This window comes from Lithobates pipiens, unplaced genomic scaffold (genome assembly GCF_037356315.1).
Source record: "Lithobates pipiens isolate NorthernLeopardFrog02 unplaced genomic scaffold, aLitPip1_a1.2 Scaffold_13, whole genome shotgun sequence".
NCBI classification, from domain to species: Eukaryota; Metazoa; Chordata; class Amphibia; order Anura; family Ranidae; genus Lithobates; species Lithobates pipiens.
The window spans coordinates 125,998,605-126,250,271 of NW_027507718.1; the positions used below are offsets into that span (position 1 = coordinate 125,998,605).

At 42.9% G+C, this 251,667-nt stretch overlaps 1 protein-coding gene across 1 annotated transcript; it reads left to right on the forward strand.

The window, feature by feature from the left end:
• Window positions 1–2,681: 2,681 nt before the first annotated feature.
• INSR (insulin receptor) lies at window positions 2,682–217,847 on the forward strand. Its single transcript, XM_077475532.1, has 21 exons — window positions 2,682–3,621; window positions 87,647–88,198; window positions 141,232–141,553; window positions 144,018–144,166; window positions 145,691–145,835; window positions 148,066–148,280; window positions 150,460–150,586; window positions 153,214–153,467; window positions 153,576–153,743; window positions 163,058–163,259; window positions 163,509–163,783; window positions 166,634–166,773; window positions 166,863–167,022; window positions 169,013–169,112; window positions 172,788–172,855; window positions 180,555–180,784; window positions 182,752–182,862; window positions 197,412–197,571; window positions 198,343–198,472; window positions 204,763–204,897; window positions 205,159–217,847. Exons 1-21 carry the CDS (start codon window positions 3,489–3,491, stop codon window positions 205,484–205,486), a joined length of 4,104 nt encoding a protein of 1,367 aa, XP_077331658.1. The 5' UTR covers window positions 2,682–3,488; the 3' UTR covers window positions 205,487–217,847.
• Window positions 217,848–251,667: the final 33,820 nt, after the last annotated feature.

Below are 251,667 nucleotides of genomic sequence, written 5' to 3' on the forward strand. Positions count from 1 at the left end.
TCAGAATCACCTCATGGGTTATTTACTTTACAAACAAAAAACATGGAGGTAAATAACTCCTAAAACAGCGTTAAAATCAATTTACCAAGGATATAAATAAACGTATGAGTTAAATAAGTAGTTGTCTAGGCATGCGGTATTGAAGGAATGTAAGGATATAATAGCCAATTTTGTATAGTATCTGTTTTTTTGAATCCGTTTTTCAACAGTAATGCATAGAAACTATAAATATGGAAAAACACAGAATCATCTGGCTGATTTTTTTTAAGTATAACTAAAGGCAAACCTTATTTTTTTGTTTATTTTGGATAACATGGAGATGGATTAGCACCCTCGTCAGGTTTTTATTGCTGTCTGTGCCCGTTTGGGAGATTCATCCTCTCTATTTGTCCCGTTTATCGTTATCACTAAATGTAAAAGAAAAGTCCAAATTTTGGTTTGTCCCCATAAAAGTAATAGAGGGGAAATCTTCCAATGGGGACACTGGTTGTGGTGACCTGGGGGGCCCCCAAGGGATTCTTTTAAATTGTAGGGATTAACTTCTTATTTTGGCTATGAGACAGGAAGTGAAGGGAAATCTCCCCAATGGCAGTGCATTCTTTTTTGTTGATAGAAGAGTTTTTTTTTATATATGTGTGCGATTTTGAAAACAATTTTTATTCAATATTTGACATTTATAAAGATGTTTTGTATTTACTTTAACTTGGTTGTTTTTGATCCACCACGCATTTCCTGTGAAAGCAGCTTCCCTTATACTATTACTACTATGTTACCTCTTTATTAGTACTAAAAACTGATAGTGGTTCTAATTCTTCTCCATTGTATCCATTCCACTGAATATCATGTCATGAGATAAAATACAGCATGGTTTCATGAGTAAAATAACTCACATTTGGATGAAATAACTCATGCTTTATTTTACTAGCGTTATTTTTGTGAATTGCAAAAAAAATCCAAAAATAAATAAAAATCTATGAGTTACGTTATATCAGATTTTTAGCGTAAAACAACTATTTGTGAATTGAGCCCCATGGGATCAATTCACTAAGAGATAAATACTGCATGCATTTTTCAGTTAAAATAAATCATGCAGTATTTATCTGAAAACTAGTCAATTCTCAAAATTTAAATTACGCTAAATATGTAAGTTGTGCGCTATTTAGCACTATAAAATGGTGGTATTTTTGGTAGGCTATAACACCAGAAGGCACACAGCAATATTGTGAAACTATCAAAACATTCTTGTGTGCTTTTAATCACAAAACGGTCTCCCTCTGATGAAATGTTACAAATTATTTTAATTCCTGAGCTCAGAGGAGAATATTTTCACACTGATACATTATTGTATACTTTTCACTTTCTGGCCAGTGCAAAGTCCCTACACATGATCCGAAAATCAGATGGTCCATTTTTTATTTTTTTTGCATGCTAGTCGCATATCGAAAATGGAGAGATTACTAAAGTTGCGAAAATTCTCGTACGACAAAACGAAAAAAATAATCGGACGTCACGTCATTTGTTGTAGTGTATTTCTATTGTATTTTCGGACAACTGTACTAATTAAACGAAGATCGTATGATCTGGTATCCTACAAGTAAAAATGTTCATGTTTGTCCAACCGGATAATATCGGATGAACTGTCGTGATCAGTTCTCGAAAGCTCTGTACTAGCGATCCGATAGCAGTATTTTTTCACCCGAATTTCGGATGGCGTGTACGGGCCATAAAAGGCTGGGTTCGCACTGTGTGTGGAGCGGCTCACAGCAGGGGGTTCGTGCATCCCTGTTCTCCGTTTCAAATCCAAATTTTTGACTGAATTCGGACCTGAAACTGAGCCCAAAACACACAGGATACCTCTGCTGAGTGCTCCGTGTCCAACCCGGAGAGGTGTGAACCAGAGACGGTCATAGTTTCCTGTCATGTAAATTGGATGCGGAGAAACTTAAATCCAATTCGCATAAGCGTGAACCCAAGCTAATTTTTATTTTGTACTTTTATAAAATACTGCCAGCTAACACCAAGTGATAAATAACTGTGTCTTTTTTTTTTTGTGAATTGACTTTAATGATTTAACTCACTATTTTAACAAATGTTACCTCACATTCGATATTTTACTTTGATGAATTGACTCTAATTATCTCAGGCGATATTTCCCCAAAAAATTAGTCAGATAACCTTCATATCACATGCGGTAACTTTTAGGCTGGGTTCACACCATCGCCGCATGCCGCTTACAGTAGGGGTCCGGTGTGCCCCGTTCACGGTCCAAATTTTTGCCAGAATTCGGACCTGAAATGGACCAAAAGACACACAGGACTCCTGTGCAAATTCCATAGAGAGCTGTTCACAATCTCCTGCTATTCAAATTGGATGTGGGGAAACCGCATTCAATTCACATAGGCGTGAACCCAGCCTTAGTGAATTGTGTATTATTATGTTTTGCTGCTTTTTGCAATTGTGAAATGGTACTATAAATAAAAAATGCATAAAAAAAGTATGTTAATTTTTTTCATTATTTTGTTATTATTCGTATTTATTTACGCAAGGAGTATTTTTATTTCTATTGTTTGCGCTCACGATCTGCCTTTCTGACTGAGCTGTTGTAGAACAAAGCTGCCCTCCTGTCACTCCATTCCAGCGTGCAGCTACTCCACCCCATATGTTTCTGAGAGCCTCTCCTCCTCTCCCAGCTGACTAACAGCTCTTGTTTACTGGTTGGATATTGGTTGGAAAAGGGGGGGGCGAGAGACTTTGCAAGAACTAGTAACCTACATGTCTATATTTTTCTACAGATTTCTTCGCTTCCAGCACCTTTTCTTACGTTTTTTGGGTTTGTTTTTTTTACGCACGCTCCTTCGGAAAGGCGAACCCGGGCAGGAAGGCGATCCGTGCGATTCCAAAGCCAGCGATCCATTTGCCCCCCTCCCTTCTGTGCGTTCTCAGGCCCAAGACGTTTTTTTTTGCGAGCTGGTCGAGTCTTTTTCAGGATCATGCGCTGGTGGGCCCCATTGAAGAATTCACACAGGGAATTTTGCAGCCACTGACGCTTCATCAGGCCGACCTTTAGGAAATTGCCCTTTTTTTTTTTTTTTTCTCGTACACACGGCTAATTTTAGGCTGCAAAAGAAACAAGGAGGAAAAAAATAAAGCTGCTTTTATTTCCTGTCCAAGTTTCAGGAAGCTTTTTGATTTTTAATATTTTTCCCGGAAAAGGAAATTTGCTGGGCTGTATATAATAAAGCAGCCTTTGCTGAAGGAGAAGGGGGGTTTGGAGATTCCTAAAGAAGAAGCTGTAAAGTGTGTGAGGAATTTGGCTTTGCTTTTCTCAGCCCACCCCTTCCTCGAATGAAAGCTGCTCATTTTCTCCATCATGCTGCCACAGGACCTGAGCTGTAAGAGTCACATAAAATAGGAGCTCCTCCACCTCTGGACTAGGAAAGGAGAAGCGCTCTGAGGGGAGAAAAGCTCGAAGCACAAAGCTCGGGGCAATGGGACTGGCTGAAATGGTGGGTGTGGGACACCCCAATAATAACAACCACCACCCCTCTCCCAGATCCGGCTGGACCGTGCTGCTGGCTCTCCTCACCATCGTCCTCCTGTGCGGACACAACCATGGCAAAAGTAAGTGCGCCGCTCAGGTACTGACGTGTTTTGCATTGAAACCTACCAGTGCGGGCTGTTTATTTTGCCTGCGTGTGCACGTGCGCGGCGAGCCCGCGGTTTTTATTTCTTTTTCTTTAACGGCGAGATTGGGGCCTAGCGCTGACAGATAAAAAACGGGGCGGCGGGCTCGCCTGAGCGGGCGCGTACCGGGGGAGGTGTCGTGGCTCGTACTCGAGGCTGCGTGCTGCGCCCCGCGTACTAGGCCTCGCAGCTGGTTTCGGTCGAAATGGTAAACAGTGCGGTGGGGGGAGGGGTCGGTGTGCTTGCTGGGGACGCCGCCTCCTTCTAGGCTACGTTACCATTTTCACATAGACACATGGCTGTGTACATGCTGGAGGTGAAGGGCAACGTGTATGGAGAGAGAGAGCTTGCTTTAGCTTTAATTCTGGCTAGTGTGGAGTTATAATGTAAAGCAGTGGTCATAAACCCTGTCCTCAGGGCCCACTAACAGGCCAAGTTTTCTGTATTACCTTGGGGAGATGCAGACTAGAATACTGCAATCACTGAGCAGCAAATCGTATCACCTGTGATGTATTTCACTTATCTTACAAACCTGGCCTGTTAGTGGGCCCTGAGGACAGGGTTGATGACCACTAATATAAAAGGAAGGCCCTTTCACCCAAATATGTTTTACCTTGCAAGAAAAACGTTTTTTCTGGATGCCGGTGTTCTGGCATAGAGTGTCCGTCCATCGGATAGTGTCCGTCCCGTACTGTGCAGGCGCATCATTTTTCGCAGTACGGAGCAGGAGGAGATTTGGAAAATTTCCAAAGATGAACAGCGCCTGTGATGTGAGTGGAGGTGCTGGCCTCGCTGCGCTTGGCTCTTTTTATTCCAACTTTATGTCCACCTGGATGGTGGGGCTAGAACCTGGACTCGCGGCGCAGGCGCCGTTCATCTTTGCCATCTGTGTGTACGGTGCATGTGGTGGACACTATCTGATGGGGGGACACAATGTGATAGGACACCGGATTGCTGGCAGAAAAGGCTGGTTGAAAAACACGCTCTTAACAGCGTTTTGTACTAGCGTTTATGCATGTTAGCATTTTTAATAAAAAATACACAGAGGACTCTCCAAAAATCCCACAGTGCATTCCCAAACTCCCACAATGCATTGAAAAAATAGAACGCCAAACTCTAATGCATGTTTATCTTTTTTTGTGGTCAGAAAAACGGTACTTTGAACACGATTTTTATGGCGTTCAGAGAGCAGCCCATAAAATCCATTGCTGATAAAAGCTGAAAAACATCCATGTGTGCATGGACACATAGGACAACATAGAGTGGAGTTTATGGGCTATTAAAAAAACAAAAAAAACACCCAAACTCCAAAAAACAGCTGTTTGTGAGCTCCAGTGTGCATGGAGCCTTGAGCCTAGGTTCACGTTGATGTGATTTGACATGTCAAATTGCAATCAGCAGCTGTTGGCGGCAATGTCCGAATCGGTGCATTGATTCCCAAAAGAAGTTTCTGTACTACTTTTGACGACTTCGGGGTGTGATTTGAATAGACATTTGTGCAGGAACCTACAAAGATGTCTCTGAAATCGTCCCCGAAGTCGGGCCTGACATTGCGTGAGTTCAGCTGAATACGCACGATTTGAATCCCGCTTACGGTTGCCACCTCATCCCTTTAAATCCTTAGTAAACTGCTGAAGGAAAAAAACATGCAAGACAATAGCACGTTATGAAATACTTCCCTTAGAACAAAGCTCCAGCAGACCGACCCAGTCAGCGCTGAGGGGGCTGACAAGTTGCCTCGAAGGTTTCTTCTGGGGTCGCTGGCTCCGGCGCTGTGAGTGGTTGAAGCCGCGATGACTTCACGCGCAGGAGTACTCTACAATTCGCTGGACCTTCACTGATGTCAGCGGCTGCATGCAGGGTGAATATCTCCTAAACCGTGTAGGTTTAGGAGATATCTGTTTTACATACAGGTAAGCCTTATTATAGGCTTACCTGTAGGTGAAAATGTCCAAGCGGAGTAAACGACTGCTTTAAACCCGAACACATATGAATTACACAGGTTCTGAGGCTAATTTAATGCACATAAGGCACCAAGTGAGTTCAATTACCATCTTAATCAGCCACAGAACCTGTGTAATTCATATGTGTTCGGTTTTCAGAGGATGAGGTGGCAACCCTAAGGCTCCATGCACACTGAAGCTGATAAACTGCAGTTTATTGGAGTTTGGGCGTTTTTTTGTAAAAGCCCATAAACTCCACTCTATGTTAGCCTATGTGTCCATGCACACATGGACGTTTTTCAGCTTTAATGAGCAGTGGAGTTTATGGGCTTTTTTTCTGAACGCCAGAAATTCGCGTTCAAAGTGCCGTTTTTCAGCGGCAAAAAACGACAAACGCTCATTAACGCTCATTAACGCTCGTTCATTAGTGTTCGGCATTCTATTTTTCAATGCATTGTGGGATTTTTGGAGTGTCCTCTGTGTATTTTTATAAAAAACGCCCATTAACGCTAACGCTGTAAAACGCTCATTAACGCTAGTATAAAACGCTGTTAAAAGCAGGTTTTTCAACCAGCGTTTTCTGCCAGCAATCTGGCGTCCAGAAATAGCTTTTTTGAGCTTCAGTGTGCATGGAGCCTTATCCTGCTGTTGGCGTAAACCTGGACACAATCCAGGGGATTCTTTGCACCACGGCTTTTACGGTGCTTTTTAAAATGTAAGCGCACCAAAAAAATGCAGCTCCCCACAAAGTCATCAAAAGTAGTGCAGGGACTATGTTTGTAAATCGGTGCGGCACTGCAAAGTCGGCGTCACACCGATTGGAGTGCTCCTATTGTCAGCAATAGGCTCCGAATTGACATGCCATTTGACCTGCCAAATCGTGCCGACGTGAATGGGGGTTTAGGCATGTGGTTGTAGGGTAGTAAAAATGAGGGGTGAAGCCACGTTTTTTACTACTCCATTCCCCTGTTATGGTGTTTACATGCTGCAGTTGAGATGCTTTCCTGTCTGCAGCAAAATTGACCTGCAGTTGGTGGGCTTGCGACACATTCAGGTGAAACAGGAAACACCACACCACAGTTTGTTAGCAAAAATTGGGTTAAAACAGCTGGGCATTGCTTCTCTTAGCTGGCTCCAGCGCTGAGAGTGGCTAAAGCCACGATGACAGCCGGGCCTTGCTTCACCTCCTTACCCCCCCCCCCCCTCCAATCAATCACCTCTAAAGTCCGATCTGAACGCAGACCGAGCTTCAGAGGAGAGGCTGATTTAGATGCGCGTCTAAATCTACCCTAAGGCCTCATTCACATAGTTGCTTTGGCCAATGCAGTGCAAAAGAACGCTTTGTGCGGCCAAAGCCACATTCAGGCAGCCTATGTTTGTCTATGGGTGCTCAACCTGCGGGCTTCCAGCTGTTGTGGAACTACAAGTCCCATCGTGTCAGTCTTTCGGAGTCACAATGGTAATTGTCAACCTTGCATTGCCTCATGGAACTTGTGGTTCTGCAGCAGCTGGAGGGCCATAAGTTTAGCACCCATGCTCGTTTACACTTGCGTTTGGGGTGTGGGGGTAAAACACAGAGGTTCAGCAGTGCTTTTACCACCCCTTGACCACTGCCCTGTTACTGGAGAAGGTAGTGACCAAGGGTGTATGAACATGCCATGGCCATAATTATTTGCTTCATGGCAGCAGCAGTAATCATCCCCCAATGCTGAAGGTGACCCATTCAAGTGAATAGGGCCACGCTGTAACTGTAACAACGCATGCGGTTGTGGCGCATACTCCAGAATTTAGAGATTAAAATAGGCGATGAGGAGGTGATTTTAATGCCTCCTCACTGCTTGTCAACTACTTTCTAAAGGAGGATCTGAATGTTAAATCGCTCTTCAGAAAGCAAAGCAAGTATAAAAGTCCTATGGTGACCCAAAGGCTGCATTGACACACCCAATTTGACAGGCGTGCCCAAACAGACCATGTGCAGGGCCGCCCACTTGCTGCCACATGCATGTCACATTAGAATGTACTACTGTGGCCATACAGCCGCAGCATCCCCATGGAGAAACATAGGCTGCTTAAACAAAACGCTCATTTGCACTGTACAGGCCACAGCAGACGTGTGCGTGAGGCTCAGCTGTACTTTCTGCGTTACAATAATAAATCGCTTGTTTATTCTGTATGCGTCACAGGGCTTATATGAATGAAGCCGAAAGCTGGCCATACACTCCTCAATCTTGATCAGTACATGGCCATCCCTGCACAACAGAATATGTATTATTGTTAGATCTTTGACTTCTGTTGAAGGGATGTGCTGGAATTGTTGCCTCAATCAGTGGCTGTGGTCAATGGACTGCAGCTGCTAAGTGTATTCTGACAGCAGCAGATGCCACTTTCAGAATACAGGGGTTGATTTACAAAAACTGTAGAGTGCAAAATTTGGTTATTCAATTAAGCATGAAGCTGTTCAGATATCTTCCAAGTCGCACTGATGCAGTTTTAAAATTCTGTGATTTTAGTTGAAGTCGCACGATTTCAAAGCCAAAATCAGTGTGAACTAGGGGTTCAATCTGGTTTCTGTGCACAGCTGCACCAGATTTTGCACTCTCTGGTTCCAGTGTCCTGGTGGAGGGGGGGATCCTTCCATCCATCTCCCTTGTGTGGATGGAGGAATCAGCGGGCTGAACAAAAAAAAAAAACTAACAATGTATAGCCAGCTTTATAATACATTACAAAACCAAAGGTTTAGGAGAGCTACTCATGAAAGCTTAGAGTTTAAAAAGGGAGAGCAAATGATACCAAAGATATTTAAGTGGTTGTACAGTTTTTTTTTTTTTTTTCAATTAAAAAACCAAACCAGTTTTTACTTACTTGCTCTGTGCAATGGTTTTGTGCAGAGGAACCCTGAACCTCCTCTTCTGGGGTCCCCTACTAACGCCCCAGAAAAAGCAGGCTTTTTTTTTTTATACCTTAATGCATTAAAGTGGAACTTCACTCTCCCAATCAACGTGAACTATTTTTAATGCTAGCATTAGTAAAACGATTAGAAGGTATTTTATATTTACTTGCTTTAAACTTTTATTTTTTCACATTTCTTTAGTTACTTCCTGGTTTCCATGCCTAGGCAAATTGTCATACATCCCAGGAGTCTTCAGGAGAGGAGGAAGAGGGGCTTTCTCAGCTAAGCCCACCCTCCTGCCTGCATGCCTGAGCTAAGGGTAGATGCATTCCAGGAAGTAAATGCTACATGAATCATCTGTCCTTACTTAAGATGGCTAAAACAGCTAGGAGTGTTTTTCAAAGTGATTTCCTAGTAAAATACAGTATAGAGACATGGATGGAGGAGTTTGCTCCCATTTAAGGTTAAAAACACCCAGGTTTTAAAGCCACAACTCTAGGGAGATGAGGTGATAGGGTAAAAGTTCAAGTGGTTCTAAAGCCTAAATATTTTTTACCTTTCACTAATGAGACAAGATTCACTGCATTTTTCCCTGCATCTCACTGCATAGCAATTGCAATCTGCTGCGGGTGTCAATTTTAAATGAATGACGCCCCAAAACGGTTTGCAAAACATGGCTAGATTGCCAAAATCACATCACATGGGTGTGAACACTGATGTGATTCAGGTGCGAGGGGGAAAAAAAATGTCCCACACCATTTGCACAGGAATGCAATGTGATTCCTGTGCGAATCACATGCGGTAGACCCAGGCTGATCAGAATTCCCCCCTCCCCTTTTTACGTATCTGAGCTCTCATTTGATCTAGAGCTGTGGCTGTCTACAACCCCTCCCCCCTCTCCTCCTCCCCTCATTTCCTGGTCTCTTGGGCTTTGCTAAGGCAGTGGGAGCCATTGGCTTCCACTGCTGTCAAACAAAGGCATTGACAGGGCAACGGGTGAGGGGGCAAGGCCTGCACATAGGTGCCCCCCATAACAAGTGTCTTTCTATGGGGCCATTCGCTGGAAGGAAGAAGCCAAGAGTGCTGGTGGGAGACCCGAGAGTAGGTGGTTTAGAGCCGCTTTATGCAATGGAATATAAACCTCTTTGTTTTAAAAATAAAAGGTGGTTTTACAACCACTTTCAGTTTTTAAGTGGCGGTGGCATAGGCTTCCCTGAAGCGATTAGTTTTCAAAAGATAGATTCACTGTCAGGTTTGTATGGCCTCTTTCTCCTCACTCCCTGTCTGTTAGAACAGGAAGTGGTGGGCAATGCTTGTCGCCTTCTTTGTTTTGGTGACCATTTTTGATGGGATACAAAGTGATAGGAAATCCAAAATGTTGGAGTTGTTACCAAAAGAAGAGGTAAGGAGAAACCCAACACCTTTTAGGGTGACAACAGGCTTGTAGAGGAATTCCTCTGTTTTGGAGAGATTTTCTCTTATTTTCCGTTGTGTCTCTAGGAAAGGAAATTAAGTAAATTCTCCTCAACAGGGCAGAGGAGTCTAACACTGAAAAGAAAAGCTTTTGCTATACATACTGAGAAATTGTTGAGAGATCAAAGTGCAGTTACAAAACAGTGCAGTGTTGACTATACAGGAGTATTATTTCAGTGAAAAGGGGATTGTGTGTGTGCACAAGCTACATGTAGGTCAGTGTTTGGAGTGATGCAATGAAGAACAAATTACAGAAAACTGTTTTGGTGCCACGATAATGTACTGTGTTGTTTACAAAAAGCTTTTAGTTAACTGAAAGATTTTGCTTAAAGGTAAAAGCGTTCAGGAAGTTAGTCGTCCACATTCAGTAAACAGATCATAAACTGTGTAGGCATTCCGTGAAAAAAAAAAAAAAAGAAACCTGGAAGACAAATTGTTGACAAAACTGTGGAGTCAAAGAAATGGTTGTTGCTGCTTATGCTCAGCAATAGTTTGGAAAAGGGCCAGGTATCTGATCTTTATGCATATTGCATGATCTACTTGTGTGTAACTACTGGGATGATGCAAATGAGTTCCAATACAAAGACCTTGTAGTATACAAACGGGTTTTTAGCTTGTTGTGTATCCAAAGCAAGAGTTGAAGTCTTTTTTTTTTTTGTTTGTGTCTGAGTCCCTGCTGGGGAGATTTACCCTATCTTTGTCCTGGTGACCACCGTCAGGAAGACGATAATCAAACATGTTAAAGGGTCACTGGAACCCAGATTAGAGGTGCAGTCTTTCAGTGGGGACACTTGTTCCAGGGACAACTAAGGCCTAGTTTACACCTATGCAGGTTGGTGTTGATCCATATTCCAGGTGCATTTTGCATTTTTCAATACACCTTTCTGATCCATTGAAGTCTATGGAACAATAGACAGAACCTGCAGGATTTTTGAAAAAGTAGTTGCATCTTTTGCACAAGTGAATACTGTACATGTGCGCTAGGGTGGAATTGACAGTAACTGGTAACTCACCGTAACGCAACACCTAAAGTTCTTTGGCATGTGTTACCGAAACACTTTTTTTGTCTTGCATGCTGGTAACAAGTCCTAAATCATTTCATATACAAGATTGTGCAGCTTTGAGCTGAAAGGACAAAAGCATCAGTCTATGTTGATGTGGCAATCCTTCAGGCCTATTTGACATGGGCAGCTGTAGGGCAGTAAATATAGGCAGCTGAACCATGGTTTTATTTCCCCTGGCCGCCTGCTTAAAGGCTAAACTGCCATAGGAGGCTGTTCCACATGCCGTGGCAAATTACATGCAATATGCCAAGTTGACAGGTGACACTGTTTATCAAACTCTGCTATTAAAGTCAATGGGAGTGTGCCAAAACCGCAAACAAGCCAAATGTGGCGGCTTAGCCCCATTATAAACTGCCATCTGGCCAAGGAAAAGAAAATGGCATTCAGGAAGTAGCAGGATTGCTTCCTGAACACCTGACAGTGGCTGCTTAGCACTAAGCGATCCACTGCTGATTTTTGCTTTTTGGAGCTTTGGCTAGTGTGGCCCTAGCCTCAGTCTTTCAAGTGAGGGCACCTCATGCTGTTGGTGGAACTGATATACACTTTTCAAACACAATCATTTTGGTGCTGTGGCACACAATTCTGGAGCATGTTTAGGCCAATGCTAGCTATACACTGTACAAATTTCAAATTGTGAATAGCTCTGTTGTCACCCTCCCTCCACCCCTCCAGTATTCTTCAATTGAAAAATCAAAGGAGTGGAGCAGAAAATTGGCAGCCAAAAAACAGTTGCATCCAATTACATGCAGCTACTGTTTAGTTGTTCTGACAGTCGCCAGCCACAAATGTCAGCTTACAATAGCCAGCACTGCAGATTCATTCACCTGTGCTGTGTAGTGTGCATGGGAGAATCTGTCATACAAATGTATCTGTGTATGGCCAGCCTAGGTATATCCACAGATACAGTTTGCCCGTTTTTTTATTTTTTTTTTATTTTTTTTTATGTAATGGTCTCATGACTCATGCACTGCCTTAAGAGTCCATGGGGTTTATTTACTAAAGGCAAATCCTCTTTGCACTACACTTGGAAGTGCAGTCACTGTAGATCTGAGGTGGAAAATTAAAAACAGCATTTTTGCTTGCACGTGATTGGATGATAAAATCAACACACACTTGTAGTGCAATGTGGATTTGCCTTTAGTAAATCAACCCCTTCAGTCAATTTTTAAAGAGATACTAAATCTTCCATTTTTTTATTTTTTTTTTATTTTTTTAGAGGAAGTAAACCATGATGAGGTTACTTCCTCTTTGATTCCCTGCAAAGGTAAACCATAATAGACTACTATACATCTCATAGTAGTCCATTATGTGTCACTTACCTGACACAGGAGCCAGCGATGTCACCGCTGTCCCCTATAGTCCGGAGCATCCATCTTCTCGGTGGGTCTCACTGCTCCGCTGCTGTCATTCGGCGAAGCCGTGATGATGTCACTCCCGCGCATGTGCACGGGAGCCGCCACTCGCGGCATATCGCCGTTGACAGCGGCACGTTCAGTGCGCCTGCGCACTGCTGTCTATGGCGCATGTACCGTAGACAAATATCTCCATGTAGGTTTAGGAGATATTTCTTGGACCTACAGGTAAGCCTTAATCTAGGCTTACCTGTAGGTCAAAGTTGGTTGTAAGGGTTTACAACCACTTTAACCCTGATGCTAATGAAGAGACTTTCCTTGTTATACCTCTTGATGTGGACATTCTGTTTTTATCCAAGTCATGTCATTCCCTTTCGACTGCGCAATTGTCATTCAAAGTGTGAGAGCACTGAAAGCTGAAAATTGGCTTGGGCAGGAAGGGGGTATAAGTGCCCAGTAAAAACACTTGCACTTTGTTACAGACTAATTTATGCACAATTATTATATATTTTTTGGATTACTTCATTTTCTGATTTGTTTTTTTTATATGTTTTTCATCTAAACCATTAATAACTGTTTTTGATTCACACCATTCCTTTTTGGGTAAGCGTGGCTTTAATTAACCTTTTCTTTGGTATGGTAATGTTGGCACATTATTAACAGCTGAAGCTACCTGCAGTTGCACTAACACTATTAGAATTTGTGCACGTTTTGTACCATATAATAGAGTAATACGTCGCAAGAAAGTTGCACTGGAAATTGCACGACTTTGCAGTCGCACTAGTGAGAACAGAGCCTTAAAGAAGTTTCAGAAATCTGTCTCATTCTTTCTCTGATAAGTTGGCACCATCTCATGTGCCACACTGTGCACCCATCCCATCCTATAGAAACTACTAAGAGCAAAATGTGAGACCACACATTGGTCATTGACAGATGTTGACAACTTTTCAGTGCATTAACAATTTAGCATATATATATATTTTTTTCTGTATTTATATATTGCCAATGTATTAGCTGAGCTGTTTCAGAGATGAGCCATTTTCATCAGTCTGTGTATAGTTATAAATTGAGGACCCCATGCTGTGTATCCTCTTGCGATTTTTTTTTTTAAAAAATGATTGAAAATGCTGAAATTGGTTGCATTGCTTCATATTCTTGATTTGTAGGTACTTACAATTTATGAAGGGAATTTTGCATGCTTTAGTAAAGATTGGTTTATTAGCTTGCTTTATATGAAATAAATAATCCACCTAAAACTTATTTCTGTTTTCAGTACTGCCACCTTTTTTGCAATGAAGTTTCATACAAGCAGAAGTTTTAAACCATTATTCCACAATCATTATAGCAAACAGTGATTACACCTCTTCATATGTAAATAAAATCACATTTATTAATTACTTGCTCCCCTCAGGCCATTTTAAGATGTCCTGGACTTTTAAGTGGTTAAGGCAAGCTCATGGCCAACCTGGTAAAAGTGACCCCGATGGCTCTATAACATCCTGATCACCTTTATGCCTTTCAGGCGTAGAGATTATTGTTTTTTTTCCCCTTAGCCTGTAAAAAAACATGTCTGTGTCCATGCATAATGTCCTAACGTTTGAGCATAAATGCATTCCAATGTCCAATAGAATGCATTAATGGTCAAATGCTAGATTCCATTAAATGTACGTGCAATATGCAGGGTTTTTCTTTTCTGACAGGAGTTCTGGCATTCAGAGGGGCTTAAACGGATGCCCTGTGTTCATGAGGCCAAAGCACAGTGGGATGGTCTGAAATCCTGCACTCCTACTGTTGCTGGAGAAGCAGCTAATCAAGCACAATCTATACTTTATTAGCTGCAAGGGAAACATTGGGGGTTTAATAGTGATTCCATAAAGAGAACCAGTTAGCTGCCCATGCTATTACATAGGGGTCTTGTTGGCCCCCTATAAGTGTCGCTGCAAACGTTGGATTGAGAACACAAATAATAATAATTATTATTATTATTATTTTTGTTGAAAGGTGTTTATTTTAGTTTTCACAACAAAAGGTACATGGAAAAGAAAATTCACATTTACAGGCACTTAAGATACTTATGGGCATACCAAGTCAGGTATCCCCGGATGGTGAACAAACAGTCTAAAAACCCCAACCAACATTCACGCATACCCATTCATACCAGCATGAAGTGAAAACACAAATTCTAGGGCCATAATCTATGGTTAACTTTAAACTGACAATCCGTAAGGGCATCACCTATGAAAAATTTTAAGTACCGCAGTTTTTCGCATATAATGGGTGTGCGCAAGTTTGAGTCTTGACATGCTTGGTATCTATGTACTGGTTGCAGCTCCATATTATTTTTTAAGTGAAATTATCTATTATATTTTTATCCTAAAAATATGCATTTGATAAAGAACTGCGCAAATATCATACAACATAAAAAATGTCACTATTTTATTTTCCAAGGCCTCTGTTTTCAGAAATGATATAATTATTTGGGAATTTTTTAGCTAAAAATGCTGATTTTAAAGTATGTGTAACATTTACCCCAGATGTACCTGAGCTGCATGACTTTCCAGAGATCTGTTTGGAAATTTTCAAGCCGAACAGAATCTGTAATTTGCTAAAATTTTTATTCTCATGCAGATCTTTCAAAACTACAGAGAGTGAAGTAGTTTCGGTATCCAGCCAGTCAGTAGTAATGTATTGTATGATTCTTTATAGATTGGAAAAGTTTGCAAAGAAAGTAAGGTACATTGGGAAAAAACAAAAACAAACTTGATTTTGCTAACTGGCTTACTAATTGGTCCCTACTCTCCCTACTCTCCCTGTTGGATTAAATTTTTTTGTTTTGAAGGGCCAGGAGCTTGGAATTACTGTAGGTAGAGTCCCCAACAAAATGCCAAAAGCTAACAGATACAACCCATAAGTGAATTATCACTTTTTACATGAATGAACCTTTAAAGGTTGACAGACCTTAATATTTTGTAGTTCACCAATGATGTGCCTCTGGAAGTTTTTACCATTTTTTGTTGTGGTTTACATTTTTTGATGTTTTACATTTTCTAAATTGCAGCTTGTTAAATATTTTTTTTTATATATCACAGTACATTAGACTTTGTGACCTGAATTGCAGCAAACGATCTCCTATTATAGGCATATGTGAAATTGGCAGCCTGACTAATTGGACTTTATCTGATGTCAATATTGTATTTTCCAGCGCGGATTCTCACAAAGTAAGGTACAAAGCTGTTTGTAGTGTGAGAAAAATCCTGTGGATTTTAACTTCATGTGTAAACCAGCTGATTAGTGTGCCACATGAAGATGGGAAGAATTGTTTCTCTCTTTTGGGAATCTGTATTTTATCTTTTGAAATTAAACTGTTACTAAAGATTTATTATAATCTATAATTTTTCTGTGCACTTTATTTTTTTTTTTTTTTTTTATTGTGAGTTTTTTTTGGGTTGGGTTTAAGACCCCTTTCACACTGAGGGTAGTTTGCAGGCTTTCACACGGGAGCGGTGCTCTGTCAGGGCGTCAGAAAAAGTCCTGCCAGCAGCTTCTTTGGGGCAGTGAAGGAGCGGTGAACTCACTGCTCCTCCACCACTGCTCCCCATTTAAATCAATGGGGCAGCGCTGCGATACCGCCAGCAAAACACTGCTCTGGTTAAAACCTCCCCTCTAGCAGCCAAATAGCGCCGCTAAAGATAGTGCCGCTTTACCGCAGACGCCCTAGGCGGCACGGTGTGAAAGGGCTCTAAATCAAACTATTCAGGTTACAGAAAAATCCAGCTAAAATTCTCTACAAGGAAGAGCAATTTCAGCAATGCACTCTCCCTAAACCCTAGCACACACTAATAGTTTTTTTTTTTTCGTTCAACCTAATGGGACAAAAAAAAAAAATTCAAGAGCTCAACACACTGGTCAGTGCTCTCTGTCATTGTCTGGGAGCGTTGATTGGATGCCAATCGGCAAACCTTTTTTGGTCATACTCCTTTGACAGAAGCCAGACCGGCTGCCATATATAGGGGCCGAATGTCAGCTGGTTTCTATTGAACTGACTGCCCAGTATTTGGCCTATGATACTAAAGTCTAATTTGTTTTTAAAGAAAAAAAAACAAAAAACTTTATACTTGCCTCCTGTTGCAGTGGTTTTGCACAGAGCAGTCTGCATCCTCCTCTTCTCTGGCCCCTCTTCGGTACTCCTGGCCCCTCCCTCCTGTTGAATGCCACCTACAGCAAGCAGCATACTATGGGGCCACCTTGGCCGAACTGCAGCTTCGTGTGTCCATTCAGACACGGGGCAACGGTTTGGCCCCTCCCTCTGGCTATCTGACTTTGTTTGACAGCAGCAGGAGCCAATGGCACAGCCAATCAAGGCGAAGGCATTAGTGCACATCGCTGGATAGATATGGGGGTTCAGGTAAGTATGAGGATGTGCTTCACTCAGGTTTTTTATCTTGATGCATTATGATAAAAAACCTTCCGCCTTTACAACCACTTTTAGACTCTTTTCACGCTTCAGGCATTTTAGCGCTAAAAATATTGCCTCAAAATCATCTCTCAAAGAACCCCAGTGTGAAAGCCTGGGGTGCTGCGCTGGCAGGACGTTAAAGAAAAGTCCTGCAAGCAGTATCTTTGGAGTCATTGATTTCGAATAAGCAGTGCTCCTCCATCTCCCCTGCCCATTGAAATAAATGGGCACAGCCAATGAAACGCCTGCAAAGCCCTTTGGCAGCGGTGCTACACAGGCGCTATTAACCTTTTCTTCAGCTGCTAGTGGGGGTTAAAAGCACCCCGCTAGTGGCCGAAAAGCGCCGCTAAAACGACGGTAACGCGGCAGGTGGCTCAGTGTGAAAGGGCTCTAAGAGTCTTTGGGACTCAATACACTTGACAGTGTCCGGTGCATGTGTCCTCTACTGTGTCCTTTGATTCCCTCACCAGTGACATGGGGGGGGGGTCAGGGGATGGAACCCTAACACAAGTATCCAACATTCTCAGAAGTGTCTGATGCCATAGGGTCCTTAAAGAAGCTTGAGCTGGAACTGAGATAAGGAAAGAGACGTGGAACCCCAGAGAGGTGAGTATAAGCTCTTCTTTTCTAGAGAAATTTCTGCAGGATATTTTTGCAATTTGAAATGTTAAAGTGACCTTGTCAAACAGGAATGTTGTGGCAGATTTGATGTTTTTAGGATGTAATCCTTTTTGAGTGGTGTAGAAATAACCAATAGCAAGGTTACCAGGCAATCAGAAAATGGAGACCGGAGATTTCAACAAGAGTAGCCCAATGCATAAAGACAGATTAATGCAATTGAGAGTACAAGCAGAAATCAAAGCTTAATAGCTTTTCTGTTGCATGGCAAAATAGGATATGGAGCTGTAAAATATAGATGGGGCAGGCTGTGAATTTTGGGCAAATATTTTATAGTCTCTTGTTGCAGTTCATTGCACAAATAAGTTGGTCTCAGGGTTCATAAACTAAGAGGAGTTTGCCCAACATGCAGATAACGGTGTTGAGAAAGTTTGTGTTTTTTTATTTATTACTGAACCTACAAGGAAATATATTATTGACAACTTGCCATTTCTGCAAGAATCATTGTCTTTTTGTATTACAAACGTTTTAGGAGGGGAGAACATTGCCCAAAAAAACAACTAAAGTTCAACACACAGTTTGCGGTCCAAAGGTTCCTCTGTTCCCTGCTGTCAACAAACACTAAGAAAACGAACATTTGCTGTACTCTTGGGAGGGAGTGAAAAAACTTGGTAAAATATTAAAAAAAAAAAAAAAAAAAAAAGATTAGCTTGCAGTCTGGTGTTTGGGGTCACATTGTTTTAGCATTAATGGATTTAAGGGCAAGTATCAATTATCACCTTTTTGATATATGACCTCCTGGCATTTTTTTTTTTTTATGTTGGTTGGGGAGTAGTTAGAAAATTGGACTTGTAGAAAGGTCGACCGCTTTGCATGCTTTGCTTTTTTTCTATTAACTCCCCAGAATAAAACTGCAGGAAGTAAAAGTAAGGTACAGAAAAGTCTTAAGAAGTGATCAGATATCTGAGCTGTGACTGATTTGTCACTGTTGGTAATGTTCTTTGGTCCCCAGACAGAATGACCTATGTCACTGTAGTAAGTACATAATAATCCCATAATAAATTGAACCTGCAGATTGTGTGGTGTTTTTTTTTTTCCTGTTCTGAAATAACATCCGGAAAATGTACCAGTTTGTCTTATGCCCAAGATGCAGGAATTTACTATCTGAAAGCAGAGGGCTCTAAACATGTATATCGATCGTAAGGGCATACAGTTGCCGCATATTTCAGCCTGTCGTTGAATTTGACTGTCATTGAGTGGTACACTGCAGTTGTGCCTATTGGGTGCCCGCCAGCACTTGGTTTTTACACTGTACAAAGCAAACTGGGGCATGAGCCATAAAAGTTCTTCAACGAATTCACTGATGCCTATGTTAGACTGATAAATGTAGCAAATTTTGTATGATGAGAGAAGCAATCACGTTTCTTTGTTCTTAAAGGGCACGTTCATGTTATTCATTCAGCATATAAATTAGCAATCATGCTTATGAAATCCCCACTGACTGCAACATGAACTTGGCCTGGTGATGACCACATGATTATAAATTGATGTCAGCTTTGTCATACCACTTGTGTCTCATGCTTTTCTACTATATTGCGTTTGTGTACTATGTAAGCTGGTTAAACAGTGACTTGCCTATGCATTTCAGGCTGCTACATGATGTCAGCTACTTGCTACAGAAGCCTGGGAAGCATAGAGACAGCAGCTTGCTCTTACTAAGAGAACTTGCACTGCACAGAATCTCATATAGCTTTTATGTTTAAAATCTGAAGGGGGGAAAACACTGATTTAGGTGTTTTTGCTCTGGACAGACATATTCCAATGAATATCTTTCCGGTACACATTCTACCCAAAATCTAATATTTAATTTTGGGTTGACTTTGGGTTGTTGTCTTTATACAACCTCAATTAAAAAAAAAAAAAGTTACTTGTCAGTACAAATACAGAGGGTGATGCTCTCAAACTGAGATTGACACCAATACCAAAGTGACAGAGGTGCTAACCCTTCTGCATTTTATCCCACAGTTAAAATGTTATTAGATGCTCATTAATGGAAAAGCCAACAGGGAAAGCTTTACCCCACCATATCAAAGGTCAAGGTTGTTGGGCCAGGTTGGGAACTCGGGTAAAGCAGTCTCTCCTCCAGAGTTTCTGAACAATACTTACAACCCCAATAAAAAACAAAAACAAAGTTAAGACGCTGTGTAAAATCTACATAAAAACAGAATACAGTGATATGCAAATCTCATAAACCCATATTTCACAAAGCCATATTCCACCAGTGTATCCACCTGCTCAGCAGGGAATCTATCTGCTGACCCCCTGCTGAGCAGGTGTATCTAATTTATGTATCTAAAGTGTATCTATTAATCTGTGGAAGGGTTAGAACCTCTGTCACGTTGGTATTGTTGCCCGAATCTCTGTTTAGGAGCATCACCCTCTGTAATTATAATGATGAATATTGTCACCCGGATACAAATTGATGGAAGATCCAAGACACCTGTTCAGCGACAGTTTTAGGGAATTTTCCATTATTTTGAAAAACTTACTCCAGATTTCCTGTTGTGCTTCCAAAACCAAAAATAAGGAGAAACTTTCTCAATATGATTCAGGAAGGATAAAAAGGTTACAGCGGGTATTTCCCTACTCTAGGCAAAGCAAAAAAGATATATATATATATATATATATATATATATATATATGTGTGTGTGTGTAGGCTAGAGAAGTCCTTAGATTGCAACAGAATGGTTCCATGATTGAGGGTAAAGAACCCTTATGCCAAAGAGATATTTAAAATCGGTGGTTGCTTTGACCATATATTATTATCCAACATACATTTAGTAATAGGTGGAGTGACCTTTTAACTCTTTTTCACTATTGCTACTTTCATCAGAACCACAGATATTAGAGCCTTCAAGCAACCAAATTGTTCCTTTTAACATACAAACTGCCCTGGTTCCTCCGATGAGGCATTGAATTTAGTTATTCATATGGTGACTTGACTGTCAAGAATTCTGTTTGAATACTGATCATCTAAAAACATTGTGTGCTGTATCTCCTGTTGCCCTAAGGTGTTTATTTGGTCCCATTTTATAAAAGAAAGAATTGCAACATGTAGCCCAATTATCACATCTTACTGCCAAAATAGTGTCATTCTATTTACAATCAACTCCCTTTCTTTTGACATACAATGTTCACTTCCTTCTTTGCTAGGTTATCTTCCCATTCTGTCCTTCAGCTTCTACATCTGGGTGTCAAGCACGGCCACTTTTGCTTGTTGCTTGTTTTTATCAAATTTTGTACCAGATTTGGTTCTGCGTCAACTTGTATGGTGTTGACTGACTCAGTGTTTACATCTTTTAGTGCAGTAGTCGCCAACTTTCCAGACCTCATGGACCACTAAACTCACAATTTTGAATCCCGTGGACCACTAACCTGAATGTTGCGTAACTTACACACAATGCTATTGCTCTCTGCATCACACTGCTGCCTTACACAGACTCATCATTGGATCTCACCCCCTTTATCCAGCCATCTGCTCAAGCTCTGTGCTCCTTCCCACAAGTCTGATCAGCTCTGCCATTGGAAGCTTGCTCCTTCACCTCCTGCTTTCTGCACTGATCCCGGTGCCTCCCTCTGAGTTCACCGGACCCGAAACTACAGAAAAGGCATTGGGTACCAATGACAGTATTGACTGTCCAAGTGCATATTGAGAACACTGGAAACAACATTGGGCGGACCGCCAAACTTTTCTCATGGAACATCAGTGGTCCACGAACCGCTGTTCTGGTGTTTTTGTGTGCTGTCAATAGTGTCTGCACTAAAATTTTATTGAACATATACTTTTAAACATTGTTTATAATCCTGTTGATGCTATATAAATATTGCAAATACACAGTGCAGTACAACTGCAGTGACAACTTGCTCACACAGTTACAACAATATTTATTTGGCATTACCAGAAATAACCGTAAAAAATAGATTTTTTTTTATGTTTTTTTTTTTTTTTTGGTCTTCTGTTCATAATATATTGTGGCCACTTTGATCCAAGTAGCTTGTTTTAGTGTATCCTTATGTTTTAAATATGTGATTATCCAACTGCCATTTAAAGTGGACCTTTCTATGGCAAAAAAGACAGCCTTTTTGATAGCCCCTGGCCTACCAACACAAATGGCTTTAAATAACCATTTGTAAAAAAACAAAAAAACTGTTTTGCCTACTCCAGCCCATTGCAAGGGGGCATTCTTACAGGTTTTAAAACATCGATGTCATCTGTGTACTCCAAAATGGGTGAGGCTAGGCCCAAGGGTTGTTGGGTTGTGTGTTTTTTTTTTTTTTTTTTTTTTTTTAATATACACCAAAACATCACATCACATCAATATTTGGTGTGTACACCTTTTACCTTTAAAACATTGTCAGTTCTAGATAAACATGCAAACCATTTTTTAAGGAACTCCTACAGGTAGGTTGTTACAAACCTCTGGGAAAACTAACCACAGTTTTGTTTTTTGTGGCTTTTGGCCTGTTTTGGTTGCTTCCCTCCTGGGACAACTAACTACTGTTCATATCAGGGCTTTGTGTGGGCCATACCATCTTTTCCAGGAATCCTTGTTCTGCTTTTCTCTAAGTCTGGGTTTACACCTATGCAAATTGGATGTGGATTTCTCAACATCCAATTCGCATAGCAAGAGAATGTGACCGGCTCTCTATGGAGCCGGTTCACATGTATCCGGGGTGGCTGCGAAGTGCACTGCACAGAAATGCTGTGCATCTGCCTCCGTTGCAGAGCCGAATTCAGGCAAAGATTGTGCCCTGATTCATCCCTGAAAAGGAGAACAAGGACGGACATCGTTGCTGTGCCATCAATGGCGGTTTAGGTGTGAACCCAGCCTAAAAATAGATTTTTTTAAAAACATTTTATTACCTTGGCTTGTATGTTTGAGGTCATTAATCCTGCAGCAGAATAAATTAGGGACTGATCAGACCCCTCCCTGGTGCCATTCAGAACAGGCATCGCCATGGTCAACCGAAGAAGTTGAGTGCACGTGCTCAGCATCATATCCAGAGGTTGTCTTTGGGAAATAGACATATGGGCGCTGCCAGCATTGCTGTAAAGGTTGAAGCGGTGGGGGCGGGGTCAGCCTGTCATTGCTCACACCATATGCTTCACGCTGCATCAAATTGGTCTGTATGGCTGTCGTCCCAGAAGCAAGCCTCTTCTAAAGATCATGCATAAGAAAGCCCGCAAACAGTTTGCTAAAGACATGGATTACTGGAACAGTGTCCTGTGGTCTGATGAGACCAAGATAAACTTATTTGGTTCAGATGGTGTCAAGCATGTGTGGCGGCAACCAGGGGAGGAGTACAAAGACAAGTCTTGCCTATAGTCAAGCATGGTGGCAGTGCCAAGGTCTGTGGCTACATGAGTGCTGCCGGCACTGGGGAGGAACCATGGAGCCAACATGTGATATATCGAAGCAGAGCATGATCGACTCCCTTTTGGAGACTGGGCTGCAGGGCAGTTTCCAATATAACGAACCCAAACACACCTCCATGAGGAACCACTGCCTTCCTAAAGAAGCTGAGGGTAAAGGTGATGGACTGGCCAAGCATGTCTCCAGACCTAAGCCCTATTGAAAATCTGTGGGCCATCTTCAAATGGAAGGTGGAGGAGCGCAAGGTCTCTAACATCCACCAGCTCCTTGATGTCATGGAGGAGTGGAAGAGGACTCCAGTGGCAACCTGTGAAGCTCTGGTGAACTCCATGCTCAAGAGGGTTAAGGCAGTGCTGGAAAATGATGGTCACACAAAATATTGACACTTTGGGCCCAATTTGGACATTTTCGCTTAGGAGATATAAATATATCTTTATATCCGCCCTCAAAATTTCCACCACCTGGTCTCATTTGGCGAGTGGAAATTAGTGGAGCAGGGGCGGACTGGGCTGATAGTTTCCTGGGGGGGGGGGGGGGGGTGCAGGCCACGCCGATGTCCTATAAAAAATATGTAGAAGAATACATATCGGCCTAAACTGATGATGAAGAAATTTTTTATTTTTTAACCACTTCACCCGGAAGGATTTACCCCTTCCTGACCAAGCCCCTTTTTTCAATACAGCACTGCGTTGCTTTAACTGACAATTGTGCGGTTGTGCGATGTCCTACACAAACAAAATTGATGTCCTTTTTTTCCCTACAAATAGAGCTTTCTTTTGGTGGTATTTGATCACCTCTGTGGTCTTTATTTTTTGCGCTATAAACAAAGGCGACAATTTTGGAAAAAAAGCAATATTTGTTTTTTTTTTACTTTTTTAAGTTAAAAAAAAAAAGTAAAACCGAAAATTTTGTTTGTGTACAACATCGCATGACCACGTAATTGTCAGTTAAAGTGAAGCAGTGCCGTATGGCAAAAAGATGGCCTGGTCATTAAGGGGGTAAATCCTTACTGGGGCTAAAGTGGTTAAAGGTGCCTTCTCAAAGTGCTTTGCAAGGATGACACAAGAAATACACAGGATAACATAACCTAAGGGAAAAACTGAGTCTAAAGATGATGACTCTCTGACGTACATAGGAGGTGAATTCCAGAGTTTTGGAGCATAGCCTGAGAAGGTTCTGCCTCCCATTGAGTGTAGGTGAGTGGGGGGGGGGACACACAATAAACCAGAATTTGATGAGCGGAGGTTTCGAGAGGGGGGAGTAAGTTGAAAAAAGAGAGACAATGGGGTGCCAAGCCATTAAGAGCATTGTAGGTGAGCAAGAGGATCTTAAAGTCTATGCGAAACCTGATGGGTGGGGTAATATAATCACTTGGCTAGAACTCTGGCTATTTACAGGGGATTTAGGTACACCAGTAAGTAGAGAATCTCTCAGTAGTCAAGTCATGGGAACACAAATGTATAGATCAGTTTTTCAGCTACAGTGTATGATAGCAAAGGACGCAGCCGAGGAATGTTTCTCAAGTGGAAAAAAGAGGTTCTGACAACATTTTGTACATGTGGCTCAAAAGGTTAAATTGGCATTAAATATCACCCCTAGATTTTTCAGTTTAGACTGAAGCTCAAGTACGGTGCCATCTATAGATTAGCTACTAGGACTAGCCTTACGTAATTGATGGGGGGGGGGGGGTACCAATAAGCATGACTTCAGTCTTGTTGCAATTTAATTGATGAAAATTGTGGGCCATCCAAGTTTTATATCACAAATACAGTTCAATAGGAGAGAAGCAGCCAAAGTATAATCTGATTTAGAGTGGATGTATATCTGAGTGTCATTAACATAGAAGTGATAATTGAGCCCACGTGATCTAAGCAGTTGGCCAAGTGGAAACATGTAAATGCTAAAAAGTAAGGGATCCAAGACTGACCCATGAGGAACACCATACATGACTGGACCAACTTCAGATTGAAATCCACCAAGAGAAACAAAGTGATAGAGATCAGTGCGCTTTGACTGAAACCATTTCAGAGCCAATTCTGAGACTCCAAATATGGTTTTGAGGCAAGAGAGTAATAGAATGTGATCTGTAGTATCAAAGGCAGAACTAAGATCCTGTAGAATAAGAATAGTTGGTGATCCGGAATCAGAAGCTAGCGGAAGGTCATTAGTGACTTTAACCACCTCAATACAGTGCAGTTACACCCCCTTCCTGACCAGACCAATTTTCAGCTTTCAGCGCTCTCACAGTTTGAATGACAATTACTTGCTTGCATTACAAGTCATGCAACACTGTACCCATATGAAACTTGCGTCCTTTTTTCCACACAAATAGAGCTTTCTTTTAGTGGTATTTAATCACTAGTGAGTTTTTTACTTTTTGTGCTATAAATAAAATAAAACGTAAATTTTGTGAAAAAAAAAATGCCCTTTTCTTTGTTTTTGTCATACATTTTTGCTAATTAGTGATTTTTCTTTATACATTTTGGCCAAAATTTATACTGCTACATATCTTTGGTAAAAATAACCCACATTAGTGTAAATAATTTGGTTTTTGTGAAAGTTATAGAGTCTACAAACTATGGTGCCAATCGCTGAAAATTGATCACATCTGATCAGGCCTTCAGTACATCAGGTGAGTCTCATTTCTTGAGACACTAACAAGTCAGGAAAGTACAAATACCCCCCAAGTGACCCCTTTTTACAAAGTAGACATCCCAAGGTATTAAGTAAGTAGCATGATGAGTTTTTTTAAGTTGTCATTTTTTCCCACAATTCTTTGAAAAATGAAGATTTTTTTTATTATTATTTTTTTTTTTTACAAAATTGTCATATTATCAGGTTATTTCTCACACACAACATATGCATACAACAAATTACACCCCAAAATACATTCTGCTACTCTTCCCGAGTACGGCAATACCACATGTGTGAGACTTTTACACAGCCTGGCCACATACAGAGCACCAACATTGATGTAGTACCTTCATACGTTCTACGAGCAAAAATGACGCATCTCATTTCTCAACCACCTATTACACTTTTGAAGGCCCTGGAGTACCAGGACAATGGAATTGCCCATAAAATTACCCCATTTTGGAAAGCAAACACCCCAACGTATAATCTATGAGGCATAATGAGTCTTTTGAATGGTTAATTTTTTTCCAGAAGTTTTTGGAATATGTGGAAAAAAATTAAAACTCATTTTTTTTTACACAAAATTGTCAATTTATGAGAGATTTCTAACACATAGCATGTATATAGCAAAAATTACACCCCAAAACACATTCTGCTACTCCTCCCGAGTATGGTGATACCACATGTGTAGGACTTTTACACAGCCTGGCCACATAGAGAGGCCGAACATTGAAGTAGTACGTTCAGGCGTTCTAGGAGCATAAATGACACATCTCATTTCATTCCTACCTATCACACTTTTGAATTACCCACAAAATGACCCCATTTTGGAAAGCAAACATCCCAACGTATATTCTATGAGACATGGGCTGCAAATAGGTACTGGGGTACTCTGATGGGCTGGAGGTAGGTACTCTGGTACTCTGATGGCCTGGTGACAGGTACTCGGGTACTCTGATGGCCTGGTGACAGGTACTCTGATGGCTTGGTGACTGGTATTTGGGTACTCTGAAGGGCAGTGACAGGTACTCATATGGACTGTGACAGGTACTCATATGGACTGTGACAGGTACTTGGGTACTCAGATGAACTGTGACAGGTACTCGGGTACTCAGATGAACTGTGACAGGTACTCGGGTACTCAGATGAACTGTGACAGGTACTCGGGTACTCAGATGAACTGTGACAGGTACTCTGGTACTCAGATGGACTGTGACAGGTACTCGGGTACTCATATGGACTGTGACAGGTACTCGGGTACTCAGATGAACTGTGACAGGTACTCGGGTATTTAGATGAACTGTGAAAGATACTCAGATGAACTGTGACAGGTACTCGGGTACTCAGATGAACTGTGAAAGATACTCAGATGAACTGTGACAGGTACTCGGGTACTCAGATGAACTGTGACAGGTACTCGGGTACTCAGATGAACTGTGACAGGTACTCGGGTACTCAGATGGACTGTGACAGGTACTCGGGTACTCAGATGGACTGTGACAGGTACTCGGGTACTCAGATGGACTGTGACAGATACTCGGGTACTCTAATGGGCTGTGACAGGTACTCAGGTACTCTGATGGGCTGTGACAGGTACTCGGGTACTTTGATGGGCTGTGACAGGTACTCGGGTACTTTGATGGGCTGTGAGAGGTACTCTGGTACTTTGATGGGCTGTGACAGGTACTCTGGTACTTTGATGGGTTGTGACAGGTACTCGGGTACACTGTTAAACCGTGACAGGTACTCGGGTACCCTGATGGACTGTGACAGGTACTCGGGTACCCTGATGGACTGTGACAGGTACTCGGGTACCCTGATCGACTGTGACAGGTACTCGGGTACCCTGATGGACTGTGACAGGTACTCGGGTACCCTGATGGTCCGTGACAGGTACTCGGGTACTCTGATGGTCCGTGACAGGTACTCGGGTACTCTGATGGTCCGTGACAGGTACTCGGGTACTCTGATGTGCTGGGACAGGTACTCGGGTACTCTGATGGACTGGGACAGGTACTCGGGTACTCTGGCTGTGACAGGTACTCAAATACTCTGATGGACTGTGACAGGTACTCAAATAATCTGATGGACTGTGACAGGTACTCAAATAATCTGATGGACTGTGACAGGTACTCTGATGGACTGTGATTGACAGGTACTATGAGGGGTGGTGACAGGTCCTCTTTATTGGGGGGGGGCGCAATCAGTGTGATTGGTGTACACTAGGCGGTAACGAGATGTTACCGCAATCTCCTCCTCACACACGATCGGTGTGTGAGGAGGAGAACAACCCGGTAACATCTCGTTACCGCGGTTTGTTTACATTTTAGTGATCGGCTGTGATCCTTTCACAGCCGATCACGTGGGTAAACAGCCGGCCAATGGCTGTTTGCCAGCGTCGGTGACGAGCAGTGTTCCCGCAGCGAGCTCGCGATCGCACGCATGCGCCGTGCACAGCCGGGGTGTGACCATCTGTGACTTCATCACGGCCGATCACGTGGTAAACAGCCATAACCAATGGCTGTTCACCCCCTTCGGTGGCGAGCGGTGTCTCCGTGACACGCCGCCACCGAAGAAACAGGGATGCGCGCGCCCGATCGCGCGCATTCCCTGTTTAAACGGGAGGCCGTCATATGACGGCCTCCCGCCACAATAGGTGCGCCGCCTGGCCGTCATTTGACGGCCGGCGGTCAGCATCTAGTTAACCAAGGCGGTTTCTGTGCTGTGCAGTTGATGAAAAGCAGTTTGGAAGGTTTCAAATAGATTATTTAAAGTCAGGTGATTATATAGCTGAGATATCACAGCCCGCTCAAGGATCCTGGCAAGGAAGGGTAAGTTAGATATTGGGCGAAAATTGTTTAAATTGTCCAGAGCCATGTTGGGTTTTTTATTATGGTACCAGGGTGATGTTGGATTGTTGGTACAAAACTGGTGCTAAGGGAGTCATTTATGATATTGAGAATAATGGGTCACAGAGAACCAAAACAGGATTTAAATAAATGGGTAGGAAAAGGGTCAAGTATGCAGGTGATTTCATATTAGAGACTAATTTAGTTAGAGATGCAGGGTCAAGTAGAGAGAAGTGGGAGAGAGAAGAGCCAGTAAAACTAGGTGGGCCAGGAAGTGATGTGGATAAAACATGGTGTGGTAAGAAAAAAAATCTAAGAATGTGTTACAGAGCCGAGTTGAAGCAGGTAGTGTGAAGGGACTGTAATTTTTTAATAATCTGTCAGTGGTGCAGAAGAGTTGTCTAGGGTTGCTAAGATTTTTTTTCTTTTTTTTTTTGTAGTAGTATGGGAGCTATATCTCTATTAAAGTGGTTGTAAACCCTAGGACAAAAAAAAAAACTGCAAGTCAAAGGCATAATGAGCTAGTATGCATAGCATAGTAGCTCATTATGAATTACTTACCTGGGATCGAAGCCGCTGCAGCCATCCTCGCACACCGCTCAGGCCGCAGACATTGCCCCCGGAGTTACTTCCGGGTATCGTGGGCCCCGGCGCTGTGATTGGCTGGAGCCGTAATTACGCAGCTGGTAACGGCACACTCACTAAAGCAACGACATGCACGGGCCACCGCTTCAGTGTGCATGTGCCGTGACGTCGGCACATGCAAATACAGGGTAGCTACAAGTAAGCCTTATTATAGGCTTATCTGTAGCAAAAAGTGTGTTGTAAGGGTTTACAACCACTTTAATAATAAAACAAATTACACAACTGTGAGCTGGTTGACTCTAAAAAAAAATCTCACAATGTAAGTAAAGGTCAGGAAGCAAGGCCAAAATTGGCACGGCAGGCTGTGCATTATCATTACAGCCCAGTCTTTAAGTGGAGCTGTTAAACTTTTGAGGTACCTCCCCATGCCAACAGTTTATCAAGTTAATTCTGACCAGATCACCAACTCCTTGTGCAGGAATGAAGCTCCAAACCTCCACCATGCTTGCTGGTGGACTGCAGACGCATACTTCTATTAGGCCTCATGCACACGAGACGCAGTTAAACGCGCGTTCAGATGCAGTTGGACAGTTTTTTCAACTGCATCTGAACTCATTCAATGTTATCCTATGTGTCCATGCACACAGTCTCGCTTTTTTCCGTTTATATGCAGTTGCGTTTAATCTCGTTTTTCCAGAAGCAAAAAAATGCGTTCAGAAACAAAAATTTCTGCGTTTCAGACGCAAAACGCGGCTAAACGCGGCACCCGCGTTTAGCCGCGTTTGCGTTTATATGCGTTTTTAAAGGTGACCTTTTTTTTTACATTAAAAATCTCAAAAATGATTGCAAATGATGAAAAACCATTAGAAAAATATTTTAAACAATTGCAATTGCAAGTGGACAATCCACAACTTGTGGCAAGTGACGTGGCAAGTGGACAATCCACAACTTGTGGCAAGTGACATGGCAGGTGGCAAGTGATGTGGCAAGTGGACAATCCACAACTTGTGGCAAGTGACATGGCAGGTGAAGTGGCAAGTGACGTGGAAAGTGGACAACCCACAACTTGTGGCAGTTGACGTGGCAAGTGACCTGGCAGGTGACGCGGCAAGTGACTTGGCAGGTGACGTGGCAAGTGGAAAATCAACAACTTGTGGCAGGTGACTGGCATGTGACGTGGCAAGTGGACAATCCATAACCTGTGGCAGGTGACGTGGCAAGTGACGTGGCAAGTGGACAATCCACTTGTGGCAGGGGACGTGGCAAGTGACGTGGCAAGTGGACAATCCACTTGTGGCAGGTGATGTGGCAAGTGACGTGGCGAGTGGACAATCCACAACTTGTGTCAGGTGACGTGGCAAGTGGACAATCCACAACTTGTGGCAGGTGATGGGGCAAGTGATGTGTCAAGTGGACAATCCACTTGTGGCAGGGGATGTGGCAAGTGACGTGGCGAGTGGACAATCCACAACTTGTGTCAGGTGACGTGGCAAGTGGACAATCCACAACTTGTGGCAGGTGATGTGGCAAGTGATGTGGCAAGTGGAGAATCCACTTGTGGCAGGTGACGTGGCAGGGGACGTGGCAAGGGACGTGGCAAGTGGACAATCCACAACTTGTGGCAGGTGATGTGGCTGGTGACGTGGCAAGTGGACAATCCACATCTTGTGGCAGGTGACGTGGCAGGTGACGTGGAAAGTGGTGTGGCAAGTGGACAATCCACAACTTGTGGCAGGTGATGTTGCTGGTGACGTGGTAAGTGGACAATCCACAACTTGTGGCAGATGGCATGGCAGGTGACGTGGAAAGTGGACAATCCACATCTTGTGGCAAGTGACGTGGCAGGTGATGTGGCAAGTGACGTGGCAAGTGGACAATCCACAACTTGTGGCAGGTGACGTGGCAGGTGATGTGGCAAGTGACGTGGCAGGTGACGTGGAAAGTGGTGTGGCAAGTGGACAATCCACAACTTGTGGCAGGTGATGTGGCAAGTGACGTGGCAGGTGATGTGGCAAGTCACGTGGCAAGTGGACAATCCACAACTTGTGGCAGGTGATGTGGCTGGTGACGTGGCAAGTGGACAATCCACAGCTTGTGGCAGGTGGCATGGCAGATGACGTGGAAAGTGGACAATCCACATCTCGTGGCAAGTGACGTGGCAGCTGACGTGGCAAGTGGACAATCCAAAACTTGTGGCAGGTGACGTGGCAAGTGACGTGGCAGGTGACGTGGCAAGTGATGTGGCAAGTGGACAATCCACAGCTTGTGGCAAGTGACGTGGCAAGTGGACAATCCACAACTTGTGGCAGGTGACGTGGCAAGTGAACAATCCACAACTTGTGGCAGGTGATGTGGCAAGTGACGCGGCAAGTAGACAATCCACAACTTGTGGCAGGTGATGTGGCAAGTGACATGGCAGGTGATGTGGCAAGTCACGTGGCAAGTGGACAATCCACAACTTGTGGCAGGTGATGTGGCTGGTGACGTGGCAAGTGGACAATCCACAGCTTGTGGCAGGTGGCATGGCAGATGACGTGGAAAGTGGACAATCCACATCTCGTGGCAAGTGACGTGGCAGGTGATGTGGCAAGTGACGTGGCAAGTGGACAATCCACAATTTGTGGCAGGTGACGTGGCAGGTGATGTGGCAAGTGGACAATCCCCAACTTGTGGCAAGTGACGTGGCAAGTGGACAATCCACAACTTGTGGCAGGTGCCGTGGCAAGTGACACGGCAAATGCAAGTGTACAACTGCTCTCTATGCTGCTGCTGCTCACTCTGATCAAAATAGCAGAAATAGTTAAAAAAAATGCTTTGAGAGCTTGGGGAGGGTCTACATGATGTTATCTTTATAAACGCGTTTAAACGCAAACGCGTCTAAACGCGGCATGCAAACGCGGCAAAACGCGCGTTTCTAAACGCGCGTTTCAGCTTTTTTTAACAGAGGTTTCATCTGCGTCTCGTGTGCATGAGGCCTAAATCTCTCCTGGCCTTTGGCAAACAAATTGCTTTCTGCTACATCCAAATATTCCACATTTGGACTTATCAGTTCAAAAAAATGTAGCCATTATTCTCCACATCAGCTCTTGTATTTTAGTACCTGGACGGGTAGCTTGGTTTTGTTTCCGTGTTGGAGGTATGACTTTTTAGCCACATGTTTTTCCACTTTTTACCAGAGAGACCTTGTTGATGCTGTTAGACCACAGGCATCTGTGAATGGTGAGACTACAAGGGCCATCTGCACAGATAGGACTTGTAGATGTCGCTAGAGTACAGGTGTGGTCACATCACCCTAAATTTACACTCTCTGGTACTCAATTCACAAGAAAGTCGCATCAAAGTAGTGCAGGAACTCAAAGTGGCTGTAAGTTGCATAGGTTGGAACAGGTGCTATTGAAATTAATGGGCTTCAACTTGTAATGCGACATTGTGTCCAAAGTCACACTAGTGGGAACAGAGCCTTAATCATACACTGGACCGTATGTCTTCAAAATCCAAAACTATTTACAAGCGTACCTCCTGAGACTGAAGACTAACTGCACTAGGAACTGCATGTGAATCGAACAGGAGCGTGCTGCGTATTCCTCTGCAAGATACCTACAGTTCTGTGTGTGCAATTTTTAGCCGATTCAAAGTTGCGCTACACTGCACTAAAAGTAGTGCATGCACTACTTTTGGATACACACTGACACCGGATCACCGGATGACATGCTACTTTTGTACCATGTGATTTGGTACAGGCAAACACACTGACTTTGCACTGACACCCTTAACAAGGGCAGTGCGATTGGAATGCTGTGCGGGAAACTGGCACAGAACATATATGGGTATATGAGTATATTATATATTATAGTTTTTTTTCTTTTTTTTTTTTACAAGCAAGGATTTCTACACTGAAAGACATGTACATGTTACAATTAGGATCTGTATTGTGTGTGTGTGTGTGTGTGTGTGTGTGTGTGTGTATCTCATGGTAAACAAAATGAAACACTGCTACTGAAAAAAGTACTTTGGCTTTGCAAACTACACACTACCTAAACAACTTCTTCCAACAAGTGATTCTATAGGAATCCTAGACTTGTTTTTCCCACAGACTGTCTCTTTGGCAAACTGGAATTGGAGAGCTGAACTTCCCCATGATCCTCCCCCACTCAAGCTAAGGGGGTTAGTAAGGAGATCCAAGTGAGGTTACGTGTACATGGATCTCGTGTTTGATGCATGTGTGACTTTGTGCGATGAGGTCATGACTCATTGCAACTTGGAACTTGATATTCAAGGGAGAGATTAATATGATGCCCATTCCTCAGAGCCTTTTTAGGTCACTGTGTGTATATGTAAAGGGACAGAAATTGCTATGCGTCGACTATAATTCTTCTATACATACGTGTTGCTTTGCAAATTCATGTTGGGAAGTTGGATGCTAATCCTAATATACAAATACGTTAATTGGCTATAAATCGGCAGGCGGTAATATATTAGTGTTTATAGACACTGCCCTATTCAAAATGTTTACTAGTACTACAGGTGTATATAGATTAATCAATTTTGACTTCATTGTTATGTCTAGAAAAGTTAATAGTATTCTGATTTTCTTAACCAGACAGCTAGCACCCTTTAAAATCATTGACTGTCGGCAGGAAGCAAATTGTGTATGTGCCGTGAGGCCCAGAAATGGGATGGTGCTTTTTTATTTTTATTTTTTTCTCTTTTCTTTTTATATTGCTTCCTCCTTCACATTTTGGCTGAGCCATTGAAGACTGCATAAACATTAAAGCGGGGTTCCACCCTAAAGTGGAACTTCCGCTGATCGGAACCCTCCCCCCCTCCGGTGTCACAATTGGCACCTTTCAAGGGGGAGGGGGGTGGAGATACCTGTCGAAGACAGGTATTTACACCCACTTCCGGGCATAGACTCCCGTGGGAGTCTATGCCTGTTCCTGTCCTGCCGCGCTGCCTGCTGGGACACACACGGGTCCCAGAGGCAATGCGGACAATTCCTATTGCGCTGCGCGACTCGCGCAAGCGCAGTAGGGAACCGGGAAGTGAAGCTGATTCGCTTCACTTCCTGATTCCCTCACCTAGAATGGTGGCGGCAGCAGCCGAGAGCTGAGCGATCGATCGGCCTCGGCTGCTGGCATCACTGGACCCCGGGACAGGTGAGTGTCCATTTATTAAAAGTCAGCAGCTGTAGTATTTATAGCTGCTGGCTTTTAATATTTTTTTTGTAGGTGGAATCCCTCTTTAAGGGCTCTTTGTGTGTGTGTGTGTGTGTGTGTGTGTGTGTGTGTGTGTACATATATGTATGTGTGTGTGTGTGTGTGTGTGTGTGTATATATATATATATATATATATATATATATATATATATATATATATATATATATATATATATATATATATATATATATATATATATATATATATATATATTTATAAAAAATTGCATAGTTCTTTGACAAATTGCATGTTTATTCATTCTATGTGAATTAACCAGGATTTGTGCATTTGTTTTAGGGTTTATTTTGTTTGGCCTAGCTGTTGCGCCAATGGGGCAAAGTCAAATGTTCTTAAAGTGGAATTTTATTTACTTTTTGGATACAGCACCAAACGCATTCGTTATTTGTAATAGTGTGTACCCTATTGCCTGCAGATGCCTGCTTCTGGTAAAAAATAAAAAAGTAGCTGCTATTGATAAAGTTGTGCTGCTCCCCTGCCCCCTGTGCCATTTTTATAATGCTCTATTACTCCTCTCCCACAATGCATTGCATTCTGTGAATGGAGTAGCAGTAAAATGACAGGCTCTCCGCTGCTTATTTACTGAATCCAATACATTTTGGGAGAGTTGTAACACAAGCAGTCTGTAGCAAGTGTCAAAATTAATTTCCCAGTAGCATCAGCTGCTGTTAACTCTCACAATGCCAAAAGACAGACTACCAAGGAAGTATTTGGCAGCTGTGATGGAGGTATAGCTTTTGCATCCCAAAAAACTTAAATTTAAAAAAAAAAGCGTTTTTGTACAGGAGTTTAGGAGCGCTTAGGAACTTTTAGTAAAGTTTAGGAGCATTCAGCGTTTTTGTTTTCTCCCAGAAAACTGCTCTCAAAAACGCAAAGCAGAAGGGGTTTCCTTCTGGATCTAAAGCCAGCCATAGATGGAACGATTTTTCTATCCTGCAAACCCATGAGCGATCCCTGTTGGGAGGATTACTGATTACTGCTAGCGGCTATAATAGCCACTGGCAACAATTGCCTGTAAAATCCGACAGGCTGGATGAACCTAAGTTGATCGATCAACTTGGGTATATTCAGCCTACCCATAAATGCTTTGAATCTTGGCTAGTCTATGGCTGGCTTTAATGCTGAAGTTAAAATATGACTAAATGTCCTAATGTGCGTGGACATATAGGATGACATTGAGCTGCTTCTACAGGTAAAACTCCTATAGAAACAGTGTTTTTTGAGCCAGTGTGCATGGACCCTTAAGGTATCTTCACTTAGGATCAAATGTTCATAGGATATTTTCTCTTCTGATTGAATGCTTCTAGGTAGAACGGCAGGATTGACAAAAAAATTGCGATCTTGATTCACCCGCCCCCCCCCCCCCCACGATCTTTATCCAGCCTTTCCATGATTCATGTAACAAGTGCAGAGCAGCTCTCTGTTCACAGCTGTCAAAAAACAAACAAAACAACTGGCAGTGTTTATCAACAACATGCGCTGAAAGAGATAAAAAGAAGCATTGTGTGTGTGTGTGTGTTTTTTCTTCTTTTTAGCGCTCAAACAGATGAACTTCGGGTCTGCAAATGAGGTCAGTTTAACCACTTCAGCCCTGGAAGGTTTTACCCCCTTCCCGACCAGAGCACTTTTTACAATTTGGCACTGCGTCACTTTAACTGGTAATTGCGTGGTCATGCAATGTTGTACCCTAACGAAATTTACATCCTTTTTTTCCCACAAAGCGATTTCTTTTGGTGCTATTTGATCAGCTCCGTGATTTTTAGTTTTTGCGCTATACACAAAAAGAGCGACAATTTTGAAAAAAACATTTTTTTTTTACTTTTTGCTATAAATATCCCCAAAAAATGTTTTTAAAAATCAACATTTTTCATCATTTTAGGCCAGTGTATATTCATCTACATATTTTTGGTAAAAAAACGATTTTTTTTTTTTTTTTGGTTTTTCTTTTTTACTAGTAATGCGATTTTTAGCGGTATTGCGGCAGATAGATCGGACACTATTGACACACTTTTTTGGGGACCAGTGACATTTTATACAGTGATCAGTGCCCTAAAAATTCACTGATTACTGTGTAAATGACACTGGTAGGGAAGGGGTCAACGCTAGGACTATCAAGGGGTTAAATGTGTTCCCGTGTGAGTGTTTTTTACTGTATGGGGATAGGACTCAGTAGGAGAGGAGACGTTTTGATGTTCCTACATAGTAGGAACAAATGGTATCTCTGTGTTTTTTACACACACAAATCCCCATGCTGGTGCTCGTGGTCGCAATCGCTGCATTTTTGATGCAGTTTTTGAGTCGCATGTCCTTCTGTCACAGGTGCAAAGCGCACCAGAAACGCAGCAAAAATGTATAGACATTGTGAAATTATCCTTGGGCCCCTTTTACACAGGCGCCTCTGGAACGGATTCTGCTTACTCCGCTGATCCCTGCTGAGACAGGGCATAAGACAGGTCTGTGTCCAATCCACTTTGCAGAATGGACACGGACCTAGTCCTGCTCACCTCTATGGGGAACTGCCTGTCCGTTTCCATCCGATCTGCCACACTGATGGAAAATGGGAACACCATCTGTCTGGTTTTTGCAGACAGGATCCGATTGGATAACTGAGGATGTCAGCGGACATGTCACCACTGACATCTGCCACTTCATAGAGGAGACTACAAGGTCCGATCGGGTCTGTCTGAAAAACTGACAGGCAGACCTGATCAGACAGCCCGTGTGAGAAGGCCCTAAGGCCGGGTTCACACTATACTACACGACAGTAGTACGATTTTCATCCTACTTTGCTCTGTGACATCAGTCCTACAATCATCAGACTTTCATGAACAGGATACTACTTTGATCCAACTTTTCAGATAGTACGACTTGTCCTTTGACCAATCAAAACTAACACACAATGGGAGGGGCTACAGCCAGGGGCAGGAAATAACACAAGGATCTGACTTTGATCCTACTTCAGTGATAGTCAGTGGGCTGAAGTAGGCTCAAAGTCGGACCAAAGTAGTGCAGGGAGCATTTACAAAGTCGGACCGACTTGTGTCAGACCAGTTAAGACGGCTTCCATGTCGGAGCGTTTGTCATACCAGTGTGAACCTGGCCTCAGTTTCTTTAATTTATCTAGTGGGATGATTGGAAAATAATGAAGATTCCTCCATCCACACAAATTAGGTGATCGACTGCAGCTGCTGATCGCTAAGAATTTGTTAGCATGACCCTTTAACAGAAATTCATTCAGAAATTGACTTTTGTTTAGCCAGGATTTATTTTATTTTTTGATAAAAATTCGATCAATGTATAACATTATTTGAAATGAGGATGAGGAGTTCTGATTTTACTGGTTGCATGCTTGCTCTTGGCTGGTGACTCAGAGCAACAGTTGGACACACCTAGCATTTCTTTTTAAAGGAAGTAAGCATTGGCAGTCCATGCATTTTGCTCATGACAAGGATCATTTATGTTCAAGTTGTCAATGATCAGCCATGGAGAATAGAAACATTATAGAATGATTACTGTTGAATGGAAGCTGAAATTAATGGAGCTGAAAAAATTTAATTGCAGTGGCTCATACCTAAATTTGTTGTTCAGTGTTTCAGTAGTACAGACATTAGACTTTAGATATCCTTTTTTTAATTTTGCAGAATGAGTTATATCTATACAAATAAATGTAATAAAAATATTGGGGCGAATGGAAAAACAGTACTTTTCAGATGAACACTTTGAATGAGGGCCTAAGAAATAAAATTTATGCCAAAACTCTAATAATATATGATTAAAATGCTGTGCAGAAATATAAACTCCAACCTTGCTATACATATTATGCAGTTGGAACAGAATTTATAGCAAAATATTAAAAAGCGCTCAGTGTCAGAATTCCTCTCTTGTAGCAAAGTTTGTGCTCATCCCTGTCTAGTGGAAAGTTCCACACACTGCATATAATCAATGTTACGCAGGTTGTATTTGGAGTTACAGTGCTGCTCTGTATTCGGAATGTATGGCTTTTGCAGGACTTGTATTTTTGGAATACCCTCTCCATTTATTTCATACTGCTAACCCTGTTGGCTGACAGAATGTCCTGAGCTCACATCTCGGCTCTTTTTCTGATGTTCGTTTTTAGTAATCATAAGTCATACTTGGGTGGCACATAACTTATTAAAGTAGATCTCTAGAGTTCTAGTCCAAATCAGTCTTGGTAGAAGATGCTATTTAGCATATATGGGAATATATGGCTTAAATGTAAAAATATCTAAATCTTTTTTTTTGTAATTTGCAATGGCACTGTCATAATCAGTGCGCTGCTGCATTTGCAGTGCTGCACCGATTTAAAAAAAATAGCTTTTGTACTACTTTTTGTGATTTTTGGGGTGTGATTTCCATTGACATCTGTGCAGAAATCCACCTGTGAAATTCACCACTGAAATCGGGACTGACATGCAGGTATGAAATTGTGCGAGTTCAGCTGAACTCTCGCGCCTTTATTCCCGCAGTTCAATGTGAACCTGGGCTAATTAATTTTTTTACACAATGTTAAGTTGTAATGTAGCACACTAGCTTTATATGGCAACCTGACAGCTTTTGTGGACAGTTGTTCATATTTTGCACTGTCTTTTACTTGAGTTCTTCCTATCCACCCATACTAAAAAAAAAAAAAAAATTATATATATATTTTTTTTTTAATTGCAAGCTGCCTTTGCCTGCATCTAGTGAAGTTGTGAAAAAACACCATCTTGCCACAAGCAAAACATTTATTTTTATTGATGGGCAATGGCTAAGCTGGCTCAAACTATTTCCATTACATAACTGACTGCTGAGTGTACTGTAATACACTGTACTAGCATATATGCATACATACAGTGCGTATTGTGTGTAAGCAGCACTGTGTACCAGCAGCAGTATGGTTGACTTCCTGTCTGCTGCAGGAATTAAGAGAGTCAAGCAAAGTGCTTCTCCACCATTCAGGAGAAGCCTTGTATTATTATCAGTGAATACAAGACTTCTGATTGGCTGGGGTGGAAATCGTGATGTCATCTGCCTGCCTTTCCACCTCGACCAATCTATAGTTTGAAATAGTATCATCATTCTCTGTTTTCCCTGATGGGAGATTTCTATCACTTCAGGTCTTGGAGATGTTAAATAAAGCTGTAAAAACTCCCCATAAAAAGCATAATTCCACCTCCTAGATGTCCTCTACTCTTTTTTTTGATGGTGATGACACAGACAGCAGTTCTGCTAACACCATTGATGAGTACCCTGGCTTTTTGAGTTCCTCATCTGTGTTCCCTTTTCATGAGCAAGTTTCAGAGCAGGAGACACCTTATTACTTTAAAGAGTTCTTTTCAATAACAGTGTATACTTTTTACAAAGAATTTGGGGAAGAAATTAAGTGCATGCATTCCACTAATGGACAGCCTGCAAACACTGAGTGTATGTGAAGTGAAAGATTATTTGTGGAGAACAAAGTTTATAATAATAATAATTAAAATAGTCCTCTCACCTGTACCCCCTTTTGGGCTGTCCTGGTCAACACTGCAACAGGTTAGTTTATGTATTAATGGCAGGGGAATTTTGAAAGGAAACCTGTACTGAGAAAAATACAAAGGCTGCCAATACTGACCGTATTTTGAATATGTTTCTTATCTGACTGTCTGCGACTTCAATATTCAAGGGCGCTGACCTGAAACAAGTAAGCAGATTTGGAAAGCCAGAGTAAACCCACAACAGTAAAATCAGTCTGTATATGCAGTAAAGCATGCTGGTTATACTCACTGAGGAACCCAAGGGGTTAATCCTGCGCACTGTGTAAAAAGACTGTTTGATCCTGTCTTCTTTGATCCTCCTTTTTACTGTCCCCAATCCATTTGCTGATAGAACAGAGCCTTGGAGGCACTCTGCACACGCTCAGATTGGTGTGTATTGCTAGAGACTTTTTATTTTTTTAAAGGGAGGGTGCATGTGATCGGCACAGGGCCAATCATCACTGTCCAGACAGAGGGTCAGGAGTCATGCAGCCAATTAGGACAGTCAGAGGAGAATGAAAACTCCTCCTACAAACTTTAATACTGCTGATGAGAAAAGGTAGCAGGTTAGCAGTTTACATGTACTAAAATAATTTCATTTCTGTGTACCGTGGGAGAACAGATATAGTGAATGCAGGGTCCTGGGTTTAGTAACACTTTACTTGCACCGGAAGATTTGGCTGCTGAATGACCGGGCCATTTTTTGTGATTCGGCACTGCGTGGATTTAACTGACAATTGCGTGGTCATGCGACACTGTACCCAAACAAAATTTGTTTCCCAGAAATAGAGCTTTCATTTGGTGGTATTTGATTGCCTCACACCCTTAAACTAATACTTTGTTGAAGCACCTTTTGATTTTATTTCATCACTCAGTCTTTTTGGGTATGAGTCTATCAGCATTAGCGCATCTTTGCCCACTCTTCTTTGCAAAAACACTACAAATCTGTTAGATTGTGAGGACATCTCTTGTGCACAGCCCTCTTCAGATCACCCCACAGATTTTCAATTGGATTCAGGTCTGGGCTCTGGCTGGGCCATTCGAAAACTTAAATCCTTTTCTGGTGCTCATGCTGAAAGATGAAGTTACTCTTCATGTTCAGCTTTCTAGCAGGAGCATGAAGGTTTTGTGCCAATATTGACTGGTATTTGGAACTGTTCAATTCCCTCTACCTTGACTAAGGCCCCTGTTCCAGCTGAAGAAAAACAGCCCCAAAGCATGATTCTGACACCACCATGCTTTACTGTGATGTGCAGTGTTTTTTGCACCAAACCTATCTTTTGGCATTATGGCCAAAAAGTTCAGCCTTTGTTTCATCAGACCATAACACATTTTCCCACATGCTTTTGGGAGACTTCAGATGTGTGTTTGCAAAATTTAGCCGGGCTTGGATGTTTTTCTTCGCCCAGACAGATGAAGATTACGGGAGATTGTTGTCACATGTACCACATAGCCAGTACTTGCCAGATATTCCTGCAGCTCCTTTAAATGTTCCTGTAGGCCTCTGGGCAGCCTTCCTGACCAGTTTTCTTCTCGTGTTTTCATAAATTTTAGAGGGACTTCCAGTGATCTTGGTAATGTCACTGTTGTGCTATATTTTCTGAACTTGATGACTGTCTTCACTGTGTTCCGTGTTTTATCTAATGCCTTGGAAATTCTTTTGTACCCTTCTCCTGACTGATACCTTTTTTTTTAACATTGAGATCCCTCAATGCTGATGCTTTGGAAGCTCTCTGCAGACCATGGATTTTGCTGTAGGCTGTGACTAAGAAAATATCAGGAAAGACCTACTAGAACAGCTGAACTTTATTTGGGGTTAATCAGAGGCACTTTAAATGATGACAGGTGTGTACTGGCTCCTTTTTAAATTTTTGAATGTGATTGCCTAATTCTGAACACAGCCACATCCCCAGTTATAAGGGGGTGTGCACGCTTTTGCAACCACATTATTTTAGTGTTTATTATTTTTACTCTCTCCCCCTTTGGTTTTTGAGTTGTACAGTTTATAGGTTACATTAACCACTTTCAGACCGGACCATTTTGCTGGTAAATGACCAGAGGTCTTTTTACAATTTGGCACTGCGCTGCTTTAACTGGTAATTGCGCGGTCATGCAATGTTGTACCCAAACAAAATTTGCGTCCTTTTCTTCCCACAAATAGAGCTTTCTTTTGATGGTATTTGATTGCCTCTGCGATTTTTATTTTTTGCGATATAAACGTAAAAAGACCGCAAATTTTGAAAAAAAATGATATTTTCTACTTTTTGTTATTAGAAAAATCCAATAAACTCAATTTTAGTCATAGATTTAGGCCAAAATGTATTCAGCCACATGTCTTTGGTAAAAAAAAAAAAAGTCAATAATTGTATATTTATTGGTTTGCGCAAAAGTTGTCACATCTACAAACTAAGGTAAGTTTTCTGGAATTTACGCAGCTTTTAGTTTACGACTGCCTATCTCATTTCTTGAGGTGCTAAAATGGCAGGGCAGTACAAAACCCCCCCCAAATGACCCCATTTTGGAAAGTAGACCCCCTAAGGAAATTGATAAGTGGCATGTTGAGCCCATTGAATATTTTATTTTTTTGCCTCAAGCGATTGAATAATGACAAAAAATTTTTTTTTATTTTTTTTTACACAAAGTTGTCACTAAATCATATATTGCTCACACATGCTATGGGCATATGTGAAATGACACCCCAAAATAAATTCTGCTGCTTCTCCTGAGTACGGGGATACCACATATGTGGGACTTTTTGGGAGCCTAGCCGCGTACGAGGCCCCGAAAACCAAGCACCGCCTTCAGGCTTTCTAAGGGCGTTACAGTTTTGAAGGCCATAAAATGCCAAGATGGCACAAACCCCCCCCCAAATGACCCCATTTTGGAAAGTAGACACCCCTAAATTTAGGGGTACACTAGTGAGACTAGGTAATAAATGGCGGGTGCCCTGAAACTATAAAAAAATAACTAACCAACCAGCGTCACCTGTAACAGTTATATGGTGATCACTGGTGAAAAGGTTAACTAGGGGGCAATCAGGGGGCTTTATGCGGTAGTATATGGGGGTCCCTGGCGCTATAAAAAGCTGCGGCGAACCTAAATGCCTACCTGCCTAACTAGCGTCACCTGTGACACTAATACAGCGATCAGAAAAACGATCGCTTATTAGGCTGGGTTCACACTGGAGCGATGCGGGAACGCCACGAATCCGCGGCGGGTTCCCGCATCACATGCCTCCCGGCGGCAGTTCACACTGCCCTATGCGAACTGCTGGGAGTGTCAGTGAAATGTTAATGACACCCCCAGATCAGTTTGCATATCGCAGTGCGATCTGCAAACTCGGATCGCATGGTGTGAACACCCATGCGATCCGATTCTGCTGCGGACCAAAAAAAGGGTCCTGTGCGAGTTTGCGGCGGGTGCAACACGAATTCAGCCATACTATCTGTATGGCTGAACTCGAATCGCACAGAGATCGGATGTGATTTGCACTGCAGTGCGGTGCGAATCACATCCGTTCTCATAAACCGCTGCAATGTGAACCCAGCCTTAGTGACACTGGCGACGGGGGGTGATCACGGGGTTAAACCTTTATTGGGGGGGTTAGGGGGGTACCTTAGAACTAAAGGGGGCTAACCCTAACTGCCCTAACAGTTATTACAGTCACAAATGACACCCGCCGGGTGATCAGGGGGTTAAACCTTTATTAGGTAATAAATGGCGGGTGCCCTGAAACTATAAAAAAATAACTAACCAACCAGCGTCACCTGTAACAGTTATATGGTGATCACTGGGGAAAGGGTTAACTAGGGGGCAATCGGGGGGCTTTATGCGGTAGTATATGGGGGTCCCTGGCGCTATAAAAAGCTGCGGCGAACCTAAATACCTACCTGCCTAACTAGCGTCACCTGTGACACTAATACAGCGATCAGAAAAATGATCGCTTATTAGGCTGGGTTCACACTGGAGCGATGCGGGAACGCCACGAATCCGCGGCGGGTTCCCGCATCGCATGCCTCCCGGCGGCAGTTCACACTGCCCTATGCGAACTGCTGGGAGTGTCAGTGAAATGTTAATGACACCCCCAGATCAGTTCGCATATCGCAGTGCGATCTGCAAACTCGGATCGCATGGTGTGAACACCCATGCGATCCGATTCTGCTGCGGGCCAAAAAAAGGGTCCCGTGCGAATTTGCGGCGGGTGCGATGCGAATTCAGCCATACTATCTGTATGGCTGAACTCGAATCGCACAGAGATCGGATGTGATTTGCACTGCAGTGCGGTGCGAATCACATTCGTTCTCATAAACCGCTGCAATGTGAACCCAGCCTTAGTGACACTGGCGACGGGGGGTGATCACGGGGTTAAACCTTTATTGGGGGGGTTAGGGGGGTACATTAGAACTAAAGGGGGCTAACCCTAACTGCCCTAACAGTTATTACAGTCACAAATGACACCAATGCAAAAAAAAATAAAAAATGATATTGGTGTCACTGTGACTGGGGGGCAGGGGTAATTGGGGGGGTGATCGGGGGGGTGTGAGTGTGCCTGGCATGTTCTACTGTGAAGTGTCGTGTTGGTGCAACTCACCGATCCTCTCTCCTCGGTGTCGGAACGAAAAATACCGACACGGAGGAGAGATTACATCACTTCCTCTCCTGTGTTTACATTACAGGAGAGGAAGTGATGTCACGAAGGATTTCTATTCGTCGGGAGCGATCGCGAGGGGGTGGCCATGAGTGAATGGCCTCCCCCTCATCCCGGATCGCTCGCGAACGAATACCGACCGCCGCAGGCACCGGGTGGGGGCCCGATCGGGCCCCCGACCCGCGGGAAGGCAGGGACGTACAGGTACGCCCATATGCCTGCCCCGTGCCATTCTGTCGACGTACATCGTCGTGCGGCGGTCGGGAAGTGGTTAAAGATGGAAAATTCTGAAATGATTTATCTTTGTCTCATTTATTTTTATTTTTTATTTTTTTTTACATCACAGAAACCTGACCTTTTAACAGGGGTGTGTAAACAAAACAAAAACATGTTTATACTTACCGCCTCTGTGGTGGCCCGATACTCTTCTAGGGTCCCTCAGCAACGCTCCTGGCTCCTCCTCTTCTCGATTGCTCCATTGGAGAGCTACTCTCCCGCAGGGCACTCATGCGTGCATGCTCCCATGTCCTGCTGCTGCGTCTATTGACACAGACAGCAGGGCCCTGCCCCTGGCTCCCGGGTCATTGGATTTGATTGACAGCAGTGGGAACCAATGGCTGTGCTGCTATCAATCTATTCAATCAGGACCCAAGACACCGGCTGGAGCTTGTGTGCTTGTCCCCGTCCCTGGAAAGACCGGGTTCAGGTAAGTAAAAGGGGGGGTTTGTAGAATTTGTAGAGGCCGATTTGCTGACAGACGAAAGATTTACTGCTGTTTGGGGGCTCTGTGTTTCAGCAAAATGGCAGCATCCTTCAAGAAGAAACAGGAACAATACTGGAGGCAATTTACAGCACAAAATAATTTTGGTAGCATAATTCCTAATGTAGAAGGTATGTTTCTTTGAGTAAAGTCCCACTTTAAGCTGATAACACACACAAACAATTCTAATTTCTCATGTCTTTGCTGAAGACACCCATTAAACATTTACAGTCACTGGGAAAAAGTAAGTGAACCATTGGATTTAATAGTTGGCTGAATTTCCTTTTGGCAGTAATGACTTCAAGCAAACACTGTTGGTTGCTCTGGATCTGACCTGCACAACTTTAAGAAGGAATGTTTGACCATTTCTCTTAAAACTGCTTTAGCTCAGACACATTTGTAAGATGTCTGGTGTGATCGGCTCCCTTGAGGTAATTCTACAGCATCTCTATAGGTTTAAGGTTGGGGTCACAGCATTCTTTTTGGTAACCATGGGCGTTGCATCCTCCAGACTTAAGAGACTTGTGGCTTGTTATCAGCACACAGGTCAAAAGCCAGCATCTCTGTTGGTATAGGGGTGCATTAGTGCATATGAAATGGGCAGCTTGCACACTCGCAAAGGCACCATGTATGCTGCCTTCAGGGAAGGCCTTGCATATTTCAACAGGACAATGTGTCATAGTGGGAAGAGTTTGGGTGCTTAACTGGCCTGCCTGCAGTCAAGACCTTTTACTATCAGAAAATATTTGTTGCATCCTTAAGCAAAGAATACAACAAAGAAGACCCAAGACTGTTGAGCAGTTAGAATCCTATATTGGACAAGAATGGGACGTTTCATCTTCCAAAACTCCTCTATCCCCTCCTCAGTTCTCAGATGTTTTGCAGAGTTTTGTTAAGAGGGGATACTGCACTGTGGTAAATATAACCCTGTGCCAACTTTTTTGAGACCTGTTGCTCTCACCAATTTCAAAATTACCTTTATTTTTTTCTCAAAATGTTACATTTTCTCTGTTTTGAAAGTGATTGTAAAGTCTTGGTTTTTTTCCAATAAAAATAATAAACATGTTATACTTACCTGCTCTGTTGCAGTGGATTTGCACAGAGCAGCCCAGATCCTCTTCTTCTCGGGTCCCTCTTTTGGGGTCCCTCTTTTGTGCTCCTGGCCCCTCCCTCCTGTCGAGTGCCCCCCCCCCCACAGCAAGCAGCTTGCTATGGGGGCACCCGAGCCGAGTGACAGCTCTGTGTATCCATTCAGACATAAAGCTGTGGCCCGACCTCTCTCTCCTGATTGGCTGACTGACTTTGAAAGCAGCGGGAGATAACGGTGCCACTGCTGTGTCTCAGCCAATCAGGAGGGAGAGTCTCGGACAGCCAAGAAATTTGTGGACATTGCTGGACAAAGAAGGGGCTCAGGCAAGTGTTAGGGCTGCTGCTGCACATAGAAGGCTTTTGATCTTAATGCATAGAATGCATTAAGACCCCTTTCACACCACACCGTCCTTTGCGTCTGCGGTAAAACGCCACTATTTTTAGCGGCGTTTTACCGCCGGATTTGCGGCGGATTTGCCTCTGGGCTTTCACACTACATACAATGGTACAGCTTCTTTAGGGCGGATTGCAGGCGCTATTTCTAACGCTATAGCGCCTGCAAAATGCCCTGGTGTGAAAGGGGTGCAAGATAAAAAAAAAAAAAACCTTCTGCCTCTACAACTCTTTTTATGTTTTCTATTTTATGTTTTATATTGTGCATAAAATAGTGATTTATGAGATTTGCAAATCATTGTATTCTGTTATGTAGATTTTACACCACGTCCCAAGTTTTTGAGGATTGGGGTTGTACCCTATAATTGCTACTTCACAGGTTATACTTTCACATCTGCAATCAGCTCTGTGTTGTTTGTATTAGAGATGTACTGAAATTTCGGCCGCTGAAACATATTGGCCGGAAATGTTGTTATTGCCATTTTGTCAGTAAGAGAAAAAGGTGCAGATGAATGGCTCAGAAAATGCACCTGATTTAGCCTTGATTTTTCCACCATTTTACTGTGCTTATGGTGTGTTTTTAATAGGTCATATGACTCAAAAACGCAACAAGCAGGATTTTTAACACCGCAACGAAGCCCAAAAGACCATTCTGAACACATATATAGAATTTAAAGGGATGCAGTTTTCTTGAGATTTTCTCAAAGGTGGCAATAATGGCTGACAAAAAATTCATATTAATTTAAATTCACGATATTAATTTAGAAAGTTGAATATAATACAATTCTATATAAAAACATACATCTCTTTTTTTAAGCGGCCATTTTCAGTCAAGTGCATCCTGCATTTTTAGTTTCTGCACCAAAATTTCCATTCAGTGCACCTCTAGTTTTTATATAGTAGGTCAAGCATATGAAATTGTCTTGCCAAACATTCAAGAAATCACAGGCCTCAGATGCAGTTCTGTCTGCCAAGTCAATATCTGGATAATTGAAATCCCCTATGATAAATACCTCTTTCTGCCTTGCTGCCATTTCTTACTGTGAGAGGAGATCAGGGGGCCCGTAGCATACACCCACATTTTGTTCCTCCTCCCTTGTCATCAGTTGTGTTCACAAGCAAATCACTCCTGAGATACATGTTATAGTTCTTCCATTGTATTTACCAAACTTTTGTGAACCTGCCTTTTAGTTCTGTATAGGAACATACTCTTTTCTCCTTGTGTGTACTTGGTTGCACTAGGATTCTTCCAGCCTACACATTGATATTAGGTACTTTAGTTATCCTACCAACACTGACCACAGTGGTATCCCCTGACCCTTGCTCACTGCCTGGGATGGCTTCCTCTGTTCACTCCCCCAACCACCTAGCTTAAAAGTTCCTCTAACTTTTTAGCCATCTTCTCCCTCAACAGAGTTGCACTCTACCTATTTAGCTGCAGTCCGTCCTGCTTTAGTGGCAATAACCAACCGAAAAGTCAGCCCAGTTCTCCAGGAACTAAAAAATCCTTCTTCGTACACCAGTTCCTCAGCCACTTATTCTTAATTTACCCAAGCTCCTGCTGCCTCTCTAGTGTTGCCCAAAGTGCAGGCCTTGAATACAGCCTTGGCGGTTTATTTTTATTTTTTTAAATATAGCCAGTAAGTCCCTGAAATCATTTTTAGGATGCTCCATCTTCCTCCAACTCTGTCATTGGTACCAATATGCACAATGAAAGCTTGGTCCTCCCCAGCCCAACGCAACAATTTAGCCAATTGTTACAATTTACACCGATCACTCTGCCCTCAGCGTCATCTCTTTCTGATTTTGTTCACTGATTGCACAGCCCTTAGTGTCCTCAGTACTCACATGGTCCCAGTCACAATACCTCAGTACTCACAGCACCCCATTGACTCGCAATACACAAGCAACTCAGTGTCTCAGTAGCACTGTTTCCAAACACCTCACCATTGGGGTCCTACACCACTGTCACACAGCTCCTCATGGTCCTACACTGCTGTTCACCCTACAGTTCAGCACAGCGTGTCTGGCATCTCCAGATCTGCAGAGCTCGGCACAGCATATCTGGCATTGCCGACTCTCCTGCACAGCAGAGCTCAGCACAATTTGTTCAGCACCTTCCGCTATCATTTTAATATTCTTCCCACACAATTCAACTTTTGTGTCCTCGCCCCACAAAACATTTTCCCAGTAGTGTTGCCGTTTGCCAAGGTACTCCTTGGCACACTTCAGGTGAACAGCAATGTGTGTTTTCTACTGTGGTGTTCTGCTATGGACACCCCCTGCCTGTTCAAAGACTTGTGTATAGTAGACCCATGTATAGTTATGTTTGCCAGTTCCAGTGAAGTCTTCTAGGCTGGGCGCCCACTTCTAGGAAGAGTAGTCACAGTACTAAACTGTCTCCATTTATGGACAATTTGTCTAAATGTTACTGAAAGATTACTTTGTATCCATTTTCAGCCTTATGCATATCAGCTACTCTTGATTGTATGTCTTCAGAGAGCTCCTTTTTTGTGAGGCATGGCCCCCATCAGCTGATGCTTCTTATGAACAGCAATCTTAAAATGTTTGCGTAACTTTTAACAATCAAATTAGCTCCAAACCTCCCCACCAATAACTGGACACCAGGTGTGCAAACTACTGACTGCCTTTTGTTGAAGTAATTAGTCCGTGGGTTCACTTATTTTTTTCCTTCAGCACTGTGAATGTTTAATGGGTGTGTTAAATACATGAGAACTTTGAATTACCGTATTTGTGTGTTATCGACTTAAGACACATTGGGGGTTATTTATGAAAGGCAAATCCACTTTGCACTGAAAGTGCACTTGGAAGTGCAGTCGCTCAAAATCTAAGGGGTAGAACTGAAATGAGGGGAAGCTCTGCTTATTTTATCATCCAATCATATACAAGCTAAAATGCTGTTTTTTATTTTCCTTGGATGTCCCCCTCAGATTTACAGTGAATTTACTTCCAAGTGCACTTTCAGTGCAAAGTGGATTTTACTTTAGTAAATAACCCCCATTGTGTTTAGTCTATTGTGGGATCAGATCACATTTTATGGCAAATTACTGCAGAAAACCAGTTTATTGAGTGCTATATATGGTACAGAAAGGGTACAGCTTACCAACAGTAAAGCACGGTGGAGGGAACATCATGATTTGGGCTTTCTTTGCTGCCTCAGGGCCTGGACCACTTGCCATCATCGAAGGGGAAAAGCAGACCAGCCATTTGCATGAGTGCTTTGCTTTAAAATGGCAAAATATCTTTAGAAGAGTGAAAAGCTTTTTCATTTAAATCCCTGCCAGGTTTATGTATTTTTCACATGCATGAGTTTATTTGAGCGTTTCCTAAAACAATCCAGAAATCATGCTGGTAGACTAACTGGCTTTTACCTAATAGTTCTGTGTAAGGGACACTTTTAACAGCGTCTAGTAGGTGAGAAGGGACTTTTAGAGCCGGTTCACACAGGGGCAACTTGTCAGGTGACTTAGCCACCTGACAAGTCGCGTTCCATTTGGTACTATGGAACCGTTCTAATGGGAGCGACTCAAGTTGCTCCGACTTAGAAAAAGGTTCCTGTATTACTTTTGTGGCGACTTGCATTGACTTCTATACAGAAGTCATTTTGCAAGCCGCCACTGAAGTCGTGTGCAGGTCACCTCTGTGAGTCGTGCTGTCCCTGTGGGAACTGGCTCTTATAGTTTGATGTTTAATAGAATAAAAAAATGTTTTGATTTTGGCTAATGAAAACAACTTTAGTTCCTGAACAAGAGAAATGTTACTCCAAGGCCCCATTCGTAACTGAGCTTGAACCTTGAAGCTCTAAAATGCTGAACAAGGCAAACCCCATCCATTTCAATTACCCCTGTTCACATCTGAGAGTTCTTTCGCCTGTAGCAAAACACCGGTCACCTAAAAAAGGTTAGAGTTCAATGGGAACACCTGAAAATATGGGACATGAGCGGTTTAAGTGTTTTGTTGCTTGTTTTCTGCTCGAACAGCAGCTCTCCACCCCCTAATCTCCTCCAACCCCCTCACCTCCAGTTCTTTCTTTTTTGCTAAACAAAAGCACTTGAAGCTATAAAATACTTGTAATACACTTCTAAAAACACTCAAAAACCCTCAATTTAAAAAGCATAAAAGCCTAAAAATTGCTCTGCACAGGCGTGAATGCAGTCTTAATTTCTTAATTTTGACATCGTATTCCATATTTTCATTTATCCATATCCCATGGACTTGAGATAAACCGAAGGTAGATTAAGATCTTTTATAATCCCATGTATGGCCAGCAGTGCTGCACCCATAGTAGGTTTCCTGGCTGCACTATTAATGCTGATCTCTATTTTAAGACATGGCAGTTATTTTTCAGAAGACATATATGACAAAACTGAGGCTCTATTTAGCAATGTCAAAGGTTAACCTTACAGGAAAGAACTTCACCCCCCTCCTCCAGGAGGAAATGGGGTTAAATTTGCTTTATCATTTCTGTGTGGCAAACATGTTGTTCTTGGAGTATTCCCTTCCCCCACCAAATACTCCTGCCTTCCGCCCACACATTCACTCGCTCCCTACTTCTGCCTAGTCAATTCACTCTCCCTTTTATCTAGTACACGTCTCTCTCTGTCTCTCTCTCTCTCTGTCTCTCTCTCTCTCTCTGTGTCTCTCTCTGTCTCTCTCTCTCTCTCTGTGTCTCTCTCTGTCTCTCTCTCTCTGTCTCTCTCCCTCTCTCTCTCTCTCTCGTCCTTATGTATTCCTAGTGACATCACCGTGTCATGTTTCCTGTTGCTTGTTTCTGTGAGGAATATGAAATGACCTGCAGAAAACTATTTACAACTCACCTCCTTCTTTTAAAGGTACTTTATATCCTGTTGCCAGAATGGGGTAAAAGATGAAAGACCAGCTTTACACACCCATAGGGATTGTTTTGTTTGAGTAAAAGTCCTAAAACTGTTCGTAGATACTAGTTTTCTTCCAGTTGTTCATATTTTTTTTTTTTTTTTTTTACAATGTTGCTGGATGACCATTCTTCATGATCAGTCATACAGCTTTGAAAACCTTGCCACCTTGGATATATTTTGGTGGCAGTGATGGTGGCATTTCTTCGCTTTATCATAGCTCAGCTTACGGTCACATCACCTTGAATGTCCCGATCTTGGAGGCTAAGCAGGGACCACCTGAGAAAACCAGGTGCTGTAGGCTTAGCCAATGGCCACGTTTACCTGAATGCGCCCAATCTCAGGAGCTAAGCAGGGTCAGGCCTGGTTAGTACTTTGATGGGAGACCACCTGGGAATACCAGGTGCTGTAGGCTTAGCCTGCGACCACATCACAGGATTTGGCGTCATTCAGCAGGTGATGCACAATCGATTTATTTTTTTTGGTAATGTTTTGCAGAAAAGGTAGACGCATGAAGAAAGAAGGCTAGATCGTCAGGTATCTCATGCGCTGTGATTTTTTTTTTATTTTTTTTTCCCGGATCACTGTCCAGAAATGTTTCAGTTTGGGACAGGACCAGAAGATATGTAGGAGTGTTCCTCTGTCCGCTTGGCATCTCCAGCAGCGATCTGAGGTGTTTCGGTAGAACTTATTCAAAAGATGCCATGTATGACCTCACCTTCTAAGTATTTTAGAATTGGTTTCCTCTAATTTTGTACAGATCGATGACTTCAATGAGAATCTAAAAATAAGTTGTTTTTGGGTGTCAAGAGAACAAACGGTGTAGGTCTGTCTCCCATTTTTTGGAAGAACAGAAGATTCAGTTGTTGCGGAGGGGTCACTAATAAAGAGTAGTTCTATTCATCGAAACAGTAATCCTCAAAGGTTATTAAACTGCGGTTAAATCTTTGAGGGTTCTGAAGAGAGTGCATAAAGTGTAACGCCTTCCAGAAAGGAAGTTTGAACTGTCCCGATAGACTTGTTAGTGATGTCCTAGAGCCAGCTGTCTGTGGTCAGAAAATGCAAAGTTTGACTAAGTCCAATTTGAGGAGGGTTGGAAAGTCACGCATTCCCTGTCCAGGCGCGAACGCCAGGTTACCAAGGATTGTATGTAAATGGTGGGGAATTTCGAGTCGAGAGGGGTGTGGCGTGTTGCCGATTTAAAGGATAGGATTCGAGAGTCGGAGGTAGTCAATCCAAGCCACCACAGAGCACCTTTCAGAGGGATGTCTGTTTGCAGCTGTTCCAATTGCACTCAAAGTTTTACTTTTTATAATGTCGTCGCCAGTCTATGTACCTGCCGAGGTGTGCTGCTTAAAAGTACTTCCGAACATTTAGGAGAGCAAGGCCCCCCCAAATGCTTGGAAAGTGAAGGATAGCATCTAGGAAGTCTGGGTTTTTTATGTGCCCATACAAATTTAGTAAAGAGCAAGTGTACTTGTTTGAAATAAAGCACAAGAATCTGTAGCAGTAGGGCTTTTAGGGAGGATACGCATTTTTAGCAGGTTGCACCTACCAAAGCATGAGTGATTTCCTTTGTGCCACAGTTGGAGCTATCTGGACTTCCATAGCTGCTGATTTATCAAAAATTATTTTCAGATTGGAGAGTGCGCCATATTCCTCAAACTCATTCATAAGATTGGGAAGGGAAATCAGCGGGTTGGTTAGAGAATAAGAGGTCGCCTGCGCACGCGGATAATTTTTATTGTGTGCTACCAGCGGTTAGTCCCGTGATATCTGGATTCAAGCAAATTTTACAAAGGAATGGTTCCAGGGATAAGGCGAAGAGAAGGGGAGAGAGTGGGCACCCCTGTCTTGTTCCTTTTTTTTTTTTTTATAGGGGAAAGGGTCTGGCAGTATTCCATTGACCTTGACTTGGGCCGTTGACATTGAATAAAGTTTGGTAATCCAATGTATCATATGATGTCTAAGGTCTGAGATCATAAAAGTCTAGTCAACAACGTGATCAAATGCCTTCTCAGCGTCTGTGCTGAGGAAAATACGGAGAGTATGAGTTTTGGAGGCTATATGGACTAAATTAAGTGCTTTGGTGGTATTATCCCTAGCTTCTCTTGTGGGAATAAATCCCACCTGGTCTAAATGTACTATGTCTTGTAAAGTCGCCAAAATCTTTGTGAAAAGCTTTAGATCTATGTTCAACAGGGAGATAGGTCTGTGCTACAGGAGGCCTTCTTTCGGTATGACTGAGATGTGAGCTTTAAGAGTATCCCTCAGGACTTGTGTGTCTAAGCTAAGCGCGTTAAACAGTTTGGCCATATAGGGGCCTAATATCGGGAGTAGCGTTTGGTAGTATTGGAGAGTAAAGCCGTCTGGACCAGGGGCCTTTCCTGGCTCATGCCGCCAACTGCCTTTTGTATTTCCGCTAAGGTGATGGGGGTCTCTAATTCTTCCCTAACCTTCGCAGGGAGCTGGGGGATCTGGGAAGAGCTGATGTAGTCCTCAATCGATGTCCATGTAGGTCTTTCAGGTGCTAGATTGTTTAAAGAGAAGTAAAAGTCTCTGAATTCCTGTACTATCTGTCTAGGTAGTGCCACTTTACGGCCGTTGGGGGAGATTACATGAGGGATGTGGTCTCTAATTGATCTAGCCAATGTCTTCCCGCATTTATCACCTAACTCATAACCTATTTTGCGACAGAATTGTAGTGCAGCTTTGGTTTTATAGTGTAACAGGTCTACGGCTTGTTTGCGAAGGTGTCTGCTTTTGCCAAGATTCCGCTACTTTACTTTTTGCAAGGAGTAGTTCCAACTGTTGCTCGCATTCTTTTTTTCATTCGTGAACCATGCTTGATGATACACCTCTGATTGTTGCTTTGTGGGCCTCCCACAGAACCTGCAAAAATCGCTGTCTGGGTGATCGTTCGTGTAGAAGTAGAAACTCGGCTCCATGGTTAGGTCCTTCAACAACTAGGGGTGCACCGATCCGTGACCCGAATGGGTCACCCCGCTCGGATCGGCACACGCTGTGCTCCGCTCGTCACAGCCTTGGGAAAGGCCGCGGCTTCGGCCTAGCTCCAAAGCGACGGCCATCTTTCTACACCCAGGCCATTTACAACGTGATCGCTCCGTCAAATGACGGAGGGATCACTTGTAAACAAACCGGCGCCATGTCATGACGCCGGTTCCTCTCTCCCCTCTCTGTACTGATCTGTACAGTGGAGGGGGAGAGATCGGATGGATGCAGCGCTGTGGGCTGCATCTGTAGTGCCCACAGCGCTGCTCTTTGACAGCCTACTCTGCAATACCCTGCCAATACTCTACAATACACTGCCATTACTCTGCCATATTCTGCTATTACTCTGCCATGCCCAGCCACGCTCTTCCATGCCCAGCCACGCTCTTCCATGCCCAGCCACGCTCTTCCATGCCCAGCCACGCTCTGCCATGCCCAGCCATGCTCAGCCAATATTAAAGTTGGGGAGATTGTGGATATTACAGTGGGGACTATATGGCAGTGGAATTTTCACAGGTTTTTGCAAATTCAATTATTATTTAATGATCCAATCCATTACTCTGATCTAAGGAACTTTAGAAGACATTCATTAAGCTTCTACAACCATATTCTGCGGGGTGGCACCGCCGAGAGAGTACTGTAGAGTAAGGGGCACATGATCCATGTGATATTGCCAATGGAGGAATCGGCTACCGCTAGAATTTGGCTATGTGGGAATAAAAAAAAATGAAAAAAAATATATTCTCGTAAAGACCTTGTGTGGGGAGGAGTAGAATGTGTAGTCCCTCTCTCCCGAATGTTGTAGCCTCCACATACCCACCAATTGGGCTCTATGTATGTGCTATGATAGCTGCCAGACCATGCCAGAGGGAACAGACAATAGGCCTGTGGAGGTGTCCACTGAGGAGTTCAGCAGGATATTGAGATCTCCATGACAAGTAGAGGCGCAAAAGATCAGAAAATAATATACTCCAGAGGGCTGTCTGTATAAAGTTATATTGGACGATAATATGAATGAGAACTTTTAGTTCTCAAGTCCCGTGAAAGTGTCTTTCGTTCTTTGAGTGGGACTTTGGAATGCAGGGCTGCCACCACAGGGAGCTGAAACCAGGCTCCTAGACTGTTGCAGGAAAAGAGAAGAAGAAGGGGGCGCCTCTGGGTGTAGATTTTTAAAAGGCAATTTATTCACAGGTAAAACAAACAGATGATGCACTCACATTTTCCAAGGCATAAAAAGGCATGTAGAATACAAGGGGGGCGGTTTTTTCATCTGATTCGTCCGTCACATAGGATCCGGTCCGCGGGTGTCATGTTGTCCTCTCCTGGCGTTACCACGAGTTTGTTGTTAAAAAATGCCGGCTTGGTGGACGCGGAGGATGTGTTTCCAAAGCAAGGCTTGGTTAGCGGTGTCACGCATACAGATGGAGAGAGACTAAGTGGAGAGGGGCGTGAATCAGGAAGATAGGGGAGGAGACAACGGGGAGAGGGTGTAATGAATACAGATGAAACGAGCAGACAAGCAGGGACAAAAGGACAGAAGAGAGGGAACTATTATTATATACTATCCCTGCTCTCCACTTAGTCTCTCTCCATCTGTATGCTTACCCCGAAGCCACGCCCCACTCTCCGCCCAACCACGCCTCCTGTTTCAATCTCTCTTCCTCTATTTAAACCCCTGTTTTCCCCTTCTCATCTGATTGGCCTGATGAAAGAGCGCGGTCGTCTCTCCACCTCGACCCGAACGCTCAGGAAACGCGTCGCCCGCCGTGACGTCACAACCCCGCGACCCGCGTGTCACCGCTAACCAAGCCTCACTTTGGAAACACATCCTCTGCGTCCACCAAGCCGGCATTTTTTAACAACAAACTCGTGGTAACGCCAGGAGAGGACAACATGACACCCGCAGACCGGATCCTATGTGACGGACGAATCAGATGAAAAAACCGCCCCCCTTGTATTCTACATGCCTTTTTATGCCTTGGAAAATGTGAGTGCATCATCTGTTTGTTTTACCTGTGAATAAATTGCCTTTTAAAAATCTACACCCAGAGGCGCCCCCTTCTTCTTCTCTTTTCCTGCATATTGAGATCTCCCCCCAGGATCAGTTGGCCCTCTGAAAATTCCAAGAGATCATCTAGAACATGGTGAACAAAGAGATCCTGAAGTTCGTTCAGAGCATAGATATTAGTGAGTGTCCCCCTGTGCGTCACTACCGAACCTTTGATAAACACAAATCGTCCCTCTGGGTCTATCAAAGTTGCACGACAGATCCATGGGATACTACATTAGAAAAGTATCGAGACCTCTTTTAGATTTCAGAGCGGCATTAGTCGCATGATAGGAGATGGTGTAGAATCTGTTCTGGAGAAAAGGAACTCTGTTCGCCCTAAACTGAGTTTTTTGAATAAATGCCACATCAGCATGTACGATTTTAGGTAATTCAGGAGAATGCATCGTTTTTCGAGCATGTTCATGCCCTTCGCATTTAGCGAAACAATCTTAAGAGATGCCATCCCTGCTGAGAGACTGGGGGAGGGGTGGAGAGGGACAGGGGGATAGAAATGGGGGAGGGTATGTGGTGGAGAGAAAAGAAAAGGGAAAGGGTTAAAGCAAAGGAGAAAGTTAGAGTTAAAGAATCAAGAGGTGGACAGTGTATCTGTCCACCCCGCTAATTGAGGCGAGAAGATTTGATACAGCACACTTCGACGGTCAGTCGAGAACCCGTGCCTAGGCCTATGTGGGGGAAGAGGTGGGATCAGGCACAAGAGGTGCTAATTCGGCCCCACCTACCCACCCTATTGCATGTAGCGAGTACTATACCGGATGGAGCACCCATCCTTACAACATGGAATGATACGTGTTGGTAACTGCCATGCACAGCCCAGAGTCTCTCCATCCTCCCTGGAGGGAGGGTGTTCCGAGGACCGCACAACTCTGGCCTTCCATTTCCCCCCACCACCAGGGACTCCACAAAACTGAGCCATGTTCCCCCTCAAAAGACAGCGTCTCTTAGCTTGTTGTGGGAGTGGGCCTTATTGGTTATAAACAAGGCATTGACTCTGGTTTACTTTCATTCAGCTCATGGTCACTTCAGAGGGTCCACTCAACGTAGCCTCCTTAGCGGTGTGTAGGGTACATGCCCCTCTACAGTCCAAGGCACTTTCACCCCCTCCTATTAACCAGGCAGGGGATGGGATGGAGCGGTGAGGGAGCTCACCTAGGGAATATTAACCCCACATTTAGTCACCATAAAACAATGCAAAGACTAACAGGTGAGTTGCATGAAGCAAACCGTATATAGTGTAATAATACCACAGTTACATGGGTTTCAAACATTAAGGCTCCAAGACCTTCAATAAACATCCTGGGGAGATGAGCACCAGCCTCTGCCACATCAGTAGTCTCTGCAGATTTGAGGAGACTAGTTCTGCAGCAGTTGAGGCACTTTAGGGAGTACCTTACTGGAGAAGGCAAAAACATTAAGGAACAAAGCCTGAAAATTCTGAGTGGATCCAGGCATTGCGGGATCTTGTGACATCAATGAGACATGCGTTTCCCTAGTGCAGGTATTGGAAGGGAGGAAACAGTAGTAAAAGTAAATTCAAGAGGGGGAGGAAGGGCTACCTATGGGTCACCGAGTGTCATGTCTCACGTTGACCCTCTGGGAAGGAAAGTCGCGAGCGTTGCCGGCTTCTCTGTTTTTTTTTTTTTGTTTTTTTTTTATGAACATTGCCTTTGCCAGATGCAGGCACTGCATTTGACCTTCTTTTGCCTGCAGTACAAATTATTCTCACTATTACAATTTGTGGTTTACAAAATGCAGCAACACTACACAATGAAAGTAAATGCAAACTTGCAAATAATGCATGCTTCAAATGCATAAAAACAAATCCATATGTGCAAAGCCCTAAGGATGACCTTTAATGGATAGATCTCTTGTCACAAGAAAGCAATTAAACCCGCTGATTAAATTTCTGGCCTTTCTGTGAGGCCTTTTGTGATTCTGGCCTTTGCTATTGCATTTGGTCATTTAAAAAAAATGTATGCATGTATGTATATAGGCACCTTTAAAATATAAGCTGGGCTAAGAGAAAAGTCTACACATGTTTTGATCACTTATCTATAGATACAAAGACATACATGAACATACATGAACTGATTAGTCCAGTTGTTGGTGGGCTGAGAAAAGGGTAAATGGTATGATTGATGTGGTTTGCTCCAAATATGTTTGGATATTGCAGCTGGCAATACAGCTGCATGGGGTAATGCAGTTGGGGGAGATTCTGCTTCTTTCATCCTGCTTCAAGTCCCCATTCTATTGTCAACAAGCACCTGCTGACTGTTTCCGAGCACGCTTGGGTTTATGGCTTTTCTTTGTAGTGCTAAATGTAGCCATTGCTCTATGTCTCCTCACTAGGTTAATACCGTAAACAACTTTACAATTTGGGTCAACTTGGTATTTTTTAATTCTTTCCCTTTTGTACAGATAATATAGCCTAGTCTTACATGGGGAGATATGACATTTTGTATAGGAAGACTTTATATGTGCTATGCACCTGGACCCTCTTTCACTTTTATCTTTTTTTTTGTTCTCATGTAATATCTAAAGATAAACTATATTTGTTTGTAAAACCGTTTTTAGTGAGACGTTTTAACTGTTGCCCTATATCTGTATTTACACACAGTAAGTTCTATGCTATATACACTATATAGCAAAAGTGTGGACACCTGACCATCACATGAGCTGGCTGGACACCTCATTGCAAAAACAATGGTCATTCATCGTCGTTCCCCCTACCATATTCCTTTGCAGCTTTAAAGCGGAGTTCCACCCATTTTTTAGTTTATTAAAGCGGTAGTAAACCCGCACATTTTTTTTTTTTTAAACCTGCAAAGCAAAAGGCATATTGAGCTAGTATGCACAGCATACTAGCTCATTATGAAATACTTACCTTAGAACGAGGCCCTGACATCTGGCCCGATCCACGCCGAGGGAGCTGATATGCTCCCTCTGCGTTTCTTCCGGGTATCGGGGCTCCGGCGCTGTGAGTGGCCGGAGCCGCGATATCGTCACTCCCGCGCTTGCGCGCGGGAGATTTAATTCCGGCTGGCCACTGCCGGATTTTCAGGCCGAGAATCCCCTTGTGCGCATGCGCCGCTGCAGTCAGCGGCGCATACCGAGGGGAATATCTCCTAAACCGTACACGTTTAGGAGATATTTTTTTTACCTACAGGTAAGCCTTATTATAGGCTTTCCTGTAGGTAAAAGTAAAAAAACTGAGTATACAACCACTTTAAAAGTCAGCAGCTACAAAAAGTGTAGCTGCTGACTTTTAATAAACAGACACTTACCTCCGTATGACTTTTAATAAACAGCCACCCTATAATGATGGTGGCTGGTTGGCAAGTGGTTAAGGGAAACCATTGGGACCCCTGAGGTCACCAGAAATGTCCCCATTGGAATATTTCCCCTCTATTACTTTGGGATTTTCAGTTTCTTTTGATGATAACGGTAATCAGGACAAATAGAGAGAGTGAATCTCCCTAACTGGTGTTCTAATCCTTTTTGCCTTTTTTTTTTATTTATTTTTTTACTTTTAACTGTTAACCACTTGGCAGGCCAAATCACATACATGTACGTGATTGACTTCAAGTGGTTATACTGGGATGTTGCCTGCATTTTTTTCAGGAGTTGAGTTGATCGACTTTTATGTAAAAGCCATTCTAGCAGCTAATTAGCTGTGACCCCTCCCAGTGCAGCCCCTCTAAGCTCTGCCGTCCGCCTGGTAAGTCCACAATAAAGTCGGCGGGGACTGGAAGGTCTCCAATGAGCTCTTTGTTATAGGAAACCGGAAGCGATGAGCATTACGGTCACCTCCAGTTTCTCCGGAAGTAAACAGCACCAATTTTAAATTGTGAAAGAATCTGATCACACTGATCCTTGGTGTGATCAGGTGCTTTTAAGGGCAGGGGACATTTTGAGGGTCTAATGGACCTCAGATTTCTCCATAAAGATTACCTTTACTGCCTAATTGCTGTCACAAGGGAGGTTTACATTCCTCACAACAGCAATAAAAGTGATAAAAAAAAAAAAAGAAAGTAAAGAAACTGTGTAAAAATGAAATAATTTACCATGCTGGCGTGCAAAGGTATGCATTGGTGCGTAAATTATGATTTCACCACACCTGAGGTATTGAATATCGGAGCGAGAGCGATCATTTTAGTACCAGACCTCCTCTGTAACTCTAAACTAGTAGCCTATCAGGCTGTGTTCACACCTAATGCCGATGCGGCTCCCAGCAGGGGTTCTGTGCATCCTGGTTCACCGTTTCAGGTCCGATTTCAGGACAAATTTCTGACTGAATTTGGACCTGAAATTGACCAAATGATGCTATTTATTGCAAATTGGATGTGGGGATCCCAGCCTAATGCAGCCTAAAGGTTTTTAAAGCATTGCCAATGGAGATTTCTAAATACCCATTTGAAATCGCCATTCCATGAAGTACGCAATTTTAAGGCATGACATGTATCTAGTGTAAACTATTATGGGGGGTGCCAACTTCTCCTTTAACTGGTTAATCACACTATGTGATGATGTGTATCTATTTACTCTGCGTAACACCAACTTTTATATTTTACCAAAAAATTGGGTATTGTATTGTATTGTGTTTGTGTGCATTTAAAATTCATTAAAGTGTATTTTTTCAAAACATTTGCGGTCGGAAAACCGCTGTGCAAATACAGTGTGACATAAAAATTGCAAAATCAACCTTTTTTTACATGCAAAATTCAACTGATATTTGTGAGAACTTTCAGAAAAAGTTGTGTTTGTGTAGGGAAAAGCACCAGGTTTTACTTTATATTCTTCAACCCACCTTCCCTGCTGCTCATTCACCAGCAAGAATGAAGACCTGTGTAAGCTCCAAGTCATTCTTGTTGGAGCTTACGCAGTACTAAAGTGTCTTTCCTGCCCATATCTAAAACCGCTGCAACTTGGAAAATGATTGCTCAGGCATCCAGCACTATAATGTAGAGGGTAGGGGTATAGGTCACCTTTTCCTCATACTTGGAAGTACAGAGTATTCCCCTTTGCTCCATGCATTGGGGGAGAAAAGGGACAGCAAATACAGTATATGGGAAGGGGGGACAGGGAGAACACAGGTTCACTTTCATGTGCAAAACACAAGTTCACTTTACAAAGATTAACAGCTTGGAATGATATTGATTCTTGAAATGCAAAGTGTGAAGTTTGTTACTTGCTTTGTTGTATTTTGTTTTATTTTTTGGCTGCTGTAAGCCTGCCCAATATGTGTTATCACAAATTCCACTTCCTGTTAGTCTCAATTTAAAGCATAACTTCAGTAATTTTTTTCATCTTTCCATTTAATAAATCCTCTGCCCTTGTTTTAACTTTGGATAGTAAAAACGTTTATTTTTTCTGCCAGTAAATACCTTATACAGCCCACTTGCTGTTTTCTTGGTAAGAAGCCTAGACTTATGACCTCATGCACAGTGCTCTCTCCATTTCTCTCTCTCTCTCTCTCTCTCTCTCTCTCTCTCTCAGAGAGAGATTGCCAGAAAGGGAGGGTGAGTCATAAGAGGGCCAATGAGAGCTACAGAGCTGGAGGTATGTGTCTGTGAATCCAGGAAGTGAACAGGCAACAGCTTAAGCTGCCCACAGTTAAAATGGTTGCAGGCAGACTCGTGGAGGGAGATTTCTGCTGCATATTTGGCAAGTACAGAATCACAGGAAATATAAAATATGCAAAGTGGCTGGAGGGAAGCTTCAGAATGGCAAAGATGTTGTTATTTATTTGAGGAGACTGCAGTTCCTCTTTAATATGCAGGACAGCAGGATGTTTTCACTAACACAGATGAGATGACTGAATCTGGTAGTCACTACATGTTTTGGTGTGTAGGTAGTGCAGAACTGCAATATCTAATTGAAAACAGTGTTAGAAGGAACATGATATGTCAGTTTGCAGATAAAGGGGATTTAGATTGTTCCAAAAATAGTCCTGTGTAAACAGCAAAATGGGAAAATGTTTGCCAATCAATAACCGTGTATTCTAGAGCAGTCAATAATTGGGTAACAAATTATACTGCCAGAGGCCAGCACTGTAGCCAAACATACGCTCCCAAAAGCAGCTACCCGTCTTTTGCTTGTACAGCGTTAAAACACATTTCTTTGTAAATTTTGTCATATTTTAGGACTTCCGAGCTTCTAACACCATTTGAAAATAATCACCTATATTTATGAAAACCATAAAGAAAACATTTCTGTGTTGTCTGTACCGCCTATGATTGGTCTGGTACCAGAGTAATGGCGACTTTTGCACATTAGCTCTTTTCCTAGGTCACTGAACAATCTGTCAATTTCTTGAACTGCTCTTTATAAACCAGAAACTTTGTGTCCAGTGTGCTATAGAAGAGCTTTCTTACAACATGAAATAAAATGGAAATGTCCACCTTGCAGAATCTCATTCGTCAATAGATCATTTTGATATTCTGATCCCAACTGAGAAAAAAAGTCTGGGTTCGCACTGGTGTGATCAGACATTGCATGTGATTCGCACTGCATTGCTGTGGAGATCACATGCGATGTCTGGGGGATGCAAATTCAGCCATACAAACTGTCTGAAATTGCATCTCATTCACACCAAAATGGTGCAGGACTTTTTTTTGCACTGGAATTGGATAGCACGGGTGTGCACATCCATGCAATTTAATTCCTTTACCATTTGACAGTTCGCACTGCGAACCAATATGGGAGTGTCATTAACTTTACATTGACACCCACAGCGGTTCGCAGATGTCAGTGTGAACCGCCTGTGATTCAGGTGTGATACGGGAAACTCCACAGAAATCACAGGGTTTCCCGCATCACACCAGTGTGAACTAAGCGTAAAGTGGGGGCATTTTCAGATTTAGCAATTTTTTTTTGGAGGGGCAAGTTAGAATGTTGTGTGTGTGTGTGTGTGTGTGTGTGTGTTTGTTTGTTTTTTTTTGTTTTTTATCAAGTTAAAATGTAGCAAATTGAGATTTATTGAGGATACTTGATATTTTATTGTCGTTCTGTAATATGAATTAAATTGGGGGGGTGGGGGGGGAGGGAGAGATAAATTTGTGTGGCCAATTGAAGGTGAATAATTTCAGATATGACTGAAAATTCCATTCTCCAATTAAAATGGGGGGAAAAAAATCCAATTTGGTTTGTGTATTTACAGTCTGCATGGACCTGCCAAAAAAAGTTGCCAATTTCTTTGTCATGTTTTCTTATCCAAATTCTATTAATGCATAAATTTTAGTTTTCTACACCGCTAAACTCAGTAGATTGTACAGCCTGATTTGTAATGTGTGGCTGATGTCAGTTTGTCCAAGGGTTTTCAGTGCATAAAAGAGCAGATGTAATGAACACGCATCTTTGTACAATCAATTTAAGATGTATTGAAACTATGTAATATGAGGACCTAATCAGGCAGACCCTTGCCATGTGTAATGTTAAATCTAAAGGAGATTATACAATCGGATTGTAGCATTCGTAGAAAGCCTAAAGCAGGGTACACACTATTAGTATTTATTTAATTTTTTTCCATTTAACCCGAACAAAAAACGGTCAGCTCTGGTCAGAGCCACTGTACTAACCAATGCGAGTTTAGTGCAGCCATCTCCCCAGCTGAGCTGTTGTGTTCTGACAGCAGATGCCTCCTCCCCCAGAACACTGATCAGAGCTCTCCGCCATTGGCTGAGAGCGCTGATCGGGAGTCGATTGGCTCCTGGTTTTCCAGCATGCTCGTCCGACAGAAGCTGGCCAGACCGACATATACATGGGCAGCATCTCTGCGTTTTTTTTTTTTTGAACCAGCAAACGTGTCTCGACGTTCTGCCCATATGTACAGGGTTTTATTGTATTATAATAGACCAAATGTAAAATACACTTTAAATAATGTAAAGGAACTAAATATTTCCTTTGCTCAATGTCCTATACACTCACTGATCTTCTACCTGCTGTCTGTTTGTGGACAGCATTCTACCAAAATCAAAAATACTGATGAGTGTACGTGGCAGATCACTGAACAGACATTTCCCCCCCCCCCATCTGTGGGAAGGAAACCCAAGACTTCTCTGTTCTGTTTGTTCATTTATTCTTGGAAAAGACACTTGTTCCTGAACTGCTTGGGTTAACCCTCATATTTCCAGTATTCAAAAGCTTGAACAAAAATCTTACATTTGGTAAATTGCAGAAATAGGTTTTTGAGAATAGAAGGCAACACAGCAGTGCAGGAACAGGTACTAAATACAGCGCTGATTCAACGACTGTTCCTTAGAAAATGCATGATTCTTCAGTAGGTACCGCAAATGCTTGCAGTACATCAAGCATGTCATTCCCACAGTACCTGGTCATACATGCAGATTTCTCATTCTGACATAATTCCCTTGAGTTTGTGAGTTGCGTTTTTTTTTTTTTTTTTTCCTTCTTCTTCTCTTAAGTTCACTAAAACGCCTCCTAAATGAAAGCATGCTTTCCATTTTTCAGGTCTTGTACTAAAAATGTTGCTCTGGATTGCCCGCTTTCTATAGAGGACTTCCATACAAAGCTGCTATAAAATATAGAACCCCTTCCAAAGATAAGGCAACGTATCGCTCATATGCAGAGTACTAAAAGATGTGTAATGTTGTTAGATGCTGCCATTCACAAGTTTAACAACCCCATGCTTCTTTGTGAAATGCATTTACTTGCGTTTGTAAAAGGAAGAAAGTACATGTGTAGCTAATTTTGAGAAAATGTATCTTAACTAGCAGAAACATATGTGAGACATTTAGAGCCGGTTCACACAGGGGCGACTCAGATCCGCTTCAGGTCGCCCCTAGTCGCCTCAGGTCAGACAACATTTAAAAATCAATGTAAGTGAATGAGAGCCGTCTTAATGCACGCTACTGAAGTCGCTCCGACTTCAGAAAAGGTTCCTGTACTACTTGAATCCGACTTGTAGACGACTGGTACCCATTGATTTCAATGGAGGTCGCCTGCAAGTCGGATCTCCGTCTATACAGAGGCGACTCTCGCGGAATTATCAGCTCTGAAGGGGGAACTCCACGGCAAATGTATGAAAATTTTTTTGGCGTGGGTCCCCCCTCCGAGAGCATACCAGGCCCTTAGGTCTGGTATGGATTCTAAGGGGAAATCCCTACGCCAAAAAAATGGCGTGGGGGTCTCCCCCAGATCCATACCAGACCCTTATCCGAGCACGCTACCCGGCCGGCCAGGAAAGGGGGTGGGGACGAGCGAGCGCCCCCCCCCCCTCCTGAGCCGTACCAGGCCACGTGCCCTCAACATGGGGGGGGGGGGGGTGCCTTGGGGAAAGCATCCTCTGGGACTGTGACATCATAATGGGCGGGGACATCATCCGGCGATGTCCCTATATAACTCGCCGCGTGCCGCATCGTTGCCACTGTGAGCGGAGGCAGCGACGAGCCAACATCAGAAGAGAAGAAGAGAAGAACAGAAGACGGCGACAGCGGTGACAGAAGACCGGGCCACCGCCTGTAAAAGAGCTAGAAGAAGGTGCGGTGGCCCGGCAAGAAGAACCGAAGAGGGGGACAAGACCCCCGAAGTCGGAAGAAGAAAGCCGGGCTCCTCCGCTAGCAAGAGAGCTAGCAGAAGATAGTGGAGGAGTCCGGCGAGAAGACCCCCGAAGACGGACAGAAGACCCCCGGAGCTGTGCAATAAACTATTTTAACCCTTGTGTGTTGTGTTTTTTTTTTTTTTGACTTTTTTTTTTTTTTTTTTTTACAGGTGAATGGGTAGTGGTACATTGTACCCCATACTCATTCACATAGGGTGGGGGGGCCAGTATCCGGGGGCCCCCTTATTAAAGGGAGCTCCCGGATTCCGATAAGCCCCCCGCCCGCAGACCCCGACAACCAACGGCCAGGGTTGTCGGGAAGAGGCCCTTGTCTTCATCAACATGGGGACAAGGTGCTTTGGGGTGGGGGGTCCCCGTGGCCCCCCTTTCCCCAAGGCACCCCCCATGTTGAGGGCATGCAGCCTGGTACGGCTCAGGAAGGGGGGGCTCGCTTGTCCCCACCCCCTTCCTGGCCGACCGGGTAGCATGCTCGGATAAGGGTCTGGTATGGATCTGGGGGGGACCCCCAGGCAATTTTTTCGGCGTAGGGGATTCCCCTTAGAATCCATACCAGACTTAAGGGCCTGGTATGCTCTCTGAGGGGGAACCCACGCCAATTTTTTTTTCATAAATTTGCCATGAAGTTCCCCCTTCAGAGCTCATTCTCTGATTGGCCACGGCAAAAGTCACCTGGCCTGGGGCGACTTTAAAGTCGTGTTGTAAGTCGCCCCAGGTCGTGTCTTAAGTCGTGTTCAAGTTGTCTCCAAGTTGCCTCACAAAGTCATCCTTGAAGTCGTGTCGCTCCTGTGTGAACCGGCTCTTAAAGTGGAACTTCATACATTTTTTCAGCTTTCCATATATTAAATCTTCTGTCCTTGTTTTAACTTTGGTTACTAAAAATTTTTTTTTCTGCCAGCAAATACCTTATACAGTCCACTTCCTGATTCTTGTATGGTCGTTAGCCTAGGCTCATGACATCATGCACAGCGCTCTCTCTCTCTCTCTCTCTCGTGAGAGTTTGCCAGGAAGAGAGGTGGGTGAGTCCATAAGAGTGCCAATGAGAGCTGCAGAGCTGAAGGTGTGTGGCTGTGTAAATCCAGGAAGTGAACAGGCAGCAGCTTCAGCTGCCCAAAGTCTAAATGGCTGCAGCCAGACTCAGTGGAGGGGATTTCTGCAGCATATTTCGAAAGTACAGAATCACAGTGTATATAAAATAATATGCAAAGTTGTTAGAGGGAAGCTTCAGAATAGCAAAGATGCTTTTTTTTACAAATTATGTAAGACTGCAGTTCCTCTTTAAAGAGGAAGTAAACCCTGATGAGTTTACTTCCGCTTTCATTCCCTGCAAAGGCAAAGCATAATGGACTACTATGCATCGCATACTCTAAACCTGATCCACCCAAAAATGGGCAGAACAGGAAATTTAAATTTAATTAAACGCTGGGATATTCAGCACATGCATACAACAGACCATTTATAGGCTTGTTTCAGTCAAAACAAATGCATGTCTGTATCTGCACAAAGCTATCATCAAATACGATCAGTCACCAAGTCCGAACATAGGCACAGGTCATAATAGAATCAAAAATAACATTGGATACTACACCTGGACAATACGGATACTCAGACTTGTATCCTCTAACTGCTGTGTCCCCGACTATGGGGTCATACTTCCGGGGTGACTAGATTATATATTATGATCAGCCAAGATATCAGAGGCAACATGTAAAGATGTATAGACCTATAGCAATGAGAAATAGAAACAAGTATACTGTGGTGCTCCACTATAATAAATACTGCAATAATAGAGGGAAAAGAGACTAAATTATGGACCACATTACAATTACGAGGCTCTCTCCTCCCAGATAGGTCACATGACCGCCGAAATCAGGAGGTCACGTGACCCAAGAGGGGAGGGAGACACGCACGTCAGGTGCAACCATGGCGATGTGACGCCATGGTTCACATACTGGAGGTCCCACGGTCTAACAACCCTGGCTGCTCATCTGGACAGGCGCAGGCTCACTAGGGAGCCCCGCCGGTCCATCTTTATCGGTTCGATGTAGGTTGGATCGCCACCCACATTTGGAGGGCTGAATCCACAAGCGGACAGCGACCAAAGATACGGAGGAGGGGCTTGCCCCAGGCGCATTATGCGACCGGGACGGGCCCAGCCTCCCCCGCCTCCACGTCACACGCACATCACGTGACACGGCGCGTTCCTCCCTGTACAGCGCGGTGCACCTCACAGACGCCATGAGGAGCGTGCCAATCCTCCACCCATGATGCACCACCCAGTGTGAGGGAAGGAAGATCCAATGGGGGTGGTGTGGCCACGGCTAATCTTCAAAAAGGTGTCCCCGTTATACAGATATATCTTACATGGATGCCCCGTGACTACACAGCATCCATCTGAGCGCAAAAAAGTAAAATGAAAAAATATAAATTTTAAACATAAACAGGGAAATGGATGAATGAATTAGAAAAGAGAGGTGTGAGAGAAAAAAAAATTGTTGGAGCATCCAAAGACAGAATAAATGTCCATAGCATATTTAACCACTAACATGATGGAATAATATCAAACAGGACCACACACCCTGCCATTGGGCATTACATACATTCCAGGGAAAAGTCTGATTTATGAAACAATTTATATCCCAGTCAGTATTCATGCCATGGGGCGCATAGCACCTGAGTTCATGTATCCAGAAAGTCTCAAGGCGCGATACGCCCCGTAAGCATGAATCCCCCCCCCTCAACTGGGAACAAATCGATCTATGATTTGAAATCGGGTGACTGTTGGATCTCTCCCATGATGTTCTAAGTAATGTCTCGGGACAGTGTGTTTGCCAAAACCCTTTTTGATTTTGGCTAGATGTTCATTAACCCTGATGGAGAAGTTTCTAATAGTGCGGCCCACATACTGTCTTTTACAGGGACACGTGATTAAGTAAACTATAAACTTAGTTACACAAGTGGTGAATCGTTTCATAGAATAGGTCTTCTGAGTAACTGTGGAAGTAAAGGTTTTGATTTTTCTTCTTCTTCCCAATGCGTTATGCAAACATACGGTGTCCTTGCTGCCTTGGTTTATAAGAGAGGATTGGCCATTTTTGTTCTATATAAGGAGACTTACGTATAGATTGATGAACTGATAACAGTCTGTCCATACAGGATTCATGTTACGTTATCCCACTGTCACCATATTATTCATGCACTGTTGTTTTTACATTGCACCAGTTATCACACTGTGTCCAAGATGTCGTTTACACTTATCTTTTATAATTTTAAAACTTACCTTTTTTTTCTTTCTTTTTTTTTTTACTTCTTTATTTTTATAAAATTTTCAACCACTGAAATAACAGCAAAAAGGATGTACATAGCACACTAAAACCATTATCTCAATCAGAATTAATAACAACAAGAAAGAAAAGACAAAAAAGAAAACAAAAAAAGAAGCCATACACATCATTCAAGTTATTACACCCTTACCCTTAAATCAACCAATTAGTCCCAACCCGACCCACCCCCCTGTACACACTGCTCGCGCCGGACACACCAGCCAAAAAAGAATTGACCGGTTAGGAGAGGAAGGGAGACAACCGAGGCAAAGGGGGGGGGGGGCGAGGGAGTAACACGAGGGGGGAAGCCGATCAATCCGCACCCCCACCCACACCCACCGGGCAGCCCCTCTCACTCAACCAAGGACTCCATAGCTCCCCGAATTTCCTTAAATTGCCCTGCTTTATATACACCACTCTTTCACACCAAATTGTAGAGTCAATAGCATTGACCCATGATTCAAAAGCAGGGGGGTTCCTGGCCTGCCAATACATTGCTATCAGCCGCCTAGCCTGATACAAACACCTTAATACTGCCGTTCTTACCAAGGGGGGAATTCCACCCTCCTCCAGAATCCCTAGAAGGCAGGTCCTAGCTTCTGGCTCCAAGGTAATCTTAAAGGTCCTATTGATTCTACAAACTATTTCTATCCAGTACCTGTACAGCTTTGGACATTTCCACACCATGTGTAGAAAGTCCCCCGATGCCTCACATCTAGGGCATTCATCATTAGCTGACCTTCCTATCTTCCACATTTTGTGGGGGGTATAATACACTCTATAGGTGAAGAACAGATGGGACACTCTCTTCGAAGGAGATATTGATACCAAGCGCACACGTTCTAATATCCTATCCCATTGTTCCTGGGTTATCGGCCCTATATCTCTAGCCCATCCCCTCCTACTTCTATCTGGTCCCTCTCCCTTCAAAAGCTTGTCCCTAAGTTTAGTATATAATTTGGAGATTGCCCCTTTCTTTTGCGTACACTCAACCATTCCCCGAAGCAAGGGGGTTTTAGCCCTCTCTATAGTCAATGACCCAAACTGGGCCCCAATCCCATGCCTAATTTGTAGATGTTTATAGAACTCCCTATTCGAAATACAGAAATCTCGCCTAAGATCTTCAAAAGATTTCATGAGATTCCCTTCATATAATTGTGTTAATCTATTAATTCCATGCCTTTCCCACTCCGGAGGTCTGTCTATGCTACTTAACTCTGGTAGGTTTTCGTTATACCACAGAGGGGTATAATCGGTCACCTCCATGTATCCCATAATTGACTTTGTTACCTGCCACACTTTCCTCAATAAGATAGTAGTAGGGCATTTATGGGCAAACGAATTAGCCTCCAGGATCTCAACCAGTAGCTTATGGGGTGTTCTCTCGATCATAATTTTATTGCTTGAATATTCTCTGCCATGAACACCAGCCCCAGCTAAATGCTGGAGCTGAGCTGACAAATGATATGGCCTTGGATGTGGGATTGCCACCCCTCCCCTCCCAACCGGAAGCTGCAATGTTTGCAAGCTAATCCGAGCTTGACCCTTCTTCCAGATCAATTCTCGGAATAGCGATTCTAGTTTCTTGAACCACTTCTGGTTAACCCAGATCAGGGAATTATGTAAGATATATAATATTTGCGGAAGACAAATAATTTTAATTAAATTGCAGCGTCCCGCTACCGAAAGGGGGAGGCAACACCAGATACTCACTTTTTGTTTTAGCTTAGCTAATAATGGTACTAAGTTCTCACTAACATAATAATTTACATCTCCAGAGACCCAGACGCCTAAATATTTTAACTTAGTTACCACATCCAAACAAGGAGTCATTGGTATCGGCTGGTCCCCTGTTCTAGTGAGTGGCAACAGCGCTGATTTACTCCAATTTATACCCAAGCCCGACTGTTGTTCAAACTCGCCCATCATCTGCATCACCTTGTTTAAGGTAGAATTTATGTCCCCAATGAAAAAAAGGACGTCGTCCGCAAACAAAGCAATTTTTTCTTCCCCCGACCTGCGTCGGAAACCCTGAATGTCCGGGCGCGATCTCGTCAAAACAGCCAGGGGTTCCATGGCCAGTACAAACAAGAGGGGAGACAGGGGACATCCCTGTCTCGTCCCTTTTTCCAGCTGGAATGTCCTAGAGAGTGCGGTACCCATTTTAACTTTTGCCCTGGGTTCGCTGTAGAGCAATTTGACCCATCTAATAAATAGTGGGCCAAATCCAAATCGCTCCAACACTCCCCATAGATAATCCCATTCCAAGCTGTCGAAAGCTTTAATAGCATCTAGGACTAATATCGCGCTAGGACCCTCATTATTCATTGGCATTTGAATATTTAAAAAGACTCTTCTAATATTGGTACTGGTTGTTCTACCTGGAATAAACCCAGACCGATCTGGGTGGATTCGTTTACAAATATATTTATTTAAACGGGTCGCCAGGACTTTAGCTAGGATTTTAACGTCACAACACAATAGAGAAATCGGGCGATATGAGGAGACCTCCTGATGATCCTTCACCTCTTTAAGAATTAAAGTGATATTGGCTTCCGACATTGAAGTAGGAAGCTTACCCTCATCCAATGCCCATTTAAGTGTTTCCAGATGTTCCGGTAGGAGTACATCCCCATAGCGCTTATAGATCTCTATTGGTAGCCCGTCTGGGCCTGGGGATTTATGGTTAGGCATTTCCATTACTGCACTTTTTAACTCTTCCAGTGTAAGAGGTGCATCAAGACTTATTTTATCCTCTTCTGTTAGGGCTGAGATTGTTGTTTGATGCAGAAAATCAGTTACTATTCTGCCTCCACCCCTTATAGCCGATTTATATAAGTTTTCATAATAGTCAGCGAGTATATTCATGATCTCTGACGGGCTAGATTCAAGGTCCCCATTTAGTGCTTTTATTACCTGGATCGAGACAGGAGAATTATTTGATTCTCTCAAAAGTGAGAGGGCGCGTCCCACCCTCTCCCCTTCACCAAAATAATGTTGCAGCTGCAAGATTTTAACACAAAACTAAAAACAGCCTGCCCCAATACATACAAGGCCATTTGGGTCTGTTAAGGCTTAAAGTGAAAACCCAACGTGAAAAATACCACCGTAAACTAATAACATTTTTGTGCCCCTCCCACACACTAACAAACACCTAGTCAAACACACAGCAAGCTAGCCCATGAAAGGAGGGTGGATGCTTGGGGGCAGGAGGGGCTCAGACAACCCAAAGTCAACTACCTTGTTCTCATATTCAGAGGGACAAGTGCCTCTTCCACACAACCCTAGGCTGGGGTTGTGGGGGGTTGCAGACAGGGGGCTTAACGGAATGTGGAAAGCCCCTTTTAAACTAGTGGGCACAAGGTGCTTTGTGTTTGGTATTGTGCAGAGCCCAACATGCCCCAAAGGCAGCCGCCTATGTTGAGTGCATGTTGCCTTGTATGGTTCAGGAAGGGGTTGGGTGATCGCTCTTATCACCCCTTTCCTAACTGGCCCTGTTGTATGCTCTGAAAAAGGATGTAGTTTGGATTGGTGAAGGCAGCTCCCAGCCTTTGGAGAATGGAGGGGAGTGTAGAGTTCCCCTTTAAAAGCAAAAGTTAGCCGAAAGAAATCGTATGCATTAGAAGGGGGAGACAAGAGCATTGGAGTGTGGAGTTCCCTTTTTAAAAGCAAAAGCTAGCCCAAGGATATCCTTTGCATTAGAGGGGGAAGGTTAAATGCCCTTTTAGGAGGAGCTAGAGGAGCGAGAGTCTTTTTACATAATTTTAACAAGGTACGTGTCACATGTTGGCAACGTAACATGACTTGTGTGCAAATATCCTTAAAAAAATACATAAAGGTGAACCAGCCTAAAAATAAAAATGTCAAGGTTAGAGGTGCGCCCGTTCAACCCACACAATTGCATTTAAAATGCTTGACATTTACGAAGATTTTGGCCACGCAGTGAACAAACGCATTTGCAAGAGCCGATTGCGCATGCGCACTGCTTACATTGCTCTCGCGCAGTTCTAAACGTACTAACGGGCACAGCAGGCTTACTCTGAAAAAGTTACTTTCTTATTCTATTTTGGACATATTTGCTACTTGGGCACATTACATCACCCCATAATTTTGGCACCTCCATCTTCTGTTAATATTGAATTGAAGATGCCGTGCGCCATATCCATAGTGGCGCACAGATTGCAGTCCCCCGTGTGCCTCGATCGCTATAGTAAATGGGAGATTCTCGATGTTCCCGGCGCACCGTTTCGTAAATACGAAAATGTGCATTGCTCCTCGCCGTGCGCCTCTACCAATGGCGCATGACTTTCGTAAATCAGCCCCATTGTCATGTAGTAACGTGTAAACATATAAACTAACATAAAAGCTGAAGTAGAAAAAGGAGATTGCAAACCACTCTATTTGTTGCTCCCTCCTACATACTGAAGAAGATTACTCATGTGAATGAGGCCTATTTCTTTTTTCCAGCTGTCAGTCACGGACACAGTTCATTCCCACTGGCAGCATGTAGTTGCTAATAGGTCCTGTGTAGGTGGATGTTTGCCTTCATTTGATTCCTACATCAAAATAAGGTCACCAGATTTCTATTTATTTCAGTGGTGTAGTGTTGATGACCAATCTGAGATTACATCTGACCTGCTTTGTTTTGTTTCTTTTCGGATGCAGCAGTTCCTATTAAGATGTGTTTTGCATTGTAGGCAAAGCCAATGAAACACAGCCTTTTCCTGTGTATTAGGCAGCACTACTTTTAACTGTAAAAGGCTGCTATACATATGTTAATGTACCATCTTGGTACAGTCTTCTTTTAGCCCTTGTACACACGGTTGGAAAATCCGTTGGAATGAGTCTTATCGGACCGTGTCGTCTGATAATCCGACTGTGCGTGGTATGCATCGGACTGATTCCGTCCGAATCTCCGTCGGACCCAATTTTCCAACATGTTGGAAATATTTCCCGACCAACTGGTTTGATCGGACATACTCCGATCATGTGTAGCGAATTTTGATCGGACCAAGTGCCACGCATGCTCAGATCAAATTCCTACATCAAAGCTATTGGCTACTAGCCTGAATGTAGTCCCATCGTAACGAAATTACGTCATCACGTTCTGAAAGATCGGATTTTTCAACAACTTAGTCCGACAGTGTGTATGCAACAGTTTCGAACACAATCCGTCAGACTAAATCCGACGGACAAAATCCGACGGATTTGGTTGGCAGAATCCCCGACCATGTGTACTGGGGCTAAGGATGGTCATACATATTACAATTTAATTGTACAATCTTTGTCTTTAGCTACTAAATATATATAATGGTTCATTCACTAGCAGCTGAGGGGCAGTGAAACCCCAGTTAAGCCATACCTTTGCTGCCCCTGCCCCCAACTGCTTCCCCTTTAGCTGCAGAGGCATGGGATTATAGCCCCTGTCCCCTTCAAGTGAATAGATCTGCTCTGTAAGTGCCTCTGTTGTGGCTCACTAGTGTGGTCTTTAAGGGGTTAAATTCATTGTCTCTTTCTCTCTCTGCCTGTGAAATACACTACCTTCAGAACGCTCTTTAGAGAGCAAAGCTTGTGTAAATGAGCCCTAAGGGTCTAACTTAAGTCTATTCAATTTATATCCTACCAGGCAGGTCTAAATGGGATTGTGCAGTAAGACTAACATACATGGCCAGTTTTAGGTTTACCAAAGCTACAAAATATAAGGACCAACTAGATTATCCAATCAATTTGCTTCCAGCCAGACAGGCCCTTCTAGGTAGAGCTAAGGGATTTTACAATCAGATTGTAACCTGTGTAGTGAGCTTATATCTAACTTTCTGAGAGCCTTTGTGAAACTATCTTTGTTTAAAAAAATATCTGAGTGATACTAAAGAACAGGTGCATTTAACCACTTGCTACACAGGAAAATTCTGACATTTCTCACATACACGATAAAGCAGCACTTCACCCAAAAGGGGAAGTTCCATTCTTCTACATCCTCTCCCCCTCCTCTGCCATATTTGGGGATTTTTTTTGGGAGGGGGGGGGTCGCGTACCTAGTTTTGACAGCCTAGGCCAGTGATGGCGAACCTTGGCACTCCTGATGTTTTGAAACTACATTTCCCATGATGCTCCACTACACTGCAGAGTGTATGAGCATCATGGGAAATGTAGTTCCAAAACATCTGGGGTGCCAAGGTTCGCCATCACTGGCCTAGGCGATCCAAGCGGTAGTCGTCCTCCCTGCCTGCAGTCTTCTGGGACACATCACAGGTTCCAGAAGACGTTGGGACCATTCACAAAGCACAGTCCAGCTCACACATGCACAGTGGGCAGCTGGCTGTAAAGCCACAAGAAGTCACAGCTGGCTGCCCACAGGTAACAAGCCAGTTCTGGGGATCCGAAGACTGGTGAGGATGGATCCTGGGACTTGTGAGTGTCTGTTTATTATAAGTCAGCAGCTACAGTTTTTGTAACTGCTGACTTTTACATTTTTGTAGACTTGACTGAAGAATCGGAATTTATTTATTTATTTATTTTTTTGCTAGAAAATTGCATAGAACCACCAAATGTATATTTTTTGAAAGCAGAGGCAATGGAGAATAAAATGGTAGGTGTTTCTGACCTGATCAAGTTGATTGATCGATTTTGGTTTCTAATCTGATCTACCTGAAATCGATTTGATCAGATACATTACAAGTTGGTAACTGTAAACAACAAACCAAAACCATGAGTGATGACATCCTTGTCACTTCCGGTTCCTCACACAGGAGGGTACAGATGTACCTTCTCCTCTGTGTTCAGCTTGCCACACAGATGGCAGTGGTCCTGGGCTCTCTGATCACAGCTCAGGAATGGCGGCAGCTAGAGGTGGGTCCCCCTTTCACTCCCTGTTGAAGTGATCAGGCGGATCACCTCTACAGGAAAGCCTATCGCTGGCTACAAATTTTGATACCGGAACCTCAACATAACCATTTCATCCCAACGACATATGAATACATCTTAAGGCCGTGAAATGGTTTAGAGGATGATTTTCAATGTCAAACTGATAAATAAGTGTGTGCATGAAGCAGCGAAGTGTATTTCTGTTCTGTTTTATATTGCTAGTGGTACCCCAAAATGAGCATAAAACTCAAGTTGGCAGATAAAAATATTGACTTTGGAGTAGAATAGATATTCAGAGGCTTTGCTTTCTTTCTTTTCTTTTTTTTTCTAGGTATAGCCGGTCCTATATAAGTGCGTTTGGATTTCAGGCGAAGTAAATCAAAGGCAAATCATTCTTGTCAAATGCTGAAGTAAAACGCTACATTTGATAGGAATGCTTCATCTACATAAGCCCTAAAGTTCAGAGAAAAAATGATCTGCAATCCTGTTTCCATGCTGCTCCAATTCATGCAGACTGCACTGTAGAGAACTGGCTATTGAGTTTATGTAGACAGCCTTACAGATCCAATTGGAAGCCAGTCTGACAGACTTGTGTATTCCTTGCTTTGGCTTCCTTTCTATTTCCTGGCATGTTGTGTAAAAATCTGTCTCTTGCATAAACTGGGTAACATAGGGACTGAACCCCGCCCCCCGTCCCCCTTTTTCTTTCTGCATAGCGCCTAGTACAAAATAGAATGATCAGTAAGTTCTGAAATAACAATGTAGTTTAAATGTTTGTATAGTAAATAGTATTATCTTCTATGTTTTTTCCCTTTATTTTTTTTATTTTTATTTTTTTGCCATTCCGTGTTTTTACAACCTCTTTATTGCTATGCTTGACGGTAATGGAAAAGGAAGACCTCCTAGTCTCAGAACAAATGTTTCATTAATAACTGAATCATAAACAGGTTCTGTTCTCAGGAAATCTTTTTACTTCCCGCGGATGTTTTCTCATCGACTTTCTCTTACATTGTATTAAGCGCTGCTACGTTATACAAAGTCGAAGCTTTTTCATGTAATACTTATTGGAGCTATTTTTAAATGTTTTCAACTATTACTGAAAAATCTAGTAAATTTTTTTTGTGGTATTATTTTCTTTAAAAAAATGATATATATATATATATATATATATATATATATATATATAATATATATATTATTTTTTTGGGCTGGAGTGCAGAAGGGTTAGAACTCCAGTTTTCTTTTTTTTTCTTCTGTCTGTGAATTTTTATCTCCATGTTCTAATGACTTCTTCCTACTCCAGTAAAAGTTTGATGGCGTTTGACATAATTTATTGTAACTTTTTATATTTTTAAAAGTTTTTATTGCCATATTCAATAGATAGTACATGGGTCACCAATCCCAGCATATCAATTTTGAAGCAAAAAACAGCAAGGCATTGTAATCTCAGCAATACAAGGTAGTATAAGAATTACAACTATGCTTCCAAACAACATTCCTCCTTGTTTTTGTGATTGATACTTCCTGTAAACAATAAGAAATGGCAGTAGACTTTATTTTACTATGTGTATGAGTACAAAGAAGTAATAAAAAAAAAAAAAACAATAAAGCTTAACTATGGAATGCTTTACCAGATTACATAACCTACAGTCAGTCACATGTATATGCCTATCCTCAATAAAAGCTTCATAAAGGTTCCACAGCAGTGCCTGCACTTATTTATTGTTTTCTTATTTTTCAAGCCAAGTATTGTGTATGTCCTGTATTTCAGCCATATAAACAATATTTTCTCTTTGGACACTCTTGCGATATATGTCAGTTTTTAAAGTGACATCACACTGTTAATCAGTGTTTTACAGTCTCCTCGCCCAGGTCTACACTGAGCTGCAGAAATGAGCTGCGGAAATGAAGAGTTCAGCTGAACTCGCGCGATTTCACTCCTGCATATCAGTCCCGATTTCGGCCGCAATTTCAGAGACATCCATGCAGGTTTCTGCACAGATGTCAATGTAAATCACAGCCCGAAATCGCAAAAAGTAGTACAGAAACTACTTTTTGAATTTGGTGCAGCGTCGCACCGATTAGGACGGTGCCATTGCCGCCGATTTGACATGTCAAAACGTACCATTGTGAACCAGGGCTTAGACTTATCAGGCCAATAGGTACCCATTCAGTCGCTATTAATTTTCATACATAGAAATATGGAAGTTTAAAAAATACTATTGGGGCATGGTCTATTTTTACTGATACTTGATATACATGTACAGGGGCTTCAGACTTTAGGGATCAAGAAGTTTTCTGCTGTAAGTTTGGCCATGCCATATGAAAGAGATATGACCCTATCCCGATGTGTTGTCAAGAGTTTTGTCTACATTTCGGGGAGAGAAAGCTAAGGTGTGTGTGAGCATACCCCCTTTCTCTAAATCAGTGCCGCTTATTAGTTAAGACAGCATAATATCTAGAATGTGGCTTATGATCTGAGGTTTTAAGAAGGGACCTCGCTTTAGTAGTAAATGAAACCACTGCCAATTGACCAAAAATGTGCCTCAGGTGCTCATGAGTTGTGTATACAATACCAGGTTAAGGGATCAGCAAAAGTCTGCCTCAGCACTTTGGTGGACTTAAAGGTATTTTTTAACCCTGCCGCTGTTGTGTGTATTTCACCTCATATTTTGCCCAGCAGAACCCATCCTCTATGCCACATGTGTCAAAAACAAGGCCCGCTCTCCTTTTTTCTCCACCTTGTCTCAGCAGTAGGTAGCAAAGAGGACAGAACTCCTCCGCCAGATTTTGTGCTTCTCCATGCAGCCACTAAACTATAGTGAGGAGTTAGGAGAAAAGCCAGTGAGGTGTGTAAATGTTTATCATCCAGTATGTTCTAATGAAATATCTGGGAAAAATCAAAACCCAACTCCAAGAAAAAAGTTTTCTAAATAGGGCATTTTGCATCAATTACTCCTCAGGTTTGATTGCAAACACCCCTTCCTAAGCCATCCTGCGGTGCAATGAATTAAAATAACAGATTATTTATATAAGCAAAGCTAATATCTGATTTTTTTTTTTTTTTTTTACATCAAAGGTAATCTGAATAGAGAGTTCAGCTAGTTTATATACTAGTTATCAGTTTAACACAAAGGCATGATCTCTCTACACGTACATTTTTAAACCGTAATGCTTCTGTTGGGTGACTGCTGTGGCTTTTTTTTTTTTTTTTTTAAGTGTGTGTTGAAGAGCAGGTTTTGCATATTGCAGCATTTTGGCACCATCTTATCAGGGGAAGAACTGTAGTAATCAGACAAGGCTTGCTGTCCTGTCTGACGGCTAGTCTCCATGATAACCATTGACCAACAATGTTTGCATGTGCCTTTATAGGCATTAGATAGTTGCCCAGTCCATCTGAAAACTGCTGGATCCTGAGTAATCAGACATTTATAGGGCACCTTGAAGGCAAATTATTGATCCCCTTTGCAAAAATACAATAACTAATATTTTCCTTCTTGAACATAAAATCATAAAATAACTACTGCAATACAATACCAGTTTCAGCCAGATAGGGTAGCACTTGAGAGATTTGATATATATAGTATATATGTATACCCCTGGCCAATAGTTCTCAGAAGGAATGGAGTCCTCATTCCAGTATATGGATCCTAATGGCTCATGTACACACAGACTAGATTGCCTGCCGGCTACAGGAAAACACAAAACGTAGCAAAATCGTGCTGCAATCTTACCACGTTTTGCATCCGGCAATCAAAATGTTCCTATCCAAAACGCGATTCTTCCATGTTCGGGAGCGGGACGTTGAACCTCCCCCCAACCGCAGCAGCATCTAACCTCTTGTAAAAGCCTAAGTGTACATTGACACACAGGCTTTGATGGAATTGAGTTTAGGAGCTTTGGCAAAAGTAAGTTTAGAAGCTGTAGTGTACATGAGCCCTTAAGCTGACCATAGAATGTTTTATCTATCTGCTCAGCCTACAGATGGAACATAAAAAAAATAGAACAGATTTCCCCATCCACATTATACAGCGCGGATGAATCTGCAGTTCTGGCTATTGTATTCTGACCACCAGTGTGGCATTTGATGCTGCCCCTATTCTGCTGACAGTTTTCCACCTGGTGCCTTCACATTTTTGATGGATGTCAGGCAGGAGAGGCTAGCAGGGCCACCCATGAAGAGAGTATTTTCAGTATGAAGTAAAGATCGAGAAAATAGGGACGTTGTCTCAAAACTAACCTCTGAAAGTTATATTTTAGTAAAGGTATTGAATCAGTCATTGTTAAGTGAATTTGAACATGCTTGGCACAAACACAGATCTATAAAAAAAGGGGACAGGCCACTTGTTCTTTTTCTGTTCTCATTCTTGTATGTTTTTAATGAATTGCCCGAGTGCTAGATCGTTTTCATACAAAAAAAATAATAATAAAAAAAACAGGGACAGGCGCTGGGGTTTATGCCCCCTCTCTCCTGTTTTTTTCTTTGCTTGAATACTTGGGTGGTGAAAAAGGTATGTTCCAATAAAAACTGAAAATTAAATCTTGGACAGTATGCATAGAAATATGGAAGATGCCACTTCTAACATGTTTTCAGAGGTGCAAGCTCTGGGACCATTATCTTCATTCTTACTTTTCTAGGCTTTCAGACACTGACATAGAACACATATGCATTGAGGACCTCTAACCTGGATACTTGTTCAAGGTCCATGAGTCACTACTTAGTAAAGCAAAGATAATTAACCTCATAAGAGTAATTTAAGCCTTATTGTCCCCTAAGGTCTGTGGTTGCTGGCAGACAAACAGAACTACAGGACTTTAGCTCACCCAGTGCTCCTTTGTCATGTATTAAATGTTCATTTGTACACAGATTGTGAAAAACATATATAAAGAATAACAACTCTTTAACATTAGAAACAAACAAAAGATTTTCCAGCCTGCAAAACACCCAAATTGACCCTGTCAAGGCACAGGGAAACACTGGACTCCCAGCAAGAGCACAATGGCAGCTGAAGGCACCCAGTGCATCCCCACATCCAAATCAACCAAATACAAAAAAGTGACAACCACCCCAACCTATAACCAGCCTATGCACATGGAAGGGCAACACACATCACAAAGAAAAGATTTCCCACACTTGGCACACTTACCAACCAGCCTGCAAATCAACCAGATTTACAATGTCTAACAATTATATATATATATATATATATATATATATATATATATATATATATATATATCACACACGCTATGGTCCTGACTCTATATAACTCTCAAGATGGAGCACGTAGCAGTGGATTGATTAAAGGCAGGTGTGCTTGGAGGGAGTCCACTCCTCCTTAAATCCTTGAGCAGGCTGGCTGGTAAGTGTTTTTCTTGGGAAATATATATATATATTTTTTTTTTTTGTTTCGTGATGTGCGTTGCCCTTCCATGTGCAAAGGCTAGTTACAGATTGTGGTGATTGCCAGTCTTTTGGAAAGTCTAACATCGTTAGACCTGACCACATTATATGAGATAAGCGACATGGAATGGGAGCTGTGGCTTTTGTTTGGTGATCTGATCCAACAAACCAAAGAGTATTGCTCATATTTGGCTGTTTCTCAAGGAACTTGAAGGGGATGTTATCTTCCTGCAAGCTTAAAAATACTTGCTTTTCCATAAAGACACAAGGAGAAAAGGCCACATGTGCAGTACCATATGGCCTGCCAACTAGATGGAGGACAAACACCATGGTCCATGCTGCCCACTGACCTGAAGTATGATTATAAAGTGCATGGGGGCTATTAAAATACACTATTTTAACAGCACCACGCTATTTAAATATTTATGATCCTTTAAACTGTGTAGTGAGCACACTGTTAGCACATAACCTTAAGCTCCTGTGGACACACACGTGTGTTATGTGGTCAGAAAGAAAGTAGGTACATTGCAGCATGCAAATTGTTTTGATTGGTATTGGTAGAAATTACGTGGTTTTCGCATAGTTTGTTTTTTTGACAAGTACTATAGATGCCTGAAAAAACAGTATGTAGAGAGAATACAGGCCATCTAGGGTTTCTGGGCCCCACAGCAACCATGTGACATGCTGTGGCTGTAGTTATTCTCTTGGTTGAATTTATTCATTCAGTTAATTGATCAGAATTAATTGCTTTAAAATTTCCTGTTTACCAATTGGAACAGAACACATGATTTTGGCCAATAATTATATATATATATATATATATATATATATATATATATATATATATATATATATATATATATATATATATATATTATATAGACATTCAAATCAGATCCAGCTGTCCCTGGTTTTCCTTTTTTTTTTTTTTTTTTCTTTTTTTTTTTATAGAGAAGCTCTGCATCCCTTTATTTTTCTTTTCTGACCTAAACGTGACAGGTCGAAGGTAAAAGGATGTAATCAGATGCATGTGTGTTTATATCTGTCCTCCCATAGACCTAGGCTCTGGCAGGAAAGGACTGAATGGATGCATATGTCACAAAAGTGACATCTGTACCATTCAGCTCTGATTTTGCAGTGGATATGTTCACTGATCCCCTGCTGATTGGAACAGATGACACCCGTATGAAAAGCTGTACACTTTAGGTGGAGCATGTACTTCCTGCTGTGCGGCAATAAAAATTCTGCACGTGGGATTAACCATGTTATAGACGCCAGCTTTCATGAGGCCATACTCCTGCATTCACCTGCTTTGGTTAATTGTAGGCTGCAAACTGTGGCTGAAAAGGCATTGTTTATATATGGATTTTTTTCAAAGTGGTCTTTTAATTGTTGTACTTACCATTTTCTAAGCTAGTTAAAGGGACCTGTCGTAGTTCAAAACATAGCTTTTTAAAGCAATAAAGTTGTTTACCTCTTGTGCGGAACATGATTAAAGAGGTTGTTCAGTCAGTCATCTTTTGAAAAATTATAGGTCGCCAGCTACAAAAACTGTAGCAGCTGACTTTTAATATGACACTTGCCTGTCCCATCATACAGCGCTGTCCTCACCCAGCCGGTTTCTTCAATGAGCTTTGGTCCCCAGTGCTAGCACACTAACCATGGGCTAAGTGGTCCCACAGTTTTTTTGGGACCCGCGACATGCCCCAGAAGGCTGCAGGGAAGGAGGGGGGCCGCTTGGATTACTGTGGCAATCTGCCCGGAAGTGGGCGAGCAGGTACCTGTCAAAAAGAGCGGAACTTCCCCTTTTGGGTGAAGTTCTGCTTTTAGGTAAGCGGTTTTTTAAACTTTCTAATAACAGGTTACATAGTAGGTGAGGTTGGAAAAAAAGTCCATCAAGTCCAACCTATGTGTGTGATTATATATCAGTATTACATTGTATATCATTTTATGATGTGGTCATTCAGGAGCTTATCCACATCCTTGCCGCTCTTATAGTAAAGAATCCTCTACTTAGTTTAGGGTTAAACCTCTTTTCTTCTCATTTTAATGAGTGGCCAAGTGTCTTATTAACCCCTTCCCGCCGAGCGTACGCAGATCTGCGTACTCGGCTTCCGGGGGGTATACCGGGATGATGCCCGCACCTGCAGGCATCATCCCGGTACCGTTTTTTACAGCGGGCGATTGGCTTTCCAGCCATAACAACCGATGCGGCTAAAAGCCGCTCGGCTGTTATGCCGGAGGAGCGGGAGGGGACATCCCCCCTCCCGCCGCCTCTCGCCGCTGTTACCGGTGCTCCCGCTCGATCGGGAGCACCGATTAGCGATCCGTCGGCTCTGGCTGCTGGGGAGGAACTGGAACGAAGCCGTAATCGGCTTCGTTCCAGTCTCCTCATCGTAAACACGGAAGCGACGTCATGACGTCACTTCCCGTTTACTCGGCTGCCAATGGCGCCGGTTTTAAAAAAATATCCGGTATTCAGAATCGCCGTTTTCGGCGATCTGAATACATTGAAGTGTAAAGGAGGGGTGGGGGGTCTTTTAGACCCCCGATCCCTCCATAAAGAGTACCTGTCACCACCTATTACTGTCACAAGGGATGTTTACATTCCTTGTGACAGCAATAAAAGTGATCAAATTTTTTTATTTTTTTTTTTAAAAACAATTTAGTCATTTTAAAATAAATAAAAAAATAAAAAAAATTTTTTCAAAGCGCCCACCGTCCCCGCGAGCTCGCGAAGCAAAGAAAACGCATACGGAAGTCGCGCCCGCGTATGTAAACGGTGTTCAAATCACACATGTGAGGTATCGCTGCGATCGTCAGAGCGAGAGCAATAATTCTAGCAGTAGACCTCCTCTGTAACGCTAACCTGGTAACCGTAAAAAATTTTTTAAAGCATCGCCTATTGAGATTTTTAGGTACCGTACTTTGTCGTCAATCTACAAGTGCGCGCAATTATAAAGTGTGACATGTTTGGTATCTATTTACTCGGCGTAACATTATCTTTCACATTACGCAAAAAAATTGGGCTAATGTTTTGTTTTGTTTTTTATTCATGAAAGTGTCCCTTTTTCCAAAAAGTTGCATTTAAAACACCGCTGCGCAAATACCGTGTGACATAAAATATTGCAACAATCGCCGTTTTATTCTCTAGAGCCTCTGCTAAAAAATATATATATAATGTTTGGGGGTTCCAAGTAATTTTCTAGCAAAAAATATGGATTTTAACTTGTAAACACCAAATTCCAAAAATAGGCTTAGTCATGAAAGGGTTAAACCCCCTTCCACAAAAAAAGGTTTATCCCTATTGTGGGGTCACCAGTACGGTATTTGTAAATTGACATCATATCCCCTCTCAAGCGTCTCTTCTCCAGACAGAATAAGTTCAGTGGTCGCAACCTTTCCTCTTAACTAATATCCTCCGGACCCTTTATTAGCTTTGTTGACCTTCTTTGTACTCGTTCCATTTCCAGCACATCCTTTCTGAGGACTGGTGCCCAGAACTGGACAGCATACTCTAGGTGCGGCCGGACCAGAGTCTTGTAGAGCGGGAGAATTATCGTTTTATCTCTGGAGTTAATCCCCTATTTAATGCATCCAATATTCTGTTTGCTTTGTTAGCAGCAGCTTGGCATTGCATGCCATTGCTGAGCTTATCTACTAGGACCCCCAGGACCTTTTCCAGCCTAGATTCCCCCAGAGATTCTCCCCCCAGTGTATAGATTGCATTCATATTTGTGCCACTCGAATGCATTATTTTTATTTTTTATTTTTTTTACATTAAACCTCATTTGCCATGTAGTTGCCCACCCCATTAATTTGTTCAGATCTTTTTGCAAGGTTTCCACATCCTGCAAAGAAGTTATTGCCCTGCTTAGCTTAGTATCGTCTTAAAATTCAGAGATTGAGCTGTTTACCCCATCCTCCAGGTCGTTTATGAACAAATTAAATAGGCTTGTCCCAGCACAGAACCCTGGGGAACCTTACTACCCACCCTGACCATTCCACATACTCCCCATTTATCACCACCCTCTGAACTCGCCCTTGTAGCCAGTTTTCAATCCATGTACTCGCCTTATGGTCCATGCTAACAGACCTTATTTTGTACAGTAAAAGTTTATGGGGAACTGTGTCAAATGCTTTTGCAAAATCCAGATACACCATGTCCATGGGCCTTCCTTTATCCAGATGGCAACTCACCTCCTCATAGAAGGTTAGTAGATTGGTTTGTCAAGAATGATTCTTCATGAATCCATGCTGATTGCGGCTAATGATACTGTTCTCATTATTAAAATCTTGTATATAGTCTCTTATCATCCCCTTCAAGAGCTTGCATTCTATTGATGTTAGGCTAACTGGTCTGTAACTACCAGGGATGTATTTTGGGGCCTTTTTAAATAATGCGGCAGTGACACAACAAGGTGAGGAACGTGGCTGTAGCAGGTGAGTGGATGCTCGCTAACAGGCGCTGCCATGAGGGATCTGAAATGACAGGTGCTCTTTAAACATAAGGACTTATTCTTGATGGTAGTTAGAATCTTTAATATTTGCAAACAAAATTAAGGTTTCCCTTTTTAGAATAATAAGCCATCGGTATAGTAAATCAGCGATATCTGAACCAATTCAATCATACAGTTTGTAGTGTACATAGATTTGCAAAACAATGGGATAAAGTACCGTATATACTCGAGTATAAGCCGAGATTTTCAGCCTCTTTTTTGAGGCTGAAAGTGCCCCCCTCGGCTTATACTCGAGTCATCGCTGTCTGCCCGCTCGATCAGCGTGTCGAGCAGACAGACAGCGGCCATTCTGATTCAAAAGCCGCGCCTCCGGCTCCCCCTTCGCCTGTGATAGGCGGAACACTGAATTTCCCAGCAGCCTGTGTTCCGCCTATCACGGACTTCGTATCATCCTCGTACTACGGACGAGGATGATACGATGTACGTGATAGGCGGAACACAGGCTGCTGGGAAATTCAGTGTTCCGCCTATCACAGGCGAAGGCGGCGGCGCAGCTTTTGAATTTTACAATGGCCGCCGAGGCGCCGACGAACGAAGAGGGCACGGGACGGAGGCAAGGCACAGGACGGCACGGCACGGGACGGGACCGGAGGCAAGGCATGGCATGGCGGCGAGGCACGGCGGCGAGGCACGGAGGCAAGGAGGCTCGGCACGGGACGGAGGCTCGGGACAAAGGCTCAGGACACAGGTAGGCTGGACACACACACACACACACACACACACACACACACACACACACACACACACACACACACACACACACACACACACACACACACACACACACACACACACACACACACAGGGATGGATGGACGGACACACAGGGATGGACGGACACACAGGGATGGACGGACACACAGGGATGGACGGACACACACACAGGGATGGACAGGCATGTCTTACCCTCGGCTTATACACGAGTCAATAAGTTTGCCAGTTTTTTTGGGGGTAAATTGGGGGCCTCGGCTTATATTCGGGTCGGCCTATACTCGAGTATATACGGTAATATTCCTGAACTTTGGTTAATCTCATGGTTACTGTCAAATTGTGTGAATGCATTAATGCAGTGCGAGTTATCTCAGCTTGCAGAGCTTGGACTCATTAAATGATTTTACCAAAAATGTAAATATTGCAGAATATACAGCCTCATGCTTCATTTCATGCTGAATTTACCAAATTATTAAGTTATCTTAATTAGAAAACTATCTTTAGATTTTTACTCCAAAAGCATTTTATTAAAATAAATGTGCTAAAAATCTAAAAAATTGATTTTAAAAAAAAAAATCATTGATTTATACCCACCCTGACTGTTCCTGCTTTGTAGTATGTCTAAAACATATTTTTCCTCTTTTCTAGTTTGCCCAAGTATGGATATTCGGAATAACCTAACAAAGTTGTATGACTTAGAAGACTGCACTGTTATTGAAGGTCATCTACAGATTTTGCTAATGTTTAACACCAAACCAGAACATTTTAAAGGGTTAAGATTTTCCAATCTTACCATGATAACGGACTACCTCCTTCTCTTTCGCGTTTACGGTCTGCAAAGTCTAAAAGACCTGTTTCCAAATCTCACAGTCATCCGTGGCACTCGACTCTTTTTTAACTATGCCTTGGTCATTTTTGAGATGCTTGATCTAAAGGAAATCGGTCTTCACAGCCTTATGCGCATAACTAGAGGCTCTGTCAGGATTGAGAAGAACTACGAGCTGTGTTACCTATCTACGATTGACTGGTCAAAAATCCTGGACACTGTAGAAGACAACTATATCAACCTCAACAAAGATAACAAGGAGGAATGTGGCGATGTGTGCCCTGGTGCTATAAAGGGAAAGAGCAGTTGTGATTCTACAGTAATTAACTCTGTATTTGTTGAGCGCTGTTGGACCCAGGATCACTGTCAAAGAAGTAAGTTTTTTTTTTTTTTTGTTTTATGTTATGTGTTTCATGTATATTGCAGTTGTTTTTTTTTATTGAACATCAAGCGCCCTCTTTCTTTTATGATTGGTTTGGATTGGTTTAACATGGTTTAAAATGCCTTGGTATGTAAAATGGTTGCCATACACTATACTGTATGTATTTAACTTGTCTGTTGGAATCCATTCACACTTGCGTGACTCCTAAAGTTTCACGATTTCCAGTTAGACTGAGTGACTTTGTTCCGACTTTATACTCTATGGCTTAAAGTCTGCATCAAAGTATTGCAGGCACCTTTTCAAAGTCGGTGCAACTTTAAGTCTCACAGATTTGAACAGGTGCCATTGAAAAGAATGAGCTGCGACTTGTCATGCCACTTTGTCCAAAGTCGCATGACAAGTCACACAAGTGTGAATGGAACCTAAAAGGAGAAGTGTGGGGTTTAGAAAAACAAACATACATACTTGCCTCCATGTAGCATAATCAGTCTAATGCTACAGCTGTTCCCCACCAGCTTTAAGCCGGAGAACTGAACGATCACATGACATGACTGTCAGTCACCACTCCTCTCTTCCCCTGCAGTGTTCACTGGAAAACCGGGGAGTGAAGGGGGCAGGAGCAGCTGGCTCCAGCTCTGTGTTGTGCTGGGAGGCTGAGCCAGCTGACGATCAGGCATCCAGGTAGATCCCGACAATATGGTTGGAATCCTTCCAGAATCTGGAGCAGCTCAGCTGGTGTTGGCTGATTTTGGGTCACAGGAGAGCAAAAGTAAGTGCACTGCTATGACCCAGATGAGATGCAAAAATGTGATATTAAAGGCGAGTTTTAAAAGAAAAATGTTTTTGAAATAACAAATATGTCATATTTTCCTGCTCTGTGCAGTGGTTTTGCACAAGGCAGCCCTGATCCTCCTCTTCTTAGGTCCCCCGCCAGCGCTCCTGGCCCCTCCCTCCTGCCAAGTGCCCCTATAGCAAGCAGCTTGTTGTGGGGGCACACAAGCAGGCATGCCCCCGAGCAGCTGCTCCAAGTGCCCATTCACACATAAAGCCGTGGCTTGGCCCCACCCCCTCTATCTCCTGATTGGCTCACTGGCTGTAATTGACAGCAACCAGAGCCAATGGCTTCCGCTGCTGTCTTAGCTAATGCTCTTGTGCACATCGTTGGGGCTCAGGTAAGTATTGGGGCGCTGCTACACACCAGGTTTTTTTTTTTTTACCTTAAAAAGGTGAAAAACCTTGAGCCTTTACAACCACTTTAAACCTCTTACCTGGAGTTCAGTTGTGCAGATAACGAATAGTCATATAGTTACTCAATGCAAGCATACTACCAATTTTGCATTTTGAACCTGGTTACCATTTTGGCTGACATAAGAATGTGCATTCCAACAAATTTTAATTTCATATGGGTTTTATCACATTTAAAAAGAAAGGGAAATACACTGAGCACAATTTATAAACGCAACACTTTTGTGTTTGCCACTATTTATCATGAGCTGAGCTCAAAGATCTACGACCTTTTCTATGTACACAAAAGGCCTATTTCTCTCAAATATTCACAAATCTGTCTAAATTTGTGTTAGTGAGCACTTCTCCTCTGCCAAGATAATCCATCCACCTCAAAAGTGTGGCATATTCAGATGCTAATTAGACAGCATGATTATTGCACTGGTGTGCCTTAGGCTGGCCACAATAAAAGGCCACTCTAAAATGTGCAGTTTTATCACAAGTCACAATGCTACAGATGTCGCAAGTTTTGAGGGAGCGTCCAATTGGCATGCTGACTGCAGGAATGTCCACCAGAGCTGTTGCCCTTGAATTGAATGTTCATTGCTCTACCATAAGCCGTCTCCAAATAAGTTTCAGTGAATTTGGCAGTACATTCAACAGGCCTCGCAACCGCAGACTACAAGTAACCACACCATCCCAGGACATCTCCACTTCCAAGATCGCCTGAGACCAGCCACCCGGACAGCTGCTGCAATGATCGGTTTGCATAACCCAAGAATTTCTACACAAACTTTCAGAAACCGTCTCAGGGAAGCTCATCTGCATGCTCGTTGTCTTCATTGGGGTGGGGGCAGACTCACATTTGATGGCGTCCGGCACTTTGGAGAGGTATTCTTTTAACAGGTGAATCTCAGTTTTCACTGTACAGGGTAGATGACAGACAGCATGTATGGCATTGTGTGGGTGAGCGATTTGCGAGACCAGATATTGACTGGTTTTTGGAGCCCCTGACCCCCCAATACAGTAAAACTGCAAGTTTTAGGGCGGGTTTACACTGGTATGACACGACAGTTGTACCACTTTGGATCCGACTTTGCCCTGCGTCTTGAAGTCTGAGATGTGTCCGACTTCAATGAACAGGGATCTGACTTTGATCCCCAACAATACCAGGCACTGTGTCTGGTATGAATCTTTAGGGGAAACTCCACGCCAAATAAAAACAAAAACCAAAAAAAACGGCATGCGTTCCCCCTCCAAGAGCATACCAGGCCCTTCGGTCTGGTATGGATTTTAAGGGTAACCCCCAAAACCCATACCAGCCCCCAGATCCTGGCCCCCCACCCTATGTGAATGAGTATGGGGTACATTGTACCCCTACACATTCACCTAAAAAATGTCAAAAATAAAACACTGGACACATGTTTTTAAAGTAATTTATTAAGGCAGCTCCAGCGTCTCTTCCGACCTTTTCTCCCCTCTTCGGCTCTTCTGTGTCCTACGCTGACATCTCCCCTCTCTGGTTCTTCTCCAGTCTCTTTCAGGTTCTTCTCCCTCTATCCGCTGTCTGAGCCGGAGAGGGGAGAAGAGATCGGGAGAGACGACGGAGCTGCCTGGTATGGTTCGGTGGGGGGGGGGCCCTCGCTCGTCCCCATCCCCTTTCCTGACTTGCCGGACTGTGTGCTCAGATAAGGGTCTGGTATAGATTTTGGGGGATCCCAATGCCGTTTTTTTGACGTGGGGGTTCCCCAAAAAATCCATACCAGACCGAAGGGCTTGTTATGCTCTTGGAGGGGAAACCAATGCCATTTTTTTTTTCATTCTTTCATGCCAAAGTTAGGTCAGTTAAGACAGCGATCCGACTTTGCTCTGATTTCAGTGCTATTCAATGTGCTGAACTAGGATCAAAGTCAGACCAAAGTAGTGCAGGGAACATTTTCAAAATCGGACTGACTTGTGCTGGACCATTTAAGATGGCTCCTATAGGAAACATTGATTTTCACACGTCATGCGACATGAGCTCCCAATGTCGGCGCGTTTGTCGTACCAGTGTGAACCTGGCCTCAGAGTGGCCTTTTATTGTGGCCTTTTAATGCTGTCTAATCAGCATCTTGATATATCACACTTGTGAGGTGAATGGATTATCTCGGCAAAGGAGACGTGCTCACTAACGCAGATTTGTTAACAATATTTGAGAGAAATAGGCCGTTTGTGTACATAGAAAAAGTCGTAGATCTTTGCGTTCAGCTCATGATAAATAGGGGCAAACACAAAACAATTGTGTTTAGAATTTTGCTCAGTGTATATACAGTATACGGTAGCTCATTTCACGATGCTCCAGAGTAGAGCCGCACGATTCTGGCTAAAATGAGAATCATGATTTTTTTTTTTGCTTAGAATAAAGATCACAAGTCTCTCGCGATTCTCGCGACATTAAATCTTTCATATTATACAAAATTATTTTTTTTATTTATTTTTATTTTTTTCAATAATTTCAATAAAGAATTTTTTTCCAAAAAAATTGCATTTAATGTTTGGGGGTTCGTAGTAATTTTCGAGCAAAAAAAAATAAAAAATTAATTTAACTTGAAACTAACAAATGTCAGAAAAAGGTTTAGGCCTCATGCACACGAGACGCTGTTAAACGCGTGTTCAGATGCAGTTGGACACTTTTTTTTTCAACTGCCCCTGAACTCATTCAATGTTATCCTATGTGTCCATGCACACAGTCTAGTTTTTTGCCGCTTTTATGCAGTTGCGTTTAACCTAGTTTTTCCAGAAGCAATAAAATGGGTTCAGACGCAAAAATGTCCACATTTCAGACGATAAACGCGGCACCCGCGTTTGCGTTTATAAGCGTTTTAACCCAATTTTTTGGACCTGAAAACTCAGAAATATGATCTGAGAATGACATTTTGCAACCTGACTTTGGGGGCCCATATCTTGGGGCCACTTATTGCCAGGAACCCCAAATTCGGAATGCAGACACTGTGGAACTAGCACTACAACATATCCAAATGTGAGGTTCCTATCACCAAGTGACCCCTAGATAGGGGGCCCCAAAGTCTGGTTGCAAAATGTCATTCACTTTTCTGCATCAGAGATACATGGCCTCAAAGTCAACTGTGACGATCTGCGGCAATGTAATTTGGTCATTAGGGTTGGGTGTTATGGTAAGTGGTTATCCGTTAGGGTTATTGTTTAGGATTAAGGGTTGGATTAGGGTTAGGGTTAGTGTAAGGGATAGGGTTAGCTGTTAGGGGTAGGGTTAGTGTTAGGGGTTAGGGTTAGTGGTTAGTGTTAGGGTTATTGTTTAGGGTTAGGGGTAGGGTTAGTGGTTAGGATGAATGGTTAGGGTTAGGATTCTGGATATTTTAATAAGGCATTAAAAAATATTATACTACCATATACAGCAGCAAAGAATTAAAATATATTAATCAATATTTCACGATAAAAATATATTAAAAAATTGGCCAAATAAATTTAAAACAATTATAAAAAATCTAATTAACATAGATTTGCTTTTAAATAAAACAATTTGAAACTAGAAAAAATTTATAAAAAAAAAATATTAAGATTAAAAAAAAAAAACAATTTTAATATTGTTTTATATTAGAAATAATGAAAACATTTTAAAAATTGCCACAAGAAAATTTTAGATATTTTAAAAAAAATTGGATAATTTGCTATAAATAGACATTATTTTTTTTAAAATAAAGGACAGAGAAAAAAATTTATCTGTACATCTATAGATAAATATATTTTATAAATATATACACATACCTGATCGTTACCAACAGACGTTCCTCTGGTGACACACTGTTTCTCATATTGGTGTCCATGAATGTCAGACCAGGTCGTACTTGTGACAATGGACATCCGGCTAAAATTAAAAAACTTGTCGGGGTAGGTACGCAGCTGTACATACATGTTTGTGAAATATCCAACGGACATTCGCTGTCCCATCAACGGATGGGTCCAATATCGACGAGCTCTGACTCTGGACCTCTCACGAAATTTGCGACGATGTTGCTGTCTCATCAAGAGCAACATCAGGAGCATTTCCTGACATATATTCAATAGGGCAGGGATATGCAATTAGCGGACCTCCAGCTGTTGCTAAACTACAAGTCCCATCATGCCTCTGCCTCTGGGTGTCATGCTTGTGGCTCTCAGAGTCTTGCTATGCCTCATGGGAATTGTAGTTCTGCAACAGCTGGAGGTCCGCTAATTGCATATCCCTGCAATAGGGGATCCATTTCAAAATATATACCACAGAAAGAGAGGCAAATGCAAGTGTACAACTCCTCTCTATGCTGCTGCTGCTCACTCTGATCAAAATAGCAGAAATAGTTAAAAAAACATGCTTTGAGAGCTTGGGGAGGGTCTACATGATGTTATCTTTATAAACGCAAACGCGGCTAAACGCAGCATGCAAACGCGGAAAAACGTGTGTTTCTAAACGCGCGTTTCAGCTTTTTTTGAGCAGAGTTTTCACCTGCGTCTCGTGTGCATGAGGCCTTAGTGTTTAACCACTTTCAGACCGGACCATTTTGCTGGTAAATGACCAGAGGTCTTTTTACAATTTGGCACTGCGCTGCTTTAACTGGTAATTGCGCGGTCATGCAATGTTGTACCCAAACAAAATTTGCGTCCTTTTCTTCCCACAAATAGAGCTTTCTTTTGATGGTATTTGATTGCCTCTGCGATTTTTATTTTTTGCGATATAAATGGAAAAAGACCGCAAATTTTGAAAAAAAATGATATTTTCTACTTTTTGTTATTAGAAAAATCCAATAAATTCAATTTTAGTCATACATTTAGGCCAAAATGTATTCAGCCACATGTCTTTGGTAAAAAAAAAGTCAATAACTGTATATTTATTGGTTTGCGCAAAAGTCTAAAAAGTCAAAAAATCTACAAACTAAGGTACGTTTTCTGGAATTTACGCAGCTTTTAGTTTACGACTGCCTATCTCAGTTCTTGAGGTGCTAAAATGGCAGGGCAGTACAAAACCCCCCCAAATGACCCCATTTTGGAAAGTAGACCCCCTAAGGAAATTGATAAGTGGCATGTTGAGCCCATCGAATATTTTATTTTTTTGCCTCAAGCGATTGAATAATGACAAAAAAAATATATTTTTTATTTTTTACACAAAGTTGTCACTAAATGATATATTGCTCACACATGCTATGGGCATATGTGAAATGACACCCCAAAATAAATTCTGCTGCTTCTCCTGAGTACGGGGATACCACATATGTGGGATTTTTTGGGAGCCTAGCCGCGTACGGGGCCCGAAAGCCAAGAACCGCCTTCAGGTTTTCTAAGGGCGTAAATATTTGACTTCACTCCTCACTACCTATTACAGTTTTGAAGGCCATAAAATGCCAAGATGGCACAAAACCCCCACAAATGACCCCATTTTAGAAAGTAGACACCCCAAGCTATTTGCTGAGAGGCATTTTAAGTCCATGGAATATTTTATATTTTGCCACAAGTTGCGGGAAAATTACAAACTTAAATTTTTTTTTATTTTTTTTTCACAAAGTTGTCACTAAATGATATATTGCTCACACATGCTATGGGCATATGTGAAATGACACCCAAAATAAATTCTGCTGCTTCTCCTGAGTACGGGGATACCACATATGTGGGACTTTTTGGGAGCCTAGCCACGTACGGGGCCCCGAAAACCAAGAACCGCCTTCAGGTTTTCTAAGGGCGTAAATATTTGACTTCACTCCTCACTACCTATTACAGTTTTGAAGGCCATAAAATGCCAAGATGGCACAAAACCCCCACAAATGACCCCATTTTAGAAAGTAGACACCCCAAGCTATTTGCTGAGAGGCATGTTGAGTCCATGGAATATTTTATATTTTGCCACAAGTTGCGGGAAAATTACAAACTTTTTTTTTTTTTTTTTTCACAAAGCTGTCACTAAATGATATATTGCTCACGCATGCCATGGGCATATGTGAAATAACACCCCAAAATAAATTCTGCTGCTTCTCCTGAGTACGGGGATACCACATATGTGGGACTTTTTGGGAGCCTAGCCGCGTACGGGGCCCCGAAAACCAAGCACCGCCTTCAGGCTTTCTAAGGGCGTTACAGTTTTGAAGGCCATAAAATGCCAAGATGGCACAAACCCCCCCCAAATGACCCCAAGTAGACACCCCTAAATTTAGGGGTACACTAGTGAGACTAGGTAATAAATAGCGGGTGCCCTGAAACTATAAAAAAAATAACTAACCAACCAGCGTCACCTGTAACAGTTATATGGTGATCACTGGTGAAAGGGTTAACTAGGGGGCAATCAGGGGGCTTTATGCGGTAGTATATGGGGGTCCCTGGCGCTATAAAAAGCTGCGGCGAACCTAAATACCTACCTGCCTAACTAGCGTCACCTGTGACACTAATACAGCGATCAGAAAAACGATCGCTTATTAGGCTGGGTTCACACTGGAGCGATGTGGGAACGCCACGAATGCGCGGCGGGTTCCCGCATCACATGCCTCCCGGCGGCAGTTCACACTGCCCTATGCGAACTGCTGGGAGTGTCAGTGAAATGTTAATGACACCCCCAGATCAGTTCGCATATCGCAGTGCGATCTGCAAACTCGGATCGCATGGTGTGAACACCCATGCGATCCGATTCTGCTGCGGACCAAAAAAAGGGTCCCGTGCGAGTTTGCGGCGGGTGCGGCGGGTGCGACACGAATTCAGCCATACTATCTGTATGGCTGAACTCGAATCGCACAGAGATCGGATGTGATTTGCACTGCAGTGCGGTGCGAATCACATCCGTTCTCATAAACCGCTGCAATGTGAACCCAGCCTTAGTGACACTGGCGACGGGGGGTGATCACGGGGTTAAACCTTTATTGGGGGGGTTAGGGGGGTACCTTAGAACTAAAGGGGGCTAACCCTAACTGCCCTAACAGTTATTACAGTCACAAATGACACCAATGCAAAAAAAAAAAAAAAAAAAAAAAGCAATTGGTGTCACTGTGACTGGGGGGGCAGGGGTAATTGGGGGGGTGATCGGGGGGTAAAGGGGGGGTGTGAGTGTGCCTGGCATGTTCTACTGTATGTGTGGTGTGTTGGTGCAACTCACCGAACCTCTCTCCTCGGTGCCGAACGAAAAATACCGACACGGAGGAGAGAATACATCACTTCCTCTCCTGTGTTTACATTACAGGAGAGGAAGTGATGTCACGGAGGATTTCCATTCGTCGAGAGCGATCGCGAGGGGGTGGCCATGAATGAATGGCCGCCCCCTCATCCCGGATCGCTCTCGAAGGAATGCCGACCGCCGCAGGCACCGGGGGGGGCCCGATCGGGCCCCCCACCCGTGGGCAGGCAGGGACTTATATATACGCCCATATGCCTGCCCGTGCCATTCTGCCGACGTATATCGTCGTGCGGCGGTCGGCAAGTGGTTAAGTAGTTAAACTTTCCTCAGTTACACACAACAAAGTCTATTCCATTGACAAATTGTTACAATGTTTATACTTAGTTCCTTTGCTAAAGAATGTTGTGATTCTTGGCAGACTGCCCCTTTTTTTTTTTTTTTTCTTTTTTTTGACAGCTGTGGCTTCAGAAGAGTAGAGAGAATTCTTTGTGTAGCAAGAATTGTGAAACACTTTTGTAAAGATCGCAACAGGGAAAAAAAATTTCGATAACATTTCTTGACAATTAATCGTGCACTCTACTCCAGATTTTTCCACAATGATCACTTTATCAGCAGTGATAGCCAGTGAGAAGTAAACAGAACAATCACGCTGCTGAATATATTGATCCTTATAGCAATGTTACAGTTTTAGTGCATTTAGTCAAAAAATTGCTATTTTGTTTTTTGATTAGGTACATTTTATTGTATTGCATATGGTCTACACACCAATACGATTGCTTTCCCATGATAGATACAGTCAGTTCACTGAAACCAATATTTTGGTGTTGAGTAGATGAAAACAAATTTACTGGCTTCTAATATCTCCCAGGTGAAATTGTTCTATTGCGATCTACTGCAACGCAGGTGCATTGGGGTTTCTTTGACAATGAATGACACTGCAACACACAAATATGCATCAAAGCCTTACTGTGACATTTACTGGGTGTTACTGCATTGCACGTGCATGAGGGAGAACTCTGTTCAAAACTATACACATTCCAAGAAAATACATTTTGACCATCTGCTCTTATCCATCTCCTTTTGTCCAAGGATTAAAAAAAACAAATAGTATTAAAATAAGATTTTTTTTTTAATTGTATTATAAGAACATAGTTTTAAACAGCATACTCCTGACATGTGCAATAATAAGGAACCACACTATTACTTAGCTCTAACTTCAATAATGTTTAGTGTATATTGGCGTCCAGGAGCAGCACACTGTCAAGTTAGTTTCCTGTCTGGGTTTTGTGATATCCTATTAATGACTTCCTATCTAGCGCTTACACCAGTGGCAGCTGGTGCTAAAAAAATTTGGGGGGGGGGGGCGCAAACAAACTGAAAATTACTTTAAAAAAAAAAAAAACATCAATTGTAGCCTCACTGTGCCCATCAAATGCGGCCCCTGTGCCCACCATATGCCGCCACTGTGTCCATCAAATACAGCCACTTTGCTATCAAATGCAGCCACTGTGCCCATCATATGCAGCCAGGCGCATCCCCCAGCTGTCTCTTTAACCAACCCCCCACAGCCGGTCTGCTCCTCTCTTGGAGTGACAGGGCTTTCCTCCAGTCCTCAGGCTTACTCCACCGTATCGTCTCTTCCACCAAAGCGCTAGGCATCCAATAGGATCACCTAATGCTTTGGCCATTTGGGAGTCAGGTCTCACTGACATGCCTCCGGATTGGCAGGGAGGAACATTAATGTGAAAATAATGAAAATTAATTTGCCATGTCACACAACAGGGTGGGATCGGGGTGCAGTGCTCTGTGCCCTGAACCCACCCTTTTCTGAATCTTATTCGAGCCTCTGGCTCTAATCACATGCTTCAAAATACACCCCCCCATCTCCGCCATAGTATTTAATGTGTCCGGCATCCTGAAAGGGGTTGGACACATGAATAGGGAGAGCGGCTGAGGTGTCGGGGGTGGCGCCGTGCCCCCACAATGCACGAGCCGCCACTGGCTTACAACTTCAAGGATGGAATTAATTTCACTAGACGTGGGTTATGTTTACAGTATATACATCTGTCAAACATTTGCAAGAAAAATATATAATCCTGATGTGCAGGATATAATCTGTTAGCTTGTGTCTTGCTGTCAATGTTGCTTCAAATCAAGCACTCCGAGGTGACTTATTTTTTTTTTTTTCTTTAAGTGGATCCAAACACTAACCGGATGACATTTAGTTTGCTAAAGCACTCAACAATTACTACATTTCTTTTCTCCATTAAAATGTTTTTGCTTCTTAGTACTGCTGATCTCCTCCAGCTGTTTTCAGCCCCCTTCTGTCTACAGCAGGGATAAGCAATTAGCGGACCTCCAGCTGTTGCAGAACTACAATTCCCATGAGGCATAGCAAGTCTCTGACAACCACAAGCATGACACCCAGAGGCAGAGGCATGATGGGACTTGTAGTTTTGCAGCAGCTGGAGGTCCGCTAATTGCATATCCCTGGTCTACAGGCACTCAGTCCAGGGTTCGCTGTACATCATTGCTCTGGACCAACTGCCTGATAGTAATAAGAATGGATTATGTCTACACAATGGGGTAGATTTACTAAAACTGGAGAGTGCAATATCTGTTTCAGCTGTGCATGGTAGCCAATCCGCTTCTAAAAAAAAATGGAAGCTGATTGTTTTTTTTTTATGCAGAGCTGCACCAGTTTTTGCGCTCTCCAGTTTTCATAAATCAACCCCATAGTGTGTTAACATGGCCACTTTTAATCTTTACTAAGGGGAAGATAGGGGAGGTGACAACGTAGGAGCACAATTGGCATACAGTTATCACCCCAATAAAGGAAATATCTGAACGAGGTTTGGCAAGATCAGCATGTCTTCTTTTAAATAAATTTGCAGATTTCAAAAGTTTGAAATGAAAGAACACTGAAAGTGTAGCTGCTGACTTTTAATAAACAGACACTCGCCTGTCCCAGGGTCCAGTGATGTGGCTGCTCGAAGCCTCGCTCCTCTCCCTTGCTTCTCCGTGGCGCCGGCATTGCAAGTGTGAGTACCCAGCTGTGACAGCTTGTGGCTGCATAGCCTGGTGCGCACTGTGCATGCGCGAGATGCTCTACGCTGTCCTATTGGCCATGCAATATTCTGGGACCTGTGAGGTGTCCCAGAAGATTGCAGAGAGGGAAGGAGAAAGGAGTCGCCGCCTAGGTGGCGAGGCGACGAGAACAGGAAATGAGAGCTGGGTACATGTCAAAACTAGGTACCCCCCCCCCCAAAATAATGATATGCCAAATGTGGCATATAAAGGGGCAGAGAGTGCTTAAAGAAGAAGTTCCACTGTTGGGTGGAATTCTGCTTTAAGAAATAATAGCACCACAATCGCAATGCTCATTTTTGGTACATTTTTGTGTGCATTCCTGGGAATGTGCAGGTGTGAATTTCCAATGAATGGGAATGGCAGGACATTTGCAGTGAATGTCAAGTCAAGCAAAACAAGTTTTACCATTTGCTTTATGAAATTTTTTTTTTGTTTGGATTATTTAGAATTATTGATTTCTCGACACCTTTTTAGAATTAATATTTGTTTAGGCAGACAATGGCTATGTTAAAATATCTTGATTTGTATTTACATTTGTGAAGCCACACGCCAATCCAAAAAAAAAAAAAAAAAAGATTTATCAACTATGCCACACACAATGAGGTTTGAATAAGTACTGAATTTGGCATGAAACACGTCACCTTTTAATGTTCCTGTCATACCGGTGATGTCCTATTAATGCTTCAATAAGGTACCAAGGAGTGCAGCAATATTCCAGACTTGTGCATGTTACTGTATGCCACACTCAAAGGCAGTGGCAAACAGGAACCGTAATACTTTTACCATAAAGTTTCAGCTTTTTAGGAGGCTTATTTATAGATGAGAGTATATCTAGTTAAAGTGGAACTTTACCTTTTTAAAAAGAAAAAATTTGCAATCACAAAGTATCTTCCTGCAAAAGAGACAGTCATACTGAGGTTGAAATACTCAAAGTTGAGAGTGCAAAATCTGGTGCAGCCCTGCATAGAAACCAATCCGCCTCCAGCTATTTTTTGTCAAAGTTTAACTGAACAAGCTGAAATTAGAAGCTGATTGGCTGCCATGCACAGCTGCACTAGATTTTACACTCCCACATTGGGGGTTATTTACGAAAGGCAAATCCACTTTGCACTACAAGTGCACTTGGAAGTGCAGTCGCTCTAAATCTAAGGGGTAGATCTGAAATAAGTGGAAGCTCTGCTGATTTTCTCATCCAATCATGTGCAAGCTAAAATGCTGTTTTTTATTTTCCTTGCATGTCCCCCTCGGCTCTACAGTGACTTTACTTCCAAGTGTACTTGCAGTGCAAAGTGGATTTGCCTTTAGTAAATAAACCCCATTGTCTCTTCTGCAATAAAAGGTTCTTTCCTTCCTCTTTGCACAATTCTTTAGAATAATTAACCCTTCTGGTAGTATTCCTGAGTGTGGCTCAGTGTTACATTTCAGTACCATTAGCAGTAACCCCGAGCCACACTTGTGATTGCATTGCAGAATCCTGGAACAGCGTACTTACCTTGTCACCAGGATCCTGCAATGTCCCCCCACTGTGTCCTCTGCCGAATCATCTGCCAGATGCTCTGTGTTCCGGGCTCTGTTCCCTGCAAGCGTCACGACGTCGGACCTATTATTGGTAGGTTAAGACAACAAACAGACTACTGTCTAAACTGGTCTCCTCTGCACTCTAGACCAGTGTTTCTCAACTCCAGCCGTCAAGGCTCCCCAACAGGTCATGTTTTCAGGCTCTCCATTATTTTGCACAGGTGATTTGATCAGTTAGTAATTATTATTATTGTTATACATGATTTATATAGCACCAACAGTTTACGCAGCGCTTTACAATGTAAAGGGGGGACTGTACAATTAAGTACAGTTCAGTACAGAAGGGACAGGAGTGCAGATTACCACAGCCATTTCATCTGAGGGAAATCCTGAAAACTGTTGGGGCGCCTTGAGGACTTGAGAAACACTGTTCTAGACCAACCTTCCTCAAGCAGCATGCGGTGCTAAGTAGTGGTCTTTTTTTCTATGGCGCCACATGTGTTTGTACCGGAAGCGTGCTCTATTGCAAGCACCCAGCATGGAGACATGCTGTTACTGACAGCTCTGCTGGTTTCAAAGTACCGTATATACTCGAGCATAAGCCGAGATTTTCAGCCCCTTTTTTTAGGCTGAAAGTGCCCCCCTCGGCTTATACTCGAGTCACCGCCGTCTGTCTACCCGATCAGCGTGTCGAGCAGACAGACGGCGGCCATTCCACTATTCAAAAGCTGCGCCTCCCTGTCTGTGATAGGCGGAACACTCAATTTCCCAGCAGTCAGTGGTCTGCCTATCACGGACATCCGCTCATCCTCATACTACGGACGAGGATGAGAGGATGTCCGTGATAGGCGGAACACTGACTGCTGGGAAATTGAGTGTTCCACCTATCACAGACGGAGGCGCGGCTTTTGAACAGTGGAATGGCCGCCGTCTGTCACAGACGAGAAGAGGTGCGGCGATCCTGGCATGTTTTTACATGCAGATCGCTGCAGAAGGACAAAGAGGCACAGGACACAGGTAGGCTGGACACACAAGGATGGACGGATGGACACACAGGGATGGACGGACACACAGGGACGGACACACAGGGACGGACAGGCATGCCTCACCCTCGGCTTATACACGAGTCAATAAGTTTTCCCATTTTTTTTGTGGTAAATTAGGGGCCTCGGCTTATATTCCGATCGACCTATACTCGAGTATATACGGTAATGATCAGGAGCCGATAAGACTGACTACTGATCACATGATCATTAGTGTTAGAACCTGCCCCTGTGCTGTTTCTCCTCTGTCAAGAGAAAAAGTTAATAATTTGCTGCATAGTTTGCTTTTATGGCTCTGGTGGCATTCATCTTTTTAAATGCTATTATAAACTTCTTTATCAAATGGCTGCGAATGACTGTTTCAAAAATTATTCAGATATCCATTTGTGTACCTGTCCTTAATTTAAAGAGTAACTCCACTTTTGAGAAAAAAAAAAGTTTCCCTCTGGGTGATCTATGTACATTGTAGGGATTTTAACAAACTTTGTTGCAGATTCCTACCTTTTGTTGATCTGAAGTAATAGCTGTTTGTGTCTATGTGCAAAGTGTATATGTATGGGAGTAGTTGTATAATTATCGATCAGCTGCAGCACTTGCAGGGTTCTAATGAGGAAAGTGGCAGGGTCTGCATCCCTTTAGATGGGATTTTTTCCTTTGGGAGTATCTCACCAAAAATGATATTTCTGTTGCAAGAAATGCCCAAAATCTGACTTGTATCCTAGTGCAGACTTCTAGGAAAATCAGTAAGTCAGTTTCACAAGCAGATAATGGCATATCTGGGGGCCATATGTGTACAGAACGCCTTTAGGTTTCCATATTGTATTGCATTTTACAGAAAACTACAGAGCTGCAGATTAAAAAGGAAAGGTCATTTTTAATAACCTTCAATTACAATATGATTTTTTTCTCAATTGTATACGCTATATTATTTTTATTTTTTCTATTTGCATCCCCCCCCCCCCACACACACACACACACAAAAGTATAGTTAACCTTTAAGCAACCAGTACAGATTGCAACATAGGCCCTTTTACTTTTATTATTGCCACATATTTTTATTTTAGGAATATAATAAATGAACTCATCTGAACCTTATACACTTTAATGCACAGATGTGTTCAGTGTGAACGTGTGCATTCTTCATTTATTTTGTTTGCTGTTGGCTGAAAGTGGTCAAACCGGTGGAAGGAGTTGTGCTAACGACCAGCATGTTTTGAACACTTTGATGTAAAATGGTAAAATTGAGCTACAACATACATTTGCAAACAAAGCTGTAAATCCGTCAAAATGACTACCTCATCGGAAATGTCTTCTCAGCAGCCTTTCTCAACTCTTTTTGCAACACCCTTTAAAACTATGCAAAATCTTGAGGTAGTCCAGGTAAATTATACCTTGTTTTATTCAAGACAAACTGGGTCTTCATTTGGAGGTAAATGTTCATGGATAGCTCTGATTTTGTGTGTGTATTTATCAAAGGAAAACTGGCCTAGAATGATTAAAAAAAAGAAGTATGCTGTTACCATATCCAACCACCAGAAAGAAACCCAAAATAAATTCTACTCCTGAAATGCATGATGATACCACATATGTGTGCAATGTTTGGTATTTGTACCAGGAGTAGGGCCAAGAAATTGCCATTTAAAAAACATTTTTTAAAGCTTTTATCCTACCTAAACATATGGACAATAAAGCCCCGTACACACAGGCTGAATGTCGGGAGACAGCAGCCGCTTCAGAAAAAAAAATTTGTCTTATGTATATGTCGTTCTGCCCAACAGAAGATGGCCATTGTGCCAGCTTCTGTTGGACGTGTGTTCTAGAAAACCAGCAGACGGTCGTCTCCTGATCAGCGCTCTCAGCCAATGGCGAGAGTTCTTTCTGATCAGAGTGTTCTGGCGGGGGTGCATTGCATCCCCCTGTCAGAGCACAGCAGCTCAGTGGAAGAGATCGCTGAACTAATCTCGCATGGTTAGTACAAGGTCTAAAAATAGCGGCACTATGCGGCCGCAAAGCAGGGTGCTTTTAACCCACGCTAGCAGCCGAAAAAGGGTTAAAACCGCCCGCTTAGCGCTGCTGCCCCATTGATTTCACCGCTCCTATAGCACTGCAAGGATGCTACTTGCAGGACTTTTTATTTTACCGTCCTGCAAGCGCACCGCTCCAGTGTGAAAGCACTCGGTTTTTCACACTGGAGAGACACGTGAGGCTCTTTGCAGGTGCTATTTTTAGCGCTGTATCGCCTGTAAAGCGCCTCGGTGTGAAACTAGCCTAACGCCAACCTAGGCCAAGCTCTCGTTTACCTTTTTTATCGTAAATATTTTTAAGGCTTTTTTTTTCTTTACACAGGCTTATCCTCTAGCAAGTGGAAAAAAGATAGTTTCACAAAGGAGAAACAGCACCAGGGGCAGGTTTTAACACTATTCATCACTGTGATTGCCTATCACTGAGATCACAGGATAAAAAGCCAAGACTACTGCAGTATGAAGAGGAAAATGTGCAATTGTTCAAGAATGGAGCAATTTTAATATTAGGTACAGGTTTACCCTTACGCAATTAAACGCTTGAGGGCAGCTTCAGATCCTGTTCCTACTGGGACAATTTCCTACTATACAAAAGTTCCTCAGTGGGATCAGCCTGGAGAAGAGGCAACCAAGAGAATTGAGTTCTGACAGCATGACACAGTTGAAAATGCCTAAACCGCATCCAGACAGGCAGGTGGAATTTAAGAGAAAGATATCGAGGAGATTATCGGGTAGGACCCCCAGGATTCTTAGAGGAGGTTTTCCTGATCCCAGAGATCCACACATTGTGTACTAATGAAAAACACCCTTGGAGGCAGGTAGAGATACTTGGACCCCTAGAGAAAGATCAATTTTTCTAATGCTGTTACCTAACATGCAGTAAGATGAGCTGCTAGAGAGCACTGAGGTGTCATAACAACTATAAGGAATTGGTTGGAGATGGTTTACCTACCCCTTCACCGCATTTGACACTGCTGTGTCTGCACCTGGACTATATTGTGTTATATATCAACCATTGCACATTTTGTTTGGTTGGCACGAGTGTGTGGTCACTTTGCACATTGTTGCTATTAATCTTTGGCATATGATTTATATTCTATGCCATTAGGTGTGTGTGTGTGTGTGTGTGTGTGTGTGTATATGTGTATATATATAATATTTACTTTAGTCACCTTCTTGATATACTGATACTTGACAGCGCAACATCATCACTATTATTTATGAACAGTTCGTAGATGATACAAGATAGGAGGTAGAGAACATTGGGCATTAGAAGCATAGTGAACACAGTGGTGTACAAAGTGTTCCTTCTTAAATTGGGAAGTAAGAACCGTTCATACCCTTTCTTCTGTTATGATGTGGAGGTGCAACTTTTTGCTCCAATTGGACCAGTCACATAAGCTGGCAGGGCTTACAACTGACTGGGTATTAAACACATTAAGACATGCCAGGCAAACTATCACATGTGCTTAGCAGTCTGACTTCACTATAGCAGACACATGATGCCATCAAGCAATAATACTGTTACTCTTACTTTAAAGAGGAAGTAAACCCTGATGGGTTTACTTCCTCTTTTTTTCCCTGCAAAGGTAAAGCATAATGGACTACTATGCATCGCATAGTAGCTCATTATGTGTCACTTACCCGACACAGGAGCCAGCGAAGTCGCCGCTGATCCCTGTAGTCCGCCGCATCCATGTTGCTGGTGGCGTCTCGCAGCTCCGACGAATCACAGCGGCGAAGCCGCGATGACGTCACTCCCGCGCATGCGCACGGGAGTCGCGTCTCGCAGCTCCGCCGCTGCCACTCGGCGAAGCCGCGCATGCGCACGGGAGTCGACAAATTAGGCAAATCCATTCATGGATTTGCCGCATTTAGTGCGCCTGCGCGCCGCTGTCTACGGCGCATGCGCCGTAGACAGCGGTGCCCATTTTCGGGCAAATATCTCCTAAACCATATAGGTTTAGGAGATATTGCTTGGACCTACAGGTAAGCCTTAATCTAGGCTTACCTGTAGGTCCAAGTTGTTTGGAAGGGTTTACTTCCTCTTTAATAAAGAGACAGTGGGGGTTATTTACTAAAGGCAAATCCACTTTGCAATTCAAGTGCACTGCCAGTGCAATTGGAAGTGCAGTTGCTGTAGATCTGAGGGGGACATGCAAGGAAAATAAACAGCATTTTAGCTTGCACATAATTGGATGATAAAATCAGCATTCCCCTCATTTCAGATCTACATTTTGGACCTACAGCAACTGCACTTCCAAGTGCACCTTTAGGCCATAGTGCATTTGCCATTAGTAAATAAACCCCACAGTCTGTGCCTGCAGCAGTTTAGTGTACCAAAAGTCGGAGTCTCTGAACACCTGCCTCTTTCACACTGAAGGTGAAATGAACGTACAGTACAGGTAAGATGGAGAGCAAAAAAGTGCTAGGGGACAGGCTAAAGAGTGGGAACAGAGTGGATAGGTTGAAGAGGATATTGGTAAAGGAAAATCACATGGACAGGACTGGCCACAGAGCAGGGAAACAGACACAAAGGGGGATAGCCCGGAGAAAACTGCCGGGGAGAAGGAGCCACAGTGCAGTAAAGTGCAATACTGAATGAGGATGGAGAAAAAGTGCATGAGAACTTTCTTCCATTTCCTAATGCTGGAGGATTAGTAACAAAATACAGTACTTTAACATTCATAATCTACTAACCCACAGCTTGTTGTAGTATGTGAGCCAATCTATTAGTGGAATCTTTTGTCTTGGATTGGGGGGGGGGGGCTTAGAGAACAATGACCCAACCTTTTCTAGTAACCAAATGACACAGGATGTTTATAGGGATTTGACTGTATGCCAAGAAGAGTAAATAAATAAGAGATATATTTGTTTATTATCAATAGTGGATTGGCTTCAGCTCATGGTATAGCTCTGTTCAGGAGTGGGAGATTAGCAGGGTTTTATGATGAGGTGGAAAGTACTGCTGGTTTAATAGAGTAGGATCGAGAGAGACAGGAGAAATAAAGAAAATTATAAAGGGAAGGGGAGAGGAGAGGGGTGAAGAAGTGGGGCATTTAGCTTTGAGACCTCATAAAATGGGACTATTGCCCCCCCCCCCCCCCCCCAAGACTTTAACTATATTCGTATAGCAGTAAAACAAACAATTGTAAAGAGTTGTTTTTAGTATTTACCAAACTGTCCGTTATTATATTTATTATACATTCTGGATCAATAGAAAATTATTCCTGGATAAGACTACCAAATGTAGATCATGGTGCCATCAGTAGGATAGCCTTGGAAACATGTCTATCGATAAGAGGATGTAGCACGTGCCATTATGGCTGGCATTACATACCAGAGCAGGAACACCTATAGACCCTTTACAAAGTCCAGCACATTGATGAAGCATGTAGTTACTGTTCATATGACATTCAGTCTTCCTAATTTTATGGTGGTCAAGTTGTACTATATTTTGATATACTTATGGGGAGCTATGGAGGGTGTTGCGAGTGCGCAAAATATTTCAGCTTCCTTGTCTCTGGATGCAGGTGCTTGGGCACAAATATGTTCACAGGTATAAAGGGGTGTAAATGAGTGTTTGAGTTTAAGGCTAAATGCCCACAGACATTTTAAAAAATGAGCTGCAAAGCTAGTACCGATGCCAGGCCTTAAAAGCGCGTTTTATTTTGCATTTTGCATTGGCGTCAATACCCATTTAACCACGCTAGCTTTCAGCCGCGTTTCTCTGTCTCTATTTAAAATCAATGGTTCCCTATGGGAGCCCATTGATTTGCATAGAAGTTGGATCAAGATGATCCGACTTGCGGTGCGACTTGGAAGCTGAGAATCTTGAAGGGGAACCCTGCGAAAATTTTGCGTGGGGTTCCCCCCAGGATCCATACCAGACCCTTATCCAAGCACGCAGCCCGTCAGGTAGGGAGGGACGAGTGAGCTGCCCCCCCCCCCCCCGAACCATACTCAACATGGGGGGTGGGGGCTTTGGGGCAGAGGGGGGACATGCCCCTTGTCATTACCCCATAATGCCCCGGGTGAGGACATCACAAGGGAACGATCGGTGCAGCGATGAGGGAAGCTATAATCCCCGATCTCCCTATGTGGATTTCAGTAAAGCAGCTGAAAGCCGCGGATGGGAGAGGAAGAGAAGCGATTGTTGGCTGCTTTATTGAAAGCCACACAGGGAGATTGGTGATTGTAACTTCCCCTGCCGCTGCCTCCATCCTCCCTGTGTGTCCAGATATCGGACTAGGCATTGGGAGAATTTGCATGAGAACAAATACTCCTGCAAATACTCGGTATTGGCACCGATACTAGTATCGGTGCACCCCTATATGTAATACAACATATTTTTCTTAATTTACAGAAAGACCTGATATATTTGAGAATTTTTTGAAAATGTTCAATAGACTTGAAAGAGTTATTAGGGGTTAGGGTAATGTTGGCAAGTTGTAGTACTCACAAAAGGCATAGTTTGTGTTAAATCCCTGCATATACAATGCCATGGGGTTTATTTACTAAAGGCAAATCCACTTTGCACTACAAGCACACTTGGAAGTGCAGTCGCGGTAAATCTGAGAGGGACAATGCAAGGAAAATAAAAACAGCATTTTGCTTGTAAATTATTGGATACTAAAATCAGCAGAGCTTCTTCTCATTTCAGATCTCCCCCTCAGCTCTACAGTGACTGCACCTCCAAGTGCAATTGCAGTGCGCTTGTAGTGCAAAGTGGATTTGCCTTTAGTAAATCAACTCCCATGCATGTCATTGTTAGACATTCCCACACCTGAAAAAATTTCAGCACATACTGGATTTTCATACAGACCAATGTGACATTTCAGGGACACAGTGGCTTCCTTTCTCAAGGTAATATACAGAATAACACATGGAAAAGTAAACATACTGTATATACCTATAGAAATGGCTTCTCAGTGTGGCCCAGTGAGGACCTCCCACAGTGGAGTACTCAAATGCTGCTCCCGGACCCATGTAAGAAAAGGCTCATAATCCCATATTACTTGCACTTTGCGCTTACATGCATTCATGATCTGAATCGAGATGATGATCATTGAGCATAAGGTTTATTTATAATGGGAAGTTCTGCTACTTGCATGTATGTTGCAACCACAGGAAGCACCTACTGCACATGTGCATGACTCATTTTCAGCTCGATCTGTTCATTTGGCAGCAGGTGTTTGGCCATTGCTCAGAAACACTCATGTTCTTTCAAAAATCATGAACAATAAAATTACACAGACCAAAGATCAATGGCTAAGCGTCAAAGGAAAAAAAACAAAACAGCAGGGTAGTACAAGTAGAAGGGGTAAATTGAGACAAACCACACCCATAATTATGTGATCAAACACTTTTTTTTAATTACATTTTTTTTATCAAAAAATGTTTTTTTGATAATAAAGAACAGAGGTACAGGGATTCTAAAACAGATTAATAATCACAGTATAAGCCAACTGTTTTGTGTACAAAAGAAGAGTCAGGTAATGACTCAATGTGGGCACATGGTTTGGCGAGACAACAAGTTGACCATATGCCAAACATGTTACACTGCAAATAACATATATTTTGCAGCACAAGTAACATTCTAAGCTATCCATTCAAACAAATGTAAAACTTAATACAATATGATAATGGTTGTAACACAATACAACATTTATAATTTGTGTTTAATACCCAGGGAATAACTGTCTGTGTGGATCCAAAAGACTTCCTTCTGTAGTTCAAACTTGGCTCTGTCCTGATCAAGTACCATTCCACTTTCATGGATTTGGTGCTGGGTGTTAACCAAATTGACAACAGCTGGCTTATCCCAATTTAGGGGCTATTTTGACGGTTATTCTCTACGACCCCCAGATGTTGCTTCTAAGTTTTTGAAATATACATGTGAAAACCCCTGTGGTCATACCAATCATTTCAGTAAGTAGTAATTGTAGTCTGTGTTGCAATTACGATATCAACATATCTGAAAAGTCTGGCCTGTGCAGGGATGTGAAAACGTTGAACCACATACAAGAGATTTACAAATGTTGCAGTTCATACAATAGTACAACCCTCCTTGTATGAGTCACGAAAGGTATCTTTTTGGTATTTCTCATGCAAATCAACTCTGATCAATAAATCTCTAATATTTTTGTTTTGTATGTGTGTTTTGGACGATGCTTAATCTCCACACATAGATCGAATTTTCACAGGAAATTTTGTTGTCCTGATATATTTTTGATCTGTTCAGACATGAAACTGTGCAGCTAAATTAATGGAAGCCCAGCCACACCACTGTCTTTTGGTACCTGTTTCAAGACAATATTGTTTTCTCTGTCACGTCCCCTTTTTAAAATGGTCTTCAGATGCCCGCATTCTAGGAAATTGGGATGTCTTTGAAGTAATCTGTTATTTCTTTACTTTCACCTCAAAACAGATTGGTAGTACCCATAAAAATTGTAAGACCAGAAGATAATCACTTAGGTGTTTGGAATGTGCACTGGAACAGGACATTTCTATCAAGGGGACATGGCAACACCCCAAAATGTGACACAATCTAGATTAGTGGTCACCAACCTTTAGTACCTCACGGACTACTAAACTCACAATTTTGATTTCCTTGGACCACTAACATGAGTTTTACATGCCTTCTGCCTTACACAGACTCATCATTGGATCCCACCTCCTTATCCAGCTCTGTGCTTCAGCTCCATGCTCACTCCCACAGTCTGGGAACAGCTTTGCCATTGAAAGTCCCCTCCTTCACCTCTTGCCTTTTGCACTACTCCCGCGCCTCCCTCTGAGTTCACAGAAGCCGGAATTTCAGAGGAGGCATTGGGTATCAATGCACACTGACAGTATTGACTTTTGGCGCACATTGAGAACACCACTGGAAACAACATTGGGCAGTATATATTTGCCACAATATTGATTTGTGGCAGAACCCCTGGGGAACACCGCTGGTTGGCGACCACTGATCTAAATGACACTGGATTGAGCTCAATATTGTTGTGAATGACATTCAAGAAAACTCATTCTTCAAATTGTGAAGAAGAGACCCTCCACACAACACATATATCCTCTATATAACTGAGCCATGAGCCAAGGCAAAGAGTAAATATAATCTTCTTTCAATAGTCTTGCAAACAAAGTTGCTGCTGAACTGCCCATGGCAGTTCTTAGTGTCTGCTTGAACATTGGGGTTTATTTACTAAAGCTAAAGAGTGTAAAAGTTGTCACATTTCTGCATGGAAACCAATCAGCTTCCAGGTTTTATTGACAAAGCTTAATTCAACAAGCAGAGGTTACAAGCAGATCATTTGTAGATCATTACAGATCATTTTCATAAAGGGACAGTTTATGATGGTGGGAGGGAGTTTGGACTCCTTATATGGAGGGCGTTCTGACAGATGGCACACGCCAAGTGTTCAGTTACAATGACAAATAAGAGCAGAGAAAGGGGGCAACCTTGGCGGTTGCCATTCGAGGTACCATTTACCAAGACTGAGGCAGATGGTTATGAGTAAAGAGACCTCATTTTAGGGATGAAAGGGGAGCCAAGGCCTATTTGCTCCAGGGAGAGACACAAAAAGCGCCTCCCTACCCAGGACAAAACCAACCTGATCTCTGTGGATAATCCCTAGGAATATCGGTTAAAGGCGGTTAGCGAGGACCTTCGCAAATAACTTTAGGTCTATATTCAGTAAGGATATTGGGCGGTAGCTACTGCATTGGGAAGGATGCTTACCGGGCTTCAGAATGATGAACACATTGGCCGACAGGAGGTCTCTGGAGGGGAGAGTAGAGTTATCGATCCCATTGAAGGCCCGGGCCAGGAGTAGCGTTAGTAGGGATGCAACTGTTTTGTACAATCGGGGGGGGGGGGGGTATATCCATCCAGGCCCGGGCATTTTCCTAATTTTTAGACACTTGATGGAGCCCAGAAATTCAGTTTTCGCCAAGGGCCTATCCAGATCAGAGGACTTCTGAGATTCAATTGTAGGCAAGGCAGTTTACGCCATGTAAGCCTGCATGGTGTCCGTGGACAGGGACGCAGGACTGTCTAAGGCACTGGGTGGTAGATTACACAACTGGGAATAGAAGTGTCTGAAAGAAGAGGATATGCCTTTCGTGTTAAAGACCTTGGACTGGTCACGTTTAGTAATGAAAGGAATGGAGTGGCATAAGGGTCTAGGATGAATAACTCGGGCTAGGTGCTGACCACATTTATTGGCCACGGAATAAAGGTAATTGCATGCTCGATCACGGGCTATCAAGGAGTGGGAGTCCAGTAATTGGAGGAGGTCATAACATGTGTTTTATAAAATGACAGAGGTGGAGGGCTCTAGCATTTGTTTATGGAAAGATTCAAGGTCCGAAATGGTGGTCAAAAGGCACCAAATTTCATCTGATCTAATCTTTTTTTAGGCAATAACCGTTCTGTATAAGGATGCCTCTGACCACACATTTCAGAGCCTCCCACTGGATAAGCGGGGTGGTAGTGTCGGTGGAGTGGTCAGATACAAAGTGTCGGATCGCCTTGGTGACTTTGGCTATACACACTAAATCCCGGAGTAGGTCATCATTGAGGCACCAGGATGCACCTCTGTGGGATGGCAGTGGGTGGGTGAGGGGAAAATAAACATGGGAATGGTCAGACCAGAGGGTATGCCCCAGGGAGGACTGTAGCGAGGTGTTCAGGAGAGATTGGGAAATGAGGAAGTAGTCTAATCTGCTGTAGGAGTTATGGACTATGGAAAAATAGCTGTAATCTTTCCCAGTGGGGTGGTGTATGCGCCAGACATCTACCAAGTGATGTGAGTGCAGTAGTGATTTGATATGTGCGAGAGAGGATGCATTAATGGAAGACTTACCAGAGGATGTGTCGACAGAAGGGGACAGAACAACATTAAGATCACCTCCAACAATGACACAGGGACCCCAGAAGGAAGATAGTCTGGTGAGAGTGGAGGAAAGGAAGTGAGCCTGGTCTGTATTGGGAGCGTAGACATTGACCACTGTAAAGAGAAAATTATTTAGTTTCAATTTGAGAAATATAAAGCGACCACAGTCATCAATGTAGGAATCGAGAATTAAAAGATCTATGGAATGCAATAGAGACCCCTTTGGACTTAGCTTAGGGGTTAGTGCTATGGAACCACGTAGGATAGTAGCGGTTACGAAATACTGGTACTGAGCCAGAGCGAAAATGCGTCTCCTCTAGTAGCATGATACTGGATCGCATTTTGTGTAAGTGGTAAAGGATCTGGCTGCGCTTCACTGGGGTGTTGAATCCCCTACACTTATAGGATGCTAGGTTAAGAGGTTGTGCGTCTCCCATGGTGAGGGATGTTGGTTGGAGGGGAGGGAAGTGGATGATAATGGGCCCTTCGGATACCAATATCTCCCAGCAGAGGGAATGGAAGAGAGGGGAGGAGAACTGGTGAGAAGGATAGGTAAAAGGAAAAGCAGCATGAAGGTGTAAAAATGAAAAGAACGTCTCAGGGCTCAGTATCGATAATGTGACAACAGAAGGGTTCGAGGTATACCTGACCACTGAGGGCAGAGACCAGAAAAGCAGAGAGGAGAGAAAATTACATGAGTAGGCCACTAGGTGGCACCAAATGGTCAAAAACAAATAGACATAAGGTACTGGGGGACATTTCTGGAACCAAGAACAGTGCCAGGGGTGGGCACCAACTATGCCTAAGGGTGACATGGAGAGGCCCCCAGGGCCTGGGCTCCACAGGACTGTAGGTAAACTAGAACATAAAAATATGCCATGAAAGAGTAATAGTCCTGAGAAGCAAAACAAAAGATGGCAAAGGCATAAAATGGCAAACTTCTTCTATATAGGTATACGAGCATTACAACAACATGGGGATCATGGCAATGGCATTGAGAAAAAAAAAAGAAAAGTAACATATCCATAAGCATAGCATCCAGGTGTCACTGTCAGGGAGGTAAAGTGACATTATAATGTAATATAGGAGGGTAAAACCGTTAACAACGTATAATAAACATGAGAATAAGCATTAGAACGTAGATATTATTATAAGTGAACTTGGCAGCGAACATGTGCCAAGATTTTGTTCCTGAAAATCAAATAGTAAGATGCAAAAAAACAATGAACATTATGCAAAACATTAAGTGGGGATTCACAGTGAAATGTACACTGGACATCCGGGGGAAATCGCAGGAAACAGTCCTGCTAAACTTGGACAGGCGATCAACCAATCAGGGTGAGTCAGTCGTTGGGGTGCTTGTGCAAGGATGATCTGGAGCATTGTTTGTGGCTTTGTTTTTGCCACTGTGGTAGGAAAGGCAGGCCAGGGGTAGCTGGGTGGAAAGGCCAGTCAGGCAGGGAAACGGGAGTCCCAGGGTGCTAAGGAAAGCAGGAAGGTCTCCAAGAGTGCGAAAACTGTCTGTCTTTCCCTCACTTGTAGTTGGAATGGGAAATGCCACTGGTATTTTATCTGGTGTGATTGCAGGAGTTGCTTGAACGGCTTCAGAGCTTTCCTCATGGTCAAAGTCTGACGGGAGAGGTCTGGGAAGAGCATCACTGGAATATCGTTGAAGAGGATAGAATCCTGTGTGCATGCAGCACGCATAATGGCTTCCTTGATGTTGTAAAAGTGAACCCTGCAGAGAGTATCCCGCACAAATGAGGAGTCAGGTTTTCTGGGGCCATATGTTCTATGGACACAGTCAAGTTCGCAATTGTCCTTGGGCAGGTACAGTAGCTGATTGAAAATGGATGACACGGCTTGAGGGAGATCTTTGGGTTCAACGGACTCCAGTATTCCGCAGATGCGGATATTATTGCGCCTATTTCTATTCAGTGTCATCTTGTTGGTTAGAGAGGTGCTGCAGCATGACCATGTGAGTGTTGAGGATTTCTTTGGTATTGCACAGCCGCATGGAGGTCCTCTGTGGTGTTTTCTATATCCTCAAAACGGGCACAAATGTATTTTTTAGGGTCAGAGATTGTATGTCTTTTTGATCTGTTTTACATACTGCTCAAAAGTCAGCTTTTGTGGGGAGAGAGCAGATATAGCTATGCAGGCATTTCATTTGGGATGCTATGTCCCATCCGTCCTTGGATTCCAGGGAGGTGTTAAAGTGGCTCCTGGATTGTCTAGTAGAGTGATCCTGGTCTCCAGGGGGTGGAGGCGGGCCTGTGTAAGGGGCTGGGAGTCCAGGGCTGACACAGAGAGGGGCAGGATGAAGGCGTTGGCGCCATCTTGGCTTCAGTCCGCCACTGGTCCACACCCGAGGATTGGGTGAAAAATGCCCCAAATCACCCCCCTAGCGAGACTTCCCCCAGTCCCCTTCTGGTCTTTGTACTTATCCTTCCCCATGGGAGCGATGTGGACGGAGTTTTGTGCCTTTGGCCCTGTAGAGCCATGGGGTCCGGGAGCCAAGACACTGCGCTTCTTACTGCTCCATGCATCAGGCCACACCCCTAATTTTGGACTTTTCAGCTTTAGTAAATGAACCCCCTTGTTTCCTTTAACTTGATGATATAGTTGTTGGAAAGGTCAAATGCCCGAACCTGTGAAATAAATGAAGGGACATCAGATGGACTAAAGTGAAAAATATTTCATGGCTTGTAATTAATAGTACATAAAGAGCTAAAATGCATCCTTGCTAGAATTGGACCTGATGATATGGTGGATACAAGGGGTTTGAGAAATAAATTCAGAAATTTGGCAAGCAATTGTATGGACAGTTAAAGGGTCACCTGTGGACTTTAGGAATGAAATTCCTGGAGTTGGCCTTTAAGTGACACCAATAAGGTATTGTTGCTTAGAAATAACTTGGGTACCACTGTGGATGCCATGCAGAGTGCATGTACAGTAGATTGAAGCACTTGGTTCCTAGGCCTCCTGTCATAGAGGGAATAGTGGATATTTAGGAACGAGGGAGTGTAAATGGAAAGCAAAAAGTACAAAAAACATAGAAGATGAGTAAATGTAAAAAAGAAAAATAACATTTTAGGAAGAAAGAGGGGCCAGTGCTTAGGATGTGGCTAAAATTTCAAACAGTACCTATATGCAAAAGCCAATGCAGATTAAAAAAAAAAAAAGTTCTTCTAGGAAGAACTATATTTATCTAAACATTCAGGCACCGAAGAGGTTACTGACCTTTTAACAAAAGCAACAATTCTAAGCATGGAATGTTTGCAGCTGTGATAAATTCTCTTTCCTCCTCCCTCGGTTTCTTCTGTCTGCAAGGCTGCACCTTGTTCCTTTCCCATCCTTGTCTGCACTTCACTTACTAGCTGTGGATTGCTGTTCTTCCTGTTTAGTGAGCCTTTCTGTTTCCTGCCCTGTTCTTTCCTCCGTTACCGCAGGGCTGTTGATCCATCACTTGGTCATTGCAACATTCTACCATTAAAGTGAAACCTGTCAAATGTGGGAGCTGCCATTGTGCAGTTTTGCAACTGACAAACTGGCTGCAGCTGTACCTGGAATGTGGGCACAGGGAGTCATGCCCTTGTAAATGATGGCAGTGGTGAGAAGTCAACTCCTTGTGGTCACTATGCAGAAGGAAAGCCTCTCAACACAGCACATAAAAGACTATCAATGCCTGTAGTAGCGGTGACTACTGCAGTGATTTTGCATTTCACAATGGTCCCTCAGGTATGAGATATGTATACTTAACATTGTCCCATGGACCAACGTATCTGTGCAATAAAGACCATACTGTACCTAGACTTCAGCTTTATCTCCTTTTTTGCCCTTCAGTGATCCTGTTAATTGTGTCTATGACTGTTAATGTGAACATGTTGGGTTAACAGCAAGGATACATACAGACTAATGCAATATAACCTTTAGTCAAGATTCTTGGATGAGATATAACATGTGTTTTGTTTGGAATTGTTCTCCTGATTTCCAAACATATTGTAACATACGTAAAATCCTGGTCCTCTAGAACCAGTAGCTATTTAAAGGGGTTGTAAAGGCAGAAGGTTTTTTGAATTTTTTTTTAATCTTAATGCATTCTATTCATTACAATGTAACCCTTCTGCGTGCAGCAGCCCCCCTCGGTGCCTCTAATACTTGCCTGAGCCCCATCTCTGTCCACAAGTCCCTCAGCCATCCGAGATTTCCCTTGATTGGATGAGACAGCAGGGCCATTGGCTCCCACTGCTGTCAAAGTCAGCTAGCCAATCAGGAGAGAGAGGGGGCAGGGCCGAACTTCAGCTCCGTGTCTAAATGGACAAATGGAGCTGCAGCTTGGCTCAGGTGCCCCTGTTCTGTCAAAACAGCCAACTTGTCAAAATCTCCAACCACTTCATTTCCAGTGACTCTTCAGCATCAGTAATTGGACATTTCAATGAGTTGGCTGTTTTGACACAACACCGGCAGCGTATACACTCCGGTAAAAGATATATGGATTGGACGACGTTAGTCTGCTTGCTACTTATCAACAACATGTCCTCCAAGGCGGCGATTACTTTTTTCCTCAGCCAGTGTTGTGTCAAAACAGCCAACTCATCGTGTACCGGTGTGTATACGCTGCTGATGTTGTGTCAAAGCAGCCAACTCCCAACAAAATGCCCAATTACTGATGCTAGAGAGTCACCGGAAGTGACATGGTTGGAGATTTCGACGAGTTAGCTGTTTTGACAGAACACCCCCATAGCAAGCTGCTTGTTGTTGGGGCCCTCGACAAGAGGGAGGGGCCAGGAGCACAGCAGAGGGACGTGAGAAGAGGAGGATCCGGGCCGCTCAGTGCAAATCCACTGCAACAGAGCAGGTAAGTATAACATTTTTGTTATTAAAAAAAAAAATATTTGATTTTATATTCACTTTTAGTTGTGTTTATGAAGGGCTGTGTGGATCTATACATATACAGTAGCATGATGTTTCAGCAACCACAGAAAATATAGAAATTAGAATGTAATATTTAGTAAACTAAATAAAATCTGACGTTTTGTAGGAAAAACATTCCATGCCCATAGTAGCCTGTGATTGGACTACTGCCATATAGTTTCATAATAATCATGTGAGATAAATGATGGTCATGTGTATTATTGTGTATTTCTAGATTAAACTGGAGAGGTCTTGTATGCAGGATCTTATTTGAGGTTTGGGAAGCCCCTTCTTGCAAAACAAAACTCTCTATCTCATTTGTAATTATACAATTATCACTATGAAAACAGTAATAGAGAAATATTTCATTATGTCTAAAATATTTCCTTGTGGAATAAACCATGGAACACAGATTTTAAAGTTCGATATACAAACTCAAAAAATGGATCTTCTTACAACTAAGATATTTTAATAGCACATACAATCCAACAACATTTTTTTTAAGTGAAGAAACTGGGAGCAGACTATATTAGATGCTCTTCTCAAATAAGAGAGGAAGCTTTTACCTTACAGCAGGGGTGCCCAACCAGTGGCCCAGGGGCCACATGTGGCCTCGGAGCCCTCTGATGTGGCCCGCGACTTCCTGCTCTGGGATAGGATTGAAAGAATACTGTTATTAGGTCAGTTTATTGCTAAAATCACAGAACATATATGGGCATAGACTTCTATTTTTACCTGCGAGTTTGGTGAGCTTTCTGAAAGTGCACCAAACCTGCATAATATAATAGAAGTCTATTGCAAACTGCAGGAAAGCCAAAGGTACACTGTGTTGCACAAGTGTAAACCGCAGCGTATCAGTGTGGAAGGAGCCTTGGACCCCTTTCACGCAGTCAGTCCGCCCAACTGGACACTCCATTCCCCTCTAAGTAGTGGCAGACATAAACCGACTTGTGTTCTACCTCCAATACGATCCACTAAAAAGTATCATGGGCTGCAGAGCGGACAAGGACATGCCATTCACACGCTCCGCTCATTGTGGCCCGCTACCAGTTACCAAGTCGCACAAGTTGCCCTCGCTCTTCAAAAGGTTGGGCACCCCTGCCTTACATTTTACATTGATGTTTATATCATTTTAAGGCAAATGCATAAGCTTATTAAGTACTGTATAAAGATAAAAAATAAATCTCCACTATATTCAGAAATGCTTCCCCTTTCCCTGAGCTCCTCCACAGGATTTGGACTCCTACTGTATGTCAAGCAACCAAGAAAAGAAAGGAAATCTATAAACCTAAAATAATTCTCCCAATCAGTGCTATCCCTTCTTTTTCCTCTAACTATGGTACTTATCCATGTCTTATGACAGATGTTATAATTAATGCAACCATGCTTTTATATATTTATATCAGTTGCTCATTCCTGCTATTGCACAAGACAGTATATGCTTGTGCAATGTTCCTTGCATGAGTGTATCACAAGGAAAACTACCTTACCATTATAAAATGTTGTTTTGCTTCATGCACTGTATTAGAGGGCAGAGGCGGGTATCTAGGGCACTACCTGGCCATGGTTAGGCAGAGAGAGAACACACCTTTTTAAATACCGAACACAGCAAGATGGCGCCACATTTTGTGGTACTATGTTGAACTAATAAATGCTAGTTGAGTTGCAGTGCCCTTGTAATGTGGGACCAAAATCCTCCTCAAGAAGTGTCAGACCACCCCCACTATTTCCAGGGGACTGTCATTTCAGAATAAATCATGTGCAGCAGAGGTAGGGGTGTGATGTTAATTTTTTTTTTTTTTCTGTTTTTTTGTTTTGTTTTTTCCATGCTAGTCTCATGTCGAAAATCAATAGGTTACTAACACGAAGACCGAATACAACTTTGAAAGGGGTGTAATGTAATGCATTCTTTCATTTCTGAGCAGACGTGGTCTTGTTCACATGATTATTTTTTTTTGATTTATTTTTTTGTACAAATACTATACTAATTACATGAAAATTGTTTGTTCTGTTGTTGTACAAATATTTTTTTTTGTGCTTGTTCTTTTGGATATTTTCACATGAACTGTTGTGATCTGCTCTTGAAAGCTGTGTACTAAAGACTAGATGATCGGACAATTGCTCCAAATGCGTTATTCTGATATTCACATTGTGTGTACAGCCTTTAAAGCATAAACTCCACTTTTGTTACGAAAAAAACATTCCCCTCTAGGTGATCTATGTACATTGCAAGGATTATCACAACCTTTGTTGCAGATTCCTACCTTTTTGTTCTGAAGAAATCACTGCCTCTGTGATGAGTGGGTCTAATTGGAGTAAATTGGAATAATTTTGATGGTTCAACCTCAAGCAACACCTAACAAAGATGGCACCTCATCCCTGAAAGTTTGAAACATGAATCGAAGGTCAGGAAGGGAAATTAGGGATTTTTGCGGTGCTAATTAACAAAATACAATTAATTAAAGTACAAAGTTAGTAGTACAAAAATTTATTAAGTTTGAGCTTAAAATCAGTAGCAATATATGCTTAAAAGATTCAGAATAATGCAATACAGTGGTTGTTCTCGTCAAGCACACATAGTCCCGACATGTTTCGCATTAGATTGCTTCTTCAGGGGATGTGTGAAAGTTTGAACAAGATCTAGACCGAAAATACAAAGTACAAAATAATAATAAAGTATGTCACAACATTCGTAAGTGCAGAAATAGAGGGGGAGGGGAAAGGGGGAGGGGAAACAACAGACACACACACATCAAACCCACCTTCAACCACTACGTTGGTGGTAAAGTAGTGGGATTGTCCACCTGGGGGGTTAGCCGCAGCAGTGCTGAATCGCAGGGGGCTAAAAAGCCAACCCAAGAAGACTGATAAAAAAAAGGATATATAGTAAAAAAAAAAAAAAAAAAAAAAAAACCAAATTTGAAATTTTGGGATGATTTAAAGTTCTTTGAATACCTAACTTAATTTCAAGGTTGCTAAAATAAAACAACCTTTTGGGGGTGAAGGACCCTCTAAAGTATAAAAATTGAGAAAAAATAATACAAGGATATATTTTAGTTTCAAATGTATTACTTACGTAGGTTGGATAATTGTAAGCAGTGGGGACGCTCGCATTTTGAAAAAAAGTCTTTTTGAGCACTCAGGGAGACACACCTGCATAGAAATACCAGCTGGGTGGCCAATCAAAGGGAAAACAAAACGAAGATTAGAAAAGTTAAAGTAAAATAAAAAAGTGTATCTCAAAAGGGTGGTGTGTACATCATAAACTGAGTGTTATAAAGACACAAACCCTCAGGCATATAGATATACCCAAAGAGTTAAACATTCGCATCCCAAGGCATAGAATTCAAAGCCTTGGGATGCGAATGTTTAACTCTTTGGGTATATCTATATGCCTGAGGGTTTGTGTCTTTATAACACTCAGTTTATGATGTACACACCACCCTTTTGAGATACACTTTTTTATTTTACTTTAACTTTTCTAATCTTCGTTTTGTTTTCTCTTTGATTGGCCACCCAGCTGGTATTTCTATGCAGGTGTGTCTCCCTGAGTGCTCAAAAAGACTTTTTTTCAAAATGCGAGCGTCCCCACTGCTTACAATTATCCAACCTACGTAAGTAATACATTTGAAACTAAAATATATCCTTGTATTATTTTTTCTCAATTTTTATACTTTAGAGGGTCCTTCACCCCCAAAAGGTTGTTTTATTTTAGCAACCTTGAAATTAAGTTAGGTATTCAAAGAACTTTAAATCATCCCAAAATTTCAAATTTGTTTTTTTTTTTTTTTTTTTTTTTTTTACTATATATCCTTTTTTTTATCAGTCTTCTTGGGTTGGCTTTTTAGCCCCCTGCGATTCAGCACTGCTGCGGCTAACCCCCCAGGTGGACAATCCCACTACTTTACCACCAACGTAGTGGTTGAAGGTGGGTTTGATGTGTGTGTGTCTGTTGTTTCCCCTCCCCCTTTCCCCTCCCCCTCTATTTCTGCACTTACGAATGTTGTGACATACTTTATTATTATTTTGTACTTTGTATTTTCGGTCTAGATCTTGTTCAAACTTTCACACATCCCCTGAAGAAGCAATCTAATGCGAAACATGTCGGGACTATGTGTGCTTGACGAGAACAACCACTGTATTGCATTATTCTGAATCTTTTAAGCATATATTGCTACTGATTTTAAGCTCAAACTTAATAAATTTTTGTACTACTAACTTTGTACTTTAATTAATTGTATTTTGTTAATTAGCACCGCAAAAATCCCTAATTTCCCTTCCTGTCCTTCGATTCATGTTTCTAATTGGAGTAGTTTCATAATTATCAATCAGCTGTGCACCTGCAGAGCACCAATGAGGAAATCTGCTGCTCCTGCATCCCCTTTAGATGTGTTCCTAGCGGGAGTATCTCACCAAAAATTAAAAAAAAATGTTCCAGGGGATGCCTGAAATCTGACTTGTATCTTAGGCAGACTTCTGGGAAAATTGGTGAGCCAATCACACAAGCAGGAAATTATGTTTCTGGGGGGTGATCAGTACAGAACAACTCCAAGTAGCCATTTTGCAATGCATTTTCAAAAAATTACAGTGGCTGCATTTTGAAAAGGAAAAGTAATTTTTAATAGTATTTAATTGCAATATGACTTGTGTCGCAATTTTTTTTCTTTATTTGCTGGGTTTTTTCCCCCAGTGAAAGTGGGGTTACCCTTTAACAGTACCTGTGCAGAGATGTGGTCACTAGCTCCTTACTACTACTACTTCCTCTCTTGTGTCACATTTCTCTGGCAATGCCTGTTAAGTGACTGTGCAAATTCTGTGTAAAAGCTCATTTTACCTCTTGTCACAATCACTTTCACATTTTTTTGTTCCTCCTTTCTCAATTGGCTGGAAAGATTTTTTCTGTTTCAATAAGTTCGTATCCAAGGATTATGAACAAAGCTAGCAGCAATTGGTACAATTTCCCATCAAGAAAAGAATGTACATAAAAAAGTTGTAGTGCAGTTAGTCTAGAGACAGAAGCTTCATATCAGTTGCTCATGTTAACTTTGGGGGTTATTCACTAAAGGAACATCCACTTTGCATTGAAAGTGCACTTGGAATTACAGTCGCTGTAGATCCGAGGGGGACATTCAAGGAAAATAAAAAACAGCATTTTAGCTTGCACATGATTGCATGATAAAATCAGCAAAGGATCCCCTAATTTCAGATCTACCTCTTGGATTTAGAGCGACTGCACTCCCAAGTGCACTTGCAGTGCAAAGTGGATTTGCCTTTCGTAAATAACCCCCAATGTTTTCCAGCAGAAAAAAATTTTACACCTCATCATTGTGCTATTAGAATAAAGATTTATAGAATAAAATAGGAAGGAAAGAGAAAGTGTAGTAGGTAGAAGTTGTGAGAAAGGGGGAGAAGTCCACAGGAGATGGTCCTGGGTCTCCCTATGGCCAAGCAACATGGACTAGCTAGTTGACTCGGTAGAAGAGTCAGATGGTCAGAAGTGAATGGTTGAATCCCCTTTTGTAGGTAATGCTCAATCCAAGGGTTCCAAAGCCATAAAAATGTACATACTTTATCTTTAATAATCTCAGATATATTTTCATTCAGAACGTACCATGCCATTTTATGCTTTATTTGTCATGGGGTTGGACAACCACCATGCTTTAGCTAAGACCTGCTTTTGCAGCTTTAAAAAGGAAGGTTTTGAGGCAGAACTGAGAATTTGTGCACTGTAGGCTTCAAGTGTAATAGAGCTTCCTTAGGGTCCTTTTGTGATACTTTTCCCTAAAGTGTGTAGACCATCTGGTACACCTAACTCCAGAACCTGAAGCTTGAATAGAAACCAATAGTAAAATAAAAATCAATTCTGGACAATCAGGAAAAGAGGGATATGGGTATTGTATCCAGGCATACTGAACATAGAGACCGCAAATCAGATTTTAATGACGAAATCAAATGTATGCATTTTTTGCAACCTAGGGATTGCTAGATAGCTGCGACATGAAAGAGGAACCAATAAAGAGTTTACACTGTTTTCTATGCACAGGTACTGTTAGATGGGATGGCCAGGAAGTATGGCATGGGTTCTGCCAAGGAGTGCTATCATTAGCTGAGAGACTCCTATTCATGATAAACATAGTCACCCAGGGCCGTCTTTAAGGCAGGGCATAAGGGGCAGTTGGACCCTGTCATTGTTGTGGGGCCCAAAACAGCTGCCTCATACTAGCCAACTATCCAGGTTTAAATTCCCTTGTCCCTTGAAGTTTTATTCCTGTTCTGTATCCCAATATCTCAGTGTGAAGTGCTGGTACTAATATTGCCCAGCTCTTCCCTATTGTTGTGTGCAGATGACTCACCTGCAGACCCTGTGTTTACATGTAAATAACTGGCATTCGTATGTAAATAGCGGTGACAATACTAAGTAAATAGCTGCGGCTGGTGGCATTGATATGTAAATAAAGGCGGCATTCCTATGTATATCATGCTCCCCTGCTTTGAGGAGGCGATATGCTGTAACCCCTAGCAACTAATCAGTGAGCCGTAATGTGTGCTGTAACCTCTAGCAACTAGTCAGTAAGCAGTAATGATAAACTGATTTAAAGTCAAGCTGCTATTTATTGTATGTCTCAGAGTAGGTGGAGAGGGAAATTGCATGAGGGGGGGGGGGGGGGGGGCAAGAAAAATTTTGCTCAGGGTCCAATCTATATTAAAGATGGCCCTGTAGTCACCCATTCATTGATCTGTCTTCTTCTGGCTCTTCTTTGTTTGTGTTCGGGGTTTTTTCCACTTGCTGTGCTACAAAAAAGGTTTGTTGTTTATTAGGCCAGGGTATGTGATAATTTGAGTTACAGTTCAGTAGCAATGATGCTATTATTGAAATATATATATATACTCCCACTTCTTTGGTGCATCAGACTATGGGGTCCAATTTGTAACTGGCGACACTGAGACATCCATATGTTTGGTATGCAGTATGGCTGGAATTACCAGCCGTCTCAGAGATCCTGGATCAGATTACTGAAGAAAGATGGTTTCCTCTCTTCCCTTAGTTTTTTTGTTTCTTTAGTTGTGTAAAAGCATATTTGAACAGTTGATACATACAGACTCTATGGGGTTGATCTACTATTACCAGAGAGTGCAAAGTCTAGTGCAGTTGTGCATTGTTGCCAATCGGTTTCTAACTTCAGCTTGTTTAATAATAAAAAAAAAAAACTTGGAGGCTGATTGATTTCTATGCTGCACCCGATATTACACTCTCCAGTTTTAGTAAATCAACCCCAAAGAGTTTACCTTCCTGTTGTGTTTTGTTGTCTTGCTCTCATCAGAGAAGAGACTATAAATTCCGTTGTTTAAAAAAAAATCCAAAACATAGTTACTTATTGGCAGCTATTTAGAGAGTTGTTCATTGTACTTTTAAAGCGCAGGTTCACACAAAAATGGAACCTCCGCTTTTTCGGAACCCCCCCAGTGTCACATTTGGTACCTTTCGGGGGGTGGGGGGGGGGGGGGTGCAGATACCTGTCTCTGTGCAGTGGTTGCCAGGACAAGCAGAGATGGTGACTCTACAAAACAGGGACATATACAGCGATAAAACCTTAGCAGGGGTTCTGGTCCCTCCCTGCTCCATCTAAAAAACTGTTTTGGCCATGCATTTTAATTTCTACTATATTCCTGAATGTTTACAGAGAACAGTAGGACTATATGGTATGTTGTATTGATTCTCCCATGTAGTGTGTCTGAATGCTGCAGGTAATTGATGGGGAAGTCCTTTATGAAGTATACTCAAATAATTAGAGTTGTGTTAGTAAAATTTCATAATTGGGGATTATTGTTTCAGGTAGTGCTTATAACTATATTGTGTTTCAGTGTCAAGTAAAGTAAATCTATCCACACCTAGTCTTTTCATCTTACAGTTTAAACAATTCTAGTTCAGTAATGAGAAAATTTGAGCTTTTTATCTGAACAAGATTATCACAAAGAACATCTGAAATCAACGACCTAATCGGATAAGTTGGAAATTTTTTGACTTGGAAAAAAAGACATAAGCCCATCAAGTCCAACCTATGTGTGTGTGATTTCATGTCAGTATTACATTGTATATCCCTGTATGTTGTGGTCGTTCAGGTGCTTATCTAATAGTTTTTGAAATTATTGATTCTCCCCGCTGAAACCACTGTCTGTGGAAGAGAATTCCACATCCTAACCGCTCTTAAAGTAATGAACCCTCTACGCATATGATATATCATATGACAGCAGCCCAGTGCAAGAGCTGCACCGCTCCGCCTCCATATGACAGTGGGTGTTGGTAAGACTGGTAAGTACGGCTCTCCCTGCCTCAGCGGGGCTGAGCAGCTGGGCATTCCCTGGGAGGTCGATTCGGGGGTCCCCCACCTCCCTCTTTTCTCCCCTGTCCCTATCTTTCCCCCCTTCCCTGTGGGGGATGCTGCCTTTACCTCATGGAGCTGCTTTCGGCGGCCATTATAGGTGTGGGCAAGGGCAGCATGCTCTCCTGGGCTTCAGCAGCCATTTTCCTGGTGACTTCCTATACAGGACAATGGCAGCCATTTTCTTGAAGCCTGAACACATTTTTGGTGTTCTCTAGTGGCAGCATGTGCTCCTGTGCTCTCACAGCCATTTTCCCTGTGTTTTATGTCCTTGTACTAGACACTGGGTGGCCATTTTCTTGAAGCCTGAGCACACTTCAGAGCAGTTATAGCGCCATCTGCAGCTACTTCCACTGACACAGCACCATTTCCTCTGCACCTGGGAGCCTACAGGGACTACAGGCACTACCTGCTGAATAGCGCAGAACTCCTCAGGGTGGTGAGTCCAGTGGGAAAGAGCTCCTCAGCCAGCATCAGTAAGGAGGGTGGGACTGTCACTGTCCTAAGTCCCCTTCGGGTGGCAGACAGGGTAGGGTCACCATGGCTTCAGAAACTGGTGTTTCTTCCCCCGAAATCCAGGCAATTGCAGCGGGTCGCCTGCGGACTGCGCAGTGCCCATGGACACCCTGACAGTGGTCCTCAATTAATTTGTTGCCAAGATGGAGCGGCACGTGGGGAAAAAGGGTGCAAAAAAGCGGCCTCTGCCCCCCCGTCCCCTGGGGAGAGCTCTGACGCAGACTTGAGTCCTGCTGAGGCTGGTGACCCCTGCTCTGTCTTGTCAGATGACGCTGACCAGGTCCGGGTCCGTGCGTGACAAAGTGCTTGTTGGAGCACTTATCACAGCTGTGCGTGATACCCTGAAGATTCAGGAGCCAGCAGATCCGCCCGCTGATGTAGTGGCCCCCTTTGGGTTCCACAAGCCAGCACGTTCACCTAAGGTGTTCCCGTATCTAACTTATTCTGACAAGTTCATTTACAAGGAATGGGGTCGCCCGCAATTAACCTTTTGCGGTCCCCAAATCCATGGCGGTGTGTTACCCTTTTGAGGAAAGCTTTCTCAAGAAATGCAGGTTAAAGGTTAAATAAAGTAACCACGATACCGGTAGAGGGGACTCCTGCATTTAAGGATCCCACGGACAGGAAGGCCTAGGCAGTGGCTCATTCCTTGTTTACGGTTGTGGGGTCAGCCGTGCGACCAGTACTGGCATCCGCACTGGTGTCGCAGACACTGAGTGGGCAAAACTGTTGCACTGCAAATTGGGAGAGCAACGGGCTTCTCCTGTCTGCGTGGAACTAGCAGACCAACTAGTGCAAGGCCTTAAGTACATTTGTGACGTGACCCTGGATACTTTTCCTCTCTTATCCCAGGGCTTCAGTGTAAGCAGTGGTGCTGAGGCACCTGATTTGGTTAAAATGCAAGTCTGCTGACCAGGCATCCAAAAAAGCCCTGACGGATCTTCCCTTCCTTGGCGAACGGCTCTTTGGATGACATTATTAAAAATGCCACTGGTGGTAAGAGTACCCTACTCCCACAGGCCAGGAAGGCTAAGGAGCCACGCCATAGGCAAGGGCCCTCTTTTTCTGCTCACAAATGTCTTTTTCTCCGTCTGCCTGGAGCTTCGTCTAAAGGTCCCCAGCCCGACAGGACAATCACTTAAGGACAAAAACTTCCCTGGAACCACAAGCTTAACAAGGCTGCGAACAAAAATGCTACCGCATGAAGGTTTGCCCCCACCCATATCTCGGGTGGGGGGGGGGGGTCGACCTTCGGAAGTTTGCAGCCCGGTGGTCCTCTCGGCTATCCGACCAATGGGTCTTGCGATCTGATTTCCTCCGGCTATAAGAGTTTCTTTCTTGGCCGCCAAACGGATTCTTCCACTCCAGCATACCCGTATCCCCCCTCATAATTAGAGGAGGATGTGGCGATCACCATGCAGACCCTGCAAGAATTTGGATGGCTGTTGCACCTAAAGAAGTCAGTGACTGTACCGACACAGCATCTGGAGTACTTGGGCTTGCTGCTGGACTCCAGGGAAGTGGGAGTGTTTCTCCCTTCAGACAAACTGCAGACTCTCCGATCCGCGGTAAAACTGCTGATGAACCTCAAGTGGTCATTGCTCCGCTTTTGCATGTGAGTCCTGGGTCTCATGGTAGCCTCCTTTTGAGGCAGTACCATATGCCCAGTTCCACACCAGAGTCCTGCCAATTTTGAGATTTTGACAAAATGGGACAAATCTCAGTTGTCCCTGGATCAACAGATCCAGGTGAGCCAGTCAGTCAGAGATTCACTGATCTGGTGGCTGATGTCCCCGGTGATTCAGTCCGGGAAGTCGTCTTGGCTGTCTTTTTTCAGCGACCCCTGGCATCTCACTCATTAGTGAGTACCTTTGTTCAGGGGGTGCAACATGTAGTCCATCCAGTGTGCCTACCGTTACCCCCATGGGATTTGAACCTAGTGTTATCGGCGCTTCAAAAAACGCCATTTGAAAATATCAGGGAGATTTCCCTGTTGACTCTTTCCCAGAAAGTGGTCTTTCTAGAGGTCATCACATCAGCCAGGAGGGTTTTGGAACTGGCTGCTTTGTCCTGCAAGTCGCCTTATCTGGTTATCCACAAGGATAAGGTGATGTTGCGTCTGCAACCGTCTTTTCTGCCGAAAGTGGTCTCGGCTTTTCATATCAATGAGGACATTGTGTTACCATCTCTGTCCTAAGCCAAAACACCCTAAGGAGGTGGCCCTTCACGCTCTGGACGTGGTTCGGGCTCTTAAGGTGTATTTGGCTGCCACTGCTCCCTTTCAGAAGTCAGACTCATTGTCTGTTTCGGTGGCTGGTCCAAAGAAAGGCATGGCAGTCTTGTCGGCCACCATTTCCAGGTGGATCAGACAGATTGTAGTGCAAGCCTATGCCTTGAAGGGGCAGGTGCCCCCCTTTCCGGTCACGGCCCACTCCACAAGGGCAATCGGACCGCCTTGGGCCTTCCGACATCAAGCGTCTGTCGCGCAGGCATGTAAAGCGGCGACCTGGTCGTCTGTCCACACTTTTATCAAGTTCTACAAGATAGACGTCAGTGCATCGGCTGATGCCTGTTTTGGCCACAAAGTTTTGTAGGCGGCCGTATAGTTGCAATTGAATATGCAATATATTTTATTTTTTCCTGGTTTTTCGATAAAAATGCAGTACTGTTAAGTTAATGCGCTGTTGCATTACATTCTGCAGTTTTTGGTGCGGTTGTGAGTAGTCACTCCTGTTGAGGGTACAACCTTTTGTGGTGGATTTCTCCATGCACTGTTGTTTTTTGTGGGTATAGTTTCACTAGTTCCCACTTGCCATGGTGGATGAAGTTTCTATGCTGTTTTTCCACCCTTCGTTTGGCACTGCTTTGGGATGTCCCAATGGCTAAGAGAGGAGCTGTGTCAGTTGGTGAATATAAGAGAAAATTGAATTTTTTGTACTCGCCGTAAAATTATTTTTTCTGTAATTCACCGACCAACACAGCATCCGCCCCTCCTTTTTCGCTTTACGTTATACTGCTTGTTGACGTACTGATGACTGCATGGCAAGCTGGAGGGTTGTTGTCCAAGGGACTGCCCCCTGGGTGGAACTAAAGTGTTCTGAGTGTTGTATTACAACTAATACATTGCATGCCATTGCTGAGCATTCCATCTACTAGGGCCCCCAGGTAATTTTTCATCCTAGACTTCCCCAGAGGTTCTCCCCATAGTGAGCAGATTACATTCATATTTTTGCCACCCAAATGCATTGTTTTAAATTTTTCTACATTAACCCTCATTTTCCATATAGTTGCCCACCAATTGGTTTGTGCAGATCTTCGTGTAAGTTTTCCACATCCTGTGGAGAAGTTATTGCCCTGCTTAGCTTAGTACTGTCCGCAAATGCAGAGATTTAGCTTTTTATCCCATCCTCCCAGGTCGTTTGATTAAAAATTAAATAGGATTGATCCCAGGACGGAACCCTGGGGGACCCCACTTTCCACCCTGGACCATTCCAAGTACTCCCCATTTATCTCTACCTTCTGAACTTGCCCCTGTAGCCAGTTTTCAATCCATGTACTCACCCTATGGCCCATGCCAACGGACCTTATTTTGTACAGTAAATGTTTACAGGGAACTGTATCAAATGCTTTGCAAAATCCAGATACACCACATCTACAGGCCTTCATTGATCTAGATGGCAGCTCATCTCCTCATAGTAGGTGAATAGATTGGTTTGGCAAGAATGATTCTTCATGAATCCATGCTGATTACTGCTAATGATAACGTTGTCATTACTAAAATCTTGCATATAGTCCCTTATCCCCTCCAAGACCTTGCATACAATTGATTGTTGGGCTAACTGGTCTGTAATTCCCAGGGATGTATCTCTGGCCTTTTTTAAATATTGGTGCTACATTGGCTTTTCTCCAATCAGCTGGTACCATTCCAGTCAGTAGACTGTTCATAAAAATTTAGGAACAATGGTTTGGCAATTACTTGACTGAGTTCCTCAAGGACCCTCGTGTACAAGCCATCTGGTCCCAGTTACTTATTGATGTTAAGTTTTTCAAATCTAATTCTAATTCTGTCCTCTTAGCCATGAGGGTGCTAAACATTGCAGTTTTGGTTACTGAAGCCCCCACGATTCCCTCGTGAAGACTGAGGAGAAGAATAAATTCAATACCTTTGCCATCTCTCCATCCTTAGTAACCAGATTCCCTTCATCATTCTTTGTGGGACCAATATGATCTGACCTCCCCTTCTTACTATTTATGTACATAAAGAATTTATTGGGATTTTTTTACTCTCCTGCTATGTGCCTTTCATGTTCTATCTTAGTCGCCCAGATCGCACCCTTACATTTCTTGTTGCATTCTTTGTAAAGTTGGAATGCTGATGATGATCCCTCAGCCTTGTATTTTTTGAAGACCTTCCCCTTTGCTTTTATATGCATTTTTAAGTTGGAATTAATCATCAAAGGACTTTTTATTAGCTCTTTTAAATGTATTTTCCATTGGGATGCACTGGCTAATGCCCTTATTTAATATGCTCTTAAAGCATACACATTTCTCCTTTGTGTTCTTTGTTCCTAAGATTTTATCCCAATTATTATCTTCTAGCAAGAATCTTAGTTTAGGGAAGTTGACTCTGAAATTCTGTGTCTTTGTATTCCCCTTATGTTTCCCATTTGTGTGATTTATACTAAAACTAATTGACCTGTGATCGCTGTTTCCTAAATTGCCCCATATTTCCACATCTGGGATCAGGTCTTTATTGTTGGTAATCAGTAGGTCTAGTAACACTTTGTTTCTAGTTGGTGCATTTACCATCTGACCTATGAAATTGTCTTGCAAGACATTTAGGAACTGGCAAGCCTTAGAGGAATGCACGGTTCCTTCCACCCAGTCTGTGTCTGGATAATTAAAATCCCTCATTACGACGACACTTCCCATTCTTGCTGCCAATCCAAATTGTGATAGAAGGTCCACCTCCTCCCTCTGGTTAGGGGGCCTATAGCATACTTTCACCTTAGTTTCCTCCCTTTGTAGCTCTACCCATAAGGATTCCACCTCCTCCCTTGATCCCTTAGTGATGTCATCTCTCACATTCACTTGTACATCATTTTTGATATACAGGCATAGCCCTCCCCCTTTTTTACCATCTCTATCCCAACGATATAGGGAATACCCTTGAATGGTTACCAGCCAAACATGAGAGCTGTCGAACTCTGTAATTCCTACAAAATCAAAAGTCTCCTTGTGCAATAGTAGTTCTAGTTCTTTAATCTTGTCTGCCAGATTGGTGAACATGCCACTTAGTTTAGACCGGTCGCATACTATCTCCTTATTGGGTGCTCTGGGGTTGCAAATAGGACTTGTTTCTATACTTACCTAAGGTTTAGGTGCTTTAGTCAGCCTACAACTAATGCCTGCAATACTACCCTCTGGAATATGTTCCACGCTGACTATCTCTACCTCTGGACCCCCTCTGTCACCTAGTCATCCCAATTTAACTAACAACTTGCTTTAATAAGATAATACACAGGTACTTACAGCCCACATACACTCACAGCTCATAGCCCACTCAGTGCACGTGGAAGAGCATTTCAAGGCAAAATTAAAGGAAAAATATATTTTGTACATCTCTGCTATGCATGCTCTCCTTTCCCCATTTTTTTTTTATCCCTTTAAACACACTTTAAGTCCAAAAAAATTAACGTTGATGTGGCAAGAATATAGTGTGCTTCCGCTTTCCTTTTTGATATAGCACTGCTCTGAATTCCTAGGCTGAGGCTCATGTTGTCATTCAATACAAAGAACACATACCTCTGCTCATCTCTTCCCTCCATTCATCTCATCTCCATAACGTAAATGTGCACTGGCAGAAAGTACAAGAAGTTATCAGCTTCCAGGAATTCTGGGTAGTTTATTGCAACACCAAGAGTTTTGTTATACGTTTTTTATATTGAGCAGAGTAATATTCAAAATTAATTGACAGGTTGAGAGCTGAAGCCGGAAAGACAGCAGGAAAGATTTGCCATTAATGCACGTTTTGGTATGTTAAATAGATAATAATTGTTTATTGTTCTATTCATAAGCTTGCAATTGGTCTCAAATTGGCTTTTGGTGCAGGGTTGTCGCTGTTAGCCCTGCACTCTGAGGATGAATGAGAAGCCATGGATGAAAAGAGGCATGTAACACAGAAGTCAGCAAATAGGATGTTTTTTTTTTTTTTTTTTTTTTTGTGGACAGAGGACTGTTTCAGTAGCTGTTTAAATTATGAGGCAATTTGCCCTTGTGCTAATGTAACACAGCTTCATAACACACTGTATGTCTGTCTAGCTTCCACTCTTTGCCTTTTGTAATGTTTTATATTACTGGTGAATTAAGTGATCTGTTTTATTAAATAAAGGCTTAATTACCATTTAAAAAAGCTGTCTGTTTGCACCCCTGACTTTATTAAATGTTTGCTTTGTGCAAGTCCCTTCAATAGCCGACATTCGGCCCGTGAGTATGGCAGCCGGTTCAACAGAAGCCAGAGGAACTTCCAGGTTCTGTTGAAGGGGCATGACCAAAAAAGGTCTAACGATCGACTCCCGATCCGCGATCTCAGCCAATGGCTGAGGAGTTAGGTTGAAAAGATTCTATCCTAGTCAGAACTCCATGTTCCAGCCTTATACGCTGTTCACTTTCCATGTGTGGACAATTGGCAGACAGACTGTGCCAGTATCACCTGGATCTGGGGGAATGAACCTTACAGCCAGAAGTGTTTCAGAATCTGTGTAACAGGTGGGGAGTACCAGTTGTGGACCTCCTTGCCTCCAGATTCACCAACAAAGTTGGGGAGGTTTGTCTGCAGTTGCAGAGATCTTCTGGCATAAACAGTGGATGCTTTGGTTGCTCCATAGGATCAGTACACCCGATTAGTGCCTTTCCACCTCTGAAGCTCTTTCCTTGTTTTATGCTGCAAGACCAAAATTGAGGGCACTTGGTGAATCCTTATAGCTCCATGCTGGCTCAGGTGTGTGTGGTATTGCAGCCTAATCAAACTTTTGGAAGACACCCAAGGGGCTTTTCCAGATCCACCAGATCTCCTATTTCAAGGACTATTTTACCACCTTGCTTCATGGTCATTGGCGTTAAAGACATCCCTTTCGAAGCCTAGGTCTTGATGTTTTTAAAAGTTACAAAGTCTTCACCTTGTAAGGTCTACCATTAAACTCGCCCTTTACAATCTTTTTTCAATGACTGCTGGCTTCCCATTCACTGGCCTAAACTTCTTTACAGGGTGTTTCTATGCTTCATGCACATAATACGCCCTCTTGCACCCATGTTTATTGGGCCTTAGGCCCCTTTCACACTTGTATGACTTGTCCCACGATTTTGGACTGCAAAGTAGCATGACAAGTCATTCTCCATGATTTCCAATAACTACCATTGATATTATTACAACTTCAAAGTAGGTCTGACTTTGATTCTACTTCAGCCCATTGAATATCACTAAAGTCGGATCGCCGTATTAACTGATCCGACATTGGCATGCTACTTGTGCTCTGATGATCTTAACGGGGAACTCCATGGCAAAAAAAAAAAAAAAAATGGGTTCCCCCTCCCAAGAGCATACCAGGCCCTTCAGTCTGGTATGGATTTTCGGCATGGGGAGGGCCCTCAAAATCCATACCAGACTCTTATCCGAGCACGCAGCCTGGCAGGTCAGAAAAGGGGTGGGGATGAGCGAGCATGCCCCTCCCCTCCTGAACCATACCAGGACGCATGCCCTCAACATGGGGGGGTGTGTGCTTTGAGACAGGGGGACCCTGTGCCCCGACCCCAAAGCACCTTGTCCCCATGTTGAGGACAAGGGCCTCTTCCCGACAACCCTGGCCGTTGGTTGTCGGGGTCTGCCGGCGGGGGGCATTTCGAAATCTGGAAGCCCCCTTTAACAAGGGGCCTCCCAGATCCTGGCCCCCCACTCTGTGAATGAGTATCGGGTGTCTTCTCCCTCTGTTCTTCTTCTTCTTGCGATGTTGACGCGATGCTCTCTTCTGCTCTAATGCTGGGTGCACGGTGTGCCACTACTTATATTGGCATGGGGTGGAGTCACCGGAGGCTCACCCCTTATGACGTTACCGCCCATTATGCCTCAGAAGGTGATGTCATGCCCCATCATGCCCCAGGCAGGGGCGTCATAAGGAGCGGCCTTCTGGTGATCCGCCCCATACCAATATAAGTAGCGGCGCACCCAGCATTAGAGCGGGAGAGATCGTTGAATAAACATCGGAAGAGGAACAGAGGGAGAAGACCCAGAAGATAGCGGAGAAGACCCCACAGAGGCAGAAGACAGCGAACAGAGGGAGAAGAACTGGAGAGGGCTAGAAGATATCAGCGGAGAGCTGAGAAAACCCAAAGAGGGCAGAAGAACCAACAGAGGCAGAAGACATCAGCGGAGGAGGCAGAAGACATTGCCAGAAGAGCCGGAGAAGAAGTCAGAAGAGACCCCGGAGCTGCCTAATGAATGACTTTAAAAACATGTGTTCTGTGTCTTGTTTTTGACACATTTTATTTTAGGTGAATGGGTAGGGGTACAATGTACCCAATACTCATTCACATAGGGTGGGGGGCCGGGATATGGGAGCCCCCTTGTTAAAGGGGGCTTCCAGATTCCGATAAGAACCCCACCTGCAGACCCTGGCAACCAATTGCCAGGGTTGTCGAGAAGAGGCTCATGTCCTCATCGGCATGGAGACAAGGTGGTTTGGGAGTGCAGGGCGCAGAGCCCCCCCTGCCCCAAAGCACCCACCCACCAATGTTGAGGGCATGCTGCTGAGTACGGTTCAGGAACCTGACCTGCCGGCCTGTGTGCTTGGATAAGGGTCTGGTATTGGATTTGGGGGGGGGGGTCCATGGCACTTTTTCAGGAGTGGGGGTTCCCCTTAAAATTTATTCCATGGCAGACCGAAGGGCCTGGTATGCTCTTGGAGGGGGAACCCCTGATGTTTTTTTTTACATTGTGCGTGGAGTTCCCCCTAAAGATTCATACTAGACAGTGCCTGTTATTGTCAGGAATCAAAGTTGGATTATTGTTCATTGAAGTCGGACTTTAAGTCGCATGTAAAAATCAAATCCACAGTCGTACCACTGTTTTGGCGAAATTGTGGCAAAATTGCGCAACTTTGAAGCCGCACAAGTGTGAAAGGGGCCTTAATGGGCTTCCTTACATGTCAGCTGGATTGGTTTATAGTGGGTATTTGTTGGATGTCTTTGTGGGCTAAATTTGAATACTTCCGGTTTATGGTCCACGTTGGTTGTCGTCCCCTTCCGCTAACGTAATTTCCAGGATTCGCGACCCGCGCTGACAGCGTGATTGTTCCACCAGCGCTTCCAGAGCTTGTGGCTTCCATATGCTGGTCACCCTGGGATCTTCTGCTGCTGCATATCGACACCCCTGGAAACCTCTAACACACTGAGACCTTCCTGATGCCGTATCACCCGTTTTTGAAAACATGTGAAGTGCTCCTTTCATTCTTGTATCGATATATAGTGTTTTTAATCCTTTTTGGGATATTAAAAGTTTTAATTCTGCACTTAGAGGTGCCTTTTCTTCTATTTGTCACACATGCTAGATAGCTTTGCTGCCAAAAAATGTTACCATGTAAGTTTCTTTATTTTTTTAATTGATACTTTATGTTGAATGTGACACTAAAATATATCCTTATTCTCCAAAAAAATAAAATATACTTTACTGAAGCTGTAATCTATTTTTATTGAAATTTTTACGTTCTGTGTTTTTCAGCCTTTTTGTAAAGTCCTCAATGAGCTCCTGAACCTCTCCTTTTCTGCTTCACTTCCATTTGTTTGGAATGAGCAGCACACGTTTGTTGCGGTCATGTGCCCTACTCTATGTGCAAGGTACACCCCATAGACCATAGACCATAGACCATATTCCATCTCGGGATTGATCAAGAAAGGGTGGCTACTTTCCTACATACAGTGGGACCACGGAGAACAAATGTAGCCACCCTCTCACAAAAAATAAGATCACAGCAGCAAAAAAAATTAGAAATTTGAATTTGGAGAAGGCTGGGAGCAATAGAAGGTACTTTGTTTGGAATATGTATTCAAATAACATTTTAGTTTAGTGTCACTTTAAGGTGTCAAACAGTGTGTGTGTGTGTGCGTGCGTGTTTTTGTAAGATCGATATAGTTCAGTAGGTTTATACGGCTTAGTGTAACTTGTCTCTCACTGACAGTTTATGCTTTTTTTTATGTTGATTTTTCTTGTAGCTGGCAATGAGGGGGTTAATCATGTAATTTCTTTTCACCCATGCACATCAACGATTTAGTGGGTAAGGGGAAAGCTTTGGAACAGAGGGAGGAGGGGGGGGGGTTCAGGGGAGGGAGATCACAGGCTGGTCTGTTTCCAACAGCTATGTGATTGGTTAAGTGTAAGGGCGGCGCTTTGGTAGCTGCAAAGTCCTGGAGTGGATTAAGTCAATCTGGAACACACAAATGTGTTTCGTACTCGTAATGACCTTATACAAGTTCATTGCTGTCCCTAAGCGTAGGTTAACAGTCTAGCGTTAACTAGTGATAACGGAAGATTTGTCATAAGAGTGCAAACAAACAGCAGAAGCAGATCAAAGAATATACAAAAATAACAACAAGTCAATCTACCTATTGATTAAATACAGGCCAGCGTAATATAAAGAACGTTTTTTATGCGTGTGATGGAAACGGGCAATTTGCAAAGTAAATGACCTAACAAACTCCTGCATACACATATTATGTATGACCCTTCACATTTATAGAACAAGTAAGGCATGCATGTAACTGGTACATAAGCAGATAGTTTCACTTTAATTCAGTCTGTGGTGCCTAACAATGTATTATTTGTCAATGATGTGCTTATTCCACATTTGTGTGCATATTGAAAGAAATGCAAGATTACATCTCCATGTTACTATAGCATGGTAAAGTGAGCAGATTAGTTGCAAGAAGCGGTGATTTATTACCTTTCATAATACTGCCTATATACATAATTATCTTTAAAGCTGAACATACACTAATAGATTTTTTTTTTTAAGAGAACATATCGCCCAATTTCACTGGACAGCACAGATGCACAAAGTTCCCACTGAGGCTGTTGTATTCTGACAGCAGTGCTGGCAGCTGGCAGAATACAGTGGGCACTGAGAAACCGTGACTGGTGCTGATTGGCCGCAGTCCACGTTCAGCTGAGAATTATCCACCTGGTGCTTTCGATTTTTGGATTGTTGTTTAGAAAGGGGCCAACAGGGCCACCCACCCGCTTGAATTTTGTCCAGTTTATCAGAAACCATCTGAAATGTGATCGGTGTATGGCCTGCTTACACCTACTACAAATAAGGCCTATTTATATATTTGTTTTACAAATAATTGCTGGGCAACAGTAGGGAATGAGATCACTTCCTGGTCTGTAAAGCTCTGCATTTCTACATGTATTTTAAAAGGTAACTTGGCAATTTTTTCTTGACAGTTGGCCTAGTACAGTAACAATTTCTTCAAATGGGCCAAAAATTCATTTATTGCATTAAGGTAAAAAATATCCCACTACTTGTTTCCCTTCTCCCCTCTCAAAACTTACCTAAGTCTTCTCTTGATCCAGCGCTGTCCATATCTGTAGCACCTCTGGTCTCTAGTCCTGCTCTCAGGACAAACTGAAAGCAGCGGGAGCCATTGGCTCCTGTTGCTGTCAGTCAGATCCAGTGAGGAGGGAGCAGGGGGTGTGGGTGTGTCTATGGACAGCTATAGGGGCACACGGAGAATAGGACAGCGCCAGCAGGGGACAGCTAAAGAAGAGGTAAGGGACTGCTCTGTGCAATATCCTTGCACAAAGCAGGAAAGTTTAACACTCGTTTTCTATAGGAATAAAAAAAAGATATCCTCTAGAACGGAGGTGTGGAACTCCATTTCATCATAGGCCGCATGAGCATTATGATTGTCCTCAAAGGACCGGTTGTATCTGGAAGATTATATAAATTTACCCAAGGCTTTTTTGTCAGAGAATAGAGAAAGACGTTATTCTTTTTACAAAATGTGCATCGGGCAGGCCCTATATGTGATGCCTTTATGATATCTGACTGCCAGAACACCGTTGTTTGGAGATTGCCTGCTTGGGAAACAGCTCTGTGCATTTTTTTTATGCGATTTTACTGTAGAAAATATGTAAGTTCACTTCTATTGTTAAAGATGCAGATTTTTTTTAAACATATTGCACTATGAGATGTCGTTTTCTTGCTTTGGATTACATTGCTGGGAGAGTTCTCAGAAAGAGAATGAGGAGTGACAGGAAGACAGCCTGGATATTTTAAATGCGCTGTTGACCATTTTAATGCGGTCCACACCATCTGGTAAGAAGCCAACCTTATCTTATATCATGAGTGATATCACTGTGGTGATCAGAGTTGAATGTAACAACTATTTATTCCTTGGATTGCTTATATTTATTGGATAAGCACGTCACTCACTTGCACTTGGATATGGGACTATATACCTTATTTGTTTTTTTTGGATGTTGCACATGAATTACTACTTTTAAAATTTTTAATTCATAAATTGGAACCTATTTGTTTATAGGATTTGAATATTGTTTTTTCAACACACTAATTTTATTATGTTGGTGTATTTCTTATGAAATGTAAATTGGAATTTATTTCACAGTTTTGCACTTTATGATTAGAGATTTTTATCATTAATTTATATTAGCATTTTATGCATATTAAGTACAGTATATTTTCTATTCTGTTGTATTAATTTGGCACCACAATATTTGATTTAATTAAATAGGTGCAGGAACTCAACCACGCTGAATCTCATCGAATGGTGGGTGTGGCCAAATTGCGTTAACCATTGAGGGATCGCAAAGGAGCAATAAATACCAGGAGTGCTTTATGTGCAGAGTTCAGGGGTGCTCTGTGTACAGAATGCAGTGTTGAGGAGTGCACTACATACAAAGTGCAGGATTTAGGGATGTGCTATGCACAGTGTGCAGGGTTCAGCTCTCTTTCATAGGCTGCCCACATCTCACTTCCACCCTTCCCCCTGGGTGCAAGGGCCTCATGAAGTGGTCTAGTGGGCCTTGTGTTTGACACATATGCTCTAGAACCACTTGAAGGTTAGTTCAGTTTTAATCAAATCTGATACTAAATCTGTGTAGCCAGTTTAAAAGATGTTGACATGGGTCTTAATTATTGAATTATATAGCAAATTGTGTGTGTCAGTTGAACCAATCAGATTCTATCTGTCAATCAGAATTTACTGTTTTTAGTTTATGAATACATTTTATGGCTCACAGTGGCAAGCACAATGAAGGGATGTGCTCTATTGCTTTACTGTAACTTCAGTTTTGTTATACTTTTCTTTAAAGTTTAAGTTCACCTTTACAGCAAATATGTAAGTCACTGGACCCCCTCCTCGCCCCCCACGGTCCTGGTAACCTGCTGGAGTCTGGAAATCTCCCACACTGACAGCTGGTATCGGCGCTGTACCGGTCTGGGGATTTGAAATCCCTGTGGCTTTCTCTCCTCTTTGCCTGCAGTGAGAGGATGGGCTATGCGGGCTCTGATTGACCACTCATATGACTGCACCGACCAATTAGAATGCTTCTAAACGTACTTCCTGATGAGGTACGTTTTTGGGTTTAAGCTGTGGGGGATTTCTAAGCCCCGGATGGTGAGACGGCAACCCGATGTCAGTGCAGGTGATCAGCGTGCCCAATTTCAGCAGGACAGGTGGGGGGGGTGGGTCCTGTGTAAGTTCACCATACAGATTTTTCTGTAAAGGTGAACTTTCTCTTTAAGGTCTTGTTTTAAGCTTGCAGTTGGGGGGCTGTAAATCCACCTTTTTATTGCTTTTTTAAAGCTGCAAAAGCAACCAGATTGGGTTATATACAAGCAAAAATGATCCCCCTCCCTGAAGTGAATGAGGCCACACCGCAACCACCCTGCAACCACATGCACTAGCTGCAGCACAGTGATGCCACATTTACCAGGTTGCCTCCTCACCAGCTGCCAAATGCCTCTGAAAAGTGATCCACCACTGGGCACCCGAGCTATCAGTGGTCATGGGATCCCTTAAAAGGGGAGCGTCAGTGCCTGGTGTATTTGTGAACGAGCCCTAAAAGTAAAATCTCACCCGCTACATATGTTATGATTGGATGGGAAATGTTAAAAATTTACTTTGGGTTCTTTCATTCTGCAATGTTTGTTTATTTTGACATTTTTTGATGTATTAATCTGGATTTTTTTTTTCTCTTTGCAGTTTGCCCTCCTACATGTAAGCACCCGGTCTGTACGCGTGATAATCGATGCTGCCACAGTGAGTGTCTTGGAAGCTGTACAGAACCTGATGACCCCTTTAAATGTGTAGCATGCCGAAATTTCCTGCATCAGGGGGAATGTGTGGAGAATTGTCCTAAAGGCTTTTACAGCTTGCATGGGTGGAGGTGCATCACCTTCAGTGAATGCCAAGAACTGCACAATAAAAGTCGAAATTGTCCAGATAACTCTTGCCCTCAGTATGTCATTCACAAAGGCGAGTGCATATCAGAGTGCCCCTCTGGCTATACCACCAACTCTACCACGTAAGTATTTTCTTAAATAAATAAATAATCCATTTGTTTCGTTTGATATTGACGGCACTAAGTTATTTTAAACCTAAAAAAAATTACCTCAATAGCCTCAAAGAATAAAAATCCACTTTGTGTGCACCAAATGTCTTTGAAAACCCAGTTTTTTTATTTTGTAAAAGTAGAATTAGATCATCCCTGTGCTGATCATCCCAGCCTGTGCAGAGAGCAGAGCTATGTTTTCGATCCAGTAGTACCAGGCTGCCTACAGAAACGGGTGCAGATAAAAGACCAGTCACCCTGCACAAGTAAACAAGGAGCTGGGGTAATCGGTCCTTATTACAGGAATCTGCTTTTTTAATTTTTTTTAGCAGCTGCTGGGGATTTACATTTTTTTTTATGGGGCAGTTTACACCACATGCAGTCCTGTGTGTGTTTGTTTTTTGCTGCATCAAAAACGCATGGAAAGTAGGTTATATGGTTTTCAATGGAATAGTTCACACCAGTGCTTGTAGTTCCAGGGTGTTCCAGTTCCAGAAAAAAGAACATGCTGCATTTTTCCTGCACTGAACTGTAGTGGAACACTGTAGAACGCATAAAAAAAGCCCTGGAACGCACCTAAATGCACCAAAAATACACTGGAACACACATTTCCTACCATGTCTTGGTAGGTTTGCATTTGTGCCATACTCTTTTTTTATTTTTTTTTATTTTTTATTTTTTCCATTTTCAGTGCTCTGTGAGATGCTCAAAGCTTGGGATTTTTTTTTTTATAACCTAACTTTAAACTTTTCCACAACTTTATCCCTGACCTGTCTGATGTGTTCCTTGGCCTTCATGATGCTGTTTGTTCACTAAGGTTCTCTAACACACCTCTGAGGTCTTCACAAAACAGCTGTATTTATACTGAAATTAAATGACACACAGGTGGCCTCTATTTACTAATTAGGTGACTTTTGAAGGCAATGGGTTTCAGAGTAAAGGGGGCTAAATACAAATGCATGCCACACTTTTTAATTTGTTTTTACAAATAAATATCTGAAACCATTCATCATTTTTCTTCCACTTAACAATTATGTCTCACTTTGTGTTGGTCTATCACATAAAACCCCAATAAAATACATTTATGTTATTTGGTTTTAACTTGAGAAAATTTGGAAAATTTCAAGGGGTATGGATACTTTTTCAAGGCATTGTAATTACGTTAAGTTACACACATCTATTTTCTGGGGGGGGGGGGGGTCAGTTTAGTTGTATTGTTTTTCAATGATGGCATCTTTTCCTACTTCAGTTCTCATGCTTGCCTGAGTTTTGCTTTTTCATTTGTATAGGCAGTAGATTCAGAATACAGGCTTTCATTGCAAGGATGAAGCTGACACTTCCCAATATCTAATGTACACAAAGCTCCCCTGACCATGAGAAACAGCAGGGCCTGTGCATCTTTGAGTGTGTGTATGCAGGGAGTCATTCCAGGCAGTCTTGACTGTACTACTGGCCCTGCCTGAAGCATCTAAACGACTTAAATGTGCAGACTATAAATGCTTTGGATATGTAGAGATCCACTGCATAACTTCCCTTTTTGTGTGCCCTTGCGAAGAAACTATGATTTTCGTATGCAAAAAAACGTAGGCCACATTTACACCTGTGTTTTGTAGCTTAAAAGCAAAAGAGGAGAAAAAAAAAATCAGTAATTCTCTAGGGAGATGAGTTATATCTCCACTACAAAGCTCCATAACTTTAGCTTCAATTGACTTTTTTGTAGCTCGAATTGTGCTGATTTGTTCCGTAGAAATGCATGGAAAGCTTGATTTGCGCGTTTTTGAGTGTTTTAGTGTGCATCACGTGATTCTGACCATTTTACTGTTCAAATTTGATAATTAAAAATAAATAATAACAAATAAATAGAAAAATGAATACAAATTAAATAAAATAACCCCAATATTAATATCTAATAATAATTTCCAACCCTAATATTAACCCCTAACCTTAACCTAACAAAATAAAGAAGTAAATACATAATGATAAATAAAATAAATTAACCCAAAACCATAACCTTTACCCCTAACCCCTTATAACAAAAAAGTTAATAATAAATAAATGAATAATAATAATAATAATGAATAAAAATAAGTTATAAATAAAAGTGGAAGAAAGGCTGAAAAACATAGCAACAAATGATGAAACAATATTTTTTATTGGCTAATAAATTTTTAATTCTGCCAGCAAAAGTCCGATGGAGGATACACACGGTCGGAATTTCTGAATAAAAGCGCACATCCGACTTTTGCTGGCAGAATTTCTGATCGTGTGTATGGGGCTTTACTGCTATTCTTTTATTTTTATTTATTTTTTGTCAGTTGTATTTAATTTAAAATTGGTCGCATGAAGCTTGGAAATATTTCATATATTCAAAGAAATGAAAGAATTATTTAATGCATTGTTCTTTATGTAAAAAGACTGCCTTTTTTTGTTTTGTCAGCTTAACATGTGAGCCCTGTGCAGGACCCTGTCCAAAGATTTGCTCGGTCCATGGTAAGGAGAAGGTCATAGATTCTGTTACCTCAGCACAAGAACTTCGGGGTTGTACTGTGATTAGTGGAAATTTGGCCATCAATATTCGGGGAGGCAGTAAGTATTAATGCATCCTGTGATATATTTAAATGAAAGTCTTGTATTTATCATTTATAGAACAAAACTTAATGTCAGCAATGCATGTTGCAGGCGAATTGGTGTAAGCTTAATGTTATACACCACATTCCTTGGGATCTTATTGAATTGGGCCTAGCATCAGATTTTACTTTCACATTTAGGTGCATCTCTACCCCAAACCTTTATTTATTTATTTTTTTCGAGAGAGGTGGAACAGGATAGAACAGAATTTCCGTGCGGGATTATTTCTGGGAGATTCACTGTTTATCCTGTTGACCACTTAACTGGGACAGGAATTGACAAAAAATGCGTTTGTGCTGAAACATGAGGTGAGGGAAAATATTCCATTGGGGACCTTTGTTTTGGTGACAACTATCTAAGTGGGGATTTTTTTTCTTTTACTTTGGAGAGACATCCTGTCATATACTGTTGTGTCCCTGGGACAGAAAATGAAAAAAAAAATCTCTCCAAAAAAATATGTTCAAAGAGTATCTGTGCCTCCTTGAAAGAATGTGCACCATGGGCAACTGAAAAATAATATGGAAGTTAAAGTAACGCATTGCTGTCTCTAGAATGGAGGGGGGGCGGGGGGTTGTCAGCAAGCCGCCGATCGCAATCTACCCAGTGACTGTAGGCAGCCAACAGGTAGTTCGCAAACGTGGCCCTGCTTTCCCTCAGCCCCCGCCAATCTCATCTTCACTGCAGAGCAAAAAGTGGGAGGCAGGACAGTATTGGACAGAAGGCGTAAGCAGGAGCTGCTTCAGTTAACCTTTCAAGTTTACCACTGGGCGTTCCTACCAACCAATCAGCTTGCTAATATGAAAAGTTAACTCCTGTCCTTCATCCAGTACACACAGTGTCAAGTAGGATAGTGCCACCTACACAGTACTGTGTGTGTATCTGGGATGGAGGGGTAGAATGATGTAAAGGGGCAGAGGAAACTGTTTTGGGGGGGAGGGGCAGAGTACACTGTGGATGAGGAGGGGGGCCTACACTGGAATGGGGGGTGTGAAGAAATACAGAGGACACTGCTTTAGAGGGAGGCACAGGGCACTGCTATGGGGAATATGTGTGTGTGTGTGTGTGGGGGGGGGGGGGGGCAGGCAAAGGGACAGAGGACACTATTGTGAAGAGATACAGAGGACACTACTGTGGGGGGGGGGGGGTCTGATGTGAAGGGGGCAGAGGATACTACTGTGTGGTAGGCATGATAGTTTTATAGCACTGCCCAGCCAACTTTTACCCCTCTTTCCCTGAGGATCCATGTTGTTCAGGTACTTCTCAACCTACCCCTGCTCTACAACATTTTCATGACATATGACCTGATAACATGACTGATATTCAGAGATATCCCTAAAAGCACTTGAGTGAAGGAAAAGAGAGTTTACAGAGATTATGGTGTTATGTTTCAAAAGTTTTTTGTTCCAGCTGACAATACATCTCTCCACTCCAAACATTACTTTTATGCTTACTTAATTATTATTATCTTTTTTATTTTCCCAGATAACATTGCCACAGAGCTAGAAGCAAACCTTGGTCTCATAGAAGAGATTACTGGATACCTTAAAATTAGACGATCTTATGCTTTGGTATCCTTATCATTCTTCCGTAAGCTACGCGTAATAAAAGGTGATACACTGGAAAACGGGTGAGTCTCCCTAAATGAGGTACATGATTACATTTTTCTCACTGCAGTATGGGCTTTTTGAAGATGTTTCAGGCTAAATTACACTTGTGTGTGCATTAACACACACATTTTTGTGTGTTGGGAGACCTTGCATTAAAGTGGTTGTAAACCCTGTACAGCCACTTTTACCTAGAGGTAAGCCTATATTAAGGCTTACCTGTAGGTACTTTAAAAATCTTCTAAACCTTTACGTTTAGAAGATTTTCCATATACGCTTGCACCGATGATCATGCTATTTCTAAAGGGTCAGTGCCGCGACCAGCGGCTCCCACGCGCATGTGCAGGATTGCCGTCACGTGTCTCTGAAAAGACAGAGCCATAGCCCGTGGCATCGGAAGGAATATGGGTGAAGATGGACTCTTTCACACAGTGGTGACATTGCGGGCTTCCTTTGCAGGTAAGTGCAACATAATGGGCTAGTATGCGATGCATACTAGCCCATTATGCTTTTACTTTGCAGGGGGAAAAAGAGGAAGTAAAACCCATCAGGGTTTACTTCCTCTTTAAGGTAGCCATTTGTTTTGCATCACAATAAACAAAATATTGTTTTCTTTTTTTTCTTTTTTTAACTGCAAATCCTTTGTGGGAAATGAATGAGAATGAATGTGTGGTAAAGAGTGGTAAAACTTGTTTTACCACAATGCACAAGTGTAAATCTAGCTTTATTAGTCTTCTGGACCCAGCAAAACATTGAATTATTCCGAGGAGGTTGTAAATCAGGTACAGTATCTCACAAAACTGAGTACACCCCTCACATTTTTGTAAATATTTTATCATACCTTTTCATGTGACAACACTGAAGAAATGACACTTTACATTGTAGCAAAGTAGTGAGTGTGCAGCTTGTATAACAGTGTACATTTGCTTTTCAAACTAACGCCATTAATGTAAAAAAAAAAAACACAAATTGACCCTGTCTAACAATTCACGTTAAAAACAGGGTTTTGTTTGCACACATTAGCAAATATATGAGTAAACTGCAGTGCCTACGTCAAGGTCTGTGTGCTGCCATCCTAACTCTATAGATTTTAGAGTTTCCCAAATTGGAGTACAAATAGTAGTGGATAGAGTAACCACTTTTGTACAGTGCTATAGCTGAAAGATGGCTGCAGCGTGGCTCTCCAGTTGTGGGAGGGTTTCCATGGACATCCACCACCTGGGGATCAATCACAGCGGCCCTTGTGATCAGTTGGGTCAGTTAACAGCTGATCACATGTAAACAGCCTTGCCGGTTATCTGAAGTCTTTTCCTCACACGCTGTGTCTATCTGAGGAAAGGACAGTTGATACCTGGCAAGGCTGTCAGTACTGTTTACACTGATAATCGGAGCTCTGATTATCAGTGCCCCCATTATCAGTACAGCCCAATCAGTGCCAGTGTCCATCAGTGCAGCCTATCAGTGCCCATCATTGCAGCCTCCTCAGCATACATCATTGAAGACAAAAAAATTACTTATTTACAAAATTTTATAACCCGAACTAAGAAACCTTTTTTTTTTTGTTTTTTTTGTTTAGGGAAAAATAAAAAACCCAATGGTGATTAAATAGCACCAAAAGTACGCTCCATCGCTTTCAAAAAATGCTAAAGATATGTTGCATGACCGCGCAATTGTCATTCAAAGTGCGACAGCACAGAAAGCTTAAAATAGGCCTGGGCAGAAAGGGTTGAAAGTGTCTAGTATTGAAGTGGATAAGGGCCGGGAGTCTGGCTAGGATCACAAGGATGCCCAGGCCTAGCGATAGCTATGCTTTCAGATAAATAAATAAAGCCTGAGTCTGAGGTCTTTAAAATGACAAGACTCACAACTACAAATGCAGTGATCAGAAGATCAGTCTGAGTGATTTAGAGAAAGGGGACAAATCGCAATGGACTTGTCTTTTTTAGAACTGGACCATGTATCTAAATAGAAGTAGCTGCTTTCTTTCCCACAATCAGAATCTGAGTGTATGTTAGAAAATTAAAACCCCTCATTGCTATGGGAAATGCTTCAACCTACCCTTTTCGGTTATTTGTATAGTAGCTTGAGTAAATATTGTGATGTAAACAATTGTAAAAAGAAGATGGCCTATATGGTGTGTAGCTTATCATAGGTAAATTAGCGGCATTTTGGTGTTTAGGTAAACATGCATTGTAAACAGTGTGATCTAACTAAATAATGACAATTTGTTTTTGTGTTTTTTTTGGAATGCAGTGATTATGCTTTCTATGCACTAGACAATACCAATCTGAGACAGCTTTGGGACTGGCAGAAGCACAATTTAACGATTCTTAAAGGAAAACTCTTCTTTCATTACAACCCTCGTCTCTGTCTACAAGAAATTCAAGAAATGGTCAGAATCACTGGAGCTAAGGATCGGCAAGACAAAAATGATATTGCAACTAAGACTAATGGGGACCAGGCATCATGTGAGTATATGTTATGTTATGTTAGCAATAACTGCAATTCAATAAATCTAGCGATAGACAGTCACAGACGATTTTCATGTCGAACAGCCACCATCTGTTATCCATCTGACTGTAAGATCTCCTAAAATATTCTGTTGAATCACTATAGGAATTTATGATATGACAAAATGTACTTCTTGTTATTGTAATAAATATAGAGATTTGTAGAATAGCCATTAGTGACAAGAATAATGACAACTGAATGTCTCCGCTCTCTCCCATGTACTTGTATAAAGGTGGCCATACACTATATACAATCTTCTTTAGATTTACCAAAACTATGGAATAGGAGGACCCACCTGAACAATCTGTTCAATGTGTATCAAATCAGATAGGCCCTTGCACTGCATAACTGATGGTAGATCTAAAGGAGAGATTATACAGGGTATGTCCACCTTTAAGAAAGAAGTAGGAAAGTTGATAGAAATGAAAAGAAGAAAAAAGGTGGTAGAGTAATTAGGGAGGTGTGGCCCAGAGAGATAAAAGCACCCTATTCTATGATGCATAGAAAGCAGTGCATGATGGGATATGAAGTTTCCTGGATGTTTACATGATGCTATAAGAAGTCTCAGAATGCATTTTTCTTTTACATTTTGAACAGAGAGGTTCAGATCCTAAGCTTCCATTGACTAGGTAAGCAAGAGATAATCACATGGGGGATGGCTGGGTCAGAAAAGTAATTCGAAAAGGTTTCTTTTTTTTTAATGAAAAGTGAATATCTGCCTGAAAATGTAAACTTTACCTTCAAAAAGGCAACTATTGTATATCTTATCCTGGGTTAAAAACTTAAAGAAATTAAGTTATCCTTCATGAATTATATTCACTAAAAAAAACAAGAATATTATTCAAACCGTGACTATTTCTGTGGGATTCCAACAAATGCTATCTTACCATTTTCCCCCAAAAATAAACCCTTCCCTGAAAATAAAAACTAGTGTGCATTTCTGGGATGGCTGCAATATAAGCCCTACCCCCAAAATAAGCCCTAGTTAGTCTTTGTAAAATCATGTAATCCGTTCAGTAAAAGAATATATAATGTGCAGGGTGTCTCCTTGTGTAACTTTTATTGTGGAATATATATCGTATTTGCAGCGCTGCTGGGCATTCATGTGACCCACCGGAGCTCTTCTCCTCTCCTCCTGATGTCAGCAGTCAGCAACCCCTCCCTCTTTAGTTCATATGGCAGGCTGATGTAAGCAGGGATCTCAGCCCTTCCCTCTACAGTATTCGGAGCAGGGAAGAAGAGCTCAGGCGGGTCTTTTTACAGAACGGCTTACATGATTTTACAAGGACTTTAACAGAGATTTATTTTTTGGGATCACAGAATTTCATAATGCTGATTCCTAAACTGATAAGGGGGGAGAGGGGAGACAAGACAGGGGACACGGGAACATTTTTGTACATGCCCAGGTTTGTACATACCGTAAATAAATAAGGCATCCCCTGAAAATAAGCCCTATTGTGGAAATCAAGGATTTTTTTTCATAACGTGCAATTACCCCTACTGGGTTTAACTCCTTTTTCACGTTTAGATGTTATAGGTCTTGCAAACTCCCTATACTGCATTTCCAATTTAGTTCTACCTTTTGTAAGTGGGTCATACGTAGTCTTCCTTTTCTGTTTTTACCAATTGTTATCCCATGTAGAGCATTCTTAACAGAATAGAATATCTCTTGGTGTGACCTATAGGCATTTTCTTAGATTTTTCAAAACTTAGGTTCAGCTTAAGCCGGGTACACACATGCCGAATGTCAGAAGACATTTGCTGTCGGACGAGCATGCTGGAAAACTAGCAGCCGATCGACTCCCCATCAACACTCTCTGCCAGTGGCAGAGAGTGCTGATCGGAGTGTTCTAGAAGGGGGGCCATCTTGCTGTCAGAACCGCTGACTGCTTTTTTTGGGTTGAACATAAAAAAAAATAGTGTGTACCAGGCAAGCTGTAGGTAATCCCTTTTGCAGTTGAGATGGACCAACAATCAGTGAAGGGGTCCCAACATATTTAAACTCTGTCTTGTCACTTGGTATTGTCTGCAACATAGAGACATAAAAGTGCCCTAATTTACCCAATGAATTACCTTGTTTGAGCCTTCATTTACAAATCTATACCCAGAAGCTTATAGCATTTGTCTGTTTTACAGGTGAGAATGATGTTCTACGCTTTAACTTTATAAAAGCCAGTCATGATAAAGTGTTGATTAGATGGGACCCTTACTGGCCACCTGATTACAGAGATTTGCTGGGGTTCATGTTTCATTACAAGGAAGCGTAAGTACTTAAGGACAGTGGTGAACCATTCTACATTTCTTCTAGCACATGCTTTTTCCAAAAGATTGAATGCATTGCCTTTAACAGGTTCACTTTCTAGGTCTGAAGCCTTAAAGTTTGTGTCACCCCTAACCGTGTAAAACAACCCATACCATTTAACATAGAGATGCAAGGCATAATGGGGGTTATTTATGAAAGGCAAGTCCACTTTGCACTGCAAGTGCACTTGGAAGTGCAGTCGCTCTAAATCTAAGGGGTAGATCTGAAATGAGGCATGTCCCCCTCGGATCTACAGCGACTTTACTTCCAAGTGCACTTGCAGTGCAAAGTGGATTTGCCTTTAGTAAATAACCCCCAATGTCTCTGTCCTGTGTACACAAACACACTGTGCTGAGGGGGACAGGAGGCAGAGAAACAGCAATACATTGATTTTCATAGTGAAGAGAGCTGTGCAGAGGGGACATTTTAGCAGAGGTCTGACCACTGGAGTACAAGTAGGCTGTGCTCCCAAGTAGAATGTAGGGAAGCAAACTGACAACCCTGGAATAGATGTGCTTCGATGCCCTGGTCTGGTCAATTTGAAACAGGAAAGCAGGGGACTGTCAGGATCACCAGGTATTTCACACAAAAGAAGCAGTGAAAAGAGAGCAGGGTTCTTTTTGATATGCATGTTACATAGTAACACTAATACATATCTGAAATATAAAAAAAAAGAGGTAACATACCTTTTAAGTAGAAAGAACTCCATGGAACACGGTAGGTTCACAGCATTGGCAGAAACGTGAGAAATAATTCAACATTCAGTTGGTATTCTCTCCCTCAGTGCTCATGGAAAGTTGTTACATTAAAATAACAAAATCAGCTACTATGATAATAAAACACTAAAGCAGAAATATGTTACAGCAACAAATACCATAACATTAGCAGCGCTAGAATAATCCAAACATTTTAGGATTTGTTAAAAGTTCACTAAAATAGTTAAATAAGTGTGAAATCCACTTTATATATAAAATGAGGCAGATGTAAATGTAGGATTGTCCATCACAGAAAAAACGTTGCAGATAATTCAAAAAATCGCCTCCTCCACACTGCATGTGTCACAATTCCCCTGGGAAATACACTTACCAGATAATACTGGGTTATACGCCTATCTGTCAATAGATGATATCTGCTCGCTGCATACACTTCGTCAGAAGATACTGGGTTATACACTTGAATTGGCAATATAAAAATGCATTGATTACTGTAAAAATGCCACTGACAGTGAAGGGGTTAACACTAGGGGCGATCAAGGGGTTAACTGTGTTCCCTGGGAGGTGATTATAACTGAAGGGGGAGGGGACTGAGTAGAAGAAGTGACGGATCGTGGTTCCTAGCTAATAGGAACACACAATCTCTCAGAACAGAGCAGGGAAGTGTTCACACACTCATCCCTGTTCTGTGTCTCCTGTTCATGTTCGCTCATGTGCAGTGGGCGCCTGCCTGCTATCCCGACCCCGCGAGCCGACGTAGTTTTACTGTGGGCGGCAGCTACAGGCCAGGCGACGTACATGTAAGACGCCCGAAAAATGCACACTGGCATCCCGCATCTGTGACTGCTGTGTCTACTGGACACAGCGGATTGCGGCTCAGTACTATGTGGGGAAAAAAAGAAGTTAAAAAAAATTGTTAAAACCTCCAAATAATTTTTATATTTTTTTCACATACTGTCACCAGTCAGTATCACTGATCTCTGCCACACCAGTCATATGATGAAGCTGTACTGTACTGGTGACTGTATGTAAAAACAAGACAAATTCTACTTGTTTTTTTTGAGACAAAAATTTACAATCGCATGCCTCTTACTAAATACCTCAGACTGTCTACTTTTCAAAAATGTGTCATTTGGGGGATATTGGTACTGTCCTGGCACATTTGCAATTTGTAAATATATACAGTATATACCATTGTTTGTAGAATCTATATTTTTCACACAAACCAATTAATATACACTTATTGGGATTTTTGTTTACCAAAGAAATGTAACAGAATACATTTTGGTCTAAATATATGAAAAGGAAGAACATTTTGTGCGGTATGGGAAAACGGGTGATTTCACATGTGTTACCACACTGCATACCTGTGCCAATTATTCAGAGTGCACTGGGATGGCTGTGACTCCCACGTGCTTGCGTGGGAGTGACGTCATCACGGCTCGCCCATTCAAGCTGCTGGAGCCCACAAACCTGGAAGGCAGTCCAGGGGAAGATGGAAGCCCTATCAGCGGTAACGGCACATACTAGCACATTATGCCATTGCCTTGCAGGGGATTTATTTATTTAAATGCCGCGGTTTACTACCACTTTAAAATCAGTCCATAGTACTGGTTCAAGATTTTACTCATGGTTGGAAGTCTCCCAAATGTGGTCAGAGACTGCAGTATAAACTAGTAGGGATTCTGTCCATTTCCATTCAAAACTTAAAAAAATTTATATTTTGACTTTTGAAATGCAGAGATGAAAAATTGCTGTCCATTGTAAATTCCTTCAAAAAAATCTTTATTGCACAATGTTGTCTTTCGGAGTTCTATATAAGTTGGTTTTCAAAAAAATACAATCGGTACATACTTCCCTTTTTTAATTTTCTAGACCTCACCAAAATGTTACAGAGTTTGATGGTCAAGATGCTTGTGGCTCCAATAGCTGGACAGTAGTTGATGTGGATCCCCCACAACGCACAACAGATGGCAAGACACTAAATCCTCCAGGGTACCTTTTACGTAATCTGAAACCATGGACACAGTACGCAGTATTCGTGAAGACTCTGGTGTCTTCATCAGATGAAAGGGCAAAAACATATGGAGCAAAAAGCGATATTATCTATATTCGAACAAATGAAACAAGTAGGTGTCAAGTTTTTGATGTCTTTCACTGGTCTTTATATTTCTTTTCTATCTTAATGTTATTTGTTTTGCAATACAAGGTTCAAAATATTTGTTTATCTTTTTCAGCACCCTCTGTCCCCCTTGATCCAATTTCCGTGTCTAACTCATCATCTCAGATTACTCTTAAGTGGAAACCACCATCTGAGCCCAATGGAAATGTCACACACTATCTGGTGTTTTGGCAGGAGCAACCTGAGGACAGTGATCTGCGTGACCTGGATTACTGTAATAAGGGTAAGTGCTGGGTCTTCAGACCAGTAAAAGGGACACTATTCTTGCTCAAAAAATTCTTAAACTGCCAAAAAACATAGCATAAATAACGCTTGTGCAACCTCTATCACAGTCTTCAACACTTTCTGGAATCTCAGATGCCTGCCATGTGTCAAAGTTCTAGAGATGGACGAACTTCCGACGGGACGTTTCGCGAACACGGCCAAAAGTTTGCGAACCGCAAAGTTCGTGGTGGGCCCCATTGACTTCAATGGCAGGCGAATTTTAAAAACCTACAGGTCATATTTTCAGCCACAAAATACTTACTAGCTGTGCACACATAGTCCCACCACATGGCCACTGACATAACACATGTATGAAATGAATCTGGGATCGACAACTACAAGCATTCTTTTTTTATCTGTGAAATTTTGACAATTCAGGAAGCGCATGAAGGCAATGGAGGAGAGGAAAGGTCAGGGTAGGCTATGAAGAGGGTGCAGGAGATGATCACCAGCACTGTGATATAGAGCACTGACACCAGCACCGTGATATAGAGCACTGACACCAGCACCGTGATAGAGTGCACTGACAGCAGCACCCTATATATTGTACACCTATACCAGTCCTTAAAAGGACCTTTGTGGACCTAGTAGTAATAGCTAGCTAGTGATTAAACTGACTGTCCTTGCTCCACACAGCGTCCTGTCCCTACACTGACAAAAGACAGCTGCAATCACAAGCACAGCAATGCACCAGCACCCTATATATTGTACACCTATACCAGTCCTTAAAAGGACCTTTGTGGACCTAGTAGCTAGTGATTTGCAGACTATCCCTACACTGATAAAAGACTGCTGCAGAATAGGGCAGCAGTCAACAGCAGTGCACCACAACCCTATATATTGTACACCTATACCAGTCCTTACAAGTACCTTTGTGGACCTAATAGTATTAGCTAACTAGTGATTAAACTGACTGTCCCTGCTGCACACAGCATCCTGTCCCTACACTGACAAAAGACAGCTGCAATCACCAGCACAACAGTGCACTGAACCCTATATACTGTACTACACCTATACCAGTCCTTAAAAGGACTTTTGTGGACCTAATAGCTAGCGATTTGTGTCACTACAGTCTGTCCCTGCTCCACACAGCAACCTCTCCCTACACTGACATAAGACAGAATGTAAAATGGCCGCCAGATCAGGTCTATTTATAAGGTAGGGGGTATGTCCAATTGTCCAAGTGCTGAAATGTCTCAATTGGCTGTCCTGCACCCCATGATGGATGTGTCATCATGGGTCAAAGTTCTTTCACACTGTAAACACATATGTCCGCCGGGCTAACAGTGGCAATCGTCCGCCGATCGGGCTAATTGCGAACACGCAAAATTCACCGCGAACCGACCGCCAGGCGAACAGTTCGGCCAACTCTACATAGTTCCTTCCGCTTACTTTTTTTTTTTTTTTTCACTGCTGGGAAATGTTAATGATTCTTACCAAGGTTGTAAGTGAAGATTTTTGTTTACATTATAAGGGCATACTTTACATTGGTGCTCCTTGGAGAACTAATTTCACTTGTTATGCACATTGCTTACTAGAAAGCATGACAGAGTACATTGATGTAATTCAAATAAGTGCAGTGCTACAGAACCCTATATTCAGTATATATAGTGCAAAGAAAACTTCTTATAAAGTGCACAGTGCAAAAAATCTAACAGTAATAAAGTGCTATGTGTGAAGGTATATCAAAACTGTGTAATACAGAGAAAAAAAATACACAAACATACTGTGATAACAAAGTCTATAAGGGTATCATGTCGTTCACAATCCACAATCCTCTTGTGTGTATGTGGGTGTGTGTGTGTATATATATATATATATATATATATATAAGTGTCTTTCTGTATTACAAATTCCATTAGTGTTTTACTCTGCTCACCTGCAGTGAACTTACTGATTCTGAAGGAGACGTTCGTTCAGATATCAGTGTTTCTTGATGGCATGTGGGAAAGGGGTTTGTAAGTTAATTGAGCTTGGTGTGTGACCAGAGAATGTAATGTCAGTAGATGTCTCAGGAAATAAGGTAGGGTCTATGTGCTTTACTTTAACAGAAAGTGTATGTCATGGTCAGGCCAGTAGCTATATAGCAGTAGAACTGCTCCCACTGACCAGCAGGATAGAGTTACAAGCAGGTCACCTTGACAGATGGTGCAGGCTCACCAGAGGTACAGGGTCTAAGCACTAACCAGTATTCTACAGAGCTCCTGATGGTGGAGATGGGTTATGCTGCATGTGAGTACCAGGTCACAGTGCACAGGATCGCTCCACCAGGAAGTGACCAGGCCAGGATCCAGTACTGGATATAGCAGGTAGAGATAAAACTGAAGCGTAATTCTTAAATAAGCTAAAGGTCAGTAACAAGTGATTGTAGGTTGGGATCAAGCACAAGCGTAGCCGAGGAACAATCCAAAGTTTGGTAACAATAGCGAAGATACAGATGGCAGCAGGAGTGACAAGAGCAAGATACTGGATAGAGAGAGCACAATATTCTGACAAACAGGACGTGCAAAGGCATGGTTTAAATGGAAAGTTCATGGGAGAAGCAAAGGGTTCAAGAGAAACAAGACATAAGGCAAGGTTGTCTAAAGAGTCAGGCATCTCAGGTGGCTCAGCCAGAAGAGATACTGCTAGACACAGCAGAGGTTGCAGATTCATATTCGTGTTCTGACAGTGTAGTCTCTGGTAGCAGCATGTTGGATTCTTTATGCCGCGTACACACGACCGGACTTTTCAACATCAAAGGTCCGACGGAACAATTCCGGCAGACTATTCGATCGTGTGTGGGCTGCAGCAGACTTTTGATTTGCAAAAGTCTGACAGACTTTAGAAATGGAACATGTTTCAAATTTTTCCGCCAGAACTCCGCCGGACCCAGTTCCTACCGAGAAATCCGCTCGTGTGTATGCTAGTCCGACGGACAAAAACTGACGCTAGGGCAGCTATTGGCTACTGGCTATGAACTTCCTTATTCGAGTCCGGTCGTACGTCATCACGTTCAAATCCGTCGGACTTTGGTGTGATTGTGTGTGGCCAAGTCCGTTCATTCGGAAAGTCCGTCAGAACTCTGTCAGAACTCTGTCAGAACTCTGTCAGAACTCTGTCAGAACTCTGTCAGAACTCTGTCAGAACTCTGTCAGAACTCTGTCAGAACTCTGTCAGAACTCCGTCGAAAGTCTGTCGGACCTAAGTCGGGTCGTGTGTACGCGGCATAAGATGTTGTATAGCTGATGTAAGTGAAGGAGGCATTTAATTTACGTAGGGTGGAGTGGAAGAGAGGGTAAGGATTAATGGGATGTGTGGTTCAGCTCAGGGGAAATATTAAAGTCCCCTCACAAGATGAGGGTCTTTTTTTGCGAAGGAAAATGCCTGCGCTAGTTTGTGTTCAGTTGCAGGAAGCGGCATAGGGGGGAGCGGTACAGTAAGTAAGAGCGCCCATGCCTAAGGTGAGTGCAACCCAGCATTGGTCTCTCCCCTGGGTTACAACAAAGTGTAGAAACACAAAAAATCAAAATGAGAATATTCTCACAGGGTCAGCTCCTTAATCCAGGGGCCGGCTGCCAGCCACTACATTGCCTTGCAGTCTTGCCAGACAGCTGAATTATAGGCCCAAGACAGTGAGCCGGCCCGTGGCAGCGACCACTACATACATTGCCTTGCAGAGAATGCTGCACTGCATTGCCTCTGTAATAGTGCACTGGGGCTGAGCACGCTCCTTCCCTTGATGTTCCGGGTGGCATGATGTCATCCAGAGGCTTGCATGAGAGGCTGGTGGGAAAGGAGTGTTGGTGGCGCCTGTGCCACTGCAAGCAAGGAGGAGGAAGCACCATACAAGAACAAGTAAGCTCTGCCTCTGCATGGGGCTGGCAAGGCGGGAAGATACATGCAGCACAGTATACTGGCTCTGGCTGAAGTGGGTTAACTGTTTGGGAGGAGGGGGGGGGGGGGCTGTCAGTGCCTCCTAGGCCTATCACTACCAGTGCTCATTAGTGCAGATCATCAATACAGGTGTCACCTATCAGTGCCAGTGCCACCTATTGTTGCCACCTATCAGTGCAGCTCATCAGTGCCACCTATCAGTGTTAGTGCTGCCTCATCAATGCTGCCTCATCAATGCTGCCTTATAAATGCCGCAAATCAGTGCAACCCATCAGTGCTGCCTATCAGTGCCTATTAGTGCAGCTCATCAGTGCCATTCCATAATTTGTTAATTGAAAGATTAAAAAGATTGACTTGTAGTTTTGGTTAGCTGTTTTTTTTTTGTTAAGGTTATCTGAAAGATAGGTTTCAAATGTTTTGACGGGGTATGCAGTTTCAGTGCTTGCCATAGGCGACATTTTCACTAGATACACCTCTGCCAGGAGACCCAGTGATGGAGTGCCAGGCCTGCTGGAGAAAAGGAGGGGGGGCACTTCCCAATAGGGGGCAAGAGTGGGGTGGTTACTCATGGGCCAAGCCTCCATCTTCACCTGCTCATCCTCAGGAGGGAGTTTTGTGGTTGACTACATTGGAAAGAGGGAAATGCCAGAAGCCCGTTGGACTGGTGGATCAAGAGGTGGAAGGGGGGGGGGGGCGACTTCTCAATAAGGGTAAAGAGTGGGGAAGTCCACAGTTCCAGGGGTTTCTTGGAGTTCCAGTAAGTCTTATAACTTTTAATCTTGTATATGCAAGAGTGTTGGGTTCTCAGAGAGGGGGTCTATTGTGACCCAAGTGGGCTTTATTCCTTGGAGAGTTTTGGGTGTTGGGTGAGTGCTTAATCATCTATGGCGACATCAGGATCTGGGGCAGTATTAACGTCTGGCAGGTTGTGAAGGCTGGTCCAACCATTAGTGTGGGATGAAAAGCTCTCTGATATCCAGAAAATGAAATCGGGCTTGCAGTTGTGCAGGAGTGTGCAAGAAAAAGTTCTGGCCATGGTTCTTAGTGATAAGGTGATCCCATTTTTAATTGATCTCAGCAGATGTAATGTAGTCTAATATGGGTTGTAGGAATCTCCTTTTCTGTACGGTGTAACAAGATAGACTTGTCAGTGCTTGTACTCCATCAAAGTCCTATTAGCCTTTGAACCAATCCTCACATAGAATGCCTATTGTAAAATGACGGACGAGGCGGTAACGTCTTTATCCTGGGTGGGCATTATTTGACATCCACCTGCTTGTGCATCTCCACCGGACACAGCGGAACACACCGATCGGTACCAGGCCACTGTGATCATAGTAGCCCTGTACCATGCTATAGCTTAGCCAATCACAGCATCACAATAGTAAACAAAAGTCACTATGGTGATACTGCAGTACTCTGGTGACAGTATGTAAAAAAGAAAAAAAATTGGTAAAAACAAAAACATTATAAACAAAACTGTCACCAGTCATTGTCCATATTTACCACTACCCACTTGGTGTCGCCGTGGTTATCACCGCTACACCAGTAACATTTTTCCTGATCACCGCCACACCAGTTACATTGTTAGTGATCACCCCCATGTCAGTTGCAGTGTCTGTCTGTTAGTCACCACAGCAGTCACGGTGTCTCTGATTACCACCACAGCAGTCAGTATCGCCATAATGACTTGTTCACATGTGCGAAGCTCTCTGAAAAGCCATTCATGTTCAGATCACTCTTCAGTGCGTATTTGACAGGCAGTAAGGGGCATTGTATTGCCTCCTCACCACCTGCTTTAAACCCTTGGACCCCACACAAGCAACCCCGTTCACGTGAATGAGTCGTGATCAGGAGTACAGGGGTATATTTCCTGCCACACAAGCAAATCATTGCAACCACGGTATGTGTACACCCCCAACTGCTGCCCCTGAAGGTAAAAGGGATGCCGGTGTAGGGGTGGTAGAACCGTGGCTCAACTGCAAGGTTTACCACTACCAACCTTGTATGTGAAGGAGCCCTAATAGTACACTCACAGTTCTCCAATCACTGCCACACCAGCCATAGTGTCACTAGAATCAGTGTTCCTGATTTACCACCACACCAGACCAGGGCTCCAAGCAACAGTTTTCCTGACTACTGCCACATAGGTCTCAGGCTGCGTACACACGGGCGGACTGTTCGCTCAACTTTGTCCGCTGAACAGTGTTTCAGCGGACAGTCCGCTCGTGTGTGGGGCTTCAGCGGACAGTTTCAGCGGACAGTTTGACGAACAAAGTTTTTCGGAAATTCCGAAAAACTGTCCGCTGAAACTTGGTTTGAGCGGACAGTCCGCCCGTGTGTAGGCCACTTTCGAAATGAGCAAACTGTTCCCGCTCGGAGGAAAGTCTGCTCATTTCGAGCGCGTCTCCAGGTAGGCGGGGCCCGCGAAGGAGACGTCGCGGGCCCCGCCACCTGGTATGGACTTAAAGGGGAACCCCAACGCCGAAAAAAATCGGCGTGGGGGTCCCCCCAAAGTCCACAACAGACCCTTGTCCGAGCACGCTACCCGGCCGGCCAGGAAAGGGGGGCGAGCGAGCACGCCCCCCCTCCCGAGCCGTACCAGGCCGCGTGCCCTCAACATGGGGGGTGCCTTGGGGAAGGGGGGGCCGCACGGCCCCCCCACCCCAAAGCACCTTGTCCCCATGTTGATGAGGACAAGGGCCTCTTCCTGACAACCCTGGCCGTTGGTTGTCGGGGTCTGCGGGCGGGGGGCTTATCGGAATCTGGGAGCCCCCTTTAATAAGGGGGCCCCCGGATACCGGCCCCCCACCCTATGTGAATGAGTATGGGGTACAATGTACCCCTACCCATTCACCTGTAAAATAAAAGTACCCCAAAAAAAAACACAACACACGAGATAAAATATTTTATTGCACAGCTCCGGGGGTCTTCTGTCTTCGGGGGTCTCCTCGCCGGACTCCTCCGCTATCTTCTTGTAGCTCTTTTGCTAGCGGAGGAGTCCGGCTTTCTTCCTCCCTGCCGCCGGCCTCTTCTCCCGACTTCGGGGGTCTTGTCCCCCTCTTCGGTTCTTCTGCCGGGCCACCGCGCCTTCTTATAGCTCTTTTACAGGCGGTGGCCCGGTCTTCTGTCGCCGCCGCCTTCCGTTCTTCTGCCGGGCCACGGCGCCTTCTTATAGCTCTTTTAGAGGCGGTGGCCCGGTCTTCTGTCGCCGCTGTTGCCGCTGTCGCCTTCCGGTCGCCTTCCGTTCTTCTTCTTGTTCTTCTTCTTCTTCTCCAGGAGATGTTGACACGTCGCTCTCTCCGGCCGGAATGCCAGAGCCGCGCTGCGCGGCCACTTATATAGTGACAATGGGGCGGTGTCACATGGTATATGTCACATGGGTTGGTCACATGGGTTGATGTCACATGGGGACTATGACATCGTAAGGGGGCGGGGTCACCATGTGACCAACCCATGTGACATATACCATATGACACCGCCCCATTGTCACTATATAAGTGGCCGCACAGCGCGGCTCTGGCATTCCGGCCGGAGAGAGCGACGTGTCAACATCTCCTGGAGAAGAAGAAGAAGAAGAACAAGAAGAAGAACGGAAGGCGACCGGAAGGCGACAGCGGCGACAGAAGACCGGGCCACCACCTCTAAAAGAGCTATAAGAAGGCGCGGTGGCCCGGCAGAAGAACGGAAGGCGGCGGCGACAGAAGACCGGGCCACCGCCTGTAAAAGAGCTATAAGAAGGCGCGGTGGCCCGGCAGAAGAACTGAAGAGGGGGACAAGACCCCCGAAGTCGGGAGAAGAGGCCGGCGGCGGGGAGGAAGAAAGCCGGACTCCTCCGCTAGCAAAAGAGCTACAAGAAGATAGCGGAGGAGTCCGGCGAGAAGACCCCCGAAGACGGAAGACCCCCGGAGCTGTGCAATAAAATATTTTATCTCGTGTGTTGTGTTTTTTTTTTGGGTACTTTTATTTTACAGGTGAATGGGTAGGGGTACATTGTACCCCATACTCATTCACATAGGGTGGGGGGCCGGTATCCGGGGGCCCCCTTATTAAAGGGGGCTCCCGGATTCCGATAAGCCCCCCGCCCGCAGACCCCGACAACCAACGGCCAGGGTTGTCGGGAAGAGGCCCTTGTCCTCATCAACATGGGGACAAGGTGCTTTGGGGTGGGGGGGCCTCGAGGCCCCCCCCTTCCCCAAGGCACCCCCCATGTTGAGGGCACGCGGCCTGGTACGGCTCGGGAGGGGGGGCGCGCTCGCTCGCCCCCCTTTCCTGGCCGGCCGGGTAGCGTGCTCGGACAAGGGTCTGTTGTGGACTTTGGGGGGACCCCCACGCCGATTTTTTTCGGCGTTGGGGTTCCCCTTTAAGTACATTCCAGGCGGCGGAGCCCGCGACGTCTCCGTCGCGGGCCCCGCCTACCTGCACACGCGCTCAAAATGAGCGGACTGTTGCCTCGTGTGTGGGCGAGTCCGTTCATTTCAAAAGTTGCGCGGACTTAGTACGACGAACAAAGTTTGCCGTATTTGTCCGCTCAAAAAGTGCCGTGTGTGGGCGTGTTCGTTCATTCAAAAGTTTGAGCGGACTGTTTGACGAACTTAGTTTCGGCAGACAGTCCCCGCGTGTGTACGCGGCCTCAGTGTCACCAGGCCAGTGTATGCCAGCAACAGTGTTCCTTATACATACCACACCAGAGCAGTGTTGCCTCTGTGTGCTGACTGTACTAACCCTGGCTTGTTTATTGACCACATTTCTGCCTGTTACCTTGACTGATGCTTTGCCTGTTTGCTGATCATGTCTCTTCCTGCACCTGAACTGACTTATTGACTATCCTGCTGACTACATTTCTGCAAGATACCAATCCCAGCCATCTCCTCAGAATAACTGCACTCCTGGAACCACAGGAACTCTTTTGTTGCAACAAAGAAAATCACTTGATTCCCCCATCAACAAAGTGTTTATGGGGAATCCCTCCCGCGGAGCTTATGTGTTCTCCTGGTGGGGTGGGGGGAGCCATCCCTGCCAGGAGAACACACTGTGATTATTGCATGCAGCTATCAATCTACTTGGGTACAATCAGCCTGCCTCCTACAGGGTTCGAATCTTGACCGGTCCCTGGTGAACTGGCCAAGATTCGAACTGTCTTTAACCGGCTTTAGTCTCTTGGCTTATGACTAAAAACAAATGCTGTCAACCCTGAAAATCATGCACAGAGCATTTAATTGTGTTTACAAAATAGATGCTGTGTCTGACGTTTCCTTCTCTGTAGAAGCCTGGAAGAGGAAGTTTCCCTTTAGGAAATTGCATATAGAAACTGTCTTTGGTGCCAGTAAGCTTCTTATGTAAACTTGGGAGTTATTGTTATGCTGTTACAATTATTATTCACTCTCTAATTATCAGGGATAAAGCTGCCTTCAAGGACATCATCACCTCCTCAGGAAATAGATGACTCTGCTAAACATAATGGAACAGACACAGAAGATACGAATAAAGGGTGTTGTTCATGCCCCAAGAGTGATGCTCAAATCCAGAGTGAACATAATGACCTGGCTTTCCGGAAAACATTTGAGAACTATTTGCACAATGAAGTATTCATTTCAAGGTAAGGGTGAAAGTAAGATCCAACTATAACACTGTTTTCATACCTGAAAAAATGTGGCCTGGGAGGGCTTCACAATATAAAATTATTAAATTGAATGTTAAATTAGTGACCCTTGGAGGGCTTCACAATGTAATGTATATTGAATAGGGGTGACTTTAGCCTGGCTCTAAACGCTAGAGTGTACAGTGCACAATATATGAAAAGCAGTATTTTTTAGGAAAGTGTTTATTTTTCTTTCTACCATTATAGACCTTTTAGAAAGCGCCGCGATACTTTTGGTGTGGCAAATGGTACCTCATCTGATCAAGTGACACCCACCCCTCTCTCTAATGTCACCACAACTGGAGTTCCTGTTGCCCCCGAGCCAAAGAAGTTCTCTCAGAGGGTCTGGTTCAAGGAGTCATTTGTTATCTCCGACCTGCAGCATTTCACGGCCTATCGAATTGAGATCCATGCTTGCAACCATGAAGTTTTAGTGGGTTGTAGTGTTGCTGCCTACGTCACTGCCAGAACCATGCCAGAAGGTGAGCTGTGCACAGATTACACACTAAGCATGTATTAATTACTCAGAGGAGAGCATTATTGAAAATTAAAGCTGAATTTTGAGATAGGCAAATATTGTCCATTTCCATTATATAATGATTCAGCTGCTGTGTGTTGTTTAATACACTGTTATTGTGCTAGCTACATACAGTATGCTGTGCTGTGTCCTAAGATTCAATGGGCTGCAGTCTTCACCCGTTTTTTTGATGGGGTGCCTCAAAAAGTATGCTACAAAATTCAACAGTACCCAATGTGTAAAGGGAAAATGTTAGCCCACTTTCAGTACTCATGTCTATGAGGGCACAACACATTCACACTTAGGCATTTAATGTAAAGTAACAGGGTAAGGTTGGACCTTTCAGCTATCATACATCAAATTACTTGGCAATCTGACCCCAAAGACACAGGCCAACTAGTGGCCCTGGTAGAGAAGTTTCGCACAACTGAGGATTTTCTTTAGGATGCTGTTTCCAGATGTCTAGCCTCCAGGATCTAAAACACCACAGTCTGTGATGAGACCATTGCAGCTGCAAAGAATGGGAAACTAGGTTCTAAGGTCAAAGCAAACCCTGATGCAGACCTAAGAGGGGGACACTGTAGCTGCCAATGCCTAGCTGTGATTTTTCCACTGTTCCATGAAAACATGGAATGTGGACAAGCCAGATGTTTGTCCCTCGTCGCTAAGCTGACATGCACAGCACCTCAGAATGAGGCACACCAGAGGCAGTTATATGCCATTAGTGGCTGTTGTGAGGTTAAGGCTTTGCTAGAATCTGTCAGTTTGGTAACCCTGGTGTATGCTAGTCTGGTGGACTCCCAGAAACTACAAGTCCAGTTGATGAGATCATTTGTATCCATAGGAACACCAAGATCTATCCCAATGTTGTATTGTCCCTTAAGACCACTCACAGGAACCCAGGACCTGAAAGTGAGAATGATCAATTATTTAATGCACATCCATATATTGGTGCATGATTTCCCTTTCTTTTAGAACTTGCAGGGAAGTGTTAATAAGGCATGTGTGCACAAATCGGTGACCAATTCTCACACTCCTGAACCACTGAAACCTGAGTTCCTGATGAATGTGGTAGCAATAGCCCCTAGGGAGGTAGAGAGTTTTGTCCTGGATGAGTTGGCATGTGAAGTAGAGAAAGCCAATCCAGAGATAGACTTGCCAGATCTACCTCTATCTCAATATAATGCTAGGACAGTTCAGTTAAGTGATTCCATCATAAGTTGTGCCAGTGAGCAGCTAAAAGTCATTATTGGGGTAACCCAAGAGCTTGGAGCTGGCACAATTTCCCCACTTCTCCATGGAGAAATTACCTTTTGTATCAGGTGGATGAGGTTGAGGGTGCAAGAGTTGAACAACTTCTTGTACACAGCTGCACGGGCATACTGTTCTGGATCTGGCTCATTCACATGTTTTGGCGGGAAAAAGATTTGGGGGGGGGGGTATTTATTTCAGATGCTTAAAAAATGTGCAAACAGTGACCAGGCAGTGGAAAAAGTGAATAGAATTCTAGGATGCATTACTAGAGGGATCACCAGCAGGAGGAAGGAGGTCCTGATTCCCCTATATAGATCTTTAGTGAGACCTCATTTATAATACTGTGTGTCCAGTTCTGGAGACCTCACTTACAAAAAGATAGTAAGGTAGAATGAGTCCAGAGACGGGTAACAAAGATGGTAAACGGTCTTGGGGATAAAACATCTCAAGAGTGACTTCAGGAACTTAATATGTACAGTTTGGAGGAAAGAAGGCAAATGGGAGACATGATTGAAACCTTTAAATACATCAATGGGGTGAGTAGGTTCAGTAGGGCAGTTTTTTCAACATGAAAGCAAAATTAAGAACACGGGCACGTGACCTCAAACTTGAGTAAAGTTTAAAACTAATCTTATAAAGTATTATTTTACTGCAAAGGTAGTTAATGCTTGGCATAAACTTTCAGCAGAGGTAGTAAGACCGTCAACAGTAGATGGCTTCAAACCTGCTTGGGACAAACCTAGATCTATACTCCGATAAAAAGGTTAATGAAAAATCAAATGAAAAACAAAACATGTAGATAAAAAAGGGCAGACTCAATAGACCACTCTTTTTTTCTGCCGTCACTTTTCTATGCAATGCACCGTCTAATCTCTGCTGCCAGCATTCTGTAAAATTCTGCGAGAGGATGAAAAATAAGGTGGATTGGCTATGCTGGTGCATCAAACGGTACTGACATTGAGGGCCAAATGCACCCAGGGACAAATGCATGGAACAAAGACTGTAGTGAATTGGACTTTAAGGTGGCAGTTCAGGCTCATCACAGACTATGCCTCTCTCAAGTGGATGGCCCACAATGGTTCGTGAAATGCAAGAGTCGCGTGGTGGTTCCTGGCATCAAAAAATGTCAAATTTGCAGTGGAGCATTGACATGGAAGTCAGCTGGTATTACAGATGTATCTCCAGGGTTCACAGTCTGTTTGCCCACAATACTCAACCCCACATTTTTTGAAAGGGTACAGATGGGGGTGTGTATGTAACATAGTACCTGTACTATTGTATTTGATGGGATGTATTGTATATGGCTCCATGATTAAAAAAAATAAACTTTAGGGTTGGTTTCACTGGGAATCCTCACAAGCAGGCTGAGGTTGTTTCCCAAGCCTGTGGACCATGTTTGTTTTTTTCCCTTGACAAGCCTGCTGATTAAGCTCAGATGGAGCAAGTTGTGTTGGTCAGTTAGTGCCTAATTCCGACCAATATATATCCTATCTTTGGGGAATTGTGCTGACTAATATTGAAGGTTTTTTGTTTTGCACTAATGCGTACTGTCTCTCCACAGCAAAGGCAGATAATATTGAGGAGCCAGTTACTTCTGAATATATAGAACCCTACGTTCACATCATGTGGAAGGAGCCAAAAAATCCTAATGGCTTAACCATTTTGTATGAAGTACAATACTCCCGTGTTGGAGACACTCAGGTAAGTTTTCCATTGTTTACCTTGTGTTGCACATGTTTTAACATCATGTCTGTATTAAAATATAATGTTCTTTTACCTATGTCTTGTAGGAGGTTAATGAATGTGTGTCCCAGAAACAGTACCTTCTGGAAAAGAGAGCAAAGCTGCGCTCACTTTTGCCTGGAAACTACAGTGTGAGAGTCCGAGCAACTTCACTGGCTGGCAATGGATCCTGGACACAAACCACGTATTTTCATGTGCCAGACCAACGTGAGTATCCAAACACCTTAGAAATACAAGGGTTAGCAAATATATCATGTGATCTGCTGTACATTGGTTTACCAAAATCTTTTTCATGTTAGGTCAAGATCGGGATCCCCTCCTTTCCTCCCCTTATCCTAAGGCTTTTTATTTCCCCTCTTTCTACTCTTTCTACTTTTCTACTCAACTTTTTTAGTAAAGTAACACATTCTAAATTGTTGACATTTTTTCAATATGTTTATATAATGGATATGTCTAGTTTCAGGTCTCTTGTGCATTTACTGTATGACATGTATTACACATACTGGACTTATCTCCTCTGGACCTTATTGCTGCTTTTGTATTATTTGAGTAAACATATTAAACAAAATAATAATGTAAATTTTAGGAGGAGCTTTACATGTTTGCCATGACTGGTTCTATATCAATGGCTGCAAAGTATGGCCCAGCCTGTTTATGGCTTCTGCTGTTGGAGTCTTACAAAAATCTGAGAATATGAGCTATTTGTAGTTTTAGCATGTCTTTTTCCGCAAAGAAAAAAAATTACCAGACAATGTTTAAAGTAACCTGTGCCTAGATTATGCATGCAAGTAGTTACATATTCTGAACAAGCCGTAAAAGTACTTTTACATTTACATATGCAGCTTTGTGGAGAAATTTATTTTCAAAGTTCACAACAAAGGCACAGAAAACTCATCCTTTTTCTATAGCAAATCTTGACAGCCTGCCAGCCCTCTAGTATAAACCATCTGCAACAAGCTGTTAAAAGCTAACCGAAACCTAATTTTAGAGTCTTTGTTATGAATCTTTGAGATCTGTTAATACACTTTGAGAATTAATTACTTCATATTAGAAGCAGCTAGATTGGCCAGGGGGTGGGTTGATTATATTCTGCTTTTTAATAATATGGAAATTGTTTAAAGGCTAAGTTCACCTTTTTAACATATTCCATGTTTTACCTATTTTTAGGATGTAACATGTTCCAGCACCCTCCGAGCCCCCTCTTTCCCTGTGATAGCAGGTGGGGATTCTTCTCACACATATTTGCTGTCATCCTAAAAATTGGCAGACATAGCCCCGCACAGCCGTGTCATCCCTTTACAGGGATCTGTGAATGAATAAACAGGTCTGAATGGACTACCAGTGAGCTGATCAGCCTACTCATAGTCCACTCACTCTTCCTCTAGTTTTCTAACTGAAGGAGTGAGTGTGCAGGAGCCTGATATTGCACAGGTGCAATGCTTTGCAGGCTCCTGTAGAAAAAAATATTAAATGCACAATTTAATTTTTTATTTTTTGCAAAAATATGTGCATTGTTTATTTTCTCCTTAAAGGTGAATTTATAATGTATTGTCTATAGTCTGGGCACAGGTGCACTTAAACTTAGTAAATGGTTTTATATAAAAGTGGTAATAAACGCAAAACCAAAAATGTAATGAATTTCAGCTTACCAATGATTAGATGTGGGGGCTGCATTCGTTTTTCACCTGGTGATCTGACCAATAACACACCTATTGTATTAGAGTGCCCCCTCTGTGGCTGAAGAAGCACAGGGGGCAACTTTGGACAGCAGCATTGTCAGTCTGGGGGAGGGTAGTGCTAAATGTGCTAGCAGATTTAGATACACTAAAAAATTGAAGCCAAAATCCAGCCTAATATTTATAATCAGTTACAGAAACCGTTTTGTTACTTTTTGGCATAAGAGTTTTACATAAGGAAATGCACCATTGTCATTAGTAAATGATTTGTCTTGTCCCTCTTACTGATAAAATCTGCAAGAGAGCCTGTTTTGCCAAATAATTTAACTTTCTGGCCAGATCAGCAGATTAAAATTAAGGAAAAATGGCTTAAAAAGGAAAATGAATGCAGCCACCACATCTAAGAATTGGTAAGCTACAATATAAATGTTTGCTTTTGGGATTAATACCGCTTTAATGTTATTCATTTATCTCTATACTTTAAATATTGGTTTCATTATTTTCCATATTTTTTTTTTCAGACACACCCCCAAGTAGCATACTGAAGATTCTTGTTGGCCCAGTCATCATACTTGTTATTTTCATCATCGTCCTGACTGTCTGCATGATACAGAAAAAGAAGTAAGTGAGAATTTTCTTTTAATATACATTTTTGTGCCATGCAGGATTCATTATATTAGATATGTTTGTCCTGATGACAATTTAAAAGCAGTGATCATTAGGTCTGACAAACTCCAAACTGTATGAATTGAATGGGGAAGTCATACTGAACACATTGCATTACCATTTTCCTGAAATGCACAAGTTGGTAACCGGGATGGTCACATTAAAATATTAAATCCCTAATGGACAAAACACAGCAAGCTTAAGATACAATTTGACACAAAGCACAATCAGTTGGGAACCAAACACGCCTGAATTACAAGGTCCAAATGGCTAACAGGACACTATAGACTACCCAAGGGAGATGTGCATAGGATCCATATTGTGTTTATTCAACAAATTGCAATTTCCTTCTGATAAATGATAATGTTGGTTGTCGGTTTGTGAAAATGTGCCAAGTGGTAATCTAGATGTACTGTATTTAGGATAATTAGCAGTAAGGGTGTGTCCACTGAAACATAATATTATAATCCCCGGCCCCCTTTAGCATGCCCCTGAAACACTTTGATTGTAGTTAAATCTGCAATGCCCTCTCAAATCCAGTGACACGGGGGCCGTGTCCTGCTATCTGTGTCAATGGACTCAGGAGTGCACCCGCACAGGTGCCCCCTTGGAAAGCTTCTCTCAGATGGGGCATGCAAGAAGAGGAGGAGCCAGGGACGCCGCAAAACCTTGCACAGAGGCAGTAAATATAACATGTTTGTTATTTTTAAAATAAAAAAAAACTAACCTTTACAATCACTTTAACACCCCTGTAATGTTTGCGGTCTGTGCCCCTGTTCAGAAGATTTCACCTCACTTTCTGTTCCTGTGACAATTGGTTTTTGAAAATTTAAGGTTGTTGTGGAAATTTCCTTCCTTATGGGTAGATTTTCTCTCGCTTCCTGTCATCTCCCTACGTTTGTAAGTATGAATTGTATGCAAGTTGGGTGTTTGTAACTCAGGGATTGCCTATATTTGTCTGTCTTATAATTTTTGTGCTGTACATACATATCTTCTTGCACTGGTTTTCTTGTCTTTGAACTGTGTGCTTCCCTTAAAACGTGGTGGCAGCTACTGTGCTGTATGTGTAAACGGTTAACTGTTCTCTTAATCTTCTCTAGTGACAATCACTCTCAATATGCTGGTACCTCGTTTGTTGTCCCAGAGCAGGGAAATCTATGCACAGATCCCAATCTGATAGTGTAATTGTTTCAAGAGGAAAGAAAAAAAGAAAGAAAATCAAACTATATAGGCCAAACACAGAGTATAGAGACCATATATAAAATCATAAAGTTTTCTTTCTCAATTTATACAGTACGGATGTTGGCCATGAGCGTCACATTTATGTTTCTTCTGTTAGAAGGGGAAATCCAACATTTTTGCATTTTCACAGAGAATGGAGGTTAGAGGACCTTTTTCATCTGGGAAACCTGCTCAGGTGACAGCTGTGTAAGCGACAATATCTTACTTTCTGCTGTGTCTCAGACAGGAGGTGAAGAGAAATAAATGGGACATAGCCAAAGGAAATACCTGATGGGAATCTTTAACCTTTTGCCGACCAGCGGCATTTATTATACTGCAGCAGGTCGGCTCTCCTGCGCAAATCACCGTAGGTGTACATCGGTCTGTGTAGAGAGGCTAGCACGCATGCCTCCGGGTCTCGCGGACTCGATGCCTGCCGGCACCTTGCGATCAATGTGTACAGAAGCAGAACGGGGAACTGCTTATGTAAACAAGGCAATTCCCCATTCTGCCTAGTGACATGTCAGAGATCTTTTGTTCCCAGTCATCGGGAACAGCGATCTCTGTCATGTCCTTGGTAGCCCAGCCCCCTACAGTGGGAACACTGTTAACTCCTTCCCTGCCAGTGACATTTAAACAGTAATCGGTGGCAATTTTTAGCTCTGATCGCTGTATAAATGTCACTGGTCCCAAAAAAGTGTCAAGTGTCTGATCAGTCCCACTAAAAATCGCAGATCACTGCCATTACTAGTAAAAAAATAAAAAATAAATGTATAATAAAAATGCCATAAATCAATTCCCTATTTTGTAGACGCTATAACTTTTGCGCAATCCAAACCAATCAGTATACGTTTTTTTTTTTTTGCCCAAAAATATGTAGAATACATATTAGCCTAAACTGATGATTTTTTTAAATATATTTATTTGTGATATTTATTATAGCAAAAGGTAAAACATATATATATTTTTTTTTTCAAAATTGATGTTTTTTTTGTTTATAGCGCAAAAAATAGAAACCGCAGAGATGGTCAAATACCACCAAAAAATAGCTCTATTTGTGGGAAAAAAAAGGACATCAATTTTGTTTGGGTACAGCATTGCATGACCATGCAATTGGCACTTAAAGCGACGCAGTGCCGTATCGCAAAAAAAGGCCTGGTCATTAAGGGGGCAAATCCTTCCAGGGCTGAAGTGGCTAACAATCCCTACTCAAACGAAAATAAAAAAGTTTCCCTTTACATACATGTTAAAAATAACTGATAATTTTGGAAACTGGAAAAATTCAAAGCTCAGTCCCTTCAGAAGGTCTTTGAAAGGAACATATCTGTAAAATCTATAAAAAGTATATATTAGGAACTTGTATCATTTTATCTATGTTCCCTTTATTAATTTGATTGAATTTATACTCCTTGACCTATCTGACAAATGTTTTTTTTTTTTTTTTTTTTTTTTTACGATTTAAACAGGAAAGGGCTGTAAAATTGCAAGCATTTCAGGAGAAAGATAAGCATTTCAGGGCTCTCGATATGTTTTTTAATCAGTCACTCAGGGATTTTTATTTAGTGAGTATAGATCAAATAAAGTAAATTTTGTTGAACCTAGTTTAGGTAGAAGACAAAGGAGCTGCCCAATGTAGAGATCAGAGTCCCCTTGCCCCAAAGCTGTGCAGTTACAAAAGTCTTATATACTACTCTGGCTCTTACGCAAGTGCACTCACAGCTAGTACTTCACCCTCTCTGTTGGCAGGGTCTGCTTTGATTACAGATTTTAGGATGCTAGTGTGCAATTGTAGTGACAAAGGTCCGAAGTATTAATGAGCGATGCTGAAAGGTATTAATTTGGTTTACAAGGTGGTACAGAAGTAAGAACAATATAAAAGGACATGAAATAAAATATAATACAGCGAATAGTTCCAAGAGCATATTAATAGGAGTGTGTGGTACAACAAAATAGAGAGAAAGGGACCACGATAAGGGACATAATGTAATTGGTGTACATAAAAGTGGATATTTAATTTCTTTCGCCCCCTCCTGGCAACCCTTTAATGGTGTCTTAATGCCTAGATTTGGAACAGATTTTATAATCACATGATCAATTTGATTTCCTCTTAGTGGTCAGTTGCCTGTTCCGCTGATGATTGGAGACCTGGAGCTGTCTATGCTGGGAGTGTGTGCTCAGCACCGAGACCTCCGCTGCCATGGACACAATTGCGTAGTGTGTGCCTGTTAAGGCCCACCCTTCTTGCCACTGCACATGTGTTAAATGGTCAGCAAGGAGGTTAAACCTAAGATGTAAAATACATACAAATGTTAAAATGGTCAAGCTCATCAAATACATTGATTTTGTAGAATCTTCTGCAGTTACCATATGTACGTCACCTAAAAAATGTTTTTGTGTATTGTTTTATAGAGATGCAGAAGGCCCAACAGGACCACTATATGCTTCATCTAATCCAGAATATCTAAGCGCAAGTGAAGGTAAATGCTTGTAACACTTCAAAATAATTGTTTGTATGAACCAATTGCAGGTCCTAGGATGGCATTTTTGTAGTATTTAATATAAAGTATAAATTAAGTTTTGTGTTGATATTTTGACAGCTATGTGTCACCAAATTTGTGTAAATTATTGTTTTGCCAATACAGGTCCCTCATAGTTTCTCCGCAAGGAACACCACTAGCTTTTTCTTCTTTTTTATGGAGAGCTTATAACTTTTTGTTGATCTACATTCTGCCAGCTTCTGAAATGTGCAGGGGCTACAACCGTAATACATCTTTTCCTTGAAATTAAAATTTTTAAACATACCCAAACTGACCCTGAGATGTGTGTACACAGTTTGACATGTCAAGGGAGCCCCAAAATCAAGGGCACATTTTAATGCAGTTATGTACTCCCATCTAGGAGTTGTTGCTTGACCCTTCCACCTTCTACACCTCACCACATCGACTGCTCCTCATATTGATGTCAGTGAAGCATGGGAGATGGGCCCAAGCACTAATTTTCTAGATCAGACATCACTAAATGGCAGACCCCGGTCTGGGTCCCAGTCCCATTAGGACCCGCCACAGTCATGCCATTTAGGAGTTGGTTCTTCCCCTCAGTCGTGCTAGAGCTGTCATCTTCGCAGAGCTGACATCGGGAGGCAGCACAGTGCTATCTGTCCAGAACTATCCTACCTCCTAATGTCAGCTTTAGACCTGCTGTACCTCTTGACCTCTGCCCTGTGTAAGGTAGGACAGGGAAGAGAACTTCTGGGGGGAGTGGCTAGGATGTAAGGGGGAAGGACACTGAGAGCAGGAGCTCCGACGTGCCTTCCAGTAGTGTTTAGTTGAACCTCTTTCCCTTCGGGCTGAGGAGGGTGCCTGCAGTTGCTGGTTCTTGTTGCTGGTGGATTGCTGTGGCCTCGGATCAGGTGTGCTCTGGGAGTGGTCGGGTGTCCCTAGTTCTTCTCCTGCAGCTTCCAGGCTTCTCTGAGCCTCCTTGTGGGTAGAGCTGCGTGGATCCAGGCAAGCCAAGCTCCGAATGGAGCATTAGCAGAGATTTTTTATCTCAATGCTGCCTTTGAAGTGTCTCCAAATCCCTACACTAGCAGACCTGGCCCCAGGTAAGCCACGTGCTGCTTGAGCACCAGTCAGTACTCCCGCAGCGGGTTGCCACCTGTCCAGGATTCACCCGGACAGTTCGGGTTTTGAATCATGTGTCCAGGTTTCCGTCCACTTGAAACCTGGACACAATATTCAGGCAGTAATGTAGCTCAGAGCAGTGCTTGATAGGAGGGTGAGGGGGCACTATACAAGCCACATTACTATTCTCCATGGAGCGCCCAAAGGTGTCCTAGGTCTTTTACAATCCTTTACAGAATGCAAAAAAAAATTTTTTTTGCTGTGTGCCACTAAAGTGTTGGGGTTTGGCTTGAAGCAAAAGTGGCAACCCTACTCCCGCTCCTCTCCTTCAGTGGCCATATCAGCCACAAAGTCTCCCCATGCAGCTATGTCTGTTAGTACACAGACAACTGCAGGAGAGGGATTGGAGACTGCTCCCTCCAGTATGGACATCCTGGCAGTGGCATTAAACGAGCAGAGTTTACAGACCAACTTTGAATTACCCTACTGGAACTCACAGATATGCCATATACATTTGTTGTAGAACAAGCACATAGAATCTCCCCTATATCTCCTTAACCAGCCCCTCCCCCCATGCCCTAAGCAAAAAAAGGTGGGGGGGGGGGGGAGTTAAATACTACTACATTCGGCAGTAAATTGCATACCTGTTTAGTGTCCTTACTAATGCAGACTTGCTTATAATTAGTACGTTCTCCGTGACTGATTAAAGAAGCTATAAAAATATTACAGGGGGGACAGAGACCCCCTGAAAGAAATCACGGGTGGACCAAGCTGCTTTATAAAGGATATCATTTTATTATGCAAAATACAAAAAACACTAAAATTGGATACCCATCACCAACACCGAGGTTATATTAAAATTAAGACAACGTTGTCCATTTTAAGAGCAGCTGCGTCATACCACGCGCGCGCACACACACACACACACACACACACACACACACACACACATATATTATCCAATTGTTAATGAATTAAAGTGCAGTTCCTAATACTGGACTAGTCTACAAGTCCCGGTGACAAACACCATAATGAAATATGTCCATTCTGCCACTATATTCACTAATAGGACCCCTTCTTGATGGGCAACAAATGGATAAAAGATAATTGGTTGACACTTGTGGTATTCCCTGAAGTGACATAGTTATCTGGAGCATGAACCAATTGCAGACTGGTGTTAAGTCAGATGTAAATAGGTGGCATATAGCCACAGTATGTAAACAGCCCAAAGAGCCAAGTAAACAATTGTACAAATATTTCTATGTGAATTTAATAACACATGGGATTCCACTGTTGAACAGTACATAGATAGTCCCTGTATTGCAGAGAAGACTATTGCAGGCTGGGATCAAATAGAGCCTTTAAAGGACCATTTTTCCGCTCACCCGACCGCACCGAGGCAGTAGTGTCACACTCCGGGCATACACAGCTAGCCAAAAGTTGCGTAGTATCGTCCGATGCACCTTGTGACCATACAGGGTCTGTTGAGCTGCAGTGAATAGCCACTGTCAGGCTATCACGATATCCTCAGATGAGTTCGTTCCTGCTGGCTTCAACTGGTCAACTGGGCATGGTGTAATACGTAATCCGTGACGCAGGAAACCTCTGTCGTGGTGTAAACTCCGACATGTTTCACCAGATAGCACTGTTTTTTTTCAAGGATAGGAGGGACATAAAGTGTAGGTCTATTTATACTGTGTTGGTACATGCCATATTAATTGGGAAGTTGCACTATACAGATCCACCACTAGATGTCACACTTCCAAATCAAACACCACATTTATTTTTCTTTGTTGCTAGTCAGAGGCACTCAAACAGGCATAAAATCACTGACATATGATCACTTATAATTACAGCACTAGTGCATTAGGATAAAGGGTTATAGGGGTAGATTGAGTCGAAATAACAAGTCAACTAAAGAGTATACAAATTAAGGAAAGTCAACCGTATGAAGAAGTTTTAAAAAAAAAACTGATGAATAGAGATTAATTTAACCACTTTCAGACCGGACCATTTTATTGGCTTAAGACCAGACCACTTTTTGAGATTCTGCACTGCATCGCTTTAACTGACAATTGCGCGGTCGTGCGACGTGGCTCCCAAACAAAATTGACATCCTTTTTTTCCCACAAATAGAGCTTTCTTTTGGCGGTATTTGATCACCCCTGCAGTTTTTATTTTTTGCGCTATAAAAAAAAGCGTAAATTTGGGAAAAAAAGCATTATTTTTTACTTTTTGCTATACTAAATATCCCCCAAAAATATAAAATATAAAAATCTTTTTTCCTCAGTTTAGGCGGATACGTATTCTTCTACATATCTTTGGTAAAAAAATCCCAATAAGCGATTATTGATTGGTTTGCGCAAAATTTGTAGCGTTTACAAAATAGGGGATAGTTTTATGGCATTTTTATAAATTTTTTTTTTTTTTACTTGTAATGGCGGCGATCAGCGATTTTTATAATAAAGTAAATTTGATGCGATTATAATGAGTCATGCAGCAGTCAAATAGCAGAAAATCGCAGAGATTAGCCAAAAATCGCATATGAGTATATATACACAATAGAGATTATATAGGTATCTTTGGACAGAGATCATGATTAATAGTATATAAAGTAGTCACCTAGTCACATTTTAGACCCATACTGCCTCAATTTTGGCTATATACCTATTCTCATTCAAGGAAGGGCTGAAGACTGCATTCTGTGCTCAAGCCCTGAGGCGAAAGTGTTTATAATTTAAAGATCCACATCTTCTCTTTCTGGAGTAAAATAGTGTCGACGTCTCCTCTGCATTTCAGTAAATTAAGGATATAAATCCCATGTGCAAGTGGGGACATATCTTCTCTTTTTTGTTTATTGTCCTCCCTACTTGCGTTCTTAATACTTAATTCTTAATACTTCTTCGATGCAAACTCTGAGTCGTCTCTTGGTTTTATCAATGTAGTATTTTTTATACGGACACTCCAGCATGTATATCACTCAGGGCTGAGGAACTGAGGTTCCACAGTTGATAAAGTTCTTAATTTGAAACAAATTATTCCGAGTCGCATTGGTGAAAGTCATGTTTTTTTCCTACATTACTTCAGGGAATACCACAAGTGTCAATCGATTCTCTTTTATCCATTCATACCCCATCAAGGGTAATGAATATAGTGGCAGGATGGACAGATTTCATTATGGAGTTTGTCACCGGGACTTGTAGACTAGTCTAGTATTAGGAACTGCACTTTAATTCATTAACAATTAGTTAATCAGTGTGTGTGTGCAGTCAGTGTGACGCAGCTGCTCTTAAAGTGGTAGTAAACCCGCTAATGTATTTTTTTTTTTTTTACCACCTGCAAAGCAAAAGGCATAATGAGCTAGTATGCACCGCATGCTAGCTCATTATGAAATACTTACCTTAGAACGAGGCCCCGACATCTGGCCCGATCCACGCCCAGGGAGCTGACATGCTCCCTCTGCGTTTCTTCCGGGTATCGCGGCTCCGGCGCTGTGAGTGGCCGGAGGCGCGATATCGTCACTCCCGCGCATGCGCGTGGGAGATTTCATCACGGCCGGTCGGCCACTGCCAGATTTTAAGCAGAGTATCTCATCTCTCCCTTCGGATTTTCACCCTGGAGACTTATCTGTGCTTTTGGATCAGGTAGTTTAGGTTGGTTGTCCTATGGGGAAAGAGAGGCATTTGTCCTATTACCTCAGAGGAGGTCTTGATGGCCATACGTTCTTTAACAATTGAATTTTGCAAAACACAGGGTGATTTTTTTTTTTTTTAGGTCAGATTTTAATTTACGTAGACTTTTTACAAATTTTCATACTCAGCACTCAAATGAAGGATTTAGAACTGTCGCTTCTTTAGATATTGAGAAGGCCTTCGACACTATTGAATGGCCTTTTCTACGGGAAGTCCTTAGAAGGAAGGGATTTCCATTAGTGTTTTTCTTGGTTACAGGTTCTTTTTCGAAATTCCATGTCAGCTCCTATTCAGTTATTTCAGTTATACAGGGGTACTCAGCAGGGCTGCCCTCTTTTTCTTTGGCTATCTTTGGGGGATAGGGGGTTGTGGATTGCAATGGCAGTGTCCTCCACCGCCTGAGGCAGTGGCAAGGGAGTGGGGGGTGTGGATTGGCATTGTGTCTGCCACCCAGTCACTTTAGCCGCCCTGAGCTGGTTTGAGAAGATGGAGGGGTGTTTGTGTCTGCCATCTTGAGCTGGTCTGCTGAGGCTGCATTGATGGGCACCAACTCACACTGGTGAGCCTGCACTGATTGGCACTGGTGAATTTGTGCAATAAAATCCGACCATCCGGTCCTACATCTAAAGGACATAGCTTTGGAAACCTGACATAAATGAACCATATAGTGAGGAAATCTGCCCTTTCTTGGATGTTGATACCAAATGTGTAAGCACTATAGTGGGGTTAGTTCCCATTTAGACAGCCTAGATCAGTGATGGTGAACCGTGGCACCCCAGATGTTTTGGAACTACATTTCCCATGATGCTCATGCACTCTGCAGTGTAGTTGAGCATCGTGATAAATGTATTTCCGAAACATCTGGGGTGCCAAGGTTCGCCATCACTGGCCTAGATTGTGCAGCAAAAGCATACCTGCATTGTAAATATTGGAAGAATAGATTCTTTGGCAAGCCATATTCCTTTCTGAGATTGAAAGTCTTTCAATTAGGGCTGAAAAAACTAATAGATCAATCGACAACTAATCTATTCTCATGATCGAATAATCGGCCAGCCGATTAATTGGCCTGCATGAAGAATGCATTATTTGTTTACATATCAGGAAATACAGTGGAGCACACATACATCTCAGTACACCCTCCATACACATCAGAAGACACAGTGCAGCACACATACATCTCAGTACACCGTTCATACATGTCAGTAAGTGCCTGAGAACTTGTGAGTGTGTGAGGAGCGATGCATCATGGGACATGTAGTCCTGGGTAGGAAGTGAGTGGTTCTAAAGGCAGAATTTTTTTTTTTTTACTTTGCTATAAGGGCACCCTATATTATACTTTGCAGTTTGCTATTGGGGCACTCCGAAGGCAGGAGGAACCAGAAGGGTTGCTGGGCAACCCCAGAATAGGAGAATTAGGGCTTCTCTGCGTTTAACCACTTCAATACATGGCATTTATACACCTTCCTGCCCAGACCAATTTTCAGCTTTCAGCGCTGTCGCACTTTGAATGACAATTGCACGTTCATGCTACACTGTACCCAAACTAAATTATTAGGTAAATTATTAGGTACAGGTAAGAGGGCTATATCGTGGCTATGAAGGACAGAAGGGGAGGCCGGGGGGTGATGTGAAGTGGGGCCAGAGACCATGTGAAGGGGGGATGTGATATAAAAGGTGGAGTGAGGACAGGAATATGAAGGGAGCCTGGGGATTGCAATGTGAAGGGGGTTCTTCAAAGGGGGTGGGGTGAGGTCAGGAATGTATGGGGGGGGGGTGATATGAATGGTTCCTGGGGACTGCAATGTAGAGCGAGGTTCTATAAAGGGGGGTGAGGACACGAATCTGAAGGGGGACTTAGGACTGTAATATGAAGGGGGGTTGAGAACACTGCTGTGAAGTGGGGGACTGTGATGTAAATTGGTGATGTGAAGGGGGTCTGTGATATAATGGAGTGGGGTTGTAATGTGAAGGGGAACTGAAAACAGTACTGTGGGGGTGTGAAGTAAAGCAGAGGGGGGGGGGGTTGTAATATGCAGGGGGGGCGAGAACACATGTTATAACGGGATTGGGATGTGAAGTATCTGAGGCTAGATTTGCATCATTGCGTCCTGCATTCGGCTTCTACTCAGACATTCGGCATCATATGGTATGGCACTCATGCCTGGCACATTTTCCAATGTCCAGAGGTGCCATTAAGAATTAAATATGTGATTCGGACCACTGCTGAATGAAAATTTTACTGACTGGACCTCTGTGAATTTTAATTTTAATTTTAAAATTAGTTTGCAGAAACATGCTTTTCCACCCCAGTGCGAGTTTGCTTTTTTTTTTTTTTTAGGTATATGTGTTTGTATTTTGCATGTGGTATCATTCCTTACCATGGGCTATAAACTTGCTGGAGATCACAATAAAATACAGCAAAAAAAAAAAAACAATAGTGAGAACGCCAGTGTTGGATACAATGCTACAGACCCCTCTATGTGCTTCAGGTGCAGATACCATGAGGGCCTATGATCGTGTGCTTTGTAAATACTTAATATATGGGATATTTATCAGGGCTTCAGTGCATTCTGAGTCCCTGCCCTGAAAAAAAGTATGCAGATCAGGAGTTCTGACATGACTTCCTGCATGCTTTATTCCAGGTCAAGAATCCAGTGCACCAAAAACAGTGGCAGCCAGGCATCTAGAATTTTTATAATGAGGTTAACCTTGGCAGCTTACATATTTTACTTCAGTACCAGATTCCTTTAATTCTATTGTTGGTTCTGTTTGGATACAGCAGTGAATGTCAGAAAAATGTCCACAAACTTTGCTACAGGTTGTATATATGCATGGCACAATATAACAATATATCATTCCCCTAGTGTACATTCCAGACGAATGGGAAGTACCACGAGAAAAGATCATCTTGCTCCGGGAGTTAGGACAAGGGTCCTTTGGAATGGTGTATGAAGGAATTGCCAAGGACATAATAAAAGGAGAAGCTGAAGTACGAGTTGCTGTGAAAACTGTGAACGAGACCGCAAGTCTTCGGGAGAGGATAGAGTTCCTGAATGAAGCCTCAGTCATGAAGGCATTCATCTGCCACCATGTGGTAAGAACTATAATTCTTTTAGAAAAATATGCCAGTTTATTTGACATTTTTTTACATGAAAAGTGCCTTCATGACTAAGTGAGAGTTTCAGATTTACACATTTAATTTATAAGACAAGATGATTGAAATGCCTCATTCTGTTTTTAGAATAGGCTAGGGAGACTGCAGCAGCCATGATAATCTATAAGTGGCAGCGTAAGAGGCTCCAACCCATTGTGTATTGTTGAATTAAAAGTCACTGAAACTATTTTGAAGAGTTTCCAACTGCAAGTCAGTTACCTAATAAAATCGTCCCAGCCATCTAAACTGCAAGTTGGTTACTTAAAGGGTAAGTTCACCTTTATATGAAATTACACAGGACCCCCACCTCGCCCCCCATCCCGCTGACCTGCATAGTGGCGATCTCCCATTCGGAGCTCTGGTATAGCCACCTCGCGGCTATCACGTGGGCGGCACTGACCAATCATAACCCTCGTAGCCTGTCCTCTCAGCAGGGAAGAAGAGAGAAAGCTGAGAGGATTTCTAAGCGCTGGAGCCCTGAGGTGGCTATACCGGGGCTCAGAACGGGTGATCGCCACCATGCAGGTCATGAGGATGGGGGTCCTGTGTAAGTTCACCTTACAGATTTTTCTGTAAAGGTGAGCTTACACTTTAAAGTAGACATTTAATCAAATCCTAACTAGATTTAAACCTGCTCCCACCCCCATTCCAAGCCCTATGCAAACTGCCCGGTAGTGTAAAGATGTCTATACTTATCTATGCTGAGAGTGCCCCAGTCCGGTCACATGATCTGTCCAGTTACCCGCTTCAGTGATTAAGAGAGATCGTTGACAATGGCTGTAGAGCCTGTGCGATGACGTCAAATATAGGCTTACTATGGGGCGCCTGTTGTCAGTTGTCCCTCCTCTACACTGAAGCTGGATCTGGGAGCTGATCACGTGACTGGATCATAGCGCCCGCTGCATTTGATAAGTATAGACATCTTTTCTCTGCAGAGTAGTTGGAACAGACTTGGCATGCGGGTGCGAGCAGGTTTAAGTATAATGAGAATATGACTAGACTTGCACTTTAATAGATTTGTCCCAGCCATCTACCTAAAATTAATTTTTAAATACAATCATTTTCTCCCTGTAGTAGAAGGCAACTTTAAACCAACCATTCCTAGTGCTCAAAATAATAAAATAATAATATAATAATTTGTATAATAATAGGTTTGTTTTTATTAGCTGCACAGTAACTGTGCTTAATAATAAAGTGGAGAAAAGCAATCAGATATTTTTTTTTCTTTAGTAAAAAGTTTTTCATGGATAAAGCATAGTACCTATCAAATAACCCCTCTTAGAGCAGCTGGTGAAGCTCAAAGCATCATCTGCTTTCCATACTGGTGCCCCCACCTTCCTCACTATCAAGTGGGTAATTTATTGAGTTGTGTTCTAGAAAATATCCTGAAAGTACTGTTGAATACATACTGAGGCAGCTTTTACAATCCATTCATAAGGGGATTTATATAGATGGGCCTTGCAGTATAATCTGTAAGTAGATCTCTTGCTTGTAGTAAACAACTATGCAAGGTGAAGGTCTCATTTTTGGTGACTGGAAAGTTAGGTGTCATGGAAATTTTTAACTTGTCTGTTAGGGTGCCTGGCATATTTATTTATATAAAATTATATATAAAAAAAATCTACAGCCAGCACATCTGGCTCCTGGAAAAGCATCTAAGCACGTGTCAATGCTAAGCGTATTTAGCGCTTGAGTATTAATTAATTTCAATGGCCAGAATAAATTATAATTTGTTCTGACCATTGAAATGGATTAATACCCAAGCTCTTGATGCACGTTTACAAGCATCAAGATTTTTTTTTCTGGCAAAACACTGCTGCCAGGAGGAAAGGAGTCTAGGAGAGATAGCAAAACACCAAGTGTGCATGAGGCCTTAAAGTCACTCTATTACTACTTTACTTTTTCAGGTTCGTCTCATAGGTGTTGTCTCCAAAGGTCAGCCTACACTGGTTATTATGGAACTGATGGGGCACGGAGACCTCAAAAGTTACTTGCGTTCACTGCGCCCTGATGCTGAGGTGAGAACAGTTGACATTGTTTAACCACTTGCCTACCTGCCCAATTCTGTTACTTCTCTCATTAATGTAAAAATATATATGTGTGTTTTTTTGCTAGAAAATTACTTGGAACCCCTAAACATTATATACCGTATTTATTGGTGTATAACACGCACCCGAAGTTTAGGAGGGAATTTTAAGGAAAGAAGCACATTACATTTAAATTCACATCAATGCAGCCTTCCCAGTGTCCATCTGCAACCTTGTGTCATTGCAGCCTCTCCAGTTTCCTTGCAGCCAGCCCTGTGTCATTTAAAATTGGCGCTGATCGGAGGAGAGGAGCGAGTGGAACCGAGATACACAAAGCTGAGTGTACTTCGGCTAGACTCGGCTCCTCTCGCAGTCCCGCCCATCTCCACTGATTGCGAGAGGAGAAAAGCGATCGCCGCCGACATATACAAAGCCGAGTGTACTTCGGCTAGACTTGGCTCTACTCACAGTCGGGGGCGGGACTGCGAGAGGAGCCGAGTCTAGCCAAAGTACACTCGGTTTTGTGTATCTCGACTCTGCTCGCTCCTCTCATCACAATCAGTGGAGATCGGTGGGGATCAGCGTATGACACGCACCCACGATTTCCCCCTGATTTTAAGGGGGAAAAAGTGCATGTTATACGCTGATAAATACGGTATATATTTTTTTATCAGAGACCCTAGAGAATAAAATGGCGATTGTTGCAATTTTTTTATGTCACGCAATATTTGCGAATTACTTTTTCAAACACAATTTGTTTAGAAAAATACACTTTAATGAATTGTAAAAAACAAAAGACAATATATAACCCAATCTTGTAAAATATGAAAGCATTGAGTAAATAGATACCCAACACATCATGCTTTAAAATTGTGGACGCTCATGGAATGGCAACAACTACGATGCTTAAAAATCTCCATAGGCAACGCTTTAATCATTTCTACAGTTTGCCAGTTTAGAGATACAGGGATAATCTAGTACTAGAATTATTGTTTTTGCTCTGATGTTCGTGTCGATACCTCACGTGTTGTTTGAACACCATTTACATATGTGGGCATGACCTACGTATGCATTCACCACTGCGTCTGAGCAGTGGGAATATTTTTCTATTATTTATTTTATTACATTTATTTTTATTTTTACACTTTCTCTTTTAAAAAAAAAAATTTTTAGCACTTTTATTCCTATCACAAGAAATGTAAACATCCCTTGTGATAGAAAGTAGTGACAGGTCCTCCTTAATAAGACCCACATTTCTCCTCTACAATGTAAAGCAATAGAAAAAAAACAAAAACATTGATCTAGTGCAGGGGTCTCCAAAGTATGGCCCACAGGCCACATCCGGCCTATTAGGATGTTTTTTCCGGCCTGCAGCTTCAGTCCTCAGACTCTTTGCAGGGACCAGTCTCTGCTCAAGCTTTTTCGAGTTGTGGGACATCCGCTGTATACTCACCCTCCTCCAATGGTATTCTGAGCAGGCCCTGCTACCGGACAATGCCCACCCTTCCTGGAACCGTTATTGGTTGCTAGGACTGTCAGTGAAGTACTTCCATGGAGACCCACTGTACCTTCCAGCTCCCACCTGCTTTTAACATAAGTGTCTTTTTACTCAGCATGCCTGTGTAACAGAAGGACCAGAGCTGGAAGGTGCGGCGGATCTGCACTAAAGCTAGTGCTTGGTTGGTAGTTTCAGAGGCACATGAGGGGGGACACAAACATGCACAGGATGAGGACTCTGAGGGGGGACAAATGTGTGTGGGGGAGGGCTCTGAGGGGGACACAAATGTGCATCAGGGGTCTCTGGGGGGGGCAGAGATGTGCATGGGAGGGACTCTGAGTTTTACAAAGACGTGTGTGGGGGGCTCAAATGTGTATCAGGGGGAGTGCTCTGGGGGGGTACAAATGTGTGTGGGGGAGGACTCTGAGGTGGGCACAAATGTGCATGGGATAATATGAGGGGAGCTTGGGGGGGGGGGGAGAGGGGCGGATAAATGTGCATGGGGGTGTGATGGGGACACAAGTCTGTGTGTGTGTGTGTGTGTGTGTGTGTGTGTGTGTGTGAGGGGGTCTATGAAGGAAACACAAATAAGCTGGGAGGCTCTGATAGGGACACAAATGTTGTGACGCCAATTTGCGGCGAAACTCTTATGGGGACACAAATGTGTGGGGGCTATGATGGGGACACAAATGTGTGTGTGTGTGGGGAGGTTATGATGGGGACACAAAGTTTAGTTCCAGTGCATGAGGTTCAGGCATTTAGGTGCTGGTGGAGTATAAAGGAGCACCATCCAGCACCGCTGCCAGCTGTCTGTCCTATTCAATTCAATTCTGCTGCTGCAGATTATTTATAAATAACAGATTTTCTTTTCTTACATCAGGGGACACAGAGCCATAGTAATTACTATGTGGGTTATATCAGACCGACAGGTGCTGGACACTGGCACGCCCCTAAGGCGTGTACTCCCCTATATAACCCCTCCCATTACTGCGAGTCCTCAGTTTTTTTTCAGCAGTGTCTAAGGTGTTGGTCACAAGTAAAGATGTGCTGTGCTGAGCTCCACGGGTAGTAATCCTTGATGAGGGCTAGCCATGCGGCCCGGATCCGTTCTGATGTCTTTTCATGGGCTAAATGAATGGCACCCAGGCCTCGTGTCCAAAGAAACGAGGTTTAGCTTGCGAATGCTTCTCTGGGCCCTGGGATCCAATACTTTGTGGTAGTGAGGCCATAAAGTTTTTACTGGCAGGGTGCTGTCGCAGGTCCAGGATTGTGGGATAACCTGAGGTTCCACGGTTCCTGACGGTTTCCTATAAGGTCTCGGAGCCTACCGTGAAGGGTGAAGATTGGGTTTTTATCTCTGATAAAACCCTGCTGCGAGGATAAGGTAAGGGAGATTTTCTCAGGAATTTCTCCTTCTATGAATAGTGCTGTCATGCCTATGTGTCACCACTGGGGGCTGTATTGAGCACTCACTATCCTGTTGCTGGAAACAGCAGAAGCCTTCACTCTCCTCTCCTCCAGCCGAAACAGACCCTCTGGTAAGAAAAGGGGGGTTTAGTCTCTTCCTGTGCCCCAGATTGGCTTTATTCCCCTTACGGGGGACATGCCAGAACAGTTACCTCTTTTCTTTTGAAAAAATAAATACATTTCTTTTCAAAGGGCAGACCGTGACTGCTCGGCGGAGGATTTAAACCCCCCCCCGCCATGCTTACAGGTCCACAGGATGGCGCTAAGCGTGGAAAAACACCTCCCTTGAAAGTAAAGGGGGCCATAATTCACAGGGGCGTGGCTAACGGCGTCAGACGCCGACTACGTATAGAGGAAGCTGGTCTCAGCTCTGTATGTGTGAAAGCTGCTGCTGGCTGTGGAGGAACAGAGCAGGTGGATGGCTTGGTCAGGTTAGTGTACACAGGCTTACTCCTTTGGCACATTATACTTTACAGTAGCTAGGGTTAATAGCAGCAAATGGTACTGAACTATAGCCTAGCAATGTACATTCTTTTGCATAGTGCCTCTGCTTTATGCTTCAGGCTATGAATGGTAATGGGCCCAGGAACTTCTCCAAAAGGTCATTTGTTTTGCACTGTAAACTAAATGCATTTCCAAAGGAATGTCATCCTCCTCTGAGAGGGATACGGCTAGACAGATTGAGCCGTCAGGGGTAGAACACTTAAGTTGGTGTCTATATCATACAAACGGGTTTTTTTCTTCTACCGTTTAAAAATTTGAAAGAAGATTAATGCTATGATGTCTCTCCATAGTAGGACTAAACATAGCAGATTCCCATCTAGTCCTCAGGGCCCCTGTTGAGGTTCAGGAGGCTGGGGATCAGGTAGATCTTCCCAAATACTGGAAGATACTTATTTTTCCTCTTCGGAGGATCCTAATATGGAAGGAGTAGCTTCACAAGTCAGGTGCTTGTGTACTCCCTTACTTAACCCTTTTGTTGCCCGCAGCACAGGCTCTTGAGGTATCTACCTCTATATAGGTTCATTAGAACCTCCCCCACCTGGAGATGTTTTTTTCCTATTCATGCATAGCTTATGTATTCTGAATAGGAACATTTCTATGAAGAAAATGGGGGGGTTCCAGCAATTGATGCTGCAATCACCTCAGTGAGCAGAGTCTCACATGTCCAGTGGATGTTATGTGGATGTCCACTGATGTTAAAGGATCCAGCAATTTAAAGTTGGAACTTCCTTTTAAAGACAAGATGTCTTTTGCAGTTCAGTAGCGCAGCTGGTTCTTGCTGCAATTGGTGTATCTCAGTCCATTAACCCTTTAACATCTGCTCCACCATTTTGATGGTGCACATTTTGAGTCACGCTAACTCATTGGAAAAGGTGGACTTCAAAGGGTTAAGGAACAGTTTGTGGAGATATCTGAAATTCTGCCTGACCAGCAGCCCCGGCAATGGGCTGGTGTATCTGACGCACTATGTCTCACAGTAGATGCTATGAAAGACTCTATCATTTAAACATTATGGCTTATGCTTGGACTAGTGCGTTCTCGCAGAGTTCTGTGGCTGAAATATTGATCATCCAAAGCACTGTGTAAAAAGCTCCTAGCCAGTTTGTTTACTTCCTGGGGTATGGCTATTTAGAGTGGATAAGTACATCCAAAAGACCTCTAATAGGGTAAAGCTTTCTTTTCCAGTAAAAAGAGGTTCAAACATTTCTCCTTTTATCGTGCTGCCTCCTCCTATGCCTGGGGCATCTGCCTCTAGGCAGTCTCGATGGCCTCAACCGTCAGGTTCAAGGCAAAGTCCCCAAGGGCAGCACCAGGATATTGGGGCAGAAAGCCCACAAAGCAGAATGCTAAAGCCTTCTCATGAAGGGGCACCCCCACTCGTTCGAGTGAGGGGAAAGGTCCTGCGATTCTCAAGATCTGGCAGGAACAATGTCAAGACAGATGGATTTCTGCAATTTTTTCTCTAGGTTACGACGAGTTCCGAGAGCCCGGATGGCTCAGTCGGTAGAGCATTTTTTTTTTGATCTGAGGGTCTGGGGTTCAGGTCCCTGTTTGGGTGCTGCCTGTGGCGTCCTTGGGCTGCTGATGGGGCAGTTTGCGTCTCCTCTGAGAATGTTCCTAAGGATCCAGAGAAAAAAAAAGGTCTCTCTTTCTGGGCTCTGGATCAGCTGTTATCCCAGTCGGTGATATCAGAGGTCCCCTTACTGGAACGGGGGGTTTTGGCTCAAACCTTTTAAGGTTCCAGAACCAAACAGGTAAGATCCATTCTAGATCTCGAAGATCTGAATCGGCACTTAAACATCCGATCCTTTCATAATTCGATTGGCTGTGTCCATCCTGCAAGGAGGGAAGTTGCATATCTCCATGTGCCAAATTTTCCTGCTTACCAGAAATTTCTGCGGTTTGAAATATAAAATTATCTTTTCAGTTGTAGCCACAGCACCACAAGTGTTCTGAAAGATTCTGGCACCTCCTTTAACCAGATTAACCATTTCCCGACCGGTGCACGCCAATGTACATCGGCAGAATGGCACGGGCAGGCATATTGGCGTACAGGTACGTCCAGTTTTAAATATGGCCCTGCCATCGCGAGCGTGCCGCCGGCAGCAGCATGCTCGCGTACCGGTCGGGACCCCCGTGAGTCCGGTCACGGGTCCCGCGGACTCTATCGCCGCAGGCATACCCGCGATCGTCTCACGGGGCGGCTGAACGAGGAGATGCCTTTGTAAACAGCATCTCTCCGTTCTGCCTAGCAACAAGTGACGCTGATCTCTGCTCCATGTGATTGGAGCAGAGATCAGTGTTTACTAAAACAAAGCCCAGCCCCCCACAGTTAGTAACACGCCCCTAGGAACACTTAACCCCTACACTGCCACCCACTGGTTAAGCCCTTCACTGCCAGTGTCATTTACACAGGAATGACTGCATTTGTACAGCAGTGATTGCTGTATAAATGACAATGGTCCCAAGAATGTGTCAAAAATTTCCGATGTGTCCGCCATAATGTCGCAGTCACAATAAAAATCGCTGAATGCCGCCATTACTAGTAAAAAAAATTATTAATAAAAATGCCATAAAACTATCCCCTATTTTGTAAACGCTATAACTTTTGCCCAAACCAATCAATAATCGCTTATTGCGATTTTTTTTTTCTTACTAAAAATATGTAGAAGAATACGTATCGGCCTAAACTAAGGGAAAAATTTTTTTTTTTACATATTTTTGGGGGATATTTATAACAAAAAGTAAATAATAATGCATTTTTCTAAATTGTCGCTCTATTTTTGTTTATAGCGCAAAAAATAAAAACCGCAGGGGTGATCAAATACCACCAAAAGAAAGCATTATTTGTGGGGAAAAAAAGGACGTTAATTTTGTTTGGGAGCCACGTCGCACGACCGCGCAATTCTCAGTTAAATCGACGCAGTGCCGAATTACAAAAAGTGGTCTGGTCTTAAGCCAGCAAAATGGTCCGGCCTGAAAGTGGTTAAGGGCTCAAGGCATAGCGGTCTTAGCCTATTAGAAGATCTACTTATAATAGAGCATTCAGTCTCAGGTCTAAAACCAGAGTCTAATCTCAGCCGTAAATATCTGAAATCTCTAGGTTGGATACTCAACCTAGGAAGATTCTCCTTAAAACCATCAAGGAGATTACAGTACTCGGGGGCTGGTTATAGATGCCATACAAAAGAAGGTATTCTTACCCCAGACAGAAATCGGTTTCCATTGTAGGACTAATTTAACTTATCAAAACAAAGCCTTCATCCGGCTGTGCAGGAGATTTTTTAGGGAAAATGGTGGCCTCCTTCAAGGCTGTCCCTTACGCGCAGTTTTACTTAAGAACTGCTTCAAGACACCATCCTGTCAGTCTGGAATAAAAAAGATTCAGGCCTTGTTTTTGTTTTCAATACACTTGGCTCCCGACATAAGTCGGAGCCTAAATTTGAGGTTATCCAGAAAAAGGAGAAAATATTTATCCTGGAAGGTGTTAACAACAAATGCCAGACTTCTAGGCTGGGGAGCAGCCCTGGAAGAAGATTCTGTCCAAGGGAGATGTTCCAGGTTAGAGGACCTTGCCTATCAACTTTTTTTGGAAGTTTCAGGTAGTACATCTGGCCCGAGAATCTTGTCGGTCAGACGGGTTTTGTTTGTACTGCCAGAGGGTCCAAAATATGGACAGGCAGCGTCAAGATCTACTATTTTCCAAATGGATTCGTCAAGTGATTGTTCAAGCTTCAGTTTAAAGAAAAAAATTCTTCCTTCTCATGTTAGAGCACACTCATCTGGGGCGATTAGTGCCTCTTGGGTGGTGCATCATCAGGCCTCTATGGCTCAGATATGTAAGACCGCAACTTTGTCTTCGGTTCATACGTTTATCAGATTTTATCAAACCGATATTAAAGGTCATGAGGATATTGCATACTGCAGTATGAGTCCTCTGGTCTCCTGTTTTTTTTTTATGTTTCCCCCCTTCATTTGCCATTGCTATGGGACATCCCACATAGTAATTACTATGGCTCTGTGTCCCCTGATGTAAGAAAATAAAATAGGATTTTTATAACAGCTTACCTGTAAAATCCTTTTCTTTGATGTACCTCAGGGGACACAAAGGTCCCTCCCTTCTTTGGGATACACTTGTATTGCTTGGCTACAAAACTGAGGACTCCCAGTAATGGGAGGGGTTATATAGGGGAGTACATGCCTTAGGGGCGTGCCAGTGTCCAGCACCTGACAGTCCGATATAACCCAAATAGTTATTACTATGGCTCTGTGTCCCTGATGTACAGCAAAGAAAAGGATTTTACAGGTAAGCTGTTTTAAAAATCCTATTTTTTTTTCAGCCTGCAAATTTGTGTAAAATATACAACGTGGCCCTCGAAGTGAAATGTTTGGAGACCCTTGATCTAGTGCTTTAAAAGAGCATAGAGATGAGGGGAGGCGGGGCGTGGCCTAGGTGGTCATGTGAGCGGACGTCTTTCTGTGCAGCTCCGACATCTCCTGCTACAATCCTGCTCCATCCTGGGTTAATCCCTCACTATATACCGAACGAAAGACGCCGCCTGTACCGGAGGACTCCCCCCCGCTTCCTTGGAAGGTGATATCGGCGGATGGGCAAACGCAGAAGGCAGCCGCAGGCGCAAATGTTAGTGCACACACGCTCGGGCCAAGATGGCCGCCGGACCACCGCCGCGGAGCCCTGTGATTCTCCAGCCTCCACGCCGGATCTCTTTGGGGAGGCCTCTCCGCCGTCCTCCCCGGGACAGCCGGACCCTCCGATCCTGGTGTCACAGATCTCGGCGGGGGAGGAGGCGGAGGAGAAGGAACGAGGGCCTACGCTTGCTGAGGTGCTGCAGACCATTAAGGTAAACCATGCTGCTCTTATGGGGACAGTGGCTGAAATCAAAAGTGACTTTACCCTGTTGAGGCAGGATGTTCAGAAAATATGTGGAAGGGTGGATGAGACTGAAAAACGTATTAGTGACTTGGAAGACTCAGTTATCCCCTTATTGCCTAAACTCAATACTGCAGGGGGTAAAATAGCCTCCCTAGAAGACAAGGTGGACGACCTCGAGAACCGCCTCAGATGCAATAACCTGAGGCTGGTGGGCCTTCCTGAGCAGGTGGAGGGGTCTGACCCAGTGGCCTTTTTGGAAAGTTAATTGGAGCAGGAGTTTGGCCGTGACACACTGTCCCCTTGCTTTGTGATAGAACAGGCTCACAGAGTCCCGGGCAGACCTCTCCCTGCAGGCAATCTGCCACGCACCATGGTTATCAGGTTGCTGAACTACAGGGACAGAGATGCTATATTGCGGGCAGCCAGAACAAAAGGCAGTCTGAAGATTAACAATGCTACAGTGTCACTGTACCCAGATTATTCGGTGGCTGTTCGCAACCAAAGGGCACAATTCCAGTCTGTTAAACAAAAGTTGAGAGAACATGCAGTGAAGTACTCTATGATATTCCCGGCTACCCTGCGCATTGTCCATCGAGAGAAGGTTCTTTTCTTCCAGTCACCCAAGAACGTCATCGCATGGTGGGAGTCCCTACCACAACCCCCTCGAGATCCTGCCTGAAGGATGTTGGCCTGGATGGTTGACGTCTGTTTTCTTTTGCCCTCCCCATCTTTGATTCTACCTCTGGTCAGTGCGGCGAGTCTCTGCTGCTCTTGTTGAAACATAATGGGATCAACAATGTTTGCGGGACACTTTTACTCCCCCATTTTTTTTTGGTTGAGTATCTGGGAGCTGCTCTAGGAGAACGATGTTGAGCCACTCAGTGGTGAAGTTGCCTTGTTACGGTTAATCACATGGATATCAGGCCATGCGCCCCATGCATGGCCCTAGTTTTGGGTACAAGCCGCTCCATTTCCGTGGGAGCAGGGCAGGGTTGTTGCTGCTTGTTGGCAGCTCTTTATTTGTTGTCTGTTGTATGGTTGAGGTGTGTGAGGAGGATGGATGGATGTGTGTGTGTGTGTCACATTGTCCCACTGGAAGTGCTGTGGCTCTGTCTGCTTGGCGGGGGACTGTCCTGGGGCCCCTGGACAGGCTGCGCTCGCTTATTCCCACTTGGGCGATATTACCAACCCCCCCCCCATGGCTGAGGTAAACATTTGCTCATGGAATGTGCTGGGGCTGAATTCCAAATTTAAACGTGCATTGGTGTTTGAGCAAATCAAACGATTGCACCCGCATATTCTCTGTCTACAGGAGACTCATCTGGTGGGCTCAAAAATCAAAAAAATGTTCCTCCGCCGGCCACAGCCACGGTATTCTAAGATTTGAGCGTTAAGTTATCACTGTTACCTGTTTACCCTACGTTCATTGTGGGGGATTTTAACTCTGTGTTACAGCCCAATTTGGATAGACTGAAACCTCATGTGAATGAGTCCAGGATGTTTAGTAAATGTTGTGAGGCGTATGGATATGTAGATATTTGGCGTTGGAAGTTCCCGGGGGAAAAGGTATTCTCCTGTCAATCCAAAACCTATGGTTCTCTGTCCAGGCTGGACTATGCACTGGCCACTGGGGACTTTCTGCCGGTTGTCAGGGCAATTAAATATGTCTCTCAAACAGTGTCGAGTCACTCACTACTACAGGTTACTCTTACCCTGGGGCATTGTCCTTCATTTAGGGTGTGGAAACTTAGCCCCTTGTGGGTGTCCACACCGGGGATACAAGAGGCCATCCCATCGGCTATGACGGACTATTGGTCCACTAACACTGACACCACAGCAGCGGGCCCCACGTGGGATGCCTTTAAGGCGGTTTTGCGTGGATCGTACATATCCCGCATTAAGCATTATAGACGAGCTGGGAGGGCCCAACAATCGGAACTTGAACGTTCCCTTGAGGAGGCTAGATGTAGGCATACGCTAAACCCGACAGAGACTACCCGAGGTGAGCTGACGACTGCCCAGGAGATGTTGCAGTTACATCTTGTGGACACGACTAAAATACAACAACTACACTTGATGGCAAAATTACATGAACACGGGGGGAAGAACGGGAGGCTGCTAGCCTTTCTTGCCCATAATAACTATTTGGATAGTTCCATCTCTGCCATACAACTGACCGATGGCTCCACTACCGAGGATCCTGTAGCTATAAATCAGGAATTTACCTCATACTACAGTAGACTATATGACAATCCGGCGCCCCCTCGGAGGCTACATTTAGGGGTTTCTTCTCGTCGTTGATGTTTCCTGGCCTGGAGGACGCTCAGCGGGACCTCTTGGAACGGGAAATCACTCTTGAGGAGGTGGAAACAGCGATAGGTTCCCTACCGCCATCGAAGGCTCCTGGCCTGGATGGTATCCCTTCGGCGTGGTATCAGACCTACACTGAATTGATAGCTCCTAAACTACTCCTTACTTACCGAGCGTCCCTGAACTTGAGCTCTCTTCCTGATTCCATGAATGAGGCTCTGATAGTGGTTTTGCCCAAGCCGGGCAAAAACAAACTGTTATGCGAGTCCTACCGTCCCATTTCCCTCCTCAATAATGACGCAAAAATTTTGGCCAAGATCTTAGCTCTTCGATTGCAAAAAGTCATACTTACTTTGATATCGCCAGATCAGGCTGGTTTTATGCCTGGACGTAGCACATTTGACAATATACGCAGATTATATCTACATATCCATAGAGCATGCAGGGATAAGCATAGTAGCTTGGTGTTGTCCTTAGACGTGTTAAAGGCTTTTGATACTGTGCGTTGGTCATTCCTGTGGGAGACGATGGCTAACATGGGCTTTGGCCCACAATTTACAAAATGGGTCCGCCTGCTATATGCTAAACCGAGTGCGAGGGTGCGAACCAATAGAGATGTCTCTTCACCATTTCGGTTATTTAGGGGGACTAGACAAGGGTGTCCCCTGTCCCCGCTCCTGTTCGCCATCGCCATAGAGCCCTTGGCTCTGGCGGTGCGGCAGGCTTCGGGGATAGGGGGCATCCGACTCGGAGATGCTGGAGGAAAAGATATCTTTGTATGCAGATGATGCCTTGATTTATTTAGATGGTAAGGAAAGCTCCTTCAGTGGCCTTATGCAGGTGGTAGAAGAGTTTGGGGATGTGTCTGGTCTGAGGGTTGGTTGGGATAAGTCGATAGCTTTTCCCATTGGCCCTCACTGCTCCTATGATTACTTGAACACTTCTAAACTTCAGACGTCCCAGACATTTAAGTATCTGGGCATTCAGATTCATAACAAGCTTCCCAAATACGAAGACTTAAATATTGCCCCTATTACAAAACAGATGGTTGACAAACTCCAAACATGGGCAACTCTCCCTCTCAATTTAATAGGACGTATCAACGTATTTAAAATGATATTTCTCCCTAAATATTTATATTGTTTTCAAGCTGCTCCGGTTTATCTCCCTAAAAAGTTTTTTCTAAAAATAGAGTCTATTGTGTCCTCCTTTATCTGGCAAAATTCCCACCCGCGGATTGCCAAGGCATCTTTGCAATCCCCCAAATCGAAAGGGGGCCTGGCCCACCCAAATTTATACACTTTCTTGCCTCCCAACTTACCTATGTATATGATTGGCTGCATTCCAGCCCTCAGACCCCCTCCGCCACTTTCATTTCAATCCTACATGCACCGTTTGACACAGTCAATGACGTACTGCATAGGGCTCTATATTCTAAGTGCTCTAGGTTTTCCCCTATGGAGGTGGGTTTACTGGCCTGGAGAGAGGGAGAGAAGCTGCTTTCAATTACCACCCCTGGCAGGTCACCGCAAACCCCACTATGGGACAATCCTAGTCTGCCTGAATTGCGTTGACATCCAGACTCCCAATGGTGGACCAGGCTGCATATACTGCGCTTGTCCCATATAATTAAGGGAAATGTATTTGAATCCTTTGAAAATTTACGGGGTACCTTTACAATAGATCATACATTTTTCTACAAGTACCTACTTCTTCGACATGCCATCCAGGCACAGTTTGGCTCCCTGACCATAGAGCTTCAGGAGTCTCCTATGGAGGACCTGATGTCCTACCCGGATCTTACTAAACAGGTTACAACTTTCTATGGTCACCTTTCCAGGGTAGGGGCAGACCCATTTCACAATTCTTTTGTGAAATGGAAAAGATTGTTACCTGACCTGTCAGAAGGAGGGGTGGGAGGAAACTACTGAAAATTGTTTTCAGGATATTATCAGTACTTCCAATCAATATGTGCAATTTAAGTTTATTCATCAGTTGCATTATACCCGGTCTAGACTGGCTAGAATGGGTCTGAGAAATGAGGCCTTGTGCCCTAGATGTACATTTGATAAGGCTGATTTATATCATATGTTTTGGAGTTGTCCTAGACTGGATTCGTACTGGAAGGACCTGTTTAATTTTTTTGATGAACATCTTGCTTTCCCGGTGCCCCAAACCCCTGAGGTGGGGCTGCTGGGTATACTGAATGACTTCATCCACAGGACATCAGCTCGGACTTTACTACGTACCATTTTTTTTTATGCACGTAAAGTGATCTTATTGCACTGGAAAGAGAGTGCCCCTCCAAGGATTCAATCCCTATATGGTATTATTAATGGTGAACTCCCCAAATTTAAAATTGTGTATAAAAATAGAGCCTGTTTGAAAAAGTTCCATAAGGTGTGGCAGCCATGGATGGATGTCTGGTTCTTTCTGGGGGACGGTACAATCCTCGCAGGTCCCCTAGGTGGGGCTGTGGGGGATGGGCCGGGGCCTCGGGTAACGTAGAATGTGATGCTGGGTATAGGGGGGAGGGGCGAATTATGGTAGAAGTTAGCAATTATATGACCTTAAGAAGCTGCTATCTACGTTAAAAATGATACTGTGCAGTGGGACGGTGACTTGTGTGGAAGGGTTGTGTGTGTGTTGGGATGCCTGCTTGACTTTTTGTGTCTATGTTTTTTTGGGGTTCTCTGTGTTTTTTGTATTTAACTGTTTTGCTTACTCCAGTGGTGCATCCCCACCATATATTTTGGGTTTTTGGGGTGTACCGAGTAACGCCATCGTTTTTGCACTGATAACGGTGTAGGCAGCGGTCTGTGTGTCAGCTCGCTGCGTGGTGGGTTGCCTACATGGGGCGGTGCTCGGGCCACTACATGCATTACTTTACGCTATATCCTGTGGGTTTATGCCTCTGTCTGCATCTCTGGAGTGATGCTATTCGATATGTATCTTGATTGTTGTGTAAGCTGTATGTTAAAAATTTAAATAAACACCTTTTAAAAAAAAAAAAGAGATGAGGGGAGGCCATGTTTTCTCTGCTCATCACTGTTACCAGCTCCCGCAACCACCGGATTGGTTCTCGGGGCTACCGATCATCCAGGTAAGCCCGAGAATCACTGGGAAGGGGCGGGGGGACCCGCCCCAATGCTTCTAAAGTGATCTAGCAACGATTCTGCTGCTCGGACCACGTTTATCTGTTAGAGTGTCGCTGTCTGGTGAAAAAAAAATACCAGGTTTATGGCATTCTGCTGAAGCCTTAACCCCGGTATTCCACTTCTGACCAAGGGTGTCATTTGTCTATGGCCCGGTCAGCAAGTGGGTAATGAGGGAAGTTAAAAGGTAAGAATATACATAAAGACTTGCACTTCTATACATGCCTTTTTGTCTCTTGGAATTGCCTTTAGATTAAAGCCAGTAAAGAATGAAGAGGAGATGGTCATCTCTTTCCACAACTTCCTGGATTCCCTGCATGCTTTGCCTTCTCCTCTGCTGTTTACTTTTGATTTTTAAGGACTATTTGTCCCATGATATCTTGCCTGCAAGCAGGGATTCCTGTACTGAAATTCCTCCTTTCAGCACCTTTGTAGTTCAGAAGGCAGGCTCTGTGAAATGTGACAGCGGTGTCTTTCCAAAAGGCATAGTGAATATGTATCACAGTTCAAAAAAGTGTAGAGATCTTCACAGAGTAAATTTACTAACGTCAAGATCATTCAGAGTAACAGGATTAAGCTAGGTCGCTAGGAAGTATTGAAATACATCTAGGAAGTGAATATGTTGTTACATTTTGACCAGATAACTTTTACCAACTTTTCTCATTTCAAAATTATAAAGTGCTACATTTGTTATTTTATTTCCTTGCTTCAGAATAATCCAGGCCGTCCAGCTCCGTCAATACGGGAAATGATTCAGATGTCTGCAGAGATTTCTGATGGCATGGCTTATCTCAATGCCAAAAAATTTGTACATCGTGATTTGGCTGCTCGAAACTGCATGGTTGCAGAAGATTTCACTGTGAAAATTGGAGGTGGGTTAAAGCAGCTTAAGTTCCTTTTGAACTACGGTAATCGGATTTTTGTAAGGAATGTGCAGTGCTCATTATGTTAAAGTGGAAGTAAACCCATCGATTTAAACAGTTTCAAAAAATGGCATGCCGGGAATTCTAACTGCACATTGGCTGTGCTCTCAACCAAACTGTCAAACCACCCAATGGCTGGTGTCATAACGGATCACATGTGCAGCACTGTGGCAGCTGAAGATTAAACAGAGGCAAAGATGGCAGCTTCCGTGGATGAAAACGATAGGGGAGTTTACTTCCACTTTAAAATGTTTTAGATTAACACATTATGTTGCTTTGATTCATTTTGATAATCAATTCTTACAGAGAATTTAGATTGAGGAATGTGCAGTTTAAATATAGTAGTATTGTCATGGATAATCTAGAAAGGCGCTGGTGAATATAATGCTCCACATAAAGTATTCCACCGGGTTTTCAAAAACAACCAGATTTCACCAGCAGGTAGTACTGCAAATGAAAGTGCAACGGCAGCCCTGGGTTTAGTGCAAACCCCTAGGAGCTTATTATAAATTTGGTTCTAGGGGACTTTCTTTACACAATCAAAAAGACATATCTTTTGTAGTTACCTGGGAAATCCTTAGAAAAAAATAATGGCTAGGATTTTGCACACATATTCAATGATCCTTTAATTTGAAAAATGTGACAAAATGATCACAGTATATTTCTTTAATTCATTTTTCAGTATCACTTATCTACAAACTGTCAAACTTTTCCTCATAGATTTTGGGATGACTCGTGACATATATGAGACAGACTATTATCGAAAAGGTGGAAAAGGGTTGTTACCAGTCAGGTGGATGTCCCCGGAATCCCTTAAAGATGGCGTGTTCACCACCTTCGCAGATGTCTGGTATGAAATATATAGGCATAGACGTCATTTTATAATACTCTTTCAGCAGCAGCATGCAGCAATCATGTTTTCTTTAACAGAATAAGCAATATATTTCTTCTAGTAGTATGAAGTGCTAGTATCACAACTGTGTTATAGATATATCTTAGGAATTCCATGATGTTTGTTATATTTTATTCTAGACCTACATATCAAATACCTAAACTCCAAACATAGTTTCTCTGCTAGCATCAGAACACGATCACTCAAACTTGTATTTTTAAATATTCACTTGTAAGAGGCAACAAGTACATTTCACTGCATATCAGCTTAATGCCCCATAAGCTAAATATCAATTTTAAACAAAACCAATAAGTAAAATAATGAACAGCACAAGTAGTAAATTCAATAATAAAACACAGCTGCACACAAAGTGATATCTACCTTCGCAACAAATATCCACAGAACAACATGCTACTACTTGAGTCGCCAGAAGTTATTCCCGGGGGAATGGTCCCTTCACCCCGACATTTTTTGAGCTGTTTTCCAAAGATGGGGGACTCCGGACGTAGATCTTCTGGTGTCCAGTTTCAACATGAAGTTGGTCAACTTTGTGTCCAGAACAAGGGATCCACTCGGAACAGATGCATTGGTATTCAGTTGCTGCCACAACCTCTTTGCAGGATCAGGCTGGAAATAAAACCGGTAATTCTGGTAACCCCAGCATGCCCCAGAAGGTCCTGGTATGCAGAATTCGTAAAGATGGCGGTGGAGGATCCATGGTCCCTTCAACTACGGACAGACTACTCTCACAGGGGCCGATATTCCATCCTACCTTAAAAACTCTAAATTTAATGGCTTGGCTATTGAAACCCACATTCTGAAAAAGTGTGGGCTTTCCGGGTCAGTTATCTCTACCTTGATTAATGCAAGGAAGCCAGCTTCCAGAACTATATATTATACAGTCTGAAGGGCTTATGTTTTCTGCTGTGAATCCAAGGGTTGGCACCCTCAGAAGTATATCATAGGCAGAATTATTGCCTTTTTACAATTAGGGGTAGAGATAAAATTGGCCTTGACTACTATTAAGGGCCAAGTCTCAGCTTTATCGCTCTTATTTCAAAGACTGCTTGCATCACATTCTTTAGTCTGGGGTTTTATGCAGGGGGTGCATCTGCCAGTTAGATCACCTTTGAACCCTTGGGACTTGAACTTAGTTTTGTCAGTGTTACAAAAACAGCCATTTGAATTAATACAGCATATTCCCTGATGCTGCGTACACACGATGTGAATTTTGGTTGGAAAAAGCTCTGATTGTTTTCCCGAGATTTCGCTCATGCTGTCTTGCATACACACCGTCACACCAAATTTCCGACCATCAAGAAAGCAGTGATGTACAACACGTATGACAGGACTAGAAAAAGGAAGTTCAATAGCCAGTAGCCAATAGCTTTCGTCTCGTAGTTGAATCTGAGCATGCGTGAGTTTTTGCGTGTCGGAATTACATACACACAATCGGAATTTCCAATAGAAACTTTTTCCGTCTGAAAAATTAAGATCCTGCCCCCTATCTTTTGCTGGCGGAAATTCGGCCACACACGGTCGCATTTTCCGACGAAAAGCTCTCATCGGTCTTTTGCTGGCCGAAATTCTGACCGTGTGTACGCAGCATTAGTCCTTCTTGGTTGCTATATCCTCAGGAGGGTTTCGTAATTAGCTGCTCTTTCTTGTAAAGAGCCATACTTGATTATTCACAAGGACAGAGTAGTGTTGCACCCTCGTCCAGGTTTTCTGCTAAAAGTGGTCTCAGGTTTTCACCTGAACCAAGATATTGTCCTGCCATCGTTTTTCCAAAACCATGTTCCAGGGAAGAGAAGTCACTACATTGTCTTGATGTGGTGAGAGCAGTCAAGGTCTATTTAAAGGCGACTGCTCAGATCCGGAAGACTGCTATCTTGTTTGTACTGCCAGAGGGTCCTAAGAAAGGACAGGCAGCATCAAAATCCACGGCCGTTAAGTAGATTTGGCAAGTTATAATTCAGACTTATGATTTAAGGGGTAAGATTCCACCTTTTCAAGTCAAAGCGCACTCTACCAGGGCTTCTTGGGCAGTGTGTCACCAGGCCTCCATGGCTCTGATCTGTAAGGCTGCAACTTGGTCTTCAGTACATACATTCACCAAGTTTTATCAGGTAGATGTAAGAAGGCATCAGGATATCTTCTTTGGGTGCAGTGTGCCACAGGCAGCAGTATAGGTCCTCAAGTCTGGGGGTGCCCTACGGGTTGTGTCTCCCTCATTGCTATTGGACGTCCCACATAGTGATTACTATGGTGCTTTGTGTCCCATGATATACGATAAAGAAAATATGATTTTTATAACAGCTTACCTGTAAAATCCTTTTCTTGGCATACATTATGGGACACAGAGGTCCCTCCCCTCTTTATGGTGTTTGGTATATTGCTTTGCTACAAAAACTGAGGTACTTATGATAGGAGGAGGGGTTATATAGGGAGTGAACTTCCCGTATTGGGTATACCAGTGTCCATCACCTGAAGGTGCCTATATACCCACATAGTGATTACTACGTTTTTTGAAAGTACTGTAAAATCTTCTTCTTGGGAGTACATTGAGGGACACAGGAACTTAAAAATAGTCAAGTGATACTGCCATCACCAGGGGGTTGAGGCACTGCCAAACAGAAAAAATGTACAACAGTCCCCATATAACCCCTCCTTTACCCAGAATGCCTCAGTTTTGCGAGAAAGCAATACACAAGACCAGCAAAAAAAAACAGAGTGGGTATGGAACCAGTGTCAGTGGGCTCATAGATTGTACAGTTTATTAACAGACACCAGAATTCAGAAACCGTTGGGATGCCCATAAGCAGTCCAGTCTAATTGAGACACGGGCAACCGCCACGGAAAGGCCAAAGAATTTTGGGAACTATCCTTAACTCAGAAGTTCTTAAAGGACCAATACGCAAATCTAAACCAGGTTTACAAAGCCCTAGCAAGACTGGGGGACTGCCGCTACCAAGGGGAGGGCTATGAGTTTCAACCTGCTGCTCCACACTAGAATAGAGGTATCACTGCCAAAGGGAATAACACCACCTATTGAACACTAAGCCTGACCCAGCAAGAGCAGAGAAGAACAAACCAACAATCCACCAAAAACTGGTAGAACACCACAAATACCCCCAAAGTGAAGAAACTAGATCAACAGCACAATGTGGCCAACTGGTGAAAAAACACTGGGACAAGTGTAATGCCCTGTACACACGGTCGGACATTCTGACAACAAAATCCGTCAGATTTTTTCAGACGGATTTTGGCCCAAACTTGTCTTGCATACACACAGTCGCACAAAGTTGTCGGAAAATCCGAACATGGTGACATACAACAGGTACGATGGAACTATAAACGGGCCAATAGCTTTTGTCTCGTAATTTATTCTGAGCATGCGTGGCACTTTGTCCGTCTGAATTGTCTACACATGATCGTAATTTAAACGATTAGATTTTGTTGTTGGAAAATTTTAGATCCTGCTCTCAAACCTTGTGTGCCGGAAATTCTGATGGAAAAAGTTAGATGGAGCCCACACATGATCGGATTTCAGAAAAAACCGGCTGTTATAAGAATGCCCAAGCCTTATATTTTTAATCCCTGGGATTTAGGGACAGGAGACTCCATGTTGAGAAAATAGTTTGCCTAACTAGACAATCAGTCTCACAAGGAGCTATCAATAGGAGAGTGTTTACAGCATAATATTCCAACAGACCGCTAAATGACTTTTGAGACTGGTAGAAAAGCCCAAGAGTATCCGCTTCAAAGTCTTACTGTCTGAAGGAGGAAGAATGGTGAGCAGTAGACACTTGTACAAGGGTAGGCCGGGAATCAGCAACAGAAGTATGATCTGTCTCCCAGTGATCACATTCCAGGAAGGCCTCTGGATGTACTCCATCACCTACAAGGGGTATTTGCAGCAACGGGCTTCCAGACATAGAGAGGGAGGGTGAAAAGGACTATCTTGGTAGGGTATTCCCTTAATACCCTACAAGCCCTGAAAGATGAGGGAGGAAGAATTTTTCTAAAATGATGAGGAAGACATAAATTACCTACTGTGAATGGACTTCTATAGAAAGGATTTCAGATGAACAGTGTTGCCACTGGTGACCCATTTTTACCAATACTAGACACCTGTGAAGCCTGATCCAGTCAAATCTTGCAGGTGTTAGGCCCTTCAGAAAGGATTTGGACTACAACAGTCCAGAAAACTCAACCTCTTTAGAGAAGGCAAACTGAGCATTCCACAGTGGGAATACTATGTAAAGGCACTAGGGTGGACATAAGGTCCAGTACATTGAGATGTAAGTTGCTGGAGGACACTAATGGGTCAGGTTTTTTTTACTAGGTAGAGTAGGATGGTTGTAAGGCCCCTACACATCTTTGTAGGTCACGGGTTCCCTCAGGATAGGAGTAAATCTAGGGGTAAAGAGAACATTCAAGGGTTCAAGGAAAAAAACTCTTGAAACTGGGAGCGTCTATGTCAAGTTAATCTAAAGTCAAGTTTAGACTAGTGTAGGAACAAGGAGTCCTAGTGTCCAGGGAACCCAGACAGGCCTTGGAAGAAACACCACTGTGTGAAGTAACACCAGAAAAATGTTAAAGTAATTGTAAAAAAATTTCAATAACAAACATGCCTATACTTACCTGCTCTGTGCAAGGGTTTTGCGCAGAGCAGCCCCAATCCTCTTCTTCTGGGGTCCCCTACCAGCGTTCTAGATCCCTCCACTTCATTGATTGCCCCCACGGAAAGCTGCTTTCCATGGGGGCATCCATGTGGGCTCGCTCCAGAGTCTCGCTGCTGCGTCCACTGACACAGACAGTGGAACTCGGCCCAGCACTCCACTCCCATGTCCCAGCTCCCAGCAGTGGTAGCAATATCAGTCTGTCCAATGAGGAGAGCGACAGTGGCTGGAGCTGCTGCGCTCGGGCACATCGCTGGATCGGATCGGTCTCAGGTAAGAAAAGGGGGAGTCTGGGGGGGAGGGAACTGCAGCACAGAAGGGTTTTCACCTTAATGCATAGAATGCATTATTGTAAAAAAACCTTAAAGGGGTTGTAAAGGTAAATGTTTTTTCACCTTAATGCATTCTATGCATTAAGGTGAAAAAACATCTGGCAGAGCCTGCGCCCCCAGCCCCCCCGTTTTACTTACCTCACCCCTCGAAAGTCCCGCGCTAGTGGAGTGGATGGATGGAAAGCAGCGCAGCCATTGGCTCGCTCTGCTGTCAATCACATCCACTGACACGGAGCACCGGGGGGCGGGGCCGTGTGATACAGCGAGCGGCTACAGCCGCCGGCTGTATCACGGGAGCGCGCCCGTAGATGCTTCTCACCATGCGAGGGAGCTCCCATGAACGTGAGAAGCACCTGCGAAAGGAAGCAGAGACAGCCGCTGAGGGACCCCAGAAGAGCAGGTTTGGGGCCACTCTGTGCAAAACGAGCTGCACAGTGGAGGTAAGTATAACATGTTTGTTATTTTAAAAAAAAAATCACTTTACAATCCCTTTAAGGCTTTACAAACAATTTAAACATGCTTTCTAAAGGAGATGTCAGACACAACCGTTTAGCCTGTTAGATACACGGAGAAACCTAAGCACCCAAAATTTAGGGAGGCAAACCGCAATACCCTTGTAGAAGTGGCGTTGCACCTTCAGAAGAGTTAACAGAGCGGATAGTCAACCTCTGGCTTCAAGCCCTACAGCCTGAGTGGAAGGTAGACTGTGAATACCTACGTGTACTTCTGTAGAGGTTTTAGTATGATCACATTGGCTTGGTATTATTATGGTCACATGGGTTTTTGATATTTAGTTGCCATTTGATCCACAGATACACTGCTTTGGAAAAATAGTTTCCTAATACATTTGCTTCCCTGTTGTGTAACATTTTTACTTTTTGCCTTTAATCAGCTCCCAGAAGACAAGGCTATGTGATTGAGCAACTGAATGTCTCAGCCTATACAAACACTGACTGTCACAATATTACCAGTAATAAGAAATTAACTAAATTGTAGCTTTAATTCTTATAACTTATTGGCACTGCTTACAGTACATGGAATTATCACTTACTAATACTGTGATCTGTAATGGTATATTTTTCATTAAAATTATGGAGGGGGCTAGAACACGCTTTCTAAAGTAAAATTGTTCTTTATGCATAATACTGTAATTCTTAAATGGGTGCCCAGCTTCTTTTTTTTTTTTTTAAGAAAGCTTTAAATATGTAATAAAAAAACTGTCTTCTTTCAGGTCCTTTGGTGTAGTGCTGTGGGAGATAACAACTTTGGCTGAACAGCCCTATCAGGGTCTGTCCAATGAACAGGTCCTCAAGTTTGTTATGGATGGAGGGTCCCTGGAACAGCCAGAAAATTGTCATCCTAGACTGTAAGTCTTAAAATAATTTTGAAACGGAATAATACTTGAAAATGCAAATAAATGTTACACAACATATTTAGGTTATATATTATTAGTTGCTGGGAGGGATTATTTTAAGAAGTATTCTTTATATATTTTATTCAAGAAGAGTAATAAACACCATTTTTAGGTATTTGTATAAAGAAAAAACTAACAACTAACTTTAAATACCACTAATACACATAATGTTCATCTAATAATCCTTTTTTTTTTTTTATTTCTTTGTTACAGTCACAGTCTGATGCAGATGTGTTGGCAATACAATCCCAAGATGAGGCCGACTTTCTTGGAGATCATTGAAATGCTAAAGGATGATCTTCATCCAAGTTTTCAGGAGCTATCCTTCTACTATAGTGAGGAAAATAAACCTCCTGAAGCAGATGATCTTGAGATGGATTTTGAAAATATGGAGAGCACCCCTCTGGATCCGTCTTCCTGTTCATTACGGGATGAGGGACAGCGAGGAAATATTTATGAGGAACATATCCCCTACACCCACATGAATGGGAGTAGGAAAAATGGACGAATTCTGTCTCTGCCTCGTTCCAGCCCATCCTAACACACAGAGCCGCCCCTGTTGAAAATAAATATAACTACCCTCCGTCAAATCTCAGGACAGAACTGTACCCATGGCTAGAACATCAAACCGCCATTGCCCTCTTCAGGTTTTGAATGTTTCCTTGCCCCATCTGGTGCTTGACTTTTTTTTTTTTTTTGTCTTGTGCTTTGGGTTTTTTTTTTTTTTTTTTTGGACAGTCTGACTGTAGGGCAAAACTGTGAACAGACAAAGCAACAGGGAAAACTCCATTTGAATCAATTACACTTTATTATCTATTTATTTCCAGTGGCTTTTTACTATCAAGGCAAAGGTGTGCTATGCATAAAAAGCAGGAAATGCTTCTAATTTGAAAGCACATGCCAACGCATGAACCAATGCTCTACAAGAAGGCAAAATTAAAAACGACACCTTCTTTGTGTAATGGATTAAGGCTGCTAAAACCTTAATCGCGGTTATGGAGCTGTCTAAGCTCAATTTGAGGTCATCTGACCATAGAGTCTTATCCTGCTTCGCCATTGGGAAAATCACATAAAAAACAAAAGCTATCCTGGAAGAAATTACCAGAAAGGACTTAATTGCAAGGAATGTTTTAACAAGGTGAAGTTGATATACCTTACATGTTGCCCCTTCATCCATTCATCTTCTGACCTGCTGAGTTTCCTCAACAGTAATACATTGATAACTTTTTCAACAAGGTGCACAAACTGTGCTTCGGTGATTATTTTCTCGCTATAACATGTTCACTTTGGTTTCCTGTTATTCACTGAGTGCTCAAAAATCTACAGTGGTGGGCCCAGTTTCTCTCATCAGAGTAGAAACATGTCTTTGGGATGGATTTTGTCAGATATGTTCTTAATCAGACCAAAAAGGGAGCAAAGTCTCGCCATCCCCTTCTCTCCATACTATAACATAAATGCCATTAATGTGTAGTATCAACATTTCCTCTCCTTTTTTACTCAAGCAGCAGAAGGGCCAGTTTGGGTAATTTAGAAGTTCTCTAGCGGAAAATAAATGATATACTCACCCCCAAGAGACTGAATTTTCTAACATAAAAGGGGTGTTTTTAGTGTAGTTATCCTCCTTCAGAACAGTTAGGATGGTAACTAGTCTCCCACAGCTTCTGTGGTTTGTGTATAAGCTTTCTCAAGTCAGGTCTTTTGCCTGGTGTGCTTACTTTAACAATTACAACTAATATATGCTTTTTTTCATGTATACGCGATATATTTTTAAAATAAGATCTGTTTTGGTCAAAAATTCCCTATCTAATCTGTTGGAAAGTTCCATTGTAAAATCTAGATTTATCAGAATTCAAAAATATTTTTTGCTACTTTTTTATGTACCATTTGACTATTGGATAAAATGTATTATACTGTGAAGTATTGACTTGTCCTACCTGTCAAGGATAGCGCGTGCATGTTTGCGTGCATATTTGCATGCATGCACAATACTATCCTAAAGAGAGTGAATTAGGCTTCACAATAAACATGGGCTCACTCAGTAAGGCAGAAAGCAAAAGTGCAATAGCATTTAGCAGCCAACATATATATATAATTCTATTATCTGGCTACAATAATTACAGCATGTTGGATGTGACTTCCAATGTGATCCTGGCTTATTGAAAAAGCCTAATAGTGTAAAGATTAACAGAAAACCTTTAAAAATAGCCCATATCCTTCACAACTTACTTTTTCAGATTTCCACACTCCGTATGTAGTGTCACATTCTTTATCACTGTATGTATGAAAACTTCTTTTCATTGAGGTTGTTTAGTTAGTCTGAAATTTAGGGGTCATAAATATGATTCTTGTAGCTACTGCTATAACCCAATTTTTACACATCTAGTGCAGTAGTTCATGAACCACTTATTGTATGTCACATTAGATTTCTTTTATCGTTTTTTGCTCTCCCATCTCACATTGCTGCATACAGTCTCTCTAAAGAGGCCTTTGGTGTGCATCACTTGTCTCCCAGTATGATTGTGCCATTGATCTATAAACAGCACTTTGTACTCATTTATATTTTTTGTGCTGCGTTATCTTTCCTTAAATCTTGTTGACCCATACATAATCGATCTCCAAGTAACACACTGCACCATATTACTTCTCTACGGCACATCCTGTTATGACATATACTTTTTACATGTATATAGCATGTATTATGACCCCAATATACATCCTATTTTACTCTAACATATTTCTCCATATAATTATAGTACCTAATAGTTGTATTCATGCTGTTCCTCAGATTTATTTTGGTATAATTGTAATATTCTGTAAAGTCTTATGAAAAATATACAGCAAGTTTAATATAGCACTTGGTATAATTCAGTTACATCCCCCATGCTATAAATATTGGCCTTTTAATTTGCAGTACCCTGTTGCATAATTTCCCCATTTTCAGCACATCGTAGTTATTGCTCCACGTCTTTTGGTACAATGTTGAAAAACGCAATGTGCTTTTAATTTCAAAACAGAATTGAGCAACATGAACTTTATCACGTTGATGCACACCTCATTCACAAGTACTGAAAAGATCAGAGAAGCCAACTTTTTTTATTACCGCTGACATTTTTGGATCACTATTCACAATGCTTGCTTTGTTATTTTCGAAACTTACAGGCAATAAGCACAAGTATGCTGCTTTCAGATCTTTTCTCTATATTGTGTTCAACCCAGTAAAATGAATGCACATTATACATGCATTTTACTGTGTATCTTCATATCTTTTCACATCTTTTTTTTTTTTTTTAACTTAGATCTGTCCAGCAGCTTTATTTTCACTACATAGTAGTCAGAGCAAGCATTCTATATTGTTGTGGATTAACACTACCCTATGCCCATTCACATATCGTGGCATTCAGGCCACCTTCCTGACAATCTAGCACTTAAATCTAGGAAATAGTTTTTAACTTTGCCTTAGAGCAGATGCCACAGCCTGCCGAGGCCTTATCAAATGGTCCCTTCTTTTTAAATTTTTAAAACCACTCCTTAGTATCTGCTTTTTTTTCTTGCCATTGTTTTCATATGCAAGTTCCAAAATTTCTTTGATACTTTATCCTGTTATCTGTGCCTACAATTTTATGCTTCAGCATACTGATCTCTTATCTGCCTTGGCAGAATGAGAGTTCAAATACCGTAGAATTTTATTGAATATACACAAAAGCATTAAAAAGCAAAAAAAAAAAATATATATATATATATATACATATCTATATATAGATATAAAGAAAAAAAAAACACTACACTAGTGAAAATTTCAGAAAAAAATACTAAAGTTATATATTGTCAGGTTACTTTTTTTTTTTTTTTTTGTAATTCAACAGATTTTTTCTTAAAAGTAAATTGTATTTATTTTAATATAATGAAAATCACTGTACAGACACATTAGCTTTCATAGTAAAAATGTAAAAAATGTTTATATATATATATATATATATATATATATATATAAAATAAAATATCTCAAATGCATGTACATTTTTTTTTATTAATAATGGATGTCAGGAGATTGGAGGATCGATTTTAATTTTATTTTTTAATCTGTATTTGTGTTAGCACACTATCTACCTCAGTAAATTGTACATTAAGAAAGTAACCCCCTGCTGTGCTGGAAGACAGGGGTTATTGTTAAGGCACCTCAAGTTTTTCACCATAAGTTTTTCCCTAACTGATGGGACTAAATTAAAATGTCAAAAACATATTTTCTTTTTTTTTTTTCCTCCTATGAGCACTCCAGCAAGTAACGCCTTCTAACATTTGGCTGTGTTAAGACTACAGCTCACATTTAAATTGACATATTACATATTTGGATTATGAGTATGTACAGTTTCAATCTGTCTTTCAAAAATGTATGTAAAATGATTTGGATTTGATTATAAATATGATCTATTCTATTAAAAAAAATCTTTCAAAATAGTAGGACAAGATTTTCTTTAAGAAAGGTTGTTTTGACAAGGGCCTAAAGTCCACAAAACTGAATATATTAGTTATGAGTGTTAATGGATGGGCTGAAAAACCCACTGGCTTCTAAATAGGGGTCCAGTTTTGATACTTCTCTCTTGGATTTTCAGGCTTTACCTCCTCCTGCTATAGATTCTCACACCTTCTATAACAGCTTTCAAATGGGAAATAATGTTTGTACCCATGGGGCTTGAAGAATGCAAATGGTAGGAGATACAGACAGAGGGTGATGGAAGAAACTGGATGCACCAATACAGCAGAGTGTTAATATTAGACTCCTGCCTTGTGGATGCAGAAATACTATCTTTTTATTTATAATTTTAAAAAAAAAAGTATACATTTATTGAGCATATCGATGACAGAGAGGGATCACAAAGGCGTTGCATCGCTGGGTGTCTTTTTTTTTTCTTTTTTTTGCCCTACAGTTGTAATTAGTTGATAAGTGCAATCAACATAAAACTTTTTTATAAAGTGTTTATTTACTTCTTTACCAGCTTGATTGTCATTGTAGACTTCATCCTGATTGAGAATTGAATGTGAATTGTTTTCACGTTTTTTATTTTTTAGCTTTTCTAATGTTAATTAACACTGATTGCAGGGGGGAAAAATCCTTGTAAGTAAATTTTTGTGATAATGGTTACTAGACACCCGCAGTTAAACTTTTTTCTTGCCAGTTACATTAAAGACTAATGATCAACTATATTATTGCGAGTATAAGTTTGCCTTGCAGGTAGCAGTTGTGTTGCTGAAGACATGACGTCATATCCAGTTTAAGTAGCATTCTATCAGCTAAAGCTGAAGTGTTAACTGTTCTTGAATCTGTTGCATCAGAAGCAGTAATCTGGCAGTATAAGGGTTATCCAATGAGTAGCATATATTTTAGGCTTCAGAAATTTTCAGTGAATGAACCTTTGTGTGAGTGAGGGCGTGTTCCCTTTTTACTTAAGAAAAGGGAATGATCTACTGCACACATACTAAATAAGTTGTCAAGAAAACTTGCATGGCGCTCTGTTGTGTATCTCAAATTTTAAAGCTGCTTGAATTGTTCTGTAGTAACCAAACGTGTAGGCTAAGGATCAAATTTTCCAGTCTAATTGCTATCAGCCAGCAGACTGTGCTTAATATTAATATTTTCATAAATGAGGTTGCAGTGGCTTCAGCAGTGTGGGAGAGTGAGATTTCAAAATCATTGGATTATCTGTGCATCTTTGGCTAGCATTAGTGGGTAAAAGTCTATTCAGCACAACATTTTGTTATGTCAAGGATCCTTTACAACATATCAGACCTTGAAAATTGTATTTTATGTATCTTTAAATTTTCAGAAGACATTTGAAGCTCAGAAAGCATTGGGGAACTTGGTTGAAGAAGGCCTACTCTGACATATTTATTTATGTCCTGCCCTTTGCTACTAATACTGGGTGCTGCAGCCCTGTTACCTTTTTTTCGAAGAAAATTTGGTGTCAAGCTATACTTAGTCAATAATTTAGTAAATTCTGTCATATTGACCCCAATGCTCTTAAAAATAAAAATGTAGATGTTTGTAAATACAGTTAAAGAAGTGTAATTAACACATCTATTTTAATCTATTCCATTTTTTTTAACTTAGCCAACAATTTTTATATTTTGATTAAGAAAACATTTGGCTCTTGCGAGCATCAAAATTAAAGACTCCAACTTATGAAATTATATTTTTTAGTCCTAAGGTCTGTCTTGGTATCTCTCAAAAATGAACAAGAAGGCACTTCTGTTTATAGTTTTTGTATTGTCTATCCAAACACAACCCCAAGCATTTCCCTTTTCCTAAATAAAGCACACTTACCACCCGACAGCCCTATTCTTTTTCATTTACCGAACTTTTCCTTTTGTATACTGAAAGGAAATAATTGAGAATACTGCACTTATGCTGACATGGCCACTTTACCCTATCGGTGATCATTGATCATTATATGAAAAAATACAGATAACAAAAAACGGGAAAAAAAAACAAAAAAAAAAACAAATGCTTATGCAACTACCTGAAGTTCTGGAAAGTACATTGCAGCACCCAGGGAACCAGAGTTGGGAAACTGAGCTAACCTGCATAAACCAGCTGGGGTTATTCTGATGTGTCTCTGATACTCTGGGCTGACGTTTTACAGTAGAAACCACTAGAGGAAAAGCAAAATTTTAAATTTAAATTCACCAAGGGATCTAACCTATATGGTTTAAACTAATTAAAATATATTAATATAAAATGACTGCGACTTTCATGAATAATGTGTATCTATAGCCATTTTATTTTAGTTTAGGGATAGACTGAGGGAGGATTAGAATTCCTGTCAGGTTTTACGCCTGTTGGGGTGATTCTTTCACTTCCTGTCTGGTAAAACGTTTGTCTCTAATTTAGGACATGAGGTGAAATCTCTCCAAAAAGCAATACAGAAGTATACAAATATTTTATTTATTTTTTGCTTAAAGAAGGAGGATGCTAGAACCTCTGTTAAATTTTTATGGTTGTCTCTTTCCCTGTTGCAGATTATCTCTCTAAAGCTCACCAAACATCAGAATCTGGTTGTAGAACTCTCCTTTAGATCTGCCAACAGCTACAGTATGTTTGGCAAGGGCCTGCCTGATTGGATACAATTTAATTGAATAGTGTAGGGAAGCCCTCTTATTACATAGTTTTGGGGACTTTAAAATTGTGCAAAGATGGTATGGTCAGATTGTAACATGGTATAGTGACCCTAAATGAGCCCCAGATGACAATTATACCTGACAGGGTTTTAACCTTCCCCATTCTCTATTCTAAGCTGAGAATTTTTTTTTTTTGGGGTATAGATACTCTGGTTCTGCTTAAAATGTTGCATCGCTCTGATAAGATGCTGCACAAAAAGTCCTATGGTATAAAATGGGTAGTCTGGAACTGTGATAAACAGAGGGTTTTCTTTCTTTTTTTATTTCAATAACTAGCAACTTTCGTTGTATACAAGGTCCCCGTTATGTGCTCAGAATGGTCTTTATTTAAATTGCGCCATTTCCTTAAAGGGAAAGTACTGTCTTGTTTTTTTGTTTTTTTTCCTGAAGGAGCCTTTGTATTCAAGTGTTCATGCGATGCCACTTTTGCCATTGCTATTTACCTCTGCATGAAGATTTCTGGGATAATTCCAATTTCTATTGGTTAATCATAGCATGTCATGAACAGCTAGAAACTGAATATTTAATGAACTACAACTTGAAATGGCAACAAAAAAAAGGCAAAAAAAAGATACAAGCTACATTCCCTTTAATGATTTTATTTTTATAGAACACAGTTGTAATTATTAGCTGTGAATTTGGATATTTTATTATGATAGGTGTCTTTTTTTTTTTTTTCCTAAATTTTGTTTGTTCTTGAGTTTTTTTTTATAATTATGTTTAGTTTTCATTACAAGCTGTGTATCTTGCTGACCTCTGCTGGCAAAATCTGTTAGCGCATCGAGGTTAAGGGTAGGGAGGGGGTGTTGGGTTGGTTATAGTATTGCATGATTAAACGTCCAATGCCTAAATTAGGAGTGAATACACTTTGTAAGCAGCGGTATTTTCATGAATTGCCACATTCTGTTTTATTGCCAGTTATTGCTTCTCTGAATTCCCTATTTTTGCATTGCATAAACTTAAAACATGAAATGGGTTTTCCATTTTCAGTGAAAATTCCAAGTCTGACTAGACATTGGGATTCCCTATTGTTCTTATGAAATATATCTGGTTCGCTGTGAAGCACTTAACACTGCCTAAGTTGAGGCCGTTCTTGAAAGCGGATTGGTCTGGAAATTGCTCCTGAGATGACAGGAGGATTGTTCCTGGGATGACTGTATAATAGTTTTGGTAAAATGACCGATATAAAGCTTTGACCTTAAAAGTGGTTGTAAACCTCAGACATTAAATATGAACAAAGCACATCCTTCTATACTGTGTACTTGCCTCTCTCCAAAGCTGAGTGTCATTTCTCTCTGCTGCCCGATTCCTCTGCTATCTGCATAAGTCCCTTCTGACAGCTTTTCCTGACACCAAGAGAAAAAAGGGCAGGGGAGAAGAACTCCAGAACACAGCCTATGATTGACAGCCACAGCTGTGCTTGCTCTCTGTAGAGTGAGGAGGGGTGTGTGTCCCTTCCCTCCAATCGGGCTCAGAGCTCCTCTCCCTTTGCGGTGCAGTGTGTGAATTCAGATCCATGCCCCCTGATTTCTGTTGCTGAGAGATGCTGACAGATTGTGTAGGTCTAGTGCTGTAAAAGACCACCTGAGTCTAGTCATTTCACTGGGTATATGTAAGGGTTTACAACCACTTTTAACAGCTGCTTGATTTAACCGGTTCCCGACAGGCTCACGTCTTTTTATGGGGGCAGAATGGCACCCCTGCGCAAAACTCCACATGGGTACGAGGTTCCCTTTTAGGAGCTGCCAGAGGACATGCATCCCCTGCATAGCGGGGGACCTGATGCACGTGGCCAATGGTCGCGATCGCACACCTGATCTTGTTCACGAGAGCCAACATGGGGGTAAACACACAAATCCCTGTTCTGTCAGGGGAGAGGAGACATGTCATTTGTTCCTACCAAGTAGGAACAATGATATATCTCCTCCCCTAGTCAGTCCTATCCCCATACAGTTAAAACACACTGAGGGAACACACGTTTAACCCCTTGATCAACCCTAGTGTTAACCCCTTCCCTGCCAGTAACATTTATACAGTAATCAATACATATTTATAGCACTGATCACTGTATAAATGTCAGTGGTCCCAAAAATATGTCAAAACTGTCCGATCTGTCCGTCGCAATGTCATAGTACCGCTAAAAATCACAGCTCACCACCATTACTAGTAAAAAAATATATATAATAAAAATGCCATAAATCTTTCCCATAGTTTGTAGATGCTATGTCTTTTGCGCAAACCAATCAATACGCTTATTGTGATTTTTTTTTTTATTGATTTTTTTTTCTCTTACCAAAAATATATAGACGAATACATATCGGCCTAAACTGATGAAGAATTTTTTTTTTTTAATTGGGGGATATTTATTTTAGCAAAAAGTTAAAAAAATAAAGTTTTTTTCAAATTGTTGCTATTTTTTTGTTTATAGTGCAAAAAATAAAAACCGCAGAGGTGATCAAATACCACCAAAAGAAAGCTCTATTTGTGGAGAAAAAAGGATGCAAATTTAGTTTGGGTACAGCGTCGCATGACTGCGCAATTGTCAGTTAAAGCAACACCATGCCAAATTGTAAAAAGCAATTTGGTCAGGAAGGGGATAAAATCTTCCGGGGCTGAAGTGGTTAAAAGCCATTATCACAGAATGTCAAAGTGGAACTAAACCCATCAATTTAACAGTTTAAAAAAAAACAGTTACATTTTGGCACATGCCCAGAATGTAACTGTCACATTTTCTTGTGTTCTAGACCAACCTGTCAAACCATCAAAAGTCTGGGGTCATAACTGATCACATGTGCAGCACTATGACAGTAGAAAGTTCAAACGGATGCCAAGATGGCAACTTCCTTGGCTGAAAATGATAGGAGGGTTTTGTGCCGCTTTAATACATCTAAGGCCAGGCTTTTTTTTCCACATTAAGTGGGTTTTACATTCTGATTCAAGTCTATGGGAATGCAAAACTTGCTTGAAACAGGTCGAATGCACCTGTCAGTGAATTCTGAATGATTTCAGAAACGTCAAACTAATGCCATCAACACAAGCCCAAAGCCCATGGACACAGGCTCTTAATGTAGTCATTGGAGTCTCTTTCCTTCAACATTTGGGACTGAAACTAGAATAATAAATAAAACAATGATGTGGTTGAGGGATGTTTTCTTGGCAATACTGCTGCTTATCAGTTGTTAGTATATGGTACCTGGGAGGGACATTCTTGCAGAGTTATGTTAGGTGCTTGTGGTGTTGCGGTATAATTAATGTGAATGTAATTATAGTTATTTTTAAAATTGTTTTCGCCGGTTGATATTAGCTTGTTAGAAAAAGATTATAAAAAAAAAAAACCTGATTACCTCTTGGATCTTTAATCAAACCTTCAACAAGGTGTTGCTACTTGTGCATTTGCTGTTGTTGAGCAGAATTTGCATCTGGTGTGGCATACTTCCTCTATGTAAGTACAAAAATTGGTTGTTTGTAATTGACTGCTTTTAGCAAAATCAGTGAAAGCACCTTTATGAGTGTTTTGTTGCCTCCTGTAACAGGCCTCAACTGTTAAACCAAGCCTTTTTTTCCTCTAAGAACGCTTAACATAATGGAAAGGTGGCCTTTTCCTAGGAGAGTGTTTTGTATATCTGTTGTCTATGTGATATAATATTGTTGTAACGTTTTCTCTCCAATCTCAAACACTTGTTGCTGTCAGCCAGGTGCAATGTTATGTTTTAATTCAATCATTCTCCTTCCTGCCATGAATCTGTATATTTAAAGAAGCACTTTATGTTTGCCTCCCATCACTTTATTTCAAACCCTTTCCATAGTTTCCAGATAACTGTTTTGGTAATAAAGCAGTTATGCGATTGTGTTTTTTTTTTCCTAAGGGAGGAGCCACTAACCATGAATAATTCTAAGATTTCCACATATGCCTTTTTTCATATGTCAGCAACGATTTCCTGCATATTGTTAAAATAGGAAACAGAAAATAAAGCAAACATGTTAGAAGAGAAATGCATATGGTGTCACTGCTGACTTCTGCTTGCTGCTTGGTGGTCATGCTGATATTTTGGTATCTAAGCTTTGAGGAACTGACCTGGAACAAGTTTAGAGATAATACACCTCGACTTTTCTCTAACTTCCATTTGCTGCTTGCTCGTTCTGGGTTTGTGACTCAGAAGTATAGAAGCCAAGAATGCCCAAGCACATAGCATATTTAGGAGGCCAGCAGTAGCTTGCTGCATTTTTCTCATATGCTATGCATGTATGAATAACCCATGTACTACACTTTGTGGTCCAAAACTGGTCTGTTAGGCTATTAATCTATTGGTGATCTTATATATTCTTATGTTGAGATCTCTGCAGTTTAGAGAAATGTGATAAATCAACATATTGGTTCATTTCAGTAGCTGAGTCTGTCCATGCATGGGCAGGTTTTGACCCCATGAAGCAAGGATAAAATTTAGCTCTGAGTTGTGTTGTGTTTTTTTTTTTTATTATTATTTTTATAAATTACAAAGGCATAATTTTAAAATGTCCGATGGTCTCTTTGGCAAATTAGTGTCTTGGTTTTGTAGAGAGTTTATCATCCTACTAGATTTACAAATTATTTCAGAAATGCTGCATGCAGTTCTAGACAACCTATGCTGCGGTTTGTGTGATTTTGTAACATGTCCTGTGCCAAGCAGAGGAAGTGAGAAAATGATCCTTACCACAGCATTGTTTGAGAACACCACACTTTTTTGTGTTAACAAGGCATTTGTAAAACATGTCAGACCGACTTTTAAATGTTTATCACTATTATTATAATCCCGTGTGCTTTATAGAGCCATCACTATAATTAATTCTCTGCTGTTCCCTCTGTGATGCTACATTCATTATAACAAACTGTGTGCTCTTGTAAGACTTAATTTGCTTAGCCATTTAGTAGATATCTGTTCTGTGAATACTGGCTGTCAGCCACATCTCACTCACTGCCTCCCTTAATTTTGCCTCTTTATTTACCGTACTACTCTGTTTATGTGATCTATGTGGATTGGGCATTGGAGGATTGTGCTTCATTGTCTTATTCACTGTCCACTAACCATAGTGCTAAACATTGAACTGGATAATTGAAACAAACCTTGCAATGTTCATGCTAATCACACTTATTTTTTTATGTCACTTTGTGTTTACCTCTTTACTACATGTGTAATAGAGAGGTTACTTATGTTTTGCTGCTTTTTTTTGTGCTCATCCCCTAAAAATGTTATGCTATCCAATTCCCCTCCCTCACCCATCAAATACCTCATTTTAACTTCTCCTTTGTTGCCAGAAGAGGCACTTGCAGTCAGAATTTTGTCATCTGGCAGAGGAACAGTTAAAATTCAGTATAAGGATCAAAAAAAAAAAAAAAATTATAATATTATATATATATCTATATATATATCTATATATATATATATATATATATATATATATATATATATATATATATATAATATTTCTGTCTATGTGCCATGGTTTATGAAAAGAAATTTAAAAAAATTCTGAACTTATAAATATCAATAATTAAAAAAAAATTGAAAAAAATTAAAAAGTTGTTAAAAATAACAAAAAAAGCGGTTTATTTTTTCATTGTTTTCATATTAGAGCTAAAACCGTCATGTACATAAAATATCTTTGACTATTGAAAGGAAACGTGCGGAGTGTAAATTATTCAACAATTAACTGTTTATATAAAAATGATGAAATAAATTTATCCAAGAGTAGTCTCTTTTGATGTTATTGTTTGATTTATTGTCCATGAAGTAACATATTAATGTACTGCTATCAGTACATTATTTGTAAGTACATTAAGTGTAAATAAAAGTCCAGCCAAAACTTCTTTTTTTTTTTTTTTTTAAATGATGTAGAAAAGTAAGGACTCAGCAATTTATAGCAGTCAGTGACCCCACTGTAGAGACCCCACACACACACACTTTCTGTATCTGTGATGCCAGAGATACGTGGAACAGCTGCCATCTCTCTCTCTACATGAACATATGGACAGCAATAAAAATAAATAAAAAAACTGTCAGAAGTTCTAACCCTTTCCCACTCTTTTTAAAAATAAAATAAAAAGGTTTTGGCTATGGGCTTTAAGTCCACATTCTTATGGCACACAACAATATAAACAGTGTTGTGTATCCCTTTTCTCTCATATTTGTTCCTTTATGAAACTAGTACAAAGGAAAAGGGTAGTGTTACTAATATGGTACTGTACTTGTTGCAACTGTTGAACTGTGGTAAATGAAAATGGTGGAAAACATACCTCTACCACTGACCTGAAGGTATACTGTATGTTAAAGTGGAAAATGTATTACAGTAATGGGGTTTATTTACAAAAAGCAAACAGGCTGTTCACTTAGCAAGAGAATTTTACCTCATACTGTACTCCTTAGTATTAAAGAGGTTGTAAACCTCCAAAAAAAAAAAACCCTGCAAGAGAAAGGCATAATCGCATACTAGCTCACTATGAAATATTTACCTTAGACGCTGCCCTGGATTGGCACTGGCACACCGCCGACAGGGCCGACATGTTTCCCAGGGTTACTTCCAGGTTTGTAGGCTCCGGCGCTAATTGGCCAGAGCCACGATTATGTCACTCCAGCACAAGCGCACAGGAAGCACCGGCACGGGTCCTGAAGAAAGGGCACAAGCAGGCCGTTCCTTCATGCGCTGATGACGCCAGCGTATACAGTATCTCCTAAAGTTTCGGAGATATTTACAGTACCTACAGGTAAGCCTTATTATAGGCTTACTTATAGGTAGAATTAAAGAGGAAGACTGTTCTTCTTCTTAATATCCATTACTGGAAAAACAAGAACCCAATCATTTTGGAGGAATGTCCACACACTTTGGCCATATATTGTACATACAGTTGGCTTTTATTCTTTATCTTGGCTTTGCTTAAATACATCAGGAATCCTGTAGTATAAATACTCTGGGGGTCGGCAGCCCCGTGTTACAGGAGCACATAATTTCATGACTGCTATTTTACAAAAGACCAGGGCTTTTCAACTTCAACCAGGTTAATTACAGTATGAGCATAGCTAGCCTACAATACTATATATATATATATATATATATATATATATATATATATATATATATATATATATATAGCCCTCCCTACCTTGTAGAAAGCGGGATATTCAGCAGTAGAGGGAGGGGTGGTGATACAGAATGAATGGCAAAAGGCCTCAGCCTTGCACAACGGTCTTCTGACAATCTTTCTCAATCGAAAATGTAAAAATGTATTAAACATTGTTATTAAGGCATGAATGTATGGAACTTCTGACTTTCAAAACAGTTATAGTTTCCTCTAGCAGTTCACTAATTGATACACTATACTACCAAAAATATTGGGATGCATGCCTTTACACACACACAAACTTTAACCTCCTTGGCGGTATGATTATTTCGGATTTTAGGTGCTGAAAGCAGTACAATGTTTTGCATGGAAATTTGGCGTTTTATATTGTAGGCCTGCAATTCTTAGGAATAACTCACTTAAATCTGTCCAAACTAGAATCTAGTAGACATCCTGGGTATGATAACGTTTGAAACACAAAATCGTAAATTATAATATAATAAATAACTATAAATAATTATAACAAATAATAATAAAAATTATTCAATAATGTAATCAAATCAAAAACACTGAAATTTGCTCAGTTGCAGAATTGTCACTGTCATTAGATTTAGTGTTTGACGAATTTCCCCACAAATCGCTATCACTTAATTCTGCAAGTGATTCTAATTTATTATCGCTGTTTTCCAGCTGGTCTAAATCCACTTTTGACATAAAGGGACACTTTTTGGTTGCGATGGACAGTCTCCAAATTCCAGGCAGAAAAAAACAGTATTTATAATGTAAAAGTGCATGCAGGGCACTGGACAGACCACTAGGGACAAAGAAGATGTGTATTTTATACAGTACTGTAATCTGTAAGATTATAGTGTACTGTGTTTTTACTTTTGTGAATTTGGCGCCGATCTCCGCTCCCGTGCGTCGCAAGGAATGGAGCTCGGTGGCACTGGGTGAATTGCGCGAGGAGACAGCTCGCACACACAGTGGGGAGACATCGCAGGATCCAGGGGACAAGGTAAGTAGCTTTCCCTGTATCCTGCGATGTGATCCCGAGTCTGGCTCAGAGTTCGTGCTAATGGTACTGAAATTCCACCCCGAGCCAGACTCTGGAATACCGCCAGGGAGGTTAATGGCATCCCAGTCTTAGTCCGTAGGATTCAATATTGAGTTGGCCCACAAGCAATACAAATGTATCCCAAAGAAGGGAGGGGCCTCTGTGTCCCCTGATGTACATAAAAGAAAGGGATTTTACAGGTAAGCTGTTATAAAAATACTGTTATCTTTTCTTACATCAGGGGACACAGAGCCATATTAATTACTATGTGTGATGTCCCATAGCAATGGCAACTCAAGGGGGGGGGGAGACTCAACAAAAACAGGAGGCCAGAGGACTCATACTGCAGCCTGCAGTATACTGCGCCCAAAGGCAATATCCTCATGACTTTTAATATCGATTTGATAAAATCTGGTAAACGTATGCACTGAAGACCAAGTCGCGGCCTTACAGATCTGAGCCATAGAGGCCTGATGATGCACCACCCAAGAGGCACTAATCACCTTGGATGAGTGTGCTCTAACATGAGGAAGGAAGAATTTTCTTCTTTAAGCTGAAGCTTGAACAATCACTTGACGAATCCACTTGGGAATGGGTGGATTTGACACTGCCACATTTTGGACCCTCTGGCAGTACAAACAAAACCTGTGTTTTGTGAACCTGAGCGGTTGCCTTTACATAGACTCTGGTCGCTCTTACTACATGAAGGGAGTGTAGTGCCTTCTTTCCCTAGATTAAGGCTCTGGGGGGAAGAAGGAAGAATAATGTCTTGGTTTAAATGAAAAATCTGTTACCACTTTTGGTAGGAATTCAGGATGAGGACCTAAAACCACCTCATCCTTATGCATGATGAAATATGGCTCTTTACAAGACAGAGCCGCTAGTTCCAATACTCTTCTAGCAGAAGAAATGGCAACCAGAAAGATTATCTTTCTTGTCAAAAGAACCAGGGAAATTACTTGGAAAGGTTCAAGCCGCTGATTCAGCAAAAACGATAAGACTAAATTTAAATCCCAAGGATTTAAAGGTGCCTTGATAGGGGGAATAATCCGTGTTACCCCCTGAATAAGCTACGTCCTAAGATTGGGAATCAAGAGGCCATTGAAAACACTACAGGGCCGGGATCTGACTTTTGATAGAAGTCAAGACCAGCTTAATTTCAGATCCCATATGCAAGGAATCAGGGATCCTGCCTATGACATACTTCCTGGGGTGCCAACCCCTGGATCCACACCAAGAAACATATGCCTTCCAGACTCTATAGTAAGTGATTCTGGAAGCCGGCTTCCTGGCATCAATGAAAGTAGACACTACCAAAGGAGATCACCCACAATCTTTTATAGAGTGAGATTCAACAGTCAACCCTGCTTTTCTAATTTTTCCGTCCATAAGGTAGGATGAAGTACCGGACCTTGTGCGAGTAGGTCTGGCTATAATGGCAGAGTCGAGTCCGAAGGACTCCTCCTGCCATCCTTATGATCTCGGTAAATCAAGATCTTCTGGTGTCAGGAACCATGAAACAGACAGAGACAGAAGTACAATCAAATCACACTTGTTTATTAATAAAAATAAAAAGGTAAATAGGAAAAAGCGTAGTCAAGCAAGCCAGAGTCCAGTAGCCAGATCGGGTAGTCAGCCAGTCCAAAGTTCATAAACCAGATCGGGTAATCAGCCAGTCCAGACATCAGGGATCCAAGGAGAGCCACTGCAAGCAGGATGGAAGCCAGGAGAGATGTTAGCAAGCCAGTCTTGAAACAACAGCAGGAGATGGTTCCTAGTGATGTGACCAAACGTGAAGGCAATGGAGAAATGAGCTGGAAGGCTTTAAATAGGCAGGCCAGATGAGCATTATCGGAAACAGCTGGTAACTGTGGAGAGAGAAGAAAGCTGGTAATTAGCCGACAGCTGAGCGGCCAGCCCAGAGGAGGAAGGGCTAAGCCAGCCCTGACAGTACCCCCCTCAATGACCCCTCTCCCTCGGAGGGCCACCGGGCTTGAGGGGAAATCATCTCTGGAACTTGCGGAGGAGGACAGGGGCATGTATGTCAGAGGATGAAACCCAGGAGCGTTCCTCTGGACCGTACCCCTTCCAATGCACCAGGTACTGTATGCACCCACGGAACCTACGGGAGTCAACAATGGATTGTACCTCATACTCATGGTTCTCAACCTGAATAGGGTGAGGACGTGGCACCGAGGTGGTAAATCGGTTACAGACCATCGGTTTCAATAAGGAGACATGAAACACATTTGAGATGCGCATACTAGGAGGAAGTTCCAACACGTAAGCTACTGGGTTAATCCTGCGAAGGATACGGAAAGGCCCAATAAACCGAGGTGCAAACTTCAGTGAGGGAACACGAAGCTGGAGGTTGCGAGATGACAGCCAGACCCTGTCCCCAACCTGGTAGGAAGTCGCTGGCAGGCGTCTGCGGTCAGCATGGAGTCTGTACCTATCATTAGCATGACGCAAAGCCTCCTGGACTTGTACCCAAGTGGAACGAAGACCATGGAGATGCTCCTCTAATGCAGGAATACTCTGCGGAACAAACGAGTCAGGCAATATGGAAGGGTGGAAACCATAATTCGCCATAAATGGAGACAATCGGGAGGCAGAATTCAAGGCACTGTTGTGAGCAAACCCTGCCCAAGGTTATAGGTCAGACCAGTTGTTATGATGGTCAGAAACATAGCAATGTAGGAATTGCTCCAAGGACTGATTGGCTCGTTCTGTGGCCCCATTAGACCCACCATAAGGATAACAGTGTTGCCTTGGGAGTTGGGCAATTCCACAATGAAATCCATAGACAGGTGAGTCCAGGGACTCTTTGCATTGGGTATGGGTTGTAGGAGGCCCACTGGAAGGTGTCGTGGAGTCTTACTCTGAGCACACACGGGACAGGCAGCTACGAAAGCAGTAACATCAGCCCGTAGACTAGGCCACCAGAATTGTTGGGAGATGGCCCAAATGAGTTGATTGTTCCCAGGATGGCCAGCTGCCTTGGGAGAATGATAAGTCTGGAGCACTGCAATACGGAGACTCTCTGGGACAAAGCAGCGGTCTCACAAGGTTTATCAGAAGGAGCATGGACCTGAGCAGCAAGAATTTTGTCACCCAAAGGAGAAGTAAGACTGGTCCGAACCGTAGCTAAGATACGATCAGGAGGAATCATAGGAACCGGAACCGACTTGGAAGTGGAGGAAAATTGCCGTGACAAGGCATCAGCCCTTACATTCTTAGTACCGGGTAAGTTGAGACAATGTAATTAAAGCTCAACAAGAAAAGAGCCCATCGTGCCCTTCTCGGGAGAGAGTCGCTTAGCCTCAGACAAGAATGTAAGATTCTTATGGTCAGTAAGAATAAGAACGGGCACAGTGGTACCTTCAAGGAGATGTCTCCATTCTTTCAGGGCTAAAATGATCGCCAACAGCTCTCTGTCACCAATCTCATAATTGCACTCAGCAAGTGACAATTTCTTGGAAAAGTAGACACACGGATGCATAGCGCTCTCAGAGTTAGGACGTTGAGACAGAAGGGCGCAAACTCCAGTCTCAGAAGCATCAACTTCTAGGATAAAAGGCAACATAGGATCAGGATGTGCCAACACAGGAGCAGAAACAAAGGCAGCCTTGAGAGTCTCAAAGGCCTTAATGGACTCCGGAGACTGACTCTGTGGGTTACCGTCCCTTCTGGTCATATCAGTCAGAGGCTTGACCAGAGACGAGAAGTTACGAATAAACTTCTGATAGTAGTTGGCAAAGCCCAGGAAACGCTGCAGAGGACGTAAACCCATGGGTCGAGGCCACTGTAGGACTGCCGAAAGTTTCTCTGGGTCCATTGAAAAACCAGCAGTGGAAATGACCAGGAATGTAACCTGTTCACGATGGAACTCGCACTTCTCCAGTTTACAATAGAGATTGTTCTCTCTTAGTTTCTGAAGTACACGACAGACATCTGTGTGGTGGCTCTCCAGGGACTTGGAAAATATGAAGATATCATCGAGATAAACCACCACACACAATTGCAACAAATCTCGGAGGACATCGTTAATAAATTCCTGGAAAACTGCCGGGGCGTTACAAAGGCCAAAAGGCATTACCAGGTACTCATAATGGCCTGTTCTGGTACTAAACGCAGTTTTCCACTCGTCGCCCTCCTTAATGCGCACGAGATTGTATGCCCCCCTGAGGTCAAGCTTTGTGAAAACCGTTGCTCCCTTGAGGCGGTCAAATAACTCAGTAATCAATGAAATCGAGTAGGCATTCTTAATCGTGACACAATTGAGACCCCTATAATCTATACAAGGTCTCAGTTCACCGCTTTTCTTGAAGAAACCAGCACCAGCAGGAGACGAGGATTTGCGGATGAAACCTTGAGAAAGTGCGTCAGCAACATACTCCTCCATGGCCTTATCCTCCAAGCCGGACAAAGGGTAAACTCGGCCACGAGGAGGTATGGCACCAGGTTGAAGGTCAATTGCGCAATCATAAGGGCGGTGTGGAGGCAAACTACCAGCTTGACCTTTATCAAAGACATCGCCAAAATCACGGTACTCCTCCGGCAGGGAGGGGAGTGAAGTGGTGCACAGGACCTTGGATACCTTCAGGAAACATGTCTCACTGCATTGTGGTGACCAGGAGATAACCTCAGCACGGAGCCAATCAAAAGAGGAGTTGTGCCTCTGTAACCAAGGATAACCAATAACCAGCGGAAATCTGGGTGAGGCAATAACTTGGAATTTATATTATCTCACGGTGAAGAGCCCCTATGGCCATGGACAACGGAACCATCTCATGAGTCACATGGGCAGGCTGTAAAGGTCTCCCGTCAAGAGCCTCAATGGCAAGTGGAGTGTTGCGCAGCTGCATCAGAATCGAGTGCTGCGAAACAAATGCAGCATCAATGAACAGGCCTGCAGCCCCAGAGTCGATTAGAGCCTGTATCTCCATGGACGACTCAGCCCAAGAAAGGGTGACCAAAACCAGGAGCTTATCCTTCTGGATAACTGGGGATGACAACGCCACCTAAGGTCTGTCCATGACAGGACCTCAAGGTTCGGGTGTTCCCTGGATGGGTAGGACAAGACTTCAAAAAGTGACCTGCCTGGCCACAATAAAGACACAATCTATCCCTCCTCCTAAAGGCTCTCTCATCCGCAGAGAGACGTGTGAAGCCCAGGTGCATGGGTTCATCTTCACTGACCAACTCGGTACCAGGAGGCATGGGAGGTGAGGGAGGCATGGGTGGGACTACAAAGCTCGGAGGCAAACGTACAGGAGGCTTCCGCAAGTGCTCCTTAAGAGAAAGTCTTTCTCCGAGTCTGGAGTCAATGAGGATGGCAAACGAGATCAAGCTCTCCAGCTCAGTGGGTATATCTAGGGCTTCTATCTCATCCTTGATGGAATCTGAGAGACCATGAGAAAAAGCAGCCACGAGGGCCTCATTGTTTCAAGCAACCTCTGCTGCCAGAGTACGGAATTCAATGGCGTAGTCGGCAACAGTTCACGTACTCTGTTTGATGGACATGAGGCACTTGGCAGCAGAAGCGGAGCGTGCGGGGATGTCAAAAACCCTTTTAAAGGAGGCCACAAACTGAGGGTAACTCAAGACAACAGGTTTTTGTGTCTCCCATAGAGGGTTAGCCCAGGCCAAGGCTCTCTCAGAAAGCAAAGATATCACAAAACCTACTTTGCTTCTGTCCGTGGGAAACGCCTGGGGCAGCATTTCAAAGTATATCCCAACCTGATTGAGAAACCCTCGGCATTGAACTGGATCGCCCCCAAATCGCTGGGGAAGCATAGCAGAACCAGACATACCTCTTATAGAGGTAATACTCGAGTTGGGTGCCTGCCCAGAGACTGGCGCAGCAGCAGGGACGGCCTGCGACTAAATAGGAAAAAGCGTAGTCAAGCAAGCCAGAGTCCAGTAGCCAGATGGGTAGTCAGCCAGTCCAAAGTTCATAAACCAGATCGGGTAATCAGCCAATCCAGACATCAGGGATAGCAACTGCAAGCAGGATGGAAGCCAGGAGGGATGTTAGCAAGCCAGTCTTGAAACAACAGCAGGAGATGGTCCCTAGTGATGTGACCAAACGTGAAGGCAATGGAGAAATGAGCTGGAAGACTTTAAATAGGCAGGCCAGACGAGCATCATCAGAAACAGCTGGTAACTGTGGAGAGAGAAGAGAGCTGGCAATTAGCCGACAGCTGAGCGGCCAACCTAGAGGAGGAAGGGCTAAGCCAACCCTGACATCTGGGACCCGCTGGGGCTGCCAGAATGGCCTCCTTTTGTTACTGCTTAATCCTGCGGAGAAGGCGCGGAAGTAGCAGAATTGGAGGAAATGCATAGATCAAGGAAAACTGATCCCATGGGAAGACTAATGCTTCGGTTCCGCCTGTTAGCGGTCCCCTTGTTCTCGACACAAAGTCGTCGACCTTGTTGATGAATCTGGACGCAAATAGGTCCATATCCGGAATACCCCATCTCTGATATATATCGCTAGGAAGATGTTGGGGTTTAGAGATCACTCTCCCGGAAATTATTTTTGGCGACTCAAGTAGTACGCCTGCTAATTCCCTATACCTGAAAATGAAAATTGCCGATAGGCCGGGAATGTTGTGTTCTGCCCAAGCTAGAACATTATTCTCCTCTTTTTGGGCTGCACAACCTCTCGTGCCCCCCTGGTGATTGATATAAGCCACCGCTGTGGCCTTTGTCAGACTGAATCCTGACAGGATAGTCCCATAGTCTGACCGTCCAAGATTCTAGGGCCAGACGTACTGCCCGAAACTTCCACAAATGTTGATAGGCAATGTCCTCTAACCTGGACCATCTCCCCTGGACAGAATGTTCTTCTAGGGCTGTTCCCCAGCCTAGAAGGCTGGCATCTGTTGTTAACACCTTCCAGGATAAAGATTTTCCTTTTTGCTGGATAACAACCACCAATTTAGGCTCTGACTTATGTCAGGAGCCAAGCGTATTGGAAACAAACAAGGCCTGAATCTTTTTTTATTCCAGACCGACAGGATGGTTTTGAAGCAGTTTTTGAGTAAATTCAAGAGATTCCAGTCTGGGGTAAGAATACCTTCTTCTGTATGGTATCTATAACCAGCCCCCAAGTACTGTAATCTCCTTGATGGTTTTAAGGAGAATCTTCCTAGGTTGAGGAACCTAGAGATTTCAGATAGTTACAGCTGAGATCAGACTCTGGTTTTAGAACTTAGACTGAATGATCTATTAAAAGTAGATCTTCTAAATAGGCTAGGACCACTATGCCTTGAGCTTTTAATCTGGCTAAAGGAGGTGCCAGAATCTTTCCAAACACTTGTGGTGCTGTGGCTAAGCGAAATGGTAGGGCCACAACTGAAAAGATAATTTTATATTTCAAGATGCAGAAATTTCTGATGGGCGGGAAAATTTGACACATGGAGATATGCAACTCCCCTCCTTGCAGGATGAACACAGCCGATCGAATTATGAAAGGATCAGATGTTTAAGTCCCGATTCAGATCTTCGAGAGCTAGAATGGATCTTACCTCTGTTCAGTTCTGAACCTTAAAAGGTTTAAGCCAAAACCCCCTATTCCACTAAGGGAACTTCTGATATCACCGACTGGAATAAAAGCTGATCCAGAGGCCAGAAAGAGAGACTTCTTTTTTCTCTGGATCCTTGGGAACATTCTCCAAGGAGACAAACTCTTGGAACTCTAGTCATAACCTAGAGAAAAAAATTGCAGAAATCCATCTGTCTTGACATTGTTCCTGCCAGATCTTGAGAATCATAGGACCTTTCCCCACACCCGAACGAGTGGGGGTGCCCCTTCACGAGAAGGCTTTAGCATTCTGTTTTGTGGGCTTTCTGCCCCAAGATCCTGGTGTTGCCCTTGGGGACTTTCCCTCGAACCTGATGATTGAGGCCGTCGAGACTGCTTAGAGGCAGATGCCCCTGGTATAAGAGAGGCAGCACGATAAAAGGAGAAATGTTTGAACTTCCTTTTACTGGTAAAGAGAGCTTTACCCTATTTCCAGATCATCTCTAAATAGCCGTACCTCATGAAGGGAAACAAACTGGCTAAGAGCTTTTTACATGGTGCTTTGGCTGATCAATATTTCAGCCACAGAACTCTGCAAGAATGCACTAGTCCAAGCATAAGCCATAAGGCTTAAATGATAGAGTCTTTCATAGTATCTACTGTGAGACATAGTGTGTCAGATACACCAGCCCATTGCCGGGCCTGCTTATCAGGCAGAATTTCAGGTATCACCACAAACTGTTCCTTAGCCCCTGGAGGAGAGGAGAGTGAAGGCTTCCTTGCTGTTTCCAGCATCAGGACGGTGAGTTCTCAATACAGCCCCCAGTGGTGAAACATAGGCATGACAACATTATACATAGGAGAAATTCCTGAGAAAATCTCTTACCTTATCCTCGCAGCAGGGTTTTATCAGAGATAAAGACCCAATCTTCACCCTTCATGGTGGGCTCCGAGACCTTTTAGGAAACCTTCAGGAACCGGGGAACCTTGGGTTACCCACAATCCTGGACCTGCGACAGCACCCTGCCAATAAAAACGTTATGGGCTCACTACCAAAAAGTACTGGATCCCAGGGCCCAGCTCTCTAAAGAGAAGCGTTCGCAAGCAAAACCTTGTTTCTTTGGACACAAGGCCCTGGTACCATTAATTTAACACCTTGAAAATACATCCGAACGGATCCAGTCAGCATGGCTAGCCCCAGCAAGGATTACTACCTGGAGCTCAGCACAGCACATCTTTACTCATGACCAACATCTTAGACACTGGCGAAAAAACTGAAGACTCCCAATAATGGTAAGGGTTATATAGGGGAGTAAACGCCTTAGTGGCGTGCCAGTGTCCAGCACCTGTCGGTCCGATATAACCCACATAGTAATTACTATGGCTCTGTAACCCCTGATGTAAGAAAATAAAGATGATTTCCCAAAAAGGTTGCGGCGAGGTATGTCTAGGCCAGGAGCTGAAGGAGTGGATCCAGCAGAGACCAAACAAATGTTATGAATCAGCATGTTTGGCACTGATGACGCGTGGCCCTAATACGTGGCAATGATGACAGATGGCACTAATACGTGACACTGATGACAGATGACACTAATACTTGGCACTGACACGTAACACTGATAACAGATGACATGTGACACTGACAGGTGGCACAGACATGTGACACTGATGACAGATGGCACTAATAGGTGGCACTAATATATGGGACTGATGACAGTTGACACTGATGACAGATGGCACTGACAGGTGGTACTGGGGACAGATGGCACTGTGAGCACTTTATTTCCCCCCCCTTTTTTTTTTTTACCTTGACGCTGCAGCCATTCGCTCTCCCTCACACTCTGTCTCTGGGATCATCTCCCATTGGACACTGCAATCGAGTGCTAAATGGCTGTTGTGATTGGCCATTTAGCACGATCTGTGATTAGCTGTGTCCAAGGGACACGGTCAACACAGAACTTCCTGATGCACGCCCAAGGTGGCGCGCATCGGGGAAGTAAACAGGAGGACATCCAGGGATGCCCTCCCGGCAATTGGTGTTCAAAATACGGCTACAGCGTGGACGCCTAGTGGCATTTAAAATGGAAACAGGCGGGGCCCATGGGCTTGAGCCCAGTCAAGTCCGGCCTTGCAAGCAGGTCTTGAGGGGTGCTCAGCCTTTGGACCTCATCACCCTCCTGTTGAAAACTCGTCAAGATGGTGGTATCCTGACGTATCCAGACCTGATCCGAATTGTATGCGAAGAAGAGGCCATACTTGAGAACAAAAAGAAGAAAGGCCAGAGACAAAGATCTGTTGTTTAAATCAGGACGGCTAGTGCGGCAGATGACGACCCTCGGATTAAGATTCTCAAGACCCAAGTGGCACAACTCGTGGAGATGATGACTGTTGACCACCAGGCCCACCATTCCACCCGAAGACGGAGTTCCAATACCCAAGAAGTTGTTAAACTCTACAGTTACAGAAACCCAGAGAACCTGTTTTAACTGCGGAGGAGTTGCACATTATCAACGAGTGTGCCCGACAAAGCCTGAAACACAATGCCAAAAGCTGGCGGAAAACTCCAGAGGGCCCCAGTGAAGGAGTCAACTGGGCCCCCTGTCACAGCAGTCAACTACAAACGAATACACACCAGACCACAATTAGGCCAAAAGAAGAACCGGAAGCGAGGAGTAAAAGTGCAAACTGCTAAACAGTCTAAATCTGCCACTCCCTACAGATTCCCTCCCAAGCTAGTGGGACCTTCTCCAATTGTCCCCATCCAGGTAGAAGCAATCTACGCCAAAGGCCTATTGGATACTGAAGTCCAAGTGACTCTGCAGTACAGAGACATTTATGAGAAACATCTCAAGCACTTGCCACTGCAGAAGTTGAAAGAGTTAGAGATATGGGGCCTATGCACCCAGAATTTCCCTTATGATGGTTATCTCTCTATCAAACTTTTGATCCGAGTGTGGCAGGAAAGGCCAAGACCTTCAATACCCTGGCAGTTGTGTTTCCTCGCACCCCGGGAGCTGATAGAAGGTCTCTCATCGTTGGGACCAATACTAACCTAGTCCAGAGACTACTTGGAAATAGGACAATGCTCCAAGGGATAATACAGGCAAGAGACCATGAACAGGATAGTCAGGAAAAATACAAAAGTATAAAAATATATAAATTTATTGAGTATATAACAATATGGACATCTAAAAGCATAAAGTGGAACTGAGATATCAATATAGAAATACAGTTTGCTCAATACTGCAGTGTACAATGTATAAATGGACTTTAAATCAAAAGAATTATTACACTGTAAATAATGCAGAAAAAACCCTACATGTTTCAGAAGCCACAAAAAAGATTTTTTCCCTTTTGTAGAATATCTACTTCCTTCTTCAGGGGTTGGATAACAGCTTGCAGATATATATTTCTATCAAGAGAAGTATATATCTATAAACAGGCAATACGCAGATGTGCGTACTCGGCTTCCGGGGGTTATACCGGGATGATGCCCGCACCTGCAGGCATTATCCCCGTACCGTTTTTCACATCGGGCGATCGGCTATCCAGCCATAACAACCGATGTGGCTAAAAGACGCTCGGCTGTTATGCTGGAGGAGTGGGAGGGGACGTCCCCCCTCCCGCCGCCTCCCGCCGCTCTTACCGGTGCTCCCGCTCAATCGGGAGCACCGATGGTGAATCCGATGCCTCCGGCTGCTGGGAAGGGACTGGAATGAAGCCGTAAGCGGCTTCATTCCAGTCTCCTAATAGTAAACACGGAAGCGACATCATGACGTCACTTCCCGTTTACTCGGCTGCCAATGGCGCCAGATTTCAAAATATATACAGTATTCAGAGTCGCCGAAAACTGTGATCTGAATACTTTGAAGTGTAAAGGAGGGATAGGGGGGTCTTTTAGACCCCCGATCCCTCCATAAAGAGTACCTGTCACCACCTATTACTGTCGCAAGGGATGTTTACATTCCTTGTGACAGCAATAAAAGTGATCAAAAATTATTTTTTTAACCGGTTCCCGACCAGCGCACGCCAATGTACGTCGGCACGGGCAGGCATATTGGCGTACAGGTACGTCCAATCTTCAATGCCGTCCTGACGGTCAGGACTCCCGTGAATCCGTTTTTTTTTTTTAAAGCGCCCGCCATCCCACGCGAGCTCACGAAGCAAAGAAAACACATACGGAAGTCGCGCCTGCATATGTATTCAAATCACACATGTGAGGTATCGCCGCGATCATCAGAGCGAGAGCAATAATTCTAACACTAGACCTCCTCTGTAACTCTACCTGGTAACCGTAAAAAACATTTTTTAAAGCGTCGCCTATTGAGATTTTTAGGTACCGTAGTTTGTCGTCATTCCACGAGTGCGTGCAATTATAAAGTGTTACATGTTTGGTATCTATTTACTCGGCGTAACATTATCTTTCACATGCAAAAAAAATTGGGCTAATTTTACTGTTTTTTTTAATTCATGAAAGTGTCCCTTTTCCCAAAAAGTTGCGTTTAAAACACCGCTGCGCAAATACCGTGTGACATAAAATATTGCACAATCGCCGTTTTATTCTCTAGAGTCTCTGCTAAAAAAATATATATGTTTGGGGGTTCCAAGTAATTTTCTAGCAAAAAATATGGATTTTAACTTGACTTTTAATTTTAACCATGCCAAAAATAGGCTTAGTCATGAAAGGGTTAAACAGTAATATAACATGTAACAATTGTTTTCAGAAAGGCAGATACATGTAATGTCAAATAAATACAAATTACATGTTCATTTTCTAAAAAAGAGATGATACACAGCAACATTGCAAACGGATGGTGTCCCACTTCCAAAAATCCGCTAGGTTGTATAGCATGGGGTAGGGACAGCTAGAATGCTGCTCTAAGTACTAGGATCATGCTACTGACTAAAGTATATCAAGAATTTAGTATTAAATGGATCTGTATTGGAGGCCGGAACAATTTCCACTCCCGCAGGGCGGCAAGTCAGAGCTCACAGAAACCACCAAGAAAAAGGGGGGAAGCGTGCATGGAAAGCACAGATCTAGCAAATAAAAAAACAACAAAAAATGGTATATTTACACATTACATAAATATGTGCATATACATATCTAATGAGGTGCTCAGAAATGGGCTGTGCAGGAATCATCTCCCAGCTTGAAAGCAGAAAAGTGATCAAGAGACTTCAAAAGTATATAGCAAAAAGCTAGAATTTCAAACAGAGAGTAGTGTAGTATATAAAGCATATATACAGGGCAGACAAACACATGGCTTGTCTCTTACCTTTGGTATTTTTACTCTCGAATTCATGCAGTTGAAATGACCACCTAGGCTGTGCAGCAATCATGTGCTGCACCTGTAAGAATTAAATAGCTAGGGAGTGAAGATGGACCGAGGATGGCAGCCAATTGCAGCTCATAAAAGATAAAGGGTGTCTAAAGGAGCCTTTAAAAGGGTCAGCAGGTATAATAAGACAATGCACCAAATGTGCAGATATCACGTCCGTACATTGGTGTCATATTGCTGTCCATATATTCCTACACAAGACCCTCCAACAGTGGCCCCTCGGCCAACGTGGCGTCACCACATTGATAACGCAATGACATCAGACGTCCACGCAGGCCACCGACATGTCAAGTGGGCGGCACCTACTAGCAGATGGAAGAGAGAGGCCAGTGCGCATGTGCGGGACATGAAACGTCCCTTCAATTGCGCAGGTGTCATGCTCCACAACAAGGGGAATGCTTCCAACCCATAAGATAATGCGGTATGGAGGCCCCTTTGTGCCGGGGAGCTCCGACAAGCCACATCACGGGGGAAAAGAGGATAAACACAGTCCGGCCACCCCACACATTTAAAAATGGACAGAATTTATAACTAAATAGTAAGCTATAATACAGCATCTGATGCTGGATGAGAAGGACGTGGGATCACCATCCATATATTTTATGCAATTTAGGAATAGCAACAAAATCTGCAAAGAAAAAGAGGAACAGAGGTAACATTAGAACATAGAAAGCCATGAACGTGGGCAATATTGTAACAACAGAACAACATTATCATTATAGAAGCAAAAAATTGTCAATCAATATGGTATTGTCTGTTTTAACCAGACCAAGGGTAACAAAAAAGATATAAGATGAGAGTAAGAAAAAATGAAGAGAAAGAGGAGGAAATAAAAAAAAAAAAAAAAACAAGAAGCAAAGATACAGAAACTCTGAAAATGAACCTATAATTCCTTGTCAAAACCTGATGAGAAGCCTGGCAAAAAGGGTTTTAGATTAAACGCCTCATTGAGGCCAGGTGGAAAAGTGGTGTTTAAATTAGATATCCACCAAAGCTCTCGCTGCAGGAGATATTTATCTAAATCTCTGCCGCGGGGGCTTGGGTGTACTCGGTCCAGTACTAGAACAGACACTGTTGGACATACCCCACCATGCGTCTGGGCAATGTGTCTGCATAATGTGAGATCAGGGTTGGTAGTTTGCATAGCCTTGATATGGCGATATAGTCTCTGCCATCATTTTTGTACAGTTTTCCCTACATAAAAGCAGTTGCAGCTTCACAAAATTAGGTAGACCACCCCCCATGGTCTGACAATTTGAATAATGTCTGGGGATGAAGTGCATGCCATTAGGTAAATAAATGTTTTTTCTGGGATCCATATACTTACAGTAGGAGCATGATCCACATGGGAAAGTTCCCACTGTTTTGCATGGATCGCCTCTCTTAGAGCCCTGAAACTCACTTTGAACCAACATATCGCCCACAGAGGTCGCCTGTCTGTAGGTGATTATTGGAGTAGGGGGCACAAAGGGGCCTATTGTAGGATCTGATGTTAGCAAATGCCAATACGTCTTGCAAATTTGTTCATTGAGTTTTTCATGGTCATTCGTATATGTGGTAATTATTCTATGGCTTTCATTGGTGGAAACCTTTCTTGGGATTAATAATTCATGCCTATTGTTGGCATCTGCACATTGAAATGCCTTTTTGAGGCATTTGTGACTATACTCCCGTTCCAAAAGGCATTTCTTGAGATTCTTGGCTTCATGTTTGAAGTCAAGATGGTTAGAACAATTGCGTTTGATACGCAAGTATTGTGCGTATGGGATTGAATTAATGAGTGAGCTAGGGCGAAAGCTGGATTAGTGAAGGACTGTGTTCCCTGCAGTAGACTTCCCAAATAATTTACAAGATAATGTTATATTCTTAATATCTACATTTTAATTGGCTTTATTATACTTTATTCAGAATATGTATAATATTTCTCAAATAGATGAATTTCCATGGGAAAAATGGGCAAATATAATTCAAAAGGATCAAGGTTTATTAATAGCTTTGGCTAAGGAATTGCAGAATGCAGAAGTATTGTTTAAACATGAACAAGGTAATTTGCAAGAAATATCGCATCAATGGTCAGAATTTTCAGGAAGTAATTGGTGGAAAAAATTTAGTAATAGTGTATCCATTTGGGGAAAAACTTCGATAACTTCAGCAGCATTAAATATTTTATCACATCCTATTGTAATTATTTTTATTATTATTATGTTATTTCTTATATTCCAGTTATGTTTGATGTTTAGAATGAAAAAATTATATTATCGAATTAGAAGTGATATTAAGAAAGGAGATGATTTATTACAAAATAAGTTGAAAAGGAAAATGGGTTTTGAAGGTACGAATTCAATTGTACCTGACAAAACATTTGGAGTTATTGAATCAAAGTTTGTTTGAATGTGACATGAATGTTGATGAATGAATTTTTATCTGAAAAATATGATTAGTATATTTCAGAGGGGAATGTTATATTCTTAATATCTAAATTTTAATTGGCTTTATTATACTTTATTCAGAATATGAATATTCCATATTGTGTGAAAGAAAACTTTGAATCAATTGATTCTATGTTATGACTTGCGATAATTGGAAAAGTAAACATTTAAAACCTGTCAGGATTTTGATAAATGTTGTTTATGTTCAAATTCTCCAGTTCATTTTATATATATATATATATATATATATATATATGTTTTTAGAAATATATCCCTATGTAACTGAGATGATATTTTGCTTAAGAGTCTGAAGCTTTCCCTAGACTGTGGAGCTGTGTTAAGAGTTAACATATGTTAGATTGTTATAGTAACCACTCATTAGCCCACACTTTTGTAAAGGAGGAGTTGTCTTTTGGCCGGAACTCAGAAATTTTGGTTGATATAATGATAAGATTGGGAGTTTGGCCTTCTCTTGATTTTCAGCAGCCTAGAAGGAACACCTCAGCAGGCTCACAGAGCTTTCCAGCATACAAAGGGTTATTTGGCCATTTTAAATAAACCACATGACTTGATATATTGAATAAGAAAGAAAGATACTAATGATTATCATTGTACTATTTTTTGTAAGTATTCTTTTCTATTTAAATGTGTACAAATAAATACACATTTTTGAATTACGCTGACTCAGAACTAATTAAGGAAATTTGTCTCACAATCTCAAATCGGTCTCACCATATATACTTAAGACTTTGAAATATTTGAACATTGCGAGCAATTTATTACAGATAATAGGTTAATTAAATTTTTGTAAATTTTGGAGGTATCAGAACTCATTGTGAATTTCAGATTAAATTCATTGGTGTTTAACACAGTCAAACACTCATCCAGAAGGGATTGGGGACCATCCCAAACAACGAAGATGTCATCTATGTACCTGTGCCACATAACAATGTGGCACAGATACATAGAGAGATCCTAGTCGCTAAAAATTGCATTTTCCCATTCCCCCAGGTACAGATTGGTGTAGCCAGGGGCACAGCAAGTGCCCATGGCCACTCCCTGTACCTGGAGGAATAGCCTACCAGCAAAGGAAAAAATATTATGGTTCAAAATGTAATCCAAAGAAAAAAGTATAAATTCGTTAAATGAAGCTTAGTGATGACTAATATGTGACAGCACCTTACGGATGCACGCCAGCCCTCTGGAGTGTGGTATCCAACTATATAGGTCTTCCACATCAATAGTGGCAAGGATGCATTTCCCGGGTACTTGTACATTCTCTATAATTTGTAAAAGGTGGATGGTGTCACGAATGTACGAAGGTATTGGGAGGACAAAAGGTCTAATGTGCTCGTCTTCAAGTTTGGATACATTTTCAGTAATTGAACTATTGCCCGACAGAATTGGCCTGCCTGGCGGATCAGTCGTATTTTTGTGAATTTTCAGTAATGCGTAGAAAGTCGCCAATTTTGGATAGGGGGTACAGATAAAGTCCCAGGTTTGTTTTGAAATGATCTTATTGGAGAAAGCCTCATCCACAAACGGGTAAAACTTTTTGTTATATACCTCAACAATATCAGAGCCCACTGGACGGTACCAATCAAGATTACTTAAGATATTGGCACACATTTTCCTATACTGGTCATTGTCCAAAAGGACAATGTTGCCTCCTTTGTCACTTGGTTTAATCGTGATAGTATGGTTTTTGGAGAGATTCTGTAAAGCTAATTTTTCACTTTTAGATAAATTCCCAGAATGGGGTAGTTTACAGTCTAGGGATTTGATCTCCTGGGAGGCCATTTTAAGGAAAGTCATGACACCATGATTGGAGCTTGTGGCCGGATACATGGAAGATGTTTTTTTCAAAGAAGATTTGGCAACTGGTGTAATGGATGAAGTATCTTGTTTTAAATCCAGAAGAGATTCTAAATCAATAATGTCAATAAGGTCTCTTGGTCACTCTCCTCCAAGAGGGAATTTAGATTGTCTAAGGCCTGTCGTTCGCTAAATGTACGACAGCCTTCAGTACCAGGTTTATCCTTTTCAAACATATTTTTAAGTAGTAATTTGCAGGTATATAGATTTAATTGCTCCAAACTTGTCCAATTTATTATTTGGGAAGAAGGTAAGACCTTTAGAAAGAACTGTAATTTCCTCTGGAGTGAGAATGTATGCCGAGAGATTAATGACATTTAATTGTGAGGAGGGAAGTGATGAATCTACGGAGGAATCGGATGTGGTGATACAATAGGATTCCCCTGTTTTTTTGGAAAAAATATCCCTGGAATTTTTGGTATAACAGATGGTTGAAGTGGGGTGGTTTCTGCCACTACTTGTGCGGCTGCACTGGCACTAATTGTCGGCACTACAGCATCTGGTGCCCTCATTGGTGACTTCTGTGATTGTTGTTTCGGAAATCGCTTTTTTGTGGTATTTGCTAAAGGGTGATCACCTTCTTGGCACCTTTTTGGCTTTGTGGTCTTCGTCTGTTTAGAGGTATTGTGTGGGATTGTGTTGAAAATTTCTACTCCCAGTTTTTTTGAGACCATTTATATGCCTTCCCTTCCTCAAATGCTTGCTTGTCTCTCAGGAATTTAAAATCTTTTTAGAGAGAATTGTTTTGTTGAAAATTTCAAAATGAACTTTCAGTTTCTCATTAAGATCTGGGAAGGAAGGATGGGCTTGTAATGGTTTAATTTTCGAATATATAGAATCTATGTTAGCGTCTATGTCAATCAAGCATCTCTGATATTCCTCAATCAGTAGCTTCATTACCAAAGAGCATGTTTTTAGATTTTTTTTCCCATGCTGCTTTGACTACAGAGTTTATATTTTCAAAAGAAAGGAAAATTTGGACTCAGTCATAAGGGGTTTAAGGTCATCTTTAATATATTCTTCAAAAGTTTTAATATTCCAATACAAAAGAGATTTCCTCTCGAGCCATTTGGTAAGGCCTGAGAACAGAAAGCTCAATTCTGAGTTACATGACTCATTCTGACCATAATCCAGTTAAAGATTGGTCGCAAAATTGTCCCAAGATTGACTATATATTTCTGCCATTACAGTACGTCTAAACCAGGCATGTCCAAAGTCCGGCCCGCGGGCCGCAATGGTTTTGAACGGCCCGCCTGGTTATTTGGACATACATATCTTTTGTGGCCCCCGACGATCTCCCAGCGCCGGGGGCCACAAAAGATATATATCAGCCGTCACTAAAATGGCGGTCCGAGTCCGGACCGAGCAGCGCTTCTGCCCGGACCGCCATGCCGCCAGTGTAGCAAGCGACAGCAATCACTGGTTTGCTGGGACCGCGGGTTTCCCCAGCAACCAGTGACGCTGCGCGCATGCGCCCGCCCCCTGCTCCTGGCCGCGTCTCTCGGAGCTGAAGAGACACAGGCAGTAGGGGTGTGACGTCACGTGCGCGCCCCGCCCCCCTGCTGCCCGCGGTTCCCGGGTCCTGGATCTCATCGCGAGGCAGCTTCAGTTGTGCCCACACTCCTGCTGCAGTTAAGGTATGTGGGCACATTAGTTATCTATTAGTGATCAGTGTTGTGCACACTGTTGGGCATATTTTAAGGGCTTTTTTTTGTAAAGGGCACGCTGATGGGAAAAATGGAATTACGTACCGGTAATGTCCTTTTCCAGGAGTCTTTCAGGACAGCCACCTTAGAGAGACACCGGCTCTTCCCCTCTGAGGAAACACCGCCTTCAATTTCATAATTTAAGCCTCCTCCTCCCTTCGTTCCTCAGTTCTTCCAGAGTACCTCCGGCCAAACTGGGGAGACACAAGAACACGTCAAACAAATAAACTTTTTAAGTCTTACCTGACGATCTCATGTAATGAGTTCCCAATGATCTGCAACAATTTGGGTGGGAACCGGTGCTGTCCTGAAAGACTCCTGGAAAAGGACATTACCGGTACGTAATTCCATTTTTCCCCAATCGTCTTTCAGGACAGCCACCTTAGAGAGGATAAGCGAGTATATTACCTTAGGGTGGGACTACTGCCTGTAGCACCTTACGACCAAAGGCTTGGTCTTTGGCTGACAGAAGATCCAGTCTATAGTGTCTCACAAACGTAGAAAAACTGGACCACGTTGCAGCTCTACAGATCTGTTCCGGAGACGCACCAGCCCACTCTGCCTGAGAAGTTGCCACGGCCCTGGTTGAGTGTGCTCTAATGCCAGCTGGAGGATCTAATCCCCCTGCCACGTATGCCTGCCCAATGGCTAACCTTAACCATCTAGCTATGGTACGTCTAGAGGCTTTGGAACCCTTCCTGGCCCCTGAAAATAAAACAAAAAGTGAATCTGTCTTTCTGAACTGACTTGTGCAGTCTAAATAATAAAGAACACATCTTCTAACATCTAGTCTGTGAAACATGTGTTCCTGTTCTCTAACTGGATTTGAACAAAATGTAGGTAGCACAATCTCCTGCATCCTGTGGAAACTAGAAGCTACCTTAGGCAAAAAGGCCGGATCTATCTTCAAAACCAGACGATCCGGAAAAGCCTGAAAAAAGGGAGCCCTGACAGAAAGGGCTTCGAGTTCACTTACTCTTCTTGCTGTAGTGATCGCCACCAAAAACACCGTTTTGAGAGTGATCAGCTTTAATGAGCAAGATTCTAACGGCTCAAAAGGTTCCCCTGTGAGAACCTGTAAAACTAAAGAAAGATCCCAAACCGGGAAGGGGGAGCTTGAAGCTGGTCTTTGCCTACCTAGGGCCCTGAAGAACCTTACGACCCAAGGATCTGACGCTAGATGTTTCTCTAAAAACACGCTCAAAGCGGAAACCTGAGCTTTTAGTGTTCCAAGCGCTAACCCCTTATCCGCCCCTGCCTGTAGGAACTCTAGAACGGCTATAGGGCTATGCACGTTGAAGGAACCCTCTGAACACCAGCTGTTAAACCGTTTCCATACCTTTAAGTAAATGGACTGGGTTTCCTTTTTCCTACAGTTTAGAAGAGTGGCTACCAACCGGTCTGAGAAGCCCTTGGCTTTTAGCAATTCTTCCTCAGAAGCCACGCTGCCAGGTTCCATCGTCCTACCTGAGGGCAGAACACCGGACCTTGAGATAGGAGATCCTCCTGCACTGGGAGAATCCAGGGGGGTTCTACAGACAGGCCCTTCAAGATCGAGAACCACGGCCTCCTGGGCCAGTGAGGTGCAATTAGAATGAGGGTAGTATTCTCCACTTGAAATTTCCTTAATACTGCTGGAATGAGCACTGGAGGGGGGAAAGCATAGCACCTGGAGAAACCCCAACTCTGTGCTAGTGCGTCCACCGCCAATGCCCCGTCCCCCCTGTTTATGGAGAAGAACGTTGCTACCTTCGCGTTTTCCCTTGCGGCAAAGAGATCTATTGCAGGAATCCCCCATCTCCGGGTGATCATTTCGAATATTTCCTGCTTGAGAACCCAATTGCCTTCTCTCAGAGTTCTCCTGCTGAGAAAATCTGCCACCTGATTTTGTTCTCCCTTCAAGTGGATTGCTGAAAGGGACAGGATATTTGCTTCGGCCCATCTGAGGATGGCTTCCGCTAGGGCCCATAAGGACTTGCTCCTGGTGCCCCCCTGTCTGTTGATGTAAGCTACCACCGAGGAGTTGTCCGACCTTACCCTTACGTGATTCCCCCGGAGCTCCTTCTGAAAGGTTCTGAGAGCTAGATCTACTGCCCTCAGCTCCCTCCAATTCGAGGATCTCCTCGAGTCCCTCTTTTCCCAAATACCCTGTATTAATTGGGAGTCTAGGTGTGCCCCCCAACCTGAGCTGCTTGCATCGGTCGTGACCACCCTGGAGGTTGGCATGACCCACTCTAGACCTTGGGACAAATTTGCTCCCTTCCTCCACCACCAGAGGGACCTCTTTACCTGATCTGGAATCGAAACCAGAGAATCCAAAGATTCCTGGCTGTGATCCCAAACCTTCAGCACAAATAATTGTAGAGGGCGGTAATGTAACCCTGCCCACTGAACCGCTGGAAGAGCGGATGTCAGCAACCCTAGCGCTGACATGATCTTCCTTATGGAGATCTGGTGGTTGCCCTGAAGACACAACAGAGCCCTGTCTATCTTTTGAATTTTTTCCAAAGGAAGAAAGACCCTTTGTACTGTTGAGTCTAACTCGTACCCTAGGAAAGTGACCCTCTGGGAAGGGATTAAGTTGGATTTCTCCAGGTTCAGGAGCCAACCCAGGCTTACTAACAGGTTTCTTGTGACCTGTAAATCCTGAATTAATTGTGCTGGGGAAGGGGCAAACAGAAGGAGATCGTCGAGATATGCGATCACCGAGATTCCCCTGAGACGCAGAAATGCCAGAACTTCTGCCATCACTTTGGTGAAGATTCGGGGGGAAGAGGATAGTCCGAAAGGAAGCGCTCTGAACTGAAGGTGTAGTACTTCCATTGGAGTTCTCACTGCCAGTCTGAGAAAACGCTGGTGGGACTCTGCGATTGGAATATGCAGGTATGCATCTTTCAGATCTATTGATGCCATGAAGCAGTTCGGAGGTAGGAGTGCTTTTACTGAGTAAACCGAATCCATCCGAAACCTTCTGTAGGTAACTGAGACATTCAGGGGCTTCAGGTTCAGGATGAGCCTGAACTTTCCCGAAGGCTTGCGAATCACGAAGACGTGAGAGTAGAAGCCTCTGCTTGTCTCTCCTACTGGAACCCGTACTACCACCTCCTGTTCTTCCAACTCCTGAAGAGAGGAAAGAAGGGCAGATGATTTTTCTGCGCATTTTGGCAGCTCGGTGACAAGGAACCTCAGAGGAGGGAGTTCCGAAAACTCCAAATGGTAACCTCCTCTGACGATCCCCAAGACAAACTGATTGGAGGAAATCATTTCCCACTGTGGGAGGAAGGCCCCCAATCTTCCTCCCACCGTGACCCTGTCACTGAGATTTTTTTGGGCTGTTCAGGAGGGCGAAAAATTGCTCCCCCGGGGCCCTTGCTTTTGAGTCCCCAACTTTTCTTCTGCTGAACCGTACGGGGTGGTACAACCCTTTTCTGGGGACGAGTCTTTCTTTTGGCTTGTTCCCCAAATTTCCTTTTAACAGGAAAGGCCTTTCTTTTGTCTGCTGTGCGATCTAGCACCGCTTCAAGGCCTGGTCCAAACAGTAGATCTCCTGTAAAGGGGATTCCACAAAGTTTAAGTTTGGATGCATTGTCTCCAGGCCAGGTCTTCAACCATAAGGCTCTCCTGGCAGAGTTGGTCAGGGCCAAGGACCTTGCCGACATCCTCACGGATTCCGCCGAAGCGTCCGCTATGTAGGCTATCCCTTTAAGAAGCATGGGAAAGGAGGATAGAATAGTCTCCTTTGCTGTCCCTGCTTCAATGTGTGCGCTAATCTGGGTGAGCCAATACTCCATGTTGCGGGCCACCACCGTGGTTGCCATGGCTGGCTTAAGATTTCCCTGTGACGAATCCCAGGCCTTCTTAAGAAGGTAATCCATCCTTCGATCCATAGGGTTAGACAGTACCCCCATATCCTCAAAGGATAGATCAGTGTGTCTGGACACCTGGGAAAAAGCAGCGTCTAGTCTGGGAGATTTATTCCAGACGAGAGTCTCTTCCTCCGAAAAAGGAAACCTACGTCTTAATGCCCCAGAAAAGAAAGGTTTCCTTTCGGGATCCCGCCATTCCTTCTTGATGGTATCGATCAAGACGTTATGCACTGGGAACACCCGCTTCTTTTGTTCCCCCATGCCCTTGTACATCCGATCATGGAGTGACAATGTCTTAGTTTCTTCTTGAATACCTAAAGTGGTATGAATCGCTCCCAAGAGCTCATCCACATCCTCCAGGGAAAGCTTATACCGCGAGATTCTGCTGGATTCCCCATCCAACATCTCTGCGTCAGACTCCCCCTGGGAGTCTGAAACGACACTGTCAATTTCCTCCTCAGCTTCCTCCCTGGGACCCTCTGAATTCTCTCCCCTTGCAGGAGGAACATCCACAGGGCTGGATGGTACACTCTGCTGCGCTGGTGTAGGAGTGCTCGGAGGCTGGGGCCACTGAAAACTGGAAAAAAAGTTTTGGAAGGACTGAAAGGTACCAGAGAGTTCCTTCATAGAAGCTACCAGATCTGCACCCTGCTCTACTGCCTGTTCCTTAAGTAAATCCTCAATACACTGTTTGCAAATAGCTTTAGACCAAGAGTCTCCCATAGACGTTCTACATGAAGGGCACTTCTTCTTAGAACCATGGGGGGACTTGCTCGTGGCTTTCTGAAAGACACAAAATACAGGAAGGGGCAGCATGAGCCTAAAAAACAGCAACACCAGCGCTACATAGAGGACCACCGGGAGTGCCCCCCCTAGGATCAACCATCACCAGGATCCCAGACACACTACCCTTCCCCCCGACCACCAAGGAGGAACACCAGTGGAGCTACTGGATACAAGTAAGGGAACACCTCCCCAGGTTTCCTCTTACCTTCGAGTGGCTGGTGCTATTATCTCCAGGAGTTTTTGAAGCCTCTGCCTCGGACATTCTCCCGTTGAGGAAGCGTGGTACGAATGCGCCTCTAACAGCTACCTGTGCAACTGTGAAAAGAGAGGCTGCACCAGCCGAACGCTAGGTTCCCTTTCACGTGCCGCGTCCGGAACCGGAAGACGCGGATCGAACGAAGGGGTCCGCCCCCACCGGAACTGACGTCGCCCGCCTACCGGTCCGGCTTCCAGCTCCCAGCCGGCTGCGTACACAGGGGGGCCCTGGACGCCTTCGTTCAGCACCCCACTGGGCGAAACGCAAGGATGAACCTCTCCAAAGACTTCCTGCTTTCCCCAAGCGAAGATTGGAGTGCGTGTAAAGGTCAGTCGAGTATTCAGCTTCCCCAGCCGACTGGACTGTTTGTTCCGTTGAAACCCCCGCGGGTGAACGAACGGACGACCCCATAAACTTCCCGCTTTCCCCAAGCGGAGTTTAGGGTATATGGACAGTACGAACACTTCAGCTCCCCGCTGATAGGACTGTCCTGGACCGACCGATGAACGGTCGGATAGCCGAACGGGGCCAGGGCTCCGCTCGGATGGCTTCAGTTTCACCAACCAAATTTAGCCTTAAGGTTCCTTGGCGATGTCTCCCCGCCGGAGGAAACACCATAACTGAGGAACGAAGGGAGGAGGAGGCTTAAATTATGAAATTGAAGGCGGTGTTTCCTCAGAGGGGAGGAGCCGGTGTCTCTCTAAGGTGGCTGTCCTGAAAGACGATTGGGGAAAATTTTATGTTAAAGGACACTCTGATGGGCACACTTTATTTTAAGGGGCACGCTGATGGATATATTTTTTATGTGCACACTGATGGGCATGTTTTGTTAAGGTGCCCCTTAACAAAATATGCCCATTGATGTGCACATTAAAAATATACCCATCAGCGTGTCCCTTAAAATAAAATGTGCCCATCAGAGTGCCCTTTAACATAAAATTTTCCCATCAACGTGCCCCTTAACATAAAATAAGGGTCACGCTGATGGGCACCTTTTATGTTAAGGGGTAATCTGATGGACAAATTTTATTTTACGGGGCAGGCTGATGGGTATATTTTTAATGTGCACATCGATGGGCATATTTTGTTAAGGGGCACGCTGATGGGTACAACAAAATGTGCCCTGCAAAATATGCCCATCGATGTGCACATTAAAAATATACTCATCAGCATGCCCCTTAAAATAAAAATTGTCCATCAGAATGCCTCCTAACATAATAGGTGCCCATCAGTGTGACCCTTATTTCATGTTAAGGGGCACGCTGATGGGCAGATTTTATTTTAAGAGCAACACTGATAGGTACATTTTATATTAAAAGGGGCACTTTGATGGGCAAATTTTAAGTTAAGGGGCATGTTTTGTTGTGTCCATCAGAGTGCCCCTTAATATAAAATGTGCCCATCAGCATGACACTTATTTTATGTTAAGGGAAATCCTGATGTGCACATTTTATGTTAAGGGGCACTGTGATGGGGACACCTGATGTAAAGGGGCACTGTGATGGGGACACCTGATGTAAAGGGGCACTGTGATGGGGACACCTGATGTAAAGGGGCACTGTGATGGGGACACCTGATGTAAAGGGGCACTGTGATGGGGACACCTGATGTAAAGGGGCACTGTGATGGGGACACCAGATTTAACTTGACAATAAATATTGTTGAAATGCTAAGGAAATTGTACATTACTCATGTTTTTGATAGATATACAGTTACTACAATATTTCTGAGTCGTAGCACAGACTTGAGATTCGGACCTCGGCCCAAAGAAAATTTTGGCGACCGGACCTCCTTTAATTTTAATTCATTACCCCTGATATATATGCTTCGGAAGGTACAGGGAGGACAGGACCGAGCGCCGTACACAGGAGAATTTCCTGTTTACGGGCGGCCTCTGTAATAGGAAGTCCTTCTCCTGCACTGCCATTGGACGACTTTTCTGTCCATCAAAGGAGGCGGGACTTTCTATTAAAGAAGCCGCCGTGTAAACAGGAGATTCTCCTTTGGCGCTCGTCAGTGCATTCCTGGCAATGGTGCTGTGTTCCTGGCAATGGTGCTGCGTTCCTGGCAATGGTGCTGCGTTCCTGGCAATGGTGCTGCGTTCCTGGCAATGGTGCTGCGTTCCTGGCAATGGTGCTGCGTTCCTGGCAATGTTGCTGCATTCCTGGCAATGGTGAGGCATTTGGGGAGGCATTCCTGGCAATGGTGCTGCGTCCCTGGCAATGGTGCTGCGTCCCTGGCAATGGTGAGTCATTCCTGGCAATGGTGAGGCATTTGGGGAGGCATTTCTGGCAATGGTGCTGCGTCCCTGGCAATGGTGCTGCGTCCCTGGCAATGGTGCTGCGTCCCTGGCAATGGTGCTGCGTCCCTGGCAATGGTGGGGGAATTCCTGGCTATGGTGGGGGCATTCCTGGCTATGGTGGGGGGCATTCCTGGCTATGGTGGGGGGCATTCCTGGCTATGGGGGGGCATTCCTGGCTATGGTGGGGGCATTCCTGGCTATGGTGGGTCTGCAGATGTGCACTGATTAGGCTGCATTGGTGGGCACTGACCATTATTTTGCTTCACAGTTCTTTATTTAAACATTTTTTTTTTCCTGAAACTTCCCTCTTAAAGTGAAGGTGTGTGTTATACGCCAATTAATACAGTATGTACAAATACGCCCAAGCTCATTTCTTCCCACACACAGCCACAAAGGCAAGAGAATTCTTGTTGGGCAATGTATTAGAGCTCTAACGAACACACTTAGACCGAATTTTAACGATTCAAAGAATGTCAGGCAAAATGGTCGGCCCTCGCGCATGTTCACTTCATCAAATCCGGCCCTCTTTGAAAAAAGTTTGGACACCCCTGGTCTAAACAATTGATTATAACGCAAAAATTGTTTAAAAAGAGTGGGGACTGACCGGGTATGTACTACCCAAATAAAGAATGAACAATAATGGTGAAGAAACTATCTAGAGGTTGATCCTGAAGGTCCTCGCTACATCCCAGAAAAATATTTGGAAATAGGAGAATGCCCAAAGGGAGACTACTGACACCACTTGTTCAAGAACAGGGCACTCTAACCACAAGTGTGCACCCTATGCTAGCACAAGTGTAAAAGAATCTAGTGCAGGAGCCCCTCAGAAGGAGTGGGAAAAATATGGCACTTGGACAGGAGTGAGAATATTGTGCAGCCGGGTGAGGAAGTCTGTTTGAAAGCGTCTATCAAACTGAGTTGGAAACAACCTGGCCCTTTCATCATCCTTGAGACGGATCCACAGAAGGAAGACAAGAGACTGGAAATAAACCCAGAAATGTTGTCGACCAGGGCACTGCAGAGAAGTCATTGGAAGGTTTCAGTCGGTATCCGAAACTCAACAGCCTCACCTGTGAAGATGCCAGCTAGAGTATTGCTGGGGCAGGTGAACCAAGCAACCCCAGTCTCACCATGTGTTTGGTTTAGTAGGAAGAGAAGAGGGGGAAATTCCGGAGGAAGAATTCTACCCAAAGAACACTTCCCTTACACCCCCTTGGATGGATAGAGCAAAAACCCAGCTTAAGATGGAGAACTGCTTTTTCCAAAAATTAGGATGTGGGTCTTGAAAAAAGTGCAGAACACAAGATTCGATTGGAGGAGGATAAACCTTTCCGAGAGAGAGTCAGACAGATTCCACTGGGAGACTTGGAGGACCTGCGGGAACAGCTGGATGAGCTGAAGAAAACAGGAATTATCCGAGAGTCTCGGAATCCATATGCTTCTCCAGTTGTGGTAGTGAGGAAGAAGAATGTGTCATTACGGTTGTGTATTGACTATAGGACACTGAACTGAAGGACCATTCCCGACCAATACACCATACCCTGCATAGAAGATGCCCCACAGAGCTTGTCAGGGGTGAAGTGGTTCAGTGTGCTGGACCTAAAAATTGGGTATTATCAGATCCCTATGCACCCTGAAGATAGGGAGAAGACCACTTTCATCACCCCTGTAGGATTCTTTGAGTTCAACCGGATGCCACAAGGTCTGTCTGGAGCCCCAGCCACTTTCCAGAGAGTGATGGAGAAGACTGTGGGCGACATGAACTTGAAGTGTTGGTGTATTTGGATGATGTCATCGTGTTTGGCAGAACATTGGAAGAACACGAAGAGCGCCTGGAGAAAGTCTTGAAGAGACTACACAATGAAGGGCTTAAGCTCTCCATGGAAAAGTGCCAATTCTACCAACCTTCAGTGAATTACCTGGGTCACATTGTGTCCTCAGAAGGAGTGGCCGCTGTCCCTAAGAAACTGGAAGCTGTTACTTCTTGGCCCAGACCCACGTATGTGACCAAGCTTAGGTCGTTCTTAGGGTTCTGTTCGTACTACCGGAAGTTAGTAGAAGGGTTTGCTAAAATAGCCCACCCACTCACTGAGCTGTTGAAGAATCAAGAAGCTGGTCTAGACCCTGACCAACATGGAAAACCAAAAGAGGGACCCAGGAAAAAGGAGTCCATACAAGACCAGTGGACCCCTCAATGCAATGAGACTTTCAGACAGCTGAATTGGAGTCTTACCACTGCCCCTGTCTTGGCTTATATAGACCCTACCAGACCCTATGAACTGCATGTGGATGCCAGTCGAGATGGACTGGGCGGAGTGCTTTATCAGGAGCATGACGGACACTTAAGGCCTAATGCTTATGTAAGCCGAAGTCTGGCACCTGCCGAGAGGAATTACCCAACTCACAAGCTTGAATTCCTGGCCTTGAAGTGGGCTGTGGTAGACAATTTAAAAGATTACCTGTATGGTGCGGAATTTGTGGTCAAGACAGACAACAACCCCCTCATGTTCTTGCTCACTACTGCAAAACTGGATGCCATAGGCCACAGATAGTTGGCTGCCCTCTCAGGATTCACCTTCAGCCTGAATTACCGACCAGGGGTTGGGAACCGAGATGCAGATGTACTGTCAAGAAGGCCTCACTGTTCCCAAGAATGGACCCAGCTTACCCCTGAGGGAGTGAGAGCCCTTTGCAAAGAGGCGGAACACCAAGTAAAAGGTGGAGCCAGGGCAGAGGAAGTTGGAGTGTCGGCTGCGGGGCTACCTAAGTGTTATTGTGATCTCACTCAAGTTAGTGAGGAGGGCCTGCCAAAGTTATCTCGGAAGGACCTTCGTAGAGATCAACAGGAAGATCCCCTCTGTAGCCTAGCACTAAAAGCCTTGGAGAGTCAACACCATGATTTACTTCTCAAAAATACACCGAAAGAAGCTCGTCTGCTACATAAAGAGTGGGATCAGTTGCAGTTGCAACAAGGGGTGGTCTACGAATGAGGATCTTGAAGAAGTGGCAGCTACTCTTACCGGAGAAGCATAGGGAGAAAGTTCTGATTGCCTTGCATGATCACCATGGCCATCTGGAATCGTAAAGGACTCTTCTACTAGTAAGAGACAGATTTTATTGGCCTTACATGAGAACTGAAGTGGAAAGCTACTGTCATTCTTGTCTCCGGCGTATACAAAGGAAGACCTTACCCCAGTGAGCTGCCCCAATGGGCCATCTGGAGAGTCAAGGGCCAATGGACCTGGTCTGCATAGACATCTTATGCTTGGAATCTGACTTGAGTGGCCAGGGAAACATTTTAGTAGTCACTGATCACTTCACCCACTATGCTCAGGTATTCCCTACCAAAGATCAGCAGGCATCTACAGTGGTGAAGATTGTAGTGGAAAAGTTCTTCATTCACTATGGCTTACCTCAACGGATCCACTCAGACCAGGGAAGAGACTTTGAGAGTGCTCTCATCAGACAGTTGGATCTACTAGGTATTCAGAAGTCCAGGACTACTCCCTACCACCCACAAGGAGACCCTCAACCAGAGAGGTTTAACAGAACCCTTCTCAACATGTTGGGGACTCTGGCCTCTGAACAGAAACAGCATTGGAGTAAGCACATCACTGCCTTGGTACATGCATACAATAGCACCATGAGTGATGCTACAGGTTTCCTGGATCACACCTCAGAGATTTCTCATCAAGGGTATGTAGATAGATTGCGGAAGAGTTTGAAGACCGCATATGAAAAGGCTCGAGCCATGTCAGACACCAGAAGAAGTAGAAACAAGAGGAACTTCGACCGTAAGGTACAGATTCAGGATCTACAACCTGGTGACTGAGTCTTGTTACAAAATCTGGGAATACCAACTTCCAGGGCTGCCAGTGTATGAGATTAGGCCTTAACCACTTTCAGACCGGACCATTTTGCTGGTAAATGACCAGAGGTCTTTTTACACTTTGGCACTGCGCTGCTTTAACTGGTAATTGCGCGGTCATGCAATGTTGTACCCAAACAAAATTTGCGTCCTTTTCTTCCCACAAATAGAGCTTTCTTTTGATGGTATTTGATTGCCTCTGCGATTTTTATTTTTTGCGATATAAACGTAAAAAGACCGCAAATTTTGAAAAAAAATGATATTTTCTACTTTTTGTTATTAGAAAAATCCAATAAACTCAATTTTAGTCATACATTTAGGCCAAAATGTATTCAGCCACATGTCTTTGGTAAAAAAAAAGTCAATAATTGTATATTTATTGGTTTGCGCAAAAGTTGTCACATCTACAAACTAAGGTACGTTTTCTGGAATTTACGCAGCTTTTAGTTTACGACTGCCTATCTCATTTCTTGAGGTGCTAAAATGGCAGGGCAGTACAAAACCCCCCCCAAATGACCCCATTTTGGAAAGTAGACCCCCTAAGGAAATTGATAAGTGGCATGTTGAGCCCATTGAATATTTTATTTTTTTACCTCAAGCGATTGAATAATGACAAAAAAAAAAATATTTTTTTTTTTTTTTACACAAAGTTGTCACTAAATGATATATTGCTCACACATGCTATGGGCGTATGTGAAATTACACCCCAAAATAAATTCTGCTGCTTCTCCTGAGTACGGGGATACCACATATGTGGGACTTTTTGGGAGCCTAGCCGCGTACGGGGCCCCGAAAACCAAGCACCGCCTTCAGGCTTTCTAAGGGCGTAAATTTTTGAGTTCACTTCTCACTACCTATTACAGTTTTGAAGGCCATAAAATGCCAAGATGGCACAAAACCCCCACAAATGACCCCATTTTAGAAAGTAGACACCCCAAGCTATTTGCTGAGAGGCATGTTGAGTTCATGAAATATTTTATATTTTGCCACAAGTTGCGGGAAAATTACAAACTTTTTTTTTTTTTTTTTTCACAAAGTTGTCACTAAATGATATATTGCTCATGCATGCCATGGGCATATGTGAAATGACACCCCAAAATAAATTCTGCTGCTTCTCCTGAGTACGGGGATACCACATATGTGGGACTTTTTGGGAGCCTAGCCGCGTACGGGGCCCCGAAAACCAAGCACCGCCTTCAGGCTTTCTAAGGGCGTTACAGTTTTGAAGGCCATAAAATGCCAAGATGGCACAAACCCCCCCCAAATGACCCCATTTTGGAAAGTAGACACCCCTAAATTTAGGGGTACACTAGTGAGACTAGGTAATAAATGGCGGGTGCCCTGAAACTATAAAAAAATAACTAACCAACCAGCGTCACCTGTAACAGTTATATGGTGATCACTGGTGAAAGGGTTAACTAGGGGGCAATCAGGGGGCTTT

Excerpts from the sequence above, each read along its gene's own strand:
- INSR (XM_077475532.1), top strand. The coding sequence starts at position 3,489 with ATGGGACTGGCTGAAATGGTGGGTGTGGGACACCCCAATAATAACAAC. Across the intron at positions 88,199-141,231 it reads CCAGGATCACTGTCAAAGAA|TTTGCCCTCCTACATGTAAG; the intron begins GTAAGTTTTTTT and ends TTCTCTTTGCAG. Across the intron at positions 172,856-180,554 it reads ATATCTAAGCGCAAGTGAAG|TGTACATTCCAGACGAATGG; the intron begins GTAAATGCTTGT and ends TCATTCCCCTAG.